This window comes from Bos indicus, chromosome 4, assembly GCF_029378745.1.
Source record: "Bos indicus isolate NIAB-ARS_2022 breed Sahiwal x Tharparkar chromosome 4, NIAB-ARS_B.indTharparkar_mat_pri_1.0, whole genome shotgun sequence".
Taxonomy (NCBI): domain Eukaryota; kingdom Metazoa; phylum Chordata; class Mammalia; order Artiodactyla; family Bovidae; genus Bos; species Bos indicus.
This window is the reverse complement of record NC_091763.1, coordinates 20,632,832-20,893,994: the sequence shown is the minus strand read 5'-3', so window position 1 is coordinate 20,893,994 and position 261,163 is coordinate 20,632,832. Positions and strand designations below refer to the sequence as shown.

The window sequence follows — 261,163 nt, the reverse complement described above, 5'->3', positions numbered from 1 at the left end:
TTATACAGACTTTATGAAATCTTAGAATGCCTGCAATGACACAGCCTCTTTCTAAAATATTCCCAGCCTGAAACCTATTCTAAGGAATTTCAAGCCCATAGCATCATCACAAAAGGTTCCCATGCCAACAGCCCTCATACCAAGAGATTCCCAGGCCAGACTTTTTTCAAGGCATTAGTACCAATTTGGTTACTCATGTATAAATACTATTAAGATTCTCCTCTTTTGACTGTAAACTTTTATTTCACATTTTATGTGTTTTGTTTTGTTTGGGTGAGCTTCTTTTTTTCCCCTTCAATAATATAAACATTGCTTTCAACTCTATAGTTCTGTTTGTCAATGGAGATACAGGTTAATTATAGAAAAGTAGTTAAAAAACAAAGTTACAACCACAAAATAAAATATTATTAAGCTGTTAAAATATGCAAAATTTCACACATATAATTTAAATCAAAGGTAGCATAGAATATAAAGTATGTATATAGCAGGTTCCTCATAATATAACAAATTATGCTGTGCTGTGCCAAGTTGCTTCAGTCGTGTCCAACTCTTTGTGACCTTATGGACTGTAGCCTACCAGGCTCCTCTGTCCATGGGCTTCTCCAGGCAAGAATATTGGAGTGGGTTGCCTTGCCCTCCTCCAGGGGATCTTTCGTACCCAGGGATCGCACCCATGTCTCTTACATCTCCTGCATTGGTAGGAGGGTTCTTTACCACTAGCAGCACCTACACATTTATATTTACACATATCCATATGTCTTTATATTTCAAACCCCCAAAGACTGTACATGAAAATTTTACCTAAGATTGTATCAGGTTCACTTCTAATATTTCTGTATTTTTCCAAATGTTTTGTTTTTTTTGACCATGACACATGACATGTAGGATCTTAGCTCCCTAACCAGTGATCAGACTTGGGCCCTCAGCAGTGAACGCATGGAATCCTAATAACTGGACTGACAGGAAATGCCTCTGTATTTTCCGTATTTTTATATTGTGTATTATTTCACAATTTAATAAACAATTACTAAAATTATTTTTTAAATTAAAAAAATAGATGGAGCATAGTAGAGGATGTAAATGGCCTACTGATACTAGACGTCACTGTGGAAATATATACCACGATTCCCTGGATAATTTAGACACTAGCATGAGTAAGACTTTCGGTTTGGCTGAAGAGACCAGGGGGTGTGATGCAAAAGTGTGTAGGTCTGTTTTATAATCTGAAGGGTAGGTTTCAGTTACACAGTTATCCAAAACTCAAGGTGTAAACATAGTTAATAGCAGTTTTCCCAGCAAAGAGTTTAGTACCAGCTGACTATAAAAGTGAGACTGCTACAGCAGTTTCCCTACCACGTGAGTCAAATGATACAAAAATGTAAGTTGGGCACCTATGTATAGCTCCCTCAGGCTGTCAGGAAACCACATATGAGAGGAAATAGAAAACAAATAACTTGACCCAAATAATAGAACACTTCAGACACTTACGAAATTTTTTAAAAATTATCTTTTTAGGACATAATGAAGAAAGGTCATAGGATGTCATAGGTCATATGTTGAGTGTCATTTCAAATCACGACTTTCACAACCTAAAGTTGCCTATAAAGAATAATGGAAAGAAAACCAGAGAGTGTACCGACTTTAGTGACAGAAGAACCAGGTCTGAGTTCCAGTTATGGCACTGGAGTGTAGTTGAGTGGACTTAGGCATATATACTAACTTCTCCAAACCTTAGTTTCTCAACTGTAAAATTGAGATTATTCTACTGCCTACTTTACAAAATGTTCTGAGAATGAAATAAGCAATTGTGTGTGGAAATATTTTGTAAAGTAAAAAAAGACTTCACACATACATATGCATATGCCCACACACGTATCTAGTTTTTTTTCCCTTACCCTGGCAACTTTTAGTCCATTTAAATTAAAATTTATTTACAATTAAAATGACTACCTAGACTTTTTTGTTTGTTTAAAAGCCAGTGAGGATGTCACAGATTCGAACAGATATTCTGAGATGTAAAATATTACAAAAAATATTTTCTTCCCCAAAGCAACAGAATTTACGATTTTAAAAGAGGAGAATCTATTATACAGAGTGAAGTAAGCCAGAAAGAAAAACACCAATACAGTATACTAACGCATATATATGGAATTTAGAAAGATGGTAACAATAACCCTGTATACGAGACAGCAAAAGAGACACTGATGTATAGAACAGTCTTTTGGACTCTGTGAGAGAGGGAGAGGGTGGGACGATTTGGGAGAATGGCATTGAAATACGTATAATATCATATATGAAACGAGTCGCCAGTCCAGGTTTGATGCGTGATACTGGATGCTTGGGGCTGGTGCACTGGGATGACCCAGAGGGATGGTATGGGGAGGGAGGAGGGAGGAGGGTTCAGGATGGGGAACACATGTATACCTGTGGCAGATTCATTTTTATATATGGCAAAACCAATACAATATTGTAAAGTTAAATAAAATAAAATTTAAAAAAAAAGGAGAATCAATTCAAATCTAGCGATAGATTTCAAAGCTTTTACCTTAGATCTTCAAGTCATTTGCAACAGCCATACCTCAGACAAGATTCCCAGTTGGAGGGAAATTAAAACACCAGTTCAATGATATTGTGCTAGAACTTCATTGTCAGCAACCTCCCTCACATCCAATTTGGGCATGACTTTCACACCTCAAGGGATTAAAAAATGTTTATTTAACTTGCAAAAAATATTTCTTCAAATGCATTGTGTATCTATATGCCAGCTCTGTTTGACCTTACCATTTACCAACCTGAGCTAGTAACTAAATTCAAAAGTATATCTAGCAAAATAAGGCTTTAATCTGTATACCTAGCAAAATATGACATTAACCTGTGTATCTAAGTACATTGCCCTGACATACATACACTTTCAACATATAATTTGCATTTTTAAATAATTATAAAAATCATTATTATAATCAGCATAATTATTATAAGTTATACTTTGGAAAATAGCTATGTGCAATCAAATAGCCAAATTATTATATTGTTCCAAGTCTTAGACTAAATCAATGTGATGTTGATTATCTAAACCAGAAGACAGGTAACAGAATTACTTTGGTCAGTGAAATGAAATCTTAGTATTTTTTTTTTTTTCTAACATAGCTGGTATTCCAATGCAAGTAAATACTAGTTATTTAAATGTTACTGTCATAATATTTTTTAAGTACACAGGTCCTAGAAAAAGAGACATCCATCCAACATTAAAATCAGTGCTTTCAGTGGAGAGAGAGAGAGATCACACAAAACATATAAGTAAACAAAAATAAAACACAAGTCCATTGAATCCATGATAAGGAAGTACAAAATATTTTACATTGATCCTCCTCTTCATTGACTCCTTCTTAGGCAGAGAAGTCTCCTGATTGGTTGCTGGAACTTAGAATTACTCCAAATCATTATAACTGAATGACCAGAGGGATATGCTGCCATAATATCCTTTACCACAAAGAAGCAATGACTTCCATAAGGAATATTGAATGTCATATTTGCCATGAAGGCACCAAAGTAAGAAATAAAGAAGCAAAAGAATGTTATCACTGTTCTTAATGCATTAATATGGGCTTCAGTCCTGGTGTTTCTAAAACCAAGAGGTCCATTTTGCATCCGATGAGTGTGCTTGTAGAGAGAAATTAATAATATAACAGTGCATATTATAAATATAGTCAGAGGAAATATTAATGCCAAGTTGATGAGAAGAACTTCATTAATTTGCTTTGTGTTGAGTTTAGTCCTCTTAGCTGTGGCATTCCCGAGGATATCAATATCCACAATTTTAGGGTAATCCACCTTGACACACAGAGCTGCAATGCTCACAGAGGTCAGCAGGCTTCCCAGAAGCATCCAAGGCATTAACTTTGAGATCCTGACTTTCAGCCAAAGAAAACAGGACTGGGTAAAGCCTGTAACCTTGAGGCAGTAAAATAAAGAGAGACAGGTGGCAAACCAGAGACTGACAGAGCTGAAAAACATCCAAAAAAACAGCATTGGTGTACCATAAATTTTTGCGCTATAAAAGAGTGGAAAGAACACTGAGAAAAAACCTTGTACCATTAACACCGTCTGTAGACCAAATCTAGATATCCCTATACATACGAACAGGAGTTGCATTGGTGTTAGCTTTCGGCTTTTGACCAATTCATTGCTGTTGATGATTATAAGAAATCCATTTACTGTAACCCCTGTGATAAATTCTGCTGACATGATGATAACATGAGGAATACCTGACAAAGAGATCATGTTTCCTACCACAAATCTTAGCTTTTCCTTGTGGACACTGTTCCACACCTCCTCCAGATGATCTTGCAGATACACGCATACAGCATTGAAAAATGTGACCCTCTGCCAACTCCTGGGTCATAAGCAGAGTGGATCTAGAGGCTACACTAGACTTCTTCCTTAAGGAAGAGAATCAGAGGGAGTACTTTTTAAATCTGATGCCCTTTATTCAAAACGGTGGGAATGTAAATACAAAGATTTGAATGATGCTAAAGTATTCCAATTACATCCTGGCAAAAACTGTCATGTTGACATTATTCAGTTCTCACAATTACTCAATTATATAAAAAAAATCTGATTATAAATGTTTTATTTAGGTTACTACTGTTTTCATTTTTTCCAAATGCCACATTCTTGGGACAGACAACAATTTCTTATTATTGGCACAAGTATCCACTCTTAGATGTGGCTCTTTCTTCGGTACACTTTTTCCCTGTTAATACTCGTTCTAAGACACTTTAAATGAATTCTTCCTGACTCTCCCCCACCCAACCCCAGCCCTCCAAAAGGCAATTAATTTTTTCTCCAGAATTGAACATTATTTCCTGGGACTTAACTTTGTATAAGAATCCTTCATTACCCTAAATGATTTCTCATATTTTCAGTCTTCTTGGTAAAACTCTGACCTAAGGGTCAGCAAACCCCAGTGATAAAGGTAGTGTGTAATTTACTCACATGCTTATGTGCTCATGCTGAAGATCATCATTACAAAAGATAGATGGTACAGAAACTTAAAGCCAACAGCAGAGAGTGTAATTGCATATACGTTAAAATGATTTTTCTACCTTTTTACAAAGAGATGTCATATAACCTTGTTGAACTTTAGTTACAGCACATGTAAAATGTAAATAAATCATCACTGGGCTGTGCTTTTGCTTCTGTTAGGTCCATACTGTTTCTGTTCTTTATTGTGCCCATCTTTCAATGAAATGTTCCCTTGGTATCTCTAATTTTCTTGAAGAGATCTCTAGTCTTTCCCATTCTATTGTTTTCCTCTATTTCTTTGCATTGATTGCTGAGGAAGGCTTTCTTATCTCTCCTTGCTATTCTTTGGAACTCTACATTCAGCTAGGTTTATCTTTCCTTTTTTCCTTTGCCTTTAGCTTCTCTTCTTTTCTCAGCTATTTGTAAGGCTGCCTCAGACAACCATTTTGCCTTTTTGCATTTCTTTTTCTTGGGGATGGTCTTGATCACTGCCTCCTGTACAATGTCATAAACCTCTGTTCATAGTTCTTAGTTAGAACTGGAACATGGACATGAAACAGACATGGAACAACAGACTGGGAAAATTGGGAAAGGAGTATGTCAAGGCTGTCTATTGTTACCCTGCTTTATTTAACTTATATGCAGAGTATATCATGAGAAATGCTGGACTAGATGAAGCACAAGCTGGAATCAAGATTGCCAGAAGAAATATCAATAACCTCAGATACTCAGATGACACCACCCTTATGGCAGAAAGCAAAGAGGAACTAAACGGCCTCTTGAAGAAAGTGAAAGAAGAGGATTTAAAAACTGGCTTAAAACTCAACATTCAAAAAATGAAGATCATGGCATCCAGTCCAATCATTTCATGGCAAATAGATGGGGAAACAATGGAAACTGACAGACCTTATTTTCTTGGGTTCCAAAATCACTGCAGATGGTGACTACAGCCATGAAATTAAAAGAGTGTTTGCTTCTTGGAAGAAAAGCTATGACCAAAGTAGATAGCATATTAAAAAGCAGAGACATTACTTTGCCAACAAAAGTTTATCTAGTTAAAGCTGTGGTTTTTCCAGTAGTCATATATGAATGTGAGAGTTGTACCATAAAGAAAACAGCACCAAAGAATTGATGCTTTTGAACTGTGGTGTTGGAGAAGACTCTTGAGAGTCCCTTGGACTGCAAGGAGATCAACCCAGTTAATACTAAAGGAAATCAGTCCTGAATATTCATTGGAAGGACTCATGCTGAAGCTCACCTGATGCGAGGAGCCAACTCAATGGAAAAGACCCTGATGCTAGGAAAGATGGAAGGCAGGAGGAGAGGACAACAGAGGATGAGATGGCTGGATGGCATCACTGGCTTGATGTACATGAGTTTGAGCAAGCTCCAGGAGTTAGTGATGAAAAGGGAGGCCTGGCGTGCTGCAGTTCATGGGGTTGCAGAGAGTCAGACAAGACTGAGACCAAACTGAACTGAACTGTGCTGTGCTTAGTCATGTCTGACTCTCTGCAATCCCATGGACTGTAGCCCACCAGGCTCCTCTGTCCATGGGGATGCTTCAGGCAAGACAATGGAGTGGTTTGCCACGCCTACCTGCAGCGGATCTTCCCAATCCAGGGATCTAACCCAGGTCTCCTGCATTGCAGGTGGATTCTTTACTGTCTGAGCTACTGCTGCTGCTGCTGCTAAGTCATTTCAGTCGTGTCCAACTCTGTGCGACCCCATAGACGGCAGCCCACCAGGCTCCCCCGTCTCTGGGATTCTCCAGGCAAGAACACTGGAGTAGGTTGCCATTTCCTTCTCCAATGCATGAAAGATGTAGTCTCCATTTTGCAGACTCCACAATGTAGTCTCTACATTTTCAGACTACGTCTGAGCTACTAGGGAGGCCCAAATCAGTATTACTTCATAACTGTTTGGTTATGGGGCTCAAACTGTTTAGTTCAGTGGCTAGGTCATACTAAGTACTCAACATACAGTAACTACTTATTAATACTATTAAGTTCAGTTCAGTTCAGTCGCTCAGTCATGTCCGACTCTTTGTGACCCCATGAACCGCAGCACGCCAGGCCTCCCTGTCCGTCACCAACTCCTAGAGTTCACCCAAACCCATGTCCATCGAGTCCATGATGCCATCCAGCCATCTCATCCTGTGTTGTCCCCTTCTCCTCCTGCTTTCAATCTTTCCCAGCATCAGGGTCTTTTCAAATGAGTCAGCTCTTTGCATCAGGTGGCCAAAGTATTGGAGTTTCAGTTTCAACATCAGTCCGTCCAATGAACACCCGGGACTGATCTCCTTTATGATGGACTGGTTGGATCTCCTTGCAGTCCAAGGGACTCTCAAGAGTCTTCTCCAACACCACAGTGCAAAAGCATCAAATGTCTTCTTATTGTATTTACCTCAGCAAAAAAATAAAAACCTGATTCTGTTAACATTTTTAATAAGGCAGTTAAAATGCTTTCAATAAGAAATAAGATTATAAGAGTATAGAAAATAAAAAAAGCATAGTACTGGGTTTGCCACCCACTGTACACATCATTCATGGTTTTGCTAGCCCATAAATGCACCTTCAGAGCCACTTGTGTGACATTACCCGGACACCTTCAGGTGACCTCCCAATACATCTTCTATACACCACAGATATCCAAAATGTAGTAAGATGTATCCCATCTTTATCTCTTCTAAAAGGCTGGTTTTGTGACCAATACATCAGTTTCCCTTTAGTGTCTGAATTTGTCATCTTTCTTGTCTATAAACCATGACTGTCCAGTGAATAGTATTTGCCTTGCCTGGTGATGGCGCAGTGGTAAAGAGTCCACCTGCTAATTCAGGAGATGCAGGAGATGCAAGTTTGATCCCTGGGTCAGAAAGATCCGCTGGAATAGGAAATGGCAACCCACCAGTATTCTTGCCTGGGAAAACCCATGGACAGAGGAGCCTGGTGGGGTTATAATCCCGGGGGTCATATAGAGTCAGATATGATGGAGCATGCATGCAGACATGACCTCTAGGGTCTATTCCCAATTCTTGGTACAGGTGAAGAAGCTTCTTCTCAATTCCAAACTCTAGACCAGAATCATGATTCTGGGATGAAGAAGAAGAAACAGGATTTGTACATTTCATAACTTGATGTCCTAAGTCACCCGAGACTGAGTTACAACTATTGAGTGACTGCATTTAAAAGTTTCTGATAACTGAGTTTTCAAATACTATAGAACTCAAAGGAATCTGGTCTTAGTCAAAATAAAAAGTCAAGCAATCGTAGCCTACCATTAACAAAAAGTTTTTTTAATTAATATTTTGTTACGATTGTATTTCACTGAATGAACTTGTTGAATTAAGTGATGTACAATAATTTGGCATGTACCTAATCAGTCAGATGATACTTATATGACAACTTAAATAATGTTAACTAAAAATGTGACTATTGGGGTAACTTTTTTTTTATTATAATAGATATTCATTGTTCTTTGAGAATATTGTTGCAAGGCATTATGGAAACGGTATATGAACATGGTCAAAATGTATTCTATTCTAGTGCAGCAATGGGGATCTTTTATATTTCTGATATCTTCACAACAATAACCGGTATTTGGGGAGACAACAATCATACTATCTTCTTCATTCCCTGTTATCCCTTCTCTGTGGTTATTTCTCTCAATTTCCACAGCAAACTAGGGTAGTAAAATATGGGCCAATATATATGAACTCTTGTTTGCTGCCTCAGAATGCACATCTGCCACAGAGACATAACATCTTAAGATAATATAAAATCACAAAGAACATTTTATGGGTAGGTTTTTTGAATCACACTTAATAGATAAAGATGTAATTTACAATCTGGAATCTATTCTTATTGAGTGTTCAACTGCTTTAAAATCTTTTGCTGAGTTAGTTTTAAACAGTCTTGCTTTTGTCACACTTTCACAGGTATATCTGGCAGTCTGATTTGTGGGTTATATGAATTTGTTAAAGAATTTATTTCATTTTGAAATCCTGGAGTACAGCTCTAATTTGCCTCTCTAAATACTGCATTACTTAATTGAATACAAAGCTTGGATAGTCCAAGAAAGTGTAATTGGCACTCAACTACCCTTTTGCTGGCTTGTATTTGCATTCGTGATTTTCCTGTCATATGTGAATTGTTTTGCATGTGCCCTTATTGAACCCTGTTTTGGAAGGAGAATTTTAGAGAAGAGCTTTCTTAGATCTGGAAAAGTTCACGGCAAGTGAGACAGTGTTGAAATTAGTAATTTATAGGCGTGTTTATAGATCTTGGAAAGGCAGTGGTCAAATGGAGAAAGATAATTTTCAAATTAAACAATCTTTGAAAGTTTTACTAAAAAAATAGATTTCTTTGAAAAGAGAAATAACAGTATTTACCAAGAGACATTGGATATTTATGATTCATTAGGAGAATTTCAGTTTAGTCACCTTCCAGTAAATACATATGCTTCTAAATGCTCACACGAACCTTGCAAACTAGTGTACTTTCATGAAATTTTTGTTCGTCTGCTTGCTCTGCTTTTGCTTTGAACAACATGGTAAGAGTCACTTGATTTTAAGATGATGTTCATAAATAGCTTCTAAAATTAGGATAAACTTTAAATACTGTTATTAACCCTAGGTATTTCCCAGGCACAGAGATCAGTTTATTTGGTTCTCATTGGCTAGAACTGTACAGATGTCTGAATTTCTACAGCAAGAACACTGACGCCTTATTTTCTCATTAGCAGCATCTGGGCACTGTTTCCTTGCTGAGACCAAACTCGACTCACTAGAGAAGCAATATTTTAGAGTCTATGAAATATGTCTTCATGTCTTTCAATGTTCAATGTAGTTTCTATTTTATGTTGGATTGATTTTACTAGTCTAATGGGTTGTCTATGTGGATTTTTATTTTGAAGACAAATTTTTAAATTTAGTTTCTGAATTCCTTCCCCGAGTTTCCAGAATAATATTAAGTATCAGGTGAGTGAAGAAGAATCCAAATTGGGTGAGCATCAGGCTAATAACCCAAGCCACCACAAAATTTCTCCATATGTTATATTGCACTCAGGAGGTTAGTTTCTGAAAAAAACAAACTTCAAATTTAAATAATAGAAATTAAGGAAATTTGCTAATTGTATTCATATCTAACAATAATATTTAACTTGCCATAAGACTGACAAACATTTATTTTATTTTTAAAATATATTCTAGGCATTATTCTACATGTGTGCATGCATTCTCAGTCATGTTCGACTCTGTGACCCTTTGGACTGCAGCCCACCAGCCTCCACCGTCCATAGGAATTTTCAGGCAAGAAGACTGGAGTGGATTGCCATTTCCACCTCCAGGGGTCTTTCTGACCCAGGGATCGAACCTGCATCTTCTGAATCTCCTGCACTGCAGGCATATTCTTTACCTCCTGAGCCACTGGGGAATACTTACTCTCATTTAATTCTTACTGAGAAACTATGGAATTGTTTGATGAACACAGTGAAGTCTCAGTTCTGAAACTTCAGGAGAGGGTAAATAAGGATTTGAATACAGGTGGTCAGCTTCTGTCCAGAGCCCATATTATTGACCAAAACACGACATCATATTCAGACTAGAATACTTTGCTTGACCAAGATCATCAGAAAATATATGTTAAATCACCTGGAGAATCACAGTGTAACAGCCATAGTCCTTTCCATCCTCATATATATTGGTAGGGAAGACTTAAAATCCATTCGTTTAAGATCACACCAGTGGAATGATAAAACCACAGAGACCCCGGAGTATTAACATATCTGACTGCATCTGGATGTCATGGGATTAAGGCAGCAGACAGCAAATACAATCTAGTAGTAAGCACTCAATAAATATCGTTACTGAATTTTTCTATGGAAGATGAGACACAACTCAGTTCTGGAATGGTAGACAATTCCTTAGGATTCAGAAAAACCTTATTGGAAGAAGAAAGGAATCAGATACCATCACAAAAATCCACATTTTATAGGGAAGGATATTTTGGAATCCTAAAAATTAAGTGACTTATTTAAGGTTCAAATGAGTAAAAACTTTTAGAACTAGTGTAGGCAGTTTCAATTTTCTGAACTTACCGTTTCTCAAAGGCAAAATGAGTGTATGGGGGAAAAATGAATTATCTACAATTTTGATTTTGTCAACATTTTCTGCCCAATGTTGGAAAGTTTCTTGCAGAACCCTGAATTAATTGAGCTGCCTCTGCATGAGCAATGTCCCATATAGGACAGATAGAGAATAGGATTTAATGATTCACTGATTAATATATTGGATTAATATCCAGTTTTTGAGCTAATTCTTCTCAACTTACCCCACCCTAGCCTAGTCATAATGTTTATTTTAATTCTACTTTGATGGTCTTTCTATGTGCAAATTATAATTTGTATCTCAGAGAATCAGTGAATGAGGAGGTAGAGAAGAGCTCAGTTTCTCCAAGAGACTGTGTTGTTAAGGATTTCTCTATCTCCTTATCACATGACTAACATTCAACTTTCACTGTGCCACGAGACAGTTTAAACCAACAGGAAATTAATGATGCAATACTTTTGAAAATTGCATAAAGGTGCAAAATGTAAATAATTGCTATAAACTGGTTGAATATGATGTATATATATATCTAAGAAATAGAATAGATGTAAATCTGGGATAGGGACATTTTAATTTTTTTCATTGGAACTGAGTAAAAGAAGCAGACCAAAGAAGAAAGGCTTAGTGCAAAATTCAGAGAGAAGTAATTAGAATGGTGTACTGTTAAAAGTAAGACACAAGCATTTTATTATTTCTCCATCCTGAAATGCACTCTAGCCCACCTTCAGATGTATAACATTCCTTAGTAACACACATGTAACCAGGAAAAGTAGCTGACAGCAGAAAATATGGTAATAAAAATAAGTGTAGTCTCCCAAGTTGAGATGTTATAAAATAATTTATGACGAGTAAGAGGTGTATAAATTAAACAATACATTTTCTACCAAAATATTGAGTGCAAAAAGCTCATTTAATTTTTAAATTTTTCTGATAATTTTAAAAGTTAGAATTACCTCTTTTGAAAATAGAGATAGGAAACTACATCTTGAGATATTAGATAACTTACCTAAATTTAACCAGACAATCCATGATCAAGGTAGAAATGTATTTTGATTTCCATATACACAAATGGATACATTCCAGGCACATTAGTCACATTTTCTACATTGTTGAGAGATTTCATATTCTGAAATACAAAAAGAATACAATTCCAAATCATAGTTCAGAACACATACAATAAAAAATAAAAATAAATCATGCAAAGTTGTTATTATTTAGCCCATTTTGAAGACCAGATTGTTTCAATAAATTTAAATAAACATAAAGTGTTTAGATATTTTGACAGTGATCTGTGTTTTCTCTGAGTGTGTTTTTAATATTCATTTTCCCATATCTATTTCATATATGAAGTGATCCTATTCCAACATGAGACCCTGCTATACCATTATATTTCTGGAGGGGCTCTGGACTCAAAAAGAAAAGCAATAGCAATTTGTTGGAGACTGTCATATTTGTTACTATTTTCCTGATCTTCTCAAGAATAAATTCTTAAAAGGCAAGATTTATAGCAACTAGAAACCAATTCAGTTAAAACTCCAAAACCATCATTTATCTTCTTTAGCTTCAGTATGTTAGTTTGGGCTATCCATGATCCAAGATCAATTTCTGTCTTTGTTTTCTTTTTTTTTTTAATGACCTTTGTTTAAGAGAGATATCAAAAGCTTAATCAAACAGTATTTTTCCTTGTTTGAGATATAGCTGATGTTACCTGGAGACAACATTTGTAGAAAATAAGAAGCTCTGTGTTCAATTTTGGTGATACTGACATTTCAGAGCTCTTGATGAATTGACGTGGCAATATATGAGCCTTTCAGAAGGTCACATGAAGCAGTCCATCTACAGTGGATAAAAAAGGTGGCACAAACCTTCCTTGATTTATATATGGATATAATCATGTGGGCCTTTTGTGCCAACTAAAAGAAAAAAATAGATTATGTATTAAGCAGTATGTGTAAATTGAGCTTTACCCCAAAGGTATTCACATATATAAATGCCAACACTTCTAGGAGACATTATTTCTTCTGAATCTGAAATATCAAGCTAGTATAGCATCACTACGAACAAAGCTAGTGCAGGTGATGGAATTCCAGTTGAGCTATTCCAAATCCTGAAAGATGATGCTGTGAAAGTGCTGCACTCAATATGCCAGGAAATTTGGAAAACTCAGCAGTGACCCAGGACTGGAAAAGGTCAGTTTTCATTCCAATCCCAAAGAAAGGCAATGCCAAAGAATGCTCAAACTACCACACAATTGCATTAATCTCACACGCTAGTAAAGTAATGCTCAAAATTCTCCAAGCCAGGCTTCAGCAATACGTGAACCGTGAACTTCCAGATGTTCAAGCTGGTTTTAGAAAAGGCAGAGGAACCAGAGATGAAATTGCCAACATCCTGTTGGATCATTGAAAAAGCAAGAGAGTTCCAGAAAAACATCTAATTCTGCTTTATTGACTATGCCAAAGCCTTTGACTGTGTGGATCACAATAAACTGTGGAAAATTCTGAAAGAGATGGGAATACCAGACCACCTGACTTGTCTCTTGAGAAACCTATATGCAGGTCAGGAAGCAACAGTTAGAACTGGACATGGAACAATAGACTGGTTCAAAATAGGAAAAGGAGTACGTCAAGGCTGTATATTGTCACCTTGCTTATTTAACTTCTATGCAGAGTACATCATGAGAAACGCTGGGCTGGAAGAAGCACAAGCTGGAATCAAGATTGCCAGGAGAAATATCCATAATGTCAGATACGCAGATGACACCACCCTTATGGCAGAAAGTGAAGAGGAACTAAAAAGCCTCTTGATGAAAGTGAAAGAGGAGAGTGAAAAAGTTGGCTTAAAGCTCAACATTCAGAAAACGAAGATCATGGCATCCATTCCCATCACTTCATGGGAAATAGATGGGGAAACAGTGGAAACAGTGTCAGACTTTATTTTTGGGAGCTCCAAAATCACTGCAGATGGTGACTGCAGCCATGAAATTAAAAGATGCGTACTCCTTGGAAGGAAAGTTATGACCAACCTAGATAGCATATTCAAAAGCAGAGACATTACTTTGCCAACAAAGATCCGTCTAGTCAAGGCTATGGTTTTTCCAGTGGTCGCGTATGGATGTGAGAGTTGGACTGTGAAGAAAGCTGAGCGCTGAAGAATTGATGCTTTTGAACTGTGGTGTTGGAGAAGACTCTTGAGAGTCCCTTGGACTGCAAGGAGATCCAACCAGTCCATTCTAAAGAGATCAGTCCTGGGTGTTCTTTGGAAGGACTGATGCTAAAGCTGAAACTCCAATACTTTGGCCACCTCATGCGAAGAGTTGACTCATTGGAAAAAATTCTGATGCTGTGAGGGATTGAGGGCAGGAGGAGAAGGGGACGACAGAGGATGAGATGGCTGGATGGCATCACCAACTTGATGGACATGAGTTTGGGTGAACTCCAGGAGTTGGTGGACAGGGAGGCCAGGCGTGCTGCAATTCATGGGGTCACAAAGAGTCTGGCACAACTGTGCGACTGAACTGAACTGAACTGATACTTATGACTGGGCTTCCATGGTGGCTCAGTGGTAAAAAAAAAAAAAATCCATCTATCAATGCAGGAGATGTGGGTTTGGTCCTTGGCTGGGGAAGATCCCCTGGGTTTCGTCCTTGGCTGGGGAAGATCCCCTGGAGAAGGAAATGGCAACCCCCTCCAGTATTCTTGCCCAGGAAATGCCATGGATAGAGGACCCTGGAGGGTTACAGTCTGTGGAGTCACAAAAGAGTCAGATACAACTTAGTGACTAAACAGCAACAACAAATATTTAAGACTGTGACACCCCAAACTGGTGAGTATAGGAGAAATGTTTCCTCTTCTAAGATTGCTGCTGCTGCTAAGTCACTTCAGTCGTGTTCGACTCTGTGTGACCCCATAGACGGCAGCCCACCAGGCTCCCCCGTCCCTGGGATTCTCCAGGCAAGAACACTGGAGTGGGTTGCCATTTCCTTCTCCAATGCATGAAAGTGAAAAGTGAAAGTGAAGTGGCTCAGTCATGTCTGACTCTTAGCGACCCCATAGACTGTAGCCCACCAGGCTCCTCCGTCCATGGGATTTTCCAGGCAAGAACACTGAAGTGGGGTGCCATCGCCTTCTCCCTTCTAAGATTACATGCATAGTATATTTGTGTATATGTGTATAGCAATATGTACTTATAATATTTAGGTCCTTCTGCTGATGCTGTCCCTTGGAAATAAAAGATTCTAGAAACAAGTTAACCAGTTGATTCTAAATTTTGAAGACTGGATTTTTGGAATTGAATTTTTCATTTGGGGTAGATGTGTGTTATTTCTTTTAAACGCACATGTTCTGATTCTCTAACATTTGGTGATCACTGGTAACAGGTAGAAGAAAGGGGGGGAAATTCTTGAGAGACTTTTCTTTATGCATTTATGTCAGAGCAGTTCTGTCTCTGAGGAAGAGTATATGTTCATTCACTGTAATCCTTACAAATTAACATACCAATGACAACTTTGTATCAAAATCCATTAAATGTTAGCAGTAGCCAATCAAATAAGTATGATTAATTATAAAGTGAGCCTATTTTTCCTGGGAAGTTTAAGAATAGATGTTAAAAAGGTAACTCAATATAACCATGGGTTCTATTACACAATTCTTCCATAAAAATGAAACAGAGTCTGTGACTAGTGTCTCTTTTTCTATTATTTTAATTAATTATTTGGTTGTTGTTGCCCTGCTTATTTAACTTACATGCAGAGTACATCATTAGAAACGCTGGGCTGGTAGAAGCACAAGCTGGAATCAATATTGCTGGGAGAAATATCAATAATCTCAGATATGCAGATGACACCACCCTTATGGCAGAAAGTGAAGAGGAACTACAAAGCCTCTTGATGAAAGTGAAAGTGGAGAGTGAAAAGTTGGCTTAAAGCTCAACATTCAGAAAACAAAGATCATGGCATCTGGTCCCATCACTTCATGGGAAACAGATGGGGAAACAATGGAAACAGTGTCAGACTTTATTTTGGGGGGCTCCAAAATCACTGCAGATGGTGATTGCAGCCATGAAATTAAAAGACGCTTACTCCTTGGAAGGAAAGTTATGACCAACCTAGATAGCATATTCAAAAGCAGAGACATTACTTTGCCAACAAAGGTCTGTCTAGTCAAGGCTATGGTTTTTCCAGTGGTCACGTATGGATGTGAGAGTTGGACTGTGAAGAAGGCTGAGCGCCAAAGAATTGATGCTTTTGAACTGTGGTGTTGGAGAAGACTCTTGAGAGTCCCTTGGACTGCAAGGAGATCCAACCAGTCCATTCTAAAGGAGATCAGCCCTGGGTGTTCTTTGGAAGGACTGATGCTAAAAGCTGAAACTCCAATACTTTGGCCACCTCATGCGAAGAGTTGACTTATTGGAAAAAATTCTGATGCTGGGAGGGATTTGGGGCAGGAGGAGAAGGGAACGACAGGAGGAGAGGAGGATGAGATGGCTGGATGGCATCACCAACTTGATGGACATGAGTTTGGGTGAACTCTGGGAGTTGGTGATGGACAGGGAGGCCTGGCGTGCTGCAATTCATAGGGTTGAAAAGAGTCGGACACAACTGAGCGACTGAACTGAGCTGAACTGGCATCTAAAGTGTTATCCCTGTAGTTGCACATTTTGGTGGAGAAGGCAATGGCACCCCACTCCAGTACTTTGCCTGGAAAATCCCATGGGCGGAGGAGCCTGGTAGGCTGCAGTCCATGGGGTTGCGAAGAGTCAGACACGACTGATCGACTTCACTTTCACTTTTCACTTTTATGCATTGGAGAAGGAAATGGCAACCCACTTCAGTGTTCTTGCCTGGAGAATCCCAGGGACGGGGGAGCCTGGTGGCTGCCATCTATGGGGTCATACAGAGTCAGACACGACTGAAGTGACTTAGCAGCAGCAGCACATTTTGGAGTAAGATTGACATCACATTTAGCTTGAGAAATAAGCATCGAAAACTGTGATATTCTTTATGCAGTTCAACATGTATTATCATGTGAAATGATATGAACATGTCCCACTGCTTTCCAGAGTCCAAATCAGATTCCCTTCTACCTTGCTCTGTCTCCCAAGTGATCCCTGGCATAAACATATTATTCATGAATAAATCTCCTCAGTATTTTGGCATAAATTACGAGAACACTTAGACACTTTTCTAGCTGGCACTATCTTGAATGAATACTAAAATCTTCAGTGATGGCTGGGCATAGTTCTAAAAATGGAAGCCCTATTATCATTAAATGAAGTGAAGTGAAGTGAATTGAAAGTCACTCAGTCATGTCTGACTCTTAGCAACCCTATGGACTATACAGTCCATGGAATTCTCCAGGTCAGAATACTGGAGTGGGAGGCCTTTCCATTCTGCAGAGGATCTTTCCAATCTAGGGATCAAACCCAGGTGTCTCCCTCATTGCAGGTGAATTCTTTACCAGGTGCTCCACCAGGGCAGTCCTATTATCATTAAATATCTTTTGTCAAATACTGTACAGATGAATGATTAATCTAGGTCTAGGATCACAGTTGCACAACTTTCAGTACTTTTATATTGTTTTTCTTTTGAAAAGAATGCAGTTGCTATAAACATTGATTATACATTTGTTATAAGAAGGGTTTTGCATGATAATACAGCATTAATTGACAACTCATTGATGCCGTAGATTACTTTTCATCCCATTATTTTGGAAAATGATCTTCCAAACCTCCAATAGGTAACTAACATTTTATAGTACATTCAAACAATAATTAACCATTCTTAAGTTGTTTCTAACTTTTGATAATATAAGTAATGCTAACCAGAACATCTTTGCATTTGATTTCATTTCTAATTACCTCCTTAGATGGGGATGTAAGAGAGGACCAAGGTATATGACCATTTTTAAGTTCATGTTATGTATTGCCATATGGTTTCCAGAGAAATTATATCAGTTTACATCCCATCAGCATAATATGAGAGTTTCTGTTTCCTATACGTCTCCTAGCTTTTTATGTAAAAATGTACTTTTTGTACTAATTTGATAAAATTACATTTGATAGTACATTTGATGCTAATGCTAAGTCACTTCAGTCGTGTCTGACTCTGTGCGACCCCATAGACGGTAGCCCACCAGGCTCCCCCATCTCTGGGATTCTCCAGGCAAGAACACTGGAGTGGGGTGCCATTTCCTTCTCCAATGCATGAAAGTGAAAAGTGAAAGGTAAGTCGCTCAGTTGTGTCCGACTCTTAGCGACCCCATGGACTGCAGCCTACCAGGCTCCTTCGTCCATGGGATTTTCCAGGCAAGAATACTGGAGTGGGGTGCCATTGCCTTCTCCAAGTACATTTGATAAAATGTACTAATTTGATAGAGAAAATGGCATTTGATTTTTATTTGAATTTTTATATGAACTTTTCTAGATATATGCATGCCCCACTTAACTTTTCTCTTCTGTGACTCACCTATTTATATATATTGCTTTTTTTATTTTAAATTAAGGTAAAAGGGAATTTCTTTCATCTTTATGCTTTAAACACTTTCCTAATGAGAAAGGCAAACTTAATTCTATATATGCAATTAAAGTCATGATATACTTATAACTTCTTGCATCATTTTTAAAAGCATTTCTAATAGGAACACTTTAATTTAGCTACTATGCATTTTACTTTTTAATCTCCCTTGATATATTTTAATACATCATCTACAAATGGAGCCCAGAGTACATTGGAAATCTCCTGGTAAGTATGACAGAGATCCTTACGAGTGGTAACATATTCTGCCAAGAGTTTAGGCTCTTCTTGGTTATAGGGCCATGTTTACCTAGATTGTTATAGACTGATGAAGTAAGCAATTGTTTCATCCAATCCCCTTAGGCACATTTCACTGTTTGTGAATATGAGAGAATGGAGATTACTTTTAAAGATGGAATTAATTTTATTTCCTTGCAATGTTGATCCCTTGGGTAAGGTCCTTCAAATTAGTATTTAAAATTATTTCTTACTTATCTAAAGATTTCATTAAATTCCTATATTAAATCAACAGTTTATCATTGTTAGGTGAAAACCATGTTGCTAGTCAGAATAAAGATCAAATGAAAATGTTAGGTGGGGCAGCAAAGTCATCTACATATACATCACTAGAAACTGAGTGAACTGAACATCTTATGTAAACCATAAAGCTTATGTCAAAAATCTGTTTTTTTTAAATTTGCAAATATAGTCTCACTGTTCTGTGGACTCTATTAATAAGAACTACTTTTAGGCTGGTCTTTTGAAATATCTCACATTAAGAACTTACTGAATTAAGCCATCTGAATATTTTCTACTCATTCCAGGCAGTGGACTTATGAATAAGTTACAGAGATATTATAAAATGCTCTAAGCTATTTCAATTGGTTTTTATCAGTCTTCTCATATAGCAGAGTTCAAATAATTTCACAATATTAAAATCATACATCATTCAATGTGATAAAAGGAAAGTGGAAATTTTTTTCTCCCAATAAATCTGAATTTTAATAGTATTTTTTCTTGGATGAAGTTCATACATATTTTATGAAGGGCAAAATTACCATTCAAACTTAAACTTTTTTAAAGGACTTACAATGTGGTCAAACTTTTTTTTAAAGCTCTAATTATTTATCTCAAATGGAGTAACTCAGAAAATGAGTGTCTGATGAACAGAATCTTCTGAGAAAGATGACATTACTAGCTTATAACACCCTGCCAGACCCAGACTACTCTGTCTTTCATATACAAAGGATTTTGTCTACTTGTACTCTCAATTCTGGCTATTCTGATTGAATTTTTACTGAAAATATCAATAAAACACATATGTTTATTTTCTTAAGAATTTAGTTATGTATATTACAACTCTAGATTCTATGTCAAACTATTGGGAAGCCAAAGTTAGCCCCATGAGGGAAGAAAATATAAAAGGTGTCTTATTCACTTAGAAAGAGCAAACAAAGCAAAACAAAACAAAAAACAATACGTAATGAAGGCAGTACCTTCTTTAATTAAGAAGATTAAAATGCAACATAGAAGCTTTTTGCTTTTAAAGTGAATCTCTAAAAATGTTACCATAAAAGCTTAAGTCCTGCCTATATATACTGGTAATTTTCAAACTGTCCGTTTTAACAAGTTAAATATCAGTGAATACCAACAATGTGCTGAAAAGAGAATGAAGAGAAAATTAATGACTTTTGGGAAGTAGGCAACAGAGTGATGAAAAGTTAAGTTGAAAATATGAACATAGACTATATATGTATATAGGCTCTTCTTTAGCAAATGATACACATGCCACACAGAAACAGAAAGTAGCATTTCTTATTTTTTCAATTAGCCTATTACGTGAAGTATAACAAAATGAGTAAACCAGTCTGGGATCCTTTTTTATTTACTTTGAACAGAAATTACTGTTCTTGTTACACAATAATTTGGAACTGAAAGAAAAATATGTATCCTGAGAGTTTAGTAGTTTTCAGAAATACTAAGTGAAAATTTTTGAATACTTCATTTAAGTATTTTCTGTGATATATGATTGGTTTGCAATGAAGGAAGATGGAAATCTACCTTGAGTGAAATAAATAATAGTTATACATAAAGTTAATATGAAAATTCAGTTGGATACAGACACTCATGATCTCTCAGGGCTCCAAGAATTTTTCTTGGATTATAGTTTTTCACTTTCTTACATTGCAGATGCCAGTGATGTCAATTAGGTATTGAGACCTTTTGTTTTCTTGGAACTAATAAACTCTATAAACCACTTTCTTAGAAGTTTCACAGAATCTGAGGTTGATTAGTGAGTTACATACCCAGATTAAGGTCCTTATCCTAAAGGAAAAAAGATATATGTATTGGAAGATTGTAATAACTGATGTTGAAAACAACTGGTTTTTAACACACACGGCATGGAGATAAAGGAATCGTTATTTATTTCTTAGATTCCACTGAGCCACCAGGGGAGCCCTCAAAGCAGTAGTGGATCAATTCAAACTTCCTTTGATCATGAGTGCATTTACTTATTTTCAAGTTTAACTTTAATTTCAAGTAAGTTTTTAAGACTAATTAATTTAGTTTAATGAGGTTTGGTTATAGCATTTTGTCTGGTGTATTGAAAAAAACAATTTTTACCTTAAAAAGGCATTAGCAATTAAAACCAAGACTGGCTTATAGGGAATACATTTTTGAGTCAATTTTTTCCATAGGAAATCATCTAGACATAATGATGCCCGCTATTTGATTATAAAAACAGCTTTTTGGTTTCATATAATGTAAATTCAGAATATTTATCATGTTCAACAAGCATTGTGACACAGTGGATTTATTGCGCCCCCAGTGAATTTGGATTCCTGACTGTTTTCTGATTAACTGACACATTATTGATCTATTAGGATGAACTGCACTTAAAAATCAGAATACTTCTTGTGTCTTTGTTTATAAGAAATATCATTTTCATGTTTCATGTATATGTTTTGGAAATTGTTCTAGTTATAATAATTTTCAGGATATGTATAGAAAGACAAAAATACACATCTTCTTACATATCTTTGGGTCATAATTCATCACCAAAATATATATATTTTTATGATTAATTATTGTATTGTTCTTTCATAGCTAATACAAGAATATTATTTTAACTTTTACATTAGTGACTAGGTTATATAATAAAATAACTAAATCTGTGAAGTAATAAAAGAGATTATTAAATAATGTTTAAAATAGTTTAAATGGCATATTTACAAAGATAAAATCATGTACTATGGTTTTAAATCCAATTTATCTAATCCTTATTTTGTTATCAAGGTAGTCTGTATATACAGAATGATACATATTTACATGGTGGAGGGGTTGTAGTTCCTGCTGTGTCTGCTTTGACATTAAATCACCATAGTGTAGGTAAATGTAGGTTTTGTTCTATGTAAATAAGTGAGATGATGGGTCTTTTTACTAATCCATATTTACATGTATTATCCAGATTTTCACTGTTGACAGTGAATCTTGTTAATAGCCATCCTGTTTTATGGAAATGTATGTGGAAAAGTTAAATACCATGTAAACATAGGGATCAGTTCTGGGTGTTCATCGGAAGGACTGATGCTGAAGCTGAAACTCCAATACTTTGGCCACATCATGTGAAGAGTTGATTCATTGGAAAAGACTCTGATGCTGGGAGGGATTGGGGGCAGGAGAAGAAGGGGACGACAAAGGATGAGATGGCTGGATGGCATCACCAACTCGATGGACATGAGTTTGAGTGAACTCCGGGAGTTGGTGATGGACAGGGAGGCCTGGCCTGCTGCGATTCATGGGGTCGCAAAGAGTCGGACATGATTGAGGAACTGAACTGAACTGAACTGAACTGAATGTAAATATGTTATAATTTAAATCCATTATTAAATTTAGTAATCCAATAAGCTGAAATACTTAAATAATGTTTGGTATAGGAAGAGATCTCTTTACTTGCGCAAATGTTCATTAAGTTGTTCAAATGCTTAGTGTCACACAGCTCAATGTCTGTGAAGAGTTAACAGCTTTGGGTGAGGGAGAAATTTCAGGACACCAGCTTTCGAAAAAATAAAACACAACTTTCCAGGCAGAGGTATATTTACCAAAAGCTAATGAAACAGGTGTTTCAGGGCCTCTTATTATCACTGGCTATTTACTTCCAGGGCCTTGTAAGGGACCATGGCAATGTGTGTGAACAGTTTTTTTGGTAACTTTTGCAAAAGCAAAATATTTTATCTGAAATTTACTAAGACTGGCCTCCCTTCACCTTGTTTTCTTTGTGAAAGTTAAGAAAGTGAAAGTGTTTTCTTTGTACTTTCCTCATTTTAAGTGGGACTGGAGTGACGCAGCAATTTGTGAGATATGTCTAAAAACAAGTGGAGTTGGTGATGCACTGAGATTAAGTTTAATATGGTATAGTTATGTGGTTCACAGTCTCTTACATGAATAGTTACATAAGAGCTAGCTGTCTCTGTGTAGGAATGGCTTTCTACCATCCGTCATACCAATTTGGCTGGTGTCATTATCAGGAGTCCAAATTCCTACTGCTTCCTACATTCCTTGGGGCAAGGAATAGCAACTTTATTTGGAAGCTAGCAGACCAAGAAGATAGTGGACTGGTGTCTCAAAGAACCATCTTCTGTAGTGAGCTTAATCGCTCAGTTGTGTCTGACTCTTTGAGACCCCATGGACTTGGCTCACCAGGCACCTCTGTCCATGGGGATTCTCCAGGCAAGAATACTGGAGTGGGTTTCCATGTGCTACTTCAGGGGATCTTCCCATCCCAGTTAAAATTCAGGCTTCTTTATACTACCAGAGGAGGGGGTGTGGCTGGTTGTTGCAAACTTCTTGGTGCCAGAATCCTTTGTTTTTGCAGCTGTTTATGTAGGTTTGATTACAATCTTGCTGTAAACCTCCAACAAAACAATTGTTATTTACTGTTACACACCTTTCTCTGTGAATGGAAAAGTATTATACCTTTAAAGGTCAGAGCCTTAAGAATGGGCTACCATGCATATTTCAGGTCATAAGCAACATTCTTTTAGAGAGGTGTAGAGCCAACATGACTAAGCACAGGCAACAGAGCACAAGGGTTAGAGCTAAAGAAATAGATCCAATATGAAGTCAGATTTCTTCTTCTCTGTTAAATCATGTCACAAAGATATTAGCATCTGAGTCAGAACCTTTATAAACATGCCCAACAACATCTAACACTAGAAGTGTAGAAATGGATGAAAAATTTGTCTAAAAATAGACATACTCAAAAGCTAGTCTGTAAAAATTTGACCTAGCTTTACAGCCTACAAAGGAAACAGCAAGCCTAAAACTTTATGTGATAGCACTAGTGGTAAACAGTGAAACTGAAATTATTTTTTCTAAATTATTATTAATGACAAAACATTTCAGTCACCTATGCTGAAGTATTGAATTATCTTCCTATTTTATGTTTTAAGTGCTATAATATTGCTTTATGTGAGGAGGCACTCAAAAACTATCATCCAAAAATGCATGAAAATGTATTTTAGAAGTGAGGGAATTATTAATAAAAGTACTGCGATTGTGATTTTTCTCTTTCTAAATATTTCTCACTTTTGTATGCCTAATTTTATATATTTTTTAAAATAAAGAGGGCCCAGATTATATAAACTCATAAAACTTGGTTCTGTCCCTTAAGGAATTTACAAAGAACTCCAAAAGGAGAATCTTTAGGAAGGAAGAAGTAATCCAACAACCTCTTTGTCATGACTTTCTAACTTGAATCCTGATGCTGTCACCACAGTCAGCTTTCAGGGAGACAGATTAATTTCTCTTTATTTAAATCCCTTTAAATTTCCTTTCTTGACCCTCAAAAAGAAAGTTTGCATCAAAAATATTACAGTTAGACATTTTTTCATGGTAGCGTCAGTTCAGTTCAGTGTCGCTCAGTCATGTCCAACTCTTTGTGACCCCATAAACTGCAGCACGCCAGGCCTCCCCGTCCATCATAAACCCCCGGAGTTCACCCAAACTCATGTCCATTGAGTCGGTGATGCCATCCAACCATCTCATCCTCTGTCCTGCCCTCAATCTTTCCCAGCATCAGGGGCTTTTCAAATGAGTCAGCTCTTCACATCAGGTGGCCAAAGTATTGGAGTTTCAGCTTTAGCATCAGTCCTTCCAATGAACACCCAGGACTGATCTCCTTTAGGATGGACTCGTTGGATCTCCTTGCAGTCCAAGGGACTCTCAAGAGTCTTCTCCAACACCACAGTTCAAAAGCATCAAATCTTCAGCGTTCAGCTTTCTTCACAGTTCAACTCTCACATCCATACATGACCACTGGAAAAACCATAGCCTTGACTAGATGGACCTTTGTTGACAAAGTAATGTCTCTGCTTTTGAATATGCTGTCTAGGTTGGTCATAACTTTTCTTCCAAGGAGTAAGTGTCTTTTAATTTCATTGCTGCAATCACCATCTGCAGTGATTTTTGAGCCCCCCAAAATAAAATCAACCATTGTTTCCACTGTTTTCCCATCTATTTGCCGTGAAGTGATGGGAAAGTGCTGCACTCAATATGTCAGCAAGTTTGGAAAACTCAGCAGTGGCCACAGGACTGGAAGAGGTCAGTTTTCATTCTAATCCCAAAGAAAGGCAATGTCAAAGAATCCTCAAATTACCACACAATTGTACTCATCTCACACGCTAGTAAAGTAATGCTTAAAATTCTCCAAGCCAGGCTTCAGCAATACGTGAACCGTGAACTTCCTAATGTTCAAGCTGGTTTTAGAAAAGGCAGAGGAACCAGAGATCAAATTGCCAACATCCAATGGGTCATTGAAAAAGCAAGAGAGTTCCAGAAAAACATCTATTTCTGCTTCATTGACTATGCCAAAGCCTTTGACTGTGTGGATCACAATAAACTGAAAATTTTTCAAGAGATGGGAATACCAGACCACCTGACCTGCCTTTTGAGAAATCTGTATGTAGGTCAGGAAGCAATAGTTAGAACTGGACATGAAACAACAGACTAGTTCCAAATAGGAAAAAGAGTACGTTAAGGCTGTATGTTGTCACCCTGCTTATTTAACTTACATGCAGAGTACATCATGAGAAATGCTGGGCTGGAAGAAGCACAAGCTGGAATCAAGATTGCCAGGAGAAATATCAATAACCTCAGATATGCAGATGACACCACCCTATGGCAGAAAGTGAAGAACTAAAGAGCCTCTTGATGAAAGTGAAAGAGGAGAGTGAAAAAGTTGGCTTAAAATTCAACATTCAGAAAACTAAGATCATGGCATCTGGTCCCATCACTTCATGGGAAATAGATGGGGAAACAGTGGAAACAGTGGCTGACTTTGTTTTTCTGGGCTCCAAAATCATTGCAGATGGTGACTGCAGCCATGAAATTAAAAGACACTTACTCCTTGGAAGAAAAGTTATGACCAACCTAGACAGCATATTCAAAAGCAGAGACATTACTTTGTCAACAAAGGTCCATCTAGTCAAGGCTATGGTTTTTCCAGTGGTCATGTATGGATGTGAGAGTTGAACTGTGAAGAAAGCTGAACGCTGAAGATTTGATGCTTTTGAACTGTGGTGTTGGAGAAGACTCTTGAGAGTCCCTTGGACTGCAAGGAGATCCAACCAGTCCATTATAAAGAAGATCAGTCCTGGGTGTTCATTGGTAGGACTGATGTTGAAGCTGAAACTCCAATACTTTGGCCACCTGATGTGAAGAGCTGACTCATTTGAAAAGCCCCTGGTGCTAGGAAAGATTGAGGATGGGTGGAGAAGGGGACAACAGAGGATGAGATGGTTGGATGGCATCACCCACTCAATCGACATGGGTTTGGGTGAACTCTGGGAGTTGGTGATGGACAGGGAGGCCTGGCGTGCTGTGGTTCATGGGGTTGCAAGGAGTCAGACAAAACTGAGTGACTGAACTGAACTGAACTGATGGGACCGGATGCCATGATCCTAGTTGTCTGAGTGTTGAGCTTTAAGCCAACTTTTTCACTCTCCTCTTTCACTTCCCTCAAGAGGCTCTTTAGTTCTTATTCACTTTCTGCCATAGGGTGGTGTCATCTGCATATCTGAGGTTATTGATATTTCTCCTGGCAATCTTGATTCCAGCTTGTGTTTCCTCCAGCCCAGCATTTCTCATGATGTACTCTGCATATAAGTTAAATAAGCAGAGTGACAATATACAGCCTTGATGTACTCCTTTTCCTATTTGGAACCAGTCTGTTGTTCCATGTCCAGTTCTAACTGTTGCTTCCTGACCTGCATACAGCTTTCTCAAGAGGCATGTCAAGTGGTCTGGTGTCTTTTTCAGAATTTTCCACAGTTTGTTTTGATCCACACAGTCAAAGGCTTTGGCATAGTCAATGAAGCAGAAATAGATGTTTTTATGGAACTCTCTTGCTTTCTCGATGATCCAGAAAATGTTGGCGATTTGATCTCTGATTCCTCTGCCTTTTCTAAAACCAGCTTGAACATCTGGACATTCACGGTTCATGTATTGCTGAAGCCTGGGTCAGAGAATTTTGAGCATTACTTTACTAATGCTAGTAGTGTCAGGGGAGTGTGTAATTTCCTCAATTCTGTCTCGTCACAATAAAAATTTGTAGCAATGGATGTTAAAGCCCTCAGCACATCACAGCTCTTGGACAGTGTTATAGCTCCATGTTACAGCTCAGTTTTATTTAGAAAATACATCCTCCAGGTGTGAGGGCATGCCGACCCAAAAGACACGGAGAGAAAGACATTGCCTTCTCCGTTGTTCTCATTAGCATGGTTCAATTGATACTAAATTTACATGATTGAATATTTATTTACTACAGGCCAGGCCAATGGCACCCCATTCCAGTACTGTTGCCTAGAAAATCCCATAGACAGAGGAGCCTGGTGGTCTGCAGTCCATGGGGTCGCGAAGAGTCGGACATGACTGAGTGACTTCACTTTCACTTTTCACTTTTATGCATTGGAGAAGGAAATGGCAACCCACTCCAGTGTTCTTGCTTGGAGAATCCCAGGGACGGGGAAGCCTGGTGGGCTGCCGTCTATGGGGTTGCACAGAGTTGGACATGACTGAAGCAACTTAGCAGCAGCAGGCCCTAGAATTAACTAATTTGTTACAATGTTAATTTTAAATGCATGAAAAAAAGAAACTGAAAAAATCATATGATATGTGCTAAATATTTAATCTTACACAGCATTGTTTTTTGAGGGAAACAGTTTATACTTTGTATATTATCTTGCATGTCTTATCCTGTTTGAGCAATCTGTGCAGAGATTTGAGTGATTACCTCAGAAGTCTTCCCTATCTCTTGCTTCTTAGGTCTCTTGTCTGCATAGACCTCCTGTGGATAGAAGTAAGGGATAATTGGGGTTAAAGGCTATGGTGTACTAAATCTTTTTGCCCCCATTTCTCATGTTGAAATTCTAACCCCCATTTTAATTTAGGTTTAGGAGGTGGGGTCTTTGGGAGGTAACTGAGTCTAGATTAGGTCATGAAGGTGGGGCCCTCATGAGCCGATTAATGCCCTTAAAGGAAGAGACAGCAGAGTTTGACTTTACCATGTTATGATACAGCAAGAAGAAGGTCATCTGCAAACCAGGAAGAAGGTTTTCACCAGACACTGTATCTGCTGGTACCTTGATTGTGGGCTTCTCAGGCTCCAGAACTGTCAGAAATATGTTTGTTGTTTAAGCCACCAAGTCTGCGGTATTTTGTTAGAGCAGCTTGAGCAAACTGAGACAAGAGACCCATCTCTGAGGGGAGTGTTGCATGGCTGGTATTCTTCCAAGTTTCCAGAAAAGACAAACAACCTTCCACACACCATCTCCTCACACCATCTCTTTCTCTTATTTTCTCTTTTCACTCTGAATAATGGTTATCTTCCCACGGGGTGATAATTCCCATTCACACGTAGGAAGCACTTCAACCTCTGTTGGTGAGAATATCCCTTGAAGAGAGAGCTTCTCTTTGTTCTTTATGAATGGCTTGAGAGCAAAGATATTTCAGGGTTCAAACCAAGCCTCTAGAAGCCTGTGCTGCTTCAAGGTTTTAGGAAGAGGGATTTTGCTACGGAGAGAGGAACTTGCCTTCCAAAAGGGAACTGGAAGGAGGAAGAGTGTGCCAGGCAGAGTCTTTGATGAAAACTGAAAAGGGCTGAAGGATACAAAAGGATGAATGAGAACTTCTGAGATATTTATTGTGAAATGTGCAATATAGACCCTCTGTTTTGAATCCTGGGTGACACTATTCAGAAATCTTTGATGTATAGGCTTGAAGCCTCTTCACTCTTTGGAAAAGGAGGCTTAAACAAGAGCTGAGACCTGGATTCCACGTGTAAAGGAGCCAGAGGTCAGCAGGAGTGCTGACACCTAGGTCACTTACAATAAATTATGGTGAATAAATTAATGATAAGAATCAAGACACACATGAATTATTTCAATAAAACTGTAAGAAAGTACATAGAGATGTAGGTAAAATGTGAAGATGACTGATTTATTATAGAATGGATATAGAATTTATGGCCAAAGGTCTATGGATTTGAGAGCTCTGTATGTTGTTTGCTTGTGGTCTATTCTTGACAAGTAACTTCAATTTTCCAAGTTTCTGTTTTCTACCTGTAAAATGTCTGAAGCCCTTATCTGTAAAATAGCTGCAACAATTTGTATAACTTCTCTGAATAGTTTTTTTGGTAAGAATTTTTGATAAATGGTGTGAAACTGCATTATTAGAAACCGGAAATTACTAGGTAGGAAGTTAGGCATGAGCAATTAGGGGTGGCCTCGCCAAAAAAGACTCAAGCTGGTCTTTAAACTCCACCCCAGACATATTCTAATGCAGCCCAAGAGAGCTCACAGATGTGCTACAAATTAATCACAGAAACTTCTTGAACTCTAGCACATGTGCCCTTAAAACACAGCTGTGTCCTCAAGTGACTTCAGGCAGTTGGGAGTTCCTTAATTGTCATAAATATTCTACACATACATGTGATTATAATAGACTGAATTATGGGAAAGGCATTCATATCAGAGCCTGTTATTATGTAACTTGCAACTGTCAATCAAAACTGTCAGTCCATAACTCACCTAAATGAATATGTAGAAGCCCTGTCTTGAAAACTCCCATACCTCATCATTCCTGTGCCAGTGCCTCTCTTGGCTTGGCCCACCTCTCCCTTGTGGTGTTATTTCTGTTCCTTACTTAATAAACTTGTTTTTGCCACAGATAAGGCCTCAGATTCTTCTCTGTGGCCTTACCAAGAACCTAGGCCCACAAGGGAGGGTCCTCTTTGACCCTCCCCCATGCTGTAACAGAACCCTTATATACATGGCCACTCTAGTCTATGATTAGAAAACAAGGTCATAATTTTTCCTACTATATGGTAACACTAAATCCCACTAGTCCAACTAATAAAATTAGCTCTAAGCTTCTTCCTAGTTTTTTAAGTTTTCCAGGCTATTGCCTCACATGTATCCAGGATTTAGAGCTATCCTTCTGTGGGAAGACTGCTGATGCTTCCCCAAGCCTTGGTACAGGTAAGACACTGTATGCTCCTATTTCCCACAGTACAACTGAGAGCAGGCTGTGACTTTTATCATCTAGAATTTGTTGAAGCGACGCATTAAAATAGAAGCATTACTTCTAGGGCAACTTCCAATTTGCATTAGAGTCTGTTAAACTAATTAAACAAAATGAATCATTAGGCTGAGGTGGCTCTAATGCCATGGCAGTGATGTAAGCAAACCAAAGTCTAAGCCTGTAAATGCCTCAAGGTTAAGAAATCAAAACCCAAGGTCAACCAATCACAAACAATTTAGGCTTTAAGCCACTACCAATCAATAATCTCTTTGCTTTGCTTCTCTCTTCTCTGTAGAAGAGTCTCTCCCAGAGCTCCTATCCATGGAGCATTCTTAACCACTTCCAGTTTGGCACTGTCTGATTCCAATCAACTTTTGCTCAAATAAACTCATGAAATTTTTTTAAACTTGTCTTTATACTGGAGTATAATTAACAATGTTGTGACAGTTTCAGGGAAACCCCACTTTCATAGTTGATGAACAATGTTGTGATGGTTTCAGGTGTACAGCAAAGTGATTCAGTCATACGTATACATGTATCAAATCTTTTTCAAATAATTTTCCTGGTTAGATTATTACAGAGTTTTGTAGACTTGTAAAATTTTTAATATGCCTCAGTAAGTCTTTTAGCACGTCCCTCAGAGGCGAGCCATTCTCTACAAAGGAGAAGCCAGTTCACCTATCACTGAAGGCACCAGGCATTTTCTCACCTCACAGTCCAGGCCCAACTACCTATTCTCTAGGGAGAAAGCAGATTCTCACCTGCCAAGGCCATGGCCTTTCGCATTTCCTATCTCACACTTAATCCTTCCTGGGTTTCTAGACAGTGAAATCATATCCCTTCCCTTTAGCTTGGTACTTTTACCACAAGGAAGGGTCCAGTCCTGTGAACCACTGAAGACTGTCAAAGTATTTGATGACACATTTATCTAAGTTTGACTTGTGTACACACATGCACACACAGAGTTCAGTTCAGTCGCTCCATTGTATCTGCCTCTTTGCAACCCCATGGACTGCAGCACGCCAGGCTTTCCTGTCCAACACCAACTCCTGGAGCTTACTCAAACTCATGTCCATTGAGTCAGTGATGCCATCTAACCATCTCATCCTCTGTCATCCCCTTCTCCTCCTGACTTCAGTCTTTCTCAGCATCAGGGTCTTTTCCAAGGAGTCAGTTCTTCACATCAGGTAACCAGAGTATTGGAGTTTCAGCTTCAGTGTCAGTCCTTCCAATGAAGATTCAGGACTGATTTCCTTTAGGATTGACTGGTTTGATCTCCTTCAGTCCAAGGGACTCACACACACACACATAACTAATGCAGTACAAATAGTCCATTCCACACTATGTGCTGTGCCATCAAAATTCCATCCTTCTAGCTTACAGTCTTTGGTCCAGTTAGCTGGGTTGGAGGGAAAATGATCCTGATAATCTGTAAGCAAAATACTTGGCTAAGATTATCTCCCAGGGAGAAAATGATTGTTTTCAGCATATGGCCTCTCCTTGTACTGATTTAACACATGTTTCTTGGTCTGAAACATCTGCTTTGGGCTATTTCATGGTACTATGATTGCCCAGGAACTATGAGGAAGCAATAACTTCCAATAAAAAGCCCTACCAAAGGAATCCTCCACAGAAAAAAAGAACATTTGCCTGAAAGACAAAGCACTGTCTCTATCCAAGGAGGCAGGATCTATCTGTAATTTTCCCCAAAGGCAGTTTTTCCAGCCACAGAAAAATATTTAGATGTCATGCTCTGCTCAATTTCTTATATATTATATAATCATTGGCTGCTGCTGCTGCTGCTAAGTCACTTCAGTAGTGTCCGACTCTGTGTGACCCCACAGACGGCAGCCCACCAGGCTCCCCCATCCCTGGGATTCTCCAGGCAAGAACACTGGAGTCGGTTGCCATTTCCTTCTCCAATTCATGAAAGTGAAAAGTGAAAGTGAAGTCGCTCAGTCGTATCCGACTCAGCAACCCCATGGACTGCAGCTATAATTTAAAAAGATTAAAATGACAGAAAATGCTCTTAATATATAATACAAATATATGATTAAACGTAAACAGTGGAAACAATGTCAGACTTTATTTCTGGGGGCTCCAAAATCACTGCAGATGGTGACTGAAGCCATGAAATTAAAAGATGCTTACTCCTTGGAAGGAAAGTTATGACCAAACTAGATAGCATATTGAAAAGCAGAGACATTACTTTGCCAACAAAGGTCCGTCTAGTCAAAGCTATGGTTTTTCCAGTGGTCATGTATGGATGTGAGAGTTGGACTGTGAAGAAGGCTGAGTGCTGAAGAATTGATGCTTTTGAACTGTGGTGTTGGAGAAGACTCTTGAGAGTCCCTTGAACTGCAAGGAGATCCAACTAGTCCATTCGGAAGGAGATCAGCCCTGGGTGTTCTTTGGAAGGACTGATGCTAAAGCTGAAACTCCAGTACTCTCGCCACCTCATGCGAAGAGTTGACTCATTGGAAAAGACTCTGATGCTGGGAGGGATTGGGGATAGGAAGAGAAGGGGACTACAGAGGATGAGATGGCTGGATGGCATCACTGACTCGATGGACGTGAGTCTGAGTGAACTCTGGGAGTTGGTGATGGACAGGCAGGCCTGGCGTGCTGTGATTCATGGGGTCGCAAAGAGTCGGAAATGACTGAGCGACTGAACTGAAAGTATGTCTTAGAATTTGAATACTTATGCCTCTTTATAACTTCTAGAATAAACAATAGAATAAGTTATTACACTATCAACAAACATTAAAAGTCAAACATGTCGGCATTTTGTGTGCATATTTAGTAAACAATGTATAATAAAATTTTTCTTTTATTATGAAATTAATTAATGTGCATTATTCTTGAACATGTCTAGATTAAAATATTAGTAAAAATTTTTAGCCCAAAATAATTTTAATGCTTAGTGTCCTTATTTACAAATAGAAATTTCATTTCCAAATATACTGGCCAATGAGTTAGTAGGGTTTTCTACTTGTAATAATCTTTTGCTGCTGCTGCTAAGTCGCTTCAGTTGTGTCCAACTCTGTGCGAACCCATAGATGGCAGCCCACCAGGCTCCACCCTCCCTGGGATTCTCCAGGCAAGAACACTGGAGTGGGTTGCCATTTCCTTCTCCAATGCATGAAAGTGAAAAGTGAAAGTGAAGGCGCTCAGTCATGTCTGACTCTTCGAGACCCCATGGACTGCAGCCCACCAGGATCCTCTATCCATGGGATTTGCCAGGCAAGAATACTGGAGTGGGGTGCCATTGCCTTCTCCGAATAATCTCTTAGGTCATTTCAAATACAGTACCATCATTATAAATTTCTTCATGCTAAAGACTAAAGCATAAGCATTCACTTCATACAGTTATACAGGTGTATGTAACAATAAAGTGATGACATACAGTTTTATCTATTATAAACAAAAATAATAATATATCATAAAAATAAAAAATTATTACAAAACAATAATTAAATGTAAGTAATTAGTCACACAGAAAAAGTCTGGAAGGATGTAAATTTTTTCTTCATACATTCAGTTTTCTAGTTTAAACATCTATTACTTCAACCTTAAAATATAGCTTTATTGAGTTGATATTAATAGCAAACATGGATAAAATGTAAAATCAAACTGGAGAATCAGAAAAACCTTTTTAGGTGTTCATTATGAACATGTAAATCTAATGAACATAGTTTAAATTACAGATTGGTTAATTATTAATTGAGCCTTTAATTCTCAGAAACAGTGTTAGCTTGTTTAATTGATATTGAGGCCACATTATCTTACTCTTATTTTATATTTTATTCTTGTATCCTTCTGATACCTCTATCTAAAACTAGCACCAGTTTTACTTCCTTTATAGTTGAATAGAATAAAATTATTGATTTTACTTGTTAATTATCTGTTTCTTCTAATAGAATATAAGTTTCACGAGGTCTAGATCTGGCTTTGTTCATTCTAGTACTTTAGTTTCATGCATTGTTTACAGCAGGTGTCCAATGAGAAAACTGATAAACTCTGACTCAAAAACTTTTTCATTCAGATTATCTGGCTTTAGTCCATCAAATAGGTCCTGTTGGTGTGTTGCAATGAACTAGTGATATGTTTTCATCACACTGTTACTATAAATCCTGTTGGTTTTAAACCTAAATGCATGTTACTAGCTTGGATACAGGAAACCTTATCTTATTCACTGTGTGTGCTGACATTATTCTTTGCTTTATTTTATTTTCTCTATTTATGGCCTTTTGAATTCAATATATTTATTTTTTCATGTTCTCTTATCATGTTTATTTATAAGGATGCTTTAAATTCTCTTGAAAATGAGAAAGGTGGATAAGGAAGAACATAAAGAAGAGCATACATTTGATATGAACTGATTATAATTAGAATGACTATAATTTATCACTCAAACCATGGCATTTTTTGAGAGTGAAATAGAAAGTCTGTAATAATTACATCAACAAAGCAGCTATTTCTAGAAAAATAAGATGTCGCTCTAATTGTAATAACTTCACGTTTGGCAAGATATAGAAAGTTGTAAATACAAAAATAATGAGCCAGGAAACATGTGCTCTAGCTTGGTCTAGCCAGGTCTTTGGGACAATGACACAGAGCGTGGTCCTCTACTCTCCAACTGGTGTTCTCTGTGCATGTAGCTTCACTCTCCTTTTCCTAATCCATCCTTTTCTGGAATATTTTTTTACATACAGTACAGAAGTTCATTTGTATCACTCTATTCTCAAGGTACAGATTATTCTTTCTGTATTGTCATCCACTAAGTTATCCTACGAACTCATGCAACTCAAGCAAAAGCTGAACGTTTCTCAGTACTATATTCTGGATTTCTGTCTCAGAACCCTCCTTGAGGCAAGGAACACAGAGAAGACTATACTACATACCTAAGCAGAAAAAAGATGAAATATTGGAAGGAAGAGAAAGATGGACTGATACTTCAAAATATTATTCCACCAAACCTCTCACAACTGGGTCCAGTTCAGTTCAGTTCAGTTGCTCAGTTGTGTCCAACTGTTTGTGACCCCAAGAACTGCAGCATGCCAGGCCTCCCTGTCCATCACCAACTCCCGGAGCTTACTCAAACTCATCTCCATAGCATCGGTGATGCCATCCAACCATCTCATCCTCTGTCATCCTCTTCTCCTCCTGCCTTCAATCTTTCCCAGTATCAGGGTCTTTCCCAAGGAATAGTTCTTCTCATCAGGTGGCCAAAGTATTGGAGTTTCAGCTTCAGCATCAGTCCTTCCAATGAAGATTCAGGACTGATTTCCTTTAGGATGGACTGGTTGGATCTCCTTGCAGTCCAAGGGACTCTCAAGAGTCTTCTCCAACACAACAGTTCAAAAGCATCAATTCTTCAGTGCTCAGCTTTCTTTATAGTCCAACTCTCACATTCATATATGACTACTGGAAAAACCATAGCTTTGACTAGACAGACCTTTATTGGCAAAGTAATGTCTCTGTTTTTTAATATGCTGTGTAGGTTCTTCATAGCTTTTCTTCCAAGGAGCAAGTGTCTTTTAATTTCATGGATGCAGTCACCATCTGCAGTGATTTTGTAGCACAAAAAAATAAAGTCTCTCACTGTTTCCACTTCCCCATCTATTTGCCATGAAGTGATGGGACCAGACACCATGATCTTAGTTTTCTGAATGTTGAGCTTTAAGCCAACTTTTTCACTCTCCTTCACAACTGGGTCCATTCTGGCCTATTTTTCTCCTTAATGTCTTTGCATGAGTAGTGTAAACTAAGACCCAGGGCAGCCAAATAAAAAAAAAAAAAAAGAAAAGAAAAGATGTTTCTAACTCCTGTCCATGGCTATATAGACAGAAGATATAAATAATATTTTATTAAAAATTGATTTGTGGATATTTCAGGAAGGCTGATATGCAATATGTGATAAATGCTTCTGGTCAACAAAAAAAGATGTCACTAAAAGTGAATAGAAAAAACTTCACAGTTTTTCTCAGCAACCAGCAAACAAAAATGTAGAGGCCAGCACGACAGCCTCTATATAGAATAAACTGGAAGGAGTTAGACAAAGGCTCTGTAGGTGACTGTGGAGATACTGAATAATTAAGACAGAAAAGATACTTCAAAGAGTTTCTAGTTCAAGGTGTGTTCTCTTCACCTTAGTATTTCTGGAAAACAAGAACTTACATAGTTGTTATTCATATGAAGGCCAAAATATATATTAGAATATGTGGTTTTAACTTCTATGATCAATCATTAACTGTGCACAGACAATTTTCTTCATTTTAGGAGATTGCTGCCATGTATGGACAAGAATAGAGTTTTACAGTTTGCATCAAGACTGTCCAACATCAGTCCACCGGTGAGTAATAGCATAGCAGTGAATTGCAGATATAGCTTGAGTTTCATACATGTCAATTCAGTCCAAACAATGTTATCATCAGTATTTAACACTTGATTAGGTACTGGACAATCAGAGATATATAAACAAGGCTTTGATCCTCAATTAGCTTAGAGTTTAGTAAGTGAGATAAACCTAGAAACAGATCAAATTTCAATACCATGAGATAAAAGAAAATGTTCTACAGGGCAAGAGCAGAGTTCAGCTTTAATAATGTAAAGGCATAAAGCAGGAAGTGTGAGAGTAAAGGCTGAGAAATTAGACACAGTCCAGATATGGAAAATAGTGTGCTTAAAAGTAGAAAATTATTCAAGTAAGTTAATACAACATAAGTGTATTTGTGTGTTGATGATAATATACAATAAGTTAGGTCCTACTTGTGTTGAATGAAGAAGTTAATTATGTATATCTCAAGCTCTGACAGCAGTTCAGGACTGGAGATTGACATTGATGGGTTGGTGAATATGAATAACAGATAAAAATATGAGAGACTACTATACAGGCAAAGTGAGAACAAGGGGCCAAATAAGGGAGTTTAAGAACATATTTATTGAGAATCAGAAGAGCAAGAAATCTACCAGGAGTTTATAAGGGTAAAACCAGGAGATCCCTAGAGCACTAAAAAGACATTTAAAACTTTTTTGCCATGTCACAGGATTCTTGTATAATATCTGATAAAAACATGTGTGCACTTGTCCAGTAAAATCAATATTAAATAATGTTAAATAGAATATGCAATATTAACTAATAACAGCCAGTATAACCAATATAGTTAGTATTCACTTGTAGACGTTAATGCGCTTCGTACAGTCAGTATTAACTAATAGTTACACCCTTGTACCTCTAGTTTTATATTTTCAAATATAGAAATGAAAACTGAAAGTAAGAAAAAAGCCGAGTTTATTAGAAAAGATGTCATTATTTGATTCTTAATTTTCAGAACAGACTTTTATGTGTGAAATAATGGTTATATATTATACTAAATTAATTTAATCTTGTGCTAAAAAAACTTTGACTCATAAAATGACATAGCTATATATAGGATATACACTACAAAGCCCATGCTGCAAAAAAAGTGTAAGCAAGTGTAATGTAACATCAGAATTTTCCAAGACTCTTAGCTGATCCTTTTACGTCTTTGCCTTTGTCTTCAGATTGATGATGGCAAAGATCAACCTCTTTGGCAAAGTTTGTCCTACTAATAATGTGTGACTGCAGGTTGGCAGCTGTCCTGTTATTCAAGAGAAGGACTCCATGATTCCCATTCTATCTTCAACAAAAGCTCTAGACACATTAAAATTTCCTTTGAATTTTTTTATCTTTGCAAAGCTTAAAAACTATTAATCTGGATGAGATCACCAGTTCTAAAAGTTATTTTTTTATCCAGATATTAGATTATATTTGTATTGTTTTTTATTATTGTGCAGATTAGAATCTATAGAAGCTCCAAAATAGGCAGATATTTTTAAAGAAAAAAATACAGTCTGTGGAAGACATGTTGACAATTATTAATTTGCAAGCAATTTGTCAACAAGCTATCACTGGCATACCAAATAAAGCTGGGTTCTGTTATTGTAAATAAGGTCTCAATAGAACACAGCTATACCCATTTGTTTATAGATTGTTTATATCTGCTTTTGCCTCACCATAGCAGAGATAAATAGTTTCTATAAAAGATTAGCCAGTAAAATAAAAAATGCTTACTATCTAACCCTGCCAAACCTAGAACAAAAGCTGGACAGTGTGCATGGAGCAGAATGATTCTAGTTCAGCTGGGGACTAAATAGTATTTAGAGATCTCTGGCTAAGTGTTGATTAAGGCAGCCTTTTGTTCTCTTAGTGCTTATATGCTGATTAGTGTATTTACTCTGTTACCAACAACAGAAGAGGATATTTCAATCACTGTGCTTGTAATGATGACCCAGCAATGACAGTGCAGTAAGAATTGCTGATTATTGAGCACTTGCTAGGCATTATGCTCAACATTTTATATGCATCACTTTATTTATATAAACTATATCACTCAGTTGCAAATGATTCTATATTATTCCCATTTTCGAGAGGATAAAATGAGGCTTGGATACTTTGTGTAGCATCGTCAGGTCACATTTAAACCAACACCATCAATGTCAAGAGCCTCAATACTTAATATGAGATTAGAGGGCCAAGGGAATAAATAGTAGAGGCTTGTTCATACTCAGTCTTTGAGTGCAGGTAATTTTGTTAGAGGTGACATTTTAGTTAACTTATACGGAAAGGGGAAGAGTTAATCAGAAAAACAGAAGAGGGGATGGGTATATGAAGGCCATACGCAATCTCTAAACTTCCTGACAATTTTGCAGAGTAATATGTAATTTAGTTTGTTTCTGGGTACGCTGAGTAACAAGATTTATTTATGGGTCATATGAGAAATCAGAGATCAGATCAGATCAGATCAGTCACTCAGTCATGTCCGACTCTTTGCGACCCCATGAATCGCAGCACGCCAGGCCTCCCTGTCCATCACCAACTCCCAGAGTTCACTGAGACTCACGTCCATCGAGTCAGTGATGCCATCCAGCCATCTCATCCTCTGTGGTCCCCTTCTCCTCCTGCCCCCAATCCCTCCCAGCATCAGAGTCTTTTCCAATGAGTCAACTCTTCGCATGAGGTAGCCAAAGTACTGGAGTTTCAGCTTTAGTATCATTCCTTCCAAAGAAATCCCAGGGCTGATCTCCTTCAGAATGGACTGGTTGGATCTCCTTGCAGTCCAAGGGACTCTCAAGAGCCTTCTCCAACACCACATTTCAAAAGCACCAATTCTTCGGCGCTCAGCCTTCTTCACAGTCCAACTCTCACATCCATACATGACCACAGGAAAAACCATAGCCTTGACTAGACGAACATTTGTTGGCAAAGTAATGTCTCTGCTTTTGAATATGCTATCTAGGTTGGTCATAACTTTCCTTCCAAGGAGTAAGCGTTTTTTAATTTCATGGCTGCAGTCACCATCTGTAGTGATTTTGAGCCCAGAAAAATAGTCTGACACTGTTTCCACTGTTTCCCCATCTATTTCCCATGAAGTGGTGGGACCAGATGCCATGATCTTCATTTTCTGAATGTTGAGCTTTAAGCCAACTTTTTCACTCTCCACTTTCACTTTCATCAAGAGGCTTTTGAGTTCCTCTTCACTTTCTGCCATAAGGGTGGTGTCATCTGCATATCTGAGGTTATTGATATTTCTCCTGGCAATCTTGATTCCAGCTTGTGTTTCTTCCAGTCCAGCGTTTCTCATGATGTACTCTGCATATAAGTTAAATAAACAGGGTGACAATATACAGCCTTGATGAACTCTTCTTCCTATTTGGAACCAGTCTGTTGTTCCATGTCCAGTTCTAACTGTTGCTTCCTGACCTGCATACAAATTTCTCAAGAGGCAGATCAGGTGGTCTGGTAGTCCCATCTCTTTCAGAATTTTCAGATCCACACAGTCAAAGGCTTTGGCATAGTCAATAAAGCAGAAATAGATGTTTTTTTGGAACTCTCTTGCTTTTTCAATGATCCAGTGGATGTTGGCAATTTGATCTCTGGTTCCTCTGCCTTTTCTAAAACCAGCTTGAACATCAGGAAGTTCGCGGTTCACATATTGCTGAAGCCTGGCTTGGAGAATTTTGAGCGTTACTTTACTAGCGTGTGAGATGAGTGCAATTGTGCAGTAGTTTGAGCATTCTTTGGCATTGCCTTTCTTTGGGATTGGAATGAAAACTGACCTTTTCCAGTCCTGTGGCCACGGCTGAGTTTTCCAAATTTGCTGGCATATTGAGTGCAGCACTTTCACAGCATCATCTTTCAGGATTTGGAATAGCTCAACTGGAATTCCATCATCTCCACTAACTTTGTTCATAGTGATGTTTTCTAAGGCCCACTTGACTTCACATTCCAGGATGTCTGGCTCTAGGTCAGTGATCACACCATCGTGATTATCTGGGTCGTGAAAATCTTTTTTGTATAGTTCTTCTGTGTATTCTTGCCATCTCTTCTTAATATCTTCTGCTTCTGTTAGGTCCATACCATTTCTGTCCTTTATCGAGCTCATTTTTGCATGAAATGTTCCTTTGGTATCTCTGATTTTATTGAAGAGATCCCTAGTCTTTCCCATTCTGTTGTTTTCCTCTATTTCTTTGCATTGATGCTGAAGAAGGCTTTCTTATCTCTTCTTGCTATTCTTTGGAACTCTGCATTCAGCTGTTTATATCTTTCCTTTTCTCCTTTGCTTTTTGCTACTCTTCTTTTCACAGCTATTTGTAAGGCCTCCCCAGACAGCCATTTTGCTTTTTTGCATTTCTTTTCCATGGGGATGGTCTTGATCCCTGTCTCCTGTACAGTGTCATGAACCTCATTCCATAGTTCATCAGGCACTCTATCTATCAGATCTAGGCCCTTAAATCTATTTCTCACTTCCACTGTATAATCATAAGGGATTTGATTTAGGTCATACCTGAATGGTCTAGTGGTTTTCCCTACTTTCTTCAATTTCAGTCTAAATTTGGCAATAAGGAGTTCATGGTCTGAGCCACAGTCAGCTAAGAAATAATAATACTAAAAATAACAAAAGTTTCCCCACTTATTGAGCACATTCTATACAGGAATGCTAAAGCTTCATATGTACCGTTTGTTTCATCCACACAGTAACTCTATGAGGACTTCCCTGGTGGCCCAGTGGTTAAGAATCCATCTACCAATGCAGGAAACATGAACTCTATCCCTGGTCTGGGATAATCCTGCATGCCACGAGGCAACTGAGCCCATGTCCCACAGCTACTGAGCCCACGTGCCTCAAACTCATGCTCCAAACAAAGGGAAGCCACCACAATAAGAAGCCTGTGCACCTCAATGAAGAATAGCCCCTACTGGCTGCAAATAGAGAAAGCCCTCCCATGGCAATGAAGACCCAGCACAGCCAAAAATAAATCAACAAATAAATAAAGTAAAACTTTTAAAAACAACATAAAGTCTGTTGCTTATTTAAATTATATGCAGAGTACATCATGTGAAATGCTGGGCTAGATGAATCACAAGGTGGAATCAAGATTGTTGGGAGAAATATCAACAATCTCAGATATGCAGATGATACCACTGTAATGGCAAAAAGCGAAGAGGAACTAAAGAGCCTCTTGATGAATGTGAAAGAGGAGAGTGAAAACTGGCTTAAAACTCAGGATTCAAAAAACTAAGGTCATGGCATCCAGTCCTATCACTTCATGGCAAACAGATGGGGGAAATGTGGAAACAGTGTCAACTTTCATTTTCTTGGGCTCCAAAATCAACGTGAATGGTGACTGCAGCCATAAAACTAAAAGCAGCTTGCTCCTTGTAAGAATATCTATGTCAAACCTAGACAGTGTTTTTAAAAGCAGAGACATCATTTTGGTGACAAAGGTCCACCTGGTCAAAGCTATGGTTTTCCCAGTAGTCATGTATAGATGTGAGAGCTGGGCCATAAAGAAGGCTGAGCACCAAAGAATTGATGCTTTCCAACTGTGGTGTTGGAGAAGACTCTTGAGAGTCCCTTGGGCAACAAGGAGATCAAACCAGTCAATACTAAAGGAAATCAACCCTGAATATTCATTGATTCTGAAGCTGAAGCACCAATATTTTGGCTACCTGAGGCAAAGAGCTGACTCATTGGAAAAGACCCTAATGCTGGCAAAAATTAAGGGCAAGAGAAGAAGCAGGTGACAGAGGATGAGATGGTTGGATGGCACCACAGCAATGGACAAAGAAGCCTGGCATGCTTCAAGGGGTCACAAAGAGTCTGACATGATTTAGCAACTGAACAGAAACAATTAAAAAAATAACTTTATGAGGCAAATATTATTACTATCCTGATTTTACAGATGTCAAAACAGGTAAAAATAAGTTAAATATATTGCCAGTGTTACCTGGTTAGTATCCCTCGTGTTTAGATGGTAAAGAATCTGCCTGCAATTTGGGAGACCTAGGTTCGATTCTTGGGTTGGGAAGTTCCCATGGAGAAAGGAATGGCAACCTATTTCAGTTATCCTTGCCTGGAGAATCCCTGGGACAGAGAAGCCTGGTGGGCTAAAGTCCATGGGATCACAAAGAGTCAAACACGACTGAGTGACTAACACTTTCAATTTTCACCTGGTTGGTAAGTGGCAGAGCTAATTTTCAAAACTTGTCATTCTGAATATAGGTCTCTTCCCAATGCAGTGCCTTACATTGGGAAACTCCTTGATTATGATGCAGTAGCTCTCTGAGGAATGGCAACCTGACAGCAACCCACCCCTACCCAGCTGACTTTTCAAGTAATGAATTCAACTTTCCAAAGGTAAAGACACAATGAGTCTAGAGAATGGGTTTAAAGAATCAGCTCTATCTTGGAGTGTCCTGCTATGGGTTGATTTGAGTGCCTACCTCTGTGGTCTCTACCCCCAATTCATATGATGAAGCCCTAAGCCCCAGTGTGACTATACCTTGAGACAGAGTCTTTCAGTTCAGTTCAGTTGCTCAGTCGTGTCCGACTCTTTGTGATCCCATGAATCGCAGCACGCCAGGCCTCCCTGTCCATCACCAACTCCCGGAGTTCACCCAGACTCACGTCCATCGAGTCAGTGATGCCATCCAGCCATCTATCCTCTGTCATCCCTTTCTCCTCCGCTGCCCCCAATCCCTCCCACCATCAGAGTCTTTTCCAATGAGTCAACACTTCACATGAGGTGGCCAAAGTACTGGAGTTTCAGCTTTAGCATCATTCCTTCCAAAGAAATCCCAGGGCTGATCTCCTTCAGAATGGACTGGTTGGATCTCCTTGCAGTCCAAGGGACTCTCAAGAGTCTTCTCCAACACCACAGTTCAAAAGCATCAATTCTTCGGCACTCAGCCTTCTTCTCAGTCCAACTCTCACATCCATACATGACCACAGGAAAAACCATAGCCTTGACTAGACGAACCTTTGTGGACAAAGTAATGTCTCTGCTTTTGAATATGCTATCTAGGTTGGTCATAACTTTCCTTCCAAGGAGTAAGCGTCTTTTCATTTCATGGCTGCAATCACCATCTGTAGTGATTTTGGAGCCCAGAAAAATAAAGTCTGACACTGTTTCCACTGTTTCCCCATCTATTTCCCAGGAAGTGATGGGACCAGATGCCATGATCTTTGTTTTCTGAATGTTGAGCTTTAAGCCAACTTTTTCACTCTCCACTTTCAATTTCATCAAGAGGCCCTTTAGTTCCTCTTCATTTTCTGCCATAAGGGTGGTATGATCTGCATATCTGAGGTTATTCATATTTCTCCCGGCAATCTTGATTCCAGCTTGTGTTTCTTGCAGTCCAGCGTTTCTCAATATGTACTCTGCATATAAGTTAAATAAGCAGGGTGACAATATACAGCCTTGACGTACTCCTTTTCCTATTTGGAACCAGTCTATTGTTCCATGTCCAGTTCTAACTCTTGCTTCCTGACCTGCATATAGATTTCTCAAAAGGCAGATCAGGTGGCCTGGTATTCTCATCTTTTTCAGAATTTTCCACAGTTTATTGTGATCCACACAGTCAAAGGCTTTGGCATAGTCAATAAAGCAGAAATAGATGTTTTTCTGGAACTCTCTTGCTTTTCCCATGATCCAGAGGATGTTGGCAATTTGATCTCTGGTTCCTCTGCTTTTTCTAAAACCAGCTTGAACATCCGGAGGTAATAAAGGTTAAATGAGGTCAGAAGAAGACTTGCAGATGACCAACATTCTCCCATGGTGGAGAGAAAATGTCTCTTCCTCTTCTTATAAGACCATAATCCAATCAGACTAGGGCCCACCCTTCTGACCTGCAAGACAGATGATGCAGTACTGGAAAACAGTTCAGATCAGATCAGATCAGATCAGTCACTCAGTCGTGTCTGACTCTTTGCGACCCCATGAATCGCAGCATGCCAGGCCTCCTTGTCCATCACCAACTCCCGGAGTTCACTGAGACTCATGTCCATCGAGTCAGTGATGCCATCCAGCCATCTCATCCTCTGTCTTCCCCTTCTCCTCCTGCCCCCAATCCCTCCCAGCATCAGTCTTTTCCAATGAGTCAACTCTTCGCATGAGGTGGCCAAAGGACTGGAGTTTCAGCTTTAGCATCATTCCTTCCAAAGAAATCCCAGGGCTGATCTCCTTCAGAATGGACTGGTTGGATCTCCTTGCAGTCCAAGGGACTCTCAAGAGCCTTCTCCAACACCACATTTCAAAAGCATCAATTCTTCGGTGCTCAGCCTTCTTCACAGTCCAACTCTCACATCCATACATGACCACAGGAAAAGCCATAGCCTTGACTAGATGGACCTTTGTTGGCAAAGTAATGTCTCTGCTTTTGAATATTCTATCTTTAGAGAGCACTAATTTATAAAATCTGCCCCACCCCACCCCTTCCCCACACCAGTCCCATGAATGGTCTGTACTGGCTGCCAGGTACTTGTTTGTGTTGGAGTAAAACACACGCAGGGGTCAAGGCAAGCACTTGTAACCCACAAGCTATTAATAACTTCCACCGTAGAGCTGTAGTGCCCTTTGGAAACAGAGAGGGCCTCCTGGCGGCCAGATACTTGAACCTCTAATGAACCCAATGAATACACTCTGATGGTGTTGTCTGTGTCGTGAACACAAGGCTCTAGTCTTTAGATTTCCCCATGAAGTTCTAGTGCAAACCGCTTTGATTGGGTTTCATATAAAAAGCCAATTTACTTTAAAAAGGGAAAAAGAAAGAGCAATGGAAAGGTTTTATGTTTGAGTTGAAGAATATCAAGAAATCAGTGAGATCAGACTGATTACAAACGACTTTAAAATCTTCAAATCACACACAGTGGAGACCAGTCCTCTGAAGTTACAAACTATGTTTGGCAGCACTTAGTAGAGATGGAAATGGGTCCCTGAGGGATACAAAAAACCTTGGCAGAGAACAGTAAAGAGAGTTACAAAAAGTTTCATTTAATGGAAAGAGGATAGCTTATCTCTAAAAGGCTCCTCTAGATGGAATTCTCCAGGTAAGAATATTGGAAGGGGTCACTGTTTTCCAGGGCACCTTCCTGACACAGAAATCGAACCAGTGTCTTCTACATTGCAGCCAGGTTCTTTACCAGCTGAGCTACCAGGGACACTTATCTCTAGAGGCAGTCACAATCACTTAAGAGCACCAAAATCCCTACAACTCAGAGTGACTGAGTCCAAAAATAACTTCAAGTCATCTCAGAACCTTAAAGAACTATGTCACATGGGAATAATAGTTTTGATGCAAATGCTCAACTTCAGAAAGCGTAAAGGTTCTGAATGGCAGGAAGGAATGGGAAACTAAAAGAACAACAGCAAAATGCTTGAAAACTTCAACGCACAATGGGAACTTGTAAGTGATAGAGAGAGACAGTTAAAATCTCTGATTGAAACTTCCTGAGGATGAGTGTGCCTCATCTCATTAGAGAAGACTTACCCTGATGATGGCAACTTGAAATCAGAGGGGAAAAGGTGGTTCAGAAAAATGAGACACAACAGGCACCATCTTGAAAGCAGGACTCCATCTTGGGCTGGACTGTGAACTTTTAGCTATAGGCCCAGTATTTATGGAAACGACATAGCAACTGGAAAACCAGACCCCCCAGATGGAAGAGCTCCAGGGCTTGTACCTAGACTCTCCATTGCCTAAAAGAACACACTAATTATCTGCATAATTGAATAAAATAATACATTCTATTATGTTTTTTGGGGTATGACTACAGGCCTATTGATAATTGTCCACTGCTAACTACCTAGGCTTAAGGCATATGAATCATGGGTTAACTTTGATTGTATCTTTCTTTCCTTTGTTCAGACTAGCTTCAGGGAATTTGGGGAGGTGGGTTTGGGCATGTACACTTAGGGTATATAAGGTTTTCACAAAAGCTGTTTGGGGTCCTTGGCTAAGAGGAGACTCTGCCTTGGGCCCACCAGTGTAATAAACTGCACTCCACTATCTCCATTGTCCTTCTAAGTGAGTTTGTTTCCCAGAATGCGTGGCTACAGCATTATTTTCAAAGCCAGTCATTGGTTATTAAAGTAAATATTAGGTTATTTGTACTGATTTCTTCATATAACTGGTAGCACATAGAAATAGACTTTTATATTTCAAATATCTCTGACTGTTCATGTCAAGCTTCAATTATGGCTGCAGTTGTCATGGACTAATTTATTCATTTAAAATGCAATACTTATACAATCGAATTCTGGGGGGTCCAATTGAAATGAAAATAATGTTTTAATAAGAATTATAGTTTCAGCTATCTATATTCTAAAACTACTCTTTTAGGAGTTATATAAAACTTTCATAAGAGAAAATGTGTCATCATTTAAAGGGCAGCACCTACACTAGCAAAAGGTCAATCAAAATTTCTTTAAAGAGAGGAAATCACACAGATTTTTGGCTGTACATATGGATGTTCTCAGCAACTGAATCAAACCTGCACATCACCCTGGACTCGGTGCCTTTACATCCCCCTCCTCCCCTGGCAACTTGAGGATGCAGGAAATTCCCTGACCCTCTCTGGCAGCTGCCCTGGGCTGCAAGTGGAATACCAGGTGTGGCAAAGACTGGATTCTAAACTCTGATTCTGCTCATTTTTGTCTGTTTTGATCATTTTCTTAGCTCTTTGAGCTTTCAGTCAACAGAGCTGCCAAGCAACTTCAAATTTTTTTGTCATAGGAGAAAATCCTGTATCTAGAAAGAAGTGGTGCTTTCTGATTCTTTCCCCACATTTGGCCATGTTACTGTAGGTATCAAGTTTTCAGTATGTAAAGGTAATGTTTTCATAAACTTTGGGAAGTTTGTACTCTCTTCCTCTCTCTCTCTCTCATTTTTTTTAACCAACAAATGTATTTTGTCACAGTTCTGAAAGCCAGAAGTCAGTAATCAACTGGCAGGGACTCACACTCTGGATGCTCTAGGGAAGAGTTCTTTTCCCGTGTTTTCTAGCTCCTGGAGTCTGCAACATTCCTATCTCTGCCTTCACTTTCTACGTTGCCTTCGTCTCTGTGTGTTCTACTCCATTTTAAGTTATAAATTCCCTCCTCAATTGATGCTGCGTTTCATATCCATCATGTACAGAGTTCGATATAATTTAGTTGAGTTTCTTTGATAGCCCCAATTAAACCTACTATTAAGATTTTTATTGGTTTAATAATAATTTTATAGATTATTTTAGGGTGAGTTGACATTTTTAACGATGTCTCATATCCACAGAAAAACATACATGAGTATTTAATAAACTGTCTTTCATATATTCAGCAGAATTTCCTTCATTCACATGCTGCACATTTAAGACTTGTTTTTCAGCATGTTAACCTGCCATATTATGCAAATACAACATTTTAAGGTGTTAAGCTTTTTTTCCTTCATTTTTTCCCCTTCTTTCTTTCCTTCAGTTAGCCTCTGCATAACCTCTGAGAGAATGGATAAAACAGGAAGATAACAGAAACTTGTTCCATGTGTTTCAACTTTTATTTTGAAAAGCTTAAACCCTGGAGGAGAGAGAGAGAATTTGGAGAGGGAATAAAATATCTCTGGGAGAAAGATGGCAGGAACAGTATGTACCCTTTCACCTGTCACCACCTGAAACACAGAGACATATGGGCATGCCCTAGCTGGACTAGCCTAGATTCGGAAAAGGGAGGAGAGGCAGGGGCAGAAATTAAAGGAGTGGCTATAGGGCAGATCTAGGCAGAAAGATCAGGATCAGCCTTGAAGAAAGTTTCCAGTGCCCTGAAAACGGCTATGAAGCAGCAGCAACCTGGGTACACATGACGAGCAAGGCAAAGTCTACTGCAGCGGATAAGAAGAGGGGCAGAACTCCCCAAATTAACAGAGCCTTGCCACTCTGTGGGGCCCCCAGTACTGACAATACCAGGGACATACCACATGAAGCAAGAACTCTTATCTTCTAAAAATTCCCTGAGTCGAATACACACTCACAATCCAAGCCCACACCAAACACATTAATAATTATCTTGTTATATTGATGATAGGTTTCCTAATTTAGCCCAAATATGCCCCACATCATTTTGTGGATTTGTTAAAAAATTATGGCATGATACCACATCCTTCACTTTCTCATATTAGGTGAGAAATAAAACACTGACACTTCAGTTGCTGAGCTAGGCATATTATTTAATATCTCAGAATTTGTCATTATTTGTTCCATGTTTTACTAAATTTGGCATGTATTTTCACAGGTTGATACTTAGGAATGAGGTTATCTGTGGCTTAGAGTTTTAAAATATTTATGAACTTTTTAATGTCACATATAACACACTTCACTTCACTTCACTTCATAACACACATACAGAAATGTAAATAAACCAGAGGTGATATACAAGTACAAAGTGATCTCTTGTTACAGCACCTATTCAAGAGATAGAGTATTAATAGCAAGTTCTCAACCACCTCACTCCTTACACAGTTGGAAAGCTTAACCACAGACAAGGTTTGGGTTTATGGGTCTAAAACACCAATATGACTGCTTCTAATTCTTTTTTCTTTTTCCTTTGAAAATAACATAATTCCCATACACTAAATGTACCCTTTTATGTATAGTTTTGAGAGTTTTCATGAACATAATCAGTGTGCACCTACCTCTATAAGGAAAGTATATAGTATATATCTCATCCCAAAATGTATTAATATTTCTTCATTCATTTGGAATCAACAAATATCCCATTGTCAGCCCCTGGAATCTACTTACTTGTTCTCTGAGCAGAATATATCGCCTTGCAATAATATCATATAAATGGAATCATACAGTAAATAGCCACTTAAGTCTGTCTATTTTCAATAGCATTATGTAACTGAGACTAATCCTTGGAAAAATGCCATATTTGCTTTACAGTTCCAGTGCTGCCTGTTCAGCAACATTTTTTCCAAACACAGCTTGCCAGAGCCACTTATTTACAAGAAATAAATCACTTTTAATGTTAGGGAGAGACATATAAAGTTTATTAAAATACAGCTTGACAATCACTATGCAAGTATAAATGAAGATTAATGGTGGCAACAATGAGGGAGCAGAGTAAGCGATGCATGAGACACTCTGGAGATGGCTCACTTTTCTTGGCATGAAATTTACAACTGCTTTATCACTGGATTTATTTTAGCTGAATCATGAAGGTGATCTTTCCAGTAAGAAATAAGGGGAAAGTAGTGTAGGCAAAGGAAACAGCGAGAACAAAAGTATGGTCGTGGAAAATCACACGTCACATTTTGACGTCACAGTGCAATATATGTGATTGCAGAAAAGGACGTGCATCTATCTCAATTTCCTAGTTCAAATACAAGACCCCTCTTTCATCTGATATTCTGCTGTTTAGATATAATATCACTGAGTTGTGTCATGCTAAGCAAGTATAACTGGAGTGGATTATACTGTGATTTGAAAAGATGCTAGACAAATTTTTGAGAATATGAATAATTAGCGAGCATTTTGTTGATCAGGTAGGTAGAGCCAAATGGCAGTGATTGTATATCAACTTGGGCTTTTATCATTTTTGTTTTTTAAATATTTGAGGGGCAAAACTGAAAGGACAAAGCAGTTGTTTTTAAGCAGGTTTTTAGGTGCCCTTGTGTATCAATGCCAGGTCTCTCAGCAAGGAGTACAGAAGTTACTGGGTCTTCTGAGACCAATAATGAAGCTTATCTTTAACTCCCTCATGAACCTACTGAATAACAGTGTCCATTCAGATCCTTGACCTACCTTTCCTAATCAGCATAATTCATACTTTTCCTGGATTAAATTTATTTATTTATTTTGCTGTATGTGTTTTTTTCTTTTTTTTAAATTTAAATTTATTTATTTGAATTGGAGACTAAATACTTTACAATATTGTATTGGTTTTGCCATATATCAACATGAATCCGCCATGGGTGTACACACGTCCCCCATCCTGAACCCCACTCCCACCTCTCTCCCCATACCATCCCTCTGGGTCATCCCAGTGCACCAGCCCCAAGCATCCTGTATCCTGCATCAAACCTGGTAATTTAATGAAGAACTTTTTGAGTGTCATCAATGTCTTAGTTACTGAGCCATCTTCTGCAAATAACACATTGATCCAGACAATCTTTACTTCAAGGACCTCACAATTTGGTGGGGTTGGCATACAGGGAAGTGGGAAACTTTCATGAAATAGGTAAAAATCCATTGACAGATGAATGGCTAAAGAAGATGTAATATTCATACACACACACATATATATATGTGTGAAATTTATGGAGGATAAATTAGGAGTTTTAGATTAACATATATATGGGCTTCCCTGGTGGCTCAGAGCTTAAAGCATCTGCCTGCAATGCTGGAGATCTGGGTTTGATCCCGGAGTCAGGAAGATCCCCTGGAGAAGGAAATGGCAACCCACTCCAGTATAAAGCAGGTGAACAACAAGGATCTAGCATATAGCACTGAGAATTATACTCAATATCTTCTAATAATCTAGAATAGAAAAGAATATTCATGTGTATATTTATGTATATAACTGAATCACTTTGCTGTACATTTGAAACTAACACATCGCAAATTAACTGTATAACAATTTTTAAAAATGGTTACTGAAAAAGAGCTGTAAGAATGTTTCGTGCTTGGAACTATGGGAATCTTTGACATGTTAAAAAACACTGGAAAAATCAAACCTGAGTAGGTAATAACCAGGTAAAAGATAAGGAACAGAAAGCCTTACGACCAGGGATATGAAAGAAATGGGGACTTTATTGGTGGTTCAGTGATTTAGACTCCATGTATCCAGTACAAGGGGCTCGGGTTCGATCCCTGGTGGGGGAACTAAGGTCCCACATGCTGCATAAGGCGACCCGAAAGTAAAACAAACAAACAAACAAGAAAAGAATAAGAGCCTGTCCTATCAGGATTGTGATCTGCTGCCTAGGAGCAGAGGTGTGCATTCGGGTTGAAGAAGAGGATAAGGAGAGGGGCCCACTCTGAATACTTTGTAGCTTATATTTTGAACATGAGGCCTCAAGCAAAAGACGGTGAGGATGAACTGACAGATTTAAATAGACATGTGGGTAAAAATGAAAACAAAAAAGAAGTTGTTGTCCATAAACTAGGTGAGAAGTAATGGCTATCTGCCCATGTAGCATCAGGAGAGAAGGAAGAACATGAATGGGTCCGAGTGGTGTTACAGGAGCAGACGGGTTGAAGGGACTGTCTGACTGTGGGAGGCGCAATGGAGGGAAATGAGAATGACCTGCAGGCTTTCAGTTGAGAGGAAACAAGGGAATTATTCCTGAGATAGGAGATCATGGAGAAGAATTTTGAAACTTAATGTGTAAATGGTACATGTGTCCAGAGTTGGCATGCTGGGACGTGGAGACCACAAGCTAGCTGTTGAATATGCATTTGGTCTTATGGGTATGGAGTCAGGAGAGTAGTTGATTGGAGTCAGGAGAGCAGTTGAGTGGTTGTGTCTGAGGAAACCCTGGAAACACCATGATATAGCAACGACTGGTGCCGAGTACCTAAAAACACGTCTCAGATCAGTTCAGTTCAGTTTAGTCGCTCAATTGTGTCTGACTCTTTGCGACCCCATGAACTGAACTGCACACCAGGCCTCCCTGTCCATCACCAACTCCCGGAGTCCACCCGAATCCATGTCTAAAATACATCTCAGGTTGCTCTTTTCATTTCTGAAATTTTGTGAAAGCTGCAGGGATAGAGGAATGTTGCTGCTACAACTTTAACCCTCTACTTCCTCCAACTTCTCCTCACTGAGGTGGAAGGTGCCAGGAGCATCCTCTGAGAAGCATCCTTCTCATGCACAGTCCAGTACGAGCCATTAGAGAGTGAGGAACCTGTCTGCAGGGATAATCAGGGGTGCTGCTTCTTCCATACCTCTTAAAAGTCCATCTCTGAAGTTTCTGAAACTACTCAATCTTTCCCTGAAATAACTGCACCTAGCCAGCCGCGTGGGGCCATGCTACCTTCGGTGAGCACAGGCGCTTGGGTCCCGCGGGCAGTGCCATGCCGGAGCTGGAAATACCATAGAAGGGAGAGAGCACAGATTTGGGTTGGTGTCTCAGGCAGGAGTCACGGAGGCGGGAGCACAGGTTGCCACCGCGGTCCAAGAGAAGGCCTGGCTGAGAATCCAAGTGAGAACCCGCGGTCAACTCAAACTTGGAGGAGGAACAGACAGGGAAGCCCAGGATGGCCCTATCCTCCCCATCCCCGCGACCTGGGATCCCTGACGTCTTCGGAGGCTGGTCACCAGCTAGTGTTCCTGGCCACGAAGGTCGGAGAGGTAGGAGGCTCTGTCTATGAGAGGACGCGAGGAGCATCTTCCTGGACAACTAGAGGTTGTGACTGACCCTGACCCATAGCCACCCTGCCTTGATCCAGATTTTGCAGGGGTCACATTTCTTCCATTGGTTTTAGTTTTCCTCTGCATACTGGCCCTTGTCTTCTATTTTTGTCGCTGGTATCCTGCTCCTTAAAATTCCCTCAATAATCTCAGCACTTATCCGGCATTCTAGCAGCAAGGAAATTCTAATTAGCAAAAAGAATCATCAGACACTGCTTCTGTTTCGATCCCTCTTGCTACTGTAAATTAGATCTCTTTTGAGGGACAATCCTCCTGCTCCCAACTCCTTTAATCTATGCAAAGAAAACATAGTTAATGTATAGTGCAATTAAAACAACAAGAACAGTATTCATTCCTAGTTACTGTTTATTTTTTATATAGAAAGGAAAATCAAAGTAAAAATAGGCTATTATTATTTTCCAAGTATATTTATGTTTTTGAAAAGCTAAATCTGTCTTATATATGTGAATTACAAGTATTTTCAGCTTTTAGAAAGTGCAGAAAAATAATAATTAAAAAATTAAGTTCAAGACGTAACCATTTAGGATATAATTCTGTCTTTTGGGGCTTCCTTGGTAGCACCAGAGGTAAAGAATCTGCTGGCCAGTGACGAGATACAAGAGACACGGGTTTGATCCCTGGGTTGGGAAGATCCCCTGGAGAAGGAAATGGCAACCCACTTCAGTATTCTTGCCTGGAGAATCCCATGGACAAGGAGCATGGCGGGCTACAGCCATAAGAGTCAAACAGGACTAAACACAACAACACACTGTCTTTTTATTATTGTGTGGATTGTAATCAATTTTATTAAGTTTAGTTTGATTTGTAAAAGGGGAGCTATCTTCTCACCCACCACAAAATTTTTAAATGAATATTAGACCCAATTTATTAGATCATATCCTGAAATAACTCACCTGTGTATGGGTGTTTTCTTTTTTCTTCTAATAGAAATACCATGTTTTATAATGACCATTTAAAATGGATGCATGTAATGTATAAAATATGTATTTATTATAGCTAGACAAAACATTTTGCAAAAAATACTTCACCAAAATTTAAAAAGAAAAGACACTTCAGGCTTTATTATAGTTTTACTATAGACCACATATCCTCTTTTTACCCTTAACTTAGTCTTGTCATCTGTCTTCTATGGGCAAACATTGTCCCATGTTCTAAACTCCAAGTTTCATTGACTGGTACCTCCCTTGCTTTGCTAGCAGATTTACCATGGTTAAAATGTAATAAACATCTTATTTAAATGAAACCATTTAGTAGTAAATATGCACTTATTTCAGTTAGACAAAATATTAAAAAAAACTTGAGCAAAATTTAATAAGGAAGGAAGTTCATTATTTTGTTATAGACCACATGTCTCCTTTTCAGTCTTCACATAAATTGCATTGGCATCTCTAAAATAAATATTGTCCCTTACCAGGTTACTTTTAAGCTCCTATAAAAGTAAAGTAGGTAATATCATTTAATCAAGTAGAGACAGGAGAGGAGTGAGAGGAGGAAATGAATGTTTGTTGAGCATCCTTTATGTTTAGCAAGCATTGTAGGGACATGAAAATATTTATAAACAATCTTCATTAAACCAAAAGATCAGCTGAAGTATCATAGAGTTATTTATAAGTCATTAGCACCAGAAACATAGTAGATTTATCTTTGACATGTGGTATTAGATAATACCCCTCATGTCCAATTCTTCGCGACCTCATGGACTGTAGCCCACCAGGATCCTCTGTCCATGGGGACTCTCCAGGCAAGAATACTGGAGTGGGTTGCCATGCCCTCCTCTAGGGGATTTTCCCAACCCAGGGCTTGAACCCAGGTCTCCTGCATTGCAGGCGGATTCTTCACCAGATGAGCCACCCGGGAAGCCCATGAATGCTGGAGTGGGTAGCCTATCCCTTTTCCAGGGGATATTCCCAACCCACAAATAGAACTGGGGGCTCCTGCATTGCAGAAGGATTCTTTACCAGCTGAGCTACCAGGGAAGCCCTTATAAACAATCTTCATTAAACTGAAAGATCATTTCAGTTGAAGTACCATAGAGTTATTTATGTCATTAGCACCAGAAATACAGCAGGTTTACCTTTGACGTGTGGTATTAGATAATACCCTGGGCTTCCCAGGTGGCTTCAGTGGTAGAGAATCCACCTGCCAATGCATGAGATGCAAGAGACTTGGGTTTGATCCCTGGGTCAGGAAGATCCCCTGAAAGAGGAATAGGCAGTCCAGCCCACTGTTCTTACCTGGAAAATCCCATGGATATAGGAGCCTGGCAGGCTACAATCCACGGGGTCACAAAGAGCTGGACACAACTGAGTGACTGAGCACACATGCACACACACAATAGATGATACCTTAGTTTTACAGCATCTGCAAGTAACTGTGGAGTCAATGCTTTTTAATCCTGTTATAGTTACTTACTAGAATATTTTCATAAGATTTTAACTGATATTCAATTTTGGCATCAAAATAAAATAATGAAGATAATAAGGTAAATTTTCATTGAAATCCCAATTCAGAGCCAGTATGGAAAATTTTTTATGGGAAATAAAGCTATCTTATACCTGATTCTCTTGAAGAAGAAGCTGTAGAGTAAAATAGACTGTAAGTCAAAATAGAAGGAGCCAGTTAAAACAATTGACATATTTCTAATTGTCAGACATATTGTATTCTGAATAAATACTGCAGGCACTGAGGAAAAACTCTCATGTATTATACTTAAGATTTTGTTTGTTAATTGTTTGTTCACATACTGGGTGTAACAATATACTTTCTTTATTTCTTATGATTTTTTGAACATATAGCCCAACAATAATATATAATGCTATAAAACATTTGCAATCTTTAGAATCTTTTAATTTACACACCAATAATATTTTAGAACTTGTTCAAATATAAAACCAATATAGGTTTGAAAATAATCTTCGTCAGTTTTCCTCCTCTTTTACACATGACTGTTGGGGAAATCAGTCCTGAATATTCACTGGAAGGATTCATGCTGAAGCTCTTAATACTTTGGCCACCTGATGTGAAGAAGTGACTCCTTGGAAAAGACCCTGATGCTGGAAAAGATTGAAGGCAGGAGAAGAAGGGGATGATAGAGGATGAGATGGTTAGATGGCATCACCGACTTGATGGACATGAGTTTGAGCAAGCTCTGGGCGTTGGTGATGGACAGGGAAGCCTGGAGTGCTGCAGTGCATGGGGTTGCAAAGAGTCAGACATAACTGAGCAACTGAACTGAACTGAACTGTGTTATGCTAAGTCACTCAATCATGTCCGACTCTTTGTCACCCTATGGACCCTAGTTCGCCAAGCTCCTCTGTCCATGGGATTCTCCAGACAAGAATACTGGAGTGGGTTGCCATGCCCGCCTCCAGGGGATCTTCCTGACCTAGGGATTGAACCCTCATCTCTTACTTCTCCTGCATTGGCAGGCAGGTTCTTTACCACTAGCGCCACCTGGGAAGCCTCTTAGTGAAGTGAAAATGAAGTCGCTCAGTCATGTCCGACTCTTTGCGACCCCGTGGACTGTAGCCCACCAGGCTCCTCCGCTCATGGGGTTCTCCAGGCAAGAATACTGGAGTAGGTTGCCATTTCCTTCTCCAGGGGATCTTCCCGACCTAGGGATTGAACCCAGGTCTCCCGCATTGCAGGCAGATGCTTTAACCTCTGAGCCACCAGGGAAGCCTGGGAAGCCTCTTACACACATGACTAAACTATAGTTAAGATTTCCCAATCTGATGCTTTACATTGGAAACTATGCGGAATTAGCACACATTATCAAGTGGTAATCTTCATTTTGTTCATCTGTTTTTAAAATATTCTAGGTTATCTTGTACTGTTATTAACAACAAAAATTCTTTTCTAATCTCATGGTTATACTTGGATGTTATTTGTAATAGAATATGAACATAAAGGGCTATTTTTGATGTGTTCCATACTGATACTTTTTTGGCATGAGCTTCTGCTGTTTCAGAGGGAATAGGTGGATCCATTTTAGATGTGTCCTAACAACACAAGAGAAGACTCCATACATGGACATCACCAGATGGTCAACACCGAAATCAGATTGATTATATTCTTTGCAGCCAAAGATGGAGAAGCTCTATACAGTCAGCAAAAACAAGACCAGGAGCTGACTGTGGCTCAGACCATGAACTCCTTATTGCCAAATTCAGACTGAAATTGAAGAAAGTAGGGAAAACTACTAGACCATTCAGGTATGACCTAAATCAAATCCCTTATGATTATACAGTGGAAGTGAGAAATAGATTTAAGGGCCTAGATCTGATAGATAGAGTGACTGATGAACTATGGAATAAGGTTCGTGACATTGTACAGGAGACAGGGATCAAGACCATCCCCATGGAAAAGAAATGCAAAAAAGCAAAATGGCTGTCTGGGAAGGCCTTACAAATAGCTGTGAAAAGAAGAGTAGTGAAAAGCAAAGGAGAAAAGGAAAGATATAAACATCTCAATGCAGAGTTCCAAAGAATAGCAAGAAGAGATAAGAAAGCCTTCTTCAGCATCAATGCAAAGAAATAGAGGAAAACAACAGAATGGGAAAGACTAGGGATCTCTTCAAGAAAATCAGAGATACCAAGGGAATATTTCATGAAAAGATGAACTCGATAAAGGACAGAAATGGTATGGACCTAACAGAAGCAGAAGATATTAAGAAGAGAAGGCAAGAATACACAGAAGAAGTGTACAAAAAAGAGCTTCACGACCCAGATAATCACAATGGTGTGATCACTGACCTAGAGCCAGACATCCTGGAATGTGAAGTCATGTGGGCCTTAGAAAGCATCACTACGAACAAAGCTAGTGGAGATGATGGAATTCCAGTTGAGCTATTTCAAATCCTGGAAGATGATGCTATGAAAGTGCTGCATTCAATATGCCAGCAAATTTGGAAAACTCAGCCGTGGCCACAGGACTGGAAAAGGTCAGTTTTCATTCCAATCCCAAAGAAAGGCAATGCCAAAGAATGCTCAAACTACTGCACAATTGCACTCATCTCACACGCTAGTAAAGTAATGCTCAATATTCTCCAAGCCAGGCTTCAGGAATATGTGAACCGTGAACTTCCTGATGTTCAAGCTGGTTTTAGGAAAGGCAGAGGAACCAGAGATCAAATTGCCAACATCCGCTGGATCATGGAAAAAGCAAGAGAGTTCCAGAAAAACATCTATTTCTGCTTTATTGACTATGCCAAAGCCTTTGACTGTGTGGATCACAATAAACTGGAAAATTCTGAAAGAGATGGGAATACCAGACCACCTGATCTGCCTCTTGAGAAATTTGTATGCAGGTCAGGAAGCAATAGTTAGAACTGGACATGGAACAATAGACTGGTTCCAAATAGGAAAAGGAGTTCGTCAAGGCTGTATATTGTCACCCTGTTTATTTAACTTATATGCAGAGTACATCATGAGGAACGCTGGACTGGAAGAAACACAAACTGGAATCAAGATTGCCGGGAGAAATATCAATAACCTCAGATATGCAGGTGACACCACCCTTATGGCAGAAAGTGAAGAGGAACTAAAGGGCCTCTTGATGAAAGTGAAAGAGGAGAGTGAAAAAGTTGGCTTAAAGCTCAACATTCAGAAAACGAAGATCATGGCATCCAGTCCCATCACTTCATGGGAAATAGATGGGGAAACAGTGGAAACAGTGTCAGACTTTATTTTTCTGGGCTCCAAAATCACTACAGATGGTGACTGCAGCCATGAAATTAAAAGACGCTTACTCCTTGGAAGGAAAGTTATGACCAACCTAGATAGCATATTCAAAAGCAGAGACATTACTTTGCCAACAAAGGTTCGTCTAGTCAAGGCTATGGTTTTTCCTGTGGTCATGTATGGATGTGAGAGTTGGACTGTGAAGAAGGCTGAGCGCCAAAGAATTGATGCTTTTGAACTGTGGTGTTGGAGAAGACTCTTGAGAGTCCCTTGGACTGCAAGGACATCCAACCAGTCCATTCTGAAGGAGATCAGCCCTGGGTGTTCTTTGGAAGGAATGATGCTAAAGCTGAAACTCCAGTACTTTGGCTACCTCATGCGAAGAGTAGACTCATTGGAAAAGACTCGGATGCTGGGAGAGATTGGGGCAAGAGGAGAAGGGGACGACAGAGGATGAGATGGCTGGATGGCATCACTGACTCGATGGATGTGAGTCTCAGTGAACTCCAGGAGTTGGTGATGGACAGGGAGGCCTGGCGTGCTGCGATTCATGGGGTCGCAAAGGGTCGGACACGACTGAGCAACTGATCTGATCTGATCTGAACAAAGTAAATATCCACTTGAAAATGGAGAGTTCCAGAACTTTAGATATTTTTGATAAGTTGTATGCTGTCATATTAAAAGTGGAGCATATTTAATATCATATAGTTTAGGTTTTGTATCATTTTACATAGTGCTAGAATTTTTGTATCATTTTACATAGTACTAGATTTTGACCATTAAAATAGGTCCTTTTGAAACTCCTGTCTTTTGAAATTACATTATATGTCATGAAGCTTTTGATTCTTATATTTATCAAAAGAGTTTTAACTAGTGATAGCAGAACAAAGTCACAGTAGTTTTGGCTTTGAACTTATTTTTTGTAGGTAACAGTATATTTGACAGATTTTTTTCTTTATGGGTCTTCATTAATTTAGAATTTATACACCTTTATGTCTTCTGCAATCTCAATGAACTAAATCAACAAAATAGATTTACTAATTCAACTTGATATAGAGTACTTGTGTGCTAGTTCCCGAAGAAAGTATAAACGAATTGGGAAAAAGAAAAGACATGAATCCTTCAAGTGCTCTGTTTTCAAGAAAGTGTACTTCTAAATGAAAAAAATGAAAATGATACATGTGACTATCAAGAAGTTTGATATTAGTGTTATTGAACAGGGTTCTTGGCCTCCTTAATCAATAGAAACTGATAAGAGAGCAGAAAAGAAATTCAGGCAAGGTGTTATTGGGACTCCTGCTGCAGCAGAGGGAGAAGGCAATGGTACCCCACTCCAGTACTCTTGCCTGGAAAATCCCATGGACAGAGGAGCCTGGGAGGCTGCAGTCCATGAGATCACGAAGAACTGAGCGACTTCACTTTCACTTTTCACTTTCATGCATTGGAGAGGGAAATGGCAACCCACTCCAGTGTTCTTGCCTGAAGAATCCCAGGGACGGGGGAGCCTGGTGGGCTGCCGTCTATGGGGTCGCACAGAGTTGGACACTACTGAAGCGACTTAGCAGCAGCAGTAGCTGCTGCAGCAGAGAAAAGAGAGAACAAGCAACAAGTTCCCTTGTTTGCTTGCTCCCCAAGGGGGTAGGCAAGCTGGTTCCTTTTGTGGAATGAGGGTGCGAGTGTGTCCAGGGGTCTGGCTGGAGTGGTGGCTTAGGTGGTTTGCCCACCCCTTTGGTGGTGGTGTGTGCAAGGGGCATGCACAGTGCTCCTGTCTCTTCAGAAGTGACAGTTGGATTTTTGGTCTTTTTGTATCTTATTGTTCATAATTTGCCCCAACCACACATGTGTGCAGTTATTTTTAGTACCTTATAGTTTCTTCATATTTTGTTGCCTGAGGAGACATCTGTGTAGATTCAAGCACTGCAGCAAAGGGTTCCAGGTCCCAGTTCCCAGCCTTTTCATTAATAAACAGTTTAGGGCTTTTAAACTGTTCTACTGCTGTTGATCTTGTTTTAATGTTAGCATTGTATCATTAGAGTTGTGTTGTTTTAATGTTAGTAGTTGGTGTTTTAATACTATAGTTGCGCCTACTTATAGATTTAAGGGGGAAAGATCTTGGCAAGAATTTATGGAAATTTTAGAGATAAGAAAATGTCTCAAACTCACATTAAGGGAGAAGGGTTAGAATCATAGGAACCCAGTAGTCTCAAGAATTGGTTGTTGACTGAGTAAATGATTAAAGTTGTTAATCTGTCAAGCATATTAATTATCCAGTATGTACCCAATCCAATTTGAATGAAACAAATGATTTTTATGAAATTTTTTGTATCTGAACTATTGTGGTCAGTCTATCTTTAAGTGAAAAGAATGCTCATTACCATTTTTTTTTTTTACTGTAATCCTAAAATTTCATCACTGCAAAACACAGCTGTGCTGCTACTTTGACATTTACTATATTCTATAGTTTTCAGTCATTATCATTAAGAATAGGTCATGCTGACTTATTAAAGCAAGCTGAACACTATTTAAATAATAAAGTTTAAAGAGCACGTAAAAAAGGTTTCCTGGTCAAGGACTCCCAGAAATCTTCTTGTGTTATATCCTGTTTCTAATAGTGAGTTACTAACTTGGTCTTAAGAAATAAAATCTAAACATGCCAATTTGTTTTTCAAAAATGTTCTTCATTCAATTTAAATATTGTCCTCTATCATCTATGAAATACTTTTATTACAGTGCTTTAACGGCACATGCCTTTTCCACTACTGCCTAAAGTTGAAACAGCTACTCACTAGAAACAGCTCTAAGAAATAATAGACAGGAAATTCACTTCCCTGAAACTAGACTGAGGATTTTCTTTGGTAGTTAGAGAGGAACAAGTCAAAGGTTTCACTTTACTAGAAGTCTCTCATTAAAACCGTTGCTCAACATGATATAATTTACAAGAAGCCGCATGTTTCCTCAACATGGCAATTTTTTCAGTCTCCTTTGGTAGTGAATTATACTCATCTGTTGCTTATATTGAGATGTACTTCCTAGCAGCAATGGGCTCCCCTATGTGACTGGTTGCGTGTGAACTGTCAGTGTTATATAAGCAGTGTTATCCTATCTCTCTTTGGAAACTCCCCTCAACGCCAACCCCACTCCTCTTGCAACCGCCCTGCCCCATGCCTTCTGCCTGCCTTTTGTCTGCGGAACACTTTAGCCAAAGAATAACTTTAATCAGAGAAATGAGGAATGCAGAAACAAAGGAAAATAGTCAAAGGAGACCAAATAATAATAATGTAGTCATTAAGCATAGTAAAGGATATTTAGCTCCTTCTCAAAGACTATATATAATAGTCTGAGCCATATCCTGTGAGCTGTCTTATAGGTACTGAAACACCAGATGGAAGAAGTTAAGTATATGATGACCAGACTGTACCCAGGATATGAGCTGCCATAATTCTCAGAATTGGCCTCAAAGAAATGGGAACAAGTGGACCCTGGAATTAAAGGTTAACTAATCTGGAAAAGTCAGCCGTGGCCACAGGACTGGAAAAGGTGTTTTCATTCCAATCCCAAAGAAAGGCAATGCCAAAGAATGCTCAAACTACTGCACAATTGCACTCATCTCACACGTTAGTAAAGTAATGCTCAAAATTCTCCAAGCCAGGCTTCAGCAATACATGAACCATGAACTTCCAGATGTTCAAGCTGGTTTTAGAAAAGGCAGAGAAACCAGAGATCAAATTGCCAACATCCAATGGATCATTGAAAAAGCAAGAGAGTTCCAGAAAAACGTCTATTTCTGCTTTATTGACTATGCCAAAGCCTTTGACTGTGTGGATCACAATAAACTGTGGAAAATTCTGAAAGAGATGGGAATACCAGACCACCTGACCTGCCTCTTGAGAAACCTGTATGCAGGTCAGGAAGCAACAGTTAGAACTGGACATGGAACAATAGACTGGTTCCAAATAGGAAAATGAGTACATCAAGGCTGTATATTGTCACCCTGTTTATTTAACTTATATGCAGAGTACATCATGAGAAACACTGGGCTGGAAAAAACACAAACTGGAATCAAGATTGCTGGGAGAAATATCAATAACCTCAGATATGCAGATGACACCACCCTTATGGCAGAAAGTGAAGAACAACTAAAAAGCCTCTTGATGAAAGTGAAAGAGGGGAGTGAAAAAGTTGGCTTAAAGCTCAACATCCAGAAAATGAAGATCATGGCATCCAGTCCCATCACTTTACGGCAAATAGATGGGGAATTAGTGGAAACGGTGGCTGACTTTATTTTTCTGGGCTCCAAAATCACTACAGATGGTGACTGCAGCCATGAAATTAAAAGACACTTACTCCTCGGAAGGAAAGGTATGACCAACCTAGACAGCATATTAAAAAGCAGAGACATTACTTTGCCAACAAAGGTCCATCTAGTCAAAGCTATGGTTTTTCCAGTAGTCATGCATAGATGTGAGAGTTGGACTATAAAGAAAGCTGAGCACCGAAGAATTGATGCTTTTGAACTGTGGTGTTGGAGAAGACTCTTGAGAGTCCCTTGGACTGCAAGGAGATCCAACCAAGTCATCCTAAAGGAGCCCAGTCCTGGGTGTTCATTGGAAGTACTGATGCTGAGGCTGAAACTCCAATACTTTGGCCACCGGATGTGAAGAGCTGACTCATTGGAAAAGACCATGATGCTGGGAAAGATTGAAGGCAGGAGGAGAAGGGGATGACAGAGGATGAGATGGTTGGATGGCATCACCAATTCAATGGACATGAGTTTTGATAAACTCTGGGAGTTGGTGATGGACAGTCAGGCCTGGCGTGCTGTGGTTCACGGAGTCTCAAAGAGTCAGACACAACTGAGTGACTGAACTGAACTGAACTGTATCTAAAACAACCAAGATGATGCTAGTCAGACCACTGATGACCAGTTTGAAGATGACTATTAAAGGTGAATATGCTGTTTCTGTATTTAGCCTCCCTCCACGTCCATTTCTGGAGAAGGCAATGGGACCCCACTCCAGTACTCTTGCCTGGAAAATCCCATGGATGGAAGAACCTGGTAAGCTGCAGTCCATAGGGTCGCTAAGAGTCAGAAATGACTGAGCAACTTCACTTTTACTTTTTCACTTTCATGTATTACAGAAGGAAATGGCAACCCACTCCAGTGTTCTTGCCTGGAGAATCCCAGGGGGCAGGAGAGCCTGGTGGGCTGACGTCTATGGGGTCACACAGAGTCGGACACGACTGAAGTGACTTAGCACTAGTGGTAGCAGCACCTCCATTTCTGTATATAAAAACTCTTGCCCCACTGGTTGTCAGTTAGGGAGGAGTTGGCCTTTGGACAGATGTCTACCCTCTCCCTTGCTCAGTTGCTGGAATCTGAAATAAAGCAAACTTTCCTTCCCATCAACCTGGCCTGTTTATTGGCTTTTGGGCAGTAAACAGCCAGACCTTCACCCTTTTGGTATAAATGTGGCCTAATAATTCTGATTTGTTGTGATAATTTTTGAGATATTTAGTCTATAGACCCAGAAAGACAAAAATGCATATGTATGCATAGGCATGCTTACCTAACGAAGCTGATTAGACTTGTATTTTCTCACTTGTTGTTCAGTGGCTAAGTTGTATCCAACACTTTATGACCCCACGGACTATAGCGCACCAAGCTCTTCTGCTATGGAATTTTCCAGGCAAGAGTACTGTAGTGGGTACCATTTCCTTCTCCAGATCTTCCTGGACTAGGAATCAAACCCACATCTCGTGCATTGGCAGGCAGATTCTTTACCACTGAGCCACCAAGGAAGCCTTATTTTCTCACTTACTCATATGAAAATTTTCGTTACAATTTAAAATTTAATAGTCCCATTTATCGTGTTTATTGCATGCCAGGAATGGAGGGGACATTTTGTTCACTATCTTATTTACCCCTCATCACAGCCCTGTGAAGTATTAATTGATCACCTTCTGTTACAAATGAGAAATCTAGGACAATGCTGGGATTTCTAGCACAAGTCTGCCCAACCACAAAGTCTGTACTCTTAGCTGCTATTTGATCAACCAAGTTCTCTTCTCAAATCAAAGAAAACATGTTAGTGAAAGGTGCATTTGGGCAGTGAAGTCAAGGAACATATGTACCAGACTAACCCAAGTCATGATTTTTGACACTCCATTATCCTACCCCTAAAATGAGGGCTTCGATACTGAGCAGAGGTTGCTGATTGGCAGCTATACCCTGGAGTTGTGTCTTTGGTTTGACAAGGAATTTTTCTTTATTGTTTGTTTTTAACTAGTTGTTGGCTTTTTAAATTAGATATTTCATAAGTATTAAAAAGAAAAAAAGAATGAAAGAAGAAAAATGCTTGGTTATTGTGAAAAGAGACCATCTAGGATAATAGGCCCCTCTCCCCAAAAGAAAAATAGGCCCAAATTTTGTTAGTACAATAATCAGCTGGTGGTAGCAGCTCCTCTCTCTGTGTGGTCAATTCCTTTTCATGCCCTAGTCTCTACCTCTCAGAGCAGTTTCGAACTAAACCACTTTCACACATTTACATTGCCAGCTCTGCCTCTGTTGACATCTGAGTAAGTACCCTGTCCTCAAGCCATTATTTCCCAAACTATCCTGTGCAGAGCTGGTGGGTAGGGCCCCAAGATTTCCACGCAACCTTTAATCAAAGACTTTGATACACATTATTTTTAAAATAAATCATTTATCTTAAAATAAGCTTAAAAACCATTCATCTTGATGACTTTCCCAGCTCTAAAATAGGTAACTCTTATTCAGCTCTAACTAGAATATCTTTTCTTATTATTGTGCAGGTAAGAAAACAGAGAAATTCCAAGAAGGTTTAAAATGTTTCTGTAAAACAAAAAATCATACATTTTAAAACTAAGGAAGAAGTAAACAATGTGAATGGTAAGTAGTTATTAATAATAATACATAGTCTATTTTCATTACCTGTGAAAGATCTGCAAACTATGGCCCACAGGTCAAATCTGACTGATGGCAGTCAGTTTTTGTGGATAAAGTTTTGTTTCAGCACTGCTATACCCAATCCTTTACGTATTGTCTATGACTGTTTTTACTCTATAATTACAGAAAAGTAGTCTCAACAGAGATTGAATTGTCTGAATTTACTATCTGCCCCTTTATAGAAAAAGTTTGCAAAAATCTAGAGAAAAATCTGGGTGATACCCATAGAGCAGAATGGTTCTGGCTCAGTTGGAACTAAGTTAGTATATAAATTTGCTAGAGTTAAGTGATGATTAAGACACTGTTCTTCTCCACTAAATTTCTAATTGATTCATTTGCTCTGTCACAAACAACTGAATAAGATATCTCAGTAACTCTGCTTATAAATAATATAGAAATATACAGAACGTAGTACTGTCAATTCTCTAGCATTTGACAGGCATTATGCTAAATACTTAATTTTTAATACTAACACAATGATAAGCACTAGTATATTAGTTATATTTTCCCAGATAGTTTAAGTAGCAGACTTAATGTCAACGTAACAATGTAGTCACAGGGAATATAGTGGGAGGCAGATTCTTACTCAGCCTTTAAGTTAAGAGGAATTTGCTGGAGGTGTATTAGCTAAATTATAAGGGGTGTATGGGAGAAGAAGAGAAAAGAGAGAGAGTGAGGAGTTACAAAGGTCATAGGCAATCTCTAAATTTCCTGACAATTTCCTTTAATTTTATCTTCTTATCCCCTGCAGTAAATGGATATAGGTAATGAGATTGCACTGATAAGCTGCATGAAAAATTACAATACTAAAAACAGCCCAAGCCTCAGCCATTTGTTGAACATGTTCTAAGTGCCATGTATGATAGGACCTTACATATATGGTTTGGTTTAATCCACAAAGTAACTTTATTAGGCAAATACTATTAACCCCATTTTACAGATAAACAAGGGTAAAGAGAAATATCTTACCCAGAGTTACTAGATGGGAATGGGCAGAGTCAGATTTCAAATGATGTGCTCTCATTCCAGAAATCATCTTAACCGCTGTATTGAACTGCTTCACCTTGTTCAGCCTCCTCAGTACAATACAGTAGCTCTCAGACCAGCTGACTTCCCATGTCAAGAATTGAAATTCTATAAAGGACAAATGACATATATACACTGCCACGTGTAAAACAGACAGCTAGTGGAAAGCTGCTGTATGGCACAGGGAGCTCAGCTCACAGCTCTGTGATGACCCGGAGGACTGGGGTGAGGATGGATGGGAGGGAGTCTGAAGAGGGAGGGGATATATGAATACATATAACTGTTGCACAGCAGAAACTAACAAAACATTGTAAAGCAATTATACTTCAGTAAAAAAAAACAAGGTAAAATAAATTCTGTAAAGGTGGGGACATGTGGGCTCAGAGAATCAGAGCCTGTTTTGAAGCCTTCTGTTGGGCAGAATTGTGATGCTAAGTCCCTTTCTGTGCATCAAGCAGGGATTCCCTGATCCAATCAGCAGCAACCAATAGTCAACATATTCAAACATTAGGAAATCAGGGGGAAGAATGTGACCATCAAGTAGAGATTCTTGGATGCCTCTCTATTTAGGTAGTCATTGAATTATTGGCCTCACTTTAGAAATCAATAAATTAATTCTCTCAACTGTTAAATAGCTTCCCCAAAGTTATACAGCTTTTAAAGTATCAGATTCCAACTTTGAATCAAGGTTGGTCTAATCCAGTAATGTTTGTTCTTTTTTTCACATCATGAAAAATTTAATTTCTGAAACCTAAAATATCAGAAAATCCAGGAATTTAATTAAGTACACTAAAGTCTTTGGTTTTTCTTTTAAGGGTCTAAGCATTATTTGAAGTCTAAGAGGCTTGCTAATAGAGTAACCATTCATGAAGAAAAGTTGCTCAAAATTTCAAAAATGTTGACAGTAATTTTCATTTGCAGTATTCATAAAAGTTTGAGAATCTTTTACAAACTGACTTCAAAATTTGTCATCCCAATTTTGTACAAACAAATATTTAAGATGTTTTACTTTTCTTCACCTAAGATCAAATGAAATGCACTGAAATTTTCAAGACAATCCTTTCTAAGTCATGCTTTAAGTGTTACAACTGCTAAATAAGCTTCAAAATTGAGTCATGGAAAAAACAAAAAACATAATGTTTGATCAAAAAATTTGAGGATTTTTACATGTACACCCAAGGACTTACTCAAATGTTAATAACAACATTATTCACAATGACCCCAAAGCAGAAACAACTCAAAATGCCCATTAACTGCTAAATGGATAAGCAAAATATACTGTAATCATACAATGGAATATTATTTGCCAATAAAAAGGCATAAGGTACTGACAAAGCTACAGTACAGATAATATCAAAAAGTGAAGCCTGTCACAAAAGAACATGTATGATTCCATTTATATGGAATATCCAAAAAAAGAAAATATGTAGAGACAGAAGGGAGATTAGTTGTTGCTTGAGACTGGAGATGGAGAAAGACTATAAATTGGCATGAGATTTATCTTTAGAGTGATAGAAATGTTCTAAAATTAGATTGTTATAACGTGTGACCATGTGAAGTTGCTTGGTCACGTCTGACTCTTTGCAATTCCATGAACTCTAACCTACCAGGCTCCTCTGTCCATGGGATTTTATAGGCAAGAGTACTGGAGTGGGTTGCCATTTCCTCTTCTAGGGGATCTTCCCGACCCAGGGATCGAAGCCAGGTCTCCTGAATTGCAGGCAAACGCTTTACCATCTGAGCCATTAGGGAAGCCTATAATGTTTGCACAGCTCTGTAAATATGCTACCATGCATTGAATTATGCACTATAAAACAGGTCAATTTTATGTAAATTAACAATACATCTCAATAAAACTATTTTAAAAAATGAGTTTGTATCTTATAAAAATCCAGCTTATTTCAAATTGGACTAGTGTGAATGTTATATTCTGACATCCATTAGGTTCCTTCGTAAATCTATCCATTTCCTAAATAATGGAATTACTGCTCCAATATTATCAAGCATCCCTTCTGGAGTTAAAGAATTTAACTAATTACATATTACAAGTTATAATTGTGAGGCTCAAAATGCTTTGGGATTTAGAAAAGGATGACAACATAAATCATATAAACAAAAACAGAAATGTCACATAGCTTTACCATCTGCTACAACATTTTATTTAAGTCTTCTAGAAGAATCTAAACACTATTCAAGTATAATCATGACACTAACCAGACATGTCAATTATAAAGGTGTTGTATAATATATACTTTAGATGTGAGCATTATTGCTTATGTATATGAATGGCTATTGACAGGGAAAACATACCTTTCCCTACTCCATTTAAAGTAACTTTAGTACTCTAGTCTCATTTTTAAACCACATTGTGGAAGATAGTAAGTTTAAACAAGTTAATTTTTGTATTAAAATAATGATTTTTCTAAAAGCTGCTCTTATTGTTGTACACCAGAAACTAACATACTGTTGTAGGTCAATTATACCAATATGTCAAACAATCAAAGAAATAAACGCTTAGAAAAAGAGATCAGATTTGTGGTTATTGGAGACTGGGGATGGGGGAATTGGGAATTGGATGAAGACAGTCAAAAATACAAATTTCCAGTTATAAAATAGGTAAGTACTAGGGATGTAACTGGAGAAGGCAATGGCACCCCACTCCAGTACTCTTGCCTGGAAAATCCCATGGATGGAGGAGCCTAGTGGGCTGCAGTCCATAGGGTCGCTAGGAGTCAGACACTACTGAGAGACTTCACTTTCACTTTTCACTTTCAAGCATTGGAGAAGGAAATGGCAACCCACTCCAGTATTCTTGCCTGGAGAATCCCAGGGATGGGGGAGCCTGTTAGGCTGCTGTCTATGGGGTCGCACAGAGTCGGACACGACTGAAGCGACTTAGCAGCAGCAGCAGCAGGGATGTAACATACAACATGATAAATACAATTAACACTGCTGTATGTTATATACAAAAGTTGTTAAGAGTGTAAATCCTGAGTTTTCATCACAAGGAAAATACTTCTTTTTCTTTTATTTTGTATCTACATGAGTTGATGGATGTTCACTAAACTTACCATGAGAATCATTTCATGAGGTATGTAAATCACATCACTATGCTATCTACCTTAAATTTATACAGTGCTGTATGTCAACTATGTTTCAATGAAAGTGGAAAAGAAAAAAATAGAAAATAAAGTTGTTTTTTTATATACAAATAACAGAAACAAAATCTTTGAAAAGTAGTAATTTATCACTCTTCTGTAAAATATGCTGAATTAAAAGGAAAACTGCTTAGGTACTAAGACATGGTCACATGTTGCAGTCTACGTGATTTTGTATGGTTGACTGATATGTAATCAGGTTGTCATTTCTATATGAATTTCTATTAAAAGTAAACTCAGTCAGGGGTTGAAAGTGAAAGTCACTCAGTCATGTCCAACTCTTTGTGACCCCATGGACTGAATAGTCCATGGCATTCTCCAGGCCAGAATATTGGAGTGGGTAGCCTTTCCCTTCTCCAGGGGATCTTCCCAACCTAGGGATCGAACCCGGACTTCCTGCATTGCAGGGGGATTCTTTACCAGCTGAGCCACAAGGGAAGCCCAAGAATACTGGAGTGCTTAGCCTATAGCTTCTCCATGGGATCTTCCTGACTTAGGAATTGAACCAGGGTCTCCTGCATTGCAGGCAGATTCGTTACCAACTGAGCTATCAGTGCAGCCCATTAATAAGGGGTTGAACCATATTGAACTCTACTGACCATTTCCAGGAAACCTCCTTGAAACCAATAACATTGAGATATGTTTAAAGGAAGGGCTTTCGTTCTGGCTGATGGGTTAAAGATTCATTCTTCTTATTTTACCTTAATTTACTTTTTATTCAAGTATGGTTGTTGTACAATATTAGTTTTAGGTACGCACCACAGTGATTCAGTATTTTTATAGATTATATTCCATTTAAAGTTAACATATTAAACTGATAAGAACAAACACTATACTTCAGTTCAGTTCAGTCACTCAGTCGTGTCCGACTCTTTGCGACCCCATGAATCGCAGCACGCCAGGCCTCCCTGTCCATCACCAACTCCCAGAGTTCACAGAGACTCATGTCCATTGAGTCAGTGATGCCATCCAGCCATCTCATCCTCTGTCGTCCCCTTCTCCTCCTACCCCCAACTCTTCGCATCAGGTGGCCACTAGTGAGTTAAGTGGAAAAAGCTGAAAATAACTTAGTTGTTTTCAATGGAAAATTCATCTATACTGACTTAAGTCTGCAAAAATAGGCTGAATAAAAACCAGTTACAGTACTGTGGGGAAAAACAAAAGGTAATAAAAAGCATGTTTTAACATACATTATTTAGTGAGGTTCATAAAAAATTTGGTTAATATTCATATTAATTTTTTTTATTTTTGAAAAAGAGAATAACCAATGGAGGCATGGTACTCTAAATACCAGTGGTATATGTAAAATGCACTGTGTAAAATATCACTGAGAGAAATAATACAGAATGCCTGTATGGAGGATAAAGGGAAGCCAAGAGCTAATAAGTACTTAGTACAACTTAAGTGAAAAGAAAAGTTTTTCTTTTTTCTATCAAGAAAAAATTTCAGACGATAATGTCCTGGGAAAAGGAAACAACCAGTCCATTCTGAAGGAGATCAGCCCTGGGATTTCTTTGGAAGGAATGATGCTAAAGCTGAAACTCCAGTACTTTGGCCACCTCATGCAAAGAGTTGACTCATTGGAAAAGACTCTGATGCTGGGAGGGATTGGGGGCAGAAGGAGAAGGGGACGACAGAGGATGAGATGGCTGGATGGCATCATTGACTCGATGGACGTGAGTGAACTCCGGGAGTTGGTGATGGACAGGGAGGCCTGGTGTGCTGCAATTCATGGGGTCACAAAGAGTCGGACACGACTGAGCGATTGAACTGAACTGAAACCATATTGACATAAAATGAATCAGGATAAATAATATAAAATTTAGATACCAGCTCTTTTTCTTTAAAAAGTGGTACTGGAATAATCCTCAAAGTAAATCACTCTGTGTTGTTTTTCTATGCCCTATTTCATTTGCAAATGGATTTTCCAGCCCATTTTTCTAGTGCTCTCTAAACAAGCAATTGTTGTATCTCAAAGTCTCAGTTTGATTAGACCCTGTTAGAATAAAATAATATCCTTAATAATAGAAACATTAACCATAAGTATAATTTTTTTTCTGCATTATAGACTTGGATTTTCTTTGTGATACACTTATATTAAAGTAAAATCACTTCTCCCTCTTGAATAAACAATAAATTTAAGCCACCTGTTATGATACTCAGAATATTTGTGTAATTGTAAAAATTGCAGTACAACGTCACACACAATTTGAGAAAGTAACGCTTGAATGAAAATATTGAGTCAAAAATTAACAGATACAGCTTCAGGATAAAATAGAGAATACATTACAGCAGGTGCTTTGTTAGAATTGACAAAGTGATAATTGTGCCTTTCAAGCAGAAATAATTTATCTGTTGTTGTTTTTGGAATCTTTTTCTTTATATTTTACCAAATGTTTTTTGATCTACATTCTTGCAAGCAGTGATTAGCTTACCCAAATAGAGGATGCCAAGTGATTCAAAAATTAATTTCATGATTTATTTTCTTTTCAGTCATTTGTTATCTCTTCCTAGGAATCATTTCCATAGATAGTTCTTCCCTATTTGGAAATAAATTCAACATTTTTTTTTAGTTTATTTAATAGAAAATTTTCATTCAGATATGTAATTTTTCAAAAATCATATATACTCGAAAGTAGTCTATTATTTCCTTAAAATCTAGATAATGATTTGGCCTAATGTTTAAAATGTTTGGCAAAATAATTATTACTGAGATTAATTTGGGATGGTTCATTTGTTATTGGGATTTTGTAACTAGATGTCTAACAAATAATACTTTAAAATACCTGAAATTACATAACTTTGTTCCCCTCACATTTAGACTAAGGTCTCAGAATTTCCCAAAATCTAGATTACAGAATTGAGAAAATTATTTTGTGATTATCATAAATTAATTACAGTGCATATCACAGAAAATATTTGTATTTTTTAGGACATTTAAAAAAATCTTACTTTTAATATTTATCAGTCGGATATTTTTCTCTTTTCTAAAATAGAACAAAAAAAAAATCAAAAGCTATTTTGAAACATTTAGATTCCCCCGATTTAATCTTAAAAATGCCCAGGGCTAAAAATTGTAAAATCTTCCAGAGTTCCTCGAGAAACCTTAAACTTTTTTAACCTCAGAAAAAATGAAAAGAATGACTATTGTTTAACACTTGATATTTTTCACTACTGCTCCTGCTGCTGCTAAGTTGCTTCAGTTGTGTCCGACTCTGCACGACCCCATAGACAGCAGCCCACCAGGCTCCTCTGTCCCTGGGATTCTCCAGGGAAGAACACTGGCGTGGGTTGCCATTTCCTTCTCTGAATATTTCCCACTAACATCGTGTAATCACTTCTGTAATGAACATCTCTTTCAACCCAGAGTAATGATGGATTGGGTTATGAGAGTAATTTATAGGAGTAAAAGGGTAAAGCATTTGATTTTGCATCATCATGACTATATTTATATCAGGAAATTATAGAGTAGAAATCTTATTTGTTCCTTTTTTTTAGAAAAGATAATTGCTTAACAGAAAGTAAATTCCTTTTCAAGAGCTAGACTTTTCAAGAGTAGTCATATTCAACATGCATTAATACAAGCTTGATAAGCTGACATATTTCTCTGCTATTAATATCTATGAGATTATGAGTCAAAGTAAGAATATGGTACTTTGCTGATTGCCAGAGAATAATTATTTTTCTAAATGTATTTTACTTTTCCTTAATATAAATCCCTGAGTTACAGTTTTCATGAGCTTTCCCATAACAACTCTTTAAGATGACCAACTACAAATTTTCTCCCACCAGGTCAGCTGTCTGTCTCATTACCACCACCACCTCCAGGAAGGCCAGAGGTTGTGGTGGAGCTTATTGAGTCCAGGCTTTTCTGTAGGTGTGCTTTTGATGTTTTCCCTACAAACAACTTGGTGGGATTTCACATAGCTTGGTCTAGGCTTTCTTCTCAAGAAATCAAAGAAGAACTGAAACAAGAGACCACAGTTCAGGCATTCTCTCTTTTAGAACTGGATGGTATAAATCTCAGACTTGGAGACAGGGTATGTTCAAAAAGTTGGATTTTCTTTTATTTTCATAAATGTGTTAATTTTTAAAAATGGATTTTAAAATTGGAAGTGGGAATGAATTGGGACATTAGCATTGACACATATATAGTCATGTAAAATAGATAGCTAGTGGGAACCTGCTACAAAGCACAGGGAGCTCAGCTCAGTGCTCTGAATGACCTAGATGGGTGAGGAGGGTCAGGGAGGTCCAAGAGGGAAGTGATATATGTATACTTAGAGCTGATTCACTTCATTGTGCAACAGAAACTAACACAGCATGGTAAAGCAATTATACTCCAAGAAAAATGAAAAACAAAAATGTTAAAAAATATATATAATCTAATATAAGCTTTATCCTCAGGATATAAAGCACAATGTTTTTCTTTTAATTTTTTTCTTGGAAGTTGTGCCAACTCCGGTGATAACTGGATTAATCAGTAATCTTAGTGACTTTATATGAGTATCTGCTTTAGTAATTCACTGATTATTATCAAGGAACCCTTATGAATTTATGTCCCTTTCTTGTTTTAAAATATAATTTTATTCTGGAAAAAAGTTTCTATTTTTTCAATGATAATATCATTTATTATCCACCTTTAAAAACATCTTAAGTACAAAGTCTACAAAACACTGATTTATGTTGAGGTTTATATAATTAATATTTTATAATGGACTTTTTCTCAATTTTCAAGCAAGCTTTTAAATTACTTTTTTCTATTATATCTTATGCACAATCTACCAAAAGTTAGAGTTAAGTATTTTAATAATTTATCGATATGTCTTCCAGAATTGTGTTGGTAAATGACTATTTGTTAACTGTATTCATAGATATTTTGTAGTGCTTCTGTCTTTTTCTTGGAGAACCCACATGTACAAAGTTTAGCCATCGAAAGCCGAGAATTTTTTGCCGGCATTAAGGTATGTAGCAGTGGGTGTAGATTTGAAAGATTATTCCTCTGGAACTGTGTTTTCCACATTGTGATCTGTGGCTGCTGGTTCCAGAACCACATCACAGACTCCATGCTGAGACCCAGGAGTTTGTATTTTTTGAGAAATAGCTCAAATAATTCTAGTGCCAGTGAGCTCTGAGGGCCTGTTACTGAACTACAGTTGGAATATACTTGCTTTTTTTTTTTCTTTCAGAAAAAAATTCTGTCTGCCTTGAACCAGAATCATGAAGGCAGGCTTCAACCAGACTGCCTAAAATGTGTTGTGGAACCAAACTGTGCCTAAACTCTAAACATTACAGCAACTCCATGAACTCTTCTGTGCATTGCTGATGTATTTAAGGGTTTGGTTTTAATTGATCTTGTTTAGTTAAAAAATTCTAGTGTTTATTGCTATCATCAGCTCACTCAGCAAAACAGGAGCTATAGAGGGGAATGCCCTTTCAAAATTATTATATCTTAGAAATAAATTATATTTTAACATGATTGCTTTACATGTTTTCTTACACCAGTTACAACCTGAGCACTATATCTGAAGATGGGAATGAATACCAGTTGAGGATAGAGAGCACAGTTCCTATTGTTTGTCCTACTGGATTCAGTGAGCTTGATCAGGAGTGCAAAATCTCATTAAAACTGACAACTGTTGATCAAGGTAATATGCTAAATCCATTTCATTATTATATTTCAAATACTAACCAGTCCTTTTTTCCCTTCAGGAAGTCACTGGAGTGCACTCATATAATTAATTATATTGCATGTTTACATCATTTTACAACTCAATCATGTTAATAATACTGGGCCAAATTTATGATTGCCAAAGCAATCTATATTGCAGTCCACATTTATCCCTCCAGGGCTCAAAGCACAAGTTAGGAAAAAAAGACAATAATAAACAGTCTCCACATTGTTATCTTTCTCTTCCTCCTCTTTTTTCTCTTTCTCCTGCTCCTCATCCTTCCACTTACTCTTCTCTTTGCTTTGTTTTCAGAGATTGAGGGACACACTGGTCTTTAAGATCTTCCAAGTCATCCCTAATGAGGAAGGTGTGATAAGTTATGCTAAAAGTTCAAGCTTATGTAACACAAATCTCATAATGCATTCTTCCCACTCTGCTCTCTAATGTAAGCTCATGTCTGAGATGTTTTGCTTTCAAATCCTTCCATTTGAATTACTGGTTATGGAGATTGTATGACACGGTCACATGCATGTCACTGTCACAGCCACAGAGAGAGCTGAAATTCCCCCTCAGAACAAGACAGACTAGGAGAGGACAAACTGTCTATAGCAGTGACTGGGTTGATTGGGTTCTTTGTTTTTCCCTTAAGCCTCTGATATAGGGACCAATCAAGTAAAATATAAATAAAATAATTTTCAAGAGAGATTACAACTCTGTTCATATATTAATACCTTTTTCACCATAGGGCATAAAATTTTATTCAGTAAATACACCAAGTGCAATGTATCTAGGTCTTCACATCTGTATTACACTTAATTAAACCAGAGAAACAAAAGGATAAAAATGCTAAGAGAGATTGCCTTATAGGAAGTACTCACCCAGAAAAAGAGACAACTACAGAGATAGAAAAAAGAATCAAAAGAAGCTATCCCAACATGCTTGACACTCAACAGGCTTAGGTAACACCCAACTATTCCCTCGGATTTCAGGAGCAACATAAGCAATACTTTATTTTTAAATACAACCCAGAATATGAAATTAAACCCTCTCTCTCAGGCTGTTTGACATGTCTACCTCAAGCTATTTGCTTATTGTGTATTTTTGCATAATATGCAAATTTTACTAAAGTTTATGGGGAATAATAGGAAGAGGGTGATGTTATTGACATCTTCCAAAATTGTGTTAGGCAAAGATTTCCTTCCAAGTGTAAAGTATATTTGCTTGCTCTAAATTCTTTCAACACGATAAGCACTGCTAAAATAATACAAAAACAGCCTAAATATATTCCTACATTTTAGAAGTTTATCTGTTATTTGTCAATTAAAAACAATTTTCTTTTTTTTCTGGATAAAATTTATTTCATCCTGATATTCTTCATCTCATCTTCCTTAAGTATATTCTCATTATATCTCTACTCCTGTAGAGCGGAAGTTGGTGTCTCCTACCATATTTCTGGGCTTCGCAGGTAGAGCTAGTGGTAATGAACTGGCCTGCCAATGCAGGAGACTTAAGAGAGCTGGGTTCAATCTCTGGGTTAGGAGGATCCCCTGGAGGAGGAAGTGGCAACCCATTCTAGTATTGTTGCCTGGAGAATCCCATGGACTGAGGAGCCTGGTGGGCTACAGTCCATAGGGTTGCCAAGAGTCAAACATGGTTGCGTCTCTGAGCACACACATGCACTGTATTTCTAGAAAGACCCCACTGCTTTTTCACAGTCTTAAAAAGAACAGTACTTGGCCCTCATATCATAGACTAGGGGGGATTATGTCTGTGGTTCTATCTAAGCAAGATATATTTCATATTCACCTTAGGGAGATGGCTAAGAGTTTAGATGTTTCTGTTATTATGTATATGGGAAAAGTATATATTCCTAGGGAAACAAAATGTATGAAGAGAAAATCTTTTCAGGAACTTAGAATCCATGCAGTGAGCCTATCTCAGATGGACTTTTGGTGGACTCTATCCATTTTGTTTAGTTATACAAATTTCTAGAGTTCCTTCCTCCTCTTTTCTTTCCAACTTATTTCTGTGTGTGTTTTTTGTTCCAAGGCAAAAAGCACCTCAAGGTTCTGAATATACTGGGACATTTAGAAGGTGAAAAGAGATTGAGGATTTATTTCTGGTGTGGAATTACTTAGTTTTGATTTTTCTGTTTTTAAAAATGATGAACTCTGTATCAATAATTAAATCGGCTTAGTGAACTCTATTTCAGTAATCATTGCTATCCCTCAACAATGGATAGATAGAATGTAAGTTCAAGCCCTAAGATTTATCTGTACCCAAGGCCTAAAAGAATTAGAAAGAAAAAATTAATGATGTTTCATAGTGTTAGAATTACATTGTTTTCTTTACAGAAACAAAAATAAATTTTATATTGCTTCTAAATTATTTCCAAGAGCATATGAATTTATAACCTATGAAAAATAGTAATATGTATGTATATATGTTTACACACATGTTGATTAACTATTTGTAAAGATCAGGTAGAGTTCAATAGCTTTGGTTTATTCAGACAGAAATTACCAATATATTTTTAAGTAAGAGGAAATAATTTAAGAATAAATTCTGAATTCACTGTTCTATGTTATTATGGATTTTGGTTGGTAGTTTCTCTTAGGAAAATTTTCTGTGTATTTTTTTCACTAAAATAGGTACAGAACAACCAGGCTTAAATTTGGCAGTCTTCCCGTCGCGTGGACCTTCGTCGGACGTCATCCTGTGCTAACGGAACCTGCAGCCACGCTTTTGTCTACTATACTGCAGCTACACGTTTTTCACAAGATGGGAATAGAGTCACAAATATTGTAGTAGAACCTATAGTTCATGAGAACTTCCTGTGGAACAGCTATATTCCAGACAGCATCCAGGTTTACAGATTATAAAAATCTTTTTAAAAACTAAGCTTTAAAAATATATGTATTTTATCACTATACCTTATAAACTTTTCATCTCAAAATTATTTAATGAGCTATTTCAGTTTTTAAATGATTCCTACCTTAATAACTATGATAAAACAGTAGCTAATTAAAAATTCACTGAGTTTGTTAGAAAATGTATTGTATATCTCTAAATAACAATTAATAGTAATATTTAGGGAAAATTTCTTTGCTTTTAAGATCAGAGTGAAAGATGTCCCAACTGCTTACTGCTATTCATTTACTGATCCACATATAATCACCTTTGATGGCAGGTAGGTTCCTGAAAGCTTTCTCCTTTGGTAGTTTGTGTTTTTCTTGGATTTTTTGCTTTGTTTTAAACATTATACAATTTTTTTTCTTAGTCCTCTTCACTGAAAGATTAAAAAGGAAGGCATGTATGGACATCACTGTTTTGTTTCTAAATATTTGTTCATGTGAAATGTTTTTTGCCCTAAAATCTAGTTCTTTTTAAATATACAGAATAATTGTGAAGCTGAGTTTGTAAAAATGAAGATTCTTATAAATACAGTAATTTTAGCTTGACCATTTACTTATCATAATGATTAAATTATGTATTCTAGAGATATGTACTGTATCACATTTCTACCTGATATTGAAATAATAATATTGAATGTTTAGGTAAGATGATTAAGCTAACACATATAATTATTTTAAAAATTAACCACTTCTAATTCATTGCAAGAATACTCAGGGGAAAAACTGTTGTAGCCATCATGAATACCTGGATGTCTGCCTTTGGAACTTAAAGTAAACTGAGCAAAATGACCCAACAGTAACCTAAACTAGCTTGCTATTAATACCTGCACAGAAGGATTTAAACTCAGTTATACTGTTTTGGGAAATACATGATTTTAAGATGTTGCTAAAGAAATAATAAGAATACCTCTTCATTGAGTCATAATATTCTTTGTGATAGAAGGTCATTTCTTCTTTAAAAAATTATGTGATAATTGCTAATAAAATTATTTAATATCAGCAAGAACATGTAGAGCCCCTCACCAATAACAAGTGAAATTCCAAAAGTCTGAAAAGGTATTGAAAGGTTGTAGGCGGTAACCCACATACAACAATCTTTTATGATTATAATTAAATTAAATTAAATTCTTTATGATTATAGCTAAACTTAGAAGCTTTAGTGGAAAAACCTGGAGAAAGCATAGTGGCTATTAATTTAATTTGTTATCATTCAACAATATTAACCATGTAACAACTAAGTGGCAAACCACACTCTTAAGTGCTGGAGTATGGCAGTGCACAAACAGACAAACGTCCCCTAGCCTCCTGAGGCTTACGTTTGTATGGGTGGAGAGAGACACACGACAAAGTATGTAGTGTATCTGAGGGGAAAGAAAGCAGTGTCACAAAGAGAAGGTTGAAAGTGGGGACTGACTGAAGTGATGACACAGAAGAAAAATGCACTGAGAGAGATTTGGGTGTTTATTACTACCTTGTTTCATTTAGTAATCTACAAATACTTGTTGTGATGTATAAAGCTATTAGAATACAGATTTTCCATTCTTGCATCAAAATATATTGAATGCATATAAATACATTTAATATGTATATTTAGTTTATAACATACTGTTGTGATATTTTATACCAATTCTTAATGCAATTGACTTCTGTTAATGATAGGATATATGATAACTTCAAGACTGGAACACTTGTGCTTTATAAGAGTATGTCATGTGATTTTGAAGTCCATGTACGTCAGTGGGACTGTGGAAGCTTTCACTATCCTGTGTCATGTAACTGCGGCTTTTTTGCCAAAGAAGAAGGTGATGTAGTTACTTTCGATATGTGCAGTGGTCAGTTACATGAATCACAGCCATATTTATTTGCAAAGAGCCAAGATGTAATCAGCAATATCAAGATAAGTGAATCTTAGGAAGAAAAGTCATAGTATGTATGATTCTTCACTGTTAAAAGTATTTTTTTGTTTTTTTCTACTGATTTTGGATTCAAATCTGAATTTCATCTATATTAAATTAGGTGCCATTATTTTCCAATGTTAATTTTTTTAAGAAAATAACTTACCAATTAACACTGATCTCAGAATACATTTTTTTTCACTTACCACACAAATAGACACAACAAAGTTCAAACTGTCAAATCTAAGTGCCTTATTTTAAGATTTCAGTATGATAACAATGGATTATTCATAAAAAATATTTTTATAACATCCAATAAACAGTATATTAGGCAGAGATGAAATACATAATTAAGAATAAATATTTACGAGTAACTATTTTTGAAATGAATACAGATGATTCTGCTTCAGGAATAAACTGATAGATACATGAAAGAGATTAGAAAATCAAGAAATAGACCTAAGGTTATATATTTTAAAATAATACTTAATATCTGTGAACTGATTATTTGCATTTTAAGGTCACCGTCCTTTCATCTTCCAAAAAAGTAAATTCCAGGTGAATGAAATTTAAAATTTAAATCAAAGTAGTAGAAGTTGCCAGGTCCAGCACAGCCGGTGAGAAAGACCTGAAACGGGGGCAAGCACCATAATGAAAAAACAGACCCATATAATTTGGCAAGTGGGGAGTCAGGGGGCCATCCTGCTGTCCATGGCAGGAAGACAAAATGGCTCCTTCCAGCCCTCACTTTTATTGGCAGAAGTCACATGAGATCATTAGGGAATAGCTATACTGGGGAGTTTGATTAGCGCAGGCTCTGCTGTTGATCAGGAATACAGGAATAACTTGTTTTGTTTCCATGGAGACGGACACAGGGGTAAGCAGTGAAGCGGAAGAGAGAGCTCTTCCTGACCCAAGAATGTCAAGTCGGCATGCTTACTAGGACAATCACGAGGGCGCGGTTTGCCGCACCCTTGAGTCATGGGGCAGGTTCTGGTCTCTACTCTGCCAGGCTGCAACAGAAAGTTTAAGTAAATGTTTTTATAGCATTGAGATGAGTAAGAATTTTTAACATAGCTTTATATATTTGAATTGTCATTAAAAACCAAAATGCAAATCAAAAAGGGAAAATACTGTTACATATAAAGCATAGTTAATATAGAAAGCACTCATACATCACTAATATAGTCAGCACTCCAATTAAAATGAGAAAACAATATAAATAGGCAATTCACAAAGAAATAAAATAGACTAATATACCCAGAAGTACAAATAATCAACAAAAATATGAAAATGTCAACCTCATTAGTTTATCAAAGAAATGAAGATCAAACACCTCTCATGCAAGACCAAGTGTAGAACATGTAGTTACAGACTTTCCAGAGAACATATGTATTATTCATATATTATGATCTGAACCTGTGCATGCCATTTTTTCAGGAAATTTTAGTTCTGAAAATTTGTCAAAGTAAAATAATCAAGGATGTGCAGAACCTTAGTGATACTCATTATATTTTTCCAAGAGGGAAAAAGTACAATTAATCAGTGATGAATAAACCATTTAACCAAAACCCTAAATATAATGCTGTCACATAATAGAACGTTTTGTACTCATGAAAATTTTGGAGTAAATGTGGATTTATTGACAGGTGAAGAAGATATTAATGAAATGTAGGAGAGGTTTACAAAGCACTTGGATTAAGATATACTAGCTACCTCAGATTGAGTAGTACTGTAAAATTTGTTTGCTTTTGTATTTTTCTGCAGTGAACATTTAACTGATTTCATACAAAGGAGAAAAGCTCTGTTTTTAAATTTAAAAGTTTAAAAGGGAAGGAGAGTCAGACGAACAAAACACAGGTGGTGTGTTTTCAGTGATCTTCAACACAGACACCAAAGCGCCTGACCTGGGAGAGGGCTGAACCTCCTGTGAGGAGGCTCATGGATGACATAGGCTTTTAAGATGATTCAAGAAACCCCCTTGCTCCCATTCCCAGTTGCCCAAGCAACTTTCTGGTATAATTTGGCTTCTTATTCTATTTACCTACTGACTGCAAGAGAATACTGATTACCCACAGGAATCTGTTCTCTTCTGGAATTATATTTATCTGTGTAAATTAATTACTCGGCAGTCTAGCTCTACATGAAATAATTATTATCAGAGATATTATTTTGGAAACATTATCCTCAACATTTCTAGCTGTTTTAATTGTATAAAATATTTGCTTTAGTGTAAATTATTTAACAAAAGGAGCATAAACAAAATATCTCAGTGAAAGGATCAATATGGAGATTAAACTTCAATATATAAAATATATAAAGATAAAACTTTATATTTTGCTCATTTTACTAATATGCTTAGTTTTTTTTCTAATCTGTCTAAATGGTACTCATTATTTTGTCCCAGTAAATTAGAGGAAGACATTAGAAAGTCAGTTTGATTCTCATAATCATTAAACCAATAACTCCTGATTTTCCTCCTACCACCACCAACCTGCTCTTTTCCATCTCAGTAAATGCAAACTTCTTTCCTCAATTGTTCATGTTAAAAACTCATAGTCACTTTGACTTTTCTTTTTATATCAAGCCTCATGTTTGATCCATCAGAAGCAAATTCACCTCTAGTATCAAAGAATTTTATCTCTTTCCCTGCTACCAACTTAGTCCAAGCCACCATTATCTCTCCCTTAATTATTTTAGATTCTCTTAAAGTTTATTCTTCATGCAGTGATTCCTTTGAAATGTTAAGTCAGACTGTACTATTCCTCTGCTTAAATCCCTTTGTTGGCTCTTCATCACTTTCAGAGTAAAATTGGCAGGCCCTACTATAGCTTAGAAGACCATGTATAATCTGAGACTCCTCTCTCACTGAACTCATCCACCATTCCTCCATAGGTCATTACTTTCCAGTGTTCTCTAGTGGAAGCTTTACTGTTCCTAATAAAGGCCAGCCTGCTTCTCCCTCAGGACCTTTGGACTTATCACTCCCTCTCACTGACACATTCTTCCACATATCTTCATGACTGACTTCCTTGTCTTTTCTATTCAAATATCATATTATCATATAAAATCCTTCCATGGTCATTCTAAATAAAATAGTTTTTCTCACACAACCCCATAGAATTTATCTCCCTTAATGCATTAATAGTTAATATACATTTTCTCCATTGTCTTGAAAATATACTTTTTCTCCACTGTCTTATGGGATACACTTCATATTTATTTTTTCTTTTTTGTCCTCTCATAATAGAATGTAAGTATCAGGAAGGCCAAGACTATTTTGTTCATGATTATATCTCCAACATTTAGAATAACAGCAGAAAAATAGAAGTTGCTGTGTAAACATCTGAATATATAAAAGAATATTATTTTTCTAAATTTTCATAAATATTTTAGAACTCTAAATACAAATAGCAGGATTTTTATATCCTATTGCTTTTAAAGTTATATTCATGTAGATCTTGACAGTTCTTAAAGGATTCAATGACTTTATGCATTTATCTATTTTAATAGATAATGCATTTATCTATTTTAACCACTAGATCTTACTGATAGAGATAATGAATAATCTTACCATGACCAGAAGGAGAGAAATACCATAAGAAGGTCATCTGACTCTGACTGATAAATTATTTTCTCCTACGACTGAGAAGTATACCTAAGATTATGGTATCAAGTACGATAGCAATAATACATAAAAATAGCAACAATACTGGGACAACAGCATGCACAAAATTTGATAATTCTTTCCTAAAAGTTATGTAAGAATTGTTTTTTAATTTAATACATTGCATTGCTAAATACATTATCTTATTACAAGGGCATTTTTTCATAACCTATTTTTATAAGAGCATTTTTTCTGTAACGTGTCTCTATGACATAAACCAAATGGCAAAGCAAAACATACGCCAGGTGGCAGTAATTTGTTAATACTTGTATTATTTGGTATCAAATATTATTAAAATATTAATTAAACCTGTGTAATTGGGCACTGATAATATCTGTAATGCTATTTCTATTGGCTGAATAGTAGGTAGTACTTCTTTTAATACTAGATTACTGTTAACATGTAACTGTTTAATTAATGTGCTAAATAATATTGGGGATAGACTTTAAAATATTATTTTACATATGCTTTTAATTTTGGCCTTGAAAATAATTTTTTCTGGAGTTAAAGAAAATATGTTCTATTTTTTAATCATTTTTTTCTGAAGACAAGGTTCCTGAGATTATAGAACTTGAGAATGCTGGATTCTGTAATATTTGAAAATATAACTGTGTGATGGTGAGAGTTTTTGGTCAAGGCTTCAAAGAATCACCTTCAATTAAATGTGAAGTTACTAAACTGAAGGTATGTTAATTATAATGTCAAAAACAATTAAGTTCATGAGTTATTCAGGTTAATTTTCTTTAGTTTGGAGTATCAATTAGCAACATAAACTCAAAGGATGTCATATCCTCAGAGAGCTGAACAGGAAAACTGTTAAGTTGCTTAACCATAAAGCTTCTCCTGTTTTTTATCATTTTTATTGAGGCATTAGCTCACTATTTCAGTCTCAATAAAAAATTAAAATAATATCAAATGATATCAGCATCTTTATTGAAATGTAAAAACACAAGGAATGGAGGTCATTTTAATCGAAGACACTTTGCTTAAATTATAGGATTTAGAGATATGAACAATTCCCTTTTACAAACCAAAAAGTTAGGAATAATTGTGCTCATCCTTTATATTTCCCTTAATATGGATTTCATATGGGAAAATTGCAAAAAAAAAAAGTGTTTTTCTTTCTTGAAGCCACATAAGACAGACATGGTCACTCAGTTTTAATATTAGTGCATCAAATTATACTTTATTTTTGATGATATTTATATGATCTTCCTTTTATTTGTGGAATTTTAAGGAGCATTTTTAATTTAGAAAGTACTTATTACGTTGGGTAAGCTAGAAGCTTACAATAGTAAATCATAATTTAGCATTTTTTTAAACTTTTCTCTCAATTCATTCTGAGATTGAGAATTTGAGGAGGAAATAACTTTTGTATGTGTCTTTGTCAAATAGTTATACGTAAGAGTTATGCTTATTGCAAGATTTTGAGTAGAGCCTTTCCAAATGAGCCATGAAATATTTTAACCTCAGTGAAATAATAAGACATGTAATAGAAAATGTAATATATATTATTTCATTCACTTTAGTGTTGCTCACGAAAGTTGTCATTATATTGTTCTTGGCAGAATAAACCACATGTTATCACCACATCATACCACATCACATCAAATGTGATCATCACAGTCCAATTAAGTGATCTGATGAGAGAATTTTATAGGTTTATATTCTCTTGGAAAGTACATTTTGTTCTTTCAGATATACTTTTTACTGTGCTACTTCTTCTCATACTACTTCCCTCCTTCAAATATCTGATAAAGAGTATACTCTGGAATTCTCTAACTCTATACAGAACTATAGGAAAATATATATATATAATATATATATATATATTAACAAGAATCAAAATTACATACATTAACTATTTTCTTTCTCACACTGTTTAGAATGTTTATGTATTTTATTTGTAATACTGTTGGATTTCTTTTTATAGTATTTGTATTCCACTTTGAATTTCCTTCACACTCTGGTTGATTTTAGTTATATACTTATTTGGAAGGTATGTGATATATTATCGTGGTTCTAATAGTTGATGCCATACAAAAGGTATACACTGCAGAGAAGTGTCACTTTCTTCTCATCCTTGTGTTCCTCTCCCCATTGCTCCTTCTTTCCATCCTGTTCCCATCCATTTTCCAAATGTATCCATTGTTTTTTTTATTCTTATTGTATTTCTTTTGCACAGAGGAGAATGTAAATTTCTTTTTTCCCATGAATGGTAGCATAATACAGATGTTCTTTTTTACTTTTGCAGTAGTCATTTTTAACAAGTTTTTGTCTAGAGCTCCATCCACCCAGTCATTTTCTTCATTCATCCTAAAAGCATCTAGGACTTTACAGAATCCAATTTTTAAGAACTGGATCACTTAAGTGATCCAGAATTAAGAATCCCGTCACTTACTGATAGGATTAAACTTAAGTTGCTATCCTAGAAACAAATGACCCTTCATGATCCAGCTATTGTCTGTTTTTCCAGGTGTGAACTCCTGTACTCTAGGAAAATCCCATGCTTTTTCCTGCATTACTGTTTTATCACATGGTATCCCCCTCCAGGCTTCCTAAATTACACTCATCTATTTCTGCTCCCAGTATCCAAAAGGCAGTCTCCTTTTTCACTTTCAAGAGAAGTGCTGTTCCTTTTTTGAAGCCTTCCTTGACCATGCTAGTTAGACTTAGCGGCTTCTTTCTCTCATTACACCTTATTTGAATCTTGGTTATAACAATAAGAAAGTATTTTGTTTTTCTTTCCTCTGTGATCTCTTTCTTTTAGAATATTCTCATTCCATATGAAAGAAAGTGAGTGTTAGTCACTTAGTTGTGTCTGACTCTTTGTGACTCTATGGACTGTAGCCCACCAGGTCCATGGGATTTTCCAGGCAAGAATACTGGAGTGGGTTGCCATTCCCTTCCCCAGGGATCCAACCCAGGTCTCCTGCATTCAGGCAGACTCTTTACTGTCTGAGCCACTAGGGATTCCATACAGATACTCACAAAATACTGTTGAATGGAAAAGAAAGAGAACCCTGTTTATTCTTCATTTGGAGTAGGCTTTCTAAACAGAAGAGTGGAAATAACCCCTGTATTCCTGGTCATTGCCTGGAGTCTTGTTCCAACACCCAAAACCAAAACAAGAGTCCATACATCCATCTAAGTGTCAATATCATGACTACCGTCTGATGATTGTTGTCATCCGCCTCTGCTGGAAGGGAACCACTGATTTATCTGCTAGGCCAGACTGTACACAGTCCCTTAAACATGGAGATGTGTTATGGGGCTCACTCTTTCAGCAAGATAGCTTCTGCTAGCCATAGACTAGTATGTTCTTGCTTTTTTTTTCCTGCTGACCTGTAATATTGAAACATCAGTATACTCCTATTTCTGAGCCCTTAAAAACATTCCAAGGCATAAACTTTTTAAATATCTGAACCTAAATTTTAGTAATAAAATATATCCTTTTTCTGTGTTGTTATGTAGCCAGAACGTTATTCTTGCTTTACTTCTTTAGATACCAATGCAATTCAATACTGAAAAATAGTATTTAAAGTTTAAGTATGATATGACGTTGAGTTATTAAATGTGGTGAATTGGTTAGAATATATTTAGTTTTAAGTTACATAAATTGAACTAGCTTGAGCAAAATGATATTATGAGGAAAATGCATTTTTCACAAAACCCCAATAGGAACCTGACTGCTGAATTCTCAGGAAAAAAAGAATTAAACTTGGGACTTAAACACCATGAAGACTCAGTTTGTCTGCATTTGTATGTGTGTGTGTATCTGTCATGGTCCTGCTTGTCTCTGTTTGTGAGCTTCATTTTTCCCTTTCACTAGGTATTACCTTTCTCCAAGAGTGATAAACATGGCCATCAACAGCTCCATAGCTTTTTATCTTGTAACTCAAGCCTCCAGGCTGGCTTAACATCCTCTATGGTACGAAGTTAAAACATCTGAAATAAGCATTGGCATAGCTTTGGTCTACCTACGGACCAGTCAGATGTAGTCAAGGGAGGTGGGTCATGTAAGAAAATGAGAAGCCCTTTGAAAACCATGTATATGGAGGCAGAAAGGGCGGTTTCAAGTAGAAGATGGGGTCAAGAGAAGTGAAGGATTTTCTGGGTAGAAAACCAGTCTGCTATGTATCAACTACATAGTCAAAAATGTTTCTTCTTGCTACAAAAGTCATTACTTGGGATCCATTATTTATGGCTAATATTGGTAAGTTATTTGATTTGAACCCACAAGAAGTGTGTGAGTCATTAAAAGCAATTTATATCAAATTAGGATGCATATGTATTCTGAATAAAACTGTCAATGTCAGTTTTCTTTCTTTATTATGCATTCCATTATACCAGGCACATATTTTAAAATTAATATTTTGGTTATATGCGACTCACTGGCAAAGCATTTCCATGATCTAACAGAGGTTAATTGATTTTTCATTACGCTTTCAGTTTAATAGCAGTAAATGGGTCCTTGAAGAGGCCCTCTACACATACACTGTTTTTCAAAACAGCAGGACTGTTGATTGTCAGTTGCCCGCTGATGTTCAGCAGTCTAGTACCATAGATATAATGAGTGATAAACCAATCATGAAGTGGCAAATAAAGGTAAAAAAGAAAAGATATCCTCATATTTATAAATAAAATATTTATGTATTAAAATTTCATAATGAATTTATAATATTATACTTAGAACAAATTATCTGATTATAGAACTACATATATCTTGCAGGTATCTAACAATAGTTATAGGTTCAGTAATCCCAAAATAATGATCATATATGATGGAGCTTGTCAAGTTAGTGGTCTCTATGAAAAGGACTTAGGTACTAGATCAGATCAGATCAGTCGCTCAGTCATGTCTGACTCTTTGCGACCCCATGAATCGCAGCACGCCAGGCCTTCCTGTCCATCACCAACTCCCGGAGTTCACTCAGACTCACGTCCATTGAGTCAGTGATGCCATCCAGCCATCTCATCCTCTGTCGTCCCCTTCTCCTCTTGCCCCCAATCCCTCCCAGCATCAGAGTCTTTTCCAATGAGTCAACTCTTCTTATGAGGTGGCCAAAGTACTGGAGTTTCAGCTTTAGCATCATTCCTTCCAAAGAAATCCCGGGGCTGATCTCCTTCAGAATGGACTGGTTGGATCTCCTTGCAGTCCAAGGGACTCTCAAGAGTCTTCTCCAACACCACAGTTCAAAAGCATCAATTCTTCGGCGCTCAGCCTTCTTCACAGTCCAACTCTCACATCCATACATGACCACAGGAAAAACCATAGCCTTGACTAGACGAACCTTTGTTGGCAAAGTAATGTCTCTGCTTTTGAATATGCTATCTAGGTTGGTCATAACTTTTCTTCCAAAGAGTAAGCGTCTTTTAATTTCATGGCTTCAGTCACCATCTGCAGTGATTTTGGAGCCCAGAAAAATAAAGTCTGACACTGTTTCCACTGTTTCCCCATCTATTTCCCATGAAGCGGTGGGACCGGATGCCATGATCTTCGTTTTCTGCATGTTGAGCTTTAAGGCAATTTTTTCACTCTCCTCTTTCACTTTCATCAAGAGGCTTTTTAGTTCCTCTTCACTTTCTGCCATAAGGGTGGTGTCATCTGCATATCTGAGGTTACTGATATTTCTCCTGGAAATCTTGATTCCAGTTTGTGTTTCTTCCAGCTCAGTGTTTCTTATGATGTACTCTGCATATAAGTTAAATAAACAGGGTGACAACATACAGCCTTGATGAAATCCTTTTCCTATTTGGAACCTGTCTGTTGTTCCATGTCCAGTTCTAACTGTTGCTTCCTGACCTGCATACAGATTTCTCAAGAGGCAGGTCAGGTGGTCTGGTATTCCCATCTCTTTCAGAATTTTCCAGTTTATTGTGATCTACACAGTCAAAGGCTTTGGCATAGTCAATAAAGCAGAAGTAGATGTTTTTCTGGAACTCTCTTGCTTTTTCTATGATCCAGCGGATGTTGGCAATTTGATCTCTGGTTCCTCTGCCATTTCTAAAACCAGCTTGAACATCAGGAAGTTCACGGTTCACATATTGCTGAAGCCTGGCTTGGAGAATTTTGAGCGTTACTTTACTAGCGTGTGAGATGAGTGCAATTGTGTGGTAGTTTGAGTATTCTTTGGCATTGCCTTTCTTTGGGATTGGAATGAAAACTGACCTTTTCCAGTCCTGTGGCCACTGCTGAGTTTTCCAAATTTGCTGGCATATTGAATGCAGCACTTTCACAGCATCATCTTTCAGGATTTGGAATAGCTCAACTGGAATTCCATCACCTCCACTAGCTTTGTTCGTAGTGATGCTTTCTAAGGCCCAGTTGACTTCACATTCAAAGATGTCTGGCTCTAGGTCAGTAATCACACCATCGTGATTATCTGGGTTGTTAAGATCTTTTTTGTACAGTTCTTCTGTGTATTCTTGCCATCTCTTCTTAATATCTTCTGCTTCTGTTAGGTCCATACCATTTTTGTCCTTTAACGAGCTCGTCTTTTCATGAAATATTCCTTTGGTATCTCTGATTTTGTTGAAGAGATCCCTAGTCTTTCCCAGTCTGTTGTTTTCTTCTATTTCTTTGCATTGATCGCTGACAAAGGCTTTCTTGCTATTCTTTGGAACTCTGCATTGAGATGTTTATATCTTTCCTTTTCTCCTTTGCTTTTTGCTACTCTTCTGTTCACAGCTATTTGTAAGGCCTCCCCAGACAGCCATTTTGCTTTGTTGCATTTCTTTTCTATAGGAATGGTCTTGATCCCTGTCTCTTGTACAATGTCACGAACCTCAGTCCATAGTTCATCAGGCACTCTATGTATCAGATCTAGGCCCTTAAATCTATTTCTCACTTCCACTGTATAATCATAAGGGATTTGATTTAGGTCATACCTGAATGGTCTAGTGGTTTTCCCCTACTTTCTTCAATTTCAGTCTGAATTTGGCAATAAGGAGTTCATGGTCTGAGCCACAGTCAGCTCCTGGTCTTGTTTTTGCTGACTGTATAGAGCTTCTCCATCTTTGGCTGCAAAGAATATAATCAATCTGATTTTGGTGTTGACCATCTGGTGATGTCCATGTATAGAGTCTTCTCTTGTGTTTTGGAAGAGGGTGTTTGTTATGACCAGTGTATTTTCTTGGCAAAACTCTATTAGTCTTTGCCCTGCTTCATTCTGTATTCCAAGGCCAAATTTGCCTGTTACTCCAGGTGTTTCTTGACTTCCTACTTTTGCATTCCAGTCCCCTATAATGAAAAGGACATCTTTTTTGGGTGTTAGTTCTAAAAGGTCTTGTAGGTCTTCATAGAACCATTCAACTTCAGCTTCTTCAGCATTACTGGTTGGGGCATAGACTTGGATTCCTGTGATATTGAATGGTTTGCCTTGGAAACGAACAGAGATCATACTGTCGTTTTTGAGATTGCATCCAAGTACTGCATTTTGGACTCTTTTGTTGACCATGATGGCCACTCCATTTCTTCTGAGGGATTCCTGCCCGCAGTGGTAGATATAATGGTCATATGAGTTAAATTCACCCATTCCAGTCCATTTCAGTTCACTGATTCCTAGAATGTCGACATTCACTCTTGCCATCTCTTGTTTGACCACTTCCAATTTGCCTTGATTCATGGACCTAACATTCCAGGTTCCTATGAAATATTGCTCTTTACAGCATCAGACCTTGCTTCTATCACCAGTCACATCCACAGTTGGGTATTGTTTTTGCTTTGGCTCCATCCCTTCATTCTTTCTGGAGTTATTTCTCCACTGATCTCCAGTAGCATATTGGGCACCTACTGACCTGGGGAGTTTCTCTTTCAGTATCCTATGATTTTGCCTTTTCATACTGTTCATGGGGTTCTCAAGGCAAGAATACTCAAGTGGTTTGCCATTCCCTTCTCCAGTGGACCACATTCTGTCAAGTCTCTTCACCATGACCCGCCCGTCTTGGATTGCCCCACGGGCATGGTTTAGTTTCATTGAGTTAGACAAGGCTGTGGTCCTAGTGTGATTAGATTGACTAGTTTTCTGTGAGTATGGTTTCAGTGTGTTTGACCTCTGATGCCCTCTTGCAACACCTACTGTCTTATTTGGGTTTCTCTTATCTTGGGCGTGCGGTATCTCTTCACGGCTGCTCCGGCAAAGTGCAGCCATTGCTCCTTATCTTGGATGAGGGGTATCTCCTCACCGCTGCCCTTCCTGACCTTCAATGTGGTATAGCTCCTCTAGGCCCTCCTGCGCCCGCGCAGCCATGGCTCCAGGTCACTCCTCTCGTTGCTGCCCCTGGTCTTGGGCGTGGGGGCGTGGGGTAGCTCCTCCAGTCTGCTGCCCCTGGCCTCAGGCTTAGGGGCGAGGGGTAGCTCCTACCGGCCGCCGCCCCTGACCTCGGACGTGCAGTAGCTCCTCTCGGCTGTTCCCGTGCCATCGCAGTCTGGTACTCTCGGTCGCCTCCCCTGACCTCGGGCGTGGGGTAACTCCTCTTGGCCGCCGCCCTTTGGGCATGGGGTCCTCCCAGCTTCTGCCCCTGACCTCGGACGTGGCGTGCCCGTCGCAGCCACCTGCGCTATGCCGCGCCCGTTGCAGCCGCCAGGTATGTAACTTTTCCATTATTTTCACATTTGCATCATAGCTTTTTCTTTTCCTGTACTGCTGGAATATTAATGTAAGTTTTCACTTTCATATCACAAATACTAATAGAGAAAAGCCTTCTTCAAGGTTATTCAAGATTAAATCAAAATTGTTCTTCTGCCTATAACTCCTGTTAAAATGGCTGAGTTTCTGCCTTAAAAATTTTGAAGTGACAGGTTTACTCCTGAAACATCAAAACAAGAGGTTCAGGTTGAATTTTCTTTCCTACACACATTTTAAAAGTAGTAATAGTGATTTTCCAATAAAATGCTGCCTTATGGTTACTTTATCTTCTTTGTGGCAAATGACATGCATTTAGACAGAATTTGTAAAATGTGAAGGTAACACTTTCAAAGGGAGTTTCCTGTGGCCGCTAAGCTCATTGAACCATGCAAATATCTACCATTTAAGGGATAACAGAACAGCACAGCCTGGGCTGAAACTTCTCACCCATATCCTTTTTAATCTATATCCAGTCCACTAGGCTTATCAACAGGTTTCTTTTCTATGTCAGTTGCTGATTTAAGTGATACCATGTGTGTAATATCACCTGGCTCTTCAGAACTAAGAAGCATATAAAATAGTTTTCATGTATCTGTTGTTCGGTCACTAAGTCATGTCTGACTCTTTGTGCCCCCATAGACTGCAGCACGCCAGGCTTTCCTGTCCTTCACTATCTCCCAGAGTTTGCTCAAATTCATGTCCATTGAGTTGGTAATACTATAACATCTCATCCTCTGCCTCCCTTTCCTCAGATTTTTAAAATTTTCTTCTTGAGATTAACAATCAGATCACATCAATAAGAAATTTCTGTTTTTGAGAAGTTGTTTGATTTTCTTTCCCTCCAAATATTACATTTCCATATGTCCTGAAATAATTACTCTTCAAATGTTGTTATTCACAGTTGTTTTAACCTCTTGGGGCTATTTTGTTCTCATTTTTGTGCAGTGTTCCAAGTGATGTCAAGGAGATTTGGTAGAATGAGCAAGTTTATATATCCTGGACAAAATTTGATCTTCTTCCCAAGTTAAAAATGATTTCTACATTTATGATTATTTCTTTGCATGTCAGCATTTCTCTCCACTATTTGTGTAATAGCATCCATTATCAAGTATGGATGACTATGCCAGGGATCTAGTTTAGTCTTGCCATGTTCAAAGGACTAGTGGGCTCCTGGAGGAAGGGAGAATAACTATAAACCAATCTAATTCCTAGATATGCAGGGGAAAAGAGTCTGTTTTTATTTGTAAATAAAACACTTCCTGTGTGAGTTTAGCAGTAAAAAGAAAGAAAAGTGATGCTTTATTCCCATGTTATTTATAAATTTTCTTATTCCTTTCATATTGATCAGTTCCATTAACACATAGAGGAAATTATTTGTTTTCTAAGATGCATTTATGATCAGAATATACAAAAAAATGTTTTCTAAAGTGAAAAAAATGTTTGCTAATCAATACAGACTTATAAATTGCATTTGTTGGAATCATCAACATATATGTTGCTTTCTTTTATGTATTGTGTATTTTTTTTCCTAAACACTAACTAGTTGTATCTTGATTGGTGTTTTCCTTTTTAAAAAATCTCCATTAGGAAAATGTTTGCATTATCAATGGACTCTGCTACATTGAAGGGGATAAAAATCCTACCAGCCCTTGTTCAATTTGTAGACCTAAAATTTCAAAATTTACATGGTCATTTTTAGAAAGTAAGTTATTCTTTTTAACCCAAATATTTAAAAACAATTTAAAATCATGGGTTACATAAATGTTTTTTTAAGATGAATACTGTGTAATTTAGGATTTTTCTTAATTGCATAATTTATTTTGCTGCAAGGAAATATAAGATGAAATGTTTTCATTATATATAATCTCTATGATTGCAGTACAATAGATATGGGATTTTTATTTTAATATGTAATAAAGAACACAAACCCAGCACTATTATTCTGTGACATTCTGAGCATAATATTGGGTATGGATGATTTCTGGATGCTTTGTTCCACCTAAAAAAACTACCCAAATTATAGTCATGTACCATATAATTTCTTTACTTCTTTAAATATAGCCATGTATGATTCGATATAGGTGTTTCTCACATTCTCTTTTTTAATAAGGCCAGGCATCACAAAATACAACAAGATATAATTACTCCCTGGTCCCATGTAATTTTATCTAAGGAGTCATAAAGCGTTATATTTACATAGTGCTTTGTAATGTCACCATGTACGTTATTGAAAGTGCAATTTTCATTATTGTGTTAGACCATATGAGTCATTGCTCAGGTGCAAGACTTGGGATATTATGGGAAGAGTAGAAATGTGGGGAAGAATTTAGTGCAAGAAATAAGAGAAACACAATGTAACTTCTGAATTGGTGTCTTTTTTTAATGGCTTTGTTATGACTGATTCATCATAAATTCACAGTGTTCAAAGATATAAGGGGCATTGAATTATCTGTTCCAAGACCCCCATATTGAAAGGTGGGGAAATTAAAATCAGTCAGTATTATAAGGACATACAGGGGCAAGTTCAGTTCAGTTCAGTCGCTCAGTCGTGTCTGACTCTTTGCGACCCATGAATCGCAGCACACCAGGCCTCCCTGTCCATCACCAACTACCGGAGTTCACACTCAGACTCACGTCCATCGAGTCAGTGATGCCATCCAGCCATCTCATCCTCTGTCATCCCCTTCTCCTCCTGCCCCCAATCCCTCCCAGCATCAGAGTCTTTTCCAATGAGTCAACTCTTCGCATGAGGTGGCCAAAGTACTGGAGTTTCAGCTTTAGCAACATTCCTTTCAAAGAAATCCCAAGGCTGATCTTCAGAATGGACTGGTTGGATCTCCTTGCAGTCCAAGGGACTCTCAAGAGTCTTCTCCAACACCACAGTTCAAAAGCATCAATTCTTCGGCTCTCAGCCTTCTTCACAGTCCAACTCTCACATCCATACATGACCACAGGAAAAACCATAGCCTTGACTAGATGGACCTTTGTTGGCAAAGTAATGTCTCTGCTTTTGAATATGCTATCTAGATTGGTCATAACTTTCCTTCCAAGGAGTAAGCGTCTTTTCATTTCATGGCTGCAGTCACCATCTGCAGTGATTTTGGAGCCCAAAAAAATAAAGTCAGCCACTGTTTCCCCATCTATTTGCCATGAAGTGATGGGACCAGATGCTATGATCTTAGTTTTCTGAATGTTGTGCTTTAAGCCAACTTTTTCACTCTCCTCTTTCACTTCCATCAAGAGGCTCTTTAGTTCTTCTTCCCTTTCTGCCATAAGAGTGGTGTCAAATTCCTATCTAAGGTTATTGATATTTCTCCTGGCAATCTTGATTCCAGCTTGTGCCTCATCCAGCCCAGTGTTTCTTATGATGTACCCTGCATATAATTCAAATAAGCAGGGTGACAATATACAGCCTTGACGTACTCCTTTACCTATTTGGAAACATATGTTGTTCCATGTCCAGTTCTAATTGTTGCTTCCTCACCTCTTCTTAATATCTTCTGCTTCTGTTTGGTCCATGCCATTTCTGTCCTTTATTGAGCCCATCTTTGCATGAAATGTTCCCTTGGTATCCCTAATTTTCTTTAAGAGATCTCTAGTCTTTCCCATTCTGTTGTTTTCCTCTATTTCTTTGCATTGATCGCTGAGGAAGGCTTTCTTATCTCTCTTTGCTATTCTTTGAAATTCTCCCTTCAGATGCTTATATCTTTCCTTTTCTCCTTTGCTTTTCACTTCTCTTCTTTTCACAGCTATTTGTAAGGCCTCCTCAGACAGCCATTTTGCTCTTTTGCATTTCTTTTCCATGGGGATGGTCTTGATCCCTGACTCCTGTACAATGTCACGAACCTCTGTCCATACTTTCTCAAGAGGCACGTCAGGTGGTCTGGTATTCCTATCTCTTTCAGAATTTTCTACAGTTTATTGTGATCCACACAGTCAAAGGCTTTGGTATAGTCAATAAATCAGAAATAGATGTTTTTCTGGAACTGTCTTGCTTTTTTGGTGATCCACCAGGATGTTGGCGATTTGATCTCTGGTTCCTCTGCCTTTTCTAAAACCAGCTTGAACATCAGGAAGTTCACAGTTCACATACTGATGTAGCCTGGCTTGGAGAATTTTGAGCATCACTTTACTAGCGTGTGAGATGAGTGCAATTGTGTGGTAGTTTGAGCATTCTTTGGCATTGCCTTTCTTTGGGATTGGAATGAAAACTGACCTTTTCCAGTCCTGTGGCCACTGCTGAGTTTTCCAAATTTGCTGACATATTGAGTGCAGCACTTTCATAGCATCATCTTTCAGGATTTGAAATAACTCAACTGGAATTCCATCACCTCCACTAGCTTTGTTCATAGTGATGCTTCCTAAGGCCCAGTTGACTTCACATTCCAGGATGTCTGGCTCTAGGTCAGTGATCATGCCATCATGATTATCTGGGTTGTGAAGATCTTTTTTGTACAGTTCTTCTGTGTATTTTTGCCACCTCTTCTTAATATCTTCTGCTTCTGTTTGGTCCATACCATTTCTGTCCTTTAACAAGCTCATCTTTGCATGAAATGTTGCCTTAGTATCTCTAATTTTCTTGTAGAGATCTCTAGTCTTTCCCATTCTGTTGTTTTCCTCTATTTCTTTGCATTGATCGCTGAGGAAGGCTTTCTTATCTCTCCTTGCTATTCTTTGGAACTCTCCATTCAGATGCTTATATCTTTCCTTTTCTCCTTTGCTTTTCGCTTCTCTTCTTTTCACAGCTATTTGTAAGTCCTCCTCAGACAGCCATTTTGCTTTTTTGCATTTCTTTTCCATGGGGATGGTCTTGATCCCTGTCTCCTGTTCAATGTCATGAACCTCATTCCATAGTTCATCAGGCACTCTATCTATCAGATCTAGGCCCTTAAATAGTCTTGTTTTTGCTAATTCTATAAAGCTTCTCCATTTTTGGCTGCAAAGAATATAATTGATCTGATTTTGGTGTTGACAATCTGGTGATGTCCATGTGTAGAGTCTTCTCTTGTGTTGTTGGAAGAGGGTGTTTGCTATGACCAGTGCATTTCCTTGGCAAAACTCTATTAGTCTTTGCCCTGCTTCATTCAGTATTCCAAGGCCAAATTTGCCTGTTACTCCAGGTTTCTTGACTTCCTACTTTTGCATTCCAGTCCCCTATAATGAAAAGGACATCTTTTTTGGGGTGTTAGTTCTAAAAGGTCTTGTAGGTCTTCATAGAACCGTTCAACTTCAGCCTCTTTAGCATTACTGGTTGGGGCATAGACTTGGATTACTGTGATACTGAACAGAGATCAATCTGTCATTTTTGAGATTGCATCCTAATATTGCATTCCAGACTCTTTTGTGGACTATGATGGCTACTCCATTTCTTCTAAGGGATTCCTGCCTGCAGTAGTAGATATAATGGTCATCTGAGTTAAATTCACCCATTCCAGTCCATCTTAGTTTGCTGATTCCTAGAATGTCGACGTTCACTCTTGCTATCTCCTGTTTGTCCACTTCCAGTTTGCCTTGATTCATGGACCTAACATTCAAGGTTTCTATGCAATATTGCTCTTTACAATATCAGACCTTGCTTCTATCACCAGTCACATCCACCACCTGGTGGCGTTTTTGCTTTGGCTCCATCCCTTCATTCTTTCTGGAGTTATTTCTCCACTGATCTCCAGTAGCATATTGGAGAAGCACGCTGGCTGTGATGGACCCGGCAGAAGCGTGGCTGAGAGGAGCTACACCAAATCTGAGGTCAGGGGTGGCGGCCGAGAGGACCTATCCCAAGTCCGAGGTCAGGGGCGACAGCTGAGAGTGCCAGGCTGCGACGGCGCAGGAGGGGCCAAGAGGAGCTACCCCACGTCCAAGGTCAGGGGCGACAGCTGAGAGTGCCAGGCTGTGACAGCACAGGAGCGGCCAAGAGGAGCTATCCCCAACCTGAGGCCAGGGGCGGCGGCCGAAAGGAACAATCCCACATCCAAGGAGTGGTGGCTGCGTGGTCACAGGAGGGCAGAGAGGAGCTACTCCACGTTCAAGGTCAGGAGGGGCGACGGTGAGGAGATACCCCTCGTCCAAGGTAAGGAACAATGGCTGCGCTTTGCTGGAGCAGCTGTGAAGAGATACCCCACGTCCAAGGTAAGAGAAACCCAAGTAAGACGGTAGGTGTTGCAAGAGGGCATCAGAGGGCAGACACACTGAAACCATAATCACAGAAAACTAGTCAATCTAATCACACAGACCACAGCCTTGTCTAACTCAGTGAAACTAAGCCATGCCCGTGGGGCCACCGAAGATGGGCGGGTCATGGTGGAGAGGTCTGACAGAATGTGGTCCACTGGAGAAGGGAATGGCAAACCACTTCAGTATTCTTGCCTTGAGAACCCCATGAACAGTATGAAACAATATGAAAAGGCAAAATTATAGGATACTGAAAGAGGAACTCTCTAGGTTCGTAGGTGCCTAATATGCTACTGAGATCAGTGTATAATCATAAGGGATTTGATTTAGGTCATACTTGAATGTTCTAGTGGTCTTCTCCACTTTCTTTAACTTCAGTTTGAATTTGGCAATAAGGAGTTGATGATCTGAGCCACAGTCAGCTCCCAGCCTTGTTTTTGCTGACTGTACAGAGCTTCTCCATCTTTGGCTGCAAAGAATATAATCAATCTGATTTTGGTGTTGACCATCTGGTGATGTCCATGTGTAGAGTCTTCTCTTGTGTTGTTGGAAGAGGGTGTTTGCTATGACCAGTGCGTTCTCTTGGCATAACTCTGTTAGCCTTTGCCCTGCTTCATTCTGTACTCCAAGATGCTTGTTAACACAAACTTGATCTTTTATTGTTGGTTGTCATTTACTTAGTTTGTGGTAGACACAAAAATCAATAACTATAAAAGTAAATAAATTGCAGTTCTTATTCTTGAAGTTCCTAAGTAGTGTAGGAAAGAGACACATACGTGTGAAGAACAAAGGTCATGGAAAGAATACAGGTGGTTGACATTGATTGGGTAAGTGTGACCATAGGAACATCTGTTAGCTCTGCTGCCATAATAGAATACCACAGACCGGGTGACTTAAACAGCAGAAATTTGTTTTCTTACAATTCTGGAAACTGGAAGCTTGTGATGAAGTTGCCAGCAGGGTTGGTTTCTGGCTTCTCTCCAAGTCCTATAGGATTTATGCCTTATGACCTCATTCAACTTTATTCACCTCCTTAAAAGTATCTCCAAATACAGCCACATTCAGGTTTAGGGCTTCCACGAATGAATTCTGGGGAACACAATTCAGTCCCTTAGAGAAGCATCTGCTGAAGAGGTGACGTGTAAGCTAGTTCTCTGATCTAATTTGCAAGGAGTTCAATGCACATGCATTTTTATATGTTCTTATTCACAGTGCTTTGGTTTCATAAGTTTAACTCTGATCTGTGTTTCGTGTATACATTTATAGTTGAAACACGCTTTTTAAATGAATTTATTGCACATACTGTGGTTCTCACAAGGTCTGACAACAGTGTAACTAAGGAAGAGGATGGTATATATGCCAGAGACGGAGGAATGTTAAGCCAACAAATGGAAATGCCTTTATTAAGTAATTATTTTAGTTAAACTCTAATGACAAGTATTATCTCTCATTTGTTTTTCAGAAGATTCCCATATTTACCCCTCAGGAATTTTTATTTTCAAAAAGTTCTAAGATTACATAATGCATTTTACAGATTATCCTTTTTCTTGCTAATCTTTTGAATTCTCTGGTTTATATTCTAGATAAATGAGTCATGTTGTGTTAGGAACAAATTGCATAATTATTTAAGGTGATTTTAGAGAAACTTAGGGTTGGAAGTGATCATTCCAAACTTATATTCTATAAATTCCTGGTCATTCATCATCTACTCAAACCCTACTCAAATGTGAAACTCACTGTTTCATAAGACCTTTTCTTCTTCACAGTGCTTTCTTTATAACTCTTGTTTTATTCAGTAACACTCTATTATTCTTGCATGTTTCTAATTACTTTTCTTTATGCCTTTGCATACTATGATGTCAGCTGTTTATCTTCCAAGATATTGCATTTGTTCATTTTGCAAGGTATTGTTGATTATTGCAATATAAGAAATGTATCCTAATTTTAAAGTTATTCATGCACCCAGCTGCCTTATTTAACGCTATTTACACTCTTCTATGGTTTATTCTTGTCTTGATTTTGTCGGTAAAACATATTTTTGCAAATGGTGAGTTTGTCTCTATTTACTTTTTTATAGTAACTAGGATTTAGTCTAACTTTATGATGTACCGACACTAAGCAAATATTTTTAATACATTATTTCATCTGATCCTCATAATAGCTATATATAGTAACTCATTTCCATTTTACAAATGAGTAAACAGAGGCAGGAGAAGGCAATGGCACCCCACTCCAGTACTCTTGCCTGGAAAACCCCATGGACGGAGGAGCCTGGTGGGCTGCAGTCCATGGGGTCGCTAAGAGTCTGACAAAACTGAGGGACTTCACTTTCACTTCTCACTTTCATGCATTGGAGAAGGAAATGGCAACCCACTCCAGTGTTCTTGCCTGGAGATTCCCAAGGACGAGGGAGCTTGGTGGGCTGCCGTCTATGGGGTCACACAAAGTCGGACACGACTGAAGTGACTTAGCAGCAGCAGCAGCAAACAGAGGCACTGATGGGTTAAGCAATATGTTTACAGAGTTCTTAAATTACAGAGGCAAAACTTGAACTTGAGCAATCTAACAGCCCTCTTCCAGCTCTCAAATTTATGTTCTGATTGTAGCGGCTGGGACCTCCGGTGCAAAGTGTGCAGGAATGTTTCTTAATAGTTTTGTTTCTTAATGGTTTTAGTGGGAATTCTTCCATGTTTTGCCCCTAAGTATGATATCACTACAGGTTTCTGCTGGAATTTTCCTTTTATTGGTTGCTTTCTCAGAATTCTCTGGTTTTAAGTCAGGAGTGGGTTTTACATTTTATCAAATGCTTTTTATCATCACTAACTATGTGCTATAACTTCTGTCCCCTGGATTAACTTTTTCAGAATGTTTTCATAATTTTCTTTTTTATTTATTTAGTTTTGGCTGTGCTGGGTCTTTGTTGCTGTGAGGGCTTTTCTCTAGTTGTAGAGAGTAGAGGCTCCTCTCTAGTTACGGTGCCCAGGCTTCTCTTGATTGCAATGTCTTCTCTTGATTCAGAGCACAGTCTCTAGGGCAATCAGGTTTCAGTAGTTGTGGTGTGTGGACTCAGTAGTTGTGGTTTGTGGGTTTTAGAGCATAGGCTCAATATTTGTGGTGTACAGGCTTAGCTGCTCCATGGCATGTGGGATCTTTCAGGAACAGGGATTGAACCCATGTTTCCTGCATTGGCACGCTGATTCTTTATCACTGAGCCACCAGGGAATCCCTTTCAGACATTTTTTTTTTTTAACAAAAATGGATGTATCAAATTACTTTTTAACATATTAATTTTTTCACTTATATCTTAATAAATTATGTTAGTTGAGATACAAGTCTATTTCATCCTGATGTGATAATATATAACTACACAGCTGCACTTGATTTATCTTAAATAAAATAGTAGTATTTCATTTTAAATTTGTGTATTTTCAAAAATAATGCTGACTATAAGATTATGCCACTCTGATAAAATGTTGATGTTTCATCTCTTTGTGCATGTTCCAACAGTTTTGCAAAATAGTCTTTCCTTGAAATTTGGTAAAAATTTTTTTCCATTAGATCAGCTGTCCTGACATCATTTTAGGAGGTTATTTTAGATTGTTTTTCTATTTCTTTCAATGTAGTTTTTCTGTCATCTACTCTATCTTCTTCAGTTCATTTATATTTTGCAAAAACTCATCGAGATTTCAAATTCTTAGTTTAAAATTATATGTATTATTATATACTTTAAAATTATTTTCATGTATGTATCTTTTCTGTTTTCTTATCTACAGAGTTGTTTAGTTTTATCTTTCCATTGTTTGTTTTTGGATAAAACTTGCCAAAATCATCAAATTATTTTTTTTAAATAATCACTGAAATTTGCTTTTCTGTTGTTTATCTGTTTATAACTTTTCTTTGACTTTTTGTTGTTTTGTAAGAGTTTATTCTGGCCACTGATCCTTTACATAATGTGTACTTGAAAGTGTCTTTTCTATCTCTATGGCCTGCCTTATCTATATTGTCTTTTTATGCAGAAATACTAAAACTTTAAACAAATACTTCTATACTGTTTTATATTCTGTGTTATCTTGTGTATCTAAATATATTACAGGTTCTCAGAGGGCAAGAATCATGTGTTGACTTTTTAATGCTGTAAGACTCCTAGAATAGCATTTATACATGTAAGAGATTTAAACAAAAAAATTTTAATTGAAATATGCATGCATGCGAAGTCGCTTCAGTCGTGTCAGACTCTGTGCGAATGGACAGCAGCCCCCAGGCTCCTCTGTCCACAGGATTCTCTAGGCAAGAATACTGGAGTAGGTTGCCATTTCCTTCTCCAAAATAAAAGGATGAGCAGTATCTTATTAAAGATGGTATTCTTATACAAATCAAGTTCCCAAATGTGTTTCACACCAGTGTCCTGAATATTCGGGGAATAAAAGAAAGACCTCACATCTAGATGAAAACAAATGATCTGGAATTGGTTGCTAATATGTTACCAAACAGAAACTAGTTACCTCATTAGAATGATTCTCTAACAAGAGAACCAAAGGCAGAGAAAATATGCTAACATTGCAAAGAATCCTGAATTTAGGTTATATATGAGGATGAATGCCTTGAATGAGAAGGTTGCTTAATTTGGGATTAGATATTGAAGTATAATTGCTTTACAGAATTTTGTGGTTTTCTGTCATATATCAACAAGAATCAGCCACAGGTACACCCATGTCCCCTCCCTCCAAGACCTCTCTCCCATCTCCCCCCACCTCCCCACCCATCCCACCCTTCAGCCTGTCGCAGAGCCCCTGTTTGAGTTCTCTGAGTCATACAGCAAATTCCCATTGGCTATCTATTTTACATATGGTATTGTAAATTTCTATGTTGCTCTCTGCATACATCTCGCCTTCTCCCTCCTCTCCTCCCACCATGTCCATAGGTCTGTTCTCTATGTCTGTTTATCCATTGCTTCCCTGAAAATAAATTTATCAGTGCCATTTCTTCAGATTCCATATAAATGTGTCAGTATAAGATATTTATATTTCTTTTTCTGACTTACTTCACTCTGCATAATAGGCACTAGTTTTGTCCACCTCATTAGAACAGATTCAAATGCATTCCTTTTTAATAAACTGTGGAAAATTCTGAAAGAGATGGGAATACCAGACCATCGGACCTGCCTCTTGAGAAATCTGTATGCAAGTCAGGAAGCAACAGTTAGAACTGGACATGGAACAATGGACTGGTTCCAAATAGGAAAAGGAGTACATCCAGGCTGTATATTGTCACCCTGCTTATTTAACTTATATGCAGAGTACATCATGAGAAACGTTGGATTGGAAGAAGCACAAGCTGGAATCAAGATTGCCGGGAGAAATATCAATAACCTCAGACATGCAGACGACACCACCCTTATGGCAAAAGTGGAGAGGAACTCAAAAGCCTCTTGATGAAAGTGAAAGTGGAGAGTGAAAAAGTTGGCTCAAAGCTCAACATTCAGAAAACGAAGATCATGGCATCCAGTCCCATCACTTCATGGGAAATAGATGGGGAAACAGTGTCAGACTTTTTGGGCTCCAAAATCACTGCAGATGGTGACTGCATCCATGAAATTAAAAGACACTTACTCCTTGGAAGGAAAGTTATGACCAACCTAGATAGCATATTCAAAAGCAGAGACATTACTTTGCCAACAAAGGTCTGGCTAGTCAAGGCTATGGTTTTTCCAGTGGTCATGTATGGATGTGAGAGTTGGACTGTGAAGAAGGCTGAGCACTGAAGAATTGATGCTTTTGAACTGTGGTGTTGGAGAAGACTCTTGAGAGTCCCTTGGACTGAAAGGAGATCCAACCAGTCCATTCTGAAGGAGATCAGCCCTGGGATTTCTTTGGAAGGAATGATGCTAAAGCTGAAACTCCAGTACTTTGGCCACCTCATGAGAAGGGTTGACTCATTAGAAACAACTCTGATGCTGGGAGGGATTGGGGGCAGGAGGAGAAGGGGACGACAAAGGATGAGATGGCTGGATGGCATCACTGACTCGATGGACGTGAGTCTGAGTGAACTCCGGGAGTTGGTGATGGACAGGGAGGCCTGGTGTGCTGCGATTCATGGGGTCACAAAGAGTCGGACATGACTGAGCGACTGAACTGAACTGAGGTGCTATCTCATTGTAATTTTGACTTGCATTTCTCTAATAATGAGTGATGTACATGTAATAGACTTCAAATGAAGGAATGAAATACCTAATGTTAAATACTACAGAAAGTGTTAGTCACTCAGTCGTGTCCAACCCTTTGCACCTCCATGGACTGTACCAGGCCAGGCTTCTCTGTCCGTAGAATTCTCCAGGCAAAAATACTGGTGTGGGTAGCCATTCTGTTCTCCAGGGGATCTTCCCCACCCAGGGATCAAACCCAGGTCTCCTGCAGTGCAGGCAGATTCCTTACCGTCTGAGCCACCAAAGAAGCTCTCTGTAGGTAGAGCAGAACATTAATAAATATTATGCTAACTGTGACTAACATCTTTTTCTTTTTTGGTTGTTAAATTTGCATCAACTGTCAACAGAACATTCACTACTTGGTGCGAGCTCAATCCACAGTCCTGCAACTATGAAAATGTTCTTGGCTGCAACCAACTACCTCTCACACTTCTCGTTAAAATCAATTACAACTCAAATTAATCATTCAAAGAAGGCTATTTCCCATCAGATATCAGATTTGAATATGTGGCTCATACCCCTAGTGCAAACCTCTTCCTGGAGGAGTTGGCAGTTCCTACAAACAACCATAGTTCTTTAAGCATTCACCTGAACAGTTCTCATGGTGAAGTATTACCCAGAGTCTCAGCCAAACAGAAGCAGGAGAGTGTAATTCTCAAACTAACAGGTCTGCCCAAGGTTATACACAGTATAAAAGGATGGGTTTACATCATCACTTATTACAGCCATCACTGTTTTGCCAGAAAAGCCTGGATTGACCAAAAGATCAAGTTGTGCTGAATCCCCTTGCTTTCTTGGTGTTTCCTGTGTGCCAACCACAGATGGTCACTTCCAGCGTGGACGCTGCCCCTTTGGATATTACGGAGATGGTAGCAATTGCAGAGGTAGTGTGACAACTCTTCAAATGTCACAAAGAAAACTATCTAGCTCACTGTTAAGTGCTTAAGAAGATACACCTTTCTATATATTACATTTTGTTTACTCCATTTAGTTCACTAACTTCTACTCATTTTATTTATTATTTGGGTATATTCTCTTCACATTTCAAAAAAATTAACACAAGTGTTGCTCAAATTTTTAATAATGTTGATACTAAAAAACATTATATAACACACTACAAATATATGAATTAAGTACCTACTTGTTCTAGGGCCTTTGGAAATATTTTGTTTCTATTATGTCATATAATCCACAAGGACTCCATGTACTAGGTATTATTTTTCCCGTTATACAGAAAAGAAAGCACAACCGTACAGGGCCAACCGACACTCCTGGTAGCAAGCAGCTAGGTATAAAATAACAGTATGAATAACACTGTGGTCTGGGTTCTTTTCAGCTCACAGAGGGTATTTAGCCTTTAAATGACTAATCCTGCATTATTTGTATAAATTAAATTTCTCTGTAATTCCTCCAGCTCTTAACAATAAAACAAGTTAGGCATCACTTTAATTTTGAAAGGATTGTTTACTTCTTTTCACAATCATCAGCATAGTTTTCTTTGATACAAATAAAACTTCTGGCTTAGAAGTTACATTTTAATGTTCATATTATTTTCTTGTGTGTGTGTGTGTGTTTTGATTTGTTTGAGACCAGCTTAAGAAACAGAGCTGTTAGGGTGTTCCTTTGTTCTGAGTTACCTTGAGGAACTTCATTGTTTTTTTTTTTTTTTCTGTAGGAATAATGATAATAACCTTTAATTCTTACATGTTTATAACATAAAACTCCTTTTTATTAGCAAGTAAAACAACCTCAATCATTTCAGTTACTTCAAAAAGTGTTAAATGCCTAATAGAGTACATTGGGTTGTCAGAGAAGCTTAAGAAATAAGAACATATAAGCTTACGCTGTGTTGCTGGCATTTTGCTCTTTGACATTCTGATTATCCCTGCCATTCACCAGCATTTAGCTAATTAGTATCTGACACTAAACTGCTCTCTGAAAGACTGTAATCCCTTTTATGGTTAGCAGCCACCATGTCCAACAGCAGATTTTCTATGGGACTAATTTCCTCATATGGTATGTTTTTCTTACCCTATTAATCATTTACCTCAGTCATCCTGGTAGTAAAACAAATATAAGGGGAAAAATAATTTTGTGAATGTTTGCAGTCATTATTGTTTAATAGCAATTTCAAATTTTCCAATTTCAGAGAATTTTACTTTTATTACAGAATTAAGTCTACAGGCAATGTGTATACACTGTATCTACAATTCAGCCTTTTTGCCTTGATTTTTCCAGCCATTTGTAAACATCCTTGGGGAAGAAACAGAGAGTGTGTTGCCACAAACATATGCAAATGCAAACCTGGTTACACCGGTTCTGACTGCCAAACTGATTAAGTATAGCTTTTATTTGTTTGCATAATGAATTTAATTGATAATTAATATTTCTAAGCCATGAGCTTTATTTTTTACAGCTGTATGTCATCCTGACTGCAAAAACCATGGAAAATGTATTAAGCCTAACATTTGTGAATGTTCCCCAGGACATGGAGCAATCTGTGATGAAGGTGATAATTCAAATTAAAAATCAAATAATAAAACCAAAATAATGCAATCTTTTAAAAGTGTTTTAAAGGTAATTCAGTTTTACTGTGTACATATTAATATGTACACAGTATATGTTAATATGTACATATTAATATGTATTAATGCTGGTGAGGGAGTCTAAGTTTTGTTAATGTTTATTAAAAATAATTTATTGAAGATTTAAAAAATTTAAATTTGCCAAATCAGAGAGCCAAAAAGCAATAGCTCATATATCTTTGGTAAAAGTATCTGCAGAAATATTTTTTTGATATTTAGTTATATGGAACCATATCCCTATAAATATTTTAGCTTCAAACAAAGGATATCTGCCTATTGAATAATTTCTCAAACATGGGTCCAAGGAACTGCTATTACCAAATAATTAGAAGGTATCAGGTAGCAAAAAGAAACCTAAAAAATCATTTTTAAAAACATGTTTATAGCCATATAATTTCATTGCCTTGGTTGAAATCTTAAATGGAGAGTTTAGGAAATGGCATTCCTAAAATGGATAATACTTTAAAGAAAAAAAGTTGTTAAATTTTTAAGTAATATTTTTAAAGAATACATATTAGTGAGTTGTACATATATAATTATTAATAAACTGAGAGCCTATTGTGTTTTCATGGCAAGGCAAGGCACAAATTAATAAATTACAGTAAACACAGAATGAACTAACAGAAACAGTATGAATAGCATAGAAAATAATTATAGAAATATAGAAGTGTTCTCTTTGTAGGGCAAGAATGTGTAACTCCAAGTCTCACTTTTCAGAAGAAACCTTAGATTGTGTATTTCCATCCAGTTAACCAAAAGTTTTATAAACCAAAACATGCTGATGATTTATAGGTGTCTACAGAGTGTGACCTCATAGTCAATCCCACAGAACTAGATTTCATGCTAAAATAGAACTAAGTTTACTATAAATTGCTCATAGCAGAAGGTTTTATTGTGCTTTTGCTTCATAAACATAAACTGACTGTTTCCAAGTTAGGAGCTGATTTAACACAATCTGTGTCTGCAGAAGGCTGGAGACCACCTTGTCAACATGGTGGCACCTGCTTAGCTGGAAACCACTGCTTTTGCCCGTATGGTTTTGTAGGAATAAGGTGTGAAACAAGTAAGCAAAGCTCTCTTGCAGTCTAGTATAATGAAATTGCTCCTTGAAGAGTTGATTGCTCTAATGCTAACTGAGATAAACCCAAACCCTATGCAAAATATATGCCTTCATGATTTGCTATGATGATTACCATTCTGCATACCACTGAGAGCACTGGGTGCCAGTAGTAAGTAAGATAAAGAAGCTTGTTCTTAGAAACAACTCTTTTCTGGACTCTGTCCATGACCATTACTTTGAGATAATAAGAATTCTAATTTGTTGTGTGTGCATAGTTGCTCAGACATGTCCAACTCTTTGCGACCCATGATCTGTAGCCCATCCGGCTCCTCTGTCTGTGGGATTCTCCAGGCAAGAATACTGGAGTAGGTTTCCATTTCCTTCTCCAGGGGATCTTCCCAGCCCACGGATTGAACATGTCTCTTGCATCTCCTGCATTGGTGGTTGGGTTCTTTAGCACTTGTGCCACCTGGGAAGCCCCTCTAATTTGTTGGCTTATATACAAATTTATCTCATTTAATCTATGTCTATGATTACTTTCATTAGTAACAGTTTTCACAAATAGTCAACTCTTGCTTACTATTCATCTCAGTGATTTTCTACTTTCCCCATCTGTATTAACAGCAAACAATAAAGGTAACTGAATACGAAAACTGCGAACTATTTAAAGCCAAAAAATAAAATGTTTTTTATCTTTCTCTTTAATCTTATTCATTAGACTGTGGTTGGCAGTTATGAGCAACTAAGTCATAGCCTTTTCATACTGTTCATGGGGTTCTCAATTCATGGGGTCACAAAGAGTCAGACACGACTGAGCTACTGAACTGAACTGAAGTCATAGCCAATAAGATGACCAGTACGAATCTAACTTACCTTTCTTTTAATTTATCCTATGATCTTAGTTGTCTGTAACAGGCACTGTGAAAATGGAGGCAAATGTCTTAAACCAGATGTCTGTGAGTGTAAGCCTGGCTGGTATGGACCTACTTGTAGCACAGGTAAAATCAGAAATATTTTCAATAAATATGTCAGTTGAAAGAAATTTAAGGTGCGTCAGTGGTTTAAGGTGCATCAATGGCTTAAGGATAAGGACTTGCAAAACATAAAACTAATCAGATGAGATTGGTATAGAGTTTTTATTTCAGATAGATTTTTAACACCCTGTCTCTCATATTCATTCATTATCTTTGTATACAACCATAGAATGTATTCCAGCTTTAATCTTATCCAACCCAACCAATACTTTCTTTTTTGGCTTTTATTTTTCCCTCATACTCTGCCTTATGGTGGAGAGAAACATATTTGTGTTGCATATTGAGGTCTCTTTGAAGATTTTTTTAAAAATCACAATGCAGACATTCTGTTTCATTAAATATTCAAGCACTTCTGAGTTAACTGGACATCATAATGTTATTCTATTTATTACAGTATCAGGCTTAATTCCTTGGCAGTGGTGTTTGCCATTATCTGTTTAATCCATTGTGATCTAAGGACTTTTCTCAACATAAATTTAATTCAGTGTTTATAGCTTGACAACTATGTGTGAAGCATGATGCAAAGGGAAATAAAGATCAATTTGATTTTTTCCCATTACAAGTAGCATATCATTAGTGAAGGAGATACAGATTATAATTATAAAAAGCACTATGTTACAAGTTGGGTAACAAGTGACATAATAAATGTTTACCTTTCTGGAAGCAGAGGAAAGAGAAATTCATTCTGACAGGTGCAGTTAGGAATAAAATTGTAAACTTTGGAGAATTGGCAAAATCGGGATTAAAAATGGAATTTGGGGTGACTTTCAAAGTGGAACAAAGGGAAAGAAGCAAAAACAAAGTGTGTTTTTGAGTGTGCTAGGACTTGAGTGCAGTGTTCCTATTTGAATTGGCAAGATGACTTAAAATCATGACTGAATGTATTTGAGCAGATTATAGACTATCCTGTTTGTGTTGCTGAATTGCTTTCTCTTAACTTCCAATTGTTTTACCAACAATGCTTACCAAGGGCATTCTGAATTCTAATAACAGCTTCTACATTCTTAGCTTGGTAATAACTTAATGAACAAACTTTCAAAGCTATTATCTGGTTATTCCTCTCCTCTTATTTTGGAAAAGTCTAATTAATTATAGGTTATGGGTTTAAATGGCAGTAAAAATAAAATATTTCATTATGCACCATTCTGTACTTCAGGGCAGCTTCCATTTTTAAATAACAAAACTTTTATGGTCCTTCTCCCTCCTACTGTTTACCAGCTTTGTGTGACCCCGTTTGCCTCAATGGTGGTTCCTGTAATAAACCAAACACTTTCAGTTCAGTTCAGTTCAGTTCAGTCGCTCAGTCGTGTCCGCCTCTTTGGGACCCCATGAATCGCAGCACGCTAGCCTCCCTGTCCATCACCAACTTCTGTCCAAATGGATTCTTTGGTACACAGTGTCGGAGTGGTAATTATTCTTTCTTTATAAACAAAAAGGCAAAGGAAAAGTTAGACACAAACAGAGCTCTGAGTAAACAAACATAAGACAATTTTCAAAGGGGAAGATGTTATTTATTTATTTTCTCTATTTCTTGTGACATTGCAGTTTTGGTCACCAAATTACCAATTCACAGAAATATATGAGTTATGGTGTAAAATGTTTACTTATTCAACTTATGTTAGGCTCACAGCCTTGGTGCATTTGTAGGACCAAGGTGTGAAACAAATAAGCCAAGCTCTCTTGCAGTCTTTCATGTGCAATGGTGTCATTTTTGTTGCCTTCTCTGCAAAAATGTTTTATTTACAGTCAATCTAATGTCTACTACTAATTTTATCTCATGATCTCTCTTGACTTTAGTTTCATTAAACACTTATGAAGAGCCAGCTACACACAGCAGTGTGCCCAGTAATATGAGACATAAAGATGTACCGTTTACCCCATTTACGGCCTATGACTTTAACACTTTCACTCATTGAGTTAATGCTATAAGCTGTTTTTGTTTTTTTTTTTCAGAATAATGGGCATGACCTGAAGTTAAGCACACAGGCATGAAATAATGTCAATAAATTAAGTTTTAAATCGGTTTTCTGCATCTTAGTAGTTTTGAGCCTATATGAATATAGAGTGGATTTTTAGTATACAATGTGATAATTTAACTTCTAAAATACATACTTTCTTTGTCATGTTACAGTTTGACTTCAATCCTGTTTTGTTTTGTTTTTTCACTTAGAGGTAGATTAGGATTCTAAGATTGACACTGAGATGGAGAAGAAACCATCACTCTAATACTAGATATATTAAGCATTCAAAATGAGTTTTTCTAATTCAGATTTCTGTTAAGAAGCTAGGGTATGAACATGGAATGCAAAGACCAGGTTAAGGCAGATCTTGAAAATTAGATTATTACTAAATGCATGTTTAAGAGTTTTAGGTAGAATTATGAGTGGAGAATGTGAGAAAGGAAATAAAAAGCTATGCTTCTAATGCTATTTGCAATAGGTGTAAGATTTACTAAGAAAATTTATCCTCTAAAATGTATATGCTGACTATATAACTAAGTAAAGCAGGGACTCTCTAAATTACTAAATTGAACTAAAAATTGTCTAATGAACATATGTCATGTTAAAATTTTTGGAGTTATCAGTCTTTATAATCTCCTAGTGGCATGGATATGACAAATTTATAGTTTCCAGGCCTCAGACCTCTTTACTTTCAAGTTTAAGCTAGACAGTTGCTGTCAAGTGTGAATGAGACTACAGAAGACCATATACAAGTACAGTCAGCACTTGGCATTAAGTAATGGTATTATTGTTATAAGACATGTTATAGAAAGTGCAGGAAAAAATATGGTCTTTATTTTTATTAAGTCACATCCCTTCTGAGCCCAAATAGAGGGAAGGGAAGATGGTATACATATTGAAAGCCACTGAATAAATTAGGCAGAATATGGTTAAAATAAGTATAAGGAGCATATACTGTGTATTCTATAGCATTTCAAAAGAGGGAGATAGACACAGAGCTGAAAACAACACGAAAGGTTAACTATTAATAAGCAAGACTTAAAATGTGAGGCTGTGTGTGTGTGCTTAGTTGCTCAGTTGTGTCCAATTCTTGGGACCCCATAGACTGTAGCCTGCCAGGCTCCATGGGATTCTCCAGGCAAGAATATTGGAGTGAGTTGCCATTTCCTTCTCCAGGGGATCTTCCCGACTCAGGAATCAAACCCAGGTCTCTGGCATTGCAGGCAGACTGAGCTATGAGGGAAGCCCAAAATGTGAGGCTCAGTTCAGTTCAGTTGCTCAGTCGTGTCTGACTCTTTGCGACCCCATGAATTCGCAGCACACCAGGCCTCCCTGTCCATCACCAACTCCCGGAGTTCACTCAGACTCACGTCCATCGAGTCAGTGATGCCATCCAGTCATCTCATCCTCTGTCGTCCCCTTCTCCTCCTGCCCCCAATCCCTCCCAGCATCAGACTCTTTTCCAATGAGTCAACTCTTCACATGAGGTGGCCAAAGGACTGGAGTTTCAGCTTTAGCATCATTCCTTCCAAAGAAATCCCAGGGCTGATCTTCAGAATGGACTGGTTGGATCTCCTTGCAGTCCAAGGGACTCTCAAGAGTCTTCTCCAACACCACAGTTCAAAAGCATCAATTCTTCAGTGCTCAGCCTTCTTCACAGTCCAACTCTCACATCCATACATGACCACAGGAAAAACCATAGCCTTGACTAGCCGGACCTTTGTTGGCAAAGTAATGTCTCTGCTTTTGAATATGCTATCTAGGTTGGACATAACTTTCCTTCCAAGGAGTAAGCGTCTTTTAATTTCATGGCTGCAGTCACCATCTGCAGTGATTTTGGAGCCCAGAAAAATAAAGTCTGACACTGTTTCCACTGTTTCCCCATCTATTTCCCATGAAGTGATGGGACTGGATGCCATGATCTTCATTTTCTGAATGTTGAGCTTTAAGCCAACTTTTTCACTCTCCTCTTTCACTTTCATCAAGAGGCTTTTTAGTTCCTCTTCACTTTCTGCCATAAGAGTGGTATCATCTGCATATCTGAGGTTATTGATATTTCTGCCTCATATCTTCCAATTTCCTTCATCCCTTAAATGCCATGAGCTCTTTCCATACACAAAGTAAGGCCAGATTACTTGGCTCATTTTGGAGTTTGATGGAAGATCCATATGAGACTGGAGAATCTCATAAATATGTATACATGACTGGGTATTCTCCTAAACCTCCTTTTCTTAAAATAGGATTCAGGGTGGCACAATGAAGTCCATGTTTTATGCCATTTCTCTGTATTACTTTAATTATATATACTTTTTTGTATAGATGTAGTATTTATCTCTATGAAGTTTTATAGAGTATATGAGTACTGCCCATTATAAAAAGGTCTTTTATTCTTTTTATTTTTAAGTGTTAAATTCCTAACCACAGGTATTTCTTGTGGTGTTTTTGTAATGAATAATAGAAGTAATCTTAAATTCAATAAGGATTGTTGTTGTTCAGTCGCTCAGTTGTGTCTGACTCTTTGTGACCCCATGGACTGTAACCCACCAGGCTCCTCTGTCCATGGGACTCTCTTAGCAAGAATACTGGAGTTCGTTGCCATTTCCTTCTCCAGTGTAAGGATTAGAAAGCAGAAAACTTAAGATCATTTCTCCATTATAAAAAGTACCAATAAAAATGCCAGAGAAAGGGAACTCAATCATTAACCAAAAAAGGCTCAGTCTAAAATAATGGATATTATTCATTTGCTAAAATCTTTCAGTTATATTGATTTTATACAAAAAGTGTTACATTATTTTCACCTATGAATCTACTTGAAATCAGCTGAATTTTTCTTAGTGTTTGGAAATTTTCAAAAGGGGAATCTGTCCACAAATACCTTATTACCAAAACAAAACAACTGGGCATTCACTTTTACACCAAAAACTAAAATCCACTTAATCATCACTTAAGGAAAATTAAATTTAAAAATTTATAGGCAAGTTTGCCTTTGCATTACTATTTTTATATAACTGAATTTAATTGTCACATCAGGAAGAAGTATGATGCAAGAAAAATCCTATAAAAGATACAAACATCAATTTCTGAACTCCATGGAACAGAACCATATACATAGAAGTTACTAGTATACTGTATTCAGGATTATCCAATAACTATTCTTGAAAAAGCCGATGATTTATTGTTAAAAAGATTTTTTCCCAGGCCCTGACAGGAATAAGTCACATATAAAGCTCTGTCTCTATGACCTCAGTAGGTACCTAAAAGTAACTTTAAAGTTTTTTCTAAACATATGACCAATTGTATGACCAATTTTTCTAACTTCCATAGGAACAGGTCTTATTTTGAGCTTGGTTTTGACTTATTTTCTTGTTTTTTTTTTCCCAGGTCATTTCACTCTTTACTTCAGAGTTTGGTGAAACATAAGATTAGATTCATAATATTTGTACTATCATACTGAAGGCTCCATTGGTTATGAACACTTCACCAATATATTTCCAAGTTTGCTAACCCACTAGCAACGTATGGCTATAAGCATTGTATTTTATGATTTAGAAATGATGGTTTTAACAACTTGCAGTTGTGATCTTTTATTTTACTATCTCATTTCTCTGCCTTATGTCCCCATAGATCACACACACATAATGGAACATATAATAAGTGAATATGTGATATTCACAGATTGCTGCCATATGTTCTTTTAGCTATCTGCCAGCCTCCCTGTAAGAATGGTGGTCACTGCATGAGAAATAATGTGTGCGAATGTCCTGAAGGATACACTGGTAGGAGATGCCAAAAAAGTAAGACACTACTAAATATGTTTGCCAGCTACAGGTAAAGCAAACATATGAATAGCAAAGCTACTGATATTTAAGGACTAATACTTCATCCTTTTATCTCCAGGTATCTGTGTTCCCATGTGCATTAATGGAGGAAAGCGTGTGGGACCAAGCCTTTGCTCTTGTCCTTCTGGCTTGACAGGGAAACAGTGCAACACACGTAAGGGAAATGCCCTTAAAAGGCTAAAGTCCACATGGGAACGTAAAGCAGGACTTCAAAGAGCATGTTCCTTGTTTTTTGTTTCCTTGCTTTTATTTTTTCTTATTTAGTCCTACTTTAGAATTTATCTTTTTTTTTTTTTTTTTTTTAGAATTAATCTTTTTTATTTCACTCTTCTTCCATTTCCCAGTGCAAAGCAATCCTCCTTCCATTGGTTTATTACTGGACTTGCCTAAACTTCTAAATCCAAAAGGTCCTAATTTCATATTACAAAATATGTATAAGCTTTCCTAGGAAATTCAGTTAGCATCAGTTGCATCAGTGTTTCAACTTTAAAACTGTTTTCCATAAATGTCTCTTGGAATGTTAACATCAAACAAACTCCTCTGCCTTATATCAAAATAAATCACTTAATTAAAAAAAAAAAATATATATATCTTTTAAAAATAGAGTAAAATGCCAGTTCCTCTGAACTCTTTCTTTCTAATTAGCAGAAGTACAGGGTATCCTGTATTTTCCAGTCTAGCCAATACAGTTGCCAGGATAAATGACATGTATTTAAGTCTTGGTTTCAGTTATAAGTAGGAGTCAGGGGAAGTTTTTTAAAAAATTACTGATTTCTTGGCCCTGTCTCAGACCAGTTCAGAACCTCCTGAGAGGTTTTATTGCTTTCAATCTAGTTCTTGAGATGATGGCAGTTCTCATTCAAATGTTTCATTTTTTCCATAAAAGTCTAACAATGGGAAAAAGGTAAGGGGAAAAATTCTTTAATCATTGATGTTTTAACTGTTTCTCTTTTTTCTTTAATGAAAATTGTTGTGGCTTATGGTAGGATTTGACAAGTAAATTAAGTTCTAAACTTATTTATTTTTCCATTTGCAGCAATCTGCTTTCAGAAATGTAAAAGTGGTGGTGAATGTATCACTCCCAGCATATGCCATTGTCCCACCACATGGGCAGGAGCAGTGTCAAACACCTAAGCCTACACAACTCACTTTCTACTCTGTGTTCTGAATTTGAATCTATTCTAATTATTAAATAAAGTATAGCTTTAAGAGAAATATATATAGAAAAATAAATCCCAGTATGCTGATTCATTAAAGTTTTAGAAATGGAGGGATGTCTTATCCGTTTCTATACCTATTTAAAAAGGAATGTGTGGTATGTTATATTAATGTTTTGTGTAACTTAGAAAGATCCAAAGTATAATCTGTGGGGTGTCAGTGAATTCCTCTTAGGTGGACTTAAGAATTTTTTGTTTTTCATTTTAAAAGATCTTTCTTTCTTTTTCTTCTAGTTTTATTGCAATATAATTGACATTCTGCACTGTATAAGGTGTACAACATAATGATTTTACTTACATATATCATGAAATGATTACCACAATGTTTAGTGAATATTCATCTCATATAGGTACAACATTAAAGAATTTTTTAAAAAAAGTATCTTTCCCTTGTGATGAGAACTTTTACTCTCTTATAAGCTTTTGTATATAATGTACAGTGGTGTTAATTGTATTTATCATGTTGTACATTTCATCCTCAGTACTTATTTAACTAGAAGTTTGTAACTTTTGACTGCTTTCCTCCAAGGGGGAATTAGATGAAGAAGGTTTTAATATATAGTTTAAATATTTTTCTATATTATAGGGTAGATACATATCTATCATGGAAATCAGACAAAATATGAAAAATTTTTAAAAAATAAATCTCTCCAAATTCCTTCACCCAGAACTAGTTTCTTCCTTGATTTTCTCATCTTAGCTATTTCCACTTTTAGTCATAAATTTTTACATAGATGGGATTTCATGCTAAAGAGAAAAATCAAATTTTATGTAATTTTGAAATTTATGTAAACTTGAAATAACATCTTAAAATATTAACAAATATTGACTTAATGGGAAAAACAGAAAATCTCCTCAAAGTACTTTCAAATGTTCAATAACTACATAATATAAAAACTGGTAATGCAAATGTATTATAAACTGAAATTATACAATTGTAAAATGACTATTTTTTTACTAAAAATACCTGCTCTGCTTTTCAGTATGCTTGAGCCACACTCATTTCCATTTGTCAGAGATTCTGCATATAATTTTTATGACTCTTAGAGTTTATTTTATTATTAATCACTACTCACTTCTCAATCTAGTAAAATACTTTCAAAGAAAACATTAAGTGCTAGCACTTATGTAAGAAATATGTGCTCAAAAATCAGTAATTCACATTGAAAGTCAGATGTGATAAACTGCTATAAAAAGGAACACTCGATTTGGCCTACTCATTCTGGGAGGGGCTGTGTGGACCATGAGAGAATGATGAGACGCTAAAAGCACGGGAATGTGAAAATATGCTCCAGTGCTTGTGAACTCAGGTACTTGAGCACAGTCTGAAGACGTGCACCCTGTTTTTGCACCTTGTAGCTTCTGTGTGAGTTTTTAAAAGTCCCCTTCCTCAAAAATGCTTTACTTCTCTCTGGAAACTGTCTAAATACTGATGATGTTATTTATACAAGTTGTTTTACTGCCATCTTTTGGAAAAATTGTTGTAATAAATATTAAGTCTATGATGTCTGTGATATGAACAGTGTTTAGTTAGCTGTGGAACCTCATCCTTTACACAACCTGCTCAGCTGTACACAATAGCTCTGATAAAAACATATCTTTCAATGTTGCATTTATACTAGAGGGAGTATTATTCTTATATATGCAAGCTTCAAATATGAACTATTTAAACAGATACTTCTCCCGTGAAAAATAACTGTATTGTATATAATTTTACATCATGCCTATATTTAGTCAGTATTACTTAAAAGTGTTTCAGAGTCCTTAGAAACATAATTTTAAATGATATATTAAATTCCGTAATATAAATACTATAATTCACTTGACCTTTCCTCTCATGTTGAACATTTCTGTTATTTACAAACTGCTACTATTATAAGAATTTTTCTCTATAGGTGGGTAGGTAGGTAAATGATGGAGGAAAAAAAAGACAAAAGATAAACAGATATTGAAATAGATATAGGTATTTTAAAGCTGCATAGGAAGAGATTTTAAAGAAGAAATTTCTAGTAGAGATAATATGAAAATCTTTAGGAAGCTTCCAATAGAGTGGTTTCACATTAAACTTCCACTGAAGTGAAGTTGCTCAGTTGTGTCCGACTCTTTGTGACCCCATGGACTGTAGCCTACCAGGCTTCTCTGTCCATGGGATTCTCTAGGCAAGAATACTGGAGTGGGTTGCCATTCCCTTCTCCAGGGGATCTTGCCAACCCAGGGATCGAACCCTGGTCTCCCATATTGGAGGCAGACACTTTAAATCTCTGAGCCACCAGGGAAGCCTTCCATCAGGAGTACATAAAACTTCCATTAGTAGTACATAAAATTGTCTGTTTTTCCATATGTTGGTCAGTACTGAGTTGCCCCTTTTAAATTTTTGCTAAAAAAGTTTTACTAAAAAGCAAATTATGAATGCTGATTTGAATCTCCTCTCTAGAAAACAAAAAGATCTGTTTTAAATACTTTAAAATATAGCCAATGAAAATGTTTGCTTTAATAATATTGATATCTTTATGAAATAGTAAAACTGTTGTGTTGTGTTGCACACTGGTTGCAGAAATATAGTAGTGCAATTGGTCATTCATTGATTCTTATGACTGTTTTATAGCCAAGTTGCTGAATGGCTTCAGGCCTTTGGAATTGTCTGAAGCATTTGTGTTAAAAGACAGTAACTGTAAAAACTTGTGTATTACAGCAATTTGCAATCAAAAGTGTCTTTATGGAGGCATATGTGTACTCCCCAACATATGTTCTTGCCGCACTGGATATTCTGGAGTCAAATGTGAAAAGAAAATACAGGTATTTTACAGTTTAAACAAAGATTGTATTAGATATTGACACCTGCCATCAACTGGGATATTCAGTTGATAGATACAGTAATTTATACCTGTTAATGCTTTTTGTTCTTTTACTTCTAAAATAGAAAATATACAAGATTTTACTGTTTTCCTCTAAAATTAGAAATCATATCATTTTTGTGTCATTATAGAGTTATCTTGTAGAATTTTCATGTGCACTTATGGAATTTCAGTGTGTAGATAACAACCATCAAACATTATATAATATTTCATGACACCAGAGCTGAAAGAGAGCAAGTATCTCACAATATAGATTTACGACACCAGTAATTTATATTTGGTCAAATACTAGTTAAAAAGACCACCTTCACCCTTTAAAAAAATTTTACCACCTTTACATCAGGGAACCACTACTTCACTGATGGGAGGAGGCGTGTTTCTAAACATGTTCAGCGGATCATATGCCACTGAAGCATTGAATATCCTCATTCCTTTCCTTGATAATAGTTCTCTCTCTTCATTTGCGTGCAGGCGTGCTAAGTCATTTCAGTCCTGTCTGGCTCTTTGCAAACATGGACTGTAGCCTGCCAGGCTCCTCTGACCATGAGGTTTCTCAGGCAAGAATACTGGAGTGGGTCGCCGTGCCCACCTCCAGGGGACCTTCCCAACTCAGGGATGCAACTCACATCTACTCAGGGATGCAACTCACATCTACTCAGGGATGCAACTCACATCTCTTGTGTCTTCTGCATTGGTAGGCAGGTTCTGAAAAACTAGCACCACCTGGGAAGCCCCTCTCTTCTTTTACTTGATGTATGTTCAGTTGTGTCCTGCTCTTTGTGACTCTGTGGACTATAGCCTGCCAGGCTCCTCTGTCCATGGGATTTTCCAGGCAAAAATAACTGGAGCAGGTTGCCAAAAAACCATTTCAGGGAAAGCAATTTTAAAAACTCTTCATATCATTAGAATTAGGATTTCTTTGTATTTTGAAAATCAAGAAAGCAATAAGACTTTCTTGCAGTTTCTGAAGCTGTCCCCCCTCTCCATGTAAACTATAAAGCCAGTGCTATGTAAACATCTATTTAAAAAGTTTCTATGATTGTATCAGCACTAGTAAAATGAAATTGAATTTTTTAGGCCTCCAATTTTAAATTTCTAAATATCACCAGCCAAGGTATTTTTTCAGTCCTGATTCCTACACAATCACAATTGCAGCAGAACTCTCCAAAAATTTCTTAATCTATTGGTTTAGTTGCTAAGTTGTGTCTGACTCTTGTGACCCCACAGACTGTAGCCTGCCAGGCTCCTCTGTCCATGGGATTCTCCAAGCAAGAATACTGGAGTGGGTTGCCATTTCCTTCTCCAGGGGATCTTCGCGACCCAGGGATAGAACCCGGGTCTCCTGCACTGCAGGCAGATTCTTTTATCAACTGAGCTACTATCTATTAGATTTCCTCTTAAAAAGCAATTATATGCTATTTAACACTTCAAAAAATCCAAGGGTCTTGAATATCAGAGTACTCTGGAGTATATTATATTTTGAAAAATGATAAGGAATTTTATTCCTGAAGATACTGAATGAGACTGGCTTGGTGGCAAAGTGGATATGTATATATGTCTTTCTCCTAGCAGTGGTGTTCCTCATGGAAGTTCCTCATCATGGTGTTCCTCATCTCCGTTTTGAGAAAAACAAGATCGTGATAGTATTATGGTTTGAAAACTAGAAAACAAAAGTTACCGAGTATTTGATCAGCTATTATTGAGAAAAATAAACATTTTAATATAAAAGTTTAAGTTAAGGCAGTCTGAATATACTTTATTTGAGATTTTTTTATGGCACAGAAAACCCTATGACCTCAAAAGCTTTCAAGTCCACTTTGATATACTAAACTACTTCTCTATGTTCTATTTTTATGTATTTCTTTACTATCCAAATCCTTCCTCATATGACTACTAGCAGATCATCATCCCCATTTATGTTTCTGAGATCCATCTGGAACCATATTAAGGAAAGAAAAAACATGAGGTCATGGGGCAAATGAAACAAAAAGAGTTAGCTCAAGGACCACATGTCCTGCTGTGTTGTAACCTGCTCTCCCAAGCTCTTATGGGTTGCTAGAATTTCAATGAAAGAAACAAAGAATTACTAGCTAGAAAGAAGTCATGGAGAAAGAGGAAATGGGGAAGGGAGGTGCTAAAGAGGGTAGTTTGATGAACAGCTTTGAGAGATTTCATAACCTGCTGCCTAACTGCCAAGTGTATTTCTTACATCCCTGCCACTTGTTTGCTCTGTGACCTTGGGCAAGGTATTACACCCCACCCTGAGCCTTAATTGATTTCATCTGTAATATGGAGCTTATATGGGGTTGTCATAGGATTAAATATGTTAAAGTATGTGAAGTACCTAGAACAGTGCCTGGCATGTAGAAAACACTATGTAAGTTTGTTGGTGGTTACACTGAATAGAAGAATAGAGAGAGGTGGAGAAAGAAAAGGATGGACAAAGAGACCTGAGAGGAAATTTTGCAATACATGAATGTCAAAAGTCTTTTCCTAGAGAATATAAAAATACTTATTTGGTTTTATGGAGCATGGATATTTCTTGAATATAACCCTTTACCAAGATGGAATCATATATAATTGTATGCAAGCTCCATTAAGTCACAAGTATTTTGACATTTAAATATGATCTTGATTAGATCTCAATTTTATGAGAGCAGTTCTTAGTCTCTAGTGCTTTATGTCAGGAGGAAGAAGGCAGCAAATAATGAGTCAGAATTACCTAGTTTTCTAATATTCTTTGAAACTTGATTTCCCTCTTTCTACTGCAGGTCAAATACCATTGAGTAATATCAAGTATAAGAACGGACATTTTTATTCAGAAGAAGTTGAAGTTAATTATTAATACTTGAAGTTTATTTGAACATCATTCTTAAAGCTCTTTTAAAGGTTGAAGAAACTAATAAAAACAGACTGGTCTTAGTTGTCATTGTTAGAGAAAAGGAAAGGAGAAATCCAGATAATCAAATTTTTACTTTGACATGTGATTTGTTATTAACATATTGAAATGATGTTTTTGACAGTCACAATATTTAATAAACTGAATATTTTCCTTGTCTTTACTGTGACAGTGTCTTTATCATCTGGGACCAGTCAGCATCACAGAAGGCATCTGACGTATCCAGATATAAAGTGTTAATGCAAAATTAGGAACTCTCAGGACTGCTGGAAGAGCCTTGGTGGGGATGGGGGAGACTAGGGAAGAGGTCAGGAAAGCAGCTGCTGAAGGTCAGAGAAATTGAGAATGAAGATGTCACTTTAATTCCAAGCATCTAACAGCAAACACCTTTGAAGAAATAATGGCTTCCTATTCATGCCCAGCTTCTGACTCTCTGGAAGGCTCTTTTCATTGGTGAACTCTAACCCAGAACCACACAGAGAAGGGGTTCTGGAAAATGTGCTCCTATCCTTAGGAGGAAGTGACAGTGATGCCAAGGGAACAAAAGTGAGCTCACATGGGACATATTGAAAGCTCTGCATCTTACTCCTTTGGACTATATTCTGGAGGTAAAGTTATTACTTTTCAGTGATAAAAAACCATGTTTAGTTTGGTCTGTTTATTTTTCATCTCTACTCTTTCTGCTGCTCTGACGTGTACCATTTCTGGAGAGCGGGGAAGAAATAATGGAGTTTGGAGTTTTAAAAGACTCATTTGGTCACTGTGTTTTCTGTGAAAAGGTCTTTTATTCATCCATTATTTTCGGTACAATCATCTATTTTGATGCAGAAATGAGAGAAACTGTCACAAAATCAAATCCGCCTATAAATATCAAAAGAGATTTGAATACTTAATAAAAGAAAATTAGATTGACATGATTGTTAAAGAAGTGGGAATGTCAACAAAGAATACATAAATAACTGAAAGCTCTATTTCAGAGATGCAAATAATTACACATTAACTAGAGTTATAACACTTCTTTTTCTCTATTATATTTGACCTCAAACTTCATTATCTTTTTCAAAAAACATTTTATTTTAATTTGAACATGCCTATTAAATCATATGAGTTTACAAAACTCATTCTGTTTTTTTAAATGGAAAGACTAAGCATTCCTAGGCCATGTCTAAAATTACAAGACAAAGTAATACATTGTTAGAATAAAATTATTGCCTAACTTTGATAAGAATCTATGCATTCAGTGTCAGAATTAAGGAGATTTTATCATTTCATATTTGCTGAAAGATAAAGAATCATTTAAGAGAATATAACATGTTTTACTATGTCTTATTTTATTACCAATAATATAGAAATACAAATGCAAAATAAACCTTTAATAATTTATATGTGGTTAAATTTGTAATCTGTTGTGAAAATAAGTGCTAGAAAGAAAAAAGTACTTTAGATGAGAGTGAATAATTTTTTAAAGTTAATAACTAGAATTAAATTCCTATAGAAGCTGTCATAATGAAATAGCTATAATTTTTATATCTGCTTCTGCCTTCTTTGCTCAGTATACAGTATTGCAATTTTATTAGTAACTTACTAAGCTGATCTTCAATGTATATTTTTTATAGTTAAAAAGTTATAATAGCTCAAGTATTTATCCTGAAATGTCTAAACCAGGATTTTAAAATCTTTATAAACATTTTCTAGATCCACACCAAGACTCTCAAGCTGCAATTAAAATATTAATCAGTAGACTATGCATTTATAATAGATTTAATGGACCCATATAGGCTAATAATGAAGAAATGCTATGGTTTACAGCTTACAGATTTTATATAAAAGCATTCCTTATGAAAGCTAATGACTCATGCAAATAGAAGTAATTTTCAGAAATATAATGTGAACTTTGAAAAGCAAGTAATTTGATAAATTCATGGAGAAGTAATTTAAGTTTTTCTTATTTCTTGGTTATATTTTCACATCTATTAACTTGAAAAATCTTTTATCCAAAATCTATTTGGAGAATATTTTGAAAATAATGTGTTTGAGAATTTAGGCAAAAGTACTTCAACATGTGTAAGTTCCAGTGTTTATGTTATCTTCCAAAAATGAATTCTGATCTTAAACATTGTTTAATATGCTTGGCTATTTTGTGTTTATTCGTGTTAACATTTAAATGAAATATATGAATTATCAAATATTCTTAACCTTTCTTTGACCCTCTAGAATTGGGGAGACCTGGGTTTTAATTCAACCCCAAATCTTCATGCCATCTTTTCCCAGTTATGTGGCCTTGCACAAAGAGCTTCTATATTTAATTCCTTCATTTGTAAGATAGGGATAAATAATTCTCATTTCAGAGATTAGTGGATAATTTTTAATTTAAAATGAGATAATTATAAATAATTTTTCACAATGTCACCTAATAAATGCCCAATATGAGTGTTATTATATGTTGCTAAAAATGAATTAGTGGAACCACTAGGCTCAGGAAAAGATGACAGACTCCTCTATTTGGGTTTTAGGTTTTCCAATGATTATTGTATATTGGTGTTTCTTGTTTCTGACTAAAGAGTTTACTTTTAAAAAGCACTGATTAAACAATATGTGAGTCAAAAGCAAGATAAAATAAGGGGATGTAAATTTTCAATCAACTCTGGCATACAGTTATTTAAAATTGAGGACAGTCTTGTCCATCAATGTGAAAACCAACTAACCTCAGCTGTCAATCTTTTAAAAATGTTGTATCTGCCAGATGGAATTAGCAGAGTTTCACCTGCAGATGGTGCTAGATCCTCAGTTCCCAGATACCATACACACAATGCAAGACGACCACTGGGTAAGACAGCTTATTAAACATTTAATGCAGACATGATATCTTTCAAAAATAAATTTCTTTGCTAACACAGTATCGGTCTTTCTTGTGACCTAGACATCTGTTACACCTGGTGATTAATCAATAATTTCAGCCACTTGGCTGACTGCAGTTAACAATTCCCATTGTGCTAGTAAAGGATAAATTGCATTTGAAGATTTAGTGACCATCTATATGAGATTTAAATTGCTGTGAGAATTATTAGGGTAAGCAGAAAACCTTTGTTTTTCATATGTACATTGAACTTGGAAAAGTCTAGAAATGCAAATAGTCAGTACTTTCAGGTATTTCAAAGTTATAATGTTTTCTCCTATTATTGACAAATAATCATAAGTCCCATATGTGGTACACCCTGAGAGAAAAAAAGGCTTTGTAAAGGATGATGGTTTTCTGAATATACTCCTTCTTGGCACTATAATTTTATCTGAAGTAAGCAGGTTCCCCCCAGCTATATGTCTTACATATGACAATACCTGGAAAGTCTTTGACTTGAGAGACTAGAAACTTGAGAAAAGTATTAAGACTTACTGGACAAAAACAGTACAGTGAAAGTAATTCCACTTTATTTCCCAACTCCCTCAGATAGGCAGAAAGATAAACAGATCATATACTATACATATATATATAGTAGACTCTGATATCAAACTTAAATCTTGCTCACCAAGTAACTGTGGCCCTTGCTAATGTGACCAAGAGATACTGTTAGGATCTAGTTTTGATTCTCATTCTAAGATCTTGAGATCTTCATCTGCGTTTTCTTTACTGCTTTGGTTCAATTCTGCCTGAGCTGAGATGTTCTCTCTTGGTTGAGGGCTCTGATTATGAATCAAAGGAAATTCTTAGAGTTTGTGTTTCCATGCCTCCAAGCTGTGTTTTTAGCCATCAAGACCTGTCAATGTTTGGCAAAAACCACTACAATATTGTAAAGTAATTAGCCTCCAATTAAAATAAATAAATTAAAAAAAAAGACCTGCCATTCTTTTCTAAGGACGATCTTGATGATATCCCCTAGGTTAGTTTATGGAGACGGCAGCTTCAAGGTGCTTCATCTATGAAGCAACCCCTTTGTTGCCGTATCAGTGTCCTCTGCTGATGCACTCTCATTGATGACTTGCAATTTCTGAGGACTCCAGAAATAAGCAGGACTTTTTTTCAAATTCTTTTTTGTGACAACAGTCAATTCTTCCTTTGGAGCTGACCTGAAATCTATCTCCCCATATTAAAGATTCAAGCCATTTTCAGTGTAAAGTCATCATCAATGCACCCTGCCTGCAGCATTACAAGTGAAATAAATAAAGCATCAGAAATGCTATGGATAGTCTGACCCCTTCATTTTCTACACAGTGGCCTGCAAAGAAGAGTAGAATGGTTCAAACCAAGAAAAAAACATAAAGTAGTAGCAGAACTTCGTAAAAAAAAAAAAAAACAAAAAAACTGGGGCACCTTCTCATAGCGTTTGTATCATGTCTCACATGAGTGATAGAAAAATATTTTAGTTTTCTTTTTCTCCCCAGAAAAGAAGAAACAGCTGTAGGAAATGGAAATTGACCTTACCAGAAATAAAACTTGAATTGCTCATTTTGAGGGTTGGCATACGGCTGTGTGCTTGGCTCTGCAGAGCAAGAGTGGGATTTTTCTAGAGCCATATGGTTGGAATCAAGAAGGGCAATGAGTTAAAGCAGACAGAAGGCAGTTTATGGGTAATGATAAAGTCCTGAAGCATAATATATTCTAAAATGTTTCCAATATTAGATTTACATTGAAAAGGAGGGGGCTGCCAGGAGATGCACTGAGGTGTTTTTCTCCTGAAATGAGAAAACAAGGATCCCAGACTGTACTACCTGTCAGCTCTGCTTAGATGACCTTACCTTCCAGTCGCTGTTAAACCAAATGATTAAGAGAAATGTCCTGTTTCTAATTGTTTGAACATCATGATAGTCTTCCAAACCAGTATCTATTGAGTTTCCACTGAAACAGAAAATTCCTTCATTAACCCATACAGGCAGGTTGATAACAGGCTCTGCCAGTCTATATTACTCAGCCCTAACTAACCTAGTGAGACAACTGACTAGAAAGGGAGTTGTTTCATTCCCCATTCCTCAGGGAAAACTAAACTGACAAGCATGGTTGAAACCATGATGGATAAGCAGTTTGTAACTTCTGACAGAATTCTCATGCTGAAAATACATACGTGAGATTTTAACTAATTAGGCCTCAAGCTCTTTGTAAAAGCCACATTGCAATTAATTAAGATGCTACTCATTATTTTTCAAAAAGCAAATTCTTTATCATAATTCACAAAAGTGTCAGAGAAGAGCAAACATTCTAACACTACCATATTATAATTTTTAATGCTAAAATAGATAAAATATTTAAGACGAACTCTGTTATTTTTAAGCTGTTCATTTGACTTGAAATTGACATATTGTTATGAATACTTTAGCTAACATGTAATTATAATTGAGTTAAATGAAAATTAAAATCAAGATTTGTAATATTTTATCGAGATCCAAATTTAAAGAATTATCACATCCACTTTTAAGAGCAGTGCTACAAAACGGGACCTGTCAGTGGAAATCTTGAGAGATACAGCCAATTAAGAGAATACATAAAAATTTTAAATAATAACCTCTGATATACTACTCTTTGAACAACAATATTTTAAGTGACATCAATAAAGTTATTACATATTCAGCTATGAAATTTCTATAGACCATATGAAACAGTAAGTCATGCAGAACTTAATCTTACATCTTTGGAAGATGGCTAGGTTATATTAAATGAAAAATATGAAAAGGCAAACTTTTAGACAATCCTACTGCTGCTGCTGCTAAGTCACTTCAGTCGTGTCTGACTCTGTGCGACCCCATAGACGGCAGCCCACCAGGCTCCCCCGTCCCTGGGATTCTCCAGGCAAGAACACTGGTGGAGTGGGTTGCCATTTCCTTCTCCAATGCATGAAAGTGAAAAGTGAAAGTGAAGTCGCTCAGTCGTGTCAGACACTTAACAACCCCATGGACTGCAGCCTACCAGGCTCCTCCATCCATGGGATTTTCCAGGCAAGAGTACTGGAGTGGGGTGCCATTGCCTTCTCCAGACAATCCTACTACACTCATTTTAAAATGTGTTTGCATGCACATATGTTTTTAATAACAAAATTTCTATGAAGACATATAATTTTTTTTAATTGGTTACCTTAAGAAAGTATGATTAGGAGCTGAGGAATGATTTATATAGATGTTACTTATTACTTCTTATATATATTTGCACCATCTGCTTAGAATTTTTTAGTGATCTTTGCCGGGGTCCTGCCCCAGCTGATCCAGGGTATTCGAAGCGGGGACGGCGTCGGCGACCTATTTATTTATTTAAATATTTTATCAAAGATATAAAGAGTAATAGGATGAGGATAGCTCAGTAGGAAAATTCAGTGGAGAAAAGAGGCTGAGTGGCTTGGTTTACGCGGGAGACCAATAAAACTTCAAGACAAGAAGTTTGCACCACTTACGTAGGCCGCAGGCGTCCTTCCGTTCTCCTGAAGGAGAGGAGACACTGAGGCCTCCCGGGTCGGATCTTAGAAGCCCAGGCATAATTAGTAAGCATGGTGGGTTCCGCGCTCCAGATGGAGACTCAACCAGAGTGAGAGAGACAGCGACATGGGGAGACCAGTATTTCGAGAAACTGATCCCAATTCTTTATTTTCCAGAGTCTGTTTTTATACACTGAGATGTTATACAAAAGTCACGTGGGGACAGCAGTCCTGACTTTTATTAAAGTCAGGTGCTTCACACAAATGTATACAGAGGGCTTAGGGGTGTTACATCATCTTCTGGCCAGGGGGGCCTGCTGACAATTTACGACCCTCTCCTTGTGACAGCGGTCAGTCAATCAGGACACTTATTTCTCCAGGGCTGATTATTCTCAAAACAGACGCCACCCAAATAAAGTTACATTCCTACAGGGTGAGGGTGTAGTGGGTTTTAGTTAAGGAAAGAATTTACTTAGCCTAAGGTCTAACGTGATTAATATCAAAGGTTAATACTTATTCCTTCTATATATTCATTAATGTGTGTAAGGGCAGGGGATATGGAGACTTAGCAACAAACGTTGGCTCAACAAATGAAAAACCCTTCACCAACACAATTTCTAATTAGCCCACTATACTTATAGTTTTCTAACTTCTCTAAAGAACCTGTTTTTAGAGGGTTTAAAGCATCTCGTGCCTCTCACGGTTGGGAGGCTGTGAGCAATCACATGTGGCCCGACGAGCCTGTCAGGCAGGCTAGAGAACCTTCAGAGGAGTTTGTAGGTTAAAACACTCTTGTCACACCCAAGAGTTTTTATTGACTGGAGCTCTCGGTTAACTCCTTCTCCGAAAGAGGTGGTGGGGGACAGCCCCCCGTAAAGTCAGAGGTGTAGGTAAGAGCACAAAGTAGTAAAGTAGGCAGGCTCTGGTTATGGGGGTAGACGCTCGAGGATTTCCAGGGGGACTCCTGAGGCTCGATCCCGCCTTTGCGTATGTCGAGCCTCCTTCCTCATGACCTTTGCCATGGGCGGAGTACCTCACTCTGGCCCCCAACAGATCTTAATTTTGTAATGTATACTTTTGTAGAATCTTCAATTAGCTTCAAACAATGCTGCTCTCTTGGAATACCAAGTAAGAGACATTCAGAATAATATGAATTGAAAATCAAAGGACGACTGCAGTTTATCTTAACTGAAAAGGGGCAATTAAAATTAATTAAAAATTTAATATGTTATTTTAGAAAATTTCAGTTGTGGTACTTGTTTCAGAGTAAAAAATTTTCCTAACTCATTATTGCATATGGATTAAAGTTGTAAACTGTTGTATTTAAATTAAGGAGAATGGTTTACAGTCCTCTGAGTATTATCGTAAGATTAAAATTAATTGCTCAGAATTTTCAGCTGAGGCCAAACTGGACAGCTAATCAGTCATAAGCTAATGTTATTAGCTTGATTCTTGTTATCAAACTGTCTTCTGATAATATCAGGCTAGTGGGTGGGCAGAAAAAAAAAAAAAAAAACCTCCATATAAAAATGATGGAACCAAGTTCTTTTGTTTGCAATAGTTCTAACATTTAGAGATCACATTTATAGCAAACACTTGAGTTTACTACTTGAATAATTCAAGTAAAAAGCTTACATGTGCTTAAATTCATGGGACCAAAAATCCACAAAGTATATTTTCTACTTATAAGTTTGTTACAGAAAATGACGACTATCTTTCTTTTTGAAAAAATATGTGATATTTGATACATACAAAAGAAAATGGCACTGTATCTCTGAAGTGATAAAGAATACCAAAATGGACACCTACAACTCAATCAATTCAGAAATATGCCAATGACAAAAGAGTTGCGCCTATTTCTGTTCTCCTTTTATAATCTTGCTTCTCCCCACTCCAAATTATTGTCCTGTATTTTGTGTTCATAACCTGTGTTGTACATGTATGCTAAGTCGCTTCAGTCGTGTCCAACTCTTTGAGACTCCATGGACTATAGCCTGTCAGGCTCCTCTGTCCATAGAATTCTCCAGGTAAGAATTCTGGAGTGGGTTGCCATGCCCTCCTCCAGGGGATCTTCCCAACTCAGGGACTGAACTTGCATCTCTTATGTCTCCTGCATTGGCATCTGGGTTCTTTACCACTAGCACCATATCAGGCAACCTTTAAGACAATGACCACCACTTCCTGATACTAATACCCTTATGTGATCCCTTTCTTTTGAGGGTATGCTGAACTTAGTGATTCATTTGTAACCAACAGAATATGATAGAAGGAATGACTGTCACTTCTAAAATTTGGTTATAAGATACCTAACTTCTCTCCCTACTTTCATATCCCCTTTCCCTTCTCTCTCTCTCCCCCACTCTCCTCATTTTCCCTCTCTTCATCTCTGAGAAAAGCCAGTTACCATGCTACCAGTTTGCCCTAAGAAGGCCTATATAGCAATGAACTGAGGGAAGCCTCCAGCCAACCCAGGAAGAGCGGAGGCCAACAACCCAGGAGGAACTGAATCTTGATAAAAACCACAAGAGTGATTTTTGAGTGGATCATCCCCAGGTCAAGCCTTGAGATGACACCATCATCCTGACTGAAACCTCAAAAGACACCATGAGCCAAAGCACTTAAACCACACGTGAATTCCTGACCCACAGGTAAATGTGATATAAGAAAATCATGTTTTCTGAGTCACCATTTTTTGGAATAACTTGTTAGATAACAAATGTTTATCCTTACCTTTATAAAGTTTTGATACAGAGCAAAAAGTTTATTAATTTCTGTTAAATCCAAACTTTAAACTGTTTTTTTTTTCTATTCTTCATCTTGTGAATTTATTATCTGCCTAATCTTCTATAATTTAGAAAGGTACTGAAATCTTTTTTCCTTTTTTGTATTAGCTTAGTTCTCCTTGTAATTTTATCAAATTTCCCTTTATATACTTGAGGCCATTAAATTAGATGCCTAGACGTTTCTAGTATACCAGGCCTTTTCTTAGGTGGCATAACATACTGGTTAAGTGGATGGACTCTGGGGACAAACTGGCTTCTGCATTTGAACCCTCATCTTATTCCTTACAAGCCGTGATCTGAAGCAAATTATTTAACCTCCATCCCTTCATTTCCTCATCTAAAAAAAAAGGAAATATAAATAATATCTATCTGTTGGATTTAAATGTAGTTTAAACAAGTTGATACTTTTACACAGACAGCAATAGTTGACATAGAACTATTGGTAAATCACTATATGTTGTGACTTATTTATCCTTAATGCTTTTTGCTGAATGGTTATTAAAGGTTACCTAAAAATTATTTTGAAAGCTACTCATCTTTATTTAAATTTTCCTGAAAAAATACATTTATCTGGCTAATCATTTTCTACTGTACTTTCAACATTTCTCTAGCCTTAAGTTTTATGTGTGCCTCTGGAATTCAATGCAAGGCTGATTTTCTTTCTTTTTTTTTTTTTACTACTAGTCATTTTGCCTTTTACTTGGAGAAATTGTGTATCATGAATTACAAATATTTTTACTTATTTCTTATCATTTTGGTTTTTCCTAGGTGTTCCACTTCTGCTATTTTTTCTCTTTTCATACTTTCTTTTGGATTGATTGAGATGCTGTATTTGTTTGGATTTTGCTTCCTCTTTTCCCTTTAACTGGCCTGGACATAATATATATTTTGATCTTTATGATTATTGCCTTTGAAATTCGCAGTTGAAAAACAAAATATAAGTCACTCTTCACTCTCATTTCAAAAAATTTAACTTTTTCAACAGTTTAATTCCTGTCAGTCTCTTTCCAAGTTACATGCTATTGTTTAATTTTATCTTCCTTTATATTCTAATTTAGAAATTATTACTTTTATAAAGACAACATTTGATTAAGTTAAGTGTTTACTAATTTGCTTTCCATTCTTTCTTGCCTCTTGACCTTCATTTTGGAATCAACTTTTTTCTCCCAAAGCACATTCATTTACAAGTTCCTTTAGTAAATTTCTATTGATGGTAAATATTCTATTTTTATGTTAAAGTACTATTATGATTCCCTCTTACTTGAAAATAGTTGTGCTGGATACTTAATTCTGGTTTTATGGTTATTTTCCTTCTATTCACTGAAACTATTATTTCACTGTTTCTAAAATTTATCTTATCAACCTAATTATTGTTACTCTGTTTTATTCTGGTTCTTATCCTATTCTTCTTTTTTTATTTGTTCTGTAGTTTGACTACAAGGTGTCAAAATGTGATTTTATTTTTAATTTATACTGCTCAGTAAGTATTATATTTATTGTATCTATGGAATCATCCAATACCTACTCATAAGGTTGTTACAAGCATTAACTTAATGAAAGTCAAGTGCTGTGAACAGTACTTTGTACATAACTGATACCATGTCTGTGTTTTATTGTTACTGAATAATGATAACTTTTATTATCCTCTCCTTAATATTGCCCGCCACCACTGCCATTACTTGTATTCTTTCCTCTAGGACACCCATTAGGAATGTAAAGCACCTGTCCATTCCAGTCTAAATGTCAATTAACTAATCTTTCCTATTTTCCAAATCCTTGCTTCTATGTGCTGCTGGGTAATTTTGCAGATCTATCTCTGAATCACTAATTATCTTTTAGGTTTTGTCTAATCTGCTATTTCATCTGCAAGTGTTGCTGATTAGGCATTCTGTGCCTGACTCTGTACAGTGCACTTGATCTTTACAGTGTCCCACCTAGGCTCCTTCCCTATAGTTTCTGGTGGAGCCAGTACAAGGGGAGCCATCAGTAGCAGACCTAAGTTCAGGAGGAAGAGGAGGGAGATGTCAGGTACTGAGTCCCCTCTTGTCTCCCTGTGTTATCATAACACTTTCATTTTGAGAGAGTTAACATTTTACTTCGTTATGAAGCTGGGATTTATTCTTGGTATATGAAAGGCACAAAAGGTATTTTTTCTTAAACGAATACTGAACTGCTTTCTTCTGAATCATGACAATTCCAAAATAACCAGGAAAAACAAATTATTTTGCATCATCTAAATATTACCATGCCCATAATCACTAAGTACTTTATGTGAAATTGCTTCAAGAATGTTAAAGATAAATAAGCAAATCCTTTTCCAATCTAAAGAAGAGAAGCAGAGCAATTCTCTTTAGATGTATCACATCTGGTAACAGAATGGGAATTGTTGAATGAAGATGGAGAATCTGATTACAAGAAAGAAAAAAAAAATGTTTAGAGATTTGGCATAATGTGATGTAAAGCTTTCAGAAAAGGAAAAACTAAAAACTGCCAAAAGGAATTTATGAGCTAACATGATTTTTTTTTTTCCCATCTGAAATAAAAGATGATAATCATAAAAATGCTTTGCTACTTTTCCATATATTTTATTACTTATTTACATGCAACTACTACAACATTCAAGATTGCTGGGAGAAATCTCAATAACCTCAGATATGCAGATGACACCACCCTTATGGCAGAAAGTGAAGAGGAACTAAAAAGCCTCTTGATGAAAGTAAAAGTGGAGAGTAAAAAAGTTGGCCTAAAGCTCAACATTCAGAACACGAATATCATGGCATCTGGTCCCATCACTTCATGGGAAATAGATGGGGAAACAGTGGAAACAGTGTCAGACTTTATTTTTCTGGGCTCCAAAATCACTGCAGATGGTGACTGCAGCCGTGAAATTAAAAGACGCTTACTCCTTGGAAGGAAAGTTATGACCAACCTATATAGCATATTCAAAAGCAGAGACATTACTTTGCCAACAAAGGTTCATCTAGTCAAGGCTGTAGTTTTTCCTGTGGTCATGTATGGATGTGAGAGTTGGACTGTGAAGAAGGCTGAGCGCTGAAAAATTTATGCTTTTGAACTGTGGTGTTGGAGAAGACTCTTGAGAGTCCCTTGGACTGCAAGGAGATCCAACCAGTCCATTCTGAAGGAGATCAGCCCTGGGATTTCTTTGGAAGGAATGATGCTAAAGCTGAAACTCCAGTACCTTGGCCACCTCATGCGAAGAGTTGACTCATTGGAAAAGACTCTGATGATGGGAGGGATTGGGGGCAAGAGGAGAAGGGGACAACAGAGGATGAGATGGCTGGATGGCATTACTGACTCGATGGACATGAGTCTGGGTGAACTCCAGGAGTTGGTGATGGACAGGGAGGCCTGGCGTGCTGCGATTCCTGGGGTCGCAAAGAGTTGGACATGACTGAGAGACTGATCTGATCTGATCTGATCTGACTACAACATTAATGGCATACATAACATAGAGAGATTATGAGTTAACTTATAAATTTAAGAATAACAATTCTTAAAGAAACTACTTACATACTGTACACAAAAATCACTGCATTGGCACAAAAGTTCTTCACCCAATTTATATTTTAAAATTATTTCCTAACCAGCTACATTTATAATAAACTTGAGAATGGGCAGTGCCATAGTCCACACTTATTTTCAGTTTCCCTGAAAAGTTCAGTGGACACGTGTGTATATCATTTCCAGAGCATCTTTTCTCATTCTCAACACCCCTACTTTGAGTTAGTAGCAGGAAATCTTAACCAAGACTCCCCAGTTCTATCCAATGATCATTTTACTAATGTTAACCTGTCAAAGTCTTGAACAAAGGTTCTTGAAACAGTGAATAACTAGGTCGATTTGGTCACTACAAAGCACCTCTAATAATTTTTGAGCTTCCAAAGATCAACAACCATTCACAGCTTACTCTTGAGCATTCCATCTGACCTAACTGTGCTTTTTAACCATCCTACAATGACAGAAATAAAATAGTTATGAACACTAGGATGACACCAGCTTGTCTTGATATCTGTGCACCCAGTTATTAGGTTGGAGAAGGCAATGGCACCCCACTCCAGTACTCTTGCATGGAAAATCCCATGGGCAGAGAAGCCTGGTAGGTTGCAGTCCATGGGGTCACTAAGAGTCGGACACGACTGAGCGACTTTACTTTCACTTTTCACTTTCATGCATTGGAGAAGGAAATGGCAACCCACTCCAGTATTCTTGCCTGGAGAATCCCAGGGAGGGGGGAGCCTGGTGGGCTGCCGTCTCTGGGGTCGCACAGAGACGGACACGACTGAAGTGATTTAGCAGCAGCAGCAGTTATTAGGTCTAGGATACTTTATTATCTGTATAAAGGAAACTATAGTATTTCAGCACATATAAAACACGGCTCAACTACTAAATTATAAAACACTTAAATCAGGAAAAAGTCTAACGAGATCTGGTCTCTAACAATTCAAGAGTCTAGAAAGCACTGTTTTTCATGTTTTGGAGGTGGCAAACAAATCTGGCCTCAGAAAGCGTTCAGTTCAGTTCAGTTCAGTAGCTCAGTCGTGTCCGACTCTTTGTGACTTCATGAATCGCAGCACGCCAGGCCTCCCTGTCCATCACCAACTCCCGGAGTTCACCCAAACTCATGTTCATAGAGTCAGTTTATGCCATCCAGACATCTCATCCTCTGTCTTCCCCTTCTCCTCCTGCCCCCAATCCCTCGCAGGATCAGAGTCTTTTCCAATGAGTCAACTCTTCGCATGAGGTGGCCAAGGTACTGGAGTTTCAGCTTTACCATCAGTCCTTGCAATGAACACCCAGGGCTGATCTCCTTTAGGATGGACTGGTTGGATCTCCTTTCAGTCCAAGGGACTCTCAAGAGTCTTCTCCAACACCACAGTTCAAAAGCATCAATTCTTCGGTGCTCAGCTTTCTTCACAGTCCAACTCTCACATCCATACATGACCACTGGAAAAACCATAGCCTTGACTAGCCGGACCTTTGTTGGCAAAGTAATGTCTCTGCTTTTGAATATGCTATATAGGTTGGTCATAACTTTCCTTCCAAGGAGTGAGCGTTTTTTTAATTTCATGGCTGCAATCACCATCTGCCGTGATTTTGGAGCCCCCCAAAATAAAGTCTGACACTGTTTCCACTGTTTCCCCATCTATTTCCCATGAAGTGATGGGACCAGATGCCATGATCTTCGTTTTCTGAATGTTGAGCTTTGAGCCAACTTTTTCACTTTCCTCTTTCACTTTCATCAAGAGGCTTTTTAGTTCCTCTTCACTTTCTGCCATAAGGGTGGTGTCATCTGCATATCTGAGGTTGCTGATATTTCTCCTGGCAATCAGAGAGTGTTACATTTATCTAAAGAGAAATCCTAAATTCAAGAGGAAAGCGTCAGTGTATGTCTTTATAAAAGATGACATTTAAATGAAAGTTTGCTTCTAACCTACAAGGTGTACACTTTATGTCTTGAAGTGCTGAGGACTTGGCAAATATTAATACTTATAAAACCAAACCCAACATATTCCAACTCTATATAACTTGATAGAGTAAAACACGAAAGAGGAAATGTGAAACAGCACTCTCTGTGTTGCTGCAAGTTAGACAGGGGAAACAATGAACAAATGTATCTGTCTTGAAAAATGTATAACTAGACTCAGCAAACTAGATACTTTTTATCAATTATTAAGGATGCATGTAAAGGGAATTTTTCAGCATACTTTCCTTCTCCCCTCTGCCTTATAGTTTTAAAGGTTCTTTGTTCCTTTGATTTATTGTTCTGCTTGTGCATTCCAGCCCCAGAGTCATAGTTACGGGACAGCTAAAATTAAGGGACTAAGGAATAGTCTGTCAATCTTTGCCCCTTGGGTAGAAGGCTGCTATACAGCAAATGAAAAATGAAACGTCATTAAGAATAAATTGTAGGTTTTGAGTATGTTCCTTTATTCTCAAAATGGGTTTTCTTTTTTGAGAATCGTCTCTTTCCATTTGAATTGGCTTGTATTATAAGCTGATTGTGGCATTCTGTTTTTGTTTGAGTCTGCCCAGATGTTCCTTCCATTTACAGTGGAAAAAAAAAATCTACTTCTAATACAAAGTTCTGTATTTTTAAGTCCCATCTGATGAGTTGAGTTTCAAAGTCCTAGAAAATTCTTCAGAAACTTGTGACTTTTTTCTTTTTAATCTGCACTTTGCTTTCTAATTTGAGAAGAGCTTTTGTTGACTTTTTTATTAAGCTTTAAAAGTTTTCTTGCATTTTGCTAATCAGCTAAGTTTCACATTTCAAAGTAGCATCTTCATGTTAAAAATTCTAATGTTACTGCTATTTAGTTTTGAAATATATTAATAGCCTTATTTTCACATTTTTGTTTGCACTGAATATTATCGCAGAAGGATAAGTTTCTCTGGAATAATATTTAATTATAAATATAGAATATCATATATAATTATGAACTATATCATATTTATAACATTATAATTATTTTAACATTTATAATTATTCATGGAAGGGAAGAGGAAAAGCTAAAACCTAGTCTTTTAATATCATTTTTAAAATCAATTAACTAAAATGCTAATTACATAACTCTAAGTTAAATCAAAACAATGGAGTTAATATATATATTTATTAAACCACTCAAAAGAGAATAAAACCAAAAGGAACAATGTGTCTATCACACATGATATATTTCTCACCCATTTTCATTTGAGGGGGAAAAACTGTTGGCAAAATCATGCCTTGGGTAGAAGAGAAGCTAGGTTTTATTAGCAAGTAGCCCAAAAAATGGAGTGGTAGGAAAGAATTTCTCAGGCCAGTTATCATAAGGAAATCATTGGGATCAAAGTCAAGAATTTGCGGAAGCTGTTTGCCCATATTTCAATATCCAAATATAGGGGGAATGAAACATCTTCAGGTAAGCCCTAGAAACTTGTGGAAGGCTAATGCCCAGACTCCTGACGTGGCAGGCAGAACTGTCCAAAGTAGGAAAAGGAGAATGAAGGCTCTCCGATAGTGCAGGCTCTCTGACGTAGTATGCCCTCCTTCAGATCTTGTCCAAATAGTCAGGTATCCTCCTTCCTCTCCAGGTTTCTCTCTTCCTCCATCCTCTCAGGCTGAACTATTAATACTTGCAGCTGAGCTACTGAAAAACCACTGACCAACTTTTATAGGCCTTTTAATTTGGGCTCAAGTTTTATTTTCTTAATAGTAATTTACTACTCCAGATAGCTTGAGTATCTGCATTTCTAGAGCCTTGTGCGTATTTTCAATGTCTGTGGTGTCATACTCTATTTAATCATTAGCCTCATATACAGGAGATGATCAGAAAATGTCACGCGGATTAATGAAGGAATCAGCAGAGAGTTTTAACTATACTAAAACTGACACAAGATTTTTTAAAATTAGTACTTTTTTAATAAGCACTTGGTTATTATGATAAATTAATGCTAATCTTTAGAGTATCACATTCTTTTTTCAGAAAACATATTATGTAACTTCTAGAAACTAGCTGTAATTTTTACAAGAAAAAATATAGGTGATTCTCATATTAACTTTTATTCATTCAAATGTTGTTATAGGTTTTTAAAAGAGGCAGGATTCTCAGGTACTCAGTGCAAATTGTTGGCTTATTGTCATCATACTAAAATCTGACAAGCATGTAGGATTTTTGTCACAAAGACTCTGAGGTCAAATTACAAATCACTTTATAAGAATTCTGTTCTCCCTGGGACTGGGAACTATTTATTAGAGGGACAAAATATAAATACCAACAATTTTTAGATACAAAGTGTTATCTATCAATGACAAAAACTAAAAGCTGTTTCTAGGTTCTAAAGTACCCTAGAGTAGACAATTGCAAAAAGAAGCTGCAAAAAAATTTTATGTGTACACAGTTCACTCTACATCAGAAGAGGAAATGATTATTTTATATCTTCATAATGGGTGATGTAAAGTTAAGAGTGTTGTCCTAGCCATATTGATTGACATGGGATCTTTTCTTTCACATTATTGTGGCTTGTGTATATCATCATCACAACTTTTAAGTTTTAGTGTGGTTGTCCACTGGTATTTTTTAGAACTTTTTCAGTACCACGATGGAAAGAAATGACACAAAATAGATTCATAGGAGGTGCTGCTGCTGCTAAGTCGCTTCAGTCGTGTCTAACTCTGTGCGACCCCATAGACAGCAGCCCACCAGGCTCCCGTCCCTGGGATTCTCCAGGCAAGAACACTGGAGTGGGTTGCCATTTCCTTCTCTAATGCATTAAAGTGAAAAGTGAAAGTGGAGTTGCTCAGTCATGTCCGACTCTTAGGGACCCCATGGACTGCAGCCCACCAGGCTCTTCCATCCATGGGATTTTCCAGGCAAGAGTGCTGGAGCAGGGTGCCATTGGCTTCTCCATTATGGGAGGTGAAGTTCTTTTAAATACTCTTGAGTTGTTCCACTATGCACTGCTTTAAGAACTGGATGATGTAAGGCTGTCATTTTCTTCTTTCCATAACTTAATGGCAATTAACACAAACAAACCCCACAATCTTTATAATACTGTATCTCTTATCTCTCAAGTGCTAGTAATATTATATAAGCCCACGCGTCACTTTCCACCTGAATGTCATCCCAGTTCACCACAAATGAAAGTCTTGGTGATGCTACAGAATCCCAGGCACTATTTGTCACCAGCAATGGGACCCTGTTGGCATTTAATTTCACTTTTCTTCAACCCAAGTAGACCCTAAAACAAGGATTTCAGTGCTAGTAGTCTACCGGGAGGTGGACCCATGAATACCTTTAGGCTCAGTGGAAAAATGAGACAGCGAAGAAAAGTTAACTAAGAAATTTACTACTGCAGTCCCCTGGAGCCTGATCTAACAGAGTGGATTCACAGTTCAAACTTATTCTTTGAAAATATGAGGAATTTTCCTGGCAGTCCAGTGGTTAAGACTCTGTGTTTCCACTGCAGGGGTTTTGGGTTCTATGCCTGGTTGAGGAACTAAGACCTTGCATGCTGCCACCACGAAAAAAGAGAGAAAGAGAAGAAAAAAGGAAAAGAGACTCTGAGAGGGCAGTGGTGGGTGAGTATGCACTCAGTCATATCTGCCTCTTTGTGACCCTTTGGACTGTAACCTGCAATGGGATTCTCTAGGCAAGAATACTGGAGTGGGTTGCCATGCCCTTCTCCAGGGGATCTTCCTGACTCAGGGATCAATCCCATGACTCCTGCATCTCCTGCACTGCAGGTGGATTCTAACTGTTATACCACCAGGGAAGCCCAAAGGGCAGTGGTATTTATCTACAAATTCCCACTACTGTAGTCATTGTCTGAAGAATGTTATGGGGGACTGAGAGACAAGCACTAGTTAACCTGCATTCCAGTCTGCATGGGCAAAGTGAAGGAGCCAGAAAAATTCCTCTGGCAAATAAATGTACATGCTGATGATCAGAAGTAGGGCTTATATATTATGGTAGTTCTAGGAGCAAGATTGAGGAGCAACTAGTAATAGCACTTCTTGATTTATTGATATATAACCCAGAAATGTCAAAAGCATGTGTCAAGAAGGCTGATGTCAGCTGCAATGATGGAAAACTTGTTGATCCATTATTCAGTTTCTAGACCTAAGCCATTTCTCATTCCCAATTGAAAGGGATAGTGGGTAACATTAAGGGAGGACTCTGTCACACCACAGCAGGTATAGGAGATATCCCCCAGTCTGTCCAGAGGGATCCATGACAAGTATCTATAAAGATGCACATGGAAAGAAGTGGAAAATGGCAGTTCTTCAAGGACTGTTAGTAATAATTATAGGGTTGAGCTGTAACTGATACGTAGGATCCTTTTTGTGGCATAAGAGTTACAGTAGACAGCATAAGACCATGGACCCCAGTGGTCCTACTATATACCTTATCACCTAAAAGCGTCCAAGCTAGTAACATTTTTAATGGCCTCTTAAATGCCCAACTTGAGTCTTCAGCCGGGATGCCCAATCACTCTGAGTGGTTGGAAGTTGGGATACTGTTCTTCAAGATTCAATATATACTAGTTTCATTTCAAGCTACACAGCATGTGGGATCTTAGTTCCCCAACCAGGGATCAAACCTGGGGCCCTCAGAAGTGAAAGCATGGAGTCTTAAGTGGAGTCCTAAGTCTTAAGTGAAAGCATGGATTCACCGGACCACCAGGGAATTCCCAAGATTCAGTATTTACTTTAAGCTAAAAGCCACTGTGTGGTGATATTTTCTCAAAAGCTTAATAGGGTTGGGGCCAAGGTATGGGTATAACGATCAGCTCCCTCATCGTCACTGCTACTAACCCACTTGGGGAATGTTTGCTCAACTCTCCCACAACTTTAGCCTCCACTGGATTACAGACACTGGTTTGGGAAGGCGTATGAGATGGAATGCTTCTATCAAGGGACATAGCAAGGGTTTGCCACTAAATCTACAGCTTTGGTTGCCACCTGGACATTTTGGATTCCTGGTACCAAAACACAAGCAGGCAAGAGAAAGTCAGTATCCTGGGAAAAGTAATGGGCCATGGTTATCATAAAGTGATGAGGTTGGTGCTAGTGACAGGCACAGGGAAAAACAGGTCTGAAATTTAGATGGTTCTGTTGGGTATCTCTTCCTGCCTCATCATCTTCAGTGGTAAGTGTGAATGGACAATAAACCATGCACAATCAGTGATCACATGGGTAAGGGAAAAACTGAAAAGTGTGATGCTAGATTGATAAAAACAATTTTAAGATACTAAGGAAAAACTATTTATAAATTCAATCAAAATTTATAGAAATTTGTTATCCTTATTACTTTACCTGATTATATGATAATTCATTATCATTATGGAATATGATTTTTTAAATTATAAAATGGGTTATGGATACTGTACAATAAAAATGAGATAAGTTGTATATACAAATCCACTTTTCTTTAATACCAGAACTTGTTTGAAAAACTACAGTGTAATAAGTCTTTAATAGAAAATTGAGAAATTTGTTTGTTAGAGAACATCTGTTTTTAATTTCAAAGGTTATTAAAATCAATTCTGTTTCACCATATCCTTTCATTCCACTTCATAGCACTCATATTGAACCCGGCAGTGCTTGGACAATCACAGCAAGTTGGTTATTATGCAGCCACACTTTAAAGTCTGTTGGCTTATTATGTAGCCATTAAGAAGATTGATTTTTTTCTAAAGTAATTTTCGTATTTCTGATTAAATCTTCCCATGAATTTATTTTTCAGTTGTGGGACACATCAGAGTTGTATGGTAAAGTAAATTAAGCCTAATTTGAAACCTCATTTAAACCACTATTGTATATTTTAACACATTGAACTGATTTTCTCCTGTGTGAGGCAGGAATTTGTTTTAGATATTGAAGTTTTGCTTCCATTGCCTTGCTGACTAACTTTTACATCTCTGTAGATACCTTCTCCATCTTTCTCTGTGGCCCAGGGAGCTGAACCTAGTAGGCATCAATTTCCTTGCCCACAGGCTTTGGCCTCAGCATTGAGACAAAGCCAGGAGATGAGAGAGAGCTGGGAGCAGCGCGGGGGTTAGTGTGAAGATATTCATTCTTCCATATTCCCCCATGTTGTTTGTGGTCAGCAGACACATCACCTTCTTTAAAACCTCCTTCTCCAGGATCTGATCATTGCTACTTCCCCTGCCTCTTTCAATCTATGGCTAGTAAAGGCACTCTGGTTGTTAGTTGCACAAGCATAGAATACCGCCCCCCGCCGCCCCCACCCCACCTTGATTTTTCTAAAGAGTCTAAAAATTTTCTAAATTTTAGAAATTCTAAAAATTTTCTAAATTTTTCTGAAGATTTTTCACCATTCTGAAGAGTCACTTTGCTAAGCTCTCCTTTACTGTTAAACTTGAATCCACATGTGTGTATTACCAGGACGCTGACTAATGTAATTACTTTAAGTATATTTATTTTCCCTATTACAAAAACCATGTTGTTATTTAGTTGCTAAGTTGGGTCCAGCTCTTTGCAACCCCATGGACTGTAGTCTGCCAGGCTCTTCTGTCCATGGAATTTCCCAGACTAGAATATTGGAATGGGCTGCCATTTCCTTCTCCAGGGGATATTCCTGATCCAGGGATCAAACCCACGTCTACTTGGCAGGTGGATTCTTTACCACTGAGCCACTAGGGAAGCCCCCAAAGCTAGAAAACTTATAAAGGCCAATAACTGCTTTGAATTCATAACTTACAATTATTACAGTTAACTTCCTTGGACACACACTCCTTCACTTATAAATCCAGGATGGATGACTAAAGTTTCGAACAAAAGACCCTTTTCCCTACTTCCTCATATCACTTTTATCAGTTTACCTTGAACTTCTTTTTCTGTGTTTCTCTTCTCTCATCCTCCCCGCTTCCTCCAAGTGAACCAAGGATCATACATACTGTATTTTCCCATTACATTAGCCCTCTCTCCAACTAAAGCCTAGAATGACAAATCTGCTAATTTGGAAAAATTTAAAGTGGTCTTAAAGTTCTACTTTTAAGTATACCTTAAATGAATATGATCAGTTGTCTACTGGACATTTTACTAAGTTATCTGAATTAATATGCTCAAACATTGTCTTTATTTTCCTTTCAGCTTGCTACTTTTCTTTAATAACAAATGACAGCATGATCTTTATCAAACTAGAATCCATGTTCATCCCCAACCTCTCAATTTTTCTTTCTCTGACATCTAGTTATAATGGTTATTGTAAGGATAGCACCAAGCATGTATTGATTACTCTAAAATCAGTACTCTACTTATTTTATGTAACATTTATAATAATAGCTAATATTCATCAGGAATTACATTTATCATATACCATACTGAGTTTAACTTGTATTTGTTCAGTTTTAATAACATCACTTTGATGTTAAACACTATTTCCACTTTTCCAGGTGATACTGAAGTACAGTAAGTTATTAACTTCCCAAAGTTAACACAGATCATAGCTGGCCTAAGTTTGAGTTCAAAAATGATGCTATTAACTACCACATTACTTTCTTTTTCTAATGCCAAATGGGAGAAATATCCAATTTCACAGATGAGAGAACTGATTTCCAAAGATATTTAATTAATTGCCCAAGATCACACAGCTAGTCAGAGGTGAACATAGGTGTTACATACACTTTTTCTTTCAAAATTCCCAGAAGCATAGTTTTCATTAAAATTTGCTCATAGCACTTAAGAATTTTTTTCTTAAAATGTCCCACAAACTTCACTATTTGAGCAAATTTGAACAATAAAGTAATATTTATGAGCCATTTTTAAGATAAAAATTGTGAGTACAACTTATGTTCTCCAAACACCATAAGCACCATGATCATTCAGCTAGGAAGCAGAGTAGCAAAGATTACAACTTAGACTGTCTCACAACAAAGCCAGCTTTTTATCTATTTCATGTTATTATCAAATCCTATAGAAAAATAACTCTAAAATTTCCCCCGTTTCCTCTCCATTTGTATCACTACTGCCTCGTCACTTCTCTCTTTTCCAGTAAGGTCATAATTGTTTTTCCTTCTTCCTCCCTCACCGCTCCCATTTCATCACCCACGCTACCTTTTTAAGTTTTTCTATAATTAAAATCAAATTACAGGGAGAGAATATTTGTATTGAACATCTCTGATAAGGGACTAGTATCCAAAATACATTTTAAAAATACCACTCAATGGTTAAAAGGTAAATGAACCAATTAAAATGTAGACACAAGATCAAAAGAGATATCTTTCCAAAGATGATATACAAACAGCCAAGAAGCACATGAAATGATAATCAATATCACTAGTTATTAGAGAAATGCAAAGTCAAAACCACAAGGAGATACCACTTTACACTTACCACAATGTCTGTATTTAAAAGGGTGAACAGTAACAAGTGTCAGTGATAATGTGGAAATACAGGAATCTTCATAAATTGCTGCTGGGGATGTAAAATGGTGCACATGCTTTGGAAATGGCTTCATTGTTTTTTTTAAAAAAAAGTAAACTTAGAGTTATATTACCCAGCTCTTCCAATTTTCAGTATAGATTCAAAAGAACTGAAAATATATGTTCATATAAAAAACTGTACTCAAATATTCACAGAAGCATTAACTTGAAAAATACAATAGAAACAATACAAATGTGCATAAATAAATGAATAAACAAAATGTAATATATGCACAAAATGGAATATTATTCAGCTCTAAGAGGAATGAAGTACATGAATGAACCTTGAAAAACTATTCTCAGTAAAATAAGTCATTCACAGTCACATACTGAATAATTCTGTTTACATGAAATGGCCAGAATAGAAAAAATCTATATTACCAGAAAGTAGATTAGTGGTTGCCAAGGGCCAAGGGGAGTAAAGAATAGGAAGTGAATGCTAATGGGTATGAGGTTTCTCTTGGGCCAAGTCTTTTACTATAACTATTAAAATATATTAGATTATATTACATACACTATATAAGTCAAAGTAGACTTAGCAATGCTGTCGGAATAAACCATGGTAAAATCTAAGTAGTCTAACACAATCAAAAGTTAATTTCTCATGAATGCTGTAAGAAATATCTCATATTTAATATCATCTACTAGAAAGAGTTCAATTCATCAAACCACTGATGAAATGTTAGCTGTATCAAACAGGGAATGAAAGAAAAGACAGGTGTGTTTTAACCATCCTTCCACTGACAGCATCCTCAGTAAAATATATATTTACAGGATAGGTTACATTTGGCCATTTGGTTTTTTCTTTTTAAAAAAATCCTTTAACTAATAGATAAATTAGTATAAAGCCCTGAAAATTCATTGCTCTTTAATGACCTACAAAGGATCTGTCTTCCTAATTTAAACATATTTTGATGCCTAATTAAAGATAAAATAAGGCCCTCTCATGCAGTTAATTTTCATATCATTTTATGACTATAAGAAATAAAATTCAATTTTGTAGTCAAACAGCCTGCTAATTTTTGTGGTTTAGTAATAAAAGCTTAGATGTAATGGAAATATGTAGTGATTTACCTTGCAAATGATCAAAATAATCTATAAAGTCATTATTTTTAACATAAATTGTTAAAATTCATATTTTGTTACTCCGATAAACAGTCAGTTAAGTAAGACATTACTTATTAAACTTTAAGGGGTATTAAAAAGTCCCTAGTAATAGCACAAATTTCAAATTTGTTATATTTCAAAAATGTTTTTAATTATATAGTGAGACAGAATTTGAAGATAAGCAATACATTCTTAACAAGTAGGATCAATCTCCTGGACACAAAAAATACAGATTGGTCTATATGATATAGTTTGAGGGTGTTTCTCCAAGGACATTCCTACTTGCTGCTCTGTCTTAAATTCCAATTAATGATTCAGTCACCGAAATATGTGTTGGTTGTTCAAAGACTTGTGAATTCAACACTGAACAAGAACAAAGACTCTGTCCATTTCCCTGAAACCTTAGTCATTCATTATCACCTTAATAACGTTTGCCATAAATGTTCATGCTGTCTATACTATATTAACTTAATAATTTTCTTTAAAGTGACTTATTTTACTTAAATCTATATGAGAGAAATCAGTTCAAAGCATATTAAACAGGTGGAATTTGCTCTTAATAGACTGTAATTGTAAAGAAATTAATATAAGAAAACAAAATAACCATACTAATTAATAGAGTCCATTTGATAATGACTTTGGCCCTGATGATTCTGAACTTGAATAGAATACTCTCTCCTTATTTAAAGGAGGAGATCAAAAATAGCCAGGACATGGAAGCAACCTAGATGTCCATCAGCAGATGAATGGATAAGAAAGCTATGGTACATATACACAATGGAGTATTACTCAGCCATTAAAAAGAATACATTTGAATCAGTTCTAATGAGGTGGATGAAACTGGAGCCTATTATACAGAGTGAAGTAAGCCAGAAGGAAAAACACCAATACAGTATACTAATGCATATATATGGAATTTAAAAAGATGGTAACAATAACCCAGTGTACAAGACAGCAAAAGAGACACTGACGTATAGAACAGTCTTATGGACTCTGTGGGAGAGGGAGAGGGTGGGAAGATTTGGGAGAATGGCATTGAAACATGTAAAATATCATGTAAGAAACGAGTTGCCAGTCCAAGTTCGATGCACGATACTGGACGCTTGGGGCTAGTGCACTGGGACGACCCAGAGGGATGGTATGGGGAGGGAGGAGGGAGGAGGGTTCAGGATGGGGAACACATGTATACCTGTGGCGGATTCATTTTGATATTTGGCAAAACTAATACAATTATGTAAAGTTTAAAAATAAAATAAAATTAAAAAAAAATGGTTTGAGAAGTATTGAAAACTACAAAAAAAAAAAAAAAACCTGGAACTTTCCATATAATCAAAAGAATCACAGAGTGATTTGTTTTTTAATATGATGTCTCAAGACAAATTATGATCACTTTGGAGAACAATTTAAACTCCACTAAAATGGGTTCCTTGGCTATAAGGATTTGTCCTCCTGTGAAATCTTTTTCTTAGGTACAAAATATTCTATACAGATTACTTGTATTGTGAAAGTAATTCTGTATTTTAAGTGACCTCATAGGATAGGAAGTCTTTTCCTGAGGTATTAACACTCTGAGTAGATTATAATTGAAGAGACCCACTGGGCTCAGGCCTCAAATCTCTGAGATTTTAATAAAAGGGAAAAGTAGAGAGAGGTCAAAAGTAAGGTGAAAGAATATTTAACTATTTTGACAACTTCAAATCAGCTAGAAAGTTGAAATAGGATAAACAGGAATTCTCATTTTCAGTTTATAAAACGGTTTAGTTCAGTGGGTAATTAATAAATTCTTAAATAATTAGCTATTATATTCCCAAATTAAACTTCATTTTAATTACTTAACTGAGGTGTAACAAATATTACACAGGTGTGTTGTAAATTTATTATCTCATTTGAGATGAAAAATAAATCCAAGCTGGAATTATTGTTAAGGCAGAAAACACTGTCATTGCTGTGTTGGACAGTCTTTGTTTGCTCAACTAGAGATACTCCTTACTTATCTCCACCCTACTCCACATTCTGAAATACTGAACTTGTGTGGATTACATCAACACGCTCCCTTGTCCTCTGACACTCTATTCAATTGGGTAAGCCCAGCAGAAGCTTAGGGGAAGGGAGGAAAATGAGATCTGAATGTACTTTTTCTTCCTGGCTTCTTTCTTGTGGAGTGAAATGTGTTGGCAAGCCTCTTGACTAAAGACCTCAGCTCCTATTGAGGAATTGCTCTTGAAACAGCCCTTTTTGTTTTTTTGTTCCTTCTGTCCTAAGGGTGGTATTAGTGCCATGATTCACCAGTCTCAGGTGCAGTACAACTTCTTGTGCTTTCCCTATACTTTATCCACATGCTTTTCAAAAACAGTCATTTTTTTTAAACACTCGGCAAATTACCCAGTTTGGATGTATTACTTTATTATTTTCCTCCTAGGCCACTGACTAGCTCAAACACCCATTTATCTTCTCAAGAACTTCAGTGGTTTGGGGCCAAGTATTCACATAAAATTAATCTTTCATAAGAAGACCTAGTTTTAAAATGACATTTTCTTATAATTGTTTTATATTTCAAAGGAAACAAACACTCTGCATTATTGTTGAAAATTTGAGTTCCTGTTCTCTATTTCATCTTACAGTTTTTTAGGAGGAAAAAGGTCATTGACTAAAACACAGAAGATTCAAAAATACCTAAAATAACTATCAGATTGAAAATACATATTAAAATAAATTTTCTCTTGTAGGAGATTCATTTTCAAATTTTAATGACTACTTCTGGCTACCATGGAGTAACTAGGAACAAATTTAAACTCCTATCATGAACACAATAAAACTGGAAAATTTTATATATATAAAAAACATTTGTAAGCCTTGAAAAGCTACCACCCAGGGCTATTTATGATCCTTGAGAGAAGAGAGGAGGATGAGGTGAGCCCTACACTCATTGGCTTTTTCAGTGAGGCATTTTCCAAACTGTTAGCGAGGAAAATAGAACACAATCAGAGAGTACTGTTTCACTGGGTGGAGAAAATAAAAATCAGAGTTCTGGGTTACATAACTGGTTGGGATTAGAGGATCAGAATACTAAAGAGAAGACCAACACAAGGAGGCCAAAAATACGCATTAAAATTTCCCTCTGGGAAGGGAACCCTCCTACAATGTTGGTGGGCATGTAAATTGGTATAGCCACTATGGAGAACAGCATGCTGCTGCTACTGCTAAGCTGCGTTAGTCATGTCCGACCCTGTGCGATCCCATAGACAGCAGCCCAACAGGCTCCTCTGTCCCTGGGATTCTCCAGGCAAGAACACTGGAGTGGGCTGCCATTGCCATCATGGAGAACAGTACAGAGGTTCCTTAAAAAACTAAAAATAGAGCTACCATATGACCCTGCAATCCCATTCCTGGGTATATATCTGGAGAAAAGTATGGTCCAAAAAATACATGCACCCCAATGTTCATTGCAGTACTGTCTACAATAGCTAAGACATGGAAGCAATCTAAATATCCATTGAAAGAGGAATGGATAAAGAAAATGTGGGACACATATACAACGGAATTTTACTCAGCCATTGAAAAGAATGAAATAATGCTACTGCAACAACATGGATGGACCTAGAGAGTGTCATATTGAGTGAAGTAAGTCAGACAGAGGAGGAGAAATATCGTATGACATCCCTCATATGCAGAATCTAAAAAGAAATGATGCAAATGAAGTTACAAAACAAAAACAGACTCAGAGACTTCAAGAACAAGCCTATTGTTGCTAGCGGGAAGCATAGGGAGAAGGGATAGTTAGGGAGTTTGAAATGGGCATGTACACACTGCTATATTTAAAATGGATAACAACAAGAACCTACGATATAGCACTTGGAAATCTGCTCAATGTTATGTGGCAGCCTGGATGGCTGGGGGTTTGGGGGAGAATGGATATATATATATGTATGGCCAAGTACCTTTGCTGTTCATCTGAAATTATTACAACATTGTTTGTTAATCATCTATACCCCAATACAAAATAAAAAGTTTAAAAAAACATACTCTTCTGGTCTTTGGCCAACTCATAAAGTTTTCATGTTTATTATGAAACACTGGGAGATCTAGCAGAGAATAGCGGTTGGGATACTGAAAGTTTGAGTAGAGATTTTAGAAGCTTCACAGACTGGATTTTGGGCCCATTAGAACAGAAATTTTTTCCAAACAGGGTTTTTCATCTAGAAAGGTCAGCCTTGCAATTGAGGACAAAAAGCTAGGAGTAAAAGGATAACTAGCATAGACCAGGACTATAAGTTCTTCAATCAAGCCATTCAAAGTAGAGGCTGGTAATTTACTCCTTGCCAGAGCAAAATATAACAAAATATAGGTGAATATATATAACCATAAACACCCATATAAAATAATTCAAATGTTTATTATAAACAATTATAAATTACTAAACAAGCAAAAAACAACAGGTAGTTGCTCATATTCAAGATGTAGGTTCAAACCCAGTAATGATTAAGGAAATGGAGTTGCAGAAAACGAGTTCAAAATTACTATAATATATTAAAGATAATAGAAAATAATGAGGAATGAAAAATGATCTTTTTTAGAACATTAAAGTCTATAAAATTATCTTAATGGACATTTTAGAACAACAGAACATCAAAATATAGTATCTGAGATTAATAACTTATTGAATAACTTTAACAGCACACTGAACAGAGAAGACAAGATCAGTGAGTATAGATAGAGACTGTTGTCATGCTAAGTCATGGCCAACTCTTTGCGATCCCGTGGACTGCAGCATGACAGGCTCCCCTGTCCTTCACTATCTCCCAGAGTTTGCTCAGATTCATGTACACTGATTCAGTGATGCTATCTAGCCATCTCATCTTCTGCCACCCACTTCTCTTTTTGCCTTCAATCTTTCCCAGCATCAGGGTCTTTTCCAATGAGTTGGCTCTTCGCACCAAGAAGCCAAAGTACTGGAACTTCAGCATCAGTCGTTCCAGTGAGTATTCAGGGTTGATTTCCTTTAGGGTTGATTGGTTTGATCTCCTTGCAGTCCAAGGGACTCTCGAGAGTCTTCTCCAGCACTATAATTTGAAAGCATCAATTCTTCAGTGCTCAGCCTTTCTTATGGTCCAACTCTCACATCTGTACATGACTACTGGTAAAACCATAGCTTTCACTGTTGAGCCTTCCCTGGTGGCTCAGATGGTAAAGAATCCACCTACAATGCAGGAGACCTGGATTTGATCCCTGGGTTATGAAGATTCCCTGGAGAAGGGAATGGCTACCCACTCCATATTCTGGCCTGGAGAATTCCATGACCTGTATAGTCCATGGGGTAGCAAAGAGTCAAACACGACTGAATGACTTTCCTCTTGACTATCTGGACATTTGTTGGCAAAGTGATGTCTCTGTTTTTTGATACGCTGTCTAGGTTTGGCATAGCTTTCCTTCCAAGGAGCTGCAGTCTTTTAATCTCAGGGCTGCAGTCACCTTCTGCAGTGATTTTGGAGCCCCAGAAAATAAAATCTGTTACTGCTTCCCCTTATGGTCCTTTCATTTGCCATGAAGTAATGGGACTGGATGCCATGATATTAGTTTTTTAAACATTGAGTTTTAACCCAGCTTTTTCATTCTCATCTTTCACCCGCATCAAGAAGCTCTTTTAACCCCTCCAAAAAAGTGTGGGGGATCTTCTCTAAAGCTGTGGCCTTCAGAAGTTTCTCCTTTTCACACTAGGTCTGCCTCCCACAATTCATCAAAAGTGACATTTAAGTGTTTCTGAAACCAGCTTGTAGCTACAGCAGCTTCTGTCCCAGGAAACTTTATCTTATCTATGACTTTTTATGTTTGCATTTCTCTCCAGGTTTTGGTCAGTGGTTTGCAAGTTTCCATCCCTGTGTTGGGAAGATCCCCTGAAGAAGGAAATGGCAACCCACTCTAGTATTCTTGCCTGGGAAATCCCATGGACAGAGGAGCCTGGCAGGCTACAGTCCATGGGGTCACAGATTTGCATATGACTGAGCAACTAACACTTTCAATTTTCACTTTGCCCTGTAACCTCAATTCTTTGATAAGCCTAAGATAAGTCATTGATTTTCAGATTTTTTTCCCCATCATTTTTCTTATAAGGGTAAGAATGATGACTTCTAATTTCCTTGCATGTCAGAGTTGAAACTGGAAATCTGCATACATGTTTAAATAAATATTTTTATTTTATAACATTAATGTCTTTTTCAGAATTTCTCTCTTAAGCCAAATCTAAAATGTCCCTAATATCAAATAAAGAGACATTTCTCAGAATGTCCCTTTTACCTTTTTCTTTTTTTTTTTTTTTGAGATTCAATCTCATCCAAAGGAAATACTATGTCTATACTCGATTCTTTCATGTGTCTCTACTACAATTTCATATGACAATCTTCTCAATAATGCATATTTAAATTTAAAAGAACTTGGAGCTGTATTTTAAATCACATACAAAATTACTCCAATATGGGTCACAGACTTAAATGTGAAAGCTAAAACAAACAAGCCTCTACATGAATACAAAGTAAAATATATCCATGGTAGCTCTAAAAATAACGAGATTTGCTAAAATTAAGAACTTTGGTTCACTAAAATAAATTATTAAGAGAATGAAAGATAAGATAAAACAGAAAGAAAATAACCTCAATATATAGGTATCAACAAGCTCATTTCCAGAACATATGAAGAATTCCTATTAAATGACGAAGAGGTCATTCAACTGTTAATGGGACATTAACAATACTTCCTAAAAGAGAGAATATCAAAGTGGCCAAAAATGTATATAAAAAGATCCTCAAAAAATTAGTTTTCAGAGGACTACAAGTTAAAACCACTCTATATCCACCAAAATAGGTAAATTAAAAAATATCAAAAGACAATAGGTGAAGGTGTGGAGCAAATAGAACTTTTCCTGGTATTAGCAATCTGGGAAAATATCTACCTTTTCCAACAAATGCCAAACATAATCTTCGACCTACTGATTTCAATGAAAAACAGCTTATTACTGATACACCCAACAACCTGTATGAATTTAAGAAACTTAATGTCAAGCCAGACACAGGAGTATGTGATGTATGAGCCTATTTACAGGAAGTTCCAAAAGAAACTAAAATGGTGATAAAATCAGGATGGTGGTGCGTGTGTGGTGGGGAGTACTGTCTGGTTAGTGACAGGAGGGAATCTTCAAGGAAGTCTACAGTGTTTTGTATCTTGATTAGGGTAGTGGTTACATGAATGAATCAAAGTATAAAACTATATCAACTGTATCTTTACAATTTGAGCACTTTATATTGGGTAAGTTACATCCCAATTTTTTTAAAAAGATACATTGTCACTTTCAATCAACTGAAATAAATATAAGGTTGAAATCTTTGCTCCTCAAACAATCAATTTTTTTGCCTTGCTGCATAGGCCAAATAGAAATATTATCTTCAAAATATAAAGCATATTTTTCTTTAAAGTTTAAATGCTAATATTATTTTTCATAATAATATATTATTTTTCATAATAATAACATTAAGCTTCCTTTTGATTGTTCATGTTGTAAAAAACTGAATCTACCTCCTGCCAAGTTATACAGAACCATCTCCTCCATTTATTTACTTTTTCTTTTTTTTTTGTCAAATATTGAGAAGTGGCAGTGTGACACTAGTCAAAGATTTACAGCAAACACATTTCTAGTTTGAATAGAAGTTTCCATTGCAATATTGTTCTCCAACTAAAATGTCTAATTTGGTGGTGGTCCCCTCATTGACTAGTGACAAGTCCTTTAATTAAGAACAAAAGATCATAACTACCAGTTAACTCTTTGTATATAGTTTTCCTTAAGTTTGCAGAATATTTGCTTAGTCAGTCAATTCCAGCTAAACAATTTAGCAATAGTGTAGCAAACCAGGAATCTAGAGATATGGAACAAGGGGAAGTTTACATTAGTTTAACAGAAATACAACATGTACACAATATCAATTTTCATCTTGGGATTTGTATTAATAATGATGGATTCATTTTGATATTTGGCAAAACTAATACAATTATGTAAAGTTTAAAAATAAAATAAAATAAAAAAAAATAATGATGGATCAGCCATTTGGGAGTGATTATAGCAAAAGCTCCTCATATTACGAATCTGGCATCAACACTATTTAATTACAGAGCACTGGCTGAAGTGCTCTTTAACTTCCTTCTACATACAAAGTAAAGTGTTATTTCTAAAGTTATTCCATTCTATTGCTTAGAGAAAGTTCCACAATAACTTCTTAATGTACCATATTATGATTTCTCCATAGCAGTCACTTACATAGGTGCACTTATTAGAAATTTAATCAGCTTTTCATTTTATGCATAGATGAGTTCTTTGCTAACTATGAGGAAAAGAGAGCCATTTTGCTATATGCAGCAGTGGCTCAGTGGTAAAGAATTCGCCTACCAATGCAGGAGATGCAAGAGGTGCAGGTTTGATCCTTGGTTTGGGAAGATCCCCTGGAGTAGAAAATGGCAACCCACTTCAGAATTCTTGCATGGAAAATTCCATAGACAGAAGAGCCTTGTGGGCTACAGTCCATGGGGTCACAAAGAGTTGGACATGACTGAGCATGCACGCACCCCCTACTTTAAGAAAACATCATAGCTTCTGGGGCTTCTCTTTAAACTACTAGTGCAGCTCTGGAATCCTCATTACTTCTCTTTCATGTCCCTAGGCCTAGACTTGTATCAAGCCACCAAATATTAGGGAGCATGCTATCCAGCCTTACAGTGGTCATAGATCATTGTTACAACTTACATAACAAATTTAAACCTCTTTAATAAATTGTGGTTTTCTGTTCCCCCATTCCCAATAAAAGAAAGAAAAAGAACACATCATAGTATGCATTAGATTTCTCCATTCTCTCTCCCTTTTTCATATGTAGCATGAAAATATTCTATATTTTCTTTAGCATAGAGACTGACTACATTATGCTCATTGCTGCACACTGTGTCTGGTTATAAAACTACTCATCTAAACCAGTAATTTCTTCTCTGCTGCTGCTACTCCTAAGTCGCTTCAGTCATGTCCAACTCATGGACTGTAGCCTACCAGGTTCCTCTGTCCATGGGATTCTCCAGACAAGAATACTGGAGTGGGTTGCCATGCTCATCTCCAGGGGATCTTCCCGACCTAGGGATCGAACCTGCCTCTCTTATGTCTCCTGCATTGACAGGTGGGTTCTTTACCATTATTGCCATCTGGGAAGCCCCCTAATTTCCTCTCAATCCTATACAAAAAACTGTACCCTGGAAACAGATGAGGGCTCTGTTACATAATTAGATCCAGCTTGTCCAAATATAAAAGATACAAAAACCAAAACTACAAACTGTTAAATATTTTCTACTTTTGTTAAAAAACAGATATAGCTTTACAACAAGATTTTTTCATGGGGTAAAGGAACAGGAAAATTAATAGCACAATTTCAAAATTAGTTTTATTTCTTGACAAACAGCATGATGAAGACAGGCAGCCTGGAACTGAGCAGCAAACCGCCCCCCCCCCCCGCCCCCGCCCCCCAAACACACACACACCAGAACTCTGGCCCTGTCCCCGCTGAAGGGAACAATATGAAGCAGCTGGACTGGGCGCCTGTCAGGAAAGCTTGTCCTCCAGAGCTCAAGCTTGCACTTCTCCATTCTCTAATCAAAGCATAGAACTTTTGTTTGCTTTTGAACCACTCAGTCTTATTCTATTGGCACATGTGATACCAGGCAGGAGGCCCCCACCTGGTGATGCTAACCACCCACTCTGTCCTAAAGTTGCAGGGGATCACTCTGGGGGGTCATCAAACTCAAGGGAAGAGGCTCCTGAGCCCCACCCTCCAGCGAAACAACCTAGGGCAACAGACTCCCCTTGAGTATGCATGTGAACCTCTTTCTGACCTGAAGCTTCTCTTCTAGAACAAAACCCAAGTGTGACCAGGGATACTCTGGCCACAGCAGTGAGTCTCAATGTCAGGGGACACTTGCCTGCAGGTAAAAGACATAGATACCTTCACTTTAAGGAAAATATGACATATGACCATTATTCTCTTGTTATTATTTGGGCCAAGTATCTTAAATTGTCTGATGCCCTTTGTTTCCAAAAGGTAAGACAAAAGGTGGTCGCTCAGGGATAGAGAGTTCTGGCTGAGGCCTTGGGATCATCACACATATCTGAAGGCAGCTGGGGGAAAGTCCCGCTGCTCCACTGGGGTGATGACAACGTCTACACTCAACAGGAAGCACTTACAGAAAACAACCTGTGCCCCTCAGTGCCCCTCAAGAATGAGGGGCAGGGCAAAAGGCAGAAGGGGGATTTGTCACTAGCAAAGCCCATTAATAATACCCAGAAAATAAAAATAGAACGTGGGTGAGAAAATAAAGTCTAACCTTTTTTTCTTTTCCTGTTGGCTTAGTCTTGTTTGATCTGCTCAAAGGAAGTCGTGTACAGAGGCCTCGCACCCAGCACTTTGGTCCAGAGTTCTCAGAGGGCAACGGCGACACCTGACGTTCAAGATGGCCGCTGTGGGCTGTGCGCAGAGGTGCTGCGCCTGCGCTGCCGGGAGCCTCCGGCAGCCAACAGCACACCTGGGCCAATCTGCAAGAACTCCGCCCCTCCCTGCTAACAAGGAGATCACACCAGTCAATCCTCAAGGAAATCAACCCTGAATATTCACTGGAAGGACTGAAGCTGAAGCTCCAATACTTTGGCCACCTGATGCAAAGTGTCGACTCATTAGAAAAGACCCTGATGCTGGGAAAGATTGAGCGCAGGAGGAGAAGGGGACGACAGAGGATGAGATGGTTGGATGGCATCACCCTGCTGACAAGACCCCTGTAAAGGATCCCCGCAGCAGCCTGTCAGGGAGAGCACATATTGTAAAGCAGGTGCTTGCGTCTCCATTCTTTGATCAAAAGAGGAAGCTTTCCTTTGTCTGGAAGAAAAGAAAAAAGAGAGAGGAAGAAAGGCAGGAAAGGAGAAAAAAGAAATGAAAAAGAAATGAGGTTTCTCTTTATGCCACCTGCTGTCTGCGTGCTGTCACTTCAGTCGTGTCAGACTCTTTGCTACCCTGTGGATTGTAGCCCGCCAGGCTCCTCTGTGCATGGAATTCTAAACTGAAATGAATTGCTGTGCCCTCCTCCAGAGGATCTTCCTGACCCAGGGATCGAAACCGCATCCCTTGTATCTCCTGTATTGTCAAGTGGGTTCTTTACCACTAGCACCACCCGAGAAGCCCATGCTATCTGGTACATTCCTGGAATTTTCTGCCCACATGATGAGTTCAGATCCTACCTCCAGGACTCTTTTTAAAAACTCTTGGAAAAAGTCTGAGGCTGAGGCAAGGTTTTCATTGAGACTTTTCAGAATTTTCTGTGTTCTACAACTGAATATGATGATGGCACGTCCCCTGCCTCCAGTTCTCCCAACTCCACCATCCATTTTTCCTCTTTGTCTCTTCCCACCCCAGTATCACTTCACACTTGAGGGGTCTCCAATGCCCACAAGGCACCCTCACAACTAGGATCCACAGACATCTTTGCTAACAGCTGTCTCTCTACCCCTAGTGTCTAGGGAGGAAGATGCCCACTGTAAGCAGGTCAACAGGAAGAGAGACTCCAGGAAAGAGCTCCCATAGGGATGAAGAATGGGCTCAGGGATTGTAGAACAGACAATTCAGAGTCCCAGGTACCATGGTATGGTTTAGAAGGTGGAACACTGTCTCTGAGTGGTCACATACCTTTGGTCCTACAGGCTGTGACATGGAAAATGGCAGCTTCTGTATGTGCTGGAATAGACACCCCTCTTGTCCAAGTCTAAGAGTTGTGTTGATCCCAGTACTACTGGACTGGGACTTCCCTGGTGGTCCAGTGGCTATGACCGTGCCCCCAATGCAGGGAGTCCAGATTCAGTCCCTGGTCAGGGAACTAGATCCCACATGCTGCCACTGAATTCACAGGCTGCAACCAAAAGTTAGCATGCTCCAGCTAAAACTCCCACGTTCCGCATCTAAAACCATCCTACATGAGGTAGTTTAAGAAGATCCCGCATGCCACAGCAAAGATAGAAGATCCTGAGTGCCGCAACTAAGACCCGGTCCAGGCCAGTAAATAAATGCACACATAAATAAATAAGAGAATGGCTATCTTAAAAAAGTACTAGTGGAATGACAAAACTTAGGAGGTTCAACGGGGTATTAGGATGTAAAAATATTAACTGTGTACAAAACATCAATGCTGTAAAGAAAAGGCAGAACATTGACAAGAATATTCAGTGAATGGAAAATAATCCTATGACTGATGCTTGCAGGCCATCACATGGTCTTAGAACACAAAGCATGTGGGTTTTGTATTAATGTCCTCCTACCTGTCTTTGTGGAGAAGACAATGGCACCCCACTCCAGTACTCTTGCCTGGAAAATCCCATGGACAGAGGAGCCTGGTAGGCTGCAGTCCATGGGGTCTCTAGGAGTCGGACATGACTGAGTGACTTCACTTTCACTTTTCACTTTCATGCACTGGAGAAGGAAATGGCAACCCACTCCAGTGTTCTTGCCTGGAGAATCCCAGGGATGGGGGAGCCTGGTGGGCTGCCATCTATGGGGTCGCGCAGAGTCGGACACGACTGAAGCGACTTAGCGGTGGCGACCTCTCTTTGTCCCTTCTTCCCTCTCTCAGGATGAGGAACCTGTTCAAAACCTGGTGCAGTGTTGTCCTACTCAGAATTACACTCCTCAAAGAGGTAACCTTGCTTTTTTTTCCTTTCCTCATCACCCCTGGAAACACCCTGGGTCTTAAAGAATGTGATGTCAGCTAGGTGAAAGGGAAAAGGCAAGGACAGGAAGAGCACTCTCTTTCACAGTGTCCTCTGAGAGGAGTTTTTATAGGCAGTACTCACTGGAAGAAATGAGTCTTTCATTGGTGGAGATCTGGTGTTAGAGGAAAATTTGTTGGAGACTGTTTGGGTCAATGCAGTTTGTACATAGCTACCTCATGGAAGTTAGGGACAGTATCAAAATCACAATGGTGCATTTTGGAAAATATGAGGATAACTGAACTGTGAAGATATATTTTTTAAACTAGGAATATTAAATGTACTATCACATTGCATAAATTATGCTGGTGATGGAGGAGAAGATGAAAAGACAGATGTATGAAAATAATGTGTACAATTTCTACTAGGAAATAAACAGAGAAAACATCATTACAATTTCTTCAGTGTGGGAAAAAAACCAACTAAAATCTTAGGTGTCTCCTTCATAAGAAAAAATAGCAAGTGTGTCTTCAAACTCTTTTCAGACATTTAAATCTTAAGGGTCTATTCCAGATTTTAATTTTTCTATTTTACAACCTAGGAATGACTTTTTAGAGATGCTATTAACGACTCCATTCTCTTTCACTAATATGAAATTATAATAATTTCATTGGAAATCACTACTATATATTATTTTATACTTTATTTCTTCCATAATTTTGTTCATATATTAGTCTCATACAGTACCTACAAGACATTATAAGATAGGAAATTACCAAGAGAGATTTAATGTAGAAATAACAATGGTATATAGTGTCCCTACCTATTCATTTGTGCTTACATAACTTTGGAGGTGCTCAAAGGGTTCCACAAATATTGAATCATTAAAGCTTAGTACTCCTGTGAGGTGCGCTTGGCTATTATCATTATAGTTTATTATTATTCAGACAAATCAAGTGTCCCCTGGAGTGCCGCTGAATGGCTCCTGCAGAAAGCATCGGCTTTTTAATATTCAGTATCTGAGAGTTCACATTTCAGCTTTGTAAAATTAGCTCATTTTTCTTAGGATCGTCTCTTGTGAATTACTGGCCATTATCCATTTTGGCTAGTGGAAAGTAGCATAGCAGAAATAAGGCTCACCCAGCTTTTAGCAAGCCTTCTAGGTGAAAGGCCATCTTGCTTCCTTCTAGAGATACAGGGTAGAGACAAAACAGTTGAGAGATGCAAAGTAATCAGTGCATGGTTTGCTTCCCACCACCATGTCTCATGAACAGAGAAATAGAGATAGTATCACCCGGAGATGGTATCACCTGTACTGTGCAGCCCGGGCCACAGATCTGTGGGTTGCTTTTTGGTTTTTTGCTTGTTTTTTGTCAGCATATCCCTTGCCTTCATTTATTTTCTTTCTGTCTCTATACCCCTAAGAACTGAACGACACGCCCTGATTCATCTCTGTGTTCATTTCAAATGTACCTGGTGTTTGGCAGAGATGCTTTGCACTTGTCTTTGAGAGAGGTGTGCTTTCAGAGATATACAGTGGTAAACCACCCTCAACCAGCCCTGATTTCTCTACAAGAATGCCTGGAGCCTGGAAGACTACAAAAGCCCGGGCTGCCTGCAGCTGCCCCTGGAAATCTCCACACTTTTCCTATAGCCCTGATTACCTGTCTGCCACTTACTGCTTAAAAGTCTCCCACTTTCATCCCTTCAGGAGAAGGTGCTTTTAGAGCATGAGCTCCCCTTCTCCATTCTCTGGTCATCGAATAAAAGCCTGCCTTGCTTGCACCAAACTGTTTTATTATTGGCAATATGATCCTGAGGAGATAAGAACTTTCTGACCAAGCCAGAAGGCTTCAGTTCAGCTAGGACTGTAAGATAGAGGCTGTCTAATTTGGTAACAATAGGTCAGATCCCACAGGTTAGGGCTCAGTCCTGTAAGACCACCCCTACTTTAGACACCAACTGAAATCCTGGTTGTGACCTGTACTTCTGACTCATGGGCTTAAAACGGGTCCCCATGACTGCTTCCCTGAATTTAGTAATTTGCTAGAATGGCTCACAGAGCTCAGGGAAACATTTACCTATGCTTCCCAGCTTATTAGGGCTTCCCAGGCTTCCCAGGTGGTGCTAGTGGTAAAGAACCCCCAGGCAAATGCATGAGATGTAAGAGACGCAGGTTCGATCCCTGGATTGGGAAGATCCCCTGGATCTTGGGAACCCACTGAGAATCCCCATGGACAGGGGAGACTGGCAGACAGTCCATAGGGTCACAGAGTTAGACACAACTGAACCACACATGCAGACATACTTTCCAAAAGCACAGCTCCTTGAGGGGCAGAGTAAGTTCTAGACCTCTGGTCTTCTAACAACCAGCCCAACACCCTAACCCATTTCCCAAAGTGTGATACGTTTGTGAACAGTGGAACAGGACGGTGTTTCTCTATACATTGGTAGATTTAAATGTAATGACTGTATAATTTTAAAACAATACGATTTCTCCACCAAACTGTGATATCATGGAAATTATTGGTTAGGAGAAGGCTAGCACAGATAGAATCTGTGGCTGAGGGTCAGTGGTGTCAACAGCAAATTAATCAGTCAATTGAAGAAAGAAACAGAAAATTTTATTTGAGACAAATTGAAGATTATAACTCAGGGGTAGCATCTCAGAAAGCTCTGAGAAGCTTATACCCATTAGAAGTTAGTTCAGTTCAGTTCAGTCGCTCAGTCGTGTCCGACTCTTTGCGACCCCATGAATCGCAGCACGCCAGGCCTCCCTGTCCATCACCAACTCCCGGAGTTCACCCAGACTCACGTCCATCGAGTCGGTGATGCCATCCAGCCATCTCATCTTCTGTCGTCCCCTTCTCCTCCTGCCCTCAATCCCTCCCAGCATCAGAGTCTTTTCTAGTGAGTCAGCTCTTTGCATGAGGTGGCCAAAGTACTGGAGTTTCAGCTTTAGCATCATTCCTGCCAAAGAAATCCCAGGGCTGATCTCCTTCAGAATGGACTGGTTGGATCTCCTTGCAGTCCAAGGGACTCTCAAGAGTCTTCTCCAACACCACAGTTCAAAAGCATCAATTCTTCGGCGCTCAGCCTTCTTCACAGTCCAACTCTCACATCCGTACGTGACCACAGGAAAAACCATAGCCTTAAGGCACAGTCAAATAACTTTTTGAGGCAGAGGCTGCTGCTGCTGCTGCTAAGTCGCTTCAGTTGTGTCCGATTCTGTGCAACCCCATGGACTGCGGCCTACAAGGCTCCTCCATCCATGGGGTTTTCCAGGCAAGAGTATGGGGGTGGGTTGCCATTGCCTTCTCTGTTTGAGGCAGAGGGCCCTACATTAAATGTTGTATCAACAATTTACACAATCCTGATCTGAGCTAAGCATCATCTTGGCCCCTCATAAGATCAAGAAGAAATGTTATCTTTTAAGGAATTGTCTTGATGGTGTTAGGAGAATGTTGCTCTTTTTGGTGGGCAGACATTTCTGCTGATGAGGAGGTTCGGTTGATGCCTAATGCACATGATGCAGAATAGGAGAGAGGAGGCCAAAGGGCAGAGAAAATTTTTTATGTGTAGTTTTCTTGTCTTGCCATAAAATATGAACTTTATTTCATAGAGGGAACGATGGCAACTGCCTAAAGTTCAAGAGACCTACCGTGTACCATTTTCACAGGCTTTGTTTAAAGTGGGGGCTATGGTGTAAAGGACAGTTAGAGGAGAAGGATGAAGAGAAGAAGGAATGGTAACTCTAGCTTTAGTTTTGGGTTTTTTTATTTGCTTATTTGCTGATGTAAAAGTATTCATTTGTATAACTCACCATTTTTCTTTTCCAATGAAGTTATACTAATGCCAAAGATAGAGTCCGAAATGATGAAAAAGTGCACTGCTTTGAAGATGATCTTCCTCTGGCAGTTTCCTTAACTGTGAGTCTCAAGATTTCTAATTCCAGGTATTGGTGTTCATTTCTTGGGAAACCCTTACAGAAGATCTGCGGCATAATGGGCCTGGGTGCAGGGATTCACAAGTGAATTCCCAAGGGATATTCCCAACTCAGCACCATCTTCAATGACCTTTCCTTCTTTTGTGTATGTTACTCACTCAGTCTTGTCCGACTCTTTGCAACCCTATGGAATGTAGCCCGTTAGGCTTATCAATGCATGGGATTCTGCAGCAGAAATACTGGAGTGGGTTGCCATGTCCTTCTTCAGGGAATCTTCTTGACCCAGGGATCGAACCCAGGTCTCCTGCATTGCAGACAGATTCTTTACCATCTGAGCTACCAGGGAAGCCCCAAATGAAAGATCTATCCATCTCTAAAGTTCTTCCTTTCTTTATGTAGATCCAAGTTTCTGGCCTGTACCTTCTCTTTGAAGAAATCATTTGAACATTTCTTGCAAGGCAGTTCCTATTGGCAACAAATTCTCTCAGTGTTTGTTTGTTTGAGCAAGTCTTTATTTCTTGTTTATTACCTTCAGTGTTGATTTCTAATTCACGATTACTTCATAATCTGAAAGAGCCACTGGAGCTCCTGTCATTTAGTCTGGGTTCCATGCAATAGAAAAGAGGATAGAAGAGGACCTTTTCCTTAAAAAACTACCCATGAATGTCATATACAGTGCTTCCACTTACATTATTGGCCGAGATTTAGTCATATGCCACATCTAGGCACAAGGCAGGCTGGTAAAGGCAGTGTTCTGCTGCTGCTAAGTCACTTCAGTTGTGTCCAACTCTGTGCGACCCTATAGACAGCAGCCTACCAGGCTCCTCCGTCCCTGGGATTCTCCAGGCAAGAGTACTGGAGTGGGTCGCCATTTCCTTCTCCAATGCATGAAAACGAAAAGTGAAAGTGAAGTCGCTCAGTCGTGTCCGACTCCTAGCGACCCCATGGACTGTAGCCCACCAGGCTCTTCCATCCATGGGATTTTCCAGGCAAGAGTACTGGAGTGGGTTGCCATTGCCTTCTCCTTGTTGGTAAATGCAAGCTTGTGTGCTCAGTCATGTCCGACTCTTTGCAGCTGCATGGACTGTAACCTGCCAGGTTCCTCTGTCCATGGGATTTTCCAGTCAAGATTACTGGAATGGGTTGCTATCTCCTCCTCCAGGGGATCTTCCCTACCCAGGGATCAAATCCACATCTCTTGTGTTTTTTTGCATTGCAGGCGTATTCTTTACAGACTGAGACATTGGGGAAGCCTCACTTGTCGACAAGGGACCCACCTAAAACTCAGAGCTCTGTAAAAGAGGAGAGTGGATATTCTGAGGCAACAAGATGTCTCCAACAGCAGAGAGTAACATTATTTCTGTGAGGAAATGTGCCATTAGAATCATGAGTCCCAGTAGATAGATGACTAATGCATAAGGAAGCCATTCACACAAAGGGCAGCTAATTTATTAGTACTTTAGCTGCTCTGTTCTTTGAGCACACATAAATCCAAAACTATAATCACCTCTACTGTGTCAGCATGATTCACCTACATTACACTGTTTGTATATAATTCATAAATGACATGTTTGTTTCAGCAAGCATACTTCATATAAAGATTGGCTAAACAGTATCAAGTTAATTTCCATAACCTTAAGTTATCTAGAAAGATTTTTGCTCCATGAAATTCACTACTATGGAAAACGAAACATTAAACTGTCTTCATTTAGAAAATAGATTTTATAATAGGTATGCTTTATGTTCTATATTGCACTGAATAAAATGAAAATGTAGAATCTAAGTTTAAGAGACATATTAAATATCTCTATTGCAAAGATAATAAAGACTGTCTATATGGTACATTTTAATTTGCTCTCAAAGTAATCATTAGCAATTATAAAATTAAGTGTGTAGTTCTTTTTTCTGTAATTAAATAGCATCAATTGTATAATTAAAACAAGAAAGATATTCACACAGCAGGAGTCAGAATTGTACCAGAGAAAGATATCTGAAGGGTTGGGAATATCCCCTAGAGAAGGGAAAGGCTACTCACTCCGGTATTCCGGCCTAGAGAATTTCATGGACTGTACAGCCCATGGGGTCACTTCATAAATAAAGTTGAGGAGGCAGAAATTTTCCTCTACCCATCTAGGTCCTCTTGACTTAAAAAAGTACACAATGTGGGCTTCCCTGGTGGTTCAGGGAATCCACCTGCCAATGAGAGTTTGATCCCTGGTCTGGGAAGATCCCACATGCCAAGGAGCAACTAAGCCCATGTGCCACAACCACTGACCTGAGAGCTCTAGAGTCTGTGTTCTGCAACATGAGAAGCCACGGCAATGAGAGGCCGGCTTAGCACAACTAGAGAGGATCTCCCGCTTGCTGTAACTGGAGAAAAGCCCACACAAAACATAGACCAGCACAGCAAAAAAGAAAAAAAAAACCCGCCAAAATCAACAAAACGTAATGTGCAGGTTGTGAGTTAAGTTTTATTGGGTGCATGAGAACTACCGCCTGGGAGACAGCATCTCAGATAGTTCTGAGAAACTTCTCCAAAGAAGCAGGGGGGAAGGTCAGTATATATAAGATTTTGGTGATGGGGGAATACATGCAATCAAGCACATATTTTTCCAGAAGATTTCTGCTAGTCTCATGAAGCTTTTGCAAGTAATGACAAACAGTTGTCACCATGAAAAGGAGTTTAGTACTTTTCTAGATATGGGGCAATATAAGAATTAGGCTCATAAAATCAGCTCCTGAAAAAATAAATCTAACTATCTAAAGACCTGTTGTCAGTCCCCACTGCACCCCTTTCCCAAGCAGAGTGCCTCATTTCTGCTCTCCACCCTGAACTCCTCTCAGGGGTTGTGGAAAGTAATTGGAGTGGTAGATGAATGAGTACTACAGCAGTTAATATAATAGGCAAGAATCTCTCTTCTCATTATACGTATACAGACAATAAGAAAATCAGTAAATATGTATAATGTTTCACATAGAGATAGATGCTATGCAAGAAAGTAAAAGGCATGAGAAAAAAAATGGGAATTCCATGGTTCAAGGGTGTTGAAAGTGCTTCTACCTTTTTAAACCTATGCACAGCTTATCAAAGAGTCAGCTAGTATTTTAGGAAGGAAAAGATACTGAAGAAGGCAATGCTTTTAACATTGTGATAAGTAACATGAATATTCAAAATGTAATTTTAGGAAATTCCATATTACTTAACTCAAAAAACACAAGATTATCCATAAGAACAAAATTAAAATTAACATATAAACAAGAGTGTAACTTTTAAAAAATTACTTTATATGTGAACAAATAACTTCTGGAATAAAAGACTTTATCTCAAATTCATGAAAGCTTACATTTGAGTGTAAAATGAAAGTGTTAAGTCACTGAGTCGTGTCTGACTCTTCGCAACCCCGTGGACTGTAGCTGGCCAGGCTCCTCTGTCCATGGAATTCTCCAGGCAAGAATACTGGAGTGGGTTGCCATTCCCTTCTCTAGGGGATCATCCCAATGCAGACCGATTACCTTATTTTAAAAAATCTGACTTTAAGCTCATTCTTTACTTTTTATAGGTTTTTACAGATAGCATTTGTTTTAATTCTGAAGTTATTCACAAATTATTAAGACAAAAAAGTTTTATTTAGAGTGTACCCTTTAATATTTAAGAATTAAATACCTGAAACAGATTTGTTATTAGAATTCTTGGTGGTTCTAAACTCTTTGTGGAAATTAAAAAAAAAATATTATCATCAATATATTCTATTAGAATCTGAAACTCATAAAATGAAAATAAATGTTCAACTGTTCATTACAAAATCACTTTAAGATACAGTTCCCAAACTTTTAAAGCTTCCTTTGAAGACTAACCATTTGAAATATATTTTTCCCTTGTCATTCTCAAAGCTATTTTTAAAATATAAACATAAAATACAAATTTAAGGTTTTATCTGCCTAGTTATGAAATATGATTCAGTCATTAGCCAGAGCAGCTTTGTTAAACTGCACTGTTACCATTAAAGAAGTGACTGAACTTCACACTCTAGACCAATGGTTTCACGGTCCGTTGTGGAAGATGGGTGGTGAGGGATTGTGGGTCTTCCCCCAATGACATCAAAGTGCCTGTGTTTTACCACGTATTGGGGTTATACATAAGACTTTGTATAAAAAATAGGTTTTGTAATGATGGACAGGGAGGCCTGGCGTGCTGCGATTCATGGGGTCGCAAAGAGTCGGACATGACTGAGCGACTGAACTGAACTGAACCTAAAAAAAAATTCTGAAAGTCACTGAGCAAAAAACAGACATCTATCAGGGAAAAAAAAAAAAACAACAAAAAAACACCTCATGAATTTGTTCTTCTTGAGAAATTGGCTAGGAAATGCATATGCACATAATAAATCTTTTTTTCACCAAGATACTACAGATCACATTTCATCTAACTGCAGATCATGCAACTTGATACAAGATTTTCAAAACCTTTAAAAACACTAATTCTAAGCTAGCAAAATGCATTTGAGTAATGATTAAAAGTTTAAAACACGTTTTAAGTTCAGTTCAAAACAAAAAGAGTTCAAAAACAAAATAACAAATATTCTTTGTGATTAGGCAATTCTTTTAAAAGTACACAAATGGAAAAATGTCGCCAAATATTTCAGTAAGTTCAGAGGAAAAGCAGCAGAGCAGGGGGTAGGATACCTGAGCTGGGTGTTGGAAAATAAGTTTGGGAGACTAAAGAAATGGTTAAAGAACGTTCTAGGGAAAAAGAATGAGCGAAGTGTGGACAAAGGAAAGGAATGTTTCCAAGGAATGGGATATATCTCAGTTTGCCTGGGACATAAGGGAGGGGCAATGACAGGAAATAAAGACTGTGAATTGTAGGTTGTGGCCAGATTAAAAAAAGATTCCCAACACCACAGTTGGGACTAGGGCTTTATTCAGTAAAAAAAACTAGGGACTAATAGCAACAGAGATTTCAACTACGAGACAGATTTCAGAGATATTACTAGACTAGACAGTATTAGGCAACAAATTAGAAGCGAAGCAGATGAAAAAAATCAATTTCAAAAGCATAACCAAGACACTTGACTGATACAAATTTTATTTTTCATGCTAAAATTTTTACAAATTTGATTTTGTCATACACAATTACAAGAGGAACAGTTACAAGTGAATTAAAAAATAGTATTTGGGGGCACTTCTATTCATTTTACTGTCGTAAGTATGTTTTGTTACAGGTACAGCAACAATAGTTATTAACTACAGAACTGTTCAACTTGGAAATTTAGTAAGTATATTACAATGGAGGCTAATACCTAATATAAACAAATAGTAAGTGCCCAAACATAGTCTCACACTCTATTATTATTTATTGCACAATTAAAATCACTGGTTAGAACCTACCCACCAATGCCAACAATTTCTGACCAAGCATGTCAAGTCAGAAAGCATTTTAAAATCATTTCCCCAAATCTTACTTACTTTAGTTCTATGAGGAAATACAAGACAAAACACACAAGACAAAGCTTCCTGATATTATATGCCTAAAATAAATCATTATACAATGAAATTATGCATCTTTTGCAATGTGGCATTTTTCCCATCTCACACAGTAACAAAAGATGAATACAGCTTACAGCATTTAAGAGTCAACTGACTACAGCTGACATAGTATCTCCCAGATTTCTAGTTTCTAAAATTCTGGGGGGAGTGGGACAATTTGAACTGTAACAGTCTACAAGGTAGTAACATTACCTCTTGGCCATTGGCCCAATACTAACCCCTTTTGTTTTTTAGTATACAAAATATGCTGAAAACATTTCTCTTAAACACATTTCAATTAATGTAATTAAATAGAAGGCAATAACTTCCTTCTAGAAGAATTAGATTTAGCTATGAAAAACTTGCCATATATTTGTTTAATTTATGGAATACTTTTTGGGTCAATACAGACCACAGTGTATTTTTAAACTTAAAAGCCTATGCTAAACATGAGTAAAAGGAACTAAAAACAGAATCACACTGGTAGTTTTTTAAAAATGAAAATTACCATTTTTATCCCTATAGTATATAAATATATCACTTGCTTTCATCCTAATTAAAGGTCAACTTAAAAAAAAAATCCACTGTGAAATTTAAATTCTAAGCACAAAAATATACAAATATTAGTTCTAATCAGAAATTTCAGCTGACAAGTGAACATTTTTACTTTGAAATATGTAGATCTGGGATACAGTAGTGAATTTTTTGATTGAACACATCACAAATATATCTAGTTTTCATGTAAAAATAATTTTTTTAAAGAAATAATGTTTAACAGTCTTTTTATCCCACCTCAAACATATTTTTTCCTTAAAATAGTTTAACATCTCATTTAAAACCTGATATTACAAAAAAGAAAGAAATGAAATTAATTCTTAGATGTATTTGAGCCAAGTAGTTACTGTTTTCAGATGTTATGAACTAAAAAATCACAGAATGGTGAGTAACCTTTGGCTTACAATCTCACTAGTACCAACTGGGAAGCCCAATCAAGGAAGACATATGTACTTGTTAATTTAAAATTTTATATCTTTTATAAAGAAACCCTAACAGATAAGCATTAATAATTAAAGATAAACACTTTATACTAAAGATTTATAAAATAATAAAGTATCTTAATAGTATTCTTAAAAATACTATCAAAAGCCTCAGTCCTACATATTATGTGCAACATCCAATACATTTTTATGAATAAAACATTTTCAAAGGCTGGAAAGAAAATATGCTTACTGTAAGAACAATGATGCTTGAGTAAAACCAACCTGTGTGAATCTCTAATCTGCCACTTTAAAGCTTACGTATATTTCTTAACCTCTCTAAAACCCAGATTTCCTCGGAGATAAAATGGGGGAGGGGTAATGACAGTCACTACCTTACAGGACTCTGCCGAGGGATAATGAGAAAAGTTAGTACAGTCCAGTATGTGACACAGAAAGTAATCAGTAAACATTAGCTATACTGAGAAGTGACTTACTTTGGGGTCAAATATCTAACAAATCATTTTCTTAAATAAGACATAGCAATATACAAAGAATTATTTTAAAATTAAAAAAGAAAGTCAAATGGCATGAGGGAAAGTTGGGGACACGTACTCCAATTAAACATCCAGAATTATATTGCAATAATGATAAGGCTAAGAACCACAAAGATTCATCAGGCTGACGTTTGAAGTTTTTAAGTCACTTTCATTTTGTTTTGGCAATCACTTCCTATCTATTTGAACACCACACTGTGTTATTCCTAAACTATGAGTCAGAAGATCCAAAGTGAATTTTATTTTCTTTGAGAAAATAATTCTTTGAGTAATAATAATTCATGAATTCTTTGAGAAAATAATTATGTCATTTGCCTAAACAAACAAAAAAGCATAGAAAAAATGCACACAAATAAAACCATGGTCCTTTACATGTTACATGTACAGTAAAGATAGCTATTTAGAAATTGCAAGCAGTTTATCTGGTGTCTAATATTTTCAAACTATTATTTCAAATCTCAAATCCATTAATCTCTTCTTTATAATTAGTCTATCTATTATCTTTATTGGAATAATCACAGATTTAACAGAAAATTAAGCTACTTAAAAATATTAAGTTATAGATTATGCTCCAAAATATCTTACAAGTGTTCATTTCCCTTGAAAATATTTCAGGTACTAATTTCAAGATATCCAAAATCTTAGTTCATTAGTATTAACTGTACTGTCATTGTGTTACCCATGTGAACACTTTCTCTGATTTTTACTTGTACTAACCTGAGTCAACAGGGCTTTCCAGTGGGTGATTTCATTGACCAAGCACAGAAATGGCAGACAGAAAAATTCGGTCTGGCATCAGTTAAAATATTTATTAAATATTCAGCAAGACCCTCAACTTCTCCATGCCTCTTTTTCCTTTTCTAAAAGATGGAGCTCCTACCACCCTCCTTTTCTGACTCACAGGATTCTGACAAATGATATGACAAAACAAGAGTTCTGCAAAGGGCATGGTGCTCTATAAATGTAATATCAAAACATGTAGGCTTGGTTAGAAGGACCAGTCTATTATAGGTGCAAGGAAGTTATACTTGGAAATATCAGAGAGAAAAAAATTAACATCTTTACCATGTTTGTTGAATAAGATCTAAAAATAGTTTTTTAAAAATCCTATTACCACGTAAGAAACTGCATTGGACAATGACCTAAGAAAGGTTAAAGCCTCATCTGTTCTTTCCAGATTTTTATTTTAATGGCTATAAGTCTGCATCATCGGAATGTGCTTTTGTAATTGTATTAATTTACAGCCTACTTGGCTCTAGGGTTCTCTGGCAGTTACTTAACCCTCTGTGAAAATAGTCACAAGTGATCTTGATTTCTCTACTACTTTCTTTTTTTAACTTATTTTAAATTTCAGTTTCTTTCTGACTTGAATGCCAAAGAAAGCAGGAATAATAAGGAATTTTTAATTTAAAGAATGAATAAATATTCAGAACTAAGTCAGTAAAAGCAAATGTTCTCTAACTTTCCTGACTCTTCGGCAGATGCTCTGTGTCCACTTTACAAGGATATTAGAGCTACGCATCAGAAGAAAAGTCCACTTAGTTTACACTGTACAGTTTTCCAAGGTTAAAAGATACAAAGTAGGAAAATAAATTAGGATTGATTTTTGAAGAAGGCATATCTGAAAGGATGATTTTGAAGAAATGGGACGAAACAAAATACGGTATTTTTTTTTAACATTTTTTGCTTTTACACAGTCACTTAAATGCTATTATCTCTAAAAGCTGTTAGTCATTCAGTCATGTCCAACTTTTTATAACCCCATGGACTACAGCCCACCAGGCTCCTCTGTGCATGGAATTTTCCAGGCAAAAATACTGGGGTGTGTTGCCATTCCGTTCTTCAGGGGATCTTCCCGACCCAGGGATCGAATCTGGTCTCCTGCACTGCAGGCAGATTCTTTACTGTCTGAGCTACCAGGGATGTCTAACTCATTAACTAAATGAGAAACTAGATAGGTTACTGGTCAGGGATGTAGGAACAGATCCGGATGCACTAATGGAGGTGATTGTTGAAGACAAAGAAGTAAAAATTTTGAGGCAGAAGAGGGTCTGGATACTACTCATTAAAACATCAGAAGATAGTAGAGTGAGAAAAATGAAATGAGAACAATGTGAAAAATACAGTTAGAACCCACACAGTAGTGAAGTGTGCAATTTCAAAGAGACAAAGGGTGATCAAAAAACATGGCAGAAAAAATATTAAAGATTGGGTTGGACCACAAAATCCATAATTAATTTAAAGGGGTGATTTTAGTTTAATAGTAAGGATAGATGAGTTAGCAGTGGATTAACAGGAGACTAAGTAGTTAAAAACGAAAAAAGAAGTTAGTACATTTCATCATTAAAATGGTTCATTGAGGAAAACTTAGAAATAAAGGATATGAAAGCTAAGGGGAAACCTGAGTAGGTTTAAAGGCAGAAAGAAGGGCTTCATTAGCTCTAATTACTTATAATTAAATAAAGCTCACGTTTTATAGTTGAGAGAATCAGACTTATAAATAAGAATGTTTCAGACCTATGTTAGGCACTTTTCAGGTAGAGAGAGGGGTAACCTGATTTATCACTAAGGAACTGAAGGAAATTAATCTCAAGCCAATGACTGTTTTTGGTATCAATAGTCAGCCCCTATGCTCAGTATCATGTATTTCAAAGGTACTTTGAACTTGGGAAGTGAAAAGGCCAAAAGCCCAAATGCAAAATGGTATTAAAAATATAAAATAGTAAAGTAAGTCAATAATTTACACTTCAGAACAACTTTAAACAAAATCCAAACCAAAAGTAGAAAACTTAAAAAATGTAACTCCTAGAGGCCTGATATCCACGACGTGCAAAGTAATTAAATTTAAAAAAAGTATAGGTTTTATTTTGCTATAGCCACCATAATTTATAACAGGATTTCCTGGATAATTTTACCAAAGTAATAATTTCACCTCATTAAAACATTCATAAAATTGATGATCTGAGTACCTAACAGTTGTGAAAAGTATCTTCATAATTCTTTAGTATGAAAAGCAACATTAAAAAAAAGTGGATCACCAAAATATTTTATTTCAAATCTATGTTATACCTGATCAAATATGTATTTGGAAACATATTCACATTCTAGAGGTTTCTGAATTTCATTTTCCTGTTTTTTTAATTTTTATGAGCAACTTACTAGATTTTAAATCTGTACCACTTTAACATTTATTACAACTATTTAGAATCCATGCATAATTTATTTACAATACTGTACATTAAATGGTTATATTTGAATATTACACAAAAGTTTCACACAACTATAACATGGAAAGACATGTGAAACATATTATATAGGGGTTTTTAAAATTTTTCAGGTACAGAATTCTGCAAACATTATTTTGGTTTATAAGTGTTATGCAAACACTAGCTTGAAATAACACTGACGAAACCATGCAAATGAGTGGGATTTCAAAATGAAAAAGTAAAAATATTTAGCTAAAAGCTAAAATAGCATATAGGTTAAATACTACCAAGTAGCAATGGGAGTTTATAAAACAGGAAAAAAGAAAAGGTATTCTTTAAATGTCTTCATCAGTAATAGGCCCTCTGTAATTTTCTATAAAAACATTCAGAAATAAAGTTTCTCAAATTATGTTCATCACCAAAATTATGTTTTCAGTAGTGATTAGAGCTGTGAATTTTAAATAAGTATCTGTTATCCTGAAGGAGAAGTCTTAGTTTTCCCCTTTGGGAAAGGAGTGAAGAACATCAATCAGTAAATTTAGGTTCAAATAAAAGATCCTGGTATAAACATCACAAACACAGAGTGGAGAATTGTAATAAACTACAAGTCCACATATTCTTAGATGTACTCTTAAAACAGAAGTGTAAACTTTAGGTTGTTCAATTTAAGATCTCCTATCACGAAGTACCTCATCCTTCAAAGTTTGGAAAATATCAATAGGTATTTTTTTTCTCTAGGTGCATCTCTTGAGTTTTCACTGTTGTGGCTGAAGTACATTTAGATATTCAGATTGCCCCAAATGATACGTGGTGTTTCTTCCACAATCAACATACTGGTACCTTTCCTGGGATATCTGTTCGGAATGTCCAAAGTAAGTTGTCGTTACAGTAACTCTGAAAATAAAATAAATGGAGAGAAGCACTGAATAGTTATATATAAAAAAAACTTTCTAAAGTGGGAACACTTTATATATCAAAATTCTTTTCAGGGAGAGGTTATTTGATTAATGATAACTTAATGTTGTAGACATGGGTCTCTTAGGGAGTATTTCGCCAGTAGACAACAGGAATGCTGGCTGAGCAAGCCCTATCCAAATAATTATATGCAAAAAAAATGTCATTTTTTTCAAAACACCTATCTTTGGCTAAAAATATATTTAGTTCATTGCACTCTTAAAAATAATCACACAGTTCTCTCATCAGAGAAAAAGGGTTAATTAGGTGTTAGCTAATGGCCTAAAGACCCAACCTATAACCTACAATGTTTTCATGGCTTAGGGAAACACCCAGCTTGCAAACCAATAACATTATTTCTCTTCACTACTGTTACTGCCTTTACCACAGGGAGCAAGGAATTGGCTGTTGAGCTCATCCTTCTCTCTGTATCAATTTCTACTGTTTTCCTGAGTTCTTGGAAGGTCCAGATTCACTATTTAGCAGACATGTGGTCCTTCCTGCTTCTCTGAGCTCCCATTTCCTCATGTGTAAAGTGGGAAACTATTTTCTTCACCTCACTGCACTTATGTAAGGCTTAAAAACACAAATGAGACAGCATTTATAAAGATGTGTATACTCTAAGCTAATGTTACACATCTAAAGTTGAAACAAAGAAATTACTTCAAAAAAAAATCATACTTACTGCATCATGAGCACTATGTTATGTACCTTGATGGTTAACAGTGTACAGAAATCACTGTTAAAGAAAAAAGCAATGTAAATACACACAAACTATGACATTAGAAATTTATTAACAAAATAGTTTAATTACAATTCCTCTTCCTATGTTAAAGCCAATAGAAATACTATTAAGAAGATATAATAAATAGCCATTAAATGGTGGAGCATTTTCTATATCTCAAATGATTAATATTTTCATGGCTTCTTATTCTATGCTTTCATACTACAGCAGCTGTAGAGTTGTCTACTAACTACTTCTATTTTTTTTTCACCTTTTGAAATTTTAGTAACCAGATTATTACCTACTCAGAAATTCTGTATCAGGCTGATATCAAAAGAGGATTAAAAAATTATCACAGTTTTTTATTTAACAAGAGTTAATAATCATTTAGACCTAATTTACAAGTTTCACAACTTCAAACCCGAATAGAATATTAAATGTCATTTAGCATTTGTAGTCCTCCTATACAAAAACAAAAAAATAACAAAATATGAGAATATGATTTTTATAACATAGTAAATAAAAAGTGACATGGTATGCATAATCCTAATTGTGAAAAAAAAAACTATGTGTACAGGTATATGTACATTAATGTTACACATTTTGAAAAGAGAGAACAGAGATGATCAAAGGCCAGAAGGAATATTCTAAAAATGTAGTCTTGTCTCTGCTAAAATGATGGAAAATTAAACATATATATTTATTAAATATATATATTCACACATGTATATACGACTCTTTGTGACCCCATAACCCCATGGACTGTATATGGAATTCTCAAGGCCAGAAACTGGAGTGGGTAGCCTTTCCCTTCTTCAGGGGATCTTCCCAACCCAAGGATTGAACCCAGGTCTCCCACATTGCAGGCGGATTCTTTACCAGCTGAGTCACAAGGAAAGCCCAAGAATACTGGCATGGGTAGCCTATCCCTTCTTCAGTGAATCTTCTCGACCCAGGAATCGAATTGGGGCCTCCTGCATTGCAGGCGGATTCTTTACCAACTGAGCTATCAGGAAAACCCTATATATTCACACATACACACACTTATTCTTTATAATTTAATGAGAGAAAATAATTAAAAATCAGAACTTACAACATATAACTCATTTCCTCTGCTATGACAGTAGGTACTGTATAATCAATCTGAAAGGCAAAAAATGAAAATAAACCAACAGAGAATAGTATCAAAATATCAAATATTTCAGACACATTTCATAACTTAAAAGAGTTTGGAAATCTCTCTTTTTATGGGTTTGATTCTATGACTTTCTTTTACATACGTATGGGATACATTTCAAAGTCTAATTTTTTAGGAAAACCCCCATCTCCTGAAAGTTAATATTATATACAAAGTTGAGATGTATTTAACTCCTCCAAAGTATTTTCTGAACGAAGCTTACTTGTTTCATATCCAGTGGACCGATACTGGTTATGTTGTTTAAGCGTGCCTTTCCAATAACTGTTTTTGAAAACTGAACTTGTGCAGTGATGTTTTCAACTTCAACAGAATAATAGTTATTGTTCGTTATATTTAGTGTATTCTGAAAAAGAAAGGAGGTAGAAAATGTGCAAGTTATTTTAGAATAGGCATAATAAAGAAGTATTCAAAATAGAGAAAATGACTCCAGCTGTGGCTATGCTTCATTTACCAGGAGGAAGTAAATTGTCCCCCAAAACATCAAAGAACATTGAACCAATTATTTGGGTTTTGCATGAGTGCTATGTATATAAAACACATACAATGAACATATACTTTTAAAGAGTAGGCTCAGGAAATGTATAGTACCAGAACATAGAAAAATCAATGTTATAAAATGTATTTGTGGCCTTAGCAAAAATTCAATAAAAGTTGTTGTTCAGTTGCTAAGTTCGGTCCAACTAATTGCAACCCCATAGACTGCAGTATGCCAGGCTTCCCTGTCCTTCACTATCTTCCAGAGTTTGCTCAAACTCATGTCTATTGAGTCAGTGATGCCATTTACCATCTTATCCTCTGTGGCCCTTTTTCCTCTTGCCATCAACCTTTTCCAGAATCAGGGTTTTTTCCAATGAGTCAGCTCTTGGCATCAGGTGACCAAAGTACTGGAGCTTCAGCATTAGTCCTTCCAATGAATATTCTCAGTTGATTCCCTTTAGGATTGACTGGTTTGATCTCTTTGCTGTTCAAGGGACTCTCAAGCGTCTTCTATAGCACCACAGTTTGAAAGCATTAATTCTTTGGTGCTCAGCCTTCTTTATGGTCCAACTCTCACATCCATACATGACTACTGGAAAAACCATATATTTTTTTTTGTAATTATTATTATTTTTTTAAATTTTATTTTATTTTTTAACTTTACAATATTGTATTGGTTTCGGACTTTTGTTGGCAAAATGATGTGCCTGCTTTTTAATATGCTATCTAGGTCTGTCATAGCTTTTCTTCCAAGGGAACAAGTGTCTTTTAATTTCATGGCTGCAGTCACTGTCTGCAGTGATTTTGGAGCCCAGGAAAATAAAATCTGCTATCTTTTCCATTTATTCCCCCATCTATTTGCCAGGAAGTGATGGGACCAGATGCCATGATCTTTAGTTTTTTGAATGTTGAGTTTTAAGTGAGCTTTTTCACTCTCCTCTTTCACCTTCATCAAGAAGTTCTTTTAAGTGCTCTGCTTTCCGCCAAAAGTCTGATAACATCTGAGGTTTTTGATATTTCTCCTGGCAACCTTGATTCCAGCTTGGGATTTATCCAGCTCAGCATTTCATATGCTGTACTCTGCATGTAAGTTAAATAAGCAGGGTGACAATATACAGCCTTGATGTACTCCTTTCCCCATTTTGAACCAGTCCATTGTTCCATGTCCAGTTCTAACTGTTGCTTCTTCACCTTCATACAGGTTTCTCATCAGGCAGGTAAAGTGGTCTGGTATTCCCGTTTCTTTAAGAATTTACCACAGTCTGTTGTGATCTACACAAAGGCTTTAGAGTGGTCAATGACGCAAAAGTAGACGTTTTTCTGGAATACCCTTGCATTTTCTATGATCCAATGGATGTCTGCAATTTGACCTCTTGTTCCTCTGCCTTTTCTAAATCCAGATTGTACATTTGGATAACCACAACATATTGGTCATCCAGTTTATTAAGACCTTTTTGTATAGTTCTGCTATGTATTCCTGCTACCTCTTAATCTCTTCTGCTTTTGTTAGGTCCCTGCCATTTCTGTTGTTTATTGTGCCCATATTTGTATGAAATGTTCCCTTGGTATCTTCAATTTTCTTGAAGAAATCTCTAGTCTTTCCCATTCCATGTTTTCTTCTATTTCTTTGCATTGTTCACTTAAGGTTTTCTTATCTCTCTGTGCTATTCTCTCGAACTCAGTATTCAGTTGGGTATATCCTTCCCTTTCTTCTTTTTTTTTAAAATTTTATTTTTAAACTTTACATGCTTCTCTTCTTGTCTCACCTATTTGTAAGACCCCCTCAGACAACCATTTTGCCTTCTTTCATCTTTTTGGAGAATGGTTTTGGTCACTGCCTCCTATACAGTGTTATGAACCTCTATTCATAGTTCTTCAGGTACTCTATCAGATCTAATCCCTTGAATCTATTTGTAACTTCCACTGTATAAATGTAAGGAATTTTATTTAGTTCATATCTGAATGGCCTAGTGGTTTTCCCTCCTTTCTTGAGTCTGAATTTTACAATAAGGAGCTCATGATCCCAGCCACAGTCACTTCCAGGTCTTGTTTTTGCGGACTGTATAGAGCTTCTCCATCTTTGGCTGCAAAGAATATAATCAATCTGATTTTCGTACTGGCCATCTGGTGATGTCCACATGTAAAGTCATCTCTTGCATTGTTGGAAGAGGTATTTGCTATGACCAGTGCATTCTCTTGGCAAAACTTGGTTAGCTTTTGCCCTGCTTCATTTTGTATTCCAAGGCCAAACTTGCCTATTACTCCAGGTATCTCTTAACTTTCTACTTTTGCATTCCAATCCCCTATGATGAAAAGGACATCTGGTTTTGGTGTTTGTTCTAAGTCTTGTAGGTCTTTGTAGAACCGTTCAACTTCAGCTTCTTCAGCATTAGTGTTTTGGGACACAGACTTGAATTACTGTGATGTTGAATGGTTTGCCTTGGAAATGAACAGAGACCATTCTGTGGTTTTTGAGACTGCACCCGTAAAGTACGGCATTTTGGACACTTTTGTTAACTATGACGGCTACTCCATTTCTTCTAAGGGATTCTTGCCCACAGTAGTAGATATAATGGTCATCTGAATTAAATTTGCCCATTTCCATTTCTGTTCACTGATTCCTAAAATATCGATGTTCACTCTTGCCATCTACTGCCTGACCACTTCCAATTTACCTTCATTTATGGACCTAACATTCCAGGTTCCTATGCAATATTGATCTTTACAGCACTGGACTTTACTTTCACCAGCAGACACATCACCAACTGGATGTTATTTCTGCTTTGGCTCTGCCTCCTCATTCTTTCTGGAACTATTTCTATACTCTTTCCCAGTAGCATGTTGGACACATCAATCAGGGGAGCTCATCTTCTGGTGTCATATCTTTTTGTCTTTTCATACTCTTCATGGGTTTCTCAAGGCAAGAACATTGAAGTGGTTTGCCATTCCCTTCTCCAGTGGACTACGTTTTATCAGAGATTTCCACCATGACCCATTCACCTTGGGTGGCCCTGCACAGCATGGCTCATAGCTTCATTGATTTACACAAGAATATGATCCATGTGATCATTTTGGTTAGTTTTCTGTGATTCTGGTTTTCATTCTGGAGGCCATGGGACTGTAGTTCTTGCTTCTTCTGTCTGTTTTCTGATGGATGAGAATAAGAGCCTTGTGCAAGCATCCTGATGGGAAGGACTGGCTGTGGGGAAAGCTAGGTCTTGCTCAGGTGGGCAGGGCCTTGCTCACTAAATATTTAATCTAATTTTCTGCTGATGGGTGGGGCTGTGCTCCCTTCCTGTTAGTTGTTTGGCCTGAGCACCCAGTCCTGGAGTCTGCAGGCTCTATGGTAGGGCTGGTGGCTCAGATGGTAAAGAATCTGCCTGCAGTGCTGGAGACCCAAGTTTAATCCCAGAGTGGGGAAGAACCCCTGGAAAAGGGAATGGCAACCCACTCCAGTATTCTTGCCTGGGAAATCCCATGGACAGAGAAGCCTGGCAGTCTACAGTCTGTGGGGTCACAAAGAGTCAGACACAACTAAATGACTCCACATGCAGGCTCTATGGTGGGGCTAATGGCTACCTCCTCCAAGAGGACTTATGCCAACATGCTGTGCCTCTCAGGGCTACTGCTGCAGTGCCCATGTCTCCAAGGAAAATTACTTTTTTATTTTTCAATAAAAGTAACTCTAAAGTTCCATCCAAATTTTTCTAAATGTTAATATGTAAATGTCTTCACAGGCTAAGTTATTTCTGATTCTACTGAATACAAAGACAACCTTTTAAAATGTTAAGCAAAACTTTAAACTATTTTTTTTTTAATTGGTATTTTATCTCATACATGAGTAGAGGTTTCCAACAGGTCACTTTTAAGAGGAATTGGAACAGTTTCAAGACTTGATGAAAAGAAATACAGCTGCATCATTTCCACACTTAATTAACAGCTGGGCTGAACTTCTGCAATTCTAACTTAAAGAACTGTTTCAAATTACTTTAGAAAACAGTCAATGAAAAGAAAAACTGTTAAATCAGGAAATAACAAAACATCTAAAATAGTGCTAACAAAATAAATCATAAATAAAATCACAAAACATTAACTAATAAATCTTGAAGAAGTATTTGTAAGGCAGATAGTAATGGTTGTCACCTATACTACGAGGCCTTACAAAGTGGAAAAAAAGACATAAAGCCTCCTGTTAAAAAAAAAAATAAGAGCAAAGGATATGAGTAAAGAAATCAGCAGAGTACAAATATAAATGGCCAACACTATTTGTCAAATTAATTTATGGTCAGAGAAAAGCTGATTTAAATAAAGGTGGAATATTGCTTTATATCCATTAAACTAGTAAAAGTTATAGAAAATGACAGATTCTATTTCTGGCAGGGATATGGGCCAAAGGGTGTATTTTTGCATTCCTGGAAAATACATGAAGGATTACAGCAATATTCATTGAAATTTAAATTATGCATTATCCTCTGACCTAGCAATTCTACTTCTGAGCAATTATTCCACAGAAATAAAAACATTAGGATGTTAATGACAGTGTTATTTGTAGTGGCAAAAAACAAAACAAAACACAAATCTTGAAAATAAAGTGAATGTCCAACATAAAGTAGAATGCTTGAAAAATAATATTATGTCATTACATGGAATAATATGCAGCCATTAAAAAGAATGAATGAACTCTAAGCAGAAAATCAGGAGTGATTCCTGCAAAGTATTAACAACTGAGAAAACCAAGATACATAAAAGTATGTACAAAATATTATTTTTAGAACTAAATAATGATTTAAGAAAAACTGAACATATGAGTTTATAAGTTAATATGAATATGGAGAAAGATATGGAATGAGGCAACATGGGATAAGTGACAAGACAGAAAATGGTCTTAGTATAAAAATGATGACAAAAAAAAGAATGTGCTAGCAACCAGTAATTTTATGATCACATTTATGCATTCATTTTGTTAAATGTAGAGAAATGTTTTAAAATTCTATAAAATAGTAGAAATAACCTTTCTCTAAATATACAACATTTTCACCTACTTGGGTCTTAATACCAATATCATTTTATTTCTAGTTGCTGCTGCTGCTAAGTCACTTCAGTCATGTCTGACTCTGTGCCACCCCATAGACGTCAGCCCACCAAGCTCCTCTGTCCCTGGGATTCTCTAGGCAAGAATACTGGAGTGGGCTGCCATGTCCTTCTCCATTTATTTCTAGACACTACAGTAAAAAATTGCAAATTTAAGGTCAATGGACCCTCTGATATAGACCAAGGAATGGGATCCAGGAAAATTTTGGAGTTCTATTTAATATTGGTACACATTTTTTCTGATGAGGTGTCCATACTTTTCATTAGAATATTAAAATATTTTTTTAAATTCATAGGCAGCCCACACCATGGTAGTCAGCTCATTTTGTGTTGTCTTCCCATTTGCTCTGAGTTAATATTCCGCACAGAGAAGAAACTGCATCATGTGACATCAGTACCTTTTAGAACTGATCAGCATGGGTAGATGGTTTGAGGGGAAAAAAAAACGTGTAAGGTATTCTGTGGTGCCGTGAATGTTAGTCATTTTGGAGCTTGGGTAAAGGGAGGCAGGTTGAAACGTGTAGATTCCTCATAGAGAAGTTTTCTATTTCCCAGAAGTTAAAAGGTCTTCAGAGGACTGTACCTGTCATGGGGGTTTAGTAAAAAATGACCTCTCTCATTCTCCAGATCATGAAAATTATAGTGCAGCAGATGCTACATATTTCTAATTTTTAGCTGTTTCTAAAACAATAAGGCCTATCTTTTAAAATTTAAAAAAAAAATGCAAACAGGCTGGAAACAAAAATACTTTTAAGAATTACAGAAAGATAAATTGGTAGCTAAAAAGATAACACAAAGATGATGCAAAACAGGCTGGAAACAAAAATACTTGTAGAATTACAGAAAGATAAATTAGTAGCTAAAAAGGTAACACAAAGATAAACATCAAGAGAGACAACAAAAAATAAGACAGGACAAAAAAGTTTAGTATGAAAAATAAAAAATTTTACTGCTGAAAACTGAGAATCCATTTAATTTATAAGGCAAGGGACTGCAGTCATAGGCTTTTGAATAATGATGATTTATTATCAAAGGCCTTAAACTTATGGTCTTTAACTGCAAATTTACTTTCAGGAATTTATCCTTAAAAAATAACCGGAAATGGAAGCACAAAGTTTAAGCACAAAGATGTTTTTGGAATAAATATTTGTAATATCAAAACTAAGCAACTATTAAGAAGGTTAAGTAAAAATTGTAATATGGCCATGTAAAAGACTACATGCAACCACATAATATGGGAAAATGCAGTGAGATCAATTAAGTGAAAACGTGTATGTATATACACTCACGTATATGTGTGTACCCTTTATACATAATTCCATTTTAAAATGTATTATGTGTAAATATATGCATGGAAATGCTTATATACAGAGTTAGCACACGTATGTTTAGTCATCTCTTGGTATCCATGGGGGATTGGTTTCAGGACCAACTGTCCCATCCACTCAAGGTTCCATCATACCAAAATCTACAGATGCTCAAGTCACTGATATAAAACGGTGTATATTTGCATATAACTTATGCACATCCTCCACATAACATCTCTAAATTACTTCTAATATCTAATATAGTGCAAATGCTACATACATAGTTGTGAATATAAAGTAAATGGTATGGAAATAGTTGACAGGGTATAGCTAATTCAAGTTTCTTTTTTAAAAAGAAGAAGAATAAATGAATCCATGTGAATTCTTTTCTTCCTGTAACTAAGGAGTAATTCTACCCAACACACATTTCCTTTTCAGTCCCTATGTCTCTCAACCCCCCTCCAGCACCACAGGCGCATCTACCTCCACCTCTAGCACACCAATCAACTCTTCAAGGAAAACGAATGAGGTCCAATATTACCCTTCCAAACAAATCATTGCCACACAGATGTACCTTAAAGCCAGAAGCAATGTATCTTCCTTACTAATAATACAGTGATTTGCAAACCATGCTTACATAAATGTAGAACACATACAAGACCTTCTCTGAGGTTTTTGTTTGCTTGTTTCAGGTGTGGGAAGGCTGCAGAATCCTAAAAATTATTTTCCTGAGAAACAAAGATTTTCACACATACTAATTTACAAGAGAAGTCAATCACTTGTTCACTACCTTTGAAAACAAAGGAATGGTCTGTTAAAGATGGCAAAAATTGTGTTTCACAAAACACAAGGACATGAAAATGTTACATGTATAACATCTATTCAATCAACTATATTAACATCTTGCTAGGAGCAACTGAGGGTCTAATGTTGAAAAGTAAACAGATTGTAAAAACTTTTCTCCCAGTAATTATTTTATTTTACCCTCTCAAAGGCATCTTCAAATGATAAGGATTCTGAATACACAGAATTTGCCATTTTCAGCAGAATCAAAGATGATAGAACAAGTCAATACATCAGACAGAAAGAAAGAAAACTAAGTATTAAAGTGTTACCTTTCATGTTCTCTCAATAAGGACAAAGGTGTTGCTTAACATGATAAAGCAATGATGTCTTCATGTTGATGTATGGCAGAAACAAGCACAATAAAGCAAATACCTCGCAATAAAAATTTTTAAAAAATAAAGGAATGAAGTCAAATATTAATATAAACATGTTCTTACCGTGATATTTAAATATATTGTGCGTTTTTGAACATCATAACTAACGTATGCTGATTTGACGCCAATGTATTTCACATCAATAGAACGAGGGAAAAGGAAAAACACAGCCAGTCCAGAAAGGAGCAGACAGACAAACACAGAAGCCATCACATACAGTTTGCTGGAAAAAAAAAAAAAAGGAAAGTGAGATATTTAAACATAGATGCATCAAAAATTACATAATGAAACATTCAGAGAAGACATTTTCATTTTCAATTTTTTCCCTATTATACCAGCACGAAAAGATGTTATGATTTTTTTCTTTTTAACCATCTTTTTACATTATAAAAGTATTGAATAGAGTAGGTTTGAATCTATTAAGCATTAAAATATTCTTCTTAAAAGACATATTTATCTTTTTGGAGACTCAAATTTCAGGCTTATTATAGATAGAACATTTACTGTGGTGATGCCCAAAGCAGGCTGCTCATGAGAATCAAACTGCGGAGCTTTATAAAAGTATATATTTCAAGACTCCCTGATGAATTTACTGAAGTAGAATTTTCACATGTGTGTGAAAATCTGTGGTTATTTTATCAACTGGATATATAGTTAGAATCAATTGTTTCAGTTTGTTTCAATTTGTAGGAACTGTTTTTTTTTTTTTTTTTTTACTTTTGATACAATCTTTTAAGTGATATTAAAAAAAAGAAGGACATGATCTAAAGTCTAAACAACAGAAATATATGCATGTACACACAGATATTTAATTTGCTTACCTGCTTCCTCTTCAAAGTTCGGTCCCAAACTCTGAAGGTAATCAATTTTGTTGGTCTATAGTTTATCATTCTATTGTCTCTCTCTCTGTGTGCATGCATGTATGTAGTTTCAAAAGAAATGTGCTTTGGATATCATGCTATAGTAAAATACAGTTCTTCCTCGTTCCATTTTATCATATAGATATAGTGTAACTTCTTCTACTAGTCCCTTTCTAGTGGCCACTTACATTATTTCTAGTTTTTGGTAAAATAAATACTAGCACAGTGAATAATGCGTGCAAATGCTGTATTTGACAGTAATCCTTAGAATAAACTTTTCAAAGTAGAATTCCTGAGCCAAAAGGTAAATGTGTATGTAATTTTGACAGGTAAGGCCAAATTTCCCCTTCAGTAGTAAGGCACAAGTGCGCTTGTTTTCACACAGTATTGCCAACAAAATAACACGGTCAAAATTTTGGACTTCTGCTCATCTGATACACAAGAAATGGTACCTCAGTATTGTTCTAATTTGCATTTCTCCTATGAGTGAGATTTAATATCTTTTCATATGTTTAAAAGATACTTGCTTTTCTTCCTTGTGAACTGGCTGTTCACAGATCTTACTTTTTGTATGGTTAGCCTTTTTCTTCTCAAACTGTCAAACTCTAGAGTAAGGATATTGGACCTCTAATAATATTTGCAAATACCACTTCTTAGTTTGCTATTTGTATCCTGACTTGATCTGCATCTTGTTTTTGCTTTTATCTTTTAAAAGTTAACCTACACTTTTATTAACTTTTTACATTTTATCCAAATTTATTAATCTATTCTTCTATTCAGTTCAGTTCAATTCAGTCACTCAGTCGTGTCCGACTCTTTGCGACCCCATGAATTGCAGCACATCAGGCCTCCCTGTCCATCACCAACTCCCGGAGTTCACCTCAAACTCACGTCCATCGAGTCGGTGATGCCATCCAGCCATCTCATCCTCTGTCATCCCCTTCTCCTCCTGCCCCCAATCCCTCCCAGCATCAGACTCTTTTCCAGTGAGTCAACTCTTCGCGTGAGGTGGCCAAAGTACTGGAGTTTCAGCTTTAGCATCATTCCTTCCAAAGAACACTCGGGACCGATCTCTTTTAGAATGAACTGGTTGGATCTCCTCGCAGTCCAAGGGACTCTCAAGAGTCTTCTCCAACACCACAGTTCAAAAGCATCAATTCTTCGGTGCTCAGCTTTCTTCACAGTCCAATTCTCACATCCATACATGACCACTGGAAAAACCATAGCCTTGACTAACGGACCTTTGTTGGCAAAGTAATGTCTCTGCTTTTGAATATGCTATCTAGGTTGGTCATAACTTTCCTTCCAAGGAGTAAGCGTCTTTTAATTTCATGGCTGCAATCACCATCTGCAAATATCACAGTAATCCAAGTCTATGCCCCAACCAGTAACACTGAAGAAGCTGAAGTTGAATGGTTCTATGAACACCTATAAGACCTTTTAGAACTAACACCCAAATAAGATGTCCTTTTCATTATAGGGGACTGGAATGCAAAAGTAGGAAGTCAAGAAACACCTGGAGTAACAGGCAAATTTGGCCTTGGGATACGGAATGAAGCAGGGCAAAGGCTAACAGAGTTTTGCCAAGAGAACACACTGGTCATAGCAAACACCCTCTTCGAACAACACAAGAGAAGACTCTACACATGGTCACCAGATGGTCAACACTGAAATCAGATTGATTATATTCTTTGCAGCCAAAGATGGAGAAGCTCTATACAGTCAGCAAAAACAAGACTGGGAGCTGACTGTGGCTCAGATCATGAACTCCTTATTGCCAAATTCTTCTATTACTGGATTCTAAAACAGTTAGGAAAGCTGCTCCACTCTAGGTTATTAAGAAATTAACTCTAATTTCTTGGACATTCTTAACTATCTAGAAATTATATAATAAAGAGTCAGACTGTTTATAAATCCTAGTTGCATTTTTCTTTCCATGAAGACTTGGCATGCTGTTTTACTGCTTATGTGTTTAAAGCATTGTGGTCAAGAAGGAACATGCCAATCTGATTTTCTATCCCTTATAATTTAATCAATCCTTTGCTTGGGCATTCAAAGGGGCTGTTGAGTTTTTTGTTATTACCTTTGAAGTCCAGTAATTTCACTAAGACTGGTTATTTCCAAAATTATGGTATGTCTTTTCAGTGTGTAGATTTATGTCTTGTTTATTTCAAGGAAGTGATCTTGAGTTAAACGTTTTCTCTTTCTTCAGTTTGCCTCCTTTGATTTTCTTCAAGAGCTCCAGTTACATTTATGCTCGATCTCCTTGGCTTGTGTTCTGTACCATTTTCTCTCAAGTACTTTTCATTAATTTTTGTTTGTGTGTGTGCACGAGTGAATGTTTTCACTTCATCCTTTGTATCTGCTCTGTCTTCTAAGTGCACTTTCCAAGGTATTTCTTTGTACTGTGTTCTTTCTGCTTGTCTTCATCTCAAAATTATTTTTCTCTAATTCTTTCCAGGGACCTGTAGACTCTCTTTTCATATCCTTCTATTGTTTAGTCACTGTATTTCTGAGCTCCTCAACTTTTGACTTTTCTGTTTTACTGTCATAGCTTCTATAGTTTCTTTCATCTCTTTCAGAACACGGAAGTATTAAGTTAAAGTTCTCATCTGCTTCTGATAATGCTTTATCATTTGCTAGTATTTTGATCAGTTCTTCTTTTATAAGTTTTACTACCTGTATGCAGGTCAGGAAGCAACAGTTAGAACTGGACATGGAACAACAGATTGGTTCCAAATAGGAAAAGGAGTATGTCAAGGCTGTATATTGTCATCCTGCTTATTTAACTTACATCAGAGTACATCATGCGAAACACTGGGCTGGATGAAGCACAAGCTGGAATCAAGACTGCTGGGGGAAATATCAATAACCTCAGATATGCAGATGACACCAACTGTATGGCAGAAAGTGAAGAAGAACTAAAGAGCCTCTTGATGAAAGTGAAAGAGGAGAGTGAAAAAGTTGGTTTAAAGCTCAACATTCAGAAAACGAAGATCATGGCATCTGGTCCCATCACTTCATGGCAAATAGATGGGGAAGCAGTGGAAACAGTGGCTGATTTTATTTTTTTGGGCTCCAAAATCACTGCAGACAGTGACTGCAGCCGTAAAATTGAAAGATGCTTACTCCTTGGAAGGAAAGTTCTGATCAACCTAGAAAGCATATTGAAAAGCAGAGACATTACTTTGTCAACAAAGGTCTGTCTAGTCAAGGCTATGGTTTTTCCAGTGGTCATATATGGATGTGAGAGTTGGACTACAAAGAGGGCTGAGCACAAAAGAACTTATGCTTTTGAACTGTGATGTTGAGGACTCTTGAGAGTCCCTTGGACTGCAAGGAGATCCAACCAGTCCATCCTAAGGGAAATTGGTCCTGGGTGTTCATTGGAAGGACTAATGATGAAGCTGAAACTCTAGTATTTCAGCCACCTGATGCGAAGAGCTGACTGATTTGAAAAGACCCTGATGTTGGGAAAGATTGAAGGCAGGAGGAGAAGGGTACAACAGAGGATGAGATGGTTGGATGGCATCACCGACTTGATGGACATGGGTGTGGGTAGTCGCCGGGAGTTGGTGATGGACAGGGAGGCACGGCATGCTGTGGTTCATGGAGTCGCAAAGAGTCGGACACTACTGAGCGACTGAACTGAACTGAACTTTCATATGATGCTTGATGGTAATCTGTTTTGTTTTTTTTTACTGCTCGTATTTAGATACATTTTTGTACTTTTAAGAGAAGTTGCCATATTATGTGGTGAGGATGGGCCAGGATTGCTTTCATAGCTTCACTGTTCAAGGACTCCATGCTCTGTTACACAAAGTATTAGATGGTCTCTACGTATATCCACTTCTATAGTTTTGGGACTATCTGTATGGTTTCTGAACCTCTTCTTTTATCACTACTCTTGTTCTATACAACCTGGATTCTACTGTCAGTAATTTTTTTCTTTAGGTTGTATCTTCCTTTTTGTAGGAGTTTTTGTTGAGTTTCCTTAAGGTCTTTGAGGACTTAGGATGGCCCAGTTCCTTTAGATTTTCTCAAGGCCCTTCTGTGTATCTCTGTCGACTTTTGTGCATTCTCTCCAACTTAAAGAGTTTTTAGATTTTCTATGTTAACAGAATATTCTCAGAGGAAATTCACTGGAAGTCTTCTGAGTGGGGGCCTCTTCTCTTGGGATAAAGTATTTACTTTGTCCAAGGGCTCTTAGGAACTCTCCTTCTGCGTTTCATCACAACTTCCGCAAAGCTGCCAAGCACTTTTGGGTCCTTATGTCATCATGGTATGAATAACCATATTTATTCTGAAGTTAGTGGGAATACCTTAACACCCATTTTTGATGAAAATGTTGTCTCTGTGTAACTGAGACCTAATTGCTCTTTCAGGTCTACCTGTTTTAACAGATTTAAGATTTCGATACTACACTGCTTTAAGAACTTATGCAATCAGGAATCATTTTTATTTTCTAATGACATAATGGATATGATGGCATAACTTAACCTGATACTATTTTTCCTTTTAATAGTTTTAACTAAAATACCTATTTATACATATTTGAAAAGCAAAAAAAATTTTTTTAATTGCCATTTTCTTATGATTACTTACGTTCTTCTTGGCCTTAATCTCTGATCACTGTATGGAATCAATGCCACCAGTTGGTTTTCTTGTCCTAAAAGAATTAGATTTAGAAACGTATTAACATGATTAATTAAAAGTATAATGACTCCTCATCAAAGTCTGGTTTGGAAAGAACACAATACCATCTGGCTCTCATCTCATTCCTTTATTAAATTCTCTCAAAATCTTCAAAAATCATCCAGTAGTAGCTGAGTTCCAAAGCAGACACTGTGTTTTTTTCATATCTGAATTTCTAGCTATTCAAAATACTATGAAGAATGAGAAAGAGTAATTCTTTCTTCCAGTGGGGGAAAAAAAAAATCACCAAGTCCAGGCTTTCAGATCTGAATTTACCAGGCTTTCCTTAACCCAGTTTTCCATTAAGATTTCAATTGGGTTATCTGAATGAGAGCAGAAGCAGCATACTGTTACCACTGTGTACTGAAACCCTATAACTAGAAAGGTTCTTAAAGTATTCCCCTTGAAAACCAAAACTGACATATATTAACTCTCAGGCTTCAAGACCCCAAACGTATATATAGCCTTCCAGGAAGGACTCTTTCAGGTCACACCCCTCTCTATATTAAGTTACTTCAAAATTCAATATTTCTTTCTTGGGTTGGTGGATCAGATGGTAAAGGATGTGCCTTCAGTGCAGGAGACCTGGGTTCGATCCCTGATTTGGGATTATCCCGTGGAGAAGGGAATGGCTACCCACTCCAATATTCTTTCCTGGAGAATTCCATGAACGGAGGAGTCTGGCAGGCTACACCAGTCTGGCAGGGGTCACCAAAGCATCAAACATGACTGAGAGGCTAACACTTTAACTTAATGAATAAATGGACCTCTAAATGCCAATTTTCCAATCTTATGAAAACTTGGTTCTTCATATTAACTATCAAAGCCCCATAGTCAAATTCTCTTTTAAAGCTTTCCATAATACTTTTGTTATACCTCCCTGCCCCCTCCACAAGTCTCCCCTCATCCATACTTCCCCTACCATATTCACATATAAATATATATCTGTGTATGTGTGTGTGTGTGCATATCTTATTTGGTGCTATTCATCTGTTTAAATGGCTACTGATTAAAAATAACCCTTTAGCTACTATGTCTGTATCTACACAGCTAAAAGTAGATAGAGAAGAACAGTCTCATTTTAGATCACTAATTTCAAGTGGCCTTTAATAATGCCAACACTTACACTATATTTCCCGAGTTCATACTCTCAACCTGACTCTCCCAAACTACAATTTCATAACTTCAGCTTTCTCTTCAAACCTCCAATATCTTCTCCCCTGTCCTTACGCTCAGTTCACGATGCGGCAAAGACACAAGGATTCCCACCAAGCTCCTACCACCACATCCACGCACCCACCCGCTTGTGCATCCATGCACTCTACCTCCCCTCCTCCTGCTAGGAGTAAACTGGCTATGCTCCTCTGGAGGAACCTGTTGTGCTTGTGCACTGTAATATTCCTTGCCACCTGCATTATCAGTGTTCTATGGATCAGTCTCATCAGCAAACACATTATCCATTCCATCTTCAAAAAATTCTTCTCCTGACCTTATAGTCCCCTCTAGCTATCACTTTTCTCTCCTCTCCTGTACAGCAAAACTCAAAGAAAAGCTATTTTCCGACTATATAACTTTGCGCCTCCTATGCACTCCTGATCCCAGTCTACACACGTTATGCATTCCTTTGCTACCAAAATTGCTCTTTTAAAAGGTCTCTGGCCTCTAAATTACCAAATCCCAAGGTCAGTTCTAAGTCCTCACATTATCTGATCAGCAGTACCTAACATAGTTGATGGACTTCTCCTCCACCAAGGAGTACATTTTTCTCATTTACCTTCAAGGATACCATGGACAAAGGGATTTCCTGTTTCTGCTCTAGCTGCTATTTTTAGTGTCCTTTGCTAATTCTTTCTCATGTCACTGACCTCAAAATGTTGCAATGCTCCAAGGTTCAGTGCTAAAGTCTCTTCTGTTTTCTATTTACACTGACAACCTTGGTGCTCTCATTCAATTCAGCTTTAAGTATCATCTCTACACCAATATGACTTCATGCTAGGCCTTGCATTTGAATTCCCAGCCATTAGTATAACTAACTTCCTACTGAACATATCCACTCAGATGTCAAAAGTGCATCTCCAGTTTTATATATCTAAAACTGAACTCCTGCTCTCTCCCCTGACACATATACTCAAACCTTTTCTCTATATTAATAAGTGGCTACTCCATTCCTCCAGCTGCTCAGACAAAAATATCTTCAAGATCATCCTTCACCTTACTATCCACAATACACATCCAGACAGCCAAAAACCTACTGGCTATACTTCAAAAATATATCTAGATTGCAAAAATGAGACTTCAGCCCTCCCCAGGCCCCCAGTCTGGTGCATTAATACCTTAAACTACAATAATCCTTTAATTCTCAAATAGCTACTACCTCTGCAAAGGTATTGTCATTCTGGCCTTCCCTCAGCATCTCTCCAGGGTCAAATATTGACTTCAATCAAGAAGTAAATGAGAACAGTACAAGGTTTCTTACATTATTTCTCCTTACTTCCACTGCTACTAAAGTAACCTACAAACAGCACATGGGGATTACTCCCTATCAACTTCCCCTATGACAAGGCACAAATTGATTTTTTTTCCTATATGGCTCATCTTCATGTATCATCCCTCTTCATGTAGTTCCTTTAAAAAAGAACTAATTAGCGCATGACCAGCTTATTATTATTCTTTAAACAACAAATTAAAAATATTCGGTCACCACATTACTTAACCTAACACCCACTACAGCAAAGCAACCGTGACCTGATCTCTATTGATACCAAATAGGACTAAAAGTTTACAGTCAAGACACGCTGCATATCTGCTATAATTTCAGGTGGGAAAGAAAAAAATATTGGAGGTAGAAGGGTGCTTTTCATTATTGCTTTAGGATCCCTAATTAAAATCTTTATGTTTGTGTCCTTTTGACAGAAGATAACTGATAGGAAGTTTTACCTTTAATTCTGTCTTTTAAAACATAAATGGTTGTGCTTAGACCCATGAGTTTCAAAGTAATTGTGAAAGTTCCTGTAATTATTCTTTAATGGAGAAACAGTGCAGTAACACATACCCCTAGGAATTCTTCCTGTTCCTTGACAAGTGGGGCAAGTGACACTGTCTCTTCCCGTAAATTCCACATATGGGAACTGAGAGACATCGCCACTTCTTCCGTCTTCATTATGGACTTCACCATTAACCAATCCGTTCCTTATATTTTCAGTTGATGTCATGCCATCATAACCATCTTCTTTATTTGAATGTAAAGGCAAATGAGAAAAAGACTTTCCCATGTCTAAGAAAAAGACAAAAATCTTACAGTAAACTTCAGTTAAAAGAAAGTATACTTAAAAACATTACAGGATATTTATACTCATCAAATTAATTAAAATAACCCTCAAGGGAGTATTCAAACTACTATTTGGGTTGGAATTATATTCAATCAAAATAATGTCTTAAATAAAACAGCCATTGACTAGAGTCCAAAAGTACTTTTCTAACAAAATATTATGAAATGATATCATATCAAACTTGTGATGAGAAAGGGCTTTCAAACAACATTAAAATTTGACAGAAGTCTACACTTAAGAGTGTAGTTCTTAAGTGAGAACTCTTAAGAGTTCTCTGAAAAGAAACACATGTGCTTCACTTTTCTTAGAATAAAACAAAAACACATTCTACCTTTAAAACAGCAGCAAAGCAAAAGTTGCTTTGGGCAGATTACAGCTAGGTCTCACCAGGTAATGTCAAAGTAGTATTTTTCAACCTTTTAAAATTCATGCCCTTATGTGATAGACAAAATCCACAATCTTTCTCACACTCACACTTCTAGCTTTAAACATTTGCAACAACAAAAAAATACAAAAAACAAACCTCCAGATTTTTTCTTTCATTCAACAGTTGGTGAAAGTTAAAATTAATCAATTAATATTCCAAAATATTGACTATAATTCACCAAGACAAAGCAGCAAAATTTAGAACATTAATTTCAAGTTTTTAGGGTAAGAGTATCAAAAACGCAGGTGGGAAATTAAATAAAATTTAAAGACAAATAAAAATAGGAAGCGCTAGTACCTATACCAAAAGAACATCCACAGGTAAGTAATGCAGTAAGACCAGTTGAAGTCACACAAGTTTTAGGATTAAAATAAAATTTTTTTTAAGCCATATATTTTAATCTGTTGATATTCTCGGCACAAATTAACAAAAGGATAAAGCACAATTGAAAAACAATCCACTTCTGTTTCGAAATGTGACCATATATTTTTTATCATTTCCTAAAACAGATTATTAAAGGCATTCATATAAAAAGATATGTCTTTAAAAATGCTCATTGCTTTTAATAAGAAAAACTGACCCTCAAAATAATTCAACTTATCTTATTCTATGAAGAAAATTCTACTTTTTAAAATTTGTATGCGATCCATGTATTGGGATCACTCGAACACAGGGTAAACAGCAGGATAAAAAATTATATAACTAGTGGACAAACTTAAAATTTCAGAATGATGAATAAAATGCTTGTTTTCAATATTTAAAAAAATCTATGTACACACTGCCCATTAAGTTCAAAAACATAAATAACTTATGACCTCTAAAAACGCATATATTTCTCTGGATTTTGCTCAAAGACATTTACTGCAAGCCAAACCAATACTTGCCAGTCACAGGTGGTTCAGGGGAGAATTAACATCACTGACCCCACACACTCTGACCTTGGGCTTATGTGGAATACTAGATGACCTGGGATCAGGGCGCCAAACGCACCCTTTTAGGATCTCAGTTAACACAACAGAGGTATAGGGTACCTCCCACTGTAATGACTTAAAGGGAAAAGACACAGAAGGCAAAAAAATAAAACAACAAGAGGCTCTCAGTCGGAGTCTGTTTTCTATCCTTATGTAACAGCTGCCTTAGAGTCGGCGTGGGACTGGTGTTTGTTTCATCAAGGTTAATGGACAAGTGCCAGGCTTTGTCAGGTACTGCCCATTCCTGCCCTCCCTACTGGATTTTCCTCAAAGAGCTGCTAAGTTTAACCACTTTTATTCTTGGAGACTTATAAAGAGGTGCTAGGCCCCTGTGCTCAATATATATATATATATATATATATATATATATATATATATATATATATATATATATTTTTTTTTTTTTTTTAATCAAAATCCCTTCATTTACTTAACAGCAACACGAATCTTAGGCTCATTATGGAAGGGGGGAGAAAAAGTACAGGACTCCATCCGATTTAAATAGGTCGTGAGCTTCTAAACGAAAAAAGTCGGCGCCTTTCGTAAGCCTGCCGACTCTGGAAAGGTTAAAGATGAAATACAGGCAGTCGGACAAGAATACTGAAAAAGAGCAGAACTAAGGGCTACCGGCCGCTCAAGGCGTGGGGGCCTGGTATCTTCCCCGTGCGCCGGGCTTGCACGGAAGCCCGGAGTCCCCTGGCAGAAGGCTGGGCCGGGGGAAGAGGAGCTGACACACCTCCATCGCCCGGCCCGGAGCGTCTCTCTGCCCCGCAGCCTCCCCTCCGCCACCTCCTCCTCCGGCTCGGCTCTTTCCGGGGTGCCCGCTCGGCCCCCGCTGGTGAAGGGGACCTGGGGGCTGCGCGTCCCGGGTCGCTCACCGGCACGCGGGGTGCTGTGCAGTCCCGAGCAACTCCGGCTCGGACAGGCCCGAGGGCAGGGTCACGGAGTCCGCAGTCCCGGGTGCTGGGGCGGGAGCGACGGGTCTGCAGCGCTGGGTCCCCGCGGGGTCGGGGTGGGGGTGGGGCAGCACCACCACGGCATCAGCTGAGGCCCGTCACTGTCGCTGCAACCTGCGCCCGCGCCTGCGCAGAGCGCTCCTGGTGGGGCTGTGGTGGTGGTGGTGGTGGGGGCAGTGTGTGTGTGTGTGTGTGTGTGCGCGCGCGCGCGTGCTGTGGCCCGGAAGCGCGCACTACGCCTGCGTCCTTCCTCCGTCTTAAAGCTCTGAATGTCTGCGGCGGTTTTTATGTGCCGTCTCCCAGTTTCATTTCCTTCGTGTCTCAAGAACTAGTGGTAAAATTTGACTGCTCTGGCCCTGGAAGATTTGAAAATAGTAGTACTCCCTCCGTTTTCCCCTATCAGGCTGTTTCCCTTTGCAAAGGGGAAAGACGGTGACAGCTCCCTGAGCTGAAACAGCCTCTCGTCCAAGCTCTTCAAGTGGTCCCTGACACTCGCGACGCTGGGAGTGACATAAATCGGTTGGTAGACGGGTGTCTGGTAGCTGAGAAGTCACATCTGTTTTAATTTAGAACCTCTTAATTATAGAAAGGAATAGTAAGTGGGTGGGAACCGGATATGGTTTTGTTTTTGTACCTTATGTCTCCTTCCTCCCCATAAGTGCTTAGTTACAAAGAGTGAGATACCCGCCCAAATCCCCGTGTTTCAACTCATCCCTGTGACTTGGGGCTACTCTCCCCAATATCTCAAAGGGTAGGTTATCTCATGTGAAAAATGAGAATAACCATACAGAGTTGTTTTGAGAGTTAAATGAGGTATTGGCAATGCCTGTCAACCGCGGACTGGACTCATTGCCTGCAGAGAACTTCACGTTTAATGAATGAAAGCTACTTTTATAATCACGGTCACAAGGACCTCATAACCAAGGAAGTAAGTGATAGTAATTTATTGTATTTTTGTGTTCTGACACGATAGGTAGCCAATAGAATATGTAGATACGTAAAAGTAAGAAATGCAAATAAAAAACATACAATTTAATATCTTAAATTCCTATTTACACGTGTAAGATAATGAGCCTGCTCACATAATGTTGGTAAAGATATAAATAACCTGGCAAGCAGTTAGACAATATGTAGCAAGAGTATTAAATTTTCACAACCTTTAGCCCCACAGACCCACCTTTTGGAATTTATCCTAAACCTAAGGTCTTCCATTGTGGCTCAGCTGGTAAAGAATCAGCCTGCAATGCAGGAGACCTGGGTTCGATCTCTGGGTTAGGAAGATCCATGGAGAAGGAACAGCTACCCACTCCAGATTCTGGTCTCAGTCCATGGGGTTGCAAAGTATCGGAAACGGCTGAGCAACTTTTACTTTCGAGGAGAACTCTAATAAGATTTCAGTACAAAGTGCATGCATGCTAAGTCGCTTCAGCCGTGTCGGGCTTTTTGCGACCCCATGGACTGTATGTCCATGTCCTTTCTGAGGACCCCATGTCCTCCAGGCTCCTCTGCCCACGGGATTCTCCAGGCAAAAATACTGGAGTGGGTTGCCATTTCCTTCTCCAGGGGATCTTTCTAACCCAGTAATCGAATCCAGGTCTCCTGTATTGCAGGCAGATTCTTTACCGACTGAGCTAGGAGGGAAGCCCTCAAAGTGACAGTTGTTCAGTTGTGTCCAACTCTGCGACCCTGTGGACTATGCAGTATGGAATTCTCCAGGCCAGTATACTGGAGTGGGTAGCCTTTCCCTTCCCCAGGGGATCTTCCCAACCCAGGGATAAAACTCGGGTTTCCCTCATTGCAGGCAGATTCTTTACCAGCTGAGTCACCAGGGAAGCCCAAGAATACTGGAGTGGTTAGCCTATCCCTTCTTGGGATCTTCCCCACTCAGGAATGAAGGCAGGGTCTCCTGCATTGCAGGTGGATTCTTTACCAGCTGAGCTAGTAGGGAAGACCAAGAATGCTGGAGTGGGTTGTTATTCCCTTCTCCAGGGTATCTTACCGACCCAGAGATCCAACCTGGTATTGGCAGATGGGTTCTTTACCACGAGCACCACCTGGGAAACCCTCACTTAACCTAAATGTCCAACAACGTGAGGTTAGTTAAATCATTCCTCACCTCCCCTTTTAGCCCGTATCTTCCCTTGGAAGCATTGATTAAATTATTTAAGCCCTCATATTTAGCCCAGGCCTTCCAAAGGTGAGGAGAGGGGTGAGCATCTTTCACTAACATTGTTTGAAATTTCAAAATAAATATTATGGCTAAAAGAAATCAAAATCATGGAGGAAAAAAAAAATAACTTGCAAATCTATTGTAATGGCCTACCTGTATGACCCTACACTTACAGAATTAAAGGGTTACCTAAATATAGAATAGCCATGCAATTAGATCTTATAAAATTTGTAAAAATTATGTTTTAAATGTTTTATTACATGAAAAGTGATGATAATATACCACTAAATAAAAGCAATATGCAATAGATAATGTATGAAATATTATAAAGGCTGTACAGTCTGTTCCCATTAGAACATATGGGTATAAATGGAAAGAACTATACAAAGTAAGCAGTCATTTGTAGTTTGAGGCTATGCTTTTTTTTTTTTAATTTGGGGAAGTGAGACATCTGCTGATTTATTTTGATTGGCTGTGCTGCATGGCACATGGGATCTTAGTTTCCTGTCCAGGGATTGAATGGACCCTCCTTGCATTGGAAGCAGAGTCTTAATCTCTGGACCACCAGGGAATTCCCTCATTTTTGAATTAGCAAATGTTTCTTTAACATATATTGTTTTTCAGTTTAAAGGTATTATTTTAAATTCTCAAGGCAATACTTAGTCATTATTCTATCAACTGTTCATGGGAGTGTAACTTAGTTCAGCCACTGTGAAAAACATTATGGAGTTTCCTTAAAAAGTTAAAACTAGAAGTACCATATGACCCAGCAATCGCATTATCATAGTATATATCTGAAAGAGATGAACATGAGGTCTTGAGATATCTGCACTTCCATGTTCATTGTTGCATGGTTCACAGTAGCCAAAATATTGAAACAAAGTAAGAGTCAGTTCAGTTCAGTCGCTCAGTCGTGTCTGACTCTTTGTGAGCCCATGAACCGCAGCACGCCAGGCCTCCCTGTCCATCACCAACTCCTGGAGTCCACCCAAACCCATGTCCATCGAGTCGATGATGCCATCCTACCATCTCATCCTCTGTTGTCCCCTCTCCTCCTGCCTTCAATCTTTCCCAGCATCGTGGTCTTTTCCAATGAGTCAGCTCTTCGCATTAGGTGGCCAAAGTATTGGAACTGCAGCTTCAACATCAGTCCTTCCAATGAACATTCAGGACTGATCTCCTTTAGGATGGACTGGTTGGATCTCCTTGCAGTCCAAGGGACTCTCAAGAGTCTTCTTCAACACCACAGTCAGTAGATGAATCAATAAACAAGATGTGCGTATATATTGATATATATGTATATATACATATGTATATACATACACACATACACAAACACATAGAAATGTTATTTGCCAGTGTGAAAAAAGGACATCCAGTTGTTTGTGGCAACATAGATAGAATTTGAAGGCATTGTACTAAGTGACAGAGAAGGCAATGACAACCCACTCCAGTACTCTTGTCTGGAAAATCCCATGGACGGAGGAGCCTAGTAGGCCGAAGTCCATGGAGTCGCTAAGAGTCGGACATGACTGAGCGACTTCACTTTCACTTTTCACTTTCATGCACTGGAGAAGGAAATGGCAACCCACTCCAGTGTTCTTGCCTGGAGAATCCCAGGGACGGGGGAGCCTGGTGGGCTGCCGTCTATGGGGTCGCACAGAGTCGGACACGACTGAAGTGACTTAGCAGTAGCAGTACTAAGTGAAGAAAGTCAAGCAGAGAAAGAAATACCATATGATACAGTTTATACATGGAATTTTACAAAGCTGACCTCATAAAAACAAGCTAGGATTGTGGTTAAAAAAGGAGTGGGAGAAAAAGGAAATATTGTACAAACTTCCAGTTACAAGATTAATAAGTTCTGGGGACTCTAATGTATAGCATAGTGACTATAATTAACAATACAGTATCATACACTTGAAAAACTAGATAGTAAATGTTCTAACTGCAAAAAGAAATGGTAATTATGTGACATGATGCAGGTCTTAGATAATGAAGGCTATGGTGGCATCATTTTGCAATATATAAGAGTATCAAATCAACGTGTTGTACTCCTTAAGCTTATACAATGTTATACGTCAATTATATGTCAGTAAAGCTGGAAAACAGTAAGAATAATTAAAACTAGTTAGTGACTTGAATTACCTGAGTTTTTTACAGGATCTTAGTAATAATTTCTAATGAGAATAATTTTAAGAGTTTGAGAAAGCTGTGCTGAATGAATGAATTTATTGTACCAGGCATTCTTTATATCACCTCATTTAAATGTAATAGGTTCTATTATTATCCCACATCTTTTTTTAAAATAGAGGAAGTAGAGGATTTGCGGTATTATGACTTATTCATGGCCACAGAACTAGCAAATAGCAGAACTGGAACTCAAATATTCTGGTTTCAAAGGCTAAAGTATTATCCACCATAGCAGAGGTGTCTGTATTTAATTTTAAAGATGAATTTTGTCTGGAAAAAAGGATTAAAATACATGAAGACTGAAAAATATATGCTAATATAAAAAGTAATTCTTAAACTTCATAGCAGAGAATGTGAAGGGAATGAAACTGCTCTGGGTTTTCATGGAATAGAATGCTGAAAGCAGCAACAAGAATAATTTTTTTTTAGATTTGTTGGACTATAAAGAAAGCTGAGTACTGAAGAATTGATGCTTTTGAACTATGGTATTGGAGAAGACTCTTGAGAGGCCCTTGCACTGCAAGGAGATCCAACCAGTCCATCCTAAAGGAAATTAGTCCTGAATAGTCATTGGAAGGACTGATGTTGAAGCTGAAACTCCAATACTTTGGCCACGTGATGCAAAGAACTGACTCATTGGAAAAGACCCTGATGCTGGGAAGGATTGAAAGTGGGAGAAGAAGGGGACGACAGAGGATGAGATGTTTGGATGGCATCACCGACTCAATGGACGTGAGTTTGAATAAACTCGGGGAGTTGGTGATGGACAGGGAGGCCTGGCGTGCTGCAGTCCACGGGGTCGCAAAGAGTCAGACATGACTGAGCGACTGAACAGAACTGATAGAGGTAGGATCTTAAATATGCTCATAAATTTTTTTCAGATATTCTTCCCCAATAGATAGTTTTACTACTCTTTGCTACTCTGTATTTTCAAATCTTAGTCTAATACTTACATATGAGATGATAATTTTCTTCTGTTTTTGTTTCTTTGTTTTTGCCACACGTACAGCTTGTAAGATCTTAGTTTCCTGACCATGGATCGAACCAAGGGCCTCATGAAAATGCCAAGTGCTAACCACAATCCCCACAATAGGTTTTCTTTAAGAAATAACAGGATTCATCAAATCAAAGTTTATTTGTTTCTTTGACTTGCTGTGTGTTAGTTGTGGCACACAAGATCTTTGATCTTCGTTGCGGCATGCGGGATCATTTCATTGTGGCATGTGGGATCTAGTTCCCTGACCCGGGGTTGAACCTGGGCCCCCTGCACTGGGAATGTGGATTCTTAGTCACTGCACTACCAGGGAAATCACCTAGAGTTCACTTAAAAGACATTCCAAATCAGTGCTTGTTAAATTATTTTCATAAATCTCTTTAGTAATATGAAATATGATATGAAACTACTCTCCCAAGGTGGGAGAAAAGAAACAAAAACATTTTGTGTACATTCTCAAGGGAGTCACAGATTTCCCTGATATCTGGCCATGTGGGCCAGATTAAAAACCCTTGCTGTAAAAATCATTAAGGATTAATGTGGCAAGAAAATAGATGATAAAACCCAGTTAGATAAAGATGGCTCTATTTAGACCTCAGTCATTACAACAATGGTGCTATATTTGCTAGCCATTATTTGTTCTAATTTTCAAAAGGGGCTTCAGGAAATAGTAATTATGAATTAGCTACAGAGACAGGATTCCACTGTGGCGTATCAGCATTAGGTGACCCTACATTTCTTTTCAAAATACCCTGAAAAGATTCACCTTTCTTTCTTTCTTCTTTTTTTTCTTTACAGTTTTTCTACTTTCAGTATTGCCATACTTTAAATTGCAGTTTAACCTTAAAGAGGGGTAAGTTTTAGTTTTTATTTATAAGTGAGACATAGCTTGGGCACCCTGGATTCTGGCTTTGTGTTCTTCAAATTTGCCTCAGTGATCACCGTGGTACTAATATCTAAGTAGGCTCATTGTTTTATGCATTGTCATTTTAAAATAGCCTGGTCATAAGGAAATGTTACATGTTTTATGAATACCCTAATCATAGAAATAATATTCAAAATATAATAAATTTAAACTAAGAGTGAATTAGTAAGAATCAAATTAATTAAAACTTTAAAGTCTTAAGGGAGCTTCTAAATATTGAGATCTTACCACTTTGACACCTAGTATCCCCCAAGCTCAAAGTGGTGTTTTAAAAATCTAGTTAGAGCTTGTAATTAAATGAATTGTTCTTTTTCATTAAATATTAAATCTAAAATAGGAAGTGAAAGTAGATGAGAAACTGGAAATACCTGAATAGAGATTTCATATGTATAAATTATTCATTGTGTCCCCCTGGTTCTTCAGTCTTCCAGAGTCACCCTTTCCATTAGTAGACAAATAAAACACCATGAACCCTCTTTTAGAGACATGTGTTGTTGTTGTTGTGTGTTGTTGTTGTTGTTGTTGTTGTATTCGACTCTTTGCACCCCCATGGACTGGAAAGCTTCCCTGTCCTTCACCATCTCCTGGAGTTTACTCAAGCTCATGTCCATTGAGTCAGTGATGCCATCCAGCCATCTCATCCTCTGGCCCCTTCTCCGCCTGCCTGGGGCATATACTCCCCAGTTTTTCTAAAAATATCTGTGAAGGAAGGCTTACAACATTTTGCTGAAAGTTGACTGTCATTATTTTCCATGCTGTGCTCCTGGCTGAAGTCTTGATCACTTTGTGGTGTCGTATCACTCCTTCTGGATTCTTCATCGCATTCTCTGCATCCTTTTGCCATGCATTTAAACATGGTTCCTTTCTGTTAGACCACAAGTCATCATAAACAGAAAGCTGTATGTGTAACAGCTAAAGTGGTTTAAGCATACAAAAAGCAAACAACTTAAAACTGTATCCAACACTGGTTTTTATTAAAGTTCAAAGTTCATTTTCTGCCACAAGTCATTTTGTAGTGATCCTCCTTGGGCCTGAGCCCAGTCCATCAGTTACCCAGGAGCCCATTCTAATTCTCCAGCAAGATTTTTCCCAAATGCTTTCCTGTCAGTCCAGGGGCCCAGACTCTCCTTTTCTCAAGATATTGCAGTGAAAATAGAAAATTCCTCTTATAGAGGCCAGTTTGGCTGTACCTTTACCTTAATGTCTGTTTTAAGACTAGCCTTGAGACTTTTCTTTTTTTATGACCCAAATGGCCCCTTATGTTTGTTCTCAAATACAGCAGTGTCCTCCCACCTTTTGTAGAGTGTAGTGACATTTATATTAAAAATTTGAAATCCTTTCTTCTTTTGTTCCTTTATTGAAATGGAATGACTACAATGTAAAAGGACTAACGTGTAGGTATGAAAGTTCTTCCTGTGAAATGCCAGTTATCAGTTCAGGTGTTGGATGAAAGTGTTTATTCTCTATAAACAGTTCTGTTCAACAAAAATACAATTGAGCAACAAATGCAAGCCATGTATGTAATTTAAAATTTTCTAGTAGCCGTCTTAGAAAAAGTAAAAAGAAATGGGTGAAATTAATCTTAATGATCAGTCAGTATGTCTAAGTCATTATTATTTCAACATAAATATAAAGATAAAAAATTAATAAGATATTTTAAATACTATGTTTCATATGAAGTTAAAAATTGATGCATTTCAATTCAGAGTAGCCACATTTCAGGTGCTCAATAGCTATATGAGGCTATTAGTTTATTTATTTTGTAAGTTTATAAATAAATTTATATTTATATACATAATATATTTTACCTATTTGTAAGTAAATAAGCATGTTCTTTTATTTTATTTATTTATTTATTTTTGGCTTTGCTGGGTCTTTGTGGTTGTGTGCGGACTTCACTAGCTGCGGTGAGCAGGGCTTGTGGTGCTCGGGCTTCTCATTGCAGTGGCTTCTCTTGTCATGGAGCATGGGCTGTCAGTGCACAGACTCAGTGGTTATGGCACATGGGCCTAGTCACTGCAAGGCATGGGGGCGAAGCATGTGGGATCTTCCTGGACCAGGGATCAAATTCATGTCCCCTGCATTGGCAGGAGGATTCTTAACCACTGGACCACCAGGGAAGTCTAGGATGTATTCTTTTAGTAACAAGAGTTCCATGCAGTAATACAAAATACCAATAGAGTTCTTAGTTTTTGCTTTTTTTTTATTATATAACTAGAAATTTTTAGTTTAAGGAAGAAAAGAATACCACTTGCCTCTCATCTCTTTTTTTTTTTCTATTAATTTTTATTGGAGTATAGTTGCTTTACATTGTTATGTTAGTTTCTACTGTACAGCAAAATGAACCAGCCATACATATACAGGTATCCCCTCCCTTTTGGACTTTCTTCCCACTCAGGTCACCACAGGGCATTAAGTAGAGTTCCCTGTGCTATACAGTATGTTTTCATTAGATATCTATTTTATATATAGTATCAATAGTATATATTTGTCTATCCCAATCTCCCAATTCATCCCACTCCCATTTACCTCTCACCTTAATGACTATTTAGACTTTTGTGCTATCTCCAAACTTTATTTTGATTTTCATTATATTTGTTCTCTGTTACTGTTGACTAGAAAATATATTCACAACCTAAAAGTTGAGAGTTATGTTTTATTTGGCGGGAATTTTTAGGACTTCAAGCTTAGGAGTCAGCATTTCAAGTAACCCTGAGAGAACTGCTCCCAAGAGGTAGGCGGAGAGAGGCCAAGATAAATAGGGGTTTTGTAACAAAGGGCAGGTAGTCTGAACTTCAAAAGATTATTGTTAATTAAAGAAAACTAGATATGTCAAGTTTAGACATTTAGTGTGTTTCTATGTATGGGAAGACTCAAGAGTCTGGGCTCATTGAAATCATTCCTTTGATATGCACCTTAGCTATCTGGGGCCAGTATCCTGTGTTTTCAAATTCAGGAATTCTTTTCTCCTGAGTTCCCTTAGAGCTCATCAGTTCCCTTAGAGCTCATCAGCTCACCATAGACTGTGGTGCAATCGTTGATGACTGTGATAATCTTTCTTTACTGATATGGCAGGAAACATTCCATTTCTCATTCCTAAACACTGTTTTGCTTTCAAAAGCTCTTCCATACTCCAACTCCTAAATTATGGCAGTTGGATACAGCCTAGCCTATTAGCATTATTATCTTTTATGTTTCCCAACATGAAACCCCTAATGAAGTTTCCCCTGAGTGACAGATATGCATAGGAGTATCAGGTTAGTTTTAGATTTAAGACAGAAGAGCCAAATGGAAGCTGGCATATCTACATGGTGTGTGTTAAAGTATATGTATTAAACCTTCTGATTTCAACTTTTCAAAAGTATTAAGTATCACTGTGAAGATGTTCAGTTCTTCTCAGATTAGTCTTCGAATTTCAGTCATTAATAATTCATAATGATGGTTTTTAACAAGAAATATTAGTATATAGACATAGACCTTTGGCATATGGACAAAAATTATTGCCTGCCATTTTGGTAAACAGAATGTTGCCCCACCATCAAGCCATTAACCAGTGTAGCTGCCTCTGAGGGGCATTCAGGATGGTGAAAAACAGGGTATTGACCCTAGGTAGTTAAGATGCATATCTAGGAAATAATTGCAGTGAGCCCAGACTCTTGGATCTTCTCATACAAAGAGAAGCATAAAAATCATTAACTTGAGATGTCTGTATTTTGTGATTAGCAGTAATCTTTTGATGTATGACTACATTTTTTTTCCCAGCAGAAACTTCTGTATATCCTGGCTCCTCTTTTACCTCCTTGGAGCAGTTCCTCACAACTATCTGAATAGCTCAGAGCTATTTCTCAGAGCTATGGCTGTTTCCCAGGCAATAAGCCTCAGTAAGATCCCCAAGTAACACATAACTTGCAACTTTTAGGTTGTGCAATTTTCTCCAGTCAACAGGTATCAGTAGAGGGCAATGTCCATTCCAGTCACTGTTCTACTTTGAACAGAACCAATGTGTGCTTTCAGAGAGGGTGTGTCTTATCTCTAAGAAATCACTCTCAAAAATAATATCCCCCTTTATATTGCTTAAAATCTAGTGAAGTAGAAAGGTAAATCAAGGAAAACAATGAAATATGATAAGGTATATGAATGATAGAAGTAGGCATAAAAGAATGCTATCTACTAGTATCTGGGAATAAAGATTGATGATGATTCCTTGGAGAAGTAAGGAATGTGTAGATTTTTTTTTTTTTAATTTCATTAAAATTTTCCTGTGGTATATTGGCTACCATTAGCATACATTGGCATGCCATTAGCTATACATGTTTAAAGTACACAATTTGAGAAATTTGGACATATGAATATACTTGTAAAACCAAAACTGTGATAGAAATAATGAACATATTCACACCCACAAAAATTGCTTTGTGTCCCTTTGTAACCTCATTCTTGCTACTCTTCCACTGATATACTTTGTCATTATAGATTAGCTTGCATCTTCTAGAATTTTACATTAATGAAATCACACATTATGTACTCTTCTTTGTCTGGCTTTTTTTCATTCGTCTACTTGATTCATCCATCTAGTAAGTATGCACAGTCCATCCCTTTTTATTGTTAAGGAGTTTTCTCTTATAAGGACCATGGATGTGGGTCATGGTCCTGTAGCACAATCTATATTGTCTCTATGGTTTTACACCTAATCCTGAATGTATAAATGGACCCACATGGGGGAAAAAGCTTGGTATGGTCATTCTTTTTAATTTTAGCCATTAAATAGATGAGTAGTGGCTTCCTCCTGTGGTTTTAATCAGCATTTCCCTAATAGTGACTGATGTTGAATATTTTTTCAAATCCGTATTTGCCATTCTCATAGACTGTTTGATGAAGTGTCTGTTCAAGACTTTGCCCAGTTTTTCTTATTATTTTGTTTTCTTTTTATTGAGTTTTGGGAGTGTTTTAAAAATATATTCTGGATACAAGCATTTATCAGATATATGATGTGCAGAAAATTTTCCCTTCAGTCTCATTCTTTTAACTTTGTCTTTCAAAGAACAGAAGTTAATTTTGATAAATTTGAATTTATCAACATTACCTAAAGCCAATTAGGTAAGAGAGTTAAGTAAATCAACAATTACAATATAATGTGATAAGTCCTATGATAAGGATTTGCATAGGATGAATGAAGAGATGGTGTTTGACTCAAACTTAAGATTAATAAAGACTTTGTGAAGGAGGAAATGCCTGAGGAGGAGCTAGTTGAGTAAAGCTGGAAATGGAGTTGCAGGCAAGATAAGAACATGGGCACAGTCTGTGAAAGAGAATGATATTTTAACTATGAAATCTGTATAAGTGGAGCATAGTATACCTATGAAGGCAAAAATGAAATTAGGCTGAAAACTGAGAAAATAGTCATTGAAGGATCCTGTGCATTAAGGGGTTATGACTTTATGCTAATAATTATGGTCATATGTGCATTTTTAAAAGATCTTTCAGTAGTTATTGCTGAAAATGCATGGGGATGGATGGGATGAATATTGGGGGCTGAGAGACCAAATAAGAAGTGTGAGAAGGACCCAGGACAAAAGTAATGATGCCTGGGGGACAGAGAAGGTTCAGTTTAGTCCTTCAGTCATGTCCAACTCTTTGTGAACCCATGGACTGCAGCATACCAGGCCTCCCTGTCCATCACCAACTCCCAGAGTTTATTCAAACTCATGTCCATTGAGTCGGTGATGCCGTCCAACCATCTCATCCTCTTGTCTCCTTCTCCTCCTGCCTTCAATCTTTCCTAGCATTAGGGTCTTTTCAAAAGACTCAATTCTTCGCATCAGGTGGCCAAAGTATTGGAGATTCAACTTTAGCATCAGTCCTTCCAATGAATATTCAGGACTGATTTCCTTTAGGATGGACTGGTAGGATCTCTTTGCAGTCCAAGGAACTCTCAAGAGTCTTCTCCAACACCACAGCTCGAAAGCATCAATTCTTCGGTGCTCAGCTTTCTTTATAGTCCAACTCTCACATCCATACATGACTACTGGAAAAACCACAGGTTTGACTAGACAGACACTTGTTGGCAAAGGAATGTCTTTGTTTTTTAATATGCTATCTAGATTGGTCATAACTTTTCTTCTAAGGAGCCAGTGTCTTTTAATTTCATGGCTGCAGTCACCATCTGTAGTGATTTTGGAGCCCCCCCAAATGAAGTGTGTCACTGTTTCCACTGTTTCCCCATCTATTTGCCATGAAGTGATGGGACCAGATGCCATGACCTTAGGTTTCTGAATTTTTTTAAAATTTTATTTTATTTTTAAACTTTACAATATTATATTAGTTTTGCCAAATAAGTTTTAAGAAAGAGAAGGTGGATGGCTATAAATAATTGGAAAATAGACTAAGAAAGATTTGACTATCACTGAATATTTCCTATGAGACTGTGGAAGAAGTTAAATGTGAAATTGGAAAGAACATTTTTAAGCATAAATGACCTAAATGGTGTAGCCAAGAGACAAGGATGCACAATTTGAAATTTCATTATTTGTTTTATATATTTTGTTCTTTGAGGAACTAGTGGAATGGGATTGATGAGATGGCTGGTAGATCAACACGGTCATTAGCTTAGTAATGGACACTAGTAGTCAAGGAATAGGTGGAACCACATACTCAAGGGCTTCCCTGGTGACTCAGAGATATAAAGAATCCTCCTGTAGTGCAGTAGCCTCAGAAGACATGGGTTCGATTCCTGGGTGAGGAACATCCCCTGGAGGAAGGCATGGCAACCCACTCCAATATTCTTTCCTGGAGAATCCCATGGACAGAGGAGACTGGCAGGCTTCAATCTGTAGGGTTGCAAAGAGTTGGACATGACTGAAGTGACTTAGCACACACACACTATACTCAAAATACATCCCTATATGTTTTGCAAGTTGAAGATTATTTGGGATTCAGATCTTTATAGGAGAATAATAAAATCTTTCCAGGGGAATAATATATCATAATACCTCCTGTGTTTGTATTTTAAGATTAATCATTAAATAATCAGAGCAATCTCATGTGAGACAACAAATTTGCTAAGTGACTTGGGAGACAGTTAGACTATTCAGGTTGGAGTTCAACTGAACAGCAGGAAATGAAACTGACAGATTTTTTTTTTTTCCTGTTCAGAGTTGGTAACTATAGAGATCAGTGAAGTCAGAGAATGATAGGCAAGTTTTATGTGTTTAGTTGGGCAACTGACCAAATCCAAAAGGTCAGCCCAGCTTGGAAGTAGAACTTTCCCATTCCAGGCTAAGACAATATGGTTAGTATTAAAGAAACAAGAGCTTTCAGGACAAGGCTATCCTTATACAGTGTGAGAACCCTGAGCAAAGAGCCAACAAATGCAAATTAATGATTCAGGCAAAATGTCTGAGCAGTGATACATCTGTGGTGGAAACCAAGCTAAGAATATAGCTTAATAGTAAACCAAGGTCTATAGCTTCCCTGGTGGCTCAGTGGTAGAGGATCAGGCTGCCAGTCCTGATCGGGGAAGATCCCACATGCAGTGGAACAATTAAGCCTGAGCACCACACCTATTGAGTCTGTGCTTTAGAGCCCAGGAGCACGACTACTGAGCCTGTATGCCTCAGCTACTGAAGCCCATGCTCCCTAGAGCCTGTGCTCCGCAACAGAAGAAGCCACTTCAATGAGAAGCCCTCACAATGCAATGAAGAATAACCCCCTCTTGCTGCAACTAGAGAAAAGCCCACACAGCAATGAAGACCCAGCACAGCCAAAAAAAAAAAAAAAAAAATCTAGAAAACCAAGATCTGAATTGTTCTCAACATATTGGAAGTCCAACAATGCACAAGTAGAGAAGGAAATGTGACCAGAGTCAGAGACTCGGAATGAGAAACATGGTCAGATAATAACAGTCACAAGGGGATCAAGTACTTTAAACTACATGAACAAGTACAGTTAAGTGGTTAGGAGAGAAAGAAGGAAGTATTTCACTTTTACTAGTGATCCTCACTCCTGCTGAAAAGAGAACTCTTGAGGCAGTGTTTTGAAAGTGTTCTAAAATAGAAATACAGAATCCAGTCAAGTTACAAAGTAGGACTTCCCTGGTGGTCCAGTGGTTGAGACTCTGCCTGTAAATGCAGGGCACATGGATTTAAACCCTGGTTCAGGAGGATCCCACATGCCTCAGGGCAACTGAGCCCATGTGCCACAACTCCTGACTTGTGCTCTGGAGCCCACGAGCTGCAACTCCCAAGCCCACATGCTGCAATTACTCGAGTCCGAGCTCCTAGAGTCCATGCTTCACAGCAAGAGAAGCCACCACGAGAAGTCTGAGCTCTGCACTGAAGAGTAGCCCCTGCTCACTAAAGCTAGAGAAAAGCCTGTGCAGCATCAAAGGCCTCATGCAGCCAAAAATAAAAGCCAGTTTATTTTAAAAAATTACAAAGTAGTAAAAGATTACTACATGAGTGCACTAAAAACAGGAGTAAAGGGAGACCAGCCAAATGTTTAATGGCTGTGTGTAGGCTGCAATGATATAATAGATTATAATCTCATGGCACTTCAATCATCAAGGGAGTCTGTGCCCACCCTCTAACTCTTTCCCAAGGCCTGAACTAAATACTCAAAAGTAATATGTGAAAGGCCATGAGTAAGGCAGGATTACTGGGAAAAATCCCTTTAAGGATGCCAGGCTGTCTTCAAATGCACTGCAGCAATGCTCTGAAGATTAGAGGCAGGCAGCAAGATGGAGGAAGTTCAGCTCAGGCAGCAAAAGGCAGGCAAGACCAGGTAGTAAAGAGAACAACCCACAGACATACTGGAAGCTAAGCTTCTGAGCCAAGAGTTAACAATTCAGTGGATGGGCTGTCAGGTACAAAGTCATCTCTAGAGTTTTGCCAGTGCTTAACACCCAAGCACTTTTAAAGGACATAGTGAGCTGAATCTAATTAATTTCAAAAAGCCCAGACTCAGCAAATTTAAAGATTCAGTTTATGCAGGCTTCCAAAGAAGAAGCCTAGTAAAAAAAATGTGGTAAGATACTTTTTAGGGTAAATATTACTTATTGTTCTGTGTTATATAATATATAGCACATAACAAAAATTGTGAAATATGTGAAGGCACAAGAAAATGTGAGCCATGGTCAAAAGAGAAAATAGTTAAGAGAGGCAAACACAGAAATGGCCCACATGTTGCAATTATCTGAAAGGGAAAGGGACTTTAAAATCACTATAAAAAGTGTTAGAATATGTAGGAAAAGTGAACAACATGAATGAATAGACAAGATATTATGATGAAGCAAAGGGAACTGTTTAAAAAAGCAAATGAAAATGATAGAAATAAAATAGATAAAATATCAGGCATAAAAAGTCCACTTTGTAGGATTATTAGCAAACTGGATACAGCAGAAAGAGAATTCATAGATTTGAGATAGTTCAATAGAAATTATACAAATATAAAAAGCAAAAAAAAAAAAAAAAAATGGGGTGGAGGGGGACAGAGGGAAGTGTCTGATATTTGCAGGACAGTATCAAATGGTCTAGCATACATGTAGCTTAGAATTCAAGGAGAAGAAAAAAGAGGACAGAAGAAGTATTTGAAGAGCGAAAAACTAAGAAATCTCCAAAACAAATGAAGATATCAATCCAGAAAGCTCAGTGAGTCCTAAAAAACATAAATTGAAAGAAAAGCAAACTTAAGAGATCATAGCAAAAAAAATCTTAAAACCAGTCACAGAAAAATGATACACAATACATGCAGGGAAAAAAAAATGTTTTAAAAAATCATTAGTGATTTTTTTTATGTCAAAAAGAACAGATGCCATAGGGTATGGAAATGAAGTGGAATTTTTGAAGTGTCTTAAGATGGTGACTGCAGCCATGAAGTTAAAAGACGCTTCCTCCTTGGAAAGAAAGTTATGACCAACCTAGATAGCATATTGAAAAGCAGAGACATTACTTTGCCAACAAAGGTCCGTCTAGTCAAGGCTATGGTTTTTCCTGTGGTCATGTATGGATGTGAGAGTTGGACTGTGAAGAAAGCTGAGCACCGAAGAATTGATGCTTTTGAACTGTGATGTTGGAGAAGACTCTTGAGAGTCCCTTGGACTGCAAGGAGATCCAACCAGTCCATTCTGAAGGAGATCAGCCCCGGGATTTCTTTGGAAGGAATGATGGTAAAGCTGAAACTCCAGTACTTTGGCCACCTCATGCGAAGAGTTGACTCACTGGAAAAGACTCTGATGCTGGGAGGGATTGAGGGCAGGAGGAGAAGGGGGCGACAGAGGATGAGATAGCTGGATGGCATCACTGACTCAATGAACGTGAGTCTGAGTGAACTCCAGGAGTTGGTAATGGACAGGGAGGCCTAGCGTGCTGTGATTCATGGGGTCGCAAAGAGTCAGACACGACTGAGCGACTGAACTGAACTGAAGACTATAAAAAACATATATCAATTTAAATTTTATGTCTAGCAAAAAAAGCCCCAAATATTTCAGACAAAGCAAAGCTTTTTTCAGACAGACAAAAGCTGAGCAAATTCATCTCCAGAACATTTCCAGCAGAAATTCCAGAAGTTCTTTAGGCTAATGTGAAATGACATCAGATGAAAGTTTTGATATATAAATAAATATATAGAGAAATTTTCTTTTTCTAAAGCTACACATGCCTTTAAAAGATTATTGACTAAGATAGAACAAGGTGGTGGAGGAGTAGGTGGGCGTGGAGTACGTCTCTCTCCATGGATACATCAGGAATACACCTTCAGACTCAGAAAACGAGCTGAGAGCAGACAAGAATACCTGACAAGCTCAGCTCAGCTCAGTCGCTTCAGTTGTGTCCGACTCTGCGCGACCCCATAGGCGGCAGCCCACCAGGCTCCCCAGTCCCTGGGATTCTCCAGGCAAGAACGCTGGAGTGGGTTGCCATTTCCTTCTCCAATGCAGGAAAGTGAAAAGTGAAGGTGAAGTCGCTCAGTCGTGTCCGACTCTTAGCGACCCCAGGGACTGCAGCCTATCAGGCTCCTCCGTCCATGGGATTTTCCAGGCAAGAGTACTGGAGTGGGGTGCCATTGCCTTCTCCGGAATACCTGACCAGAACCACGCAAAACTCAGTAGGAGGAAGGAACTAGGCGGGGAAATGGGAGTGTTAGTAGGACTGGACCTGCTTTGGCAGGTGGGGGAACTGAAACAGGGGTCCGAGCCCCACATTGGGGCAATTGTCTGAATCAGAGGAGAAATGTTTAAGGCTGAGAGTGAAACAGCTGATCTGTGGCAGCCTAAATGGAATGAGAATCAAGACAGTCCCTGCTGCAGCCATACATACCTGGCACAGGGACATGAATCAGCTAGAAGGCACAGCAGCTGGGAGCTGGAGTTTGGGGATTGTGGAGCAATCCCAGGGTGAGGGCTGCTGTTGACTGTGGAGAGACGGGTTGAGGGGAGGTGAGGAGGGAGACTGTGATGGGAAATGCCTGTGGAGGAAAGCTGGGCAGCCATGGAAGCAAGGTGATACTTCTGGGTCATCGTAGGGGGTGGAGCCAGTCCCATAGCCTCTCTCTCCCCACATGCGAGCATCAGCAGCTGAACAATAGAGAGGCTGGTCCATCAAATGCCTGATGCACTGAACTACGGAGTAGGACCCCACCCAGGGTGCCCCTTTAAATGCCTGATGGGCTGATCTACAGAGTAGGACCCCAGCCAAGAGGGCCCCTCTATGTGCCTGACTCGCTGAACAACAGAGAAGGACCCCAGGCAATGGAGCCCTCTAAGTGCCTTATATCAACTACAAAAAAAAAAAAAAACCTGTAAGTGATACAAACACATGGAGATTAAATAACAGGTTTATACATAACCAACAGGATACTGAATAAATCAAAAGGGAAATCAAAAAATTTCTAGAAACAGATGACAGTGAAAACACTGTTTTGAAAACTCAAAACTTTTGGGATGCAACAAAAGGAGTCCTAAGAGGGACATTTATAGCAATACAATCCTACCTCAAGAAATAAGAAAAACATCGAATAGACAACCTAACTTTACTCCTAAAACAACTGGAAGAGGAAGAACAAAACACCCCCAAAATTAGTAGAAGGAAAGAAATCATAAAGACCCGAGCAGAAATAAATGAGCAAGAAATGAAAGAAACAATAGTAAAGATAAATAAAACCAAAAGCTAGTTCTGTTGAAAAGATAAACAATATTGACAAGCCTTTAGCCAGATTCATCAAGAAAAAAAGAGAAAAATAAAATCAACAAAATTAGCAATGAAAAAGGAGAGGTTACAACAGACAGTGCAGAAATACAAAGGATTAGAAGAGACTATTAAGAACAACTGCTGTTGCTAAGTCACTTCAGTCATGTCTGACTCTGTGCGACCCCATAGATGGCAGCCTGCCAGGCTCCCCGGTTCCTGGGATTCTCCAGGCAAGAACACTGAAGTGGGTTGCCATTGCCTTCTCCATTATGAACAAATATATGGCAATAAATTGGATAACTTGGAAGAAATGGACAGATTCTTAGAAAAATGCAGTCTTTCAAGCCTGCCAGGCTCCTCAGTCCATGGGATTCTCCAGGCAAGAATACTGGAGTGGGTTGCCATGCCCTCCTCCAGGGGATCTTCCCAACCCAGGGATTGAACCTGGATCTCCTGCATTGCAGGCAGATTCTTTATCATGTGAGCCACTAGAGAAGTTCCAAGCCACCCCCCACAAAGGAAAAGATGGTGAAAATTTCGTCATTTGGTAATGCAAATCAAAACTGTTTCTCATCCACTTGAAGGGCTGAAATGTAAAACAAAAATCCCTGAGATATGAAATGTATAAATATTAGTTCATTAATGGTAACAAGTTTACCTCACTCATATAAGCTGTTGCTGCTGCTGCTAAGTCTCTTCAGTCGTGTGCAACCCCATAGACGGCAGCCCACCAGGCTCCCCCGTCCCTGGGATTCTCCAGGCAAGAACACTGGAGTGGATTGCCATTTCCTTCTCCAGTGCAGGAAAGTGAAAAGTGAAAGTGAAGTCGCTCAGTTGTGTCCGATCCCTAGCGACCCCATGAACTGCAGCCTACCAGGCTCCTGCGTCCATAAGCTGTTACTATTGTGTAAACTGTTGTATATAGGACTCTGTCCTGTGGTGAACATGTGAAGCAAATAAAATGCTCATAAACTGCTAAAGAAAATTGAAAAGTAAATTCTTTGGAGAACCATCTGACAGCTTCTTATTAAGTTAAACATACATCTGTCCTATGACCCACGTACCTAAAGGAATATCAAACATGCCCATAAAAAGACTTATACAGGAATATTCATGTCAGTCTTATTCTTCCTATATCAAAACTTGAAGAAAAAACCCAACAAATATCCATCAACAGGGTAAAGCAAATGATATACATTTGTACATTCATATAATAGATTGCTGCTGCTGCTGCTGCTAAGTCGCTTCAGTCATGTCCAACTCTGTGCGACCCCATAGATGGCAGCCTATCAGGCTCCCCCGTCCCTGGGATTCTCCAGGCAAGAACACTGGAGTGGGTTGCCATTTCCTTCTCCAATGCATGAAAGTGAAAAGTAAAAGTGAAAGTGAAATCACTCAGTCGTGTTGGACTCTTAGCGACCCCATGTACTGCAGCCCACCAGGCTCCTCCGTCCATGGGATTTTCCCAGCAAGAGTACTGGAGTGGGGTGCCATTGCCTTCTCCATATAATAGATTACTACTCAGTAATTTTTAAAAAAGAACAAATTACTGATAAAAACAGCGTGTAAGTATCCAAAGAATATTTTGATGTGCAAAATAATCTGGATTTTTTTTTTTTTTTTTTGAGTGTCATAAGTGGCTTTTATTAGGTTGAGGAGGGTCTCCTCTACACTGACTCTGTTAAAAGGTTCTATCATAAATAGATGTTGAATTTTGCCAAAAGTTATTATTTTATCCTCTTAACTTGTGATTTATTATTTTTAGTGTTATGTTTGGAATTTCTTTTTTTAATTAATTTATTTTTTAATTGAAGGATAATTGCTTTACAGAATTTTGTTGTTTTCTGTCAAACCTCAACATGAATCAGCCATCAGTATATATATATACATCCCCTCCCTTTTGAAACTCCCTTCCATCTCCCTCCCCATCCCACCCCTCTTGGTTGTCACAGAGCCCCTGTTTGAGTTTCCTGAGCCGTACAGCAAATTCCCATTGGCTACCTATTTTACATATGGTAATGTAAGTTTCCATGTTACTCTTTCCATACATCTTACCCTCTCCTCCCCTCTCCCCATGTCCATAAGCTTGTTCTGTATATCTGTTTCTCGATTGCTGCCCTTTAAATAAATTCTTCGGTACCATTTTTCTAGATTCTGTATATATGTGTTAGAATATGACATTTATCTTTCTCTTTCTGACTTACTTCACTCTGTATAATAGGTTCTAGGTTCATCCACCTCATTAGAACTGACTCAAATCCATTCCTTTTTATGGCTGAGTAATATTTCATTGACTATATATACCACAACTTCTTTAGCCAATCATCTGTTGATGGACATCTAGGTTGCTTCCATGTTCTAGCTATTGAAAATAGTGCAGCAGTTAACAGTGGGATACATGTGTCTTTTTCAATTTTGGTTTCCTCAGGGTATATGCTTAGGAGTGGGATTTCTGGGTCATATGGTGGTTTTATTCCTAGTTGTTGTTTTTTTTTTTTAATCTCAATGTTAATTTAATTTAATTTATTTAAAATTTTATTTTATTTTTAAACTTTACAATATTGTATTGGTTTTGCCAAATATTGAAATGAATCCATCACAGGTATACATGTGTTCCCCATCCTGAACCCTCCTCCCTCCTCCCTCCCCATACCATCCCTCTGGGTCGTCCCAGTGCACTAGCCCCAAGCATCCAGTATCATGCATCGAACCTGGACTGGCGACTTGTTTCATATATGATATTATACGTATTTCAATGCCATTCTCCCAAATCATCCCACCCTCTCCCTCTCCCACAGAGTCCAAAAGACTGTTCTATACATCAGTGTCTCTTTTGCTGTCTCATATACAGGGTTATTGTTACCATCTTTCTAAATTCCATATATATGTGTTAGTATACTGTATTGGTGTTTTTCTTCTGGCTTACTTCACTCTGTATAATGGGCTCCAGTTTCATCCACCTCATTAGAACCGATTCAAATGTATTCTTTTTAATGGCTGATTAATACTCCATTGTGTATATGTACCACAGCTTTCTTATCCATTCATCTGCTGATGGACATCTAGGTTGCTTCCATGTCCTGGCTATTATAAACAGTGCTGCGATGAACACTGGGGTACACGTGTCTCTTTCCCTTCTGGTTTCCTCAGTGTGTATGCCCAGCAGTGGGATTGCTGGATCATAAGGCAGTTCTATTTCCAGTTTTTTAAGGAATCTCCACACTGTTCTCCATAGTGGCTGTACTAGTTTGCATTCCCACCAACAGTGTAAGAGGGTTCCCTTTTCCCCACACCCTCTCCAGCATTTATTGCTAGTTTTTTAAGGAGTCTCCATACCATCTTCCATAGTGGCTGTATCAATTTACATTCCCTTGCAACAGTGCAAGAACATTCCCTTTTCTCCACACCCTCTCCAGCATCTATTGTTTTTAGTTTTTGATGATAGCCATGTGACCTGTGTGAGGTGATATCTCATTGTAGTTTTAACTTGCATTTCTCTAATAATGAGCGATGTTAAGCATCTTTCCATGTGTTTGTTCATCATCTGTGGGTCTTCTTTGGAGAAATGTCTGTTTAGGTCGTTTCCCACCTTGTGATTGGGTTGTTTGTTTTTCCGGTATTGAGTTGTATGAGATGCTTGTATATTTTGGAAATTAATCCTTTGTCAGTTGTTTCACTTGCTATTATTTTCTCTCATTCTGAAGGTTGTCTTGTCACATTGCTTATGGTGTCCTTTGCTGTGCAAAAGCTTTTAAGTTTAATCAGGTCCCACTTGTTTACTTTCGTTTTTATTTACATTACTCTAGGAGGTGGGTCATAGAGGATCTTGCTTTGATTTATGTCATCGATTGTTCTGTCTATGTTTTCCTCTAAGAGTTTTATAGTTTCTGGTCTTACATTTAGGTCTTTAATCAATTTTGAGTTTATCTTTTTGTATGGTGTTAGGAAGTGTTCTAATTTCATTCTTTTGCATGTAGCTGTCTAGCTTTCCCAGCAGCATTTATTAAAGAGGCTGTCTTTGCCCCCATTGTATATTCTTGCTGCCTTTGTCAAAAATAAGGTACCCATAGGTACATGGGTTTATTTCTGGGCTTTCTGTCTTGTTCCATTGGTCTATATTTCTGTTTTTGTGCCAGTACCATACTGTCTTGATGACTGTAGCTTTGTAGCATAATCTGAAGTTGGAAAGGTTGATTCCTCCAGCTCCATTCTTCTTTCTCAAGACTGCTTTGGCTATTCGGGATCTTTTGTGTTTCCAAATGAATTGTGAAATTTTTTGTTTTAGTTCTGTGAAAAATGCCATCGGTAATTTAATAGGGATTGCGTTGAATCTGTAGATTGTGTTTGGTAGTATAGTCATTTTCATAATATTGATTCTTCCTACCCGGGGACATGGACTATCTCTCCATCTCTTTATGTCATCTTTGATTTCTTTCAGCAGTGTCTTATAATTTTCTGTGTACAGTTCTTTTGTCTCCTTAGGTAAGTTAATTCCTAGATATTTAATTCTTTTTGTTGCAATGGTGAGTGGGATTGATTCCTTAATTCCTGTTTCTGATTTTTCAGTTAGTATTTAGAAATGCAAGTGATTTCTGTGTATTGATTTTGTATCCTACAGCTTTGCTAAATTCACTGATTAGTTCTAGTAATTTTCTGATACTATCTTAGGGTTTTCTATGTACAATTTCATGTCATCTGCAAACAGTGAGCACTTTACTTCTTGTTTTCTGATCTGGATGCCTTTTATTTCTTTTTCTTCTCCAATTGCTATAGCTAGGACTTACAGAACTATGTTGAATAACAGTGGTGAAAGTGGACACCCCTGTCTTGTTCCTGATCTTAGGGGGAACGCTTTCAGTTTTTCACCATTGAGAATGATGTTTCCTGTAGCCTTATCATATATGGCCATTACTATGTTGAGGTAGGTTCCTTCTATGACCACTTTCTGAAGAGTTTTAATCATAAATGGGTGCTGAATTTTGTCAAAGGCCTTTTCTGCATCTATTGAGATGATCATATGGTTTTTATCTTTCGATTTGTTAATATGTTGTATCACATTGATTGATTGTGTATATTGAAGAATCCTTTCATTCCTGGAATAAACCCAACTTGATCATGGTGTATGAGCTTTTTGATGTGTTGCTGAATTCTGTTTGCTAAAATTTTATTGAGGATTTTTGCATTTATATTCATCAGTGATATTGGCCTGTAGTTTTCTTTTATTGTGTTGTTTTTGTCTGGTTTTGGTATCAGGGTGATGGTGGTCTCATAGTATGAGTTTGGAAGTGTTCCTTCCTCTGCAATTTTTTGAAGGAGTTTTAGAAGGATAGGCATTAGCTATTCTCTAAATGTTTGATAGAATTCTCCCGTGAAGCCGTCTGGTCCTGGGCTTTTGTTTTTTGGGAGATTTTTGATCACAGCTTTGATCTCAGTGCTTGTAATTGGGTTGTTCATAATTTCTGTTCTTCCTGGTTCAGACTTGGCAGATTGAATTTTTCTAAAAATCTGTCCATTTCTTCCAGGTTATCCATTTTATTGCCATATAGTTATTCATAATGCTGCTGCTGCTGCTGCTAAGTCACTTCAGTCGTGTCCAACTCTGTGTGACCCCATAGACGGCAGTCGACCAGGCTCCGCCGCCCCTGGGATTCTCCAGGCAAGAACACTGGAGTGGGTTGCCATTTCCTTCTCCAGTGCATGAAAGTGAAAAGTGAAAGTTGTTCATAATAGTCTCTTATAATCCTTTGTATTTCTGCATTGTCTGCTGTAACCTCTCCTTTTTGATTTCTAATTTTGTTGATTTGATTCTTCTCTTTTTTCTGGATGAGTCCGGCTAAAGGCTTGTCAATATTGTTTACCTTTTCAAAGAACTAGCTTTTTGTTTTATTTATCTTTACTATTGTTTCTTTCATTTCTTTTTCATTTATTTCTCCTCAGATCTTTTCTTTCCTTCTACTAATTTTGGGGTTTTTTTTGTTCTTTTTCCAGTTGTTTTAGATGTAAAGTTAGGTTGTCTATTCTATGTTTTTCTTATTTCTTGAGGTAGGATTATATTGCTATAAACTTCCCTCTTAGAACTGCTTTTGCTGCATCACATAGGTTTTGAGTTGTGTGTTTTCATTGTCATCTGTTTCTAGAAATTTTTTTATTTCCCTTTTGATTTCTTCAGTAAGCTTAGTTATTTTGAAACATGTTGTTTAATCTGTATATCCTTGTGTTTCTTACCGTTTTTTTTTCTTGTTGTTGATATCTAGTCTCATAGTGTTGTAGTCACAGAAGATGGTTGATATGATTTCAGTTTTCCTAAATTGACTGAGGTTTGATTTGTGACTGAAGATGTGGTCTATCCTGGACAGTGCTCCATGTGCACTTGAGGAGAAGGTGTATTCTTCTGCATTTGGATGGAATGTCCTGAAGATATCAATGAAATCCACCTCATCTAATGTATCATTTAAGACTTGTGTTTCCTTATTCATTTTCTGTTTTGATTATCTGTCCAGTGGTGTGAGTGGGGTGTTATCATCTTTTACTATTATTGTGTTACTGTCAATTTCTCCTTTTATGTCTGTTAGTGATTGTCTTATGTATTGAGGTGCTCCTGTGTTGGGTGCATAGATACTTACAATTGTTATGTCTTCCTCTTGGATTGATCATTATGTAGTGTCTTTCCTTATCTCTTGAAATTTTCTTTATTTTAAGGTCTCTTTGGCTTGATATAAGGATTGCTACTCCAGATTTCTTTTGCTTCCCATTTGCATGGAATATATTTTTCCATCCTCTCACTTTCAGTCTATATGTGTTTTTAGGTCTAAAGTGGGTTTCTTGTAGACAGCATGTAAATGGATCTTGGTTTTGTATCCATTCAGCCAGTCTGTGTCTTTTGTTGGATGATTTAATCCATTTACATTTAAAGTAATTATTGATATATATGTTCCTATTGCCATTTTCTTAATTGTTTGGGGTTGATTTTTCTCAATTGTTTGGGGTAGATCTTCTTCTTCTCTTGTATTTCTTGACTATGTAAGTCCCTATAACATTTGTTGTAAAGCTGGTTTGATGGTTCTGAGTTGTCTTAACTTTTGCTTGTCTGAAAAGCTTTTTATTTCTCCATCAATTTTAAATGAGATCCTTGCCAAGTACTGTAATCTTAGTTGCAGATTTTTTCCTTTCAATACTTTAAGTATATCCTGCCATTCCCTTCTGGTCTGCAGAGTTTCTGCTGAAAGATCAGCTGTTAAGCATATGGAGTTTCCCTTGTATGTTACTTGTTGCTTCTCCGTTGCTGCTTTTAGTATTCTTTCTTTGTGTTTAGTCTTTGTTAGTTTGATTAGTATGTGTCTTGCTGTGTTTCTCCTTGGGTTTATCCTATATGGGACTCTTTGTGCCTCTGGATTTGATTGACTTATTTCCTTTTCCATGTTGGGGAAATTTTCAACTATAATCTCTTCAAAAATTTTCTCATACCCTTTCTTTTTCTCTTCTTCTTCTGGGACCCCTATAATTTGAATGTTTGCGCATTTGATATTGTCCCAGTGGTCTCTGAGACTATCCTCAGTTCTTTTCATTCTTTTTACTTTATTCTATTCTTCAGATGTTATTTCCCCCATTTTTTCTTCTAGCTCACTGTTTCGTTCTTTTGCTTCAGATATTCTGCTATTGATTCCTTCTGGAGTATTTTTTAATTTCAGTAATTGTGCTGTTTGTCTCTGTATGTTTATTCCTTAATTCTTCTAGTCTTTGTTAATTGATACTTGCGTTTTCTCCATTTTATTTTCAAGGTTTTTGATCATCTTTACTATCATTATTCTGAATTCTTTTTCAGGTAGTTTTCCTATTTCCTCTTCATTTATTTGGACTTCTGTGTTTCTAGTTTGTTCCTTCATTTGTATGGTATTTCTCTGCCTTTTCATTATTTTTTTTTTTAACTTATTGTGTTTGAGGTCTCCTTTTCCCAGTCTTCAGGTTGAATTCTTTCTTCCTTTTGATTTCTGCCCTACTAATGTTGGTCCTGTGGTTTGTTTAATCTTCATATAGGGTGAGATTTGTGCTGAGTTTTTGTTTGTTTGTTTGTTTGTTTTTCCTCTGATGGGCAAGGCTGAGTGAGGTGGTAATTCTGTCTGTTGATAATTGGGTTTGTATTTTTGTTTTTTGTTTAGATGAGGCTTCCTGCACAGGGTACTGTTGATGGTTGGGTGATCCCAGGTCTTGTATTTAGTAAGCTTCCCTTATGTGAGTTCTCACTTTTTGATACTAACTAGGGTTAGTTCTCCTGCAGTCTAGGGGCTTGGGGTCAGTGCTCCCACTCCAAAGGCTTGATCTCTGCGCCACCCTGTGCCAGCCCGGCTCCCAGATCCCAGTCCCAGCCAAAATAATCTAGATTTTTTAAAATGTATACAATGTAATTCTGTTTACATGAATTTCAAGAAACGGCAAAGCTAATATATGATTATAGAGGTCAGAAAGTGATTGTCTTGGGTAGAGGTAGAAATGGACAAAAGTGGCATAAGGAAACTTTCTGGGATTATATAAATGTTCTTTTATTTTAGTTTTGACAAAACAGTGTTGCATGCAATTGCCCAAACTCTTTGAACTGAACACTGTAGATCTCTTGTATTATATGAAAATTATACTTCAATAAAAAAATTTTAAATTTATACCTTAGATGTACTTTTCTTTCTCTTTATCGTACTTCGTCTTCCATCCTGGAGGTTTCTGTTTGTCTTGACTTTTCATTGCAGAAGCTTAATATTCCATACTTTTTTCCCATGAGATAATAAGGTCATATTCAATTCATTACTTTGGAGCTCTGTTTGATGTTTGTATCTTGTTACTCTTATTAATATTTAGTTGGGCTCTAAATTCCTGTTGTATAGAGGGTGTGCCTTTGTCTGGCCTGTGTTGCCCAGTCTTTTTGCTGCTTTATTTCCTTACCTGTTTTCCTGGATTTTGAACTTATTACCTCTTCTGACCTTTAGTACCTGTATAAACTTTAAAGTTCCTTCATGTGTCTATGTTTCTTTTTCATTCATTGCACTATCTCTATAATGCTGTTCCATGAAATGGAGGAACGATATACTGGTTTTGAAATAAATGTTAGCATTGCATACAGTACATTTGAAAGAAATTACTTTTAAGAAAAGTAAATTAAAATAATGAAACTGAGCAATAAATGAGTTGATGCTTTGATTGTATTTGAATAGATGTATTTTCTCCAGTATATCTAGCCTGATTTGATCATAAATAATTTGGATAAAATTTTAAAATTCAATACATGTATTGTGTCATGGAAATCATTGTGTATTATATATCTTAAATTTTTTTCAATATTTGCTATTAAATAATTATTTTATGCTTTATTTTTAAGGTTTTTCTGGTCAAAGACCAGGAGGAGAGTGAAGATAGGCACAATTAATTATATGTATTGATTATTAATAATAAATCATGTTAAATAATTAAAATTAAATAGTGAATACTATTCAGAATTTTGAAATGGACAATAGATACAGATTGAATACTCTCAACCAAAGAGGCAAAGTTGACAGTAGCTTTGAAGAGCTGTTATCAGATAATAATAGTGAAATGCCATTTGCACTTTAAACTAGAGAAAGAGTTAGGGAAGGTTGTCAGATACTGGAAAAAAGAAATGAGAATTGTGTCCTGCAGAATTGGCTCATTAATTCCACTCCAGTGTGCCCTTTTGTTCATCTAGTCACATTTGAGCAGCTTAGCCCCTCCGTGTCTGACCCAAGACGTGTGGGCTTGAGTATTTGATAGGATGGCTATTTAACAGAATACTGGTGCCTTCTGCAAGGGAATTCAAGTGTCAACACTGCCAGGAGTCTGCAGTCAGTCATTGGTCTTCTGCCTTTCCTGTCGTGTTCTTCCTGTCGTGTTCTTCCTGTCACTTTGATTTCATTCCTGCTCTGCTTCTAATGTACTCATCACCTTGCAATTGAAGTTTTATATGTTTTTACTGCTTAATCATTCTTTTCCAGCTAATGTTTAACACTTAGTATATCATCAGTGCCTTACTTTTATTATTCTCCTTATATTAAGAATTAATGATCTACATGGAAGTACTTCCCCCTGCCCAAACTCCCCGACAGATGTATTTGACCTTTTCCCCTAATATAATCATTCCTATGACATTTGCCAACCTGTTTTCATTGAATTATTTTGGAGAGTTCATAGAATAGTTGGCGGCAATACTTTGAGTCACAAATACAAAACTAAACAGCAAACAGGGAACATTTGAACAGGCTTTGGCACCAGCTAAATAAACCAGTTGGAAGACACAATCTGCTGCTTGAATCTAGTACCTGATGACTAATGGAAAATTACAGAGCCTCACTTCTAACCTTGACATTGTTATAGGATGTGTTTCACAAGAGATCAGGCATGTATATGCAATAAGTAGAACACCCAAAAATAAGCTCTGTTAAAGACAGCATCTATGAGAACATTCTACTTATTTTGCTTTTCCTATCCTGGCACTAGAACTTGACTAGAATAATTATGTAGAGGTCATTTTTACAAATACGGCTGCAATAATTCCTTTATTAGGACTCTAAATTATTATGTGCTTGTCTAGAATGACTGAACTCACTATGGGATGATAACTATATGAACTTTACTATTCAGTCAACTGGGAACATAATTATGTGTAACAGACAGTGGATTTCCATATTCCTTTTTCACTGAGAAATTGCCATAAAATTTATCCTGATGTATGAAAAGACATCACCTTCTTTTAAATCAAGCTTTGGTTCATTTCTTTTGTTCTCTAATTATGGTGGGTATGCTGTTAAGTCTCTGTGCTTATGTTTCCTGTTTGTTTTGTAAATTTTTCTAATTCTTACTCCAAGTCTTCGAAGTTTAATTGTCTTTAATAGTTATATTTTTTAAAGGTTGACATCTTTCTTATCTTTTTCATAAACTACATAATGCCAGTTTTATATTTCCAGGTACAATGTGTTTTTCTTTTTAGAGAGAATGTGAGCATGTGTTGCACCTCTTTTTTTTTTATTTTTAGGGATATCCATGTTCTTTGGGTAGTTAAGTGGTTTCTTCAAAAGAGAGGAGTGGGGTGGGATACAGATTTCTGATTTTGAAGAGAAGAATCCAAGTTGGAAAGAGCAGAAATATACATATGTTTTTGTGTAATGCCAAAGAATAGCTTCTTAAATATTCACTGTAAACTATTTTATACTGATAATGTAGATTTTATATGAGTAATTTTAAGCATAGTAATACAGATGGTTGAACCTCAACATTTTTGTCTACAGTGTCTGAAAACAGGGGGCTTAACAGTGGTCTTAAGCACATGTATACCTGTGGTGGATTCATTTTGATATTTGGCAAAACTAATATGATTTGTAAAGTTTAAAAATAAAATACAATTAAAAAAAAAAAACTGCTGAGGGATTTCTTCTTAACTATTAAGACCCATGTGCCAACAGATGATATGGTTGATAATAATTGTTGGCATATTTAATTGTATAATTTTTACAGTGAAAGTGACCTTTTCTTCTTGACACAAATCATTGTAAACTTCCACTGATCCTTTTTCCACATGGGAACCTCACATAGAACATAGATGAGAAATTACAATACATTCACAACAACTTCCCAATTGATATTTTTTTCACAAAAATAAAAATTAATTTCATTTTCACAAATTACCTCAGGAAAGAATTTTTGATCACTGTGGTGGTTATCAGTTCAGTCCCTCAGTCATGTCCTACTCTTTGCAACCCCATGAACCACACACGCCAGGCCTCCCTGTCCATCACCAACTGCCGGAGTTCACCGAAACTCATTTCCATTGAATCGGTGATGCCATCCAACCATCTCATCCTCTGTTGTCCCCTTCTCCTCCTGCCTTCAATCTTTCCCAGTATCAGGGTCTTTTCCAATGAGTCAGTTCTTCACATCAGGTGGCCAAAATATTGGAGTTTCAGCTTCAACATCAGTCCTTCCAATGAACACCCAGGACTGATCTCCTTTAGGATGGACTGATTGGGTCTCCTTGCAGTCCAAGGGACTCTCAAGAGTCTTTGCAACACCACAGTTCAAAAGCATCAATTCTTCAGCACTCAGCTTTTTTTATAGTCCAACTCTCATATCTATACATGACCACTGGAAAAATTGTAGCCTTGACTAGACAGACCTTTGTTGACAAAGTAATGTCTCTGCTTTTTAATATGCTGTCTATGTTGGTCAAAACTTTCCTTCCAGGGAGTAAGCATCTTTTAATTTCATGGCTTCAATCACCATCTGCAGTGATTTTGGAGCCCCCAAAAATAAAGTCAGCCACTGTTTCCACTGTTTCCCCATCTATTTGCCATGAAGTGATTTATAGAGCTATGAAATTGCTAACAACAACATAGCCTAGACCTCTCTTGGGTGTGGCAAATGGATAGACAGTGTGTTTTTCCAAAGTGAAAAATGTAACCTTGTAAGAATAAATCTGTTTTCAAAATTAATGTTTTAATTAAGATTTTATTCATATATTTTAAGGGATATGGATGTTCTTCTTTTGTTAGAGTTGTCAGCTTAAAAAAATGCACAATGTGAGAGTTGCATGTCAAGTTTTATTTGGGGCGAAATGAGGACTGCAGCCTGCAAGACAGCATCTCAGATGGCTCTGAGAGACTGCACCAAAGAGGTAGGGGTGGGAGAAAGGTCAATATATATGTGATTTTGGTCATGCAATCAAGCATTTATCTTTGCCAAGGTTTTCTGCTAGTGACAAGGAGCTGATGTCACCATGAAGGGATTCAGTACTTTTCTAGATATGAGAAGATTCAAGGATTGGGTTAATAAAATCAGTTCCTGAAATTATCTAACTATCTGAACATCTGTTCTGCCAGTTTTCCCAGAGCATGGCGTGCCTCCTTCTTGATACTCACCATGAACTCTCTTCTTAGGGAGTTGAAGGTCAGCTGCTGTAGCAGCATTTGTCATTGGCACAGTGTTTTATTCACCTTTTAAAAGTTTTTTTCACAAGTTTAAGTCAGAAGGTACTTATCTTGTATAAGTCCAAAAGGCAAGGGACCTAAAATTAATTTTTATCACGACGTTTAAAAAAATAATTTTATCTCAGACACCATTGCCAGAAATATCACAGGTCAGATCAGTCGCTGAATCGTGTCCGACTCTTTGCGACCCCATGAATCGCAGCATGTAAATAGTTGTTGAGTGCATAAAGGAACATCAAGGGAGGAAAAATACTTTACTATAATTTGAACCATATATATTTTATCCAGTTAGATGGTGCTAAAGCCTGAGATAGAGAAAACGAGCCAGCTGCACTCATCATTATTATTTAGCCTTTCATTATTACTAGTTACCCCCATTTGTGTTGGCTCCCATATTGTGTACTCTGTCCCCACCAGTATCAGTTCTTTGCCTCCCACAAAACATTTTACTGCCCTGAGCTCTTGTAAGCATTTGAACTTCTTCTTAAGACTTGGAAGATACTCTGAAAAAAATGAAGGAACCAAGGAACCAATTATAAACTATAGAATGATAATAAGACATTATATAGTAACATGCTAATTAATAGCTACTCAGGAGGACTCATTAAAGTGGACCACCTGGTCTGACTGTAGCACTTTATTGATAGTGTGTGTACTATAGAGGCAGGAAAACAAGCATCGTACTATCTGACCCTCCTTATTTGGAACACGCAACATCTGGCAAACATTTTCTTCCTCTGTTTCCTCCACCTCCCAGAGGAAAAGGGACTATTTATTTCAGAGATTGATTTTAAGATTAAAAACTCATGTGATTGCAATTTAAATTTCTTACTATTCTCCTGCTCTCCGCCTCTGTGTCCTGCAGCCCCACAAGCCTCTTCTTTCTAAAGCCTCATCTTCTTGTTCTAAAGCTCACTAACTATAAATCTCTCTCTCTCTCTCTCTCTCTCTCTCTCTATGTAGATTGAACTGACATACTCCCTCAAAACATATACATTTACATTCACAAGTTTGTTTACATCAAAAAATTTAAAATTTGCCCTAACAAAACTCAGACCATTTTGGTACAGTTAGAAGTGCCTTGAAAGTGCCCTCTCTGCACTCACCTTGGAAATTTACAAACACTATATTCAGTAGTGATGGTGGTACAGCAAGATAACATTTCCTTACTTATATTAACATCAGTATGAAGTAAAATTTATATCAGTGGTAGACACAAAGTATACAAAGTCAGAGATAAATAATCTTTTAAGGACAATGCAAAGTAGTATAAACATGAAACATCATGGCATATTTTTTTTAATTTATTTTTAGAGTATAGTTGCTTTACACTGTTTCTATGTTTCAATTTTGAGAAGAGAAATGTAAAAATATCACAGTCTTTTAACATGACATTGCGTACTTGAAACATTGCACTTTCCATGTTGGTCACACAGTATAGGTATTCTAGTGTGAACAAGTGTAGGTTCATTGATGACAGTTCTAGAAAGAAATCTCCTTTAACAGGATCATAATTCTGCTGAGAAGCCCTATTCATGTTGTTTCATTGTTCTGCCTGAGCTTCCCCTATGGATTTAATTCACTATCATATTTGGTTTTCTAAACATCTCCAGAAGGGAAGAGAGTTTTATTTTACTACAGCTGTTGTATTGCTTAGGTGTATGATACTTTTGTAATATAACATAATAAGATGTATTACAGTTTAATGAGTGTTGTTTTTTTGAGTTAGGAGATCACATGTAATTGAATCACACTGAATTGAATAGGTTGGTTTAATTCCTGGAATCAGTAGTGCTAGATCTGCTGGGAAGGCCCACCAAAATTATTTTATCAATTATAGAATTGCACATGATATAATGGAGACCTTAATAGACTCCAGATTCAGATAATGTTATAACTTAATGACCAAGCAATACAGTTAAATGTCATTTCCAAATACATAATACTATTGATCCCATGTCAGCAGCGTATATACTTATAGCTTCTCTTCCTGATATCCAGATCATTTACATTAATCAGTATCCCCTCTGTCTCTCTCACTCTCTCTGTCTCTCACATACAGACACACACACAGTCTTCACAGTCTTAGCATTTAAGAGGTACGAAAAATTCTGAAATTAACTGATGTTATAAAGGAACCAAAGTCTCATTAGCATACTGCTCTTATCAACTAGTTAGTTCATCACTTATACCCTAAGATCTTTCCAACAATGATTTAAAAGCCTAAATAATTAAGTTTCAGTCAGAATGTTTCATATTCTAAGTATCATCCATATTTTATATGGATACTAAGTAGTTTATGTGTTTTAAAGAAATGGTAAATATATTTTCATTGTAACCTTCAGTTTAAATGTACCATGTTGCATTTAAAATGTCATGCAGAAAAAGAGTTTCTTTATCATTTATTAGAGACTATATCAGCCTACAAGTGTTGTCAATTTAGGTTTACTTCAGAATATTGTGGGTTTTCTTAAAATGACATATTTGCACACAGGTACAGACTATAACTTGGTCATTACTTTCATTAATAAGAAGATTTTAAATAATTAATGATTGCTTCTTAGATGTAGTATATAATAGTTTGAAAACAAGAAAAATCAAGAGTGGTTATTTTCATGCTTTAGTCATTCCTTATCCGGAGAAAACAGAGTGGCTGGAAAACACAGGGCTGAAGATTCAGACAAATAAGAGTCTGAATCCAGATTTGTGGATATATGTATGTATGTGTGCAGGAATATATTAGCATTAGCATGCTGCTGCTAAGCTGCTAAGTCACTTCAGTCATGTCCAATTCTGTGTGACCCCATAGACAGCAGCCCACCAGGCTCCCCCATTCCTGGGATTCTCCAGGCAAGAACACTGGAGTGGGTTGCCATTTCCTTCTCCAATGCATCAAAGTGAAAAGTGAAAGTGAAGTCGCTCAGTCATGTCTGACTCTTCACGACCCCGTGGACTGCAGCCCACCAGGCTCCTCCATCCATGGGATTTTCCAGGCAAGAGTACTGGAGTGGGTTGCCATTGCCTTCTCCCAGCATTAACATAAACATCGTAATATTTTACTTTTAAAAAAAATATTGTTTTTTTGTGGTTTTTTTTTAAGTTTTTAATTATTTTTGGCTGTGCTGGGTCTTAGTTGGTTTGTGGGCTTTTCTCTAATTGCGGCAAGGGGGTTGCTACTCTCTGGTTGCTGTGTGAGGCCTTCTCATTGCGGTGGATTTTCTTGTTGCAGCACAGGCTCTGGAGTGTTCGGGTTACCATAGTTGTGGTTCCCAGGCTCTAAAGCACAAGCTCAAAAGTTGTGGCTCACGGGCTTAGTTGCTCCATAGCATGTGGGATCGTCCCAGACCAGGGATCAAACAATGTCTCCTGCATTGGCAGGCAGATTCTCTATCACTGAGCCACCAGGGAAACCCTAATTTCCATTTCAAATTTAATTTTTATCCCGTTAATGAAAATTTGTTTTGTCAAATAATAATGTTATGTCGTTTACTATTGATTAGAGGTTTGGATCAGCACACTTATCAAAAAGACATAGAAATCATTTCAAGAGTATCATAGCATTCTTAGAAAAATGGATAGTTTCTTTCTGAAAAGAGAAATTAGAACCTAGAGGCATAATTAATAAATTTGTTCTCAGTACAGTAGCCAGTGGAAGAATTTTGTACCATGTTGGAGTAGTCTTTTCCAAAGCTTTGCTATACCCGCAGACCCAGTTAATTCATCAGATGCCCAGTTTCTAGGCAGTGCTTTCCCACAGCACTTTCTGCAGTGATGGAAATGTCCTTTATCTGTACCATCAAATAGGACAGTCACTAGTAGCCACATTTGGGTACAGACACTTAAAAGGTAGAGACAGTGGAGATGAATTTTACATTTTCTATAATTTTTTTTTTAATTTAAATAATCACGTGTGCCCAGTGACTATTCTGTTGGACAGCACCGTAGCACTTAATCTTTATTGTGGTGTTCATTACAGGGGATGTTTTTAATAATTGCAGTTTGACCCTTACTCTGATAAGCTGTGTTACTGTGGTTCATTGTGTCATAAGCAACAGAAGTCAACTTTAAATAAGAGGAGAATTTATTAGAAACATATTAAATTAGTTTATGAATTAAAATATGAATTGATCAACTAAGCTTCAAAAAGACAGACAAAAAGCCAACTCCAAGGACCTGAGTATCAGGAGCCTGAGACTTCTAGAGAGGCTACTACTAAAGTGACTTAAGTTTTAATAATCATCCAGAAAGAATCTTACTGTCTTAATGGATCAGTTGTCTAACTGGATCAGTTTATCCTTGATCTGAGCTCAGCTGGTAAAGAATCCTCCTGCAGTGAAGGAGACACAGGAGGCACAGTTTACATCCCTATGTTAGGAAGATCCCTTGGAGAAGGAAATGGCAATCCACTCCAATATTCTTGACTGGGGAATCCCATGGACAGTGGAGCCTAGTGGGCTATAGTCCATGGGGTCACAAAGAGTCGGATACAGCTGAGCGACTAAGCACAGCACAGGGGTGGAGGTAGATAGGAAATTATCTTGGTACTAAAGCCAGTCGAAAGATCAGTATAAGCTGGGTAGTCACTCCAACTTGTGCCTAGCATAAATACTAATTTAAATCAATATTTAGGAGGTTAGCATGACCTATTGTCCGACTCTGTGCAACCCCATAGACGGCAGCCCACCAGGCTCCCCCGTCCCTGGGATTCTCCAGTCAAGAACACTGGAGTGAGTTGCCACTTCCTTCTCCAATGCATGAAAGTGAAAAGTGAAAGTGAAGTCACTCAGTCATGTCCGACTCTTCACAACCCCATGGACTGCAGCCTTCCAGGCTCCTCCGTCCATGGGATTCTCCAGGCAAGAGTACTGGAGTGGGGCGTCATCGCCTTTCTGTATAGGAAAATACTATTTACCATAGTTCAACTATAGTGTGTGAAGTATTTCCTAAAATTTTCCCTTGCTACTCAGGGTGTTGCATGTATGGTCTCTAAGCACTGGCATCACTGGATGTTATTAGAAATGCACATCTCAGAGTGCAACCTAGGGCTACTGAGTCAGCATGTGCATTTATTAATAAGACAGTCTAAGTGATTTGTATGCACATTAGGTTGGAGGAGACCACATAAAATGTTTGTCAGGTCAGCTTAATGAAAGCTTTCATGTGGTAATTTTTAATCATAAAATAGTACATATTTATTTACTTAAGTATATGGATAAAGGCCACGTGGCGGGCCACTGAAGGTGCCTCTGGGGCCCGGGAGCAGCCTCTGCCCGACAGCAGCTGGAAGCTGGGCCCTAAGTCACACAGCTGCAAGGAGATTAACTCTGCCAAAAACCTGGAAGAGTTCGAGAAGAAAACTCTTTCTTACCTAAGTTACAGGTCAAGAGCTCAGCTGTGAACAGAGTGAGCCTGGGTGACATGGTGATTGCCATCTTTTGAGAAATCAGGAGACCCAGCTAAGCTGTGTCTGAACTGCTGGCACACAGAAACTGCTAAGCTACTAGGTTTGTGGTAACTTATTATGCAGTAGTAGATAACTGATAAAATTGTCATGAACCATAGATGCTATTTGGTATGTAGAATTAGATGAAATCACTTAGAATATAATGCCCAACAACTATCAATCCAATACTGTTTTATAGGTCACTTTTTAGTCAACTTTTAAAAGCATCTAAATGCTGTGCTAAGTCCTTTCAGTCGTGTCCAACTCTTTGCAGTCCCATGGACTGTAGCCTGCCAGGCTCCTCTCTCCATGGGATTCTCCAGGCAAGAATACTGGAGTGGGTTGCCATGCCCTTCTCCAGGGGATCTTCCTGAACCAAGGATTGAACCCTGTCTCTTAAGTCTCCTGCATTGGCAGGCAGGTTCTTTACTGCCAGCACCACCTGGGAAGCCGTCTAAGTGCTATGTCTAAGCCTAAATCCAAGTTTTCAGGAAAGAAAATGTTATTTGGCATGCTTAATCCATGAAATAATCACTGTATCTAGGAAGAAATCAGGGCACCTAGAATGAACACTGGCAAGGCCTCCATCTCTGTGAGTAGGGGGAAGGAAAGTGCAGTTGTCAGAGAAGAAAGCCACGGGCTTGGCAAACACCTTTGCATTTGTCTGCAAACCTGTCCACTTGAAAGACTGTAGAATGATACATTTTAATTTTCATTTCTTGGCTACTGCATTTAGGGTCTGTGCCAATCAGAATTCTGCGTAACAGTTTTTCTGTTTCAAGACCTATTTGTTAAGGAGCTTAGATTCATTTTTAAAAGCCACATTTGTCATAGTATTACGTATCAAGGGAGACTTTGTATTGATGTTTTTAAAAGATATGTCTGACATTCTCTGACATGCAGTGTTTTTATTTTCCTTAATTATGAAAACATGACTGAGTGCACACAAGCACACACACACAAAGTGCATATACCAGACTGGGAGCTGGCCATGCTGCTTTCTCCTTGACCTATAAACGAAATGATCAGGCTGCCTTCATAAAATGCACTTGATCTTCCAAAATGTGGCCGTTCATAGAATGCAGTAATACTGAATTTCTAAAGAGGTCAAAGAAAGGATAATCTATTTAGCAGGAGGATTGGCTGATGCCAGAGCCCATCCTTTAGAAGATTACTGTCACTCTATATAAGCTTTACTAGAGATGTCATTGGCTCTCTGCTCTCATCTTCTATGAGACTTTTCGCTTTGGCTTCAGTCAGGAAGGGGCACGTGTATATGACCAAGAAATCCTTGCCTCCTGACCTCAGTGATATGTTCCTGAGGTGTGTTTGTTACTCTGGCTAGATCACTCCAGTTTTCTCTTGTGCCAGTGAGTGGGGGAAAGTTTTGGAATTGTAATATGCAGGAACTATTGGTTTAGTTAACTGTGGATATCAAAGAGGGACGCTATAAAGAACTGGTGCCGAGGTTATTCTTTTGACATGGCCTCACAGAATTTTTTTTTTTAATTTTATTTTATTTTTAAACTTTACATAATTGTATTAGTTTTGCCAAATATCGAAATGAATCCGTCACAGGTATACCCACATTCCCCATCCTGAACCCTCCACCCTCCTCCCTCCCCTCCCCTCCCTCTGGGTCGTCCCAGTGCACCAGCCCCAAGCATCCAGTACCGTGCATCGAACCTGGACTGGCGACTCGTTTCAAACATGATATTATACATGTTTCAATGCTATTTTCCCAAATCTCCCCACCCTCTCCCTCTCCCACAGAGTCCATAAGACTGATCTATACATCGGTGTCTCTTTTGCTGTCTCGTACACAGGGTTATTGTTTCCATCTTTCTAAATTCCATATATATGCGTTAGTATATTGTATTGGTGTTTTCCTTTCTGGCTTACTTCACTCTGTATAATAAGTTCCAGTTTCATCCATCTCATTAGAACTGATTCAAATGTGTTCTTTTTAATGGCTGAGTAATACTCCATTGTGTATATGTACCACAGCTTTCTTATCCATTCATCTGCTGATGGGCATCTAGTTTGCTTCCATGTCCTGGCTATTATAAACAGTGCTGCGATGAACATTGGGGTACACGTGTCTCTTTCCCTTCTGGTTTCCTCAGTGTGTATGCCCAGCAGTGGGATTGCTGGATCATAAGGCAGTTCTATTTCCAGTTTTTTAAGGAATCTCCACACTGTTCTCCATAGTGGCTGTACTAGTTTGCATTCCCACCAACAGTGCAAGAGAGTTCCCTTTTCCCCACACCCTCTCCAGCATTTATTGCTTGTAGACTTATGGATTGCAGCCATTCTGACTGGCGTGAAATGGTACCTCATAGTGGTTTTGATTTGCATTTCTCTGATAATGAGGGCCTCACAGAATTTTATGATGAAGGAGATGATACTGGTTTGTGGAGAAGGCTGATGTACTGGTGAAATGGAGGTGGTGGTGGTAAAGCATAGATCAAAATTACTTTTGTTTCAGAGAAAGGGAACAGCTCTTGGCCAAAGAGAAATACCCCCAGAGGATATAAGGGTTGATGGTCTAATCATTCTTCATCTTATGAAACAGAAACATCTAAAAAATTAAACTGTCATATACCTTAAAGAATGGAGTAGGAAATGACAACCCACTTCAGTATTCTTGCCTGGAAAACCTCATGGACTGGTAGGCTACAGTCCATGGGGTCACAAAGAGTCGGACATGACCGAGCATGCACACACGTATCTTAAAAAATAGCTCAAAAATTATTTTAGTGTCTTTAGAATAAAGGAGAATTGCCTCAAATTTTGTCCACCTGCAAATTATTCAAAATAAAAGCAATACATTAACTCATTTTTACAAATAGTTTTCTTTTGTGTATGTGAAATTCTCATCAATTAATTTAAATGTTCATTTGAAAATGCTTATGAAGTATGTGGTAATTAATCCTAAAGTTGAATATTCTTAGCTTTTCTTTCTAAGTAATGAGTTTTTTGTGTCTTTAGAATTCTTCATTTTACTTTGTTATAGTTTAGAAATCTCTGAAATAATGAAGTTATAACCAGAAATATAGAATAATCTTTAGTTTGAAATATTTCTAAACAAGGGAGAGACATAAGCAAAATGGCCATATAGGAATTCCCAGGACCTGTGTTTATCCAGAAACTTCAGTTTGTGTAACTATCCACACAGGAAAGTGTAACTATCCCCACTTCATAAGTGCGAAGGATTCCAGGGAAGGGTTTTCAGGCCTCTGACTTATTCCAGCAGCTGCTCTTTCCAGGAAATGAAAGAGATACCTGCACTCCCACATTCATGGCAGCTTGTACTCACAGTAGCCAAGACACAGAAACAGCCTTAGTGTGTGTTCATGATGACTTCATATCTATGATGAATGGGTAAAGCAAATGTGGTTTATATACCGCATATGAAACATTATTCAGCCATTTTTTTAAAAAAGGAAACCTTAACTTTTGTTGACAATATGGATGGACCTTGAGGGCATTACAGTAAGTGAAATAAGCCAGAAAAAGAAAGGCAAATACCATATGTTGTCACTTAATATGTGGAATCTGAAAAAGCTGAACTTACAGAGATAGAGAATAAAATGGTATGTGTTAAAGACTGAAGCGGGTGGGAGGGGATGGGAGATGTTGGTTAGAGTATATATTGAATACTGCCAGCTGGATACTGCCAATCCTAGAGAAGGAAATGGCAACCCACTCCAGTATTCTTGCCTGGAGAATCCTGTGGACAGAGGACCCTGGTGGGCTGCTGTCTATGGGGTTGCACAGAGTCGGACACGACTGAAGCGAGCATGCATACATGCCAGCAATAACATGAATAAATTCTGAGGATCTAAAGTACATCACAGTGGCTATAATTACCAATGTGTATTATGTGGCAACCGAAATGTGATAGTACTGGGAAAAGCAATAAACCACTGAATCATTTTCTCAACCAAAATTACCAGGCGATTCTGCCCTTTAAAGGGATTCTCTAAATTCAATACTCAGAAAGAGTGGTCAGTGATGTTTGTGTTGAATAATACCTTACACCCTACATTGAGGGCTTTGAATTCTTTCCAGTTTTGCACTGTGTCCTAACAGTGTTATTGCTGAGGTGCCTGATTACACTCACTTGGTTTGGATATTATGCCAGCTTTATAAGTTACCATGCTGAAGCTGAGATGAATGATATTTTCATCCTTGTCCTTCTCAAGTTAGTGGTAATATCCGAAATTATCTTGGATAATTGCCTCTTTATATCCTTCAAAATATATCTATTGTATGGGTGATTCATAACTTAGAATTCTTTTTTTTTTTCATAACTTAGAATTCATTATAGATGTTCATTTTCTTAATAAGGGCTTCCCTGGTAGCTCAGACGATGAATCCACCTTCAATGCAGAAGATGTGAGTTTGATCCCTGGGTCAGGAAGATCCTCTGGAGAAGGGAATGGCAACCTACTCCAGTGTTCTTGCCTGGAGAATTTCATGGACAGAGGAACCTGGTGGGCTACAGTCCATGGGGTCGAAAAGAGCTGGACATGACTGAGCGACTAACACTTTCACTTTCAGTTTCTTAAAAAACCTGTGCCAGATCACTCCCTAGGCTTCAGCTAGAATAGATTCAGGTGTAAGATATCACAGATGATCTTAGCCCCTACAGTAAACTTTTGAAATCAATGTCATAAAAGGGTGATTCTATCCTGTCATTTTCAACTTTTAAAGAAAACATAAAGGATTTCTTCTTTAGCAAATGCATTATTAACTTGTGTAAATTATAATCAGAATTGTGCATTCACTGTGCTTAACTATGCAGTGTTGAGTAGAATATTTTAATTTATTCTTATTTAAAAATTTATTTTACAGAAGTAAACACATTGATTTACATTGTTGTGCTAATTTCTACTTTAGAGCAAAGTGATTTAGTTATACATGCCTTCTCTTTCATATTCTTTTCCATTATGGTTTATCACAGAATGGTGAGTATAGTTCCCCGTGCTATGCAGTAGGACCTTATGTTTACCCATTCTGTATAAAATACTTTGCATCTGCTAATCCCAAATTCCCAACCTATCCCTTCTCCATACCCTTACCCCTTGGCAACCACATGTCTGTTCTTTATGTCTGGGCATCTGTTTCTGTTTCATGGAGAAGTTCATTTGTATCATATTTTAGATTCTACATGTAAGTGATACCATGTATTACTTGTCTTTCTCTTTCTGGTTTACTTCACGTAATATAATCTGTAGGTCCATCCCTGTTGCTGCAAATGGCATTATTTCATTGTTTTTTTATGACTGAGTTGTGTATCATTGTACATATGTACCACATCTTCTTTATCCATTCCTCTGTTGATGGCATTTAGGTTTTATCCATGTCTTGGCTATTGTAAATAGTGCTGCAGTGAACATTGCCATGCATGTATCCTTTTGAATTTTAGTTTTTTCTTGATATGAATGTTTTATTAATGTCTTATTCATTAGATCACTGTTTATGACACCAAGTTCAAGTGTAAAATTCACAAGTCACATGTGGCTTGGTTGTTTAAACCTCATAATGCTTTCTTTATATGTAAATTTTATAAAAATGAAAGACCTATCTGGATGTTAATATTTTTTGTGTTATTCCTAAGTTGTTTTGTTGACTATAACACATTAAAGAGGACTGTCTACCTTTACTAAGCCAGTATTCTTTGTATTTTCTTTCCTTTCCTTATTTCAGTTCCTTAGTTTTCTTGTTCATACAATTAGGTTGAACTGTATGAAATTACAATTTCTGCCATTTCTTTTATTTGGCTTAAATAAGAGAAATTGCAATAGAAAATGAATAAATTTTATGATGCCAAGAGTATTTGTCTTTGAAGATTCAATGAATAATACCATATGTCAAAATTTTTTCTTGGGAAAAAAGATAACCTGGAATTCCCAGACAAAAATTACATTTAACTTCATCAATATAAACATTATACTTAGTTCCATTATGATTCTAAGAAAAACTCATCTGGGGTTAATCATGCTGTAGACATTATTATCTATGAAATAACATTTATCTTACAGAGAAGATGAATATTTCTACCTGAAAGCACACAGAACATATTCCTTCTTAATTAATTATCTTGTCTTCAAAACTGGATATATGACCAGTCATTCAAGCTACTGAATTGTGGATTTGGTGTAAATTCTAGTTATTATTTCAAGTAACCTACCTTGGTAGGAGGAGCAGTTTTCTCAGAACTACAGAGATGCTGTCTCCCATTATTAAATCCTAGAGTGCTTTCATTGTAAACAACTGTTTTCTTGGTACCTATAAAACAAAAGTCAAATTAACCTAAGGACTTTTTTGAACAATAAAAAGCAGTTGAGGAAGCCTCATTGAGGCCCTCTCAATGGGCCTTACAGATGCTAATAAGAGCAATTAAGAATATCAACAAAAAAACTTGGAAAAAAACAAAAAAGTTCTAGCTATTATTTCAATGAGATAATTTTTTTTTCTTTTAAAAAAGGAGATGCCACTAACGAATTTAAAAATATTCTTTGGATGGTTATTTAGAATGGGATAAATAAAAGAGACATTTATGTGATTAAAATAAGATTTAATACTACACTACCTAAAGCTGGTTTCCCTGTTGGGTCAGACTGTAAAGAATCTGCCTGCCAATGCAGGAGACCCAGGTTTGATCCTTGGGTTGGAAAGATCCCCTGGAGGAGAGAATGGCAACTCACTCCAGTATTATTGCCTGGAGAATTCCATGGACAGAGGAACCTGGCAGGCTACAGTCCATGGTGTCACAAAGAGTTGGACACGACTGACTAAGACTTTCACTTTCACCTTGGTAGGATGATTCTGCAATGTCTTTTTCTTGCTTTACAGTTAAGCTGTAAAACTGGTAGCCTTGTAAATAAATAAATAATGATAATAATATGCTGCAGTTATATTCTGTCTTAATATAAAATAATAAACAACTAGATACCTCACTCTTTGTTCATGTTTTGTTCTAACATGATGGACTATTAGACAGCAATGATGCAAACAAAATAGAGTCAGTATTAAAAACAGTATCTACTGTTCATATTTTGTACTCTAGTCACATTAAGATTGAGTGAAATCTTTTTTAACTGAAAATGACTTTAGTTCTATTTTTAATTATTGAAACTGTTGGTAGTGTATAAAGCTGTTTGGGATTTGGTGGCAGATCCTTAGATATCAGGACAGATAAGAGAAAGCAATATAATATAGAATAAAAGAAACAGAAATTTTTAGTTTTTAAGAATATTGTTTGAAGTTATACAGAACAACAGAAAGTTTGTCTATAGTGATCCTTTATAATACTTTAAAAAAATTATGGAAATAGACAATATAGTAATTATTAATATCTAAGTTTCTTAAGTATTTTTCAAAATGGGCCTTTCAGATATTGGCTAAATTGTGTTTTGGTGAAATTAAAGGAAAAGAAGGTACAAGATTGGCCAGTAGTTTAGTTTTTATCTTGTAGACTAGAGGTCTATGTGAATATTATTCTATCACAGAAAAATTATGTTCCATTCCTCCTCTGCTAACCTTTTTCCTTTCTTCCCTCCCTTTCTTCCAGCTTCCCACCCTCCTTCATTTTTTATTTTCTCCCTTCTCTTGGTGAAATTAAGACGAAGGGGAAAAATGAGTTGAGAGGAGAGATGGGAAATGCTCTTAATACCACAAAGACTTTCAATGACAAAACAACAATCTTAACGACAAAGAATGATCTGTTAATTCCTTTGTCCATGTGTTATGGAGGCCTTTTCTCCCCAGTAATGCTGTTTGTGAGATAATCATGATCTATCTTAGATGTCCTTAGCATTACTCTGGCCTACTCTGGCCATCATTCCCACTGTAAGGCTCTTTATCCAATTTCACAGATGATAATTTCTAGTTTGTAAACCATTGGTTATCAGTTAAAAGAAATCATGCAGAACTAATGCTTTGGCTACTGTAATTAATCTTTATATTTAATCCTTGTTTGATGAATTGATCTGCATCAAAGAGTGGAGTATTTATTCCAAATCATATCCTTGGTGTACTGATAATCAATTTTTACTATCATCATAGTCATCTAGAAGAAAGGAGGAACAAAATGATGTATCTCGCATATAGACCATTAGTCATCATGTTGCATATCATAATGTTTTACTAAATGAGGAGTTCTGAATTCTTTGCCTTCCTACACAAGGTCAACTCTGGATATAAAATAACAAGGAACAATTAAGAATAATAAATGAGTAATGACAAAAGTTGAGCTTCCCAGGTGACTCAGAATTTGCCTGCCAATGCAGGAGACAATGGGTTCTATCTCTGGGTCGAGAAGATCCCCTGGAGTAGGAAATGGCAATCCAGTTCAGTATTCTTGCCAGGTAAATCTCATAGACAGAGGAGACAGGCGAGTTACAGTCTGTGGGGTCGCAAAAGAGTCAGACACGACTCCGTGATTAAACGACAATGACAAATGTATTAAAGATTTAGCTTTTGTTTAGTTTATAATCTATCACATATTACATTCTAACTCTTAATTCACTTATTATACCAAATTATTATATGTAGTAAAAAATATACTTAGTAAATCTTGCTTTAAAATTTTTTAAAATTTTGTAGCTACTCCAGGATTGGATATGTTATTGTTTTAACCCAGTGGCTCTCAAATGGGGATGATTCTTTCTCTTGGGGGGACATTTGGCAATGTTTAGAGATATTTTGTTCATCATGATTTAGCGTTTGCTCTTGGCATCTACTAGGAGGCCAAAGTTACTGCTAAATATCCTGCGATACACAGAAAAACCCCCTTTAACAAAAAATTATCTGGCCCAAAATATCAGTAATGCTGAAGTTATGAAATCCTGAGTTAAATATACATTGAACACTTCCTGGGCCCTTGATATTGTGCTTAGGAATATCTGGGGATACAAAATAGGCCAGGTAATCAATACACTGAAGAAGCTTGAAATCTCAGAGAAGAATTGAGTTGAAAGTGCCAATAATTATAACAATGATAGCAAACTGATTAATACATCACAAAAAGACAAAAATCATAAAAACTCAGTAGAGTCAACTCACACTTTCTTGGGAACTTAATTTTACAAAGAGTGTATATCTGGAATATTGGCTAGAAATAAAACTTTGGTTCCAGAATTTGTATGAAATTGTTATTTTTAAAAGCATTTTCCACTGATGTATAGAACAGTCTTATGGACTCTGTTGCAGAGGGAGAGGGTGGGAAGATTTGGGAGAATGGCATTGAAACATGTATAATATCATGTATGAAACGAGTTGCCAGTCCAGGTTCGAAGCACGATACTGGATGCTTGGGGCTAGTGCACTGGGACGACCCAGAGGGATGGTATGGGGAGGGAGGAGGGTTCAGGATGGGGAACACATGTATACCTGTGGCGGATTCATTTTGATATTTGGCAAAACTAATACAATTTGTAAAATTTAAAAATAAAATTAAAAAAAAAAAAGTAAAAGCACTTTCCAAGTCTCCCCCCCGCCCCCCCCGCCAGATTGTAGTCTGTCTCCAAGTTGATCCCCAGTTATCCTTTTGTCCTGAAATATGTGCTTCTGTGTAGCCCCCTCCCACACTGAATTGTGCTGACCCTATATAACCAATAAGATATAGAGAAAGTGATACATAAACTACAGGGTCTAGTCAAAGGTATCACAGCTCCCACCTTGCTTTCTTTTGGATCTCTTTAACTGTAGAGGAATCCAGATGCCGTGTCATGAGGACACTCAAGTAGCCTTGGGAGAGGCATATATGCAGAAGAACTAAGGATTCCTACCAACAACCAGCACCAAATTCCTAGCCAGCTGTGTGAGTGGATCACTCAGCTATCATCAGGCCTCAAAATGACCGCAGCCCTGACAAACATCCTGATTGCAGCCTCGTAAGGGATACTAAGCCAGGACTGCCCAATATAAGCAGCTCCCAAATTTCTAATGTAGAGAAACTGTCAGAGAAAATAAATGCTTATTGTCATTTTTAAGCCTCTTAAGTTTTGGGGTAATTTGTTATGTAGCAGTATATACCTAATATATTCTTAATGAAAGTTGTCTCATTTTATGCTTCTAATAACAGTGTATGAGAGCACCTGATGTCCTCTCTCTACACTTTCTAGCATGGTGTGGTGTCATTTTTTGTTTTCTTTACAATGAAATAGGTAAATAATAGCATGTCATTGTTAGTTGGATTGCATTTTCTTAGTGTGGTTAACGAAGAAGGCAATGGCACCCCACTCCAGTACTCTTGCCTGGAAAATCCCTTGGAAGGAGGAGCCTGGAAGGCTGCAGTCCATGGGGTCGCTGAGGGTCAAACACAACTGAGTGATTTCACTTTCACTTTTCACTTTCGTGCATTGGAGAAGGAAATGGCAACCCACTCCAGTGTTCTTGCCTGGAGAAGCCCAGGGACGGGGGAGCCTGGTGGGCTGCCGTCTATGGGATCGCACAGAGTCAGACACGACTAAAGTGACTTAGCAGCAGCAGTGTGGTTAGACATATTTTCACATATTTAAGAATTATTTAATTCAATATGGCATCTATTCACATACTTTACTCATTTTTCTTCCAGGTATCTGTTGTTTTCCTATTTATTTTTAGGAACTTGTCATATATTGAGAAAATTTGCAATTTGTGCTTGATCCAAGTTGCAGATTTTTCCTCTGGGTTTTTAAAAATGATTTTTCAATAAAAACATTTAAATTTTTTGTGGTAAAAATTTTCAACATTTAAAAAATTACTTTTGGACTTTGTACCACATTTATAAAACTCATCCCATTTCTGAGGTGACTTTCAAAATCCTACCATGGATTTTCTAGCATTTCTTGGTATCCTTTTTATATTTAATTATTTAATTCATCTGGAGTTTCTTTTATATTAAGGTATAAGGTAAAGATTGAGCTTCATTGATATTCTTGTTCCAAATAGTTACTCAAGTCAAAACAACAATCATTCTGAACCAATCTTTCTCCTAATTTCAAATGTTTTCTTTCTTTTACATTAAATTGTGTTTGTATTTGGGTGAATTTCAGGTTTTAAATCTATCTAGTATATTCTGTTGGTTGACCTCTCTGCCTATGTTATGTCACTATAGAGTTACATTATTTTTACGATATACTACTTTGCAGAATGATTCTATTTACTAACTCAATTCAATATTTATTGAGCACTTGTGGTATGTCAGATATTATTTTAAATGTTCAGGAAAAAGAGTGAAAATATTTTTGTGAAAATATACTTCTCAGTGGAGAAAATAGACAATCCTAAACCAAATAAGTTTATGATATGAAAAAAGCAAATTGGTATAAATACTATATTTTATATAGGATTTTCACAGGCAGTTTCTCTGAGAAGGTGACATTTCATGTGGAAGTAAAATGAATATGATTTAATAGAGTAAAAGCATTGCTGGCAGAAGGAAGAATGAGTACAAAGCTAATAGGCATTCAAAATGCACGTTTGAGGAATATTACTGAAGAAAAGTGGGCTTCCCAGATGGTGCTAACAGTAAAGAACTCCCCTGCCAATGCAGGAGACAAAAGAGATGCAGATTCGATCCCTGGGTGGGGAAGATCCCCTGAGAGGGCATGGCATCCCACTCCAGTATTCTTGCCTAGAGAATCCTGTGGACAGAGGAGCCTGGTGGGTCGCTGCCCATAGGGTCGCACAGAGTCGGACATGACTGAAGCAACTTAGCATGCATACATGCATTGGAGAAGGAAATGGCAACCCACCTCAGTATTCTTGCCTGGAAAATCCCAGGGATGGAGGAACCTGGTGGGCTGCCATCTATGGGGTCGCACAGAGTCAGACACGACTGAAGTGACGCAGCAGCAGCAGCAGCTCCAGAAACAACCGATGTGCTTATCAATGGATGAATGGATAAAGAAGATGTAATCCTAATTCAACCATGATAAACAAGAAAAATTTTCAATTTTTTACTATATGGGTGGATTTTGAAGGCACAATGCTAAGTGAAATTAGATGGAAAAAAGACACACTGTGCGGTATCATTTATATATGGAATCCAAAAACAACACAAAAAATACATGTAAACAGAGAGTAGAAAAGTGGTTGCCATGGGCTGGGGAGTGGGGGAAATATTGAGAGGTTGGTAGAGGGGTACAAACTTTCAGCTCTAAGATGAATAAGGTATGGTACTGCTACTGCTAAGTCGCTTCAGTCGTGTCTGACTCTGTGCGACCCCATAGACAGCAGCCCACCAGGCCCGCCCCCGTCCCTGGCATTCTCCAGGCAAGAACACTGGAGTGGGTTGCCATTTCCTTCTCCAATGCATGAAAGTGAAAAGTGAAAGTGAAGTCGCTCAGTTGTACCCGACTCTTAGCGACCCCATGGACTGCAGCCTACCAGGCTCCTCCATCCATGGGATTTTCCAGACCTAATACAAAACATGTGGACTACAGTTGATAATACTACACTACACAACTGAAATTTTCTAAGAGAGTAGGACTTTAGTGGTCTCATGTTTAAAAAACAAAGCAAGGAAGAAAGAACAAAGAAAGGAATGGCTAGGCACCTGGAGTGGAGGACTCCTATACTGACCTATCCTGTTCTCAAGGAGGTCACAGTATGGAGAGAGAGCAGTCACTAGGATTTGATGAAGTCATAAGTGATCATGAGGCTCAACTTAGCAATTTTATGTTTATTTGCTTACTATTCATATTTTTTCTTTTGGTGAAATACATGTTCCAGTATTTCATTAATTTGCAATGCGATTGATTTATTTTATAGCATTTTAAGTATTATATATTCACAATATATTCATTTATAAAATACATATTTCTCTACTAGTATCCTTTTTCTATTTCTGGATATAATCCAAGATTTTGCAATGTATTTAGGCATCACATCTCCTAGTTTCCTCTAGTTTGTGAAATTTTCTCTGTACTTTCTTGAAAGTTTTAAAGATTACTGGTTAAATGTTTTGTAGAATATTGCTCAATTTGTGTATAGATGATATTTTCTCATGATTTCCCTGAGATTCTGGGTCTTGAGGAAAAATATCACATAGATGAAATGCCCTTCTCATTGCATCCTATCAGAGGCACAGAATAGAAACATGTATTCACTGGTGAGCTTAAGCTTGATCACTTGTTTGACAGTGTATCTGCAAAGCTTCTCTCTTGTAAAGTCATTATTTTTCCCTTTACATACTCTATTCTTTACAAGTGAGTCATTAAGTCCGGCCCAGAGTAGGAGAACTAAGCTCAGTTTTCTGGAGGGAAGGGTATGAAGATGTTTGTGTAGGTGTTTAAATGACTGTAATAATTAATACATGTCTTTTCACTATGCAGCTATCCTGTTTCTCCTCAAAGTTTTGTCCACTAATTTTAACATCAGCATGTCTTGTCTGCAGCAGTTGTTACTGTTGTGTTCTAATGGTGATTTTCTGTTTCTCACACTTGTGTATTTAATCTTTGGAATTCTTCTGTAAGAAGGATTTGTTCTTTCTCTCCCATTTGTTTCTTATTCTAGGGTTTGAGAAACTTTTCCTGATAAGGTCCAGATAGTAAATATTTTAGACTCTGAAGGCTGGATTTTGAAGGCAAAATCCAAAGTATCTATTACTCTAATAGTTGCTCTAAGACATTGTTCCAAACTTTGCAGTCACTTTTAACTAAGTTGTGTCTGAACCCATGGACTGTAGCCACCAGGCTCCTCTGTCCATGGGATTTCCCAGGCAAGAATCCTGGAGCAGGTTGCCATTTCCTTCTCCAGGGGATCTGTAGTCTACTGTTAATTGTGTATGTGTAAAAGAGCATTTCATAATGAGACACATATTTTAAAAAAACTGAGACATTTGGACATTGTCTTCTGGATACATTTTAATTAATGGAACATAAAATATGCTCTTGAGAGAACTTGGTGCTGTTTAAAGATCTGACAATTGGAAGATACTTTTTCTTAGTGGAAATACAGTCTCTTAAAACTTTAGCCAACTTCAGACATAGGTTCCTATATTTTATAGATGATAAAACTGATGCTTGGAGGACTTAAATTTTGTGAGGTCCTATATAGGGCTGAGACCAGAGTCTAGACTCTAATACTAGAGAGCGGTTTTTTCCCCATTATCCTTTGCTGCCACGTACAAGAAGATATGAATATGTCAGATAAAAAAAATGTAGAGTTGAACTAGTCTTTTAAAAAGTTTTACAACTATAATGATTTAAGAGTGACCATTACCTGTAATATTGGAAAAAGAAAATCCTTGTCTATTTGGTGTTTATGACTGCTCACTGCCGGGGAAGGTGGCAAGCAATAAAAGAAGTGCCCAAACATAAAACAAGTGCTCTGGCTCCCATTTGTTTCAGCAATTGTCAGGGAAGATAAATTAGTCAGCACAAATTCCCCAGAGGTGGCATGATGTGTAAGACTAATAAAACCATACCTGATGATTCCCTTGGAGAACGAAAGAATAACCTCAAAGAAGAATCGGAATTAACAAGAAATGAGACCAATCTTTCACAGCATCATGAAGGTTAGAAAGATAAAGCTATAGTACTCCAAAAGCCATGAAATTACTTCTAAAGGCAATAATCGATTTAGTGGGAAACATTAGAAAACTACAAGTCAAAAGCAACATCAACAAGAATGGTAAGCCCCGGGGGTCACAACCATCCAACAAAATGCCAGCTAAGCCCTGCGTCCCTCCGCCTGCTCCTCAGTTAAGATTGATTCTGTCCTGAATCCTGAGCCTGAAACAACTGTTTCCTGGGGAGAATTCTTTTCACTTACTAAGGATTACCTTTCCTTCCCTGCTTTTACAAAAAGGGAGTAAGGAGGTAAGGTGGAAGGAATGGAGGGAAAGGGGAAAAAGAAGAGAAGAAAAAGTCTTGCATTTGTCTGTTTTCTTCCTTGATTATTTGCTTTACTTGACTGGTTGATCAGAAGACCTTCAATGAAATAGATTAGTTCAGCATTTTTTATGTTTCTCACAATAATATGAGTTTATTATAATAATAAGTAATGATTTTCTTGATCATGTCAAGTCTTTTCTGAGTAATATGCGTTGCTCTGTGCTCCGATAGGGCTTCCCAGGTGCTGCCTGCCAATGCAGGAGACACAGGTTCAACCCCTGAGTCAGGAAGATCCCCTGGAGAAGGGAATGGCAGCCTGCTCCAGTATTCTTGCCTGGGACATCCCAGTGATAGAGGAGCCTGGCAGTCCATGGAGTCACAAAAGAGTCGAACATGACTTAGCAACTAACAACAACAATAATTTTACTTATACATTTAGTTTTTCTCAAATAGCTATACTTTCTTGAAGAAACAATTGGTTCTTTCATATACTTTTCCTTTTTAATCTTAAGTGCCATTACCTAGAGACAAACACTTCCAATCACTTAATTCATTGTTCTAGTCCTTAGCTCATACTTCTAAATAACATGCACATGCTGATACTCCCTGATTTTCATTTACAGATATCTGTTGAATTCCTTGGATGAGGTTTTACTTCTCTTTGCCTCCCCCCTTCCCATCACAAATACTTTCCCTCTTCCTGTATTTCCAATGTACGTATTCATAACTGTTGGCTAAATCAACACTTAGCATTTGTAGTATTTATACATACCTAAATATTAATAATTAATTTAAAATTAATATTAAAAGGCTGTATTTTTTCTGGCCATATAAAATATACTTTTGATTTTCTGGGAAAAGTTATGTTGACTGTCCCCCATCGATAACTTCTGGTTTCTCTCTATAATACCATGGAATTTTTTTTCCAGTCTCCCAAAGAAAATACACTCCACAGTGAAGCAGTTAGTGAAAAAGATTTTTCTAAAGACCTGTTAAAATAGGAGACTTAAGAAGAACACAGGTCATATATTTTATGCCACATAATATTTTTACATCTTTAAAAATCTCCCTGAAGAATCATTCCCATGTCTTTTTTTCTCAGTTGCCTGATAGTGAAGGGCAACTTTTCTCAGTTGCCCTCCCTCCTAATAATTTATGTAATTCCCTGTGCACAGAGCTCTCTCTAACTCTCCCATCTTTTGATTTGCCTGAATCTTTCTTTTTTGTCTTTTTACTTTATGGCTGTGCTGCAGGGCATGCAGCATTTTAGCTCTGCAACCAGGGATCAAATCCACATCTCCCGCATTGGAAGGCAGAGTCTCAACCACTGGACTTCTGGAAAAGTCCTGCCTGAATCCTTTCTGACACCATGCATTCTAGTCCTCCTCAGGCTTTTCATCCTCAGAAACAACATATGACATCCGTGGTATGTCTGTGAAAGACCTTTGTGTCAGACAGAGTAGTCGGTTATTTCCTGGTGATGTTGTTTAGTCACTAAGTTGTGCCCGATTCTGTATAACCACATGGACTGCAGCACGCCAGTCTTCCCTGTGCTTCTCTATCTCCTGGACTCATGTCCATTGAATTGGTGGTGCTATCCAACCAGGTCATCCTTTGTTGCCTCTTCTCCTCCTGCCCTCAATCTTTCCTAGCATCAGGGTCTTTTCTAATGAGTGGGCTCTTTCCATCAGGTGGCCAAAGTATTGGAGATTCAATAGCAAATGAAGCAACTGACAAAGAATTCATCTCAAAAATATACAAGCAACTCCTGCAGTTCAATTCCAGAAGAATAAACGACCCAATCAAAAAATGGGCCAAAGAACTAAACAGACATTTCTCCAAAGAAGACATACAGATGGCTAACAAACACATGAAAAGATGCTCAACATCACTCATTATCAGAGAAATGCAAATCAAAACCACAATGAGGTACCATTTCACGCCAGTCAGAATGGCTGGGATCCAAAAGTCTACAAGCAATAAATGCTGGAGAGGATGGGGAGAAAAGGGAACCCTCTTACACTGTTGGTGGGAATGCAAACTAGTACAGCCACTATGAAGAACAGTGTGGAGATTCCTTAAAAAACTGGAAATAGAACTGCCTTATGACCCAGCAATCCCACTGCTGAGCATACACACCGAGGAAACCAGAACTGAAAGAGACACGTGTACCCCAATGTTCATTGCAGCACTGTTTGTAATAGCCAGGACATGGAAGCAACCTAGATGTCCATCAGCAAGACAAATGGATAAGAAAGCTGTGGTACATATGTGCAATGGAGTATTACTCAGGCATTAAAAAGAATACATTTGAATCAGTTCTAATAAGGTGGATGAAACTGGAGCCTATTATACAGAGTGAAGTAAGCCAGAAAGAAAAACACCAATACAATATACTAATATATATATATATGGGATTTAGAAAGGTGGTAACAACGATTACCTTATATGTGAGACAGCAAAAGAGACACGGATGTATAGAACTGTCTTTTGGACTTTGTGAGAGAGGGCGAGGGTGGGATAATTTGGGAGAACGGCATTGGAACATATATATTATCACATGTGAAACGAATTGCCAGTTCAGGTTCGATGCATGAGACTGGGTGCTCGGGGCTGGTGCACTGGGATGACCCAGAAGGATGGGATGGGGAGGGAGGTGGAAGGGGGTTTCAGGATGGGGAACACATGTATACCCCGTGGCGGATTCATGTCAATGTGTGGCAAAACCACTACAATATTGTAAAGCAATTAGCCTTCAATGAAAATAAATAAATTTGTATTAAAAATAAAACAAAAAAACCCCAAAGTATTGGAGATTCAGCTCAGTCCTTCCAATGAATATTCAAGACTGATTTCCTTTAGGGCTGGTTTGATCCCCTTGCTGTCCACAGGACTCTCATAAGTCTTTTCCAGCACCACAATTCGAAAGCATCAGTAGCTCCTAAACATAAAGTGGTGGTAGTGCTGGCTTAGTCACTAAGTCGTGTCTGACTCTTTGCGAGCCTGTGGACTATAGCCTACCAGGCTCCTCTGTCCATGGGATTTTCCAGGCAAGAATACTAGAGTGGGTTGCTACTTCCTTCTGCAGGGTATCTTTCAGACCCAGGGGTTGAACTTGCATCTCCTGCATTGCAGGTGGGTTCTTTACTGCCGAGCCACCAGGGAAGCCCAAACATCAGGTACTTAATATAAAAAGATTTCTTGTCTATGACACATGCCCAGTGCACGTTGGTGGGAGGGGGTCTGCACCAGGTTGATTTATGCTTCCAGAATCATTGTCATAACACATTATTTTCACTTACAATTTTAGGAAAAGCAAGTCGCATGTCTATACTTAACTGTAATGGTTACCCTACTGTGTGCCAGGAAGGACAAACAGTATTTTAAAATAGCTCTAGTGATAATTTTAACCATTATAGTAACCGTGTGTGCATGCATGCTAAGTCACTTCAGTCATGTCTGACTGTTTGAGACACTATGGTCTTGAGCCTGCCAGGCTCCTCTGTCCATAGGACTCTCCAGGCAAGAATACTGGAGTGGGTTGCTGTGCCCTCCTCTAGGGGGTCTTCCTGACCCAGGGATTGAACCCACATCTCTTACATCTCCTACATTGGCAGGCAGGTTCTTTACCATTAGTGCCACCTGAGAAGCCCATGGTAAGTGTGAGTGAGTGATAGTCACTCAGTCGTGTCCAATTCTTTGCTACCCCATGGACTGTAGCCTGCCAGGATCCTCTGTCCATGGGATTCTCCAGGCAAGAATACTGGAGTTGGTTGCCAGTTCATTCTCCAGGGTATGATAAGTACAAGGACTCCCTATATGCAAACAAACAAGACTCTTACAAATAACATATATATATATAGTTACTGTTATATGTATTTTTCCTAGAAAAATCTTGACAAAATGCAACAGAAGTCCATGGTTTCTCTTATATTTACATTTCCTAGGGGTTGTTGATCTTCTTAAATCATTAAGCTTATGTTCTTCTCCCAAAAACTTATGAAATGTTTGCCATTTGCTGTAAATATTTTACTGCACAAGTCTCCTTTCACTTTGCTTCAGAGAGTCCAATTATTATATTGTTTGATATTGTCCCACAGGTCACTGCAACTCTGTTCATCATTTTTCAGTTTCTTTACTCTTCCTTTTGCATAATTTCTATTAATCAGTCTTCACATTCTTCAACAATTTCTTCCATTATCTCCAGAAATTTTTCATTTAAGTTATGGAACTTTTCAGTTCAACTTTAGTATTTTTTAAATTGTTTTCGCTTCCCGCTATATTCTCTTTCTAGTTGTTATTGTTGTCATCCTTGTTGTTGTTCAGTCGCTAAGTCATGTCCAGCTCTTTGCGACCCCCATGGACTATAGCGCAGCAGCCCTCTCTGTCCCTCACTGTCTCCTGGAGTTCGGCCAAATTCACATCCATTATTTACTCATTATTACTATGAAATAAACATTTTATTTTTCTGCTTTAGACATATTTAAAATAGCTTCCTTAACGTCTTTGTTAAATCCAGCGTAGGTACCTGGTCATCACTGATGTGTTTTAGGGATTGGCGCTCATCCCTCAATACCCAGGCACCTTTAATACTGATAATTCCACTTGGACCTCAGGTGTCTGATCACTCACAGCAATGGTGGAACCACAGAGTTAACCCTGGCAGAAGACAGCCCTTAATGGACAGCCACCCCAGGAAAAGTCTAAAGCACCATGATCTGTACTCAGCCTGAAGTACTGCTGCTTTTTCTGGGGCCTGCTAATACATCTACCCATATTGTACTGCCAAGAAATGACTGTTAGGACTTAGAGAAAATGAACTCACGGTTCTCGGGGGGAAAGGGTTGTGGAGAAGGAAGACATAGTTAGGGAGTCTGGGATAACATGTACACACTGGTATATTTAAAATGGATCACCAGCAAGGACCTGCTGTGTAGCTCAAGGAATTCTACTTAATGTTATGCAGCAGTCTGGGGGAGAATGGATACATGCACGTGTATGACTGAGTCCCTTTGCTGTTCACCTGAGACTGTCACAACATTGTGAATTGTCTATACCCCAGTACAAAATAAAATGTTTAAAATGAAAAACGAAAGAAAGAGATGACTGTTAGGGCACTGGTGACTCCCTTTATATGCCATCAGATTGAGCTAGTCTCTTTCTGGAGTGCCAGCCTGTTACTCTAAAGTCTCCTCTTTAGTCAGGGATCTTAGTTGGATTATGGGGCCAGGAGAGGACTCTGCAACTTCCCTTATGTAGTTAAATATTAACTGTGAGGCCTAAGAACCAAAGTAAAGGACCACTCATTTGGGAAGTATTTACATAATGTGCTAAAAAAAAGTTTCATCTTTGGTGTAGATAATTAGTCAAATATTTTATCACCCCTTGGTGTCTGGGGTCTGTCTCCATGTTATCAGTTTTATAGCATATGTTTTAAAATTATCTTTTAAAAAGATATATATATATTTTCTAAAAGTGAAAATAACTTATTTCCCATTATATATATTTTGATAGCTTCTAGGAAGAAGGAGGGCCCAATTAGCCTGACTCACTCCTAACTCATCCATTGGATCACCCATCTAATAGAGGAAAATGTAACCTCCCTTATCTTAAAATGTCTAAAGAAAAACATTCTTCTGTGAGTTTACTTCTAAATTCATTGATTATTACATTAACTTAAAATATTGTAAAAGCTATTTAAATTTTCCAAAAGATGACATACCAACTTCTGAGAAGTGAAAATAAATCTAAGGCAAAACCTTAATTATTACATGCATATTTGATTTGTTATTGTAATACATTTTAGTTTTAATTATTAAAGTCTAAAATAAAAATTATTTAATGCTGAGAACATTGAAAACACTAAAGTAAATTTATCTCAGAGTAAAATTCTAGTGAGAAACTGAATATCAGCTATTAAATATTAACTTATATTGTCTTGAGAAAAGAATATTAGTGTAATGACAATCTAGGCATTTACTCACAGCAGAATATATTTCTGATTAAGAGTATTATTTCAGGCCCAGTAAGCAAATGAGAGTACCCATTCATTTCATGCAAACCTCTGACTAGCTGCCTATGGAAACAGATGTTTCTCGCTGCTCAACTAGGCTAGGTTCAAACCGGTGACCTGGAGGCAAAAGGTTGTGGATTCTGTTATCAATCATCTAAGTGACCCATTCCTCTAACAGCAAAGTACTGGCTCAGACAAAGGGAGGGGAGAATTATTTGATTCAACTCATCAACACATTATGCCAGTCTGTTAGCAAATATCATCTTGTACAAAATATGAACAGCATAAAAAGTAGGCTTCCTTTTATTGGAACATATGGAACATATGTGAGGAAAATGTGCCAAATCCAATATTCTGCAGATTGCTGTGAATTGTTAGTGAGAAGATTCATTTGCAGTTCCAAGGTGTTTCTTGCCTGTGACTGTCAAACAATGGCAGTATGATGGATTGAGTTACCCCAAGCAGGTCTCCTGTGAATAGTCTCTGGCCTCTGTCGGATAACATTGCAGACGTGACTTTTACACTCACTGTTAACATACATGGGGAATAAGTTATTTCACTTTTCTACCACACTATTTTTTACTTCTTTGTACTAGATAACACAATAGAGAGTAAAAAAATGATTGTGGATGTATAGCTGGCAGAGAAGTCAAGAACTGCAGTCTAGAATACTCATTGCTTCATAAAGATCGCTCATATACCTAATTTCTGAAAACAGAATACAAAAAAGTGGAGACAGAATGTTGTCTTATGATTAGGTAGCAATAAATATTCAATGCAAATATGAAATGTACTCTTGTGCTTTTGTCTGAGATAACCTAACTCCTAAAACACTGTAGCAGAACATCTTTTCTGAAAGGATTCCAAAACAGTTTCAGCTGGAATTTTATGCCCAATTCATCACCGGCTTACTTTGTGCCACATAGTGTTCTAGAATACAGAAATGGACAAAGCCACCAAGTTGCCTAGCATTGTATGAACATAACTGATACCCTATTGAGAAGAGATAATACAGAGAGAGAAACAAATGGTAATGATAGTTTTAGTAAGGAATAGTTTAAAGAACTCAAAGCAAGGTAAGAGAAATGGGAGTCATGTAGTTTTATATGATTAGATAAGTTATTAATAAAAGGTCTGCGTGAGCAGATAACATGTGGGAAGAAGTATGAATAAAAAGGAAAGCAAGTTTAAGGTAAAATTCATTTCAGGCAGAAAGGACGATTAAAAGACCATGGTAAGGAATTTGCATGGAATGCTCAAGAACTGGCAAGAAGATCGGTGTGTCTGGAGAAAATTGGATGAAGGAAGGAAAGGCAGACTAGGGGATGAAAATTATCCATGGGCTAGATCATTTGGGACCACAAGTTATATAAATGCTTTGGGATTTGTTCCAAGTGTCATAGGTAGGTTTGGAAGGCTTAAACACAGGGATAGATTATTTACCTGTTAAAGAACTTCTCTGGCTGGGTATGGAAATAGACTCTAGAGGGTTAAGAATTGAAGAAAACAGTTCATTGCAGTAGGCCAGGTAAGAGTTCCTGATGGATGGAACCAAATGATTATAAGAAGTAGTATTCCTACTCTGGACATAATTAATGCTGATAGGATTTTGAGTCTGTGAGGACCAAAGGCATCAAGAATACTTACAAGAGAATACTGATAAGCTGAGTGAATGGCTGGGCCATTGCCTTAGATATGGAACATTAGAAGAGATGCCATTTTGAATGGCCAAGGGGTCAACACTCTATTTTGAACAGGATAAATGTATGAGAAAATGCCTGTTGGATAGCTGTATTTATTTTCTATGCTGCATCACAAATCATCACAAACTTAGTGATTTAACCCAAGTTTATTATTTCACAGTTTCTGTGGGGTTGGAGTCTGGCTGTGGCTTATCTGGATTCTCTACAAGCCTGGAAGCAAGCTGTCAGCCATCTGGGTTCTCATCTGGCAGTTTGATCGGGGAAGGATCAGCTTCCAAGCTCGTTCAGATTGTTGGCAGACTTCCTTTCCTTGGACCCATTGGGTTTATGTAGTCTTGCTTCTTTAACATCGGCAAGGAAAGCAACACTCTAGAACAATCAGCTAGCAGGATGGAGCCTTATATAGTACCAGAGTTGGAGAGAGAAGTTTTAGAGTTGTCAAAGCATTGATATTTCAAAGTCTTGGGTCCGGAGGAAAATATAATCGACAGTGACATGGAAATGGTAGTTTATTTCAGTGGACATACAGAGGGAATATTCCAGTCAACTAGAGTTTATTAAAAGGTGCAGAAAATAATCCTAAGATCAATTTTGCTACTTAATGGGTCAATTCTTGTCTGCCTTCACATGGCTATTACTCTTAACTAATTGTTGGCTGCTATAAGAGAGTTGTGTGCTTAGTCACTCAGTCATGTCCAACTCTTTGTGACCCATGGACTGTAGCCCGCCAGGTCCCCTATCCATGGAGGTTCTCCGGGTGAGAATACTGGAGTTGGTTGCCATACCCTCCTCCAGGGGATCTTCCCAACCCAGGGACTGAACCCATGTCTCCTGCATTGCAGGCAAATTCTTCACCATTTGAGCAAACCCATCAAAGGTTTAGGGTGTGCTTCCCAGGTGGCTCAGTGGTACGAATCTGCCTGTCAGTGCAGGAGACACAAACAACATAGATTTCATCCCTGCATCAAGAAGACCCCCTGGAGTAGGAAATGGCAACCTGCTCCAGCATTCTTGCCTGGAAAATTCCATGGATAGAGGAGCCTGACAGGAGCAAAGGGGAGCTCCTTCTTTGCTCCCCATGGGGTTGCAAAGAGTTGGACATGACTGAGTAACTGAGCATGCACACATACACACACACAATAAATCCCAACACAAATACTGTTCTAAGAGCTTTTAAAAGGTCATCTAATTTTATCCCTATAATAAATTAATGAGATAGACAATATTGCTATTTTAATTGATGAGAAAGCTAATGCTCAAGATCATACGGTTACTAGGTTCAGTTCAGTTCAGTTCAGTCGCTCAGTCATGTCCGACTCTTTGCGACCCCATGAATCGCAGCACACCAGGCCTCCCTGTGCATCACCAACTCCTGGAGTTCACTTAAACTCATGTCCATCGAATTGGTGATGCCATCCAGCCATGAGGTATAACTAATGGATGTGTTGTGACTTCATAATCTACACATTTAACCATGTCCTTCATAGCGTCTCCCTTTGTGTCCAAATTGCCTGGGTCCTGATTCCAGTTCTCCACTTCTGATCACTGACTGGTATTCTTTATACCTGCATGAATTTTTTTGATTTGTTTTCTCTCATCCTCCATCCAGATAGTATCTAGTTACTTCCTCCTTCCCTTAAGAGCTGTCTACATATACTTTGTAGACTGCAGTTGATTCAACATTGTGTAATAGAGGTTATCTTTCACAAACTTTAGTCTCATCACTAAAAACTAAGTTATCTAAGGAATTCAAATCTGAATTAAAGTAGTGCACAAGAGGAAATTAGTTAAATCTGTTAGTTTGAACCTAAAGAAAGAGGAAGTCCCGGAGAAAGAAGGAAGATGATTTTGAGTAGGAGAGAAAGAAGTAAACACATTCATCATTCTTACAATTATTATGCAAGTAGGCTATACGCATTATATATAAGAATAAACCAGGAATTATGACTTGAGAAATAACTTAAATATTTCAAAAGGGATGGTGCAAAATTTGTTTCTCAATCATAATGGAATGCATTATAGTAGAAATTTTAGTTGATTCCTTTTTGTCTTATTGTACTTAGCTCCTGGTGAATGGTTACAACTAATACATCTTACACAGCACATTCACTTATTTTTGTTCAAATTATATATAGGATATGGTTTAGTATATCTTTTTCACTCTAAGCATTTTTATCCTTGACCAGTATTAGCACTAAGGTATGTTTCTAGTGCATATTCAAATCGAGGGGTACAACTATATAGAAGATCCTTTTTCTTACTGAAAAATAGTCCAAGATAAATTATTATTTAAAAATCTCTGATATTTATAATAGTTTTTACTATGGAAAACCCCAATCTAATTTTCCTGGATAGATGTTTTAAAGAATACAGTTTAAATGATTCTAGATGTAAGCAAACCACTTTTCATATCAGAAGTATAGAGTATGTGCCTATATAAAATTGCATGTTCATAAAGTCTTTGTTGATCCTTTTAAACTTGTTCGTCATAGTAACCTGATCTAAAGACTTAATGTGTAAGGTTGACTGTTCCTGAGAGGGCTTCTGAATAGCAAGCATAGTTCCAATAAGTATTATTGATAGAATATATTCCCACCAAGACTAGGTCTTTATTTTACTCATTTTTAATGTAATAGAACCTGCTGTCATTAAGGGGAGAAAAATTATAGTCTCTAAATGCAAGTGATCTCAATTTGGATGATATCTACCATGCTAATTAATTCTAATATTTTACAGTGTTTACTTTGGAGTTTCTTTTACATTTTATAATGAAGAAAACAAAGTTGAATATCTAGCCTTGTTTTTAAAAAATTAGAGTCGTCTTTTCCTCATTATTTCTACTTATAGTACATATATGGAATTTTAAAAAATGTTAACTCAGAACTATGCATTTGAGAACTCACCCCTCAAAATACATAGAGAACAATCCTCCATAAGTTCACACTGCAGTGGGTGAGGATGTGGTTGGCTGTTACTCCTTTTGCTCCCCTTCCAGTTCCCTGAAGGAGCAGAATGATGCCAAATACTACTTGCTCACAGTTTCATGTTTCCTATGAATCAAATTGTAGGTACTTTCCAACAGTTTATTGAGAACATAGAAGCAATAACAAATTTATCAATAGTGAATGAAACAATGATCAGTCATCTCATATTTTTGTGTTTTGTAGGAAAACATCAGTGCAAGGAACCCAGGCTTGCTTTTCTGGACTCATGATTTTTTTTTTCTCCCCTGAAAGGAATTATAATTTGTGCTTTAAAAAGAAAATGTGGTAAGTGGCTTGAAGAGATTTCACCTTTCTGGGACTTAGTTATGCAGCCTGAAGGAAAACTGAATTTAGACTACAGGTAAAACTTAATCTAAATTGTTTGGCCTGCCAGATGGGCTTCCTACTGTTTATACTTCACTTCATATTGAAGACAGTCTACATTTAGCAACAGTATTCTACAGGGTTTTCCTTAATCTTCCTGCTTGTGTGCTAAGTTGCTTCAGTTGTGTCCAGCTCTGTGTGACCCTATGGACTGTAGCCCTCCAGGCTCTTCTGTCCATGGGATTCTCCAGGCTAGAATGCTGGAGTGGGTTGTCATGCTCCATGTGCCTTTTTGTGGGAACTTTGAAGATTCTTTGTATCCACTTCTAGTACATATGGAAACATAGACAACCTCAAAAGTACTAACCAAACTGACATTAAATTAATGCACTATATTATCTATGTGAAATTAAAATACGTGATGTATTCTGATTTCATTCTGAATTTACCACTTAGAAAGTGATGATGATCTTTAACCACTATGACTAAAGAAGTTGATTCAGTCTGTTTTGGCATATCTCCTTTGAATCTCCTTTTTCCTTGATCTGTGTATCGATCCTGAGTCCTCGGTCATTAAAATGACTTCATGCTATTACTACTAAGTTTTTGTACACAAGATTTCAATGTTAGTTTTTCTAGTAATATACTTTACATTGTGAAATAGTTTATTTCTGGAAAACAATTTGACACTTTATGAAGTTAAATATACAGTTACCATATGATCTGCCAGTTCTACTCCTGGGCCACTCTAGAGAAATAAAAATTTAAGTTCACACAAAAACCCATACATGAATATTAATAGCAGCTGTGTACGTGAATGGATAAACAAATTGCTGCACAATCACTCTGTGAAAGACTGCTCAGTACCAAAAGGAACGAACTCCATATGTGCATCAACTTGGATGGATCTCCAAAACATTATGCCAAATGAAAAAAAGCCAGAAGTTTAAACATTGTGTGGTTCCTTTGATGTGGCACTCTAAACAAAGACAAAGCTATATGGACAGATCGGTGGTGGCCAGGGGTAGAGGAGGGGGTATGACTGTGAATGGAAAGCACAAGGGAGGTATTCTGGGGGTGATGAAGCTGTTCCATGGGGTTTCCAGGATGGCTCAATGGGTGAAGTATCTGCCTGCAACGTAGGAGATGCAGGTTTGATTCCTGGATTGGGAAGACCCCCTAGAGAAGGAAATGGCTACCCACTCTGGTATTCTCTCCAAGAAAATCCCATGGACAGAGGATCCTGGCAGACTATAGCCCATGCGGTTGCAAAGAGTTGGACATGACTGAGCACACACACACACACACAGAAGCTGTTCCTTATTCTGATTATGATGGTAGTTATACAAATCTGTCTCTATATGTATAAACATCATTGAATTGTATTGTATTTTCCCAACCCAGGGACTGACTCCAGGTCTCCCACATTGCAGGCAGATTCTTCATTGTCTGAGTCACCAGGGAAGCCCAAGAATACTGGAGTGGGATCTTCCTGACCCAGGAATCAAACTGGGGTCTCCTGCATTGCAGGCGAATTCTTTACCAGCTGAGCTACCAGGGAAGCCGTGAATTGTACACTAATAACAGTTGGAAAACAACAGAATGGGAAAGACTAGAGATCTCTTCCAGAAAATCAGAGATACCAAAGGAACATTTCATGCAAAGATGGGCTCGATAAAGGACAGAAATGGTAGGGACCTAACAGAAGCAGAAGATATTAAGAAGAGGTGGCAAGAATACACAGAAGAACTGTACAAAAAAGATCTTCATGACCCAGATAATCACGATGGTGTGATCACTGACCTAGAGCCAAACATCCTGGAATGTGAAGTCAAGTGGGCCTTAGAAAGCATCACTACGAACAAAGCTAGTGGAGGTGATGGAATTCCAGTTGAGCTATTCCAAATCCTGAAAGATGATGCTGTGAAAGTGCTGCCCTCAATATGCCAGCAAATTTGGAAAACTCAGCAGTGGCCACAGGACTGGAAAAGGTCAGTTTTCATTCCAATCCCAAAGAAAGTCAATGCCAAAGAATGCTCAAACTACCGCACAATTGCACTCATCTCACACGCTAGTAAAGTAATGCTCAAAATTCTCCAAGCCAGGCTTCAGCAGTATGTGAACCATGAACTTCCTGGTGTTCAAGCTGGTTTTAGAAAAGGCAGAGGAACCAGAGATCAAATTGCCAATGTCCGCTGGATCATGGAAAAAGCAAGAGAGTTCCAGAAAAACATCTACTTCTGCTTTATTGACTATGCCAAAGCCTTTGACTGTGTGGATCACAATAAACTGTGGATAATTCTGAAAGAGATGGGAATACCAGACCACCTGATCTGCCTCTTGAGAAATTTGTATGCAGGTCAGGAAGCAACAGTTAGAACTGGACATGGAACAACAGACTGGTTCCAAATAGGAAAAGGAGTACGTCAAGGCTGTATATTGTCACCCTGCTTATTTAACTTATATGCAGAGTACATCATGAGAAACGCTGGGCAGGAAGAAGCACAAGCTGGAATCAAGATTGCCAGGAGAAATATCAATAACCTCAGATATGCAGATGACACCACCCTTATGGCAGAAAGTAAA

The 261,163-nt window shown here is 37.6% G+C and overlaps 2 protein-coding genes across 4 annotated transcripts; one reads left to right on the top strand and one right to left on the bottom strand.

The window, feature by feature from the left end:
- The first annotated feature begins 73,459 nt into the window (after positions 1-73,459).
- VWDE (von Willebrand factor D and EGF domains) lies at positions 73,460-157,288 on the top strand. Its single transcript, XM_070787404.1, is given in 23 exon segments — positions 73,460-73,469; positions 73,622-73,869; positions 74,704-74,795; positions 75,332-75,477; positions 78,153-78,180; positions 78,182-78,368; positions 78,618-78,691; positions 80,076-80,323; positions 84,526-84,662; positions 88,431-88,576; positions 99,948-100,135; positions 100,138-100,179; positions 107,217-107,317; positions 107,373-107,487; positions 108,531-108,626; positions 109,526-109,621; positions 110,814-110,911; positions 111,280-111,311; positions 115,294-115,412; positions 115,516-115,611; positions 116,494-116,567; positions 119,240-119,470; positions 157,079-157,288. Coding segments are annotated over 23 exon segments (2,814 nt in total).
- Positions 157,289-168,429: 11,141 nt separating this feature from the next.
- TMEM106B (transmembrane protein 106B) lies at positions 168,430-195,908 on the bottom strand. Of its 3 annotated transcripts, none has more exons than XM_019958466.2 (8): positions 195,758-195,908; positions 193,205-193,426; positions 190,063-190,126; positions 184,661-184,820; positions 176,705-176,845; positions 176,398-176,447; positions 175,266-175,319; positions 168,430-174,520 (listed from the first exon to the last, which is right to left on the bottom strand). In XM_019958466.2, the coding sequence occupies exons 2-8, from the start codon at positions 193,422-193,424 to the stop codon at positions 174,382-174,384; spliced, it is 828 nt and encodes a 275-aa protein (XP_019814025.1). In that variant the 5' UTR covers positions 193,425-193,426; positions 195,758-195,908; the 3' UTR covers positions 168,430-174,381. The 3 variants fall into 3 exon arrangements, with proteins under 3 accessions (XP_019814025.1, XP_070643646.1, XP_070643645.1); XM_070787545.1 differs by lacking the exon at positions 195,758-195,908 and adding an exon at positions 195,616-195,706; XM_070787544.1 differs by lacking the exon at positions 195,758-195,908 and adding an exon at positions 194,793-194,988.
- Between the last annotated feature and the right edge of the window lie 65,255 nt (positions 195,909-261,163).

What these genes read in the sequence shown, in the direction of transcription:
- TMEM106B (XM_019958466.2), bottom strand. Translation starts at nt 193,424, where the DNA reads ATGGGAAAGTCTTTTTCTCATTTGCCTTTACATTCAAATAAAGAAGAT. An exon ending in AACAGGAAGAATTCCTAGGG is followed by an intron (nt 190,127 to 193,204) that starts GTATGTGTTACT and finishes TAATTCTTTTAG; the next exon opens with GACAAGAAAACCAACTGGTG. An exon ending in GTCCACTGGATATGAAACAA is followed by an intron (nt 176,448 to 176,704) that starts GTAAGCTTCGTT and finishes TTTGCCTTTCAG; the next exon opens with ATTGATTATACAGTACCTAC.